A 288,358-nucleotide genomic window follows, 5' to 3' on the forward strand; every position below is an offset into this window, starting at 1 on the left:
CATGTCGTTTATTTTGTACTGCACTTCAAAGTTTAGTCAGAATATTGCAATAAGCGTCTACATTAATTATTGTTCCTCGTACCATAAACTTGGCCAACAATATTCCATGTCTATACAAATTCAGTCACCATAATCTTGTATGTTGAGATTGTTTGTTTAGCCTTGACTTTAACTGGTGACGCCATTCTATTGGCGTTTCGTTTCTGGGGCTATGTGAGAAACCCTGTTTCAGCACCTGTGACAATGTTCTCTAGAAGTGTATCGCTTTCCTCAAGAGCAAAACCCATTCTTTTCATTTTGTGTTCCTCAATAAGCAGCCTGGTAACCCAATGTGAGCATAATTTGTGTATGCAAGACATACTGGGAGTTGGCGTGCATGTGCATTGAGCTATTCGCTTGTCGCTTGAAAGTTACCATGAAACAGATCTTACTTTCCAGATGACCCCCATACATACCTGTTATTTTAACATCAAAATGAAGACTGATATCAACATACAATTTTAGTCTGGTTTGAAGTATGAGGCATAATACTGTAATTTTAAATATTAAAATTGTGTTATTTTTATAAAAAAAATAGCAGCTTTTCAAGTTCAGTAGTGTAATAAATAGTTAATGTATTTTTTTGTGTCATATCGTACAATATGGGTCTGAAATAATGCTCGTGATTTACTGGCTCAAACACAGAAATATTCAAATTACTCAACATGCCCTTCTGTGATACAGCAGATCTTTTAAAGAAAATAATGAAGAAATTGCAGGTGTTTTACATAAACTAGAAATAAAAATAGTTTGTCAGAAGTTTAACCCTTCGCACGCCACTAATAAACCATTAACTTTCCTATAACACCAAGACAAGTAAAAAATGTTGTTTCTGTAAATTCAAAGCTAATTTTTATTATAACAGCCATTCCACAAATACAGAGACATAAGTGTAAAAACTAAAAATAATTTTTTTTCAACATTTAAATTAAGTTAACAATAAATAAAAAATAGTATTTGAACAACACCTAATCATTTTTTCATTATCAAATAAAATTAAACATGTTTTTTACCGTGGTTAAACTTGGTGTTACTCTGTGGTTGCTACAGGGTGATGATATTGGTGAAATAAAGTCAAAAAAAAAATCACTAACCATATGACACAATTTCAGTCTGCTGACTATTTGGAGGGAAACCAGCTCTTTCTGCACATTCAGAAATATAGTTTTCATTCTCATTTTTATCGTTTTATAGTAATGGATTTTTACTTGTTTTGAAGAAGAGATTGAGTGTCCCGTCCGTCACAATAAAGGTAAGTAAGTTTATTTTTACAAGTTATTAAAAATAAAATGTGTGATTCAATAACAAATCTTCTATTCACTGAAGCACCCCGGCCTAACCTCAAAGTTTTTAGATTTTTCTAGTTCTGTTTCTAGTTTTTATTGAATTTTTGAAAAATTGTCCCGTCCGTCACACTTTTTAGCAATATACCCCATGCCCTAAATTCGTTGTTAATACTTAAATTTATTAACTAATGTTACTTTTTGAATGTACAAGTTACTAGGCCTATCTAGGCAATTGTGAGATGAATCTAGGCTAATCTTATTTTTTAATTTTATGTAAAATAGTTATTTCTCCCAATTTCAAAATATTATGACACCCTACTATTTGTAGATTGTAAGTTATACCTACACCTAGTTTTAATTAGAACTGTAGTTGTAGTACTGATTAGGCTTTGAGACTGTTTTTATGCAGTGAAATATTATTTGTAGCATTTAATTAACATTGTGCTGATTAATTTGACTGATTAAAAAAATTTCTAAAAGAGCTGATTAACTACAAGATCCCACACCAAATGTCAAAATATTAAACATTTAATGTTTAATAAAGGGTTTTAGAGTCAGATAATGCCCTTGCACATGGGCTTACAAAAAAATTCATGGAATATTTGCGACATCTTGTTGCGATATTGCAGTCAACTAAACATTGTGATTCTTGTAATATTTATTTACTCTAAAAACTACACGAGTTTTTTGTTGATTTCAGATATCTATGGAAATGGAGACAAATGAGCTTTTAAAATCTAGAGAGAAGGCGAGACTACGAAAACAACGAAGCAGAGAAAAAAAGAAGACGAATAAAGAAGCCTGGGAGAAGAGTTTGAAGAAAGATGCAGAGAGAAAGCGAATATCGAGAGCTAAGGAAAAGGAAAAGTTAGTTTACAATTAGTTCTACAGGTAAGAAAGAACTCAAACTTAAAAGATGCAAGGAAACTGAAAGAAAAAGAAAATACAGGTTAAAACAAAAAGAAAAGCTAGAACATGTATGTGATAAAAATAATGAACTTGGAACTTTTTCAAACAGGCAAAGCCTAGGAAAGGCTGTAGTTCGTGCAAAGAAATTTTACCAAAAAGTCCTTCAAAAAAACTTGCTGTTGTAAGAAAACTAGTTTATGAAAACTTCCAGCTGCCAAAAAGTGATCGCTTTTTTTATTAAAGAACATGTAGAGAAAAAGACGGTTTTGTCTAAGGAAACTGAAGAAAAAGTTATAGCTTCTACAGCAGTGATACAGTCAGCAGACAAGCTCCTGGAAAGAGAGACTACAAAACAGTCAAAAGCAAAGTTTCAGGTGAAAAAGAAAAATTGCAAATTCGACATATGGTGTTATGACAGTAAAAGAAGCGTACGCTTTGTTTGTTTGAGGAAAATCCTGGTATTGGTATCAAAAAAAAGTAAATTTTATTCTCTACAGACCAATTCATATACGCTTGAGCTCAGAAATGCCACATAATGTATGTTGTTTGCAAACTACATGCAAATTTTAATTTCGTTACTGAATCATTGTCTAAAGCTGTTGTAGGTTTTCCACCTACAGGTAAAGAACTGTTTGGCCGCCATATGTTGTAACATAACAAGTGAAGCCTGTATGACCGAGTCTTGCAACAAATGCAAAGATACAAAATTTTCTTGACTAAGTTTAGTTTGAATATAGATTTAGAGGCTCAAATTTCTTGGAAGCAGTGGGGAGAGGTAAATAAACGACCAGTTATAACATATGTAGAGACTACTATTGGGAGAAGCAAATGGAAATGGTACAAAATATGTTAGGAAAGTTCAAAGTGCATTGCTACATAAAAAAACGTAACAGAGTGAGTATTTTGAGTACAAAAAGAAAAATGCAACACAAGGTGAAGCTGTCTTACAGATAGACTTTGCTGAAAACTACAGTTGTATTGCACAAGACGAAATACAGAGTGCACACTGGAGTAACACTCTTGTAACCATTTTTACAGGTAGTAGCATGGGTTCCCAATGGAAAACAATGTTATGCTTTGATTAGCAAATAACCTTACAACATGACAAGTTTTCAATTTGGTATTTTCTTAAAAAAATAATAATTGATCTAAAACAACAGTTCAAAATTGAGGGAAGTAGCGATTTTCTCAGACGGCTGTGCTGGCCAGTTTAAAAATCGTTATACATTATCCAATCTGACATTTCTGGACAAGGACTACCAAGTAACTGGAGAATGGTGTTTCTTTGCCACTTCTCATGGGAAGGGGGGGGCAGTGGACGGTGTAGGTGGCACTGTGAAAAGGATGGTGTGGGAACAAGTCAAATCCAGGCGCACAACAGTTTACTTCTGCTGAAGAGTTTTTTTGAGTGTTGTCAAAAACAGTGTGAGGCAAACAAAATCAAAGTGATGTATGTTGATGTTAAAAGATATTGAAGAGTGTCAAGAGTTATTGGAGTCTCGATGGGCAGCTGTCCAGACCTATTCCTAAAGTCCAATCAATGCATTATTTACGGGCATCAACACTTTATCCAGGAAGTATTGTAGCCGGAAATACTGTGAAATCAGAGCTTCAACTCTCAGAGTCTTGGAACAGTCATGATGAGTCAATTAATGAAAAAACTTTCTGATGAAGATTCCTTAGATTTCTGACTTTCTCACTGAAAATAAAAAGGTCCAATATTTAGATGTATATAGTTCTGAAGATGAGGACTCATATTTAAGACCTAAACCTTTAAAAAAAGATGAAATAGAAGCTGGACAGTACATATTAGTAGAACTTGTAAGTGAAGGTAAACAGAAGAGAGCTCATAAGTATTTGGCTATAACCCAGGGGTGCGTAGAAGAAGACAACAACGTGGAGGTCTTGTTCATGAGATTAAGTGCAGAAGACTAAAACCAAGGACCAACTATTTGAAAATAGACTCTTCTAAAACATACATAGTGTCTGTTTCAGAAATACAAGGAGTTTTTTGAGGGGCCAGAAGTAAAAGAATTGAGAAATAGTATTTATTATAAGTTTGCAAAGTCAATCGAGCTGTAAGATGAAAAACCCTTGTAAAATATTTAATTTCAATTATAACAGGTTCTAGTTGTAAGTAAATTTAAGTTAAATAGTTGAGTAAAAGTGTTCATGAATAAAAAAGTGTATTAAGTAACTGTTTGTTGTTTTTTATACACAAGTAACCTTTTGTCCCGTCCGTCACGTCCCCGTCCGTCCACACTCAACTGCTAAATTTGAATTTTTTTTGTTGTAACACAGAGTTTTTAAAATGGAATATAAAGCACATGATTTACCAGAAAAACAACTTACAAAACGTATACTATTATTTAAAAAAAATAATTATTGTACAATTCACAGAAAAATGTAGTAAAAGTTTAGTGTAGTTTCTGTAGTGTCCAAATTACGTCCCGTCCGTCACACGCTTAAAAATGCTGTAACTCATTTATATTTCAAAGTATTTTTTTTTTAAGTGAGTTTAAAAAAATGCTTAAAGATATGCTGAAAAAACTGCAGAAGGTTTTAATGCATGATAACTTTTTTTTATAGATACTATAAGGAAATTTATCTCTCTGCTTTCCCGTCCGTCACAATGGAATGGCTGATAACTAAAATATAACAGGTAAAGGCATAAAGTATAAAACAGGACATTTTACTTAAAATTAGCATATTTATTGATAAAAATAAAAAAGAGCTATTTTAAAAACTGTTTATTTCAAATAAATTTCAAGTTCATTGTAAAATGTAATTAAACTCAAAAATTAAATCATTTTAGTATAAAACAAGTTAAATATTTCAAACTAATCACAGCACTACCACACAATGAAGAATAGTAATGAGATATGTAGTAGGCATGCCTTTTGACAATCAAGAAAGCAGTAATACACACCACAGATGTTTGATTATGACTCTGTAGGAGAAGCAGAATTGACGAGCAGGTGGTCGGAGTTAGACAAAGTGCAAGGTGAAGGTCGTTTTAATAATTACTTCCTTGGCAACCGCGATAAGCAAGGAGTGTGCACCAGGCATTTTGAAGGCCTTTTGTAAACTAAAAAACTCTCCAAGAGACATGATCTATAATGTTGGATATAACTGTATTTGGTGTTTTGGTCAAAGTCTACCATTATAATATATGGTGTGGGAAGGGTAAATTATATTTTTATTCAGCTCTTTAATTTCTTCAGTAGAGAGAGAGAGGTTAGATTAGAAAGTGAACGTGACAAAAGTAAGTATGTATAATATTAACAGTGTTCCTTAGAGAGGCCTGCTGTGGGACTCATGTTCTCAACACTGCAGACATCCAGGACTTCTGTGTCAGTTCGGTCAAAAGCCAAGGATCGGGAGTCAAGTCGCTGATGGCTGTGACCGGTGCGACCGTGCAACAGGTTCGGCAGGATGGTCAGGCAGTCTTACGTGATGTTGCTGCAGTGCGTGAGGATATCAGTACTGCGGCGAGTGACAATAACACGAAGGTAACACTTTCTTATCAAGTACAATAAAATTGAAAACCAATTTTAGACTTTTTAGAGAGCTCTAGTTGCAGATAGAATGTTCAGGAGTTCAATTTAAATAATACTACCGTAATGTAAGAACATTGTCGAGTTTCTTACCACCCTCTGATTAATTTAATTAGTTAATTCTTTGTAACTATGTATATATTAGATTTGTTCATTTTTACAACAGCAGTAACTTTTTCAATTTTCTGAGAGAAGAATTGCTGATAGGAGGAACTGTGATAGAGTAAATGAAGAAAGTTATTTTCAGATAATAATTGGACAATCTCTGTTATGGTTCCAAAATAATTAATATTACTATGTCATTTTTCAGTTGGAAGAACTGGAGAGTTCATTGCAGTCAATGAAAAGGCAAACAACAGAGCTTTTGATACCTTATGCTGACCGTGTAGAAGCATTGTCACAATTGGAATCTGCAGCCAAATCTTTGAAGGAATCTGCCAGAGTGACTCTGAGGTATGTATAATCTGCCCAGGCAGCTGGATGACCAGATGATTCCACACATAAGTGAGGAGGTTACTCATCTTTCAGCTGCCTTCCCAGCTTCTACAGAATGTAGTATTATGCATAAAACAGTTTTTTATTTTAACAAAAACACTAGACCACCAGCTCCTTACTCACATTTTTATTTTTACATCCTTAATGTGTAATGTGGTGTTAATTATGTTACATATTATTATCATTTCACTGTAAAATATTTCGAACATGAGCAATTATTAGAACTTGTAATAATATATGTCTTTAATCTACCTGAAAGGTCAGATAAATAAATGTAGTAGTTTTTTTAACGTTACACCTATTTAAGTTTCCATGTTTGAATACAGCCTAATTCCTAATAGTTTTCTATTTATATAAATTAAAATTACTGATTGTAAAGAATAATTTACGCATACCGTACCTTATTTCCCATGCACAGAACACTTCTTTCCTATTCTGATTAACAAGATAAAATTAAGCATGGAAAAATAATAGTGCAACAAGAAACAATGCAGAATGTAACTGCAACGATAATACAGGTCAGAAAATAACTGTACAGATTATGTAAAAAAAGGTATCTGAACATGCAAACATGAGAAGAAAAAATGCCTGTTGGACATTTGGGGTAAGGGAAAAAAAAACAAAATGAGACATTTCTTTAAAGATTTTTTGAACCCAGGATCATTGATTTAGAGTGTCTAAATGTTATTACTTATGATTTTATTATGTTTATAAGTTGCAATGTTCCCTTGTGTTCGGTTCCAAGTGAAGAGTTTGTAGTACCACTTTGTGGTTTTTAAAATTGGTCCACATTCTTAATTTTATGTTGCCAGTTCTTCCCATGAAGAAGAGAGTAGATGTCACATCTCAAAATGCTGTGATACTGTTTATAAACTCATCTCGATATACAATAATAATGTGAAGTTTCTGTAATTCTTTCAAATTGTCTATAATGAATTAAAAAATTTGCATTTAAAGTTTTTGAAGAAAATGACAACTTTTTTATAATGTTAAAAGTTTTGTTAACTATGAGAAAAATACATTCTTTGGATGTGCAATGGGTTTTTTGTAACACAGCATTGACGCCATTTATTTGTTGCAATAGGCAGACTGTGGAGAAGGAAATTAAAGAAGTACTAAAATCAATAGCTGATGACACTGGATGCCAGTTCCTGGTGTACTGTCTGCAGACAACTTCTCAGCTGGACAGCATCCCCCTGCAGAAGGTGACCAGGATGTGTCCTCTACACCTGCCTGTTCTTATATTCGCCTACGCTGAGGGCCAACTCAAAGCTAGATGTTGTGTACCTCAGGTCAGTATCTAGAGCAGGCTGCACGAAAACAGTCCAATGTGTCTGACACCCTCCTGTATACCCTGCGGCCAACACTGTTGCCAGTTTTATGTGTATGGAAAAACCACTGATTCATCTCAACATGTGTTGTAGAAAACAAACATCTCTACCTGTTACCATCAAGTTTGATTTCATTCATCTATTTAGCAAACAACGTGTAAATCAATAAAGTTCTTTTTAAAATATCCTCAGAAGTGTATGCACTAAGAAGGATATAAAAACGAAACAGTTTAGAAACATTAAAACAAACATATTTTGCCTCTGTGGAATCTCAAATATTATTTAGTCTATCCCTATATGGCGCAACATTGAACGTAACTTAAATCAAATTCTAATTTTACAAAAAAAAACCATGGAGTAATGTTAAAATTAGGTTTTCAGGATTCTGTTTAAACAACGTTTCCGATCATTGAGATTTGCTACTGTTTATAGATTGTACATTTATCAGTTGATAATTCGTATTAAGGGCAATTTAGACCAACTACCCAAAATGGGAAACTCCCACAGGTATCGTGCAAGAATTAGCAACCACCTTATGGTAGTCATAGACTGGAACTGTATGCCAATAAACCTAGTCATGCAGGAATTAAGTTTTTTAATAATTTTCCATGCGAGTTAAAAAAAAAACAGTAAATCAAAACATATTAAAAAATAAAATTAAAATTAATTTTAATTTATATACAATGCAGCTTAAAAAGACCCAATCCATGGGCCAGTCGTATAAGTGAATTTATACTCAAGACTGACCATATTGGCTTGAAATATTCAATTTTTCTTTCTTTGTTGGTTTCTCATATTGGGTCTAAACAATGCTAAAAAGGTGCCTAAGTTAAAATCACTATAATTACTCTTTAATATTCAGTTTTTTATTACATGTGATGTTGTGTATAGCAAGTTTTTCTTTTTTATTATTTACAGGATTTTTCTTTATAATGTGTCATATGGCAATAAATTAAAATTATTTACTTTTCTTCTGAATATATTAGCAGAAATACTTTAAGAAATTTTCAAGACTAACCATGGGAGTTATTTGTTTTAGACAGGGAAATTTAGGTAACAAAACAATTAATTAAAAGAAATTTCCCGTAATATTTTAGATTATCAACAACTATTATAATTATATTAAGTTTTATGTATGCTTTTTAATCCTAACTTTTGTTACTGGGTTATTAATTTATGTATATGTGCTGTGCAGGCTAGGGTATCACATAATGCCAATGCTGAGACGTGGATGAAGCCTGTGGTGGATGTAGTAGGGGGAAGTGGCGGGCCACCACGAGGTCAAGATCCCCGCCTCGTCTTCAATCTGAAACCCATTCACATCCCTCCTTCTGATGTTGATAGAATCGTCAAGCTGGCTCTAACTGAAGCCAATCAAATGGCAATTAAACTATTTAATGATTAACTGTAGCTTAATTTCTCTACCAATAATCTTTTAAAGATGTGTCTCATCCAATAATGAAATTAAGTTTTTATTAGTTTGGATGTAGTTAATTTTTCAATAAAAATTAATTAGTAAAAGATGTTAGTAATATATTTTAAAATATTGTAGTCAAAAATTTGACCCCGACCTTCACAACAACAGGCCTGCCAAATTGTGTGCCATTCTCTACTCAAATGCAGTTGTCTTGAATATACTAACCTTTATTTTATCTGAGTATTACCTTTGGACTCAACATCAAAATCTTTGTGTCAGATTATCTCTGAAGCAGAATGGCCAAGTTTTTGCAAACTCTTTGCTCAAAACTTCAGTCCTAGTAAAATTTCACATGAGCTTATGTACTAACTTACAAAATAGAGCTCTGTAAATCACTGACTGGGGGTTGAATGGCGGTGATCTTGAATGGATCCACCCTGCATTCACATATCCATATACATTATATAAAAATAACAAAGCTCGAAACATTTAATGTTACTGTTATTAGCAGCATAAACATTATCCAAAGTTGGCATGACTTAACTTAAACATTTCTTAGAAGCTAGAAATGCATAAAGCTTTTTACTAATTATATGTCTTGGTTTTAAATTTATTACCAACAAGGCTTCAATGAATGGCATAGTGTTTGACGTCTTCACATCCATTACACCAGCTATTACCAATATTGTAACAATAATTGATTTGGAGGTCTCATATTAGCTATGTTCATGTATCCCTGTCTCCGTCTTACCTCTTGTCCCAGTTGGAATGATACCATTATACTGTATACATTTACTTAAGCTAATCTACTTAGAACAGTTCGAGTTACTGTTACAGTATGGTATTCTTTGGATCTCAACACCTAAGTACTTTTTAAAATTGGTTTTATTATACCTGTAAATAAACTAATTGTGCCCTATTATAGTTGGCCTATATCAAAGAAGGTCAGCAGCTGCAGCCCACAAAGTTTTGGAGCGATGCCCAGAAAACCCTCTCTCTGAACCATTTAAATAATACTGAAGAACAATCCATTTTCAATGAGCAGTCAATGGTTTATTTGATTCAGAAATGGTTTTATTCAGTTGGGGAGTACCTTCTCTAAATGTTTTTAAGAATATTAATATTTAATTGTTTGAATCATAAAAGGTCTGTACATTTGATCATGATGGGTATTGTCTCAAATTTATTTTATACAATGTGTTGCAATTTAAGTTTCGTCATATATTTAAAGCATGCCGATGGGAATAAAAGTTTACTAGCTTTCATACAGTCATTGCCATGTTTATTACATAGAGCCAACAACCAATAGCTCACATAGCTCCATAAATGGCCACCGAGATGTAATAATTATGCTTCAATATAACATTCTTCAGTCTCACAATAAAAATAGTTCTACAAGTTCAATACTGTACTAAAATACCAACTAAGGAAATGGTACCACTATCTAATTGTGGCCTATGAAGTTTTTACAAAATCCAGTATTATTAGTCTCTGATCCAAATCCAAGAACTTCCATACATGAATATCAAATTATTTTCGTTTTAATCAACTACAGTACTTCCATTTCATGCTAAGTTTAGAAATTGACACATAACCAAATATTATACTCTATTTAGGTATGTTTGTTTGTCTAATTATAATATAGTGCAAACAAATCATTAGTCAATGAGTTACCTCTTTATTCTACAAATCCATAACACTGATTCATTTAAAAACCATTAATCTTCCTGTGAATGAAAAGAATTACCAGGTCCTAGAGGGTATGAATTATTCAATTATAATCAGCTTTGTTTGTGTCAAATAGAGGATTGGACTTTGTTAAAGATAAGACAACTACTATTCTTACCCTATCATTTATCTTGAGATGTAAAGTGAAATAATATCCATCATCCTCCAGTCTTCTTTATACTGCATTCTCTAGCATGGTACCATAAACTCACCTCTGATCATCTTGAAACAGGGGTGGTATATTCTTCTTGGCCCTAATGGGGTATATCTGTTCAACATTCTTTTAACAAGCTCCTGAACTAACTATTATTTCTTATGGAGAGAAATTCCAAATGGGGCGACAGATATTGTTAAAAATCTAATTAAATTCGGCCCAAACTTTGTAGCATGATAAAGCTTCAATTTTGTATTTAGAATGAATAATTTATTTATTACCACGGAAATAATGAAAAGTCTTTGTAATTGTTAGATTTTCATATTTACAAATGTTTGTATTTAGAATGAATAATTAATTTATTACCACGGAAATAATGAAAAGTCTTTGTATTGTTAGATTTTCATATTTACAAATGTTAAATACAGCTAGCTTTAAATACAGTTGAATCCTGGTAATGCAGTAGAAGACTATGTGGTAAAGGGGCTGGAAAAAATACCACTGTGATTGCACTCTGGAGCACTTCCTGCCATAGGCGTATCTAGGGGAGGGGTTGTAACCCCCCATTGATATAAATATTCTAGGTAAAGTTTAACCCTTTGAGTGCCGGGCTTATTTTGATGTTGCATGCGAAAAGTGCCAGGCCTCCACACTATTGATTATGCAAGAAATGCCAGGGTATATTTGTAAAAAATGTAGAAGTTTAGGAAAACGTTTACAGCTCTCTTATTTATGAACAGATCTTTGTGAAACTTTTTTTAAACAGTTCATAATATACTATATTTGAACATTCAAACACAAAATATAAGGTCATGCATTACAAAATATATATTTTTTTAGTATATGTATATAAACTTACATGATTGTTTTCTATTTTACAAAGTTAAAGGTAGATATCAATTACAAAAAAAATCTATAGGCCAATTTTTATTTGTTTTTTTAGTGATGCTGCTATGGTTTAGCACACACTGGTCCAAGTTTTATTACATTTGATCCACTAATAACATATTTACATCACTTAAAACAAAATATACGATACAGTACTTTTTTCAAAAGCTTTCGTTTCTATGGCGTAACAATTAAATTCAAGCTTCCAGTTGCAAAAAAACTTAAATAATATATTTTTTTTATAAAACAAAAAAAAAGAACCAATTAACTTTTTACAAAATAAAATATCTACTTATATACAAAATGTCCGTTTGGGCATGTACCTAACAAGTATGTTTTCGGGAACCAGAATGTGTGGGTACTTTGGGATTATACCGACTACACAAGTATGAAGAACACAAAAATATAAATTTATAGAAACAAACATGATAGAACGAAAAAACTCTTTAATTACAAAATTACAAACTTACAACGATTATCAATTGTTAATGGGGTCAGATTCCGTTATATGCCCCCAACGCTTAAACTTTTTTCAATGAACTTTGAAACGTTATAAAACGGTGTATTTGTGTAACAGAACTAACATTCCGTCAGTCAACAAGCATTTCCAGGTATTGTGATCGGTATTGTTGTCGCTGTTATCTTATCTTTCTAGAGAATCCTTATTACGCGGCGCGATAACGGGCGCGGCGAGACTCTGCAATCACGTTATCTACTAGACCGCTCGACTTTGACCCTTGTCTGAGGATGGGGAGGAGTTAGCGATAAGATAATATTCCTGTTTTATATTGAAGAAATATTGTTCTAAGCTAATCTAGTTATCAGTAGAAGCAAAATGTCAAATAACGATTCATGTCTGGGTGTGGTCGGTTATAATCCCAAAGTACCAATGTGTGTACTGCCCTTTTACACTTTCGGCAGATGTAAGAGGATCTTTTCCTTGAAAAAAATTAAACCTGTCGACGTTATGCGACGCTATAGAAATTTTTTAAATGAAGACAATGAAATACAGAATATTACGATATAAGTATCAATAGTGGTAAATATCATTCGGTTAATAACAAACAAAAATCAAATTGCGGACGGCGGATTACTCGGCCGTTTGGCACTCCTCGCTCAGATATGGGACGGCGGATTACTCGGCCGTTGGCACTCAAAGGGTTAACTTGTGTTAACCTGAAATTATACTCATAGTGGTTCGTCAGGAACTCGGTCGTCCTACGGCCTGCAGGGTTACCAACCCTGCATGAATACATCACAGGTCAGACGAGAGCCATGTGTGCAACAGCAGCTGAGTCACCATGGGATCATATCCATGAGTGGGCAACCAGAGAAGCCGTCCCCGTGGAAAATCCCGCAACTGAATGTCATCCTAGATAACTCAAAGACAACAAAAACCAGCTGACTTCCCACTACACTACCTCACCGACCAGACTATTGAGACGAACTTCAGAAACAATGTCACTACATGACCATTAACTACCCACTGACCATGCCGCTACAATAGCCGCACCTGAAGCTGGATGCACACTAGACCAGCAGCCATTCTGCTTGATGCAGAGATGCTGCATCAGCGAGGGACAAGAGTCCCAGCCTACCCGCTGCCTCGTTATCAAATGCGAATTTAATCGCTTCACAATCAACGCTATTATTTGGAAGCTGCATTCAGTAATTCCTACCTGAATGCTGAATCGCAGTTTACTCATTGTTAAAGAAATTTTAATCAGTACATCCTTTATGATATCATAGGGGGTACAATAGACAATGTAAGCTATGATTATCGGTGATTAGTAGTGGTGTGACATCGGATCACCTAACTGATCTGGCTCAGTCGGTCTCGTTCACTGCAACGATCTGGTCAGTGCAGAGTTACCGAGCCTTCCCGCTGGAGCGTGTTATACCGGACATCGTGTTGACGAACGACTGAACGAAGTTACCGAGTGAATGAAAGGATCCTTTTGCAAACAAGTGAACAAATAGAGGAAGAAACAACAGATGGTTCAATGAATTTATAGATATTGAACGAGTCATGACCGAACGATACACTATATTCGTCAGTGATCTGAAATCCGCCAATTCGAGTCAAGAGTTGGTTGATTCGACGATTTGATTTCACAGAGGGGGTTAAGTGAGTGACCTCAAGATCCGGTTCATGAACCGGTTGTGGTTTATTTCAATAATCTGATCCGATTCCGAATGAGCTGGATCATTCCAAAGGCCCATTCTTTATGCCCAGTGCGCTAGTGGTAACCTCCTCCCTCCACAAAAGTGACTATTGCAGGTGATTCCTCAGAGAGCTTCGGGTTACTTACTTTGATTTATTTTGTCACTGTGATGAAAGGCTCTTTCAAACGCAAAATATTTAACTTATTTAAGATTCGCAAAATATATCCCTCATTTAACTGCTTTTGGAACTGACCTATCATTGGATTTAACTGGTGTTTAAAGAGTATTCTGTTTTTTTTTTATATTTAATTTAAATGGAATACACGGGATTTGGAACATTGTAAACACAGAAATATGTAGCCATGATAATAGAGTCCATAGAGGTAAAAATCTCAATTTTTATTTTTGGATTTAGTTGATTTTGGAATCTACTTAATCATAATCTAGGGTATCAATCCATGAGAAAATGTTGCATTCCCAAAGCCAAAATCTGTTGACAAACAAAGGAATTATCTATTATAAAAATTTTCCTTCGAACAATTGCTATATTGAGTAAAATCTCACAATAATAAAACTTGAACATTTTAAATTTCATACATATAATTATAAAAATTATGTAATCACTATAAGATTGAAATGGATAAATTCTCTGAACTAATGATTTATTATAGTAGTGCTACATACGGTTTAAACAATAGAACTAGCTTTACTGAACGCATTGCCCCTGGAAAGTCAAATACTAAACTGTTATAATAGTTCAGAACTAACTTGTAAACAGAATAACATATAGCTGAATCTGAAAATAACTTATAACGAATGACTAATAGGAACAGTCTGAGTTGAACAGTTTAGTTATACATACAAAGATTCGTAGCGCTACTACAAAACATATAACGCTAGAGTAATATTCAATCTGGAACGAAGTATTTATATTTATCTTTTAATTTTGATTTTATACTATATGGTAACGTAGATATATACGATATGTATACTATATTTGTCCGTGTATGTGAATAACATATACACTGTGAGTAAAGAGATATACAACTGATACAAAACCTTTATGTCAAAATAATCATGGTCTCATTTTGAAATAGAAATTAAATGTTGCACAATAATTATGATTTTGTCAATAAGGACATATTATTTCTTTTAGTTTAGAACTAAAACCTTTAATTTCTAGTCTTGTCTATGATATTAAAATAATTTATTTTTTATACGGTGATTTAACTTATCTAAAAATCTGTTATAACGTTGCAGTTTGTGCCTGGGCACATAGGCATCACAGGAAGTGAAGTTGCTGAAAAAATTCTAAACAGACTAGTGATGAGAATGTAAAAATATGTTTGAAAATTTAAGGAAAGAACATTTTGCTACTCCACCCATTTACCGACCCTTCTTCAAACGGATCAGTATCATCTCTAGTAACACATCTTGAAATTTATAACAGACCCAAAAATAAAGATTTTAATTACAAATGTATGATATTAAAATGTAAATAATCTGATAATAAAAATTTTCTTCACAAATGATTTATGCAAAAAAGGTTACAGTAACTAAAATAAATTATTGAATTTTGATGACAAAATATAAGTAGCTTCATGGTATAAATACCAAGCCCCAAAAAAAATAAAACGAAGCGTCTAGGTAATACCACACAGTCTTTTGAGTCTACCAAACTAGCCAGCCAGAGTTAGAAACGAGCTCCTCGTGGACCACCTACATGGACTGATCATACACCTCGGAGAGAAAGGGTGCCAACTACAGATAGCCTGTGTATTTGAATAGTGGAATAGCAGTCCCACGCGTTCTCGCTACATATTATTCTGGATTTAATTTAGTTCAGTACCTGCCAAACCTATTAAAATTTACCACTGTGTTTTCAGCCTATACTCCGAGTTAAACACCTTTCAGTAGTTGGTACAGCATACATATCTTTGTATTACATTTTCAAGCTGAACGTTGCAGGATCCATCACAATTACATTTATTTAATTAAACCTCGATTTTACAACGCAATTAATATTCATAGCATTAGAGATCAGTGTAGGACTAAATTATTTTCATCATACGTATTATATAGATATTTCTACGCAACCATAAAAAGTGGCCTTTAAAATTGTAAACCAAACTTATACTCCTATATTATGGTCTTAAACTGAATTTATAAGTTATATTACTATAATATAAGTACACGTTAATGTAATAACAAAGTTATCATATAATATAAATAAAATAAGTAAGTTATGAGTTTCATTACTTATGATAAAACATAATAAAAGAGATTAATGTATCATTATTGAAATTAAAATTATTTAGGACCAAGATGAAACAATAGTTAGATTAGAAAATAAATATACAGACAAATTGACAATTGAAATAATCCTGGAACGTAACAAAACACAGTGCGTTATGTTTTACATCTTATAATATTTTATATAGAACCATACATGAACGAAACGCTTAACGAAAAATGTTTTTTTAAATTTGGTACTTACATCAACAATGACTAATTAAAACATATAAAATACACACACACAAATTATATTACACTGTTATGAAAAACATGGTTACAAACTATTTAAAATTAATGTTTTAAAAATTTTTCATTGGCGTTTAAGAATACCATTTTATCAATAACACTTGATTTTAATCTGTTTCGTTTTTCGGTGCACACTTGTCCCGCTTTGGAAAAAACTCTTTCTGACGGCACTGATGTAGCTGGTACGCAAAGATACTTTTTGGCCGTTTGTGTCAAACTTTTCATAGTTTTCCTCGTATTTTTGCCAGTGAGTCAGTGGATTGGACGTAATCTCTACAAGGGGAGCTGACAGGTAAAGACGCATATCCTCTTTTGTTGAACGCAGATTCTGTTCCCACAGTTTCATTGCGTCCTGAGTACAAATAAATTTTATTTCAGTAAATTGTAAAGTTGATCATTGAACTATAATACAAATTTGCCTTTTAAACAAAGATGAGATCCATACAAATTTTAAAAAGGAACGTTAAAAAAGTAATTCAGTGAAATTATAAACAGAAAACGTTTTATGATTGATACAAACATAATTTTTTACGAAATGTGTGTATTTATAATCTGTTTGAATATTGTTTAATATAGTTTTTAATGAGCTTAATTTAATTTGAAATACGTATATTACAACAATTAATGATCTGCAAGTTTTAAAATATATCTTATAATGATAGTTTTTAGAAACCCTAAAGCACTTGAAATTTACAAATTTTAGAATTTGTACCTGTAAATGTAAACCTATTAATGTACAGTTTATGTGGACTTACCTTTTTTTCCAGGAAGAAATCCCAAATCTTTTTTTTTATAGGTGCTGTGAGATCTGTTTGCTGAACGTTTTGTCGTTCGACGATACCTTCGTCCACAACTACGCTGTTCCTCTCCAGTCTGGTGTTTAATGTTTGAATTTCAATAATAAGTTCATTTACAGCACTGCTAGCATTACTTGAAAGTCCAAACGCACACTTCTTGAAGCGAGGGTCAAGAATTGTTGCTTTAGCACAAATTCCATTAGTGTTACTTTCGTAAGGTGTCATCCGCTTTGAAATAGCTTCAACAAGCATAGATTTTATTCTGGTGCCCATTTCACTGCTTGGATTTACCTCTTTAATTGTTTTTTGACACCCACGTACTAATGGAATGACAAAAGATGATGTGCAATATATTGTTCCCCTGACATTTCCTCAGTCAAATCAAACAGAGGTTCAAGTAAGGTAATACAATCATCAAGTACCTTCCAATCTTCAGAAGTCAAAGTTTTCGACTTAACATAAGAACACGCCATTATAAGAGAATCTTTGACTGCTACTAAGCGTTGCATCATTGTGTATGTCGAGTTCCATCTCGTTGGCATTTCCTGCTTCAGCTTGAGATTTGTCTATTGGAGCTGTGTCTAGCATTGGCAGAGCTTTGATGTTGCAACCGTACTGGTTTTGAAGTATCCCACAATTTTTCGGCATTTTGCTCTCAATGCGTCAAAATCCTTTAGTTCAGTATTGTTAAAGACATCATAAACTGCTAAATTTAGACTATGAGCAGAACATGCTAAATGCTGGAGACCTAGCCTTTTGGCGACATCAGCCATCACATTGGCATTATCAGTGACAATTGCAAATGATTTTTGATCTATTCCCCAATCAATCAAAACAGTTTTTATGCAGTTAGCAATGGCTTCTGCAGTATGATGACCGGCCACTTCTTTTGTACACAACACTGCTGATTGGAGTTTATTATTATGAACGTAGTGAGCGGTTAATGAAAGATACCTTTGAGCAGCAAGAGATGTCCACATATCTGCAGTTAACGCAACATGTTCACTTTCATTCAATGACTTTGCAATCAAACCTCTCAGCTCTTCGTACCTATCACTAACAAGTTTATTACTTAATGTTTTCCTTGATGGCAAAGTGTATCGGGGTTCTAATACTTTTATAAGTTCAATAAAATTAGAATTTTCAACTATTTTAAAGGGCAAGTAGCCTCCAGCTATAGTTCCAACCAACAAATTGTCAATTTGCTTAATCTTGTTTGGGCTGAGCTCTTTTAACTTCATGGAGCTATCAATTGATGTTTGGTACGTTTTTCTTGGCCGAGAATTGTATGGCTGCAGATCTGTTGCTGGAAGTATACTTGACGTGCCTGATAAATCGGTGACGGCGCCAGTGGGGACATCGGATGACATAGATGTAGTCCACCAGCACCAGACGTACTGGCGCCTCCACTCATGGTCGCTGAAGTAACACATGCAGCAAGTTTGGTTGGCAAGGTGGAACTTGTGGCTCGCTCCTGAACCGATGTATCAGATTCCATCGAGTCTACCATTTGTTGTAGTGTTAAAAACTGATGGTGCTTTCTTTTAACATGTTCCATCAAATTACTAGTCGACCCGTGAAATTTTAGCATTTTTTTACATATATTACATTCTGCCGTAACATTACTTTTCTTTTCATAAAACTCCCACATAGTTGATCTTTTCACTTTCGGAGGCATGATGAATCGAAGGATAGGTTAAATAATCGCACAAACACAATATCACTATTTAACAATACTTATCACAATATAATGTTAACCGTAAACAAATTCACTATAAATTAAGCAAGAGACATTTAAACACAACTGAAATAATAAGTTCAATAAAGTGGTGAGGGTGACAATGTACTAAAATAAAGCCACACTGATTAATTTTACACCAAGTTTCATTAATTAATTGTTAGTAACGTCACCGTCAATTGGACAATAAACAAGAAGCACGCCACAACCCACAAATTCGTTACCGTGTCCGTCTGCGAACTCAACTGATTATTTATATTCTTTGATAGGTATGGAGAGTCATAGGGATGGGGTGGTGGGAGGAATGAACCATTCCTGTTGAGACAGGTACGCGGCGCGGCGCGGCCAATTTACTCACGGCCGTACTTAGCTTTGGCGAGCCCTGGTAAAGATATTCGGTCGGGCCCCGTCGTGTCCCCCCACCAGACACGGCCCCTTCATATAGACGTGTGACTGGCTCCGGAAGAAATTGTACGAAAACCCGGCCTGAGTTCGGACCTGAATATACAACCAAAAAATTCCAACCAAACCCGCACCGGCAGAACCGTAATTGAAAACGAAATTCTGTAATTGTATTATTACTTTTTTCTGTGCATACGTTATAGTCATAACATTTTAAAATGTTATATTATCATATAACATCTATAACACTACAAGATAATTACCGTTCAAATTTCAAAATTAGAAATTTATTTTAATTACGAATCACCAAAGTTAACGGAAAGGTAATCGCGATAGTACGATATTTGAGTAATAAAAGTAACTTATTATAATAAACGAGCAATTCAAGTATAGACTGTTTGCACAATCAGTTAACTTATAGAAAATTATTCGGTAGAAAAATTAATCTAAAGACTAATTTAAAATAACCGATCAGAATCAAGACTAGTTCAAATATACAGGGTGATTCAAAACTAAACGGCAATCTCTCATATAACCATATGCCCGGAAACGCTTCGTTAGCGAGTTACGCCTAGCGAAAGATTTCGCCCGGATTTCAGAACCCTTGGTGAAGTCAGGCCGTATAAAAAATGGTAAAGGTAGTTACAAAGATACAAATACGATTGTTTTTTTATGTTTTTATATCTGACAAATTTATTAAAATTCGTCCCAGAGCTGTAAATGCAATACTTTCAGAGATATCTTACGTAAAACACAAGAATTGGGTTGCAAAGAAATAACACATTTTTGTGTTTAACGTAAGATTACTTCCATAAATATTAAATAAAGGTCATTTTTTTCTTAAACAGATTTGTAGAACATTTAATTCTGAAAAGATTCATGTGAATTACTTAGGGAAAAAAATTAATAATAGGTATTGAAATTTAGCTTTATTTTAAAAATAAAACAGACGCACAAAAATGCATATTCTTATCTGCATAAAATATTAACTAATGTTTAGGTTTGTGAGTAACAGCTGATCATTTATTCAACACTTTTTATCGTCATATTTTCTTTGCAAAGGTTGGCAATATCAGCTGATCAACAATTAAGTTCATGAAGTAATATTTGAATAACCTTTATGGAGGTTTTTTGTATTGTGGCGTGTGAAGATTGTATTTTGTGAGATCCTGTGATTATTTGGAAATATTTTATACAAGTGTATAAAATATTTTATTAAATATTTATTTTTAAAATATTTTATTAAATATTTTTATAAAAGTGTATGTAATTATCTTAGTAAATTAATGGCAGATAATGTAAATGGTAAATGTATTCGTTCGAAGAGTATACGGACATGATACTGATTTACGGCAAAGTTAAACAAGAATGGTTTAGCTGCAGTTCAGGAATATCGTGATACTTTTTCCACATCGAAGAACACCTGATCGCAAAACATTTGAAGCTGTGGAGAGACGACTTAGAGAAACTGGTAGCTTTAAACCGAAGCGAATAGATAACTGGTCGTCAACGTAGCGCAAGGAACTATAATAAATGAACAAGCAATAATAAATGCTGTAGAATTATCACCAACCACAAGCACCAGACGATTATCACGTCAGTTAAATATTTGCCAGTCAAGCGTATGGCGGACACTTCATGAAGCACAGTTGTACCCATTCCATATAACACGTGTTCAAGACTTATTACCGCAGCAAAATCTTAATAAACGGAAGATGTTCTGCCGCTGGTTAAGAAGAAATTGTTTACGACATCAGTATTTTTCTTCGGCGTATTCTCGTTACTGATGAATCCTGTTTTACTAGAAATGGAATTGTAAATTTTCGTAATACCCATACTTGGGCGTACGACAACCCACATGAAACTGCAACGAGGCATTTTCAAACATACATTTTCAGTCAATGTATGGCTTGGTGTTCTGGGTGATAATTTGATTGGTCCATTTTTCCTCCCTAATCGACTTAAGGGGATATGGCACTGAAATTACTAAACTTTAATAAGGTTATCACTAGGCCTTTGAAACTTTGCATGTGTGTTTCTTGGGTATAAGAATATACAAATACGAAATAAAAAAAAAAATTTATACATATATTAAATATATTTTTTTGTAAAATTTTTAGGTAACTACCAAAAATTTGATATAACTCCAGTTATACTGATTAGATTTTGACAAATAAACTATCATTTTGTAGCTTACAACTGCCTTGAAATATTTAGGTAGAGTTATAACTTTATCTCAATAAACAAAATTGTGGTGTCATTTTAAAAAATATTTTAGGTTTAAAAATTTGATTTGACATTTATAAAAAATCATATTTTTTTCCTTATGACCATACATGTATAATTCTACCTAAATATGTAGATTACAATACCCTAAACCCTTGGTAAAAATTTGAATCATGTGGTACAAATAGTTTTTGAGTTATATCAATTTAAAAATTAATAACAGCCAAAACTTCGATTTTCGGGAATCGCGCGTTGAAAATTTCCCTCGGTTTTATGACTTACTAGAGTGTTATAGTCAAACATATTACTTTATATGGACTTTTTTAATGTTGCACTTTTATGGGGAATAAATAAAAAAGTATTAGCAACACTTTCAGTTGGCTATAAAATTTTATTTGTTCAAACTGAGCACGGGGGCTCAGTTCGGACAATTTTGTCTATTATTTTTCCCACCTCGGCCACTCTTGTCAGTCGGTGGGGGAGTCTCTCCATCAAGTATTTGATTTTCTGCCTGGTTGGACTGATTGGTCGAGGTCAGCTGGTTGACCTTGACTAGTTTACCGACCAGCTGTTCACCGGCACCGGCACCGGCTACTGTTCGGAGCGGTCAGACACGTTCGGAGAAGCTACTGTGTTTCTGGCTGTTCTCTGCTCTTCCCGTTTCCCCATGGCTGGCTAACTCCACTACTTTCGGCAGGGTCCCCGTGAGTGCCGTCAGCGGGACTGGTGCGGCGAGTCTGCCCAATGAAAACCACTGAAACCAAAACTGAATGCCCCGCGCCCTGCCAGCGCTCCTGTACCGGCATCCAACCGGAGTGTATGTGCTCATATTCATTTCATCTGGAACAAGGTTGGATCCAAAATGTTTTTTTTACTTTTCTTACACTGAACTTGCGAGGATTGGGGTGCAGGGAGCAGCTGCCAGATATTAGATCTGGAGGAGGGCCAGTGTTAAGACTAGTGTGTATTTAGTTTAGTTACATGAACTGAAGGGGAGGATTTCATCTTTAATTCGGATTCGTGGAGGCAACTAAGCCCCCGCCTCCCTTCGAAAATCGGCTTTAAATATTTTTTTTTTAATTTTTTGGCTACAAACCTGAAACCAAATTACTTTTTAAAAATAGTGGGCCTAGAAATTCTACAACCTTTCCCTTCCCCTCAGTTCATAACACTTACAGTTAAAGATAATTTTTCCTACATGCCGTACCTGAAATTGGTTATTTATATATCAAATCTATATATTATATTATTTATTTATTATGTTATTATTTCTATTTATTATGTTATTGCCTATATTGGAATTTATCTTTTGTTATTTTAGTTTTTTAAGTTACGCGGTGCACCGTGGTGCTGAAGTAATTGTATTTTGTATAAAAATGTTCGCCACCTCTTTAATTATAAATCACGTTCTGAAGTCTTGTCTCTCGCTTCCCACTAGTGGCATGTGGTTTTTTATGCTTTGCTCCGAGTTTGGGGAGGGCGCGCTTCCGAGACCTCCTGTCTATTTTCGCTTACTCGGACAAAACAAAGGAAAGATGTAATTGTGACACACGAAAATTATTGTAAATTAGGCCTAACGTACATATACTAACATGCATACTGCACTTACATTGCTAAACATGCATTATTTAAAACTCCCCAGCTCCATAGGTAGGTCCCTCAATTTTCTTTTCTTCTCTCTTCCTCTCGCATTTGGGCTTGTCAAACTTTTCTTTTATACTCTGAATATTTCATGTTATTTGTTTCATCAGCTGACCAATAAAGGCAGGCACTAAGGATTTAACAATTTCCTAGTTTTTAATTATAATAATATATATGTATAAAAATAGGCCTTCATAATAGTGTTTATATTTACATACATGCATATAAAAAAATATTTGAGTGACAAATACTTTCTACAGTTTGAGGCTACTTTGTAACGCGATTCAAGCGAATTCGATTTATTAAAAATCTTTGCTATACAAACTGATATAACTCAAAAACTATTTGAGCTACATGGTTGAAATTTTTTATATATGATTGAGCTGTTGTTATGTACATATTTAGGTAGAATTAGTCCATATATGATCATAAAAAGACATATAAAAAAGTATAAAAATATGTTATCAATTTTTACATTATTTTTTCGAAATTAGCTTGAATATTTATTATTTATTGGACTATAACTTATCAAGTTACCTAAAAATATTTAGAGGACATTATATCCTACAATTTAACGTTGAAATCATTAAAATCTAACAAATACAACTTAAGTTATATCATATTGTTGAAAAAAACTCGTCTGACTGGCTTTTTCAAGAGCCTGTTCCACAATTCAAAAAACGCCTAAAAACGAAAAAAAATATTTTTTTTATTTTTTGACACTTGTTTATTGTTTTTTTAACATTATAAACAATAAAAAAAACGTTAATAAAAAAAAATCACTTTTTTTGGAAAATTTTCCATGATTTCAGTGCCATATCCCCTTAATGGAGTAGCGTACCGTACTTAAATTTTTTTAAGAACAAACCTGCCTACCCTCTTGGAAGATATTCCTGTTCAAAACAGAATAAATGCATGGTTTATGCACGACGGAGCACCTCCACATTTTTCTAATGATGTGAAAAACTATTTAAATGATACATACGGTAGACAATGGATTAGTCGAAAATGGACCAGTAAAATGGCCACCACGTTTCTCCTGACCTCACGCCAGCAGACTTTTTCTTATGGGGTTGGATGAAGTCAATTGTTTATTCAAAACGGATTAACACCATAGAGGAGTTACGTAATCGCATTACAGAGGCGGCAGAAAACTATCAAGAATGCTCCAAACGTTATGAAACGCGCTAGAAAAGAGTGGATTCGTCGTGCGAAACGTGCATTGCTAACAACGGAGGACACTTTGAGCAACTATTATAGGTGATTATTACAGTTTTATAAAGGTAAATACATTTTATGTTAATGTTCAGTCTAGAATAAATGATCAGCTGTTACTCACAACCTAAACAATAGTTAATATTTTATGCAGATAAGAATATGCATTTTTGTGCGTCTGTTTTATTTTTAAATAAACTAAATTTCAATACCTATTATTAATTTTTTTTCCTAATAATTCACATGAATCTTTTCAGAATTAAATGTTCTACAAATCTGTTTAAGAAAAAAATGACCTTTATTTAACATTTATGGAAGTAATCTTACGTTAAACACAAAAATGTGTTATTTCTTTGCACCAATTCTTGTGTTTTACGTAAGATATCTCTGAAAGTATTGCATTTACAGCTCTGGGACGAATTTTAATAAATTTGTCAGATATAAAAACATAAAAAAAACAATCGTATTTGTATCTTTGTAAACTACCTTTACCATTTTTTATACGGCCTGACGTTCACCAAGGGTTCTGAAATTCCGGGCGAAATCTTTCGCTAGGCGTAACTCGCTAACGAAGCGTTTTCCGGGCATATGGTTATATGAACTTTTTTACTTGTTTTTAGCTATAGAATAGGCTCCCGAGAGATTGCCGTTTAGTTTTGAATCACCCTGTAGAGTAAGTCTTCACAATCAGTTAACTTATAGAAAAATTAGTCGGTATAAAAACTAATCTAAAGACTAATTTAAAATAACCGATCAGAATCAACGACTAATTCAAATATAGACTAAGTCTTCACAACCAGTTAACTTATAAAAAAAATTAGCCGGTAGAAAAATTAGTCTAAAGACTAATTTAACTGGATGCAGCAAAAATAACCGACTAATCGGTTAAATTAAAATAACCGAACTAACCAGTTATTTTCATTCAGTTATTCCCACCACTACTCGTGCGTGAGTTAGAAGTAGTGATGCGCGATTGCGAGAGGTTAATACAATCGAAATGTTCCTTCTCGAGAGGTTCTGCTTAACAATTGTTTCGATTGCTTAGCGAGAGGTCTTTACAATCGAAAGGTTTCTCTCGATTGTTGCATTCGTTAAGCCAATTTGTTATTGTTTACTTTTCACGAGCCTGTCTCAAACTATTTTTCATACTTACGTTCCATATATTGGTTTGCACCACTCTCCTCTCCATTAATTCCAGTAGTTTACTTTATAGTGTCTAGTCAAAATGTAAATTATAATTCTTCAAGCATTAAGATTGAGTATATTATCTTGAATTATAATAAATAGCTTTTCTTGGTTATTATTTTAAAATATTAAATGTTTTTATTTTGTACCATGTTATTTTTTGGATGTTTTACCGTTCATACATCATTATTGTAACGTGAATAAGCGTTTAATGTAGTAAATATAATGTTAAATGTAGCTGCTAATATAATAATTCATTAAATAAACTCGGAAGTCAAGTCAGTAAAAAAAAGTAACTGAATTAATTTATATTTCAGTTAAATCCTTCTGTCGATCGGCAAACATATCTCCCTTAGAATTTCTATTGCCTAGTTAAAGAATGGAATAGATCGTACACGTAAACGAAACAATCGCTAGAAACCTCTCGGTTGGAACCTCTCGTCAAGCGTGTATGGTGTATCGCAAAAAACAAAGTTATGGATCATGGAATCAAACATTTCGTTTTCAACATTTCGTCAAACACTTCGAATGCCCGGTACGAGAAGAGATGTCGTGTCGCAATGAAACAATCGCTAGGAACATCTCGGCAAAAACCTCTCTCGGTAAGAACCTCTCGTTAAGGGAATCACAATCGAAATGTCTCGAGAGGTCCAAACAATCGAAACGTTTTCGATTGTAACATCTCGTAATCGCGCATCACTAGTTAGAAGTTAGAAGTTAGAACCAGCAGGAGCAGCCACTTGGTAGTAGGCGTTAGGTTATGTAGCGTTTATCGTGGACCGACAGGTTACCGCTATAGTAGATAAGTTATCGACATTGTAAATAGTATGTTACTGTAACTAAAGAATAAAATTGTATTTTAAGTAACATTTGTAATACTTAACAAGAGGTTATGAGTAACCAGAGTATGCCTAATAATGTTGAAACCAACACTTCAGCATCGATAAATCACCCTAAACTAGAGTAAGTAATTTCTTATCTTTATATTTAACCCTCGTGTGGTGTCTACATGACATGAAAGGGATAAGTGTGGGTAATTATTATTTACTTTAGCGTCTTCACACTTCTTATTAAAATTTCAACTTGAAATTAAAAAAAAATAAAGATATAGGGTATAGGCCTATATAGGGTAAAGTATTGCACTAGATATTAAAGGGAGGCAAGCCTAAATAATAATCAAAATTATTTTGGAATAGTATAGATCCAAAATGCCCCTGACCATCAGAGTGAGCTTCAGCGGCGCCACCCCGTAGTTCTTACAAAGTAAGAAAAACATCCTCGAGATATTATAGATAGAGTATGATAAGCGGACACAGTTTTTATATTGATTATTAATAATTATTGATACTTTATATATATATATATATATATATATATATATATGATGGCAATTGAGAAAGTAACGGCCGGAGCGTGAAAAAATACAAGTTTCGCGTTATCAACTTATTGGCATCGTCTGACAGGTCAAAACAATATAAGGTTTGACGGGGTGGAAATGAGAAATAAGGAAGTTGTAGAACATAAAAAATGGAACAACTGTTAATGCGCTGAGCAATATTTCCATGTTGTACATCCGAGTTGGGCGTCACGTTACTTTTTGTGACCGTGATTCAACCTCGCGATAACGTCATCGGATGCGGTGCAATCTTTAGAAACGTAAATGAAAAGTAATACTGAAATGAGCAGTATTTTGACCCAAATGAACAAAGTTTTCTTAATTTCAAGCTACAATTTATTTAGCTGTTATCGGGTTGAGACGAGTGCCTCCGGTCATAAGCGCGGGCTGCGGTTTGATTCTGCCCCGCTGGCGTCAATGAAAGAAAAACATCCCTCGAGATAGTACCTATCAGTTAAAATTCTATAGGGGCTGATCGATCAAAAATATAAATTGAAATTTAATGCAAAAGCAATTATGTACAGTGTAAAAAACTTAATAAGTCATGAAAAACCATAATACAAATATATAAATGGACATTAATAGAGAACACTTACCATTAACTTATTGTGTTGGCGGATAGAGCAGCAGCAACAAAAAAGTGGTGGAGCCTGGCATGTGGGTGGGGATATTTAGTCTTTAAATTGCCACGTACCCGACAAAATGGTCACCTCGGACACCATAATGAGGGATGTTTGCCCTGACTTCTCGCCAGTGTCTTTCAATGGTGTTTGTATATGCACCGGTATCAGGGTGAACAAAATTAATGGAATGATTGATGGAGAAGTGCCTGAATCACTCGTCACCGAGACAGTTGTTGGCCTTCTAACTGTCGCTAACAATTGTTGTACCTGGCAGAACCTATTCTTTAATTACGTCAAGGAGGGTGTCCATGTCACGTTGTTCAACAGGCACAAGGAAGGAATCTCTGTTCTGCCTTTCGATTTCCCCAAAAACCCACTGTCCCTGAATTATGCTGTGATTGTATTTTCTCCTGCCAAATTTAGCCTCATCAATTTCAACGAATGTCAGAGGACCGCCAATTTTCTTTAACGTCGTTGAAATGTGTTTGAAATACACTTCGCGGCAGAAAGAATACCAGTCCACCATAGAATGTGCAGAAATGTCAAACTACAACAAATATAGCATTGTCTCTGTGGCTTTAAATGCATCAACGTGTTCACCAAACCAAAATATGTCTCTATGACTAAGCGCATTCTTTCAAAAAAGGGACCTGCCAATTTTTAAAAATTACAACATTAAACATTTTTTTTTCTGCTTTTACGAATTTTTCTGTCGCAACAAAACATCAAAATCTCCCAGTTTAAAAGCAATACGCTACCGTACGACGAACAAATACACTCATTATGAAAAATTCCATGTTCTATTAAAAAGGAAATAATCTTGTTTCGGTCAAAACATAAACTCTTAACATGCTCGACAAAACACTCCGACACACACAGTTCACTACGATTCGTCGAACTAGTGGATGGTTGATCCATGATTGTCACGCACTCACTCGATCCAAACTACAGTACACGATATCTTGTGAAGCACTGACTTCTGCCCCTGAGCGCTTAGATAACAGATACGCTATCAGTCCCGGCCGCAGATAATATTTAAGTAAACAGATATCCAGACACAGCACACAAACAGAACGTTAAAACATTAAAAACTTAACTATTTATGAATTAATCAGGCAGATTGTGAATTAATCAGACAGATTGTCAATTTCATTTTGTAAGACATCAAGCAGGGAATCTGGTCCAGGACATTCTGAACACGTGTCAAGCATACTTTTTTCATTTTCACTATCACATGCAATGAAAGCTTTGAGGTCTTTATAACTTACATTAACCTTTGTTCTTCCTATCATGTGTTTTGGTGATGTTTGCATACATGAGTTCCTGATGAACCTGGAAGATCGCACCACTTTGGTCGTAGAGCCCAAAAACATAGAGCAACCAATTTTGTGATTCGGATATTTCTATTTGTATATGCTAAAGAGTTTGTTGAGTGAGATAACAATTAACCTTTTCTGTTTTTGCACCTTGACACTGTCAATCACAACTGAAACATATTCCTCTTTACCAGGACATAAGTGACTATTTTCGTCATCTTCGTAAAATTCTTTAACACAGTTAATAGAATTTTGTTTTGCTTCACTTTGTTGCCGTACCTTTTTGAAAGATGTGGTAAGATACCTTGATCCTTTACTAGCTGCCTAGTTAACTGTAGCCTACCATGTATTCAGATGCACCAAAGTCCCAAACAATCCTTTTTCTATGACTATGAGCTTGGTAATAGACTAATTATCTTAATTTTATTATCTTTACTGGTCACGTTGAATTTTTCAGTTTAGTAATATTTGATTATGTCACTAGTTGAAGTAGACTATCTATAATATCTTAATTCTGAGCTTCTAAGTTATTATAGAAAGATTCTTCCAATTTTTGGTTGACTATGCTCGTAATTTTATCAGTTTTTCTTTGCAAAGCCGACAGTTGTTCTGTGTTAAGCTTTGTTATTTTACATAAAGGAGACAATTCCAATTTTCATAAATGGATTCCACTTGATGCAATGTATTTTCCTCTACTAATTCAAAAGGTCCAGGAAGAAATTAGGACCATTCTCAGTATTATTTGTCTCATCTTTGGGCAGAATTTCTACAATATTCTTGATGTGCAAGTTGGACATAGAGCCTGTCCAGGAATTAGTTTAATGTCAATATTTTTACTCTTGGAAAGGTGTTCAATTAATATTTTACGGAGATAATTTTTAATTGGCCTTTTATGATGGATAAATGGATGACAAAATTTGCTCCCCCAAAATTAAACTATAAATTATTCTTAAAAAATTAATATTATTAATAAAGGTAATTAAATTTAGCACAATAGTGTAATTAATGGAAAAAATGCAGTTCCAAAATCACATTAATAGGACGTGTTCATTAGTCAAATAACTTTCACCAACAGAGCCTCAATCACATCAAAGCAATGAAGATTGAGGGGGGTGTTTATATCACCAATTACACAATATACTTGCAAGTTGTAGGCTGTACAAGCAGTTGCAGATGGAAGAGTTCAAGCCTAAACGTGTTAGAACTTATATTAACTTGTTGCAACATGAGAACTGATGTACCAGATGACACTTGCAAAAGGGTTTTAAGTTGCAAAAATACTTGCATAATAAAATCACATATTTTTTAACCAATGGACGTTTTAACTCAATTATTGTATTTAAATATAGACTAAGTTATTATTTTAAAGCTCTAGATTATTTGATTCATATTTATATGTTCTAATTATAATTATATTATTAATTTATTTTAGTTCTATTTTATTTCCAGATCTGAAATGTCAAATGTAGTGGAAGGAGTACAAAAGCGAAAGTTGTCAGAAGGTAAAGATGAGCATCCTCGAAACAAGAAGCGGAGGAGAGGTAGGTTCAAATGTACACAGTGTGAAACCAACCGTGAACTAAATCCATCAGGATAGTAAGATTACTACTCTTTTTGTGAAAGTTACTGACCAACTCTAAAAGTGAATGGTGGGTACAATGCCACAGAGTCTACAGTGGAGTCCTGCTAGTCCGAACTAATTGGGATCAGTTCGGATTACACAATTGTTTGAATTAGCTGGAATGACAAAAAAAAACACGGTTTTAGTCATGATAATGGGTCTATTTTGTTATAAAATTACCAACATTGTTTATTAAAACACGTTTTCTGACTGTTGTACTATATTTCATGCAGCAAATGTGTTGGACTGCAAATACTAAGCACAGTTAGTAAGTTACAGTACACCTTAGTTCACTTTTGCAGCGCACGTTGTACATGTAAATGTTTATGCGCTGTGTGTCCATAATGAAAGTAGATTTCAGTTGGCAGGATCAAATGACACTGGTAGTGGTTCATTAACATGATACATAGCATTGTGCCAGGCTCTTAATTCAGTATGAAATAAAGTAAAACCGTAGTAAGTAACCATAACAGCAAAGTATGTAGTTGTACTATAATAAGTGAAGCAGCTGAGGGAAAATTAGCGCATAACTAAATAGGTGAAACCTTGTGTGCAAAAACAACCTAAAAGAATCACATAACTTAAAAATAATGTTTGGAAATAAATCAATTTCTTTCTACACTAATCCGGAAACCCTCAGAAATAATTTGAAATATATATAACCTAGAAACGTTTTTCAAAGATTTTGGATAGGTACCACTACTTGAACATTTCCCATTAAACATTCGGAAAGTTGGTTCAACTTCAGAAGATTTGAAAAAAATAACTCTAAACTTAACGACCTTGTATACCTATAGTTGTTCTTGAAACTGTTGTGAAATTTGTACTTCTCGACCTAAAAACCCCCAGATACCAGTTTTCATTAAAATCCACCAAAAAATGACTAGGGGATGAAAGATAACTCCTTTTTCCTCTTGTTTCATAATGCCATCTTGGAAATGAGTGGGTAATTTGTAAAACTGATATCAGGTATGTGTTTCTTGACCCAGAAAATCCTCCACAAACCAAGTTTCGTACAAATCCGTTTGTAAAAAGCTGAAAACCTAATTTTCTGCCATTTAGCGGCCATCTTGGAACGGTTATAGATAGCAACTACCAGTTAGCACTCAACTGATTCTTTTTTTATTTTTTTTCTAACAATTTGTCCCATGTAGGGGGATTGCCATTTGAAAATCTGGAGTTAAACACCAAAAAGTAGATCTCAACCTACAAAGATTCTTAAATTTTTATTTAAATTCGTCGAACCGTCTAGAAATTACATGGCTGGTCGCTGACGTTTGGATGGTTCTGCATATCTTTAGGGTTTGGTGTTATGAATGTTGATATTTATATTATCAGAGAATGCAGTTTATTACAAACGAATCAGGATCTAAGTAGTTGCAACAATTACTCTCGCGACAAAGTAATTGGAGACTTCTTGCCTCCAAAATAAGTGTTACCTATTCATTATGTAGCTTCTTTTCCTTTTTTCCTCTTTTTCTAGTTTCTGGGAATAAAGCAATTAATTGGTGTAAGTGAATAAGGTCGCTAAATTTGACACATTAACAGAGCTTAAACCAATTATGTTTTTCAATGTCTAGACCTAAAAAAAAATTTAAATTTAAGTGTTTTTCTTATTAAACTCAAATAATTTGTCATAAATATTAACTTAAAAGAATTGATTACAATGTTGTTAATAATATCCAGACCTATGACTGATTTGAAAAAAAGAAATCTAGTACGTGATTTTTGCAGAATATGACAAATAGCCCATTACAAGTATGATACAGATCTGGGATGAACAGGATCTTTTTCAAAGGTGAAATTTGAATTTTATGTGACAGTAACAAATATACACATTGGGTTGTGGAGGGTTAATCAGTTTCAGAGCAATTTTTAGAGAAAATCCTCATGGTATAGTTTCGAGACACCCTACAAAGTGGAATGAATATGAGTTTAAAATTGTAAAAATCATTAAAAAAATTATTTTCTTAAAAACATTCACTATGAGGTTTTATGTGGGCATTGTTTTCATCGTCTGAATCTTAAATGAAATTTCTTCTAAAAAGCTAAAATCTTTAATTTTATGTAATTGTTGTTTTTGTGTTTGAAAGACTGTGACATCATTATTTTGATTGGTTTCAGGTATGAATAAAAAGCGAGGACCAACGTTCCGAGTGAACCGCGAGTGTCAACTGTGTCCACAGCTGGTGGACAGACGGTCAGACAGCGATCCAGGGTGTGTTCTGGCCGCGTGCAAGTTTACGCATGATTTGACACAGTATTTGGCTGAGAAACTGCCCAGTCTGGGTGACGAGTGCTACGTCTTCAAGATCAGAGGTCACTGTCCTCGCGGTCTCACCTGCAGGTTTGTTTTAGGTTTTTTGTTTCTCTTAGGACAAGAAGCTTATAAATTGCACTTAGTCCTGTAAGAACCTTAGTGCTGCTTCCGGAGTAACAGGATATTCAGGATGGGTAGGTTAGGGGTAGGGGCCGCCTCCTATGAAGATCCATGAGGAAGAATTAGGGCACTAATCTCAAAGTCATGTCCCCCTGGAAGAAGGGGAGGCCAGCTCTGAACCAGCCTCTCCAGTCAAAGCACGCAGGGGGTGGCACACCCTTGTTGAGGCTAGCAAGAACCTCTTGAGAGTTAGGGAATGAACCCCACAAAACTCCCAACAGTCATCTCCCGCAGTAGACTAAACCTATCGAATTACTCTTGCGCCCCAGAATCTCGACATTTGCAATTAGTCTTGTGCCGCTCCTGGAAATCCATAGGGTTGTCCAGATTTAAGTGACACATTGGTTTTTGCTGTGCCCAGTGGTAGGTTCAACTGGAAGGTACAAACCAGCCAGAAGTGATCCCTGCTGGGTACTGTTTTAGGTTAGATCTTGTACTGTTATTGTAGACCATTAAGAATTATTTGTTGAGAACACTTGAGATTAGTTATGGAGTGTAACTGGTAAAGGGAAGAGCTAAGATTATTTACCACGGAAAAGCACAAGAGTAATAAAATCTAGTCTTTTATACTTTATTTAAAGCATTTTTAAATAAAGAGCATAGCTGTATCATATTATGTAGATCACTTTATTCTTAAAATTAACTTCTTTTATATCAATAGCTCCCCGTGGAATTGGTAATCAAAGAAGTAAAGAAAGTAAAAGAGGTAAGTAGAAATGCAGAGACAGGAATTTGATAGTACCTGAAGAGCACTCTGCTCGAGAATTGCTCAGAAATACTTGTACTATACAGAAATTTTAAGCAATAATTTCAAGTATCTTTTATTTATACTTAGACTATTTGTAATATATCTTAGGGTTTTACAGTTTGGGACAGGAATGGTTGTATATACGTTTTTAGATATTGTAAAGCAAAACAGAATTGTGTTTTAGAATTGTCATCTAATTTTCAACAATATTTGTTCTTATATATTTTTTAAGTATTTCTTTCAGGCAATGGTCGTACTAAGTTATAAGAATTAAATATAGTATAATTATACAAACAAATCTAAGTCCAAGTTTATAGAAACTACTTTATATGCCTATAAAAATTTGAATCTTTCAAGGTTTCAAGAGGGTGGAGTTTCTAAAAATTTGAAGGTGTTGAAAGTACATTAACATGCCTTCTGTGAGAATTGTATACCATCAGTGTTGTACAAGTTAACCTTCCAAAAGACAGCCACACTTGAATCTATCTTTCTTCCAACAATTTCTGACAGCAACACATCAAAATACAATTTAGTATGATTCCATCCCCATATTTGCTCATACAGCATTTCCTGCACTTGTCAATTTCTTAATTTTGACTCAGTTTGGAGGTATTAGAATTTTTGTCAGTTTTGGTTTTTGCTATCTACCTAAGACCAGGCATTCTTATATGGATATTTAAGTAGTAATGTTCATCTACATTATAAAGTTATTTTTAAACATTAACTTCATACCGTATTGTAATTTGTAACAGGTATGGCTCCAAGCACATTGCAGATGGAGGTCTGAACATAGTGGACGAGAGCCGGTTTGCGGAGTGGAAATCTAACAGAAGTCTTCACACAATCAACAGTCTCAAACATGAAGTTCAACGACATTTGTGGAAGCAAACATACGATTTCGAACGGGCGACAAAGGTGATATCTCAATGGAACCAAGACAACCAGCAAAAGAAAGAAGCTGCAATAGAAAACGGAAATGATAAAGTCAGTATTGAACTCAAAGACGAAGGTCACGCAGGAAATACTGGTGAAGGTGCCATCGCTGTTCCTGAGATTGATAATTGTGATCAGAAGAATGGCTCGAGTAGTGAGGTTGGAATGGAAACCACTGGGGACAGTACAGTCCACGCGAAGGTGGGGCCAGTTTTAGACACTGACATTATCAAACTTCGAGATGAAGAGAAAAGGAAGGTAAGAAATAAATTTAATTTACTGTACTAAATTATATTTTTTCTTGGACACAATTGTTTTAGTGTATGCAGTACACATACAATAAAACTTTTTTTGGAGAAAGTTAGTATAAAAACAGAGGCTTGGGAAAACTTAAGTATGTTAGCTAACTTTGGTCAGATCTCCGTAACATTTTTACTCAGATATTTATAATAAAACTGATAATAAATTTATCATTATTTTAATTGTATAATCATTTATGTATGTTTGAATTTATTTATTTTCATTAGGCATGGTTGTTCATCTAGCAGTCAATTTTGCTTCCCAAACTGTAATTTTTACAACTCATTGCAGGTTTGAAATAACGTATCATAACATAAACACTGTTCTAAATAAAATCAATTTAATGACGTGAATAATCTACAAATACGTCTTGGTAGGGAAGAATAAGCCGCCATCACTTCAATCATCTGACTTAACACATTGGCTGTGACAAACGCCATAGTGCGTATAGTTAAGAGTACCAAGTATCTTACAGAATAGATAAGCAATGGAGGTGTTAACTACATGGAGTATTGAAGACTCTTCAGCAATTAGAAAAATTTAAAACTAATAGTTATTAAAACAACACTTTTCCATATTGTTTATTTTTTTTCGTCTCACAGATTCTCGGGGTTAGTCTACTTAGAAATTTTATAATCTACAAGTACATGTATTTAACTTATATAAATCATACTTTCTTGCCTTAATCAAGACTGGCCTGAGCTTGTGTTGTGTCCAGTGGCAATTTTTACTGTGAAGTCCCTGAATTTGGCAACCATCTTGCCACCCGTCCCCCATCCAATATAATTCTGACTATATCACATCAAAAATATAAAATATAGATAACCAAAGTAAACATGTTATCTTAATACCACTTCACTAGAAAATAAATTAAGCTATTAATTAATAAAAACAAACTTTCTATTGGGGATTTTTTCAGTTCAACATTTTGTGCCTCTATAATTGATGTGATATTCAAAATTACAAATAAATAACTTGTATACCGTATTATAACTTCTAAAATTGTGACATGTAAAACAAATTTGAATGTTAAAGAATGAAGAGTAGAAACACTGTCCACTGTAAGTCAAAATGTAAAGGTACGTATTAAAGAACACAAAACAATGTTGCATATCCATACTTTTGTATTTGTAAATACATAAATCCATAATCCATAACGTCACGCTGGTGGCTTTCTCTGCTGCTGACTGAGCTGTGATTCAAGAACAGTGATTAGGGACCGTAGATTCGATACACTCTACAAATAAGATGATGACCTGATAGTTATGGACATGGAAGTTGTAAACGGCAATCCTGTAGTAAGTGTTTTGCATGCTACAAAGATAGTAAAAATTAGGATATCCAAATTAGTCTGACTCTGTCTTGAAAATACAATGTTAACACAAATAAAGTAATCTTTTCATCTTGCATGACTACTAGGCACAGAAACTGGTAATCTCAGAGCGTGTATAGTTCCTACGTAACTCTTAGATATGATAATTGTTATACATTATATATTCACCCACTGACGTAGTTTGTCATAAGTGTCACATGTAGCATCCAGTCATCTGACAGATAGTGACATCTAGTGGACTTATTTAAAAAATTTTCGAGCTCAAACTTTTTAGAACACATTCTCAATCAACAAAAGAGCCTAAGAAATTGGTATTGGATTTTACTCAGTGTATCATGCTACGAAAATAAATCAGAAACAGATGGCTGTGAACTGTTCGGGCAGCTTGGTGATTCACGAAGTCTACTGTTGCTTCTATTCTGCACCTCAAAAATCACGTTCCACTTTTCTGCACTGTCCTATCCTAATTACTTTCTATTCCAAGAATTATCCCCAAAAGCTGATAAAGGTTGACGATGACATTTGCTCAGATAGACTGGCGGGACAAGCTGTTCTTGTCTCCCCTCACGACGGTGGGTAACTTGCCATTTCGCCGAGTGTGCAAGGAGTTCGGGGCCGACGTCACGTGTGGTGAAATGGCCATGGCTACCAACCTACTGCAAGGCAAAGGGCAGGAGTGGGCCCTCACCAAGCGGCATGGCAGCGAGGACTTGTTCGGGGTCCAGGTTTGCACATTTTAGTCCATAGTGATGTTTTTTATATGGTACAAAGTCCGCTCTGAACATTTTTTCCTGATTAACTTAAATAAGTTTCACTAATCCACTTAGCAAAACACAAGAATTGGTGCTATCATTTTGACTTGCAATGTCCGATACAAATGTAATAATTGAATAAGGAGGCTACTTACAAGACATTTTGGGAATTATACATAGTGGTAAAGGGGAAAAAAAGTCGTATACATGTGTAATTTTTGTACATTAGGAATTTTTAATTCATAAATGCAGGTGCAATTAATCAAGAGTCATTCTGATTTAGTACATTTCTGTTAATTGAGTCCCTTGAGCGTGCCGGCGCGTTGTCTGCATTGACTCACAATATTCCTGTTGGTGAGCCATTGCATTGTGACGTAAGCATTCAGTGAAATTATCCATATCACGAAATCACTAAGTAAGCTATCTCTGCACATGAAAGAGATTAAGTCAGGATGGCTTTGTAGTGTAAGGTGCTACTATTGTACACTGAAGTTAGCCTTGGAGTCGCCGGTTTGATTCCTGCTCCTGACATTCGGAATTTTTTTCAGTCTGGTGTACACTTACGAGAGTCTGGTCTGTGGTAAAGCCGGTGAGAGGGCCCATCTTAAATTAATGGTGGTTGGGTTGGGTGGGAGTTGACGGGATCATTGATTCTCGTATATAAGTGTACCAGACTGAAACACCCAATTTGCATTTTTTGTATTCACTACTAAAAAAAATCTCTTAACATTTTTATTTTATGATCTACAAGGCATTTATTATTGAATCATGACCATAATAATAGCTTTTAAGAGTTAAAAACCCATACATACATATTGAATAAAACGCTCGAGATTTTCAGCATATCACTATGCAGGGTGTCCCAGAACTCTCTGGACAACAAAGGTATACAATGTTATTGCTCAGGTCAAGAAAAACATATGAACATGGGTCTCCGATGCTTAGTTTCCCATCTGTGTCTATGTGTTTTTTATTAAAAAAATTAATATCTTAAAAAGTAATAACTTAAGTTTTACCAAATTTGGCTCAAATGTTTATAATAACAAGGCCAATTGCTGAAAAAATATAATAAATTTATCTTTGGTATTTTCAAAATGGCGCCCATCAAAACTTTTAAACTTTGAATATCTTAAAAACTAGCATTTTTCTCGAAAATTACAGGACAAAAATAAAAACAAAAATAACAGTTTTTAGAGGATTTTATCTTAAATCTAATGACACCAAAATTATTTAAATCGAATAACAAATGTTTCGCATCGAATAACAGATTTATAGCAGATTTGCCAAAGCCCGGGATAAATTCATTAATAAATAGCTTTAGTTATCTCTTAGAGAAAGCTGTGTGTGGGTATTGTTGTGATCTTATGGTATGTTATATACAGGTGTGTGGAGGTAACATCCATGTGATGACGAGATGTGCACAGCTGATACAAGATCAGGCCGAAGTGGACTTTATAGACATCAACGTTGGATGTCCTATTGACCTGATATATCAGCAGGTTAGTGGCTTATTTGGGAGTTATATATGTTTTTGGAGACGGAGGCGGATTCATCCCCCATAAGCTATCACAATATCACACCTCCCTCCTTCTCCAGCACATGACAAAGCCGTATCAGTTCCCATCAGCCTACAATCTCCAATAGTGTAATAGCCTATGTGAAGATATGTAATATATACGCTAATGGTACAATGATGGTGTACACAAATCATCTTACAGAACTGCTATTATCCCACAAAATCTCTACCTCACTATCCCTATATGTATGCATGTTGTATTGTCTTAAAATCTAAGCTACCACTTATTTATCTTAAGTTTCATGGGATGGGAGCTGTACCATTGAGCGTGGAATGTGCATTACTACTGCCTCCCATGTGATGTTTAAAAATACATATTATGAACAATTATGAACTATGGAAGTTAGTATCTAAAATAGTTTAACTTGATAATGAATTGCTGTTTAATAAAAATAAATAAAATTTATATATTCTTTCTAATTACACCTTGCATAAAAAATGGAATACAAGAGGGTGAAAGAAAATGCCATTTTTACAAAATGGTGGCTCCTGTAAATTTATGTTAAATAATATATAATCAACCCAGTACTATTTCTGGTATAGGAATTATTAAACATTCGTCATTATAAAAATATGCATTCCAGCACAGTAAAATATTTATGCTTTTAATATTCTTTTAAAAGAAGACAATATTGATTACTGAGCATACAAAAGTTTATTGTTAAAAATATGATCAAAGCAGTTTTTCTTCACAACTGTGATCAATGAAGACTGCACAGCATCAGTGGATAGCAGCCGAAAGGATTGGCAATATTCGGAGCAAGTTCCGAAGTCTGTGCGGTGACCGCAGTGTGTATGGTATTGGAGAGTTAGTACAGATATTTTTTCGATGGGCCAACATCACAAGACATGTCAATTTCCATCAAATTTTCACTGTAATCACTACTGTCAAGTCGATTCGTCTTTGATCAGTGGTGTGGCTTAATATAATGTATTCTACAGTAAGTGGCTAGCAAAAGGATAAATGTTGAACTGCTACTACAGTCTATTTTAATGCTAGCAATGATCTATTAGTGCTTAGCTTTTCAACTGTGTAGTTCACTACATTTTGAAAGATTTATTCTAATATATTTTAACACTTTTTTTGAACTTTATTTTTTAGTATGTATATATATATATATATATATATATATATATATATATATATATATATATATATTTGTGAATTTTTTCCTCCACAATTGGCCGTCCTTGGCTATAGCCCTTTGAACTCATATGTAAATCCAGCCCTATGTGGAAAACATCAACTACTGAAATATCATTTTTTAACGACTTTATCATCAACTGATGATTTCAAACTATTGAATGAATTATTTTCCTCAATTATTTATAGTGACAAAAGCACATAACAATTTTGGCTTATTTAAAGCAATATAGATTTTGAATATTTATTAAACAAATTAGAGAAGGCAAGAAACCATAAAAAAGTTAAAAAAATTAAATTAGTTTTGGTGGGTAATACTCTTGTTAACCTTAAGTATGAACCAGAGTACTAATACTGTAACTAGTACGTGGTCCTTTCTGATTCTTTTTGCTGAATCGCACAGTCCATGCGAAGGTAGTCTGTCAACTTTTGTACGTTGATTCTGTAATGAAGTTGAAACTTTGGTAGCTGTCTTTATTTTAAACTAGAATGATATGTAAATATTGCGTTAATAATGGAGAGACTGTGATACCAGGGTGCAGGCAGTGGACTTCTCAACAAGAAGAAGGTGCTGTTCTCCATAGTGAAATGTATGAAGGGCGTGCTGGACATCCCCTTGACAGTGAAGACCAGGATGGGGGTGTACAGCGGCAAGAATGTGGTCCACACGTATATGGGCAGCCTGGCGGAGTCTGGGGCAGACCTTATCACTGTGAGTCACTCGCTAGCTGTACTGTAGGCTGTAGGGAGGAAAGCTGGTGTTGTGTTTCACTATATCTGACACAGTAGTCTGTGTCAACCAATTCAAAATAAAAGAACTAGTCCAAGAAATTACTGCTTTATAAAATGAATGAGGCAATAGTTTTATGAAAACATTGATTTGTTCTTATTTAAATACAAGGTTTTACCCTGGTGAACTGGTTCATATAATTATCACATAGTAAAAATATAAATCTTTAATTTAAAGAATTAATTTAGAACCTTTTTTATCATCAGAAGCTGTTACTTTAATCTAACATTCAAACTTTTGTGGGAAAATCACTTAAAACTTTATTGAGCTTTTTAAGTGTATATCATTTTAAATGCACTTTATAGAGTGTCCGTATAGAAACTATTGGATTATTTATGTAAATTCCCACAGTTAACTTATTTAGCTGGAAATTGTTTTGTCCTTGAATCTTAGTTACAATACATGAGTTGCATTTTATTATAACTTTTCTTGCTTAAAACTTATAGTGCTTTTTAAACATATATAATTTTTAATACTGTCTTTACAGCACTTTATAGAGTTTGTACAGAAACCGTTGGATTCATTATGTATATTCCCACAGTTAATTTGTTTAGCGAAGAATTATTTTTTCTTTGAATCTTAGTTACAATACATGAGTTGCATTTACAAATGGTGTTTTTCATTTTTACAATTTAGATTTCAGAAAAAAATTGATTGGTAAAGTATTGATAGTTGGGCCTGTTGATTCATTGAATTTAAACAAACTTATGCTTATTTTTAAAGCAATAACAACAATTCAAAATTTACATTTATTGAAGATTAATAATCATGTGCAGAAATTATGAATGCATGATTGTAGCTTCAGTGTATAAATTACTGCCTTAATTAATACAATAAAGTGAGTGGAGATGAAGAACTTGTGTCTGTTGTGTATTAGATACATGGAAGAACGAAGGAGCAACGTTATACAAAGCTGGCGGATTGGGACTATATAGAGCAGTGTGCCCAGCTGGCCAAACCTACTCCTGTCATCGGCAATGGGGACATTCTCTCCTACGAGGACTTTGACACAGCAAGGGTGAGTTATCTTAGATAGGGGTGGCTGTCTACTTCAATACTTGTTCACTGTCAGTTATTTACTTTCAGATGTGTGCTATGAGATTGCTTAACCCTTCACCCTCGAAAAGCCAGCAGCCGTAGTTTGTCCTCGCAACTCGTATGGCCAGTACAGATGGTCGTGCTACTTTCATTGACAGCTCGGCAGCCATATTTGTTGTTTGCCTCCCCAGATCGGAATTATTTTTCAATATCCTCTGCATTATTTGCATAATAATTTTAAATGTTTAAAGAAGAAATGAAAACTAATTTAACATATATTTTTAATGAATCTTTCTAATACAAAAATAAACATTCATTTGAGAAATTTAACTCTTATACGTATATTGTTAAAAAGATATGTAAATAAAATATTATGAAGTAGGCATTTACAGTTATGTTATACTCAGTCATGAACTATTTCACATTTTTTCTGTCTTAATATTTTTTTACGTAATAAAACTTAAAAATACACACCCATGTGTTGTCAAGAATAGTTAGCACATGTCTTCTAGTAAAATTTTCTATGTGGTAAAAAGTTAATGTTAGTAGTAGTACAATCACTACAAAAGTAGGATTTACTTAATGAAGATGCTTAGATGGATTTTAAAGACTTTCTTTTCAAAGTTTCTTAATGATAACAGTTTTGAAAAATCATTGATAAAGGTGAACAATAAAAAGGAAAACTGGCACAAAAAACATTTACATAGGTACTTACTTACTTGATACTTGAAGTCTTCATCGATGACTGGAATTCCAGATAGATTGCGTCAGTTTGGTTGATCCCGGAAGGTGGGACTAGAAGAGTGGCGTCGCATCCAGCTCAGTGAGTGAATAGAGAGGCCTTTCTATTAATTTGTTGTAGATTTCACTTCTGAACTTTAAACTGTTCAACGCTTTTTTCTCTTCAGGTAGGCTGTTAAAGAGTTTCAATGCTGCTACAGGTAAACACTTTTGGGACTTTGACAGTCTACATTTCGGGATATTCAACGCTTTTGCTTCTCTGGTGTTGTAGTTGTGAACGTCTTGTCTTTGAGTAAAATTCTGCTGGTTACTCTTTACGTACAACAACGAGTTTAAAACGTACTGCCCATATACTGTCAAAATTCCCAGTCGTCTGAAGATCGGACGACAGTGGTCCAGGTGTTTGGCAGATGTTAGGGTGCGCATAGCCTTCTGGAGCAGCAATACCTCACCACACATAGGGGCATGTCCCCAGAGAAGCAATCCGTAGGACAGGTGGCTGTGAAAAAGTGTATGGTACACAATTTCAAGGTATTTCTCCGTAATTACATGTTTGAGTTTCCAGAGAAGGAAAACTACCCTGGAGAGTTTTGTGCAGATTTGCGTTATATGCTGATTCCAATCCAGCTTAGGATCAAGCCAAAAACCAAGTAGCTTAACAGCCTCCACATTATCTTCCGGGTTTTTCCGCTTCAAAGTGCACAAGATCTGCTGGGTTTTATCTTCGTTTAATGAAATGAAATAATGAAATTTATTCCTTTAAAAGTACGCATACAAATACAACTTAATCATAGGAATATAAGTTGACCACAGTATCCAGTAATTGTGGCCAACGATAATTAATTTAAGAAAATTACAATATAAACAATTAATTTGTGAGTCCAGCAACAAATTAAAAACTCGCACTCCGTGGCGCCTGTGTTAAATTGAGGAACTAAATATTATAATATTACAGTTATTATGACAAAGAAAAAATTACAAACTTCTTACTTTAATAACTAATATAGGTCTACATGCTTGTACCGTACATTATAAGACTCATTACAAAGTACATATAAAAACAACTTAAGTGATCAGATAGTAGATTTAGAATATACATAGATGTAATTAATTATACAAGAGTAGCATTTAGAAAAGACACGTCATCATATGAAAATAGCCAATTTTTTATTTGATTTAAGAAAGATTTTCAAGTTGGAACATGATTTAATATGAGGTGGCAATTGATTAAAATACTTAGGAGCAATATACTGAAAAGACTGTTTAAAATTAGATTTGTTGACTTTAGGTAATATAAATATTCGTTGTAAATTACTTCTTGTTTGGTAAGACAGGTTTTCTGTACCAGTGTTGCCACTTCTAATATAAAAGATTTTTAAAACTTTGTAAACAAACAAATGGTTAATGGGTAATATTTTTAGATGACAAAACAAAGGGTAGGCGCTCTCTCTAATGTGACAGTTGAGTATTATTCTTATAATATGATTTTGGGATACTCTGAGTTTTTCCAAATAGTTTTTTAAAGGTTCCCCCCCAGCATTGCACACCATATTGTATCCTGGAATCAATTAGAGCAAAGTAAATAATTCGTAATAGACTGGGTTCACAGAAATTCTTCAAATAATAAAAAGTTCTGATTGAATATTTTGATTTTCTTATGTAATAATGAAATGTGATTTTGCCAATTTAAATTTTCGTCTAAGTTAATACCCAAGTACTTAAAACTAGTATTTTTTTTCTATCACTTCACATTTGCAATCTTTCGACAAAACAGTTAAAATTGTGCAGAGTTAACCCTGCAGGAAATTCAAAACTATTAACTAAACTAAAATTTACATATCTTGTTTTCTTAACATTAATTAACCATTTTGTTTACAAAAAACCACCATGACCTTAATAGTTCTAAATCCTTATTTATATTTACCGCCAGATATCATAAATATTTTTCTCTGAAATAAAAAAAAGCAATGTCATCTGCAAAAGCACTGTTTTGACCTTGAAAGGGTAATTCGAGTAAATCGTTTATAAAAACTAAAAATAAGGTAGCCGATAGCACCGATCCTTGTGGCACACCAGCTTGGACAGTTAGTGGTGCGCTAAATTGATCTGCAATTTTTTGACTTTTTGGACTCTATTACTTATAAAACTATTAAACCAATTGAGTGCAGTTCCCCGTACTCCAGCTGCTTCCAATTTAGATAGTAGTATATTATGATCGACAAGATCAAAAGCTGTTTTGAAGTCAATAAAAAGAACCCGTTACTTTTTTGTTCGTGTTGAAATTGTTGTAAATATTTTCTGTAACCGATAGCAATGCATCTTCTGTTCCCATTCCTTTCCTAAACCCATATTGAGACGGGCTGAAAAACGTTATGCTGTCTAAATACTTTACAAGTCTGGTCTTCATTATTTTCTCAAATATTTTAGAGAATATGGATAATAGACTGATTGGTCTTATAATGTCAATTTTAATAGATGAAATATTTTTAAATATTGGAACAACAGTACTAAATTTTAAGTTTTATCAGGAAAAACGCCGTTCTGAAAGCTTAGATTTATAATATGAACCAAAACTGGAGCAATCGTCTCCGCTGTCTTTTTTACGAGGTTTACGGAAATGCCATCAAATCCAGTAGATTTTTTGTTTTTTAAAAACATTTAATAGTGATCAAAAACTTCATTTATATTAGTTGGCGCTATGAAAAAAGAGTTGTGACGTTGTCGGTAATGCCCCCGATGGTAGGCTGATAGCGGCGGCAGTGGCGACCGCGCGGGGCGGACCGGGACTGACTCGACCTTGGACTCCGATAAGGTGATCATTGATATTATCAGCCACACTTTTAGGATTGTTGACAATCTCACCATTGCACAACTCCACTTTATCTACATTTTTCCTTATTCCCGAACCTAATATGTTATTTATTACTTTCCAATATTGTGAAGAATCGCCATTACAGTTGTTAATCTTATTAGTGAAATATGCATTTTTTTGCTGAATCGATTTCCCCTTTTAGTTTTATTACAGAATAAATTGAAATATAATTTGAATGATTGGTCGTATGGGCGCTTTTTATAAATTGGTGTATAGTCTTTTCCTTTTTTGTATTTTGAAAAGTAAATTTGCATTTAACCATGGACTAAAAGTTTTAGCTTTAGTTAGCTTGTTTTGCTTCTGAATTAATTTACAATTATTCAGAGATTCTGTCAGAGTCTTGTGGAACAACTCATAACTTATGTTTACATCGTTTGACGACAAACACGCACTCCAGTCTGCTTCTTTCAAGCTATCCGCAGCCATACTTAAATTCATATACAAAGTTATCTGGCATTTGTTTACTTACTACCAGCCTGTTAAACTTAGAACTGCTGCAGAAATTTAAACCCAACAAGCAGTGGTCAGTGAGACCTATGTCAAAAATTACACTTTTAAAGGAATTTATATCTGCATGTCGAACAAAAATGTGGTCAATAATTGACTTTGTGTTTTCAGTAATTCTTGTTGGGTTATTAATGAGTGAAATGAAGCCATTATTGTTTAGTAGACTAATATAGTTATGTACATCTTGGCGGCTACTTGCTAAGTCCAAAATTTATATTTATATCTCCTACGTAGATAATGCTGCTGGTTAAATTTTGCAATTTATTAGAGAGTTCGCTAGTAAAATTATTTTCTGAATGACTATGCAGTCTATATAGACATAGTAGTTTAAAAAATATGAGTGTTCAATAGTTATATTTAGCAATAAGCAATCACAGTTTCCATATCTAATTTAACTTGCGATACATTTTATATTTGGTCCACAAAGCACAAAAATGCCCCAGCTCTATAGCTGTTATTACAATTGGCAAAAGTATTGTAACCTGGCAGTTTGTAAAAATTTAATTCGTCATCGTTTATCCAAATTTCACTTAGAACAAGAAAATTAATTTTATTTTTGATTTGACTTATTTCAGCCATTAGGTTATTAAAATTTTTTCTTACACTCCTTATATTTGCATATAGCAGAGAAAGTGAGGCCCCTGGATTCAACATCGTAAAACCAGCACAAATCATTACAATATACCTGAGATTCCCATTTAGTAATAAAATATCAAAAAACTTTTAAATTTAAATATTAGCAAAACATTTCAAACTCAAAATAGGCCCATGCATGATTCAATGATTTGTATGAAATATTAAAAATGACCTACTTAAGCTTATCAATGTCATCCAAGGTACTCACCCTATGTACCCTCTCCCCGGCAGCTTTCCTAACAAAAAAACTTGCCGTCACGGCACCAGACAAAAACATAACCCACATCATGACATTTTTTCTTCAGCATAGCTAGGAAACTGTTTGTTTTCCGGGGTCAGATGGTCATTCACGTACACTCTGCCAGGAGGAAAGGCCCTGTTGATCTTGTCCGCGGTGAGATGATCACTTCGGGTTTTAGCTTCTCGAAATTTGGAGAGAAGAGCTTCTTTGATGTCTCGGTCATGGAAACTGTACCACCACAGCGGGTAGGCGGCTCTTGTTGTAGGATGGAATCCTATGGGCTGCTGCGATGTTGCTCAGCTGTACCTCCACTCCGAGTGCTACTCCCAAGTCTTTTGACTATGTGCTTGACGTCCTCCTGCGGTGTAGTCGGGATACCGCTTATCTCTATATTGTTTCTCCTGCTATACTGTTCAATATTTCTGAGCCGTTCTTGTAGATCGTTTGACGGACTTATTTTAAATTATCGTTTCTTCATGCGCAATTCAGCATTTTCTTTCTTGATACAGGCCATTTCTTTATTTATATTATTCATCAAGACATTTGACGCATCTACTTTGTCTGACAGGAATTGTATGGAAGTAGATGTCTCACTCATTTCAGATCTTTATATTTTTAAATTCATTGAACATTTCTTTTTTAAATTTCATCAAGCACCCGTACAAGGAATTCCTTGGTAATTGCAGTACTAGCCGCAGATGACTTACTGCTTGTTGATAGAAGACGGCAGTCTTTACACTTCCAATTTTTAAGCGACCCCGCGTTGATACGCCATCACTTTCGCTCTTGATACAGGTAGCGTGGAACACAGCGCCACACACTCCGGCACACTTAACCTCGTCACTGTTGTTAATTTTTAACGTTACAGACGCCACAGAGAGACATTTTAATAAAAAAAACATATAGATTTTACTCACAAGTGGGCTACAAATAAAAATGTAGACAGGTACGCGCTCGATTTCAGTGAGTGCACGTACAGTCAGGACGAGTGATACACACACGGAGCGATAAGCGAGACGTCTTATCTACTCAGCTGACTGAGCTGGAACTCTGCTAATTTAAGCTTGTTTGCTGCAAACCACATTTTCGCCACAGACAGTAGATCTTCGGCATCTCTGAGAATTTCATCCGTGCACCCTCCTCTTGAGACCAGTGTGGTATCATCGGCAAAAAGTAATGCCTGGCCGTTTAGTCTGAGGTCGTTAACTAGGACGATGAACAGCAATGGTCCTAGTACGGAGCCTTGTGGGACGCCGTGCATAATTTCCCTGCTGCTAGATGTTGTACCACCGATGGAGACTATCTGGCGTCTGTTTTCCAAGTAGTTTTCCAGGGTCTGTAGAGCAATTTCCTTTATTCCATACTTCTTCATCTTATCAAGTAGGGACACAATGAGGCACACAGTCGATCAAACAAGACATTTAGTGATTTTCTCACTGTCAGAAAATAGGACAGCGTCTAAAATTGTGAAAACTACTAAGATAAACTATATATCTAGAACATCATTAGACAGAAGGAAATGCTGCCAGAAGATATCAGGACACAATTAGTTAGAATTATGTAATTTTAGAAACTGCGCTTTGGCAGGATCTTGTGCGTCGCAAATGCAGACATGACCTTGACCCACCTGCTGCACCAGTTGTCCTGTCAGTGCCCCGCAGTAAATGTTAAGCTATCAGAGGGTTACATAAGTCACACTCACAAAACCTGATTAATAATAAATTTATAGGAACTAACAACTTACATGGGAGATTGGACAGGACACAGGTCTACCTGTACAGGTTTTGTAAACTAGTGCAAACTCACAGATAACAAACAAATAGTCTCAAATAGTCCTAGTCGACATCATAATGTGAAAGACCAAAAGGAAAAGTTTAAGATTTTAAAATTAACAAAAGCATTTAAAATTTACATTGTGAACTACTGTTTTGTTACAGAAGCGAAGCCCGACATCAGCCAGTGTGATGATTGGCCGAGGTGCTCTCATCAAGCCTTGGATCTTCACAGAGTTGAAGGATCGGAGACACTGGGATATCTCCAGTCAGGAGAGATACGAGTTACTGCAGCGGTTCACAAACTATGGACTGGAACACTGGGGCAGTGATACTAAGGTGAGCAGTGTACCCAGATACTAACTTGACTAAAATAAATGTTCACGAGTATCACTTAACAAGTTCACTTGTGGAGCTCAACTAAGTTGCTTTGTTACAACTCCTTTTATGGTTATTGGCATTTTGAGAAAATTCAAATTCCAAAACTTACTAGACAAATGGTTCACAGTGCCCATCCCCCACTCATTTAGTGAAGGATGGGGAAGGCCATACCCAGGAACTTGCTTAACCCACTAAGCGCTCTCTATCCAACAGCACTATTCATCTATTATCCTTTTTCTTATTGTCAGGGATCAAGGTTCACGTTTCTTTTTATCAAAGGTTGACTTGTTTATCTGGAACATTCTCCAACATTCTCATAACATAAACTTGTTTAACCATATAAAAACACTTTTTGGTAACAATCATTCAGTAATGAAAGCAACAAAATTGGGGTAGAAAGAAGTTTCATTTCAAGCACTTGTAGGCTACACTTGGATTTCCTATGGTCATTTCTTGTGGAACTTTGTTGTAATCAAATCATTTCATTTAGTTATTGATAGTCCTTGAAATATTTACATATTACTTAGATATCCTGTGATCTGTGATAAAGCAGATCTTGTAAAATACTTTATTTGAATTACATATGTTATACAGTTTGTACATAGAAGAAATTATTTCAAAATATGACATACAACTTTCCTCTTTACCTACCAGTACTAAATATTGGGTTGTATTGTTTCTATACTGCTACAATTATGGAAAATTCACTAAACTAGGGATGGTATTAATCAGAAATAATCAAAAAGTTTTGAGCAAAATTGATTTTTTAAGATCCAGAATCTGATTTGAGGTTCGAAAATTCTGAATTTTGCCTATTCCTATTTAACATATTTTTGAGTTTATGCAATACACAATTTACATGGAAATGTTAGAACTAGTTTGTTTGTGGTCAATTGAATATAGTAAATACTAGAGTATGCTTTAAATCAATATTTTATAACTGAACTGATTACAGAGTTGCTTAACTTTATGTATTGCTGTAATGATTGGCAGCACTTCAGATCAGAATATAAGTAATATCGCTTAATATAATCACCGATACTTAATATATTTAATAACAGAACTACCAGTCGATATAAACTTTTCTAAAATTAGACATAAAAGTCATGTAACTGAAATTAGAAGAATTAATTTAATATATACAATTACATAATTCCATAAAGGAATCGTAACCATGAAACAAACAATTAACAAGTAATAGAAAAAATCTCATTTAAATAATATGGAAACTATAAAAACAACTAACCAAACATCATGCAACAATAAAAACACAATTCAGACAATCTGTCAATGAAACTTTGTTTAGTTTTCTATTTAACTGTCTTCTTTTTATATAGATGAAGTCACTTTTATTATAAATTGTGTTTACAGTTGGTACAGACAATTTAAGTTATTATTCAAAGTTATTGATTAATTAATATGTTAAAGTTCAGTATCGATTGATTGTATTGATGGATGTAATTTTACAATATTGTTATAAAAACGGAGTCCATTTAATGTTTTATATCCGTATTTCATTGCCTAAAATATAGTGAACTCCCCTATTTTAACAAAATCGTTTGTACTATCAGTGATAAGATTTTAATTGAGACTGTAATTTATTTAGGAGTGTGTTGGCGGTTTCTTTCTGTTATTTTCCATATTTTAATTGGAAATATTTGTTTCCCAAAGTTAATAATAATTACACTTAATCCACAGGGGGTGGAGACAACTCGGAAGTTCTTACTGGAATGGTTATCATTTCTGTACCGCTATGTTCCTGTGGGATTGCTAGAGTGTCCTCCACAGAAAATGAACGAGAGACCGCCCAAGTTCGAAGGACGCAACGAGCTGGAACAGCTGATGGCAAGTCATCTGTGTACGGACTGGATTAAGCTCAGGTGAGTCGACAGTGGGAATTATGTTTATTTCTGTACCACTATGTTCTTGTGAAATAATTGAAGTATTTCTCACAGAAAGCTAACAAAAGACATTCAAGTAAAATGCTAAAAAGTTCAATGTTTTAATTTTTCATTTACGAGGGCTGTTTTATTGTCAACCCGATGTGGTATAAAAATAAAACTAGGGAGCGTAATTAAATAAATTTATTATCAAAAGTTAGGTACATTATTAGTTACTTTTCAACATAATCGCCATTTAAATTGAGGCATTTTTCATACCTGGGTACAAGCTTCTTAATACCTTCTTCATAGAAGTTTGCCACCAGTGATTTGAGATGGGTTTTCACGGCGTCTCGCAGCGCGTCGTCTGTTCGGAAGCTCTGCCCTCCTAGCATCTTCTTCAGTTCCGGAAAAAGATGATAGTCACTCGGCGCTAAGTCAGGACTATATGCCGGATGGTCAAAAACATCCCATTTAAAATCGTCAAGAAGACGCTTTGTCAAAGCAGCACTGTGAGGACGGGCGTTGTCATGAATGAGCACTACTTCCGATGTGAGCATTCCTCTCCTTTTGTTCTGGATAGCTCTCCGCAAACGTTGTAACGTACCGCAGTATCCTTCCGCATTGATTGTGGTACCTGGCTCTAAAAACTCAACAAGCAATACACCTTTTTGATCCCAAAACACGGTGGCCATAATCTTTTTGTTGTTGAAAGTTTTTTTGAATTTTTTGGGTTTGTTTGGAGAGTTTGAATGCATTCATTGTTGGGACTGCTGTTTTGTTTCTGGGGTGTCGTACAGAACCCATGTCTCATCTCCTGTCACGATTTTGATCAAAAAATCTTCGCCATCAGCTTCATAACGGTTCAGAAAAGACGTTGCTGACGCCATTCGCCAACCTTTGTGGTCATCAGACAACATCTTCGGCACCCATCGCGCACAAAGTTTTTTGTAGCCTAACTTGTCAGTTACGATAGAGTATAGGCTGACCTTGAAATCTCAGGAAACTGATTGGATAGCTCCGTAATCGTAAACCTTCGATTGCTTCTTACACTTTGGTCAACTCGATCAACGATGTCTTCGTTTGCGACCGACTTTCGTCCTTGGCCCCCTTCATCATGAATGTCAACTCGTCCATCTTTAAATTTCCTACACCAATCACACACTGCACTGTCACTCATAAAGCTTTCACCGTATACTCGTTCCATTCTACGGTGAATTTCTGCTGCAGATAACCCTTTAGCTTGCAAGAAACGAATGACACTTCTCAACTCACACTTGGCAGGAGATTCTATCATGGTAGCCATGTTTATGTGTCGCTAGATAAATTGGAAATGGCGTCGGCTGTCCGAAAATGAGTGAGGTTGTAGTGGGAGAGGTGCGCAGTCGACTGCCGCGCATTGCTGGCCGATACCGCTCGCCCAGCCATCTAGCGTCACGATCCGAAGTTGAAAAAAAAACAGCTCTCGTAGAAATAGTTTTTCTTGTTTCAATGAAATATTTATTTCATTATCATATAATGTATTTGTTACTGTTGCAGTGAAATGCTCTTGGGACCTGTACCAGAAGGATTTCAGTTTCTGCCCAAACACAAAGCCAACTCGTGGACATAAAGACATCATATATTTTAAATAAATTAATATTGACTAGTTAATGTTATTAGAGTGTTTCTTTTGTTAATCCTTCAAGTAATCCAATGTTATACACAAGTATTATAATATAAAAGTTTTTTTATTTAATAAAAAAGTCCAGAATTGGCTATTGTAATGAAGGATGTTCCCTTTAGAATCTTCTGTTGACGTTGCTAATAATTTCTGCACCTCTCCAAATTGAAAATTTGTTTGAAAAAGAGTTTTAGAGAATGTGGAATACCAAGATTTGTTAGGAATATCAAAATATCAGGTCAGTGAGTTGAAGTCAAGAGTACTAAAAGAAGTGAGTACTGAAGAGTTGTTAAGGCAATCTTCTTTAGCCACTTTTGTAGAAAAGTTTTATCTCTCTGCTAGGGTTCAAGGTTAGCTACTGTAGACAACTGTCTTGTGCATAGACTGTAAAAGGTGGTAGAAATACACAAAATACTGTTTAAAAGAGCTGTTTATTAACATGGTAGTGTCAGTAGTGGTGAGCAACCTCGCCCAGAGATTGTACAGGCCACATACACTCACAGTTGGAGGCAATGGTGCGAGTGAAGGTCTCCCAGCAATTGGAGTCATACCTACGGCGAGTTAGATAGATGGTCTGAGACCTCTGAACGCACGAGAACCCTGGGTACACGCACACCTGCAACCAAAATTGTGTACAGCATACAAATATGAGCTCTGTAAATGTTATGTTGCTATTTCATAAACAAAAATATGTATTCAACACTCTTTTCAGTTGTTAACACACTACAAATAAACGTTTTAGGCTCTTTCATTATGGGTACACTGTTTTCTACATGGATTGATAACAAATAACATTGTTGTAAAATTATAGAGTTTTATGAATATTAAATTAACTATAAACATTATTTGTAAAATTTATTGGCTGAGCTTTAGCGTAGCTTATCACTCGTCGGGCTGGGAAAATTTAATTTCTGTCTGTCTCTAAAACAAACTCTATAAGCTTGAAATTTTGCTTGGAGCTCAATTTAAATATGAGGCATACTAAGTTTGATGTTAGTGCATGTAGTTAGGGATTTGGCTGAGCGTTATTGAATATTTTTACTTTGGTCTTAATGGGTTACCATGATAAAAAGAGATACTAACGCTTAATAAATTAAGTTGTAAACAAAACATCAAATCATATGAGATTTACTCTTATGTTGTAGTACCCTCAATGGCTTACCAGAACTTTTATATTTTGAACACTGCTTGTAAAACATAATTTACTGAACCAAAATATGAATGAATCATGTGGCAAGATATCTCAAGAAGATTTCATCTGTGCACTTTTGCATGAAACTTCATTTCTAAATAGACAAGAATAATGAGTTCTATGATGAGGCATGTTCAACCACGGATTTGGCTGATGCGTATCACTCATTAGGCCAACGCAATTTCTCTTTTGTCTACTGGGAGGATGTAAACATTTATGTATGTTTGTATGCCTGTCTATCTGTCCCACAGGACATCTAGAAAATAAAATGAGGTAAATAGATTAGAAATTTTGTTTGCAACCGTAGCAAAGCCTATTACGACACATGGTGTGGTTTCTCTTTCCTTTTAATAAATAAAATAGCTATCTCTTGTATATTTGTTTATACAAAACATCATAAGTTCATTTTAAAATACTGTAATTCATGTACCAGCACCTTTCCTATCCCTCTTTTCTTATTTATAACCCTTTTTCTGCATTGGTTCTGTTTATATTGTTGTTTAAACTACTTGCAATATAATAGAAGGTCACTTACCAAATTGTTGGGAGAGAGAAAGCCTGGGGTTCGCTGGTTAGGACCCTTGCAAATGCTCTCAAAGTAGTGGGGTGGCCTGTACTCATAGTCCTCATCGCCATATAATTCCTTTAGCTCCACTCTGCGGCGAACTATCTGACACAGTGGCCGGAACTCCTGCACAAGATAAGTGGCTTTTAGTCTGGATATATATATATATATATATATATATATATATATATATATATATATATATAGAGCACATAGCCTGGGAGAAAGTTTTTAGGTTTGATTAAACTTCTAGTAGGACAATATTTTCTAAAATGAAATATGACAGCATACTCTAACAAGAGCCTAACATAACAATTGGAAGTATTTATTTTTAAAATCCTCTTAATGCCAATGTTCTTATAACAAATTATTTTAAATGCAAGCATAATGTACCAATATCTGAGAGTTGCAGGACATTTTCAAAACATTCATAAAATGCTAAACGTTTGGATGTTTCCAAAAAATAATCTTAAATAAGAATGCTTTTACAAATACTTTTTTCGATTTACATGTGAAATAACGTATAAAGAAAGTTTTAATAAATCATTACTAGTAATAACAAATTGATGATTAAAATAACTTTTTATCTGTTATCTAAAAAATGAAAGCCTTTTTGGAGTAAATACATATACTTCTTGTTTGGAGATCATTTTGAAAAAAAAAAAAAAAAAAAAACTGATACACATTGAAAATCTAATGTTCTCTTTATTATTCTTGATTTCTTAATGTGTGGGATTTTTTTGAACGTTCTTTTCAAATACTTTTGACGTGCTGGGTAAATTTGATACTGGTCTATAACTATTTTTCCTTTATTTTTAACCTTTCTTTTCTCCTTTTTTAAAATTGCATTATATGTGCATATTTGAGTGGGTATATTGACAAGACCTAAATGAAAGGTTATTAAAATATAGTAGTTTTAGGCACTGATGCTGGTATCTAATTATACTATTACTGTTATGATATATACTTGTACATTTAAGCCTTTCAGGCAGACAATCTTTTTGAAACATCATTGAAACTTATTTTCAAGGGATTTTCAGATGTAACAATTATGAACTCACAATTATCTAGAGCTTTAAGGTTTTATTAAAAAAATGTATTGCTTTAGCTTTGGCTACACTTCAATTTATAGTGTATCTAACATAAGGCAAATTTAGAGGTCATGGATGGATTTTGTAGTATTGCTGGCGTTTTCTACAATCTCTCTAAGGCTTTTTTCATTATAAATAACTTATTAATTGTTAGTAAAGTTAGAATATGAAATTTTGTAGACAACTCTACCATGTTTTCAGTCGTATTGTTTATAGAAAGCAAAGAGCATAAGCATAAAATTCACATTATTATGGATAAATAAATAGTGGAGTACCACAAGGATCTATTTTGGGCCTTAATATCTATCTTGTCTTTTATTATTTTTATAATTTCTTGCTGTATAATATTAAAAATGAGCCTGTATTTTACCCAAGTGATACATCTCTAGTAAAATGTACCTGAGATCAAAATATATAAGTTAAAATTCTAGATTTAAAAACATGGTTTACTATAAACAAATGAGTATTTAAATAAAAGCCTACCAGTATCTGTAAACTTGTCTAGAAATTATAGCATTCTTGAATTTAAGCCTAAATTATATTATATAACAATTCATTTGCTTGTAGTCTATCAATTTTACACTGTTGAAAATAAAGTAATAGATTCTATTTCACACACAATGATTGTATTAAAACCTACGTTAACAAGAAAATCACACATTTATGTTAAGAAAATAATGTGAAGAGTGTTGTTACATATGTGATGAATTAGCTTTAATCTACTTGGTATTGCACACTCTCAGTTACAACTGACCGGTATGTGGACGTCACGCTCGGACTTTCCAGTATGTTCAGGTTCCAGCGAGTCATGGATGTTCTGGGGCAGAAGAGGGAAGTATTCCCAGGGCGAGACACTGCGAGCAGGTCTTCTGCCTTCCTGCAGCAAATACATAGGAGAGGTTAAGTTTGAAACTTTTGATGATTCAGATTTTGTTTTGTATTAGTCTAGAAGTTGTTAAGAAGTTGAAAGTAGAGATTTCTTTAAGGAATTTTGAGTTCAGCTTCATTTCATCCTTCACTTGGTGCAGCATCTGAAATATGATGCTGTCACAGACTTGACTCCTGGAAGCTGGAGTCCACGTCCGTCTGAAGAGACCCTAAAAGTTCGTGGCAAAGAAGTTCAAAATTAACTCTGCATCGTTTTGACATCAGAGACACCTAGACTACAAAATAAAGTGCAATCTAAATAAAGAGGTGTTCTCATTCTCTCACAAGTGTACAATTGAATGCACTCAATATTTGCATCAAGTCAACCCTTCCCAACATAGCTACAATTTGTTTAAGCATAGAAATGTAATCAATAGAAAGGGCTTACTTCACACTCCTGGTCCCCTCCACACTCTCTACTAAGCAATGTATTATTATAATAATTGAAGGTAATGTCTAGTGAAAGATTACTTCCCAAAGTCATTGTATATTTTTCTTTCATAACTAAATATAAGTGATGTAAAGATGGATGGCCACATAAAATGGAAAGAAACACAGTTAGTAGAGTTTACATTACAAGAACCATTATTTCTGACAGGTTATTGAAGGCTGTCGGCTCATCAGCAATGTAATGCTCAGAAATGTACCTAAAAACTTTTAAAACTATTTATGGTTACTACCATAATAAATTTGGAACAAAATTACAATATCAGTTACCATAATTATATATTTTTCCTTGTCGTGACATGAGTTTTAGCTAAGCAGAGTTGTTTACTGATCATGTTCAAAACTGTTGGTGTACAAACAAATATTATTGGCTATATAACAATATTGAGAACCATTGGAAGGAACTAGAAATATAGGAATTGTTAGTATCTGAGAGTTTTGTAATTAAAAAATGGGTACATACCCCACATGGCAGTGAGGTATGGCTGAGTTTAAATTGCTCAAACAGTACACCTAAACTTCTAAAATCAATCAATAAAACGATATGGAATATGTCCAAAAAGTAAGTTAAGAAAACAACATTTTCAACCAAGCCATAATACTTACATGAAAAGTATACTTTAACAAGTTCACGACGACGTGTACACCATCGGGTACATGAAATCTTTCACAACTGCTGTCATGTACCCGATCGGGTACACACTGGGCTTCGTTTTTTCACTGCTGTGTAAAAACTGCACACAGTTTTCGGTTTTATAAATTTTATACTGAACTATAAAGTACAATTTATCTACTTTAAAACTGAACAAGAATTTTCAAGCCGAGTTCAAACGTTTATCTGAAAAGGTAAGTAGAACAAGGAGGTACCTGTATTTGGGTAAAGTTGACATTGTGGAAGTTGGGTTGTAGAGCCAATACTGAAGTGATGAGCAAATATAGTAGGCTGACCGCTTCCTGGAACAATAGCAAAGTGTTATTTATTAAGAAATGATAAAATTGTAGAAAAACCTTTATGCAAGAATTTGTAGAATATCGGTTAATATACTTTTTTATAAAGTGGTATTAATTATTAATCAATTCCTTAGCAACAAATTGACACACACAATCATACATATAAAAAATGAGCTGTTGTCCCGTCCCTGTGATCAAATCGTGTCAGCGTTGTATTCCACCTGCTCCGATCCGCTACCTGCCCTCCTACCCCACGCCCTACACCTCACCATGCCAACCTATCCCCGTCTGCTCCCCTGGCTCCTACCTTGTGTACGGCGCAGGAGGCTACTGTCAACGACCATGGGAGGGGCTGTGTGGCCACCATCCTTTCCAGGGAGACTTCAAACAGCTGATCTACTACCAGTCATCATCCGTGCGGTGGTTTGAGTGGCTCTGGCTCTTCTGGCTGTGGTTCATCAGCTACATAATCCTCCCTCTACTCCTGGTCTACTCCAATATGCTTCTCATCACCTACGTCAGTAGACTCCTCACCGTTATCTGTGCCCTGGTCTTCAACGCATACTACGATATCCTCTCTGACTTCTTCCGCAATCACTACGTTCTCTACAGAGAGAACCTCCAACGGCGTAGTTCCGCTAAGTACACATTCATGCAGATCATACAAAGTTACCGCCCATGCTACAACCAAATCACCTTTCAATACCCTTTCAGGCTTTAATCTTTCTTTCCAACACTAACATTTTTTATCGTAAAGGTTTAAACTGTTATGGTGTGGCAAATAAAACACATGACATTATATAAATCAAGTTTCTGTGATCTATGATCTAAACCACAATTAATAAGTTTTAGAACTTTTTATAACCTGTAGAAGACTGAAATATATAATACATACCTAACAGTCTCTTTCTTAACTAATTATACCAGAGATATTTAGGTTAAATGTGTTAACAAAATTTGTGGGGAGCTTCAAAGGAATTTGAAACTGGGACCTCTTGTTCCAAAAGCTCAAGGGCTAGCCACTATAGAGACTGATAATTGAAGTCATTTCTCGAGCCAGTTTCTCAATGTCTTAACACAAAGTACCTCATATAATATGCTTCATTTTGTTTAGACACAATCATGCAAAAACTTTCTAATGTAGGCTATCAAAATGATCTCATGTTTATATTAACAAGAAGTTACTTAGACTCCTCTGTTGTACACATCTCTGAGAATGTATTAAGCCACTGATATTATAGATAACCAGTTTGTAGGATCTACTTAACACATAAAGCTCTAAATAATGGTATTGTATTTCTGAAGAGGACTCTTTAACTAAATAATTGGTCTGCTTATAGTGTATGAAGGCTTAGTGGACATAGTTAAATATAAGAGAAATTAAGTTATTAAATACATTGTACTGGGAAACTTGATACTGTACAGAAAAGAAGTGATTTAAAATCTATATTTCTAATTTAAATGAAAATAGCATCAAACACATTAGAAGATACTAGATGTACCGTATTAAAGGAATAGATTAAAACAATAATTTCCTTTTGCCAAAAAAACGTAACAATTTTATTATAACTTTTGGATTAATTAAATAGTAAACATTGTGTTGCACTCATTTGACAACTTATTTTTTTTAAGTATCTCCTTTTCCAAAATAGAAGGGGGGACAAATCACAGTTTTGAAGTAGTTGTCTCCTCCTTGTGATCCACCATGAAAGAGTATCAGAAAAATCCAAAAGCCACAAGAAAAAGATTTTACCTTATCCTAATTAAGAATTATGTACAATTACAAATTCCTTATTTTGCTTTTTGGTTGTAAAAAGGAAGCACTCCACTTTTTTGAAAGAGAGAAATGTATTAATCTATTGATATTAAGTGTTGTTTCATATGTAATGATTGTTTACAGAAGTATTAAGTGAAATTTCAATTTAGAAGAGAGCTATTGAACTAAAAAAATTTAAAATTTACATGGATGCCTTTTTGTATACAACCAAGATAAAAGATTTTGTAGTTTACATTGGATTTTATATTTGGTTTCTACTATATGGTGGGTTGTATTACAATTTGAAAATTTTGAGTAATTCTACGACCACCAATTTTGAGAAATAGGGTAACAAAAAATTAAACAAACTTTAAGTGTAATAAACATTTTCTGAAGCATTTGACTTTATTTTAATGGTAAAGAAAGTTAGGAGGATGGTTATTCCACTCTTTATAGTTTATAATGGTGAAAAATAAAGACACAAATTGTACAGTTAAGGCTTTTTAGGACTGAAGTTTGGATCTCTTTTGTAATCAGCTGTTTAAGGGCCAGGAAGTGTTGGTGGATGAGATAATGTTCAGCAGTGATCAACTCATATTGACCCTAGATCAGCGAGATCAAGTGGTCTGGACGTAAACAAACTGACTGATGTAGTAGGATCTCATGTTGATACTTAGGTTTCCATAAATATACTCAGTATCCTACAGAAGCAAGTTTCCATAAATTATATTTAAAATTTGTGTGATGAAATAATGTTTATGATAAATAGGAAGTTGATTTAATTACAATAAAAATAGGAAGTAAAGCGAACCTGAAGGAAGTTTCTGAAATATGATCAAGTCCCAAAAGGCGCTTTTAATCCGAGTGATGAACAATGTTTATAATCATATGGTAAACAAAAGTAAAACATAAATTTTATATAATTTTTATTACATAATAACCCAACATAGTCATACTACTGTCAAGTTTGTGTAACAAAAACATCTTTTGTATGTTTGTATTGAAATAATAAAGTTTGAGGTTATTACTTTAAAAAAGCGATATTACCAGCTGGTTTACAATAATAATAACAATATCCTTTATTACATTAAAAAACCCTACAATTGCACAGCATGTGTCAATACTACTATAAATAATACCAATCCAACAATAAGGTTTTGGATTTCGACATCAGAACTGGGATTTTACATATAACTACTATCATTTATAATTTTCAAGTATTTTCTTCCCAGCGGCCCATCATGAACTCTTCAACAGAGTAAAACGCCTTTAACACTTGTAGGTGTTTCAATCGAGATTTTAATTATTTGGGATTATTTAGATGTTTAATACTCTCAGGGAGCTTATTGATAAGCTCATGCCAATTTGAGAAGGCAAGTATTGAAACGCTGTCGTTCTGTATTGATAATTTACAAAGTTTTCCCTGCCTCTTGTCCCATATTTGTGGACGTTCCTGCCTTGTATCAATCGACAGTACAGGGTTACTTTGTTTTAAAAATAATTCTGAAAGCTTTATTTTGTGCTCTAAATACGCTTTCAAGTTTGTATTTAGGACAGCTGCCCCATTATGTCAAACCGTAATATAAGTGTGGATGTATCAAACCATAATAGGCCGTTTTTAATACATGAAGACTTTGAGCAGACGCTTTCGGTATGATAGTCCCATGTCAACCCTCGATCAAGGTATAGACAAAGGAACTTGGTTGATTCAACTTCTTCCAAGAGAACGCCATCCACCCATCACCTCGGGTAGGTACTATTGCTCCGGTTGCCTAAGACAGATATTCATCACGTTTGATTTTTAACTGTTTATTTTCAGACGTATAAAAACATGCTTAATGCATGAATTTAGATCAATGAATGACTTCACTTCAAGATCCTGTTTTTGTTTTTATCTATAATACAGAGAGTCGTGTTGTCAGTATATTGAATCATCTTTCCATTGTGGATTAATGAATTCAGCCTGCAGCCATCAATAACGAAAAAGGCTGGCCCCAATATTGATCCCTGAGGGACACTATGGGACATTTTCACTGTGTCTGACAGTGCATTCTAAATATGTATGCATTGCATCGTTCCCTGCCTGTAAGATAAGATGAGAGCTAATCATGCGGCAAACCCCAAATACCACTTGTCCACAACTGACGCAACAGTGTCATATGATGCACACAATCAAAAGCTTTGTAAAGATCGAGAAATATGTTTGGCACATGTTCTCTCTTTTTCAGACCATCTTCTAGCTTGTGTCAATAGTAGTTAGTATTTGGAATCAGCTGTTCTTATTAGTCTACGTAATAAGCAATGTAAGCGTAGCAACAATGTTGACAGTGTTATTATTAACTTGTGAAATATAGAGCAATAATAAACTTAAAATTTGTATTGTTATTATAAAAGAATTTAACCAAAATATTCCAAAGGAACCTATAAAATTTATTTAATAGACAATGAATAAGTTAAATGAAATTTTGAGTATGTAAATTATATGCCAACTACAAACAATAAAATCTTTATATTGGAACACTTTTCAAGAATAAATTATACTTGTTTTATTTTTTTTTTTTTTTTTTTTTTTGTGTTTGCAGAATGACGACAGATACGCGTATTTGGTGCATAACTGGCCCAAAAGCGCTTTTCCGGTCATTTAATTGAATTTCCGCGCTCGACGGTCGCTGCCGCATTTCATGCAAAACACGATCGCATCTCGTAAAGACCACTTCGGTGCTAGAGCAGCCAGCACCAAAATAGCCCATGACATTTCAGGCGGTGTTGCCATATCAGGGTTGACCACGAGCTGTTTTGCGATATTGAGACGGAACAGTAATTTTTCGTACACGTAAAACTGGCAACAGCGTTGGGCGCAGGGTATAGGGGGATGATTGAATGTAGCTGCTTCCATCAAACTATTTTGATGCAGGCTGCTCTAGTCATAGAGTATATTAAGTTTTCAAAAAGACGAAGGGAAAGGGTGTGGTTTACTCTTACATGTTCCCTCTAAATTCTGTTGTCTTGATTGAAAAGAAATACGTGCAGAAAATATATTGACTGATTTTATGTTTATTTGCAACTTAGTTGTTTCTTGCAGACAATGATACATAGAAGCACGTCCGCTTCAATTTAGCTACCTATGTAAAAAATACTATTCCAAGAAATACAATTAATATCTATATAGGAAGGACGCAATTTAAGACATCTGAGGTTTGCTTTTTTCTGATTTTATACGTTAAACTTTACTTGTGGAGGATACTCAATAGTAGAAAATATGCATCAAATTAAGAAAAGCGAAGGTAACTTTATCATAAAATATTTTACGTCATAGGAAAAAAACTAAAAGTAGGCCTAAAATAAAAAAAATCTAAATCCTAATATCGAGCATCAGAAAAATGGTTATACAATGAAATTTTAACAGTATCATGCAAAGAACAAAGTTTTGTATGCTGTGCTGAAATAAGGTAATGGCAAAAAAGTAACGGAGATAAACGGTATAGATAAGATAGCAATCAACATGTATTCTAAACTCCATGTAACGAACACAAAATAAAGATATAATAAGTAACAACGAGACAAATAAGCGTAGGCGACAACAACATTGTATTAATAACTAAAACAGGCAGAAAACGTACCCAAGAAAAAGATTAAGTACAAGCACTACGTCAAAAAACAATAGTTCAACTCGGTGAACACTCAATATTCTCCTAATGTATCCAGTTGGCGAAGAAACATGAGAATATATTCGGATGAGTGGGCGATTCTAACGCCCAGCCTCTGCTCAAGTAGAATGGCACTGTTTATTTCTTAGTTGGTTGCATGATGTGTTCCATCGAAAAACTCACGGCATTTTGCATGGGAAGAACACCTGAAGTATACCAGGCCCAAAGATATACGGAGTCGATTAAACCATTGATAAGTTTAAACAGGAACAGTCGATCCTGAACATGCCTTCCCATCTCAAGACAGTGCAAGCACAAGACAATATTTGACCTTTTATGCTCATTTTTCATTCACAGTCGCCTTAAAATGTGCGCTTTTTGGAGTGTCATTAGATTGTTAATGTTAATAATAACATATAATTGATTTAGCAACTTCAAGTTTTAAGTTTTAATAATCTGGATGAATTATTAGTTTTACTTTTAAAATATAATACAAGATTCTGCCACTCTCCCCAACGAATTTATGCTTCGGGGACCACGAGAGACTCTAGTATTTAGTAGTTTAATCAACTTGATTGGATTGATGTCCATTAATTTTCCATCTCATTAGCGCTGTAATGGCCCAGAAGCACGCACCGTGTCAGCTCACAGCTTCACGATAAGTCATCAAATAGCTCAATTTTATATAGTAAAGTGGTTTTATACACCGACTGGCTGGAAGGGCTATAGTCCTGCTCGACCAAACAAGTGAACTCAAAAATAAACATCCACATTCCACAGTAAGCCAAGTGAATGCTTAAGCATCTTATTTTGGATGAAATAATTTCTGCTGTCTTTTTTATTAGCTAATGCATCCATGAGTTGAAATGCTGTTGCTATTTAATGTTTGTTTTTAACGATGGCTGGATTGAGAAGAAAGCAGGATTCTTTTGGTCATTTAACATCGGTCACTGATGCAAGAAATGACGTAGTTTTTTTTACTAATGTGTTGTAACATTAAACTATGGCAAATGTCAGAACAAGTCCTCTTTTATTCAAAACCACTGGTGTGTTATTGCATTGTAAAGGAATAAAAACGAATTGAATCTTTTTAAAATAGTAATTGTCCAATAAATTATTATTAACTTAGTTTAACACACGTAATTAATAATTTTCAAAATCCACGTTTTAAATATTAGAGACAGTAAAAACTCTAAGTTTAAATTAAGTCCGGTAACTAATTAATTAAAATTTGTAGTTTTATCTAGAATCAATATTGACGATTACATGTTATTTTTATCGATACATTTTACTGAATGTTATCATACTGCAGTAATACTTTTTCAAATATTCTCAAAGTAATACAGCACTTCAGTGATCCAACAACGTAGTCAGGAAAAAATTGGGGTGGGGGTGTCCAGGCAGCTGATGTTTTTCCCGTAGTGGACAGAGAGTAAGGCCCCATTTTGTTCCTTAAAATGTTCTTGAACCATTGCTTTGTTGAGAACGATTCATTTGAGCTTCTTCGTCGCTGACTTTCTTGGATCTCTTCAGACCAACATGACTCCAGATTCCAGGACTCAAGTCTGTGACAGTCAGATTCCAGACGCTGCTCTAAGAAGAAGATGAACTGGAGCTAAACTTAACATTCAGATTGAATCAGCCCATCTGACCATATCTAAGTTGTGTGTAATTCACAATAAGTTGCAGCACTAATAGCTTTCCTCTGCAGCTTGATGTTTTAAGGAGCTAATAGCTCGCTGAAAGTGGGCTGCAGGATTGGAATCATCTTCCACTCTCATTATCACGCATGACCATTGTCCTTGTTCAACTGACTGCTTGCACTGACGCCAATTTCAAATGCCAAAGGCATGTTAGGCTTTTAGCACTAATATTGGTGTATTAACGGTTTGCTCGAGGTATTCACCCCAAACAACATTGTCGTGCAAACATTTTCGTCATCACATCCCGGGTTTTTTTATTAACTTATTTAATTTTTCGAGGACTCCTCTATAAACCACCACCCTGAGGTGTTATAACTGGCAGTCTTCATTAGGTGGAGATATATGTATGTAAATATTGATGACTTTACCAGGTAAACATTTGTGTTCGTGATAGTGTACAGATAGATAGTCATCTTATTGTCCAACACTTGCTTTGTTGTAGCTAAGATGTATTTCTTTTTTCTTATATTACTAGTATATATAAGTTACATTAATACATATTTTATTGTAGATTTCATGTTTTCCTTGCGTATTTTTTCCATACGAAGATTTTACAGTACTTATACTGTTAATTAGATTCATGCTGCAGATCGCGTCTCGATCTCCACACACAGGCTACGCCCATGTAGAGATCATTTCTTGTCTTTGTTTATATGTTGTGATCTGTATTTCAATGAGGAAATAAATATTCATTCATTCAGACGTACAACCAACTCCGATTCTTATCCATTGTAGAGCCTTCGGTACCGCTTAACAAAAAAAAAAAAAAAAAACAAAACAAAACAAAAAACACATTTGTACTGCTTTGAGTTACATTAAAGATAAAACTTTTAAAGTGAAAAACGTGTAATTAACATGGTATTGACGATTCTACCATAGCTTATGTTAAAAAAACGAATTCACGGTAAAATCTTAGTTCTCACGCTTACGCAGCCAATGTTAACTAAGTTTTCCGGTTCACACCAAATCGCTGCTGACTGTAAACTTCTTGAAATATTTCAGCCTCGCTGTGGAGAGAAACTTTCGTCAACAGATGCTAAACAAGAACTGTTTAAAATCTTAGATTTGGTTGTTTAGATCCAGTTTAAGAGGAATACAAACTTTACGCTCGCTATAATACAATTATGACTGAAAATATTATAACAGAACGTAATCTTTATTTGTCTGCAATAAAATGCGTTAGTCTCTACAAGTCTCGGTTTACAATCTGGTGATAGTGGATACGGGTTACTTTGTATCAGTTCGAAGTTATGTCTCCGGTGGATTTTTGGGATATTTACAATTATAACTGTAAGTATACGATTTGCTCTTTAAAACGGACATGGGGGTTGTTTTATTTCATTAAAAATATGTAAATTAATAACGATATTTAAAGACAACGTACTATTAAATAATTTTAAACCAAGTTAATTTCAAAAACTAAATACCATAGCATTTTACAACAGTTCATAATAATAATAATATGTTTATAGATTGTAAACACTAACATGTTATCTCAATCGTCAAAGTGAATGACATACTAAAGTTTTGTATTTATTCTCTTATTCTTCTTTTAGCACATTTGAATCTCGTGTATACATTCAATTTTTACATTCACCATAACTCTCGTTCAATCCGGATCTTTCCCACTCTTGTTCCAATGTCAGTCAGCCAATCATGTGGTCTCCGAAATATGAGTCATAAATTCGTCTATGCTGTTAAATGCTTTTGAAATCAATGAGTTTTTAATGCCTCGGTAATCGCAGCATTTTTTATTAAATTGTACAATTAGTCGATACATTTAACTCCTGTCTGAGAAGGTAAACGTTCATAAGCTACCGTTCTGTGTTTTTCATTTGAATAGTTATACCTGCCTCTAGTTTCACAAGCATATATGTCGTTACCTCATAGGATTGCACTTTGTCTTGAAAAAGCGAGACGTCTCCAAAATATTGAAGCAGGGTCATGTCATTAATCTCAGATTTCTGAAAGCTGGTCTGCACGACTCTCTGAGTTGCAGTTTTTCAATTATTCTGGTAGTTTTTTTTTTTTCAGAATACATATTCAGAAAAAAATTTTATAGTTCCTCACTAGCTTTTACTTAGGAATGATAGAGTAGCTTACTCTTTAATTTCAGGACTCCGCCTTACTAATCCTTCAAAGTTAGGAACATCTCAATAGTCTAAGAAAATACTGAAATATTTGGTATGAAGTCCGCACAGAGATTCATGTTATCTTATTAAGAGATAAATTATATATGCGGACATTAATTACTCTCCTACTTCAGGTCCCCGCCCACTCGTTTTAAATGGCTTATAGTAACTAGTGGATTAAAACCCCAGAACAAAATACAATTAGATTTTACTTATCGTGTAGCGTATAATGGTACTTGAAACGTTGACTCCCAGATTTCAGTTTCCTTGGTAATTCATTTTCAGAATTGGCAACCACAACGGCCGTATTTCAACTGATGGTTGACTGATCGGCCGGTCCGTTAATTTAATGTATGAAGCCTTGATTAATTTCCTTAATTATTACACTATATTATCAATCACGATAATCACGAAATGATTGTTTTAACTTAAACTTAAAGTTTATGTGCTAAGAATCAACCGGATAGACATCTTTACTGCTACGCTTCATTAAATTTATTGAAAATGAACATTTATACATTATTAAGTTATATTCTATCGTAATACCTTAGTAAAACACAATGTGCTAAATGCTAACATTAATAACTCAACTCTATTTATTTGTCCAAATGGACATTTTAGTTTTTTATTCCCGGTCTTTGGCTGGATTAGAAGCAGGTGATATACAATTCTCAACGCTACATTCCACACACCTTTATTACATTTCATCCAAATATATGGAGTGATACTGCAATGGAGAAAATACTTGGATCAGTGGCGTATATAGAGAATCATTTCGAGGGGGCTGACTCACTGGGTGGCTTAGGGAGTATATAATACTAAGGAATCTTCCTACTGTAACTTTTTGAACATTAAGACCTCATAAATCTGTTCTAGCTTAAAAAGGATTCAGGGTGCAATTTTAATATACGCCTTTAAAAAATTCATGGGGGGGGGTGAGGATTCGAGCCCCCTTAGCCCCTCTTATGCGCCCATGACTTGGATCGTTATATTAAGTTTTAATGTATTACATATTGTAACGATGAAGGAATATGCCAGACTACATGTCGCGTAACAGGCTTCGCTGAAATTGCATGTACAGTTTGAAGCTATAGATAAACTCTCCGGACAGAAAGGCAATCATGAAGAAAAGACATTTCACAACTCCCAGACTGAAGATCGCTCATTTAATTCTCGAGATATCCTGCGGATAGAGCGACAATCAAGCAGAAAAGACATTTTACAACCCCCAGACTGTAGGTCACTCATTTAATTCTCGAGATATCCTCCAGACAGAAAGAAAATCACGAAGAAAAACATTTTACAAAAACCCCCCAGGCTGTAGATCGCTCATTTAATTCTCGAGATATCCTGCGGATAAAGCGACAATCATGCAGAAAAGACATTTTACAACCCCCAGACTGTAGGTCACTCATTTAATTCTCGAGATATCCTGCGGATAGAGCGACAATCAAGCAGAAAAGACATTTTACAACCCCCAGACTGTAGGTCACTCATTTAATTCTCGAGATATCCTGCGGATAGAGCGACAATCAAGCAGAAAAGACATTTTACAACCCCCAGACTGTAGGTCACTCATTTAATTCTCGAGATATCCTCCAGACAGAAAGAAAATCACGAAGAAAAACATTTTACAAAACCCCCAGGCTGTAGATCGCTCATTTAATTCTCGAGATATCCTGCGGACAGAAAGGCAATCATGCAGAAAAGACATTTTACAACTTCCCGCAAAAAGAAGACATTTTCCAGCTTACTGGATAAATCTGGTCCTCAAACCCCATGGAGTGACGTGTACCATTATCGAACTCTACAGTTCATTATTTTGTAAATATTATTATTATAAGGTCGTAGCAGAAACAAAGATAAAATCTTTGGAAACACTATACACCGTGTGGCGTGTATAGGGTACGCACGATATTGTGGTCAGAGACAGTGAGGTACAGTCTGGTGAGGAAGCAAGATGAGCAGTAGGACGCGGCGAGTCAGTGACTGTACGGAGCAATATCCCAAGTAATGGACCGTAATTGGACAGTGTGACAAGACAGGGACTACTGACCACTGAACGGGTAAGGAACATCTCTCTGTCCCAACTACACGTTATCTTAATTGTCTGCATCATTAAACGCTTGGAATTACTTTCATTAATTGTTTCATAGTTGTTAATATAATGTATTAATTTTGATCATTAATTTTCAACGTATTAGATCAAATTTCCACAAAAGTAGATTACATTATGAAATATTGTTATTAATTAACTAAAGTTCGTTCAAAATTCTATCAGATTTTGGGCGTAAAATTGTGTAAAACGATTGGATACGAATCTTGTAGATTTTAAAAGCATGTTTCTTAATATCATGCTTTTAAAACGAACTACCTTTGAACGTCAATTTTTCAAATGCTCCTTAATCGTTTTTTAATTGAAATTTTTCGTTTTTTCAAATTTGTGATACAGAGGGTGTATTTTATTTGATAGGAGAATTATTTTTTCATTCTAAAATCTTACGTTATGTAGACGTTTATTTTTGGACTCCGCATGTCCAGTTCCTTCTAGAAGGATTTACCAGAACAACATGTTGTTTGTTATAATTGTAGTTGTCTTTAAATATCTTGTGGTACAGCATGTTGAAATTTGTTGCCAATTCTAGTGTTGGTATACATCATGTTGACATTTGTTGCCAATTCTAGTGTTGGTATACATCATGTTGAAACTTGTCTGTAAACAGAGTTTTTTCCAAATAAAGAAATTGTGTTTGTTCGTTTTTTTTGTAGAAAAAACCAAGGCATTGCTGAAGTAAAAGAATTTCATTATCACCATAAGAGGTAGGCGCGAGGTTTTAATTCATTATCACAATTTTTAAATAACTATTGAAGTAAAATTTTTGGTTACTCCATCAATTAATTATATTATCAACAGTTTATACTGATCTAGGAGACCATATTTAAAAATTGGAAAAGAAATTGTCTTCATCCTAAAGATCGTGATATAGTTTTACTAACTAGTACCCTTTTATGGCAATTAGAGTTAAGTAAATAGTATGACTTTATTTAAATAGATTTAGGCATTCGTTTAGATTTATATGGTATGATATATACGATTTATACATCCCTGATTTTTTACCATACTCACTTGTGGACCCTTTTATTGAATTGGCGCCACTTTGAAAACCTGTTTCTAATTCTTGCATGAAGATGATTAACAAGTTTGTGGAAAAATGTATTGCATGTAATACAGACCCGTGTTAAAATATTTGTTTCAAAATAATAAAAATGTATGTTATAACAATAATTTATTTATTGTTGGGTATCAATTATTATTAATTATTAATCAATTATTCTTATAAACATTGATTTAATTTCATTAAGCACTGTTATCTACATCCATGTTTACCTATGTATACATGTGTACTCTACTTCTTAAAACTTGTTAAATCTTCACTCACTATTGCAAAGTTAATGCTTACCATTTTAAAAACGTAAAGGATTTTATATTACATACAGAAAATATAACTTACCATTAGAGTCTATTTAGGTATGTAATAGCATAAGAATTTCTACGTTACTGCTTAAATGCTCCAAAACTTTCCCAAATTTAGTAAGTATTATTGCTCTAAAAATTCATATAAATTAAAAATAATATCTTAAGTTTTATTAAAACGGGATTGTAGAAGTTAAAGGGATTTAAAGAACTTCAAATATTAAAATGTCAAAAATTTTAATAATATACAATAAGGCATGTCACTTTATTATAATGTAAAGGTTAGACATTGTTTTAGATTTAAAAAGTTGAGACTCTTTTCAAACCATTACATTTCTATTGTCCAAGATTAGGAGTATTTTAAACAATTAGCCTACATAAATCTGACGTGATAGGCGGGGAATAGTTAACAAATTTACAAGGGAGAAGACGGATGGAGAACTGCTGGGGATTAACATTATCTACTGTGGATGGATCTTTGTCTAAAATCTGTGCGAATTATGTATGTACAAGTGGGGTAAATTTAGTTATGTCTACACCTGTACAGATAATTGTGTATTTACGATTCAGAAGTAGCTGGTCTTTTCCGGAGTGGGCAAATAAAGGAAGATTTTTAATAATATTATTCGGATAGAAACAATTTTTCCGAGATATAAAATTTTTTCTAATGAAACATTTCGGAAGAGATGAGCCCCCTACACTGCTGCCCCCTCCCCCTCCCACCCGCTAGGTTGGCAGGAAGTGCCGCAATCACTCATTTAACGCTAGCGGCTATGCCCTTTAATTCTGACCTTCCTCACACACAACCGGAGATACTGCTGACCACCGCTGCGCGTCTCACCGTCATACAACCGACTCCGTTATGTTTCTGACAACAAGTTTATTTTCTGGAAAAGATACAATTATGAAATTTCTAAGCTCCAAAGAAAACAATATTGTTATTAACTTTCGAGAAATACATGTTTCAAGTTGATGCACAGTAAAAATAAGTACTTTTCCATTCTAACTGCGATAAACCTTATTTAAACTAATGTGAAATTGAACTATGAAAACGGTAACATGATTGACATTTTTGTAGGTCTGTTGGTGTTAAAAACATCTCTCAATTTCGGGAGTTAATTATTTCTACACAGACAGTAATTACCGAAAGATTTCTCTAAAAATAAAAAGGTTTAAGAAGAATTGGAGGACCTGACAGAACGTATTGTGGATGTGTTACCAACCAGTGACGTACATCGAAAATTATTTCGGGCGGGGGGGGGGGGGGGTGCTGATACTCAGGATGGTTTATGAAGTATAGAAGACTCTTCAAAAATAGGGGCTATAAAATGTTTTAAAGGAGATTTAAGCCCCCATAAATGTGTTCTAGCTTAAAACAAACTGATAGGGTTCAATTTTACGTTTTTCTTCCAAAATTTCAAGCTTAATCCCTCTGCCCCCTCCCCTTATATACGGCCATGTTACTAACCAAACCCAATCAAGTAACTTCACCATATATGTTGGTAACCTACTGAAAAGTGCCACATGAGGGTGCTCAGTTTGTTCATAACTTTATTAATTCTGTGTTCTCATTTTTGACGTCATGGTTCCCAAAAAGTCCAATTTAAAGATTTACAAATTTTATTTATACCCTTTAATAAAATCGAGATGAGTTTAAATGTAAAAAATCATCCAAACTCCAATGGATTTTTACAGCTTTATATATTTGAACGTAAATGGTTGTAGCACCTAAGCCGTGAAATAAGCTATAAAAATAATCGTACGCTATCCGAATTTTTGTTAATTTAAAAACATTTTACATAATATGTTTTAGAAGTTATGAATAATATATACGCTGATCAGGAATAATCCCCTATCTGTTTATATTGGAGACATAAATTTTACCGTACAATAGATATAATTATTTTCTGTGTGTTGTTTTAACATACGTGCAATAAATTATTGAACATATTGAATAAGTCGTTCGGCACATATCAATATGTCAGTACGGTCGCAGGTGATAAGATACAGAGGTGTAAGCTTTAGATTGCACCAATTTAGATAGAGGGAAATGTCAAAGCATTTGTCATTGGTGGAGACTCGAGCAAACATCGGTACATGTTAGTTGGTACACTTCATGGAACTTAGTCCCATTAGGATAATATGATTGTGCGAATCATAGAGTGATTTAAAAAACACGAGACCTCAATTATAATTGCTCAATGTTGAAAACTGACATTGATTCGTTACGGACTTTACAGGCTATTGTTCTGCAATTAACCCAGACCCAAACGTGTTGCAGATGTTTATAGCATAGTAGTCTCACAACCCAGAAATAGGAAAATCCGGTCAACATCTTCTAGAATTATTCTTGTTGGAAAGGAAGATATTTTCTGTTGCCGTTTTAATTGTCAGAAAACTATGACATGCCTCATAAACATATGAAAAACGTGACTTGGCATTTGAATATTCATAACATTTAATTTAGACACACGAAATTAAATAAAAATGCCCTGAGATTTAGCGTAAGAAAATTTGTAAAAACTACATCTCATGCATAATCATAAAACTTAACCTATTCAAAAATGCATAAAACTGAGTCTTGACATATCAGGAACGATTATAAAACTGAAACTATTCAAACATACATAACAACTGAGTTATTAAATCATACAACTGAACCTGTACATAACATCTGAGTCTTGACATCTTAGGAACAATAATGAAACTAAACCTATATATATAACAACTGAGTCTTGATATCTTAGGAGCAATCATAAAACTAAATCTATACGTAACAAATAAGCCATAGCATCTTAGGAACAATCGTAAAACTGAACCTATTCAAACACACATAACAACTGAGTTGTTCAATCATAAAACTGAATGTATACATAACAACTGAGTCATGACATCTTAGGAACAATCATGAAACTGAACTTATACATAACAACTGAGTCCTGACATCTTAGGAACAATCATGAAACTGAACTTATACATAACAACTGAGTCCTGACATTTTAGGAACAATCATATCACTGAACTTGTACATAACAACTCTTAGGAACAATCATAAAACTGAACCTGTACATAACAACTGAGTCTTGACATCTTAGGAAGAATCATACAACTTAACCTGTACATAACAACTGAGTCCTGCCCTCTTAGGAACAATCATGAAACTGAACTTATACATAACAACTGAGTCTTGACATCTTAGGAACAATCATAAAACTTAACCTGTACATTACAACTGAGTCCTGCCCTCTTAGGAACAATCATGAAACTGAACTTATACATAACAACTGAGTCTTGACATCTTAGGAAGAATCATACAACTTAACCTGTACATTACAACTGAGTCCTGCCCTCTTAGGAACAATCATGAAACTGAACTTATACATAACAACTGAGTCTTGACATCTTAGGAAGAATCATACAACTTAACCTGTACATTACAACTGAGTCCTGCCCTCTTAGGAACAATCATGAAACTGAACTTATACATAACAACTGAGTCTTGACATCTTAGGAACAATCATAAAACTTAACTTGTACATTACAACTGAGTCCTGCCCCTATTAGGAACAATCATAAAACTTAACCTGTACATAACAACTGAGTCCTGACATCTGAGGAAAAATCATAAAACTGAACCTAAGAAAACATGCATAAAAAACCGAATCTTGGCATTTTTGGAACAAGAAAAAAAACTTAACTGCTTTTATACACCTGACGATGCAGTTGTCAAAACACGAATTTTGGAACTGTATCGTATATTTGTCTATAATTAAAGTTTCATGGCTATTAAAAACACGGATTTACCTTCATTTCTGCTTATTGATGTCCTATTTACAGTAGGTGGATATTATTCACCACAGAAAGACTAGTGGCGGGGTTTGCGTGGTTCTAATACATATCCTCGGAGTATGAATCAATATAGCGTGCATCTAATCACAAGTGACTGGGTTCTTCTGCACTGAGAACCCTGCACTTACTTATGTCGCATTGTAGACTCATAAGTAAATTGTATCCAATTATTTCTCTCTTTCTGGTTCGTCTGTCCTATATTGTAATACTTACAGCCACGACACCAACGATCAACATCAAAATCAACATCATCGTATTCTATCCCTAAATAACTTAGATTCAAAAATCCGTTAAGGGCTCAGTTCAAACTGTCTCCAAGATCTTTAATGGTTATAATAGGGGATTCTCAACATTGAAAAGAATTGCGTTCACCTATTAATGCGATTAAATAAAAGTTGTTATAAGTGTATCCACTTTACTGAAGTAATGTAACTAGATTTATCTCTAGGGGCAATAATTGACCTTTTACATTTTGTGCGATTTTGAGTACGTCATCCTAACGGGTCTTGGACGTATTCCTCACTAGCCTACGCTCTCCACATTCTACCAAACAAAGAGTTTAACTGTATTAACAAGGAATTCATGCCAGGCGAAAATAAATTAGTAATTAACATAAAATACGATTTGAACAAATACTGGACAAACACAAGTCGGAAAAGCTATTTTACTAATTAACCTTCTAAGTGCTATCTTATCATTTTAAGTCTAATTTCTTTAAACGTATGGCAGTATCTTTTCAAAATTGCGCTTTAAATAGAAAAAAAACGGGTGATCCCTAAATTCTGGGGGATAGCCCATTTCCCGTTATTCAATAAAAATGGTTTCAAATATAATGGGTTTTTCTCTAAAAACATGCTCTATTAGGTAAAGAAAAAAACCAAATATTTATCATTTTTCATTTGAAAAAAGAAAGTCTTGTTTACTGGTAGAGAATTTTTTTTTTAATTTGACGAGGTATAATTTTTTAAACTGTAGCAATGAAAATTGCAAAATATAGCCTTTAATTTTATAAAAATTTTATTCTGGAAAAGATAAATGCGTTTTAAACAACAATTTGATAGAACAATTTTAAAAACAATAACCTTGTTCCGTAGGCCGAAATTCATAAATCACTTTTGTTACTTGTATTTAAGAAAACTTGGGGAATCTTTCGAATTAGTATTTTCAGTTCCGTCAGTGCATAGAGAACGTAAGCACTGAATAAACCGGTTATTGTAACACCACAAAACGAAACGATATCACAGCACGATGATAGTACTTTCAGTTCCGTCAGTGCATAGTGAACGTAAGCACTGAATAAACCGGTTATTGTAACACCACAAAACGAAACGATATCACAGCACGATGATAGTACTTCAGTTCCGTCAGTGCATAGTGAACGTAAGCACTGAATAAACCGGTTATTGTAACACCACAAAACGAAACGATATCACAGCACGATGATAGTACTTTAGTTCCGTCAGTGCATAGAGAACGTAAGCACTGAATAAACCGGTTATTGTAACACCACAAAACGAAACGATATCACAGCACGATGATAGTACTTTAAAGTGGCTCAAGTATATCGCACAGGGTCCTATTTTAATATCGTGTAGTTGTCCATCTGTGCGATAACTCTTGGTAGAAAGGTCGTAGATCTTGAAACTTGTCCCACAGTTTCATCTTGATCCAAAAAGAATTCTATTGATGCCAAAAGATCGAAATTAAATGTAAAATAAAATTCAAAAATTTTACACCAGTCTTAGGGCTGATCATGATGGCAACGAGAAACCCACATAATAAACAAACTGAGTACAATCACATGAAAATTTATCATGTGACATAGTAACACGTATGTGATGAAGTTACTTTTTTGGAACGGTTGGTAAAAAGTTCGTTATGTTATAGTGAGTCTATCGATACTCCGGTGTGTATGTTTGTTTATTATTCAACTTGTGTAATAAGACCGGGATGAGTGAGATTCCGTTAAACTGAGACCTCACTGTATAACAGGACAATCATTGTTAATTGGACTGTAAATGAACCAAAACAGAGTGAGGTATAATTCCGTCACAAAAATTAACTGGACTATCTTGGGCATCGTAACCAATGTAAGAACCCAGTTGAGATTAAATCTTAACACATAAGTTTCGGTAAAAATTGACATTTGTAGATTTAATGTACGGGGCAAATCACAATAGCCAGTAACTAGTATGTATACGCAGGACGTAGGCACACGTCGGGAAGCGGAAGTTCCGAGGCCGTAGTTTACTGTGATTGTAATCGTTGTGTTGTTACAGTTTCAGGTGCAGAGTGCTCCCGTGTGTGGTGATGTCATAGTAAACATCAACATCACAGCCACCACGGGCAACATCACCAGGAGCCCCGGGCACAACATGCCGGCCGACCTCATCAAGATGACTGTGGCAAACAGGTACGTACATAGACTATTCTATAGTAGGCCTACTATAATTCTGATAGAGAAAACAGTGCAGGACTGCTCAGCAGAACTGGGTGAGGGAGGGTAAAGAGTATCTAGACGATGTTTTTGAGAATACTGTTTGTCGAAATCTGATATACCATGCAGTAGTTCCAGGAAGGATGTAACAGTCCCTAGTACCTCCTTAACATCCCGTTAACTATAGTATTATCCATCCTGAAAACATTATTAATTTACTTTATGTAAAATTTCAAAATATATTATGAAACCTTTCATGGTCTTTTAAAATAAGTTAATAACTACCCCATTGTTCTCTCATCTCTTATATTTACACAAATTGTCAAAACATAATAATAAACAAACCGTGCATATTATAGAACTGTACGTCTAAGAGATTTTGAATGAGTGATACCATACAGAATTTTAAAACCTTCTAATGGAACCCAAAATAACCCTTTAGTTTTAACTTTAGTGGTTTAGTAAGGACAACTCAAAACAAATGTAAGTCAGAAAATAACTTAACTGGTAACTATTGGTAAAAAATGAAATAAATGTTAATGACTAATAAACAATTAGTCGGAATATTGCTTACGCAACTACATTTTTGACATATTTCGGCCTGCCATCGTAGCTACGTTATGCCTATACATTTCCATATTACAGTTATCCAATATAACATGAATTCTGATCCATAGCAAAAATTTCAATCTTAATAATCGAATTAATCGATTCCGAATCAATCAATTTAAAACAGAGTGGAATGTAAATTGTCTGTTACAGACTTTTACCCTCCCCCAACCGAAAACAATTCCCAGATTTTCGAGACTGGATGTGAGGAAGGAGAATATGGAATTTGTGAGCACAGAGTATAAATAGCTTTCTTGGTTCTATCATATTGTAAATCTAAGTCCTTTTACAATTTCATCCTTTTCGGGTGCTCGTTGTGGTGAATGTTACGTTTCTTAGAACACAATCATTGACCAATTTGAAATCGACTTTAAAAATTGACTGATTTCTCTTTGCAATATCATATTCTCATTCTTTGCCCAATTCTACCTGCTGTGATGATAATTTTTAAGAAACGTTTTTGCCATTTTTGTCTAGCATATTTAAAAATAAACAGCAAACTTTAAGCTACAAGTGACAATGGTTTCGTATTACATATGATAGTATAATTATTTCTCCTTTATTTTGTTAATAACTGATTAAAATGCATAGTTAGTTCTAAAATATGTTCGAAAATTAATTTTACTGTTTTCAGTGACTAAATTAACTTAAATATTATAAATTAAAAATATATAATTTAGAACAGAAATGCAACTATTATAGTATGCTTTAAAACTACCTACCTACCATTTGTACTATCGTACAAAAGTATTCGATCAAAGACAGGTGGATCGCTTAGGGTAAAAGAACTTCGTCGTGACATTATTTGCTTATTTGTCTTGCATTGTGTTTTGGCTGTATATTATTAATGTGCATGGTTATTTGTGTAAAGTATAGTTTTGTTGTTGAAGTCTAACAGATGTCAGTGTGGTATATATTTTACAAAAGTTATAAAAAGAATAAAGTTCGAAAATTAAAAAGTTTTAACTGTGGTAAATATTATTCTTGAGTAGAATGTAGAAAATGATAAGCAAATCTTTTTACTGATGGAATTCGGAGAGGTTAAATTGCTTTATACCAAAACAAATAAACACAATTTTAGCTATATTTTGTATATTTATAAGAGTATATAAACGTCATATATTTAATATGAACAGTACTTTACAGAATAATAGGGGTTTTAACGTGATTTAATATATTTTACTAATCCTTTGTTTAAAGTTTGTTAATAACTATGGAAGGTTTGAAAGGATAATAGGATTTAACACTTTACAGTATTGTCCTTCACCATAGGCCAGAGGTAAGGCTGAAGCCCTCTAACCGTGAGGTCACGGGTTCGAAGCCGGAGAGGTCAATCAAAATTTGCAAACAATTTTTCCTTGTAGAAAGAACCCCCTAAAATGCTCTATCGCAGAAATGAAACATTCTTATAGCACGATCTAGGGGGCAACATTCGCCGAAGATTCAAAAATGGCTTCGCTCCACGAAATTTGCTTAAACCAGTGATGTAGAAGATCTGCCGGAGCAAAAACGTGAAGGCGAAAACAAGGGAAAAAAGCGGTTGTCCATGTAGGGCATGTCGTGGTGTGGGGCAGCAGGCAGCGACAGCGGGGAGTCGGTAGTATCAGATAACACAATCAGGTGACGGACAGCCAAGGTTGTCGGACAGTCGGCCGGTCATACCTCAGTCGGCGCCAACCCGCGGAATTGTGGTCGCCGGGTAGTTCTGGTTCTGGTGGCAACGTCACGTGGACGGTTCAATCAGTGGTCATGAGCTCTGAGAGGTCTCCGCGTGTGAGGATTTCTTTCCGGAAACCGTTGGTGTGCTTGGAGTGATTCCTCTTCCACAAAGAAGTCTGAGTTTTACACGTAGAAGTTTATTGTGAAGTCAAAAGTGAACAGATTCTTTTAAAGTCCGGCTTTGATTCCACCACTTTCTAACCCATACTTAATAGTCTGGTGCTATCAACTATTCGGAGTTCGATGTCACTCCTGGAAACTTTTAGGAGTCTCTAAGTTTAATCATGAACAACATTCGAACCTTTAATGTTTTTGTTAAAGTTCCAAGGTAGTGGTTAAACATTAATTTAGCACAAGTATTTTATGTTTTACAGTACACGTTTTTAATTTTGGCAATAAAAGGGTAATAGTAATAAGTTCACAACATTATTATTTTCATTTTTAAGGTTTCTCTAAAGTTTTCTATGTCTATCCGTAAAACAATAGCAGATTAAAACACTTTTTAATTGACTGCTCTTAGATATAAAAGAAAACCTCAGCATGAATGAAACGACTAGCCTTGCACTATGTTCTTTAGTTTTGTGTAGTTTTTTGCTCGTTGAAAAGGGATTTATATTTTAGTTTTCGTTAGTTCAGTGATAGTTTTTGAGTTATAATAAATAAGTTTTTCAAAATTCGTACAATTCAACCTTTACCATTGCTTGGTGGAGCCTTCAAAATGTTCTTTTGTCAAATCTGGAACATTACGAGAACAGAGCTAACAGTAGCTTGACAATAAAAGACAAACTTGATGATGAATATTAATTTCCTCGGAGTGGAATAGAAACACGAGATACTAGTTGGCGGACTAGTGTTAACCGGCGAGCGGTGCGACAATTAGTGAGCTTTGTGATCCGGTTAGTGATGAAGTAACAGTGATCTAGCGATGGAGGACGAGCATCAATCACACATCCTCACTGCCATCTTGAGGCCCATCAGGTGAGTGTGTAGCAAGGCCAACTACTGTGATCTTTGTACCTTGCACGATTATCCTCGTTGCAGATAAAAATGTCATGAGTTGGAAATAAAAATTTGTCAAACAAAGTCCAAGTATTTAGTAATTTTTCCGAAATGTAATTTAAAATCGCATCAATTGGATTTTGCCTTAGACGACTTAACAAGAATCACTACCATCTGTACTCGGTGACGAAGTCTTTTTTTGGAACGAAGCAGAGTTTACAAAGTCACTGGGAATGCACATGATCAAGAGTTTACATGGAATGATAGAGTTACTTTAGTGAGGCATGTCTTTATGTAAGATAACGAGATATTGTTCCCCGAAAGTGCGAAAAATCGTCAACTTCAGCCTGATATACCCTCACTTATCGTATGGTGAAAACCTCTATGGCGGATGTACTAAATTCATCATAGAAGAAAGTGTTTTAATTATCTTTACAAATCCCTAAATTTTCGAGATGTTCATGTTCTATCATATAACCACCAATGCGGAACAAGTGGTAAGGACAACTTCGGAATATAACTTCACAGATCGACAATATTTGCACATAATATGTTGTGTTAAGCTGGCATCAAGCTAATTAATAGGCTTTCTGGGAGAATATTAAGCTTTAATAGAATAAACTGCGATAAATATTGGCAACTCTATCCCTTCTCGTGTTCAATCCGCGAGGAGAGGAAGAATATTTCAAGGAGTAACAAACTTTCCCTTTCTGTATCAATGGTATTTTTAATTGATCATATTTAACGTTTTAAAGAAATTTTATCCGAACCCTTTTTGCATTTGTCCAAACCCTTTTGCAAATTTTTAGCGACCTCTGCGTACATTGAAGCTGTAACCTCTTGGACAGACAGTCACAGCCTTGTCCCTACGCTACGAAGGACAAGAAGTTGTCTTAAGTGTACACCATACAAATAAAATTAAATCGAACATAGTTACTTAAAGGAGAAGGCGGTGGCCGGATAAAATCTTCAAATATTAATGCTAGTATTAAATTACTCACATTTTCATTTAATGTTCAAGTAATAAATGGACTGTGGATCAAGAGTAACTTTGGATACGTGACATCATAATTGCTTAAGTTCTAGAAGGATGCGACGAGTTATGTGCCTCCGGTGGTATGGTTCTTGTTCAGAGTAGGGGAGGCCAGCCAAATTAAAAAAATCAAATCGATTTTGATTTGTTTGAAAAAGTTATAATTTACCGATCTCGTGTTCTCTAGTCTTGTCTCAGAAGGCTTGAAGAGTTTTGTCTAAAGTTTTTGCTGTTTGAAGAAACAGCAACTTGAGATTTACCATTCAGTCATAGTCTATAGGTGTACTTTTGGAACTCCGTAAAAAACTGTAAACATGTTTTAATTGAATATTGGCTACTACAATATTATGAGGTCATTTCGTCCTTGCAAAGTTCTACACAAACAATTCAACCAAAATTAATTACGACATTGGCAAAAACATCTTTCCAGCCTAGGAACAAATAACAATAATTAAATTAAACTAGCATAAACTGTACCATTCCACTGTAACCGTTATTAATTAATTGTTTAAGTAAAAAATGCATTAAGTTGATTTTTAATATCAAACAAAAATTATTTATTATTACAATATAAGACGCATTAAATTCAATTATTTACTGGTTTATCTTCATGCTGTTAAATACCCTAATTATTTTAGTTTATAAACAAAAGTTTTAGTTGAATTATATTTTCGGAATATTACAGCACCACGTCACAGAAGAGTATGAGTTTTGGAACAATTGATTTGACTAAGCACGTAGTTTGTGTTTTAATCCGGTTAACAAACAGATATATCTGGGATTGTTGGTCGGGGATTCAGCAATCCCCACACAGTAGTACAAAAATATCTGAATTCAGACTTTTACTAATTTTACTTCGTTTTAAATCTGCAATAATAGCTATAGATCGCTCTAAAATCGGCCAGAACAGAACAAGTATTTATGTGAAGAGAAATCAGTTAAATCATCAGGACAAAAAGTAATGATGAGACCCTGGTAATAGGTTGATGAAGAATTGTCATGGTTTGATTGTGTTTTCCGAGAACGAGAAGGAGAGTAATCGCACGAATTAAAATGACGATCCCACGCTCGTATTCGCGTCATAGTTCAAATTCTTCCTGAGGAATAATTCTCAGTATATGGAATTAGTAGCAAAGTCAGTCAGTTATACTACCTAAGGTGTAACTATTAATTTTCAGTTCTAATAGTATTTTATTTAGGAAAAAATGTTACGATAACTTCTAAACCAAACGTGTTTTTTAACTTCCACGGAATTCGAACTCACCATTTCTTGTACCGAATGTTCATAATATACATTCTTTAAGCCCAAGAAAGTTTGATATTGACTTTATTCTTGTATTTGGAACCAAAAAACTACCTGGACAAGCTAGATAAAATGTTTCGTGGTTTAAATATTTGAGGTTTGTGGAATATTTACTTTTTTATAAGCGAAGGTCTCTACCCTCTGACGACTTAAAAGACCACGTAAAATACTAATTTTTGAGGGCAAAAGGGCATTTGGAATGGGAAAGACGTGAACAGATGCGTGCCCCAATCCATACAAAATGATTACTTGGATACTGTATTAAAAAGTATTTTAACACTTTCGATACAAAAATAATATTATTTTTCCTTTTATGTAGTTTATACACTTTTAAAATTGCCAATCACGCATCATGGGAGAAATATTAGTTGGAGTAAATGCTAATATTTAAAAATTAAAATGTTGTTTAGTCGTTTAATCTATTTATATAACTCAAAATTTAGATAATCCAAAACATTTAATGGAGATATTTTTAGTTTCATGGCTTATTTACCACAAGGGAGTTCTTCTATTTCTGTGGAGGGACACTCTTTCATATTAAAATACAGATATGTATGTTATATTATTAACTCCACAATATAGGGCTCTTTATCTTTATAATCAATATCAAAAATTAAAACAGTATGAAATAGAGAACACTGATAAAAATACAATACATTTAAAAGTTCCATATCTGTATATTTATTTATTTGTTAAGAGATTATTGAATAGTAAACTGAATATAGCTTGGTGCTTAAAATACGTGTCTACAAAAAAAAAAATGTTTAAAAGGGGTTAATTTATAATTTTTTATACTAAGTATGGCATGTTAACATTTTAAATATCGAGTTCCTAATTTGAATGCACAGCTAAACACGCTTTAATATGTGAAATATATACGAATTTATTAAGTTTGTATTTGTAATATTCTATGTAAATGATCATTTTTAGCATTTATAAAGTTTATTATTATTTTACATCATACATAGTACGATATTAGGAAATGACCGAATTTATGTTGGTGCAGCTTTCTGTAGTTTTCTGTAGTTTTATTATGATTATTATTAAAGTAAATTAATCTGGGTAACAAAGGGCATGGTCTCGTCTTCTGTTATGTGTATTTATGAGTCCGGACTTTCTTATATGAGTTATCTATATATTTTTATTTATTTGTTCTCCTTGGTTGTAACAGTAATTCCTAAAGCATAAACAATATCCAAGTCCAAACACTCGCAGTTTGTACCTCCTTTCGTCACGAAAATATTAAACCTTCCTCCCACATTTGACTTTCAGATAAGGCATGACAAGCTGTCAGGAGTAACGGACATTTACCATAGTTAAGTGGCACAAGTTACAGAAACTCCGCGTTTCATGGACTACAGACACATTACTTCTTCAGGTGGAAAAGTACCAAATACAAACGATTAAACTTGTGATAAAGCAAGGAATCACACCAAAACGCTTAGATTCACATTTGACTTTCAGATAAGGCATGACAAGCTATCAGGAGTAACGGACATTTACCATAGTTAAGTGACACAAGTTACAGAAACTCCGCGTTTCATGGACTACAGACACATTACTTCTTCAGGTGGAAAAGTACCATATACAAACGATTAAACTTGTGATAAAGCAAGAAATCACACCAAAACGCTTAGATTCGCTAGTCAGGAAACAAAGTGATTTCGACAAAAACCAAGACGGAATATGCACAAAATAAAACTTAAAGATTGGTTTCTACCACCAAAATACACATACACATAATAACAGAAATACTTCCATAAGTTCCGACGATCTCTTAGAAAAAAACTGACCTGCAAAAGTTTAAGTTTATAGTACTTATTGATTTTTGTGAACTTAAAAACCTTGCGCTTTGTTTCCTAACTTTTCCATGTCGTAGCACTTTGGTATGTTTTCTTATTACATGTAAGATTTGTATGATGATGAATTATGGTCCCTTAAAATTGAGTAGTTGTCTGTGTTGTCCGTCTTGATGAAAGGATCCTGCAGACTTGATACTTGGTACATAGGTTCCTCTTGGTCCTAGGTAGAATTCTATTGATTTTGGAGTCAAAAGGTCAAAGGCCAGCAATGTGGCCATTGAAGTAGCTTCGTAAGGAGATGCTGTGAAAGAAACGCCTTGTAGAGTCCTTCGATACATCGGTATATTTTATCTGAACATGACATGGGATTGCAATTTTCAAAATGTAGTAGGCCTATTCCTGATTTTTATAGGATTTAAAAACATTTTTAAAACACGTTCACAACGGTATATGTCCGACATATTGGAACTTTTTTTTATTTGCCGTCGAATTTTTCAATATAATAGCAAAATATCGTAACAGTTTTTAAAGTTAAACGTCTAAGTATAACGAGATATGTATGTAGGTTTCGCAATTCCACAAAATTGTATTTTAATATGTTTTTTCAATGTTCTTCCACGCAGCAAAAGTGTCATTAAAAAAATTAATTCACCTTAAAAGTTAAACAATCTTGCGACCGACGTGATACACGATAGTCTAAGGTATTTAAGTGCGGGATCACATTTAACAAACCATAAAGATAGGCAAGTAATAAAACGAAATAATTAAATTCATAGCTACGTGTACCCAATCAGGTGCACGATGCGCTTTACGAAGGTCCGGTGTGTACCCGATCGGGTACAAGACGGCAGTTATGAAAGTTCGCGTGTACCCGATGGGGTACACGTCGTCGTGAACGTGTTAAAAAATATAAAAATCTCTCATATTAGTCATCGCCAAGGAAACCTTAATCCAATACCACATTTTTCTCTCTCCCCTTATCCTTTTTAAAAAATGTTATATTTCTAAAAACGTTTTGTAAACGGGTGCCGTATTGGCTGAGAGAATCGACATATTATGTTGTTGTTACTCTCTCTGTTGTTCGCGGAATTCGTCTACACATTATCTCGAGAAATTTGTTACTTATAACAGAATTATTCAGTACCGGAGTTGGTTTATTTACAACCAGAAGGTGGGATTTTTTGCTCCATCCCTAAACCGGAAGTAAATTACAAGGGGAGGAAGTAGATTTGTTGACCGAGGTAGACTTCTCAAACCTGCCTATGTATATTTTCTTCATTGGCGCAACAAGGCAAACTCACTATGGCAACTAAAGTATAAATAAATTCATAACGACCAGAAGTGCGGTACAAGTCGGAAATAATTTGTCGGAGTCAACAGTCATCAATTGCTTGAGGCCGCAAATTCTTTTATAGGAGGAATGAGCACACTCCTAATTGTAATTTAATCATTTGTAGATTGGTGTGGGCTACAGAATAAAATATTAATGGACAAAACTGATGTTTTTAGGTTCTATCTATTTTATACAGGGAAAATTTTAAAATGCTTCGGGAGTATAAAGGGTGATTTTGGTAGTGTTACCGGCACTTTCTGAGCTTATTGTACTATACAAAATAACAAAAAGTTCATATAAACATAGGTCCGGAAATGCTTTGTTTGTGTAACGGCCAACAAAAGATTTCACCCATAATTTAGTACCCGAGGTTAAATAATCATTTGCTGGGAATTTGGGAAGAGGGATTTAGAGACGAATGCAGTTTTTTCTGATGGTTTTAGACATGATAAATTGAATAAATTTTGTTCCATAACTGTATTTCTCTTATTGTTTAAGATGTACTATGTTAAACACAAAAAAGAGAATTCGAAAAAACTTGTTTATGTTTAACGTACAATTAATTTGTTAAATAGGTAATAAAAACATTAGTTTTTACAGAGAAACTTGCAGAAAATATAATACTGAAGAAAATTATGTGCATTAAGGCAATGAAATAATAGTTTTTTAAATTAAATTTTACTACCATAAACATAAATGAGTGTTATGGAGGAAATGGGATTATTTCCGTATTTACTCCCATGTTCAGCGATGAAAGAAGTTACACTACATTTCAAGGTTTGCAATCTGATATCTTCCTTGTGGATAACTAATCTGACAAATGTTATCCACGTGAGGAAGAGATCAGATGACAGATCTCGAAACGTAGTGTTATTTATTCCTTGTATCACTGAACGATGACTAATGCCGGAAATAAATTCTGCATCCTTCACAATCTTTCAATCGTCAAAAACAAACTTGAAGTAAAGGCTGAGTATTATGTATCAAATTGTGTTATTATGATACCTGTTATCGTAAAATACCTATTATGACGTGTCCAATTATTTCTGTACTCAGTGTATCACGTTGTGGGACTAACGTGTTTTCATATTAACGGGATCTGATAGTTGTTTTGCTGTGTTGAGAGCAGTATACCCGAGATAGTTGGGGGAGTAAGTGGTGTATGACAATACTACTAGTAGGATAACAATGAAAGGAAAGAACAAGGAAATCAAGAGTACGCAAACTGATAACCGGAGTACTCCAGTTTGATCCAGGATCAAGCCCGGATCAAGTCAGAGATCGGACGTAATCCGATACGTTTGTTGTTCTTGTCCTTCTTATTCATGTTTTCATGTATTTCAATTGGCAACAACAAAAGGGTATCAAATGGAAGTAGGAAATATTGGTTGACGTACGGACTTCCTTGGTCTTGATATCGACTGTAACTTATCTTTCCACAACTACATCCATAAAGTCTCAAAAAGCAGTAGTCTGTTTATCTTTCGTAGGTTAGCCTCGTTCGCAAGTGAGAAGTCTTGTTAGCAGTATATTACGGTTACTTCTACACGTACTTGAATTGAGGCGCTAAGCGGACAAGTGGCCTAACCCCAAAACAGCTGTATTGAGTTATTAGCGTTAAAGATTTGTCACTTTTTTAACATTTTTTAAACACATTAAAAACTCAAGCTTTCTAGTTGTAATTGTTACTGTTATATAAGAACATAACCCTTGTATGCATGGTAACCTTTTTATTTAATTATTTTCATTAATTTAAAAATAAAAGTGGGTTGGGCCACTTGAAAAATTGGAATATATTTTATACATTAAGTAAATTTTATGTGGGTTGGGCCAATATATTAATATAAGTACTGTACAACTTTACTGTCAATTAACATTTTATTACATCACTTAATGATACCATTAAGCTTGTACTTGATATGAAACAAATTGTACACTACTTTAAAACAGGAATATAGTAAAAAAATTAAACATTAATACAAATATACAAAATTCAAACAAGTTCATCTTCTTCCTCATCGACTGGAACGGTTGACGGAATATCTCCAGAACTTAAAATTGATGTGTAAAATGAGTGTTTGATTGGTGGTATGTATTCTAAAAGAGACATCAAGTCCTTCTTTTTCGGCTCATCTATTTTTCTTCCATTGGGGTAGAGAACATCTAACTGCATTACTTCCGTTGTTATCCTTTTTTTGATGTTGACAGTGGAAAAGGGGACCTCTTCGTTGTTAGAGTATTTGTAATGTAAGAGCAGAGGCTCTGACTGCTTAAAATTAATCCACTGTATTTTAAGCCACTCAACCTTTTGATCATTTCCCACATCCCCAGTTTTGACAACTTTGCGGTTTGTAATATTGTTCATAAGCTTTTCAAATGAAAAAAAGTCATCTTTTTCCATTTTTTTTTTACTTTAAATGGTGGCTTTTTTTGTGCTGACAAGATCACCCTGATTCCCAATCATCTGGTACATAAACTTCAGAGTGATACTTTTTTTCTTTTCAATAAGACCAAAATCTTGGTCACAGGCCAAATATGTATGCCCTGAGACTAAAAGTTTGTGGTCAATCTCAGTACAAAAATATTTAGGAGACGTAGCAATGTAATCACATAGTGCAGCTACTTTTATATTGCGGTTTTGACCGCCACATTGGTCACTGTACATGATCAGTTTTGAAGTTTTAACATGGTTTTCCACAAAATGTAAAATACATGATCCCACTTCCTCAGGGCCACGGGAGGCTACAGCCTCATTCCACACATACATGTAGCTGTCTTTAGTGGACAAATTGTGTATTCCTAAACAATACGTCCACAACTGCCGTTTGTAATAAACTGGCCCTGTGGATAGCACAGGTGTTGGCAATGTTTTCATTAAATCAAACGCAATCACGCTAACGTCATTTGAAGGATCCTTCCCTTTTTCAGCATCTACCCTGTAACCCGTTCGTGCTGATTCAGCTAAGCGCCCAGTGTAATTCTTGTTCAATTTTTACAGGCCTTTGTTCAGTTTCTGGCAATGATTTAAGTTTGATGTTATATGCATCACACTTACGGCAGCTGTCTGTGACTGGAGCATGAAAGTGATAATTAAAAATCATTATTAAAAACCTTTCTAAAGACAAAGGGTGAAACATGATCAACCTGATTTTCTTCAACATACATTTTGTACATGATTGAGATATTTAAGTTGGGCGAAAGATACTTTCGATTTGGATTTTTACCCTAGAGTAGTGGGAATCATAAGCTGGAAACTTACTAATGAAGTCCTTTACCTTTTGCAGCCTATGATCAGGGTTTTTATTTTTAGGGGCTTTTCCTTGTCCTCTCTTGTCTTTTGGTGGGGTTATGGCGTTGTCTTTATTTTTAATGGCCCGTGAAATTCTGCCATCACTTACTCCCTAGAACTTTTTTAAAATACTCCTTACATACCCTGACTTCTTCTCCACTTTCCTTTTTTAAGTTATAAATCCTTGTAAACATTCGTTTCTCTGAATTAGATTTTATATAAACTCTTTGTTTTTTGACAACTGTTTACTAAGTTATTTATAAAGGAGGTTTGTAGATTATGGTCCGCTAGGTCATAATAGGAATAAAATATTTTTTTTACAGTGTTCAGTCGGCAATTTAAGGTGACACTTAAGAGGGCAAGAGCAGTCACCAGGTGCAAAAACTTTTGCTTCAACAACATTTCCTTTTCTTGTGGTGTACTGCTTTCCTGAATTTCTGAGTCTTTTTCTAACATTTTGTTTCCAATTTTGAACATTTCTTTGCCTCTTTCGTGATTTTCTATTATCTTCAGTCGGTATTGTATCAGCTGCAGGCAGTTGGTGATAGTTTACCTTCATTCATGGTTCGTTGGAATAGGTACTTGTGAAACAACCGTATCAATACAATTTGTAAGTTTCAAGTGGAATGCTTTTAAACCAAAACAAACATGAAAGTAAACAAACAAATGGCTCAAGCCACAACAATGGAACAGAATGTGGGTTAGGCCACACACGGCTGTGGCTTGGGCCACTATTCAGTTTGCAGCTGACTCAAAGACCAATAATAAAACAAACAAACAAACTAGTGCTGCTATCTATCAGAAAAAATGGAAAAGGTGGCTTGGGTCGATATGCAGTATTTAGAATAGAGTGTTAGAGATATTCTAAGGCTCATATCTCAATATTGCTATTTTGTGTGTTAGGCCACTTGTCCGCTTAGCGCCTCAATTATGGATTAATAATTTGGTGTTATGAATCCTCCAAGACTAAATTCCTATTCGTTCTTCAAAAGAGGGTCATATGTGTCATTTTTGGACTCAGCCGATCTCAATCATGTAAAAGTTTTTAGAGAAAAAAAATTTACTTACTTTTCCCATTATATACATCCTGGAATGCTTGAAATTTAAAAATAAAGACTTGTTTCTAATAAAACAAACAACTTATAACCTCCGAGGAAATAACTGCTTAGCCCTTCCAAAACATAGGACATCCTTTTTTGAAAAACTAGTTTCATTCTTACGTCATCAAGCTTTTTTAAACTTACCCGCAAGGTTCAAAGAGGCCACTGACTAAAACTCTTTTAGGAATAAGTTGAAAAAGTTTTAATTCTAAAAGAATACCGCAGCATCCGTTGTTTTGAATTGCTAAAAAATTTTAGTCTTAAGGTATTTTATTTAGTTGTAATTATTTTATGAACTGACGATTGTTATGTAATTTACATTGTCAACAGCAATAAAGCATTTTGAGTTTGAATTTGATATTTTGAGCACTCGAGGAGCTTGATAAATTTCATTTCTATCTGCTGTTTGCCTGCATAACATCTCTAGAACAAACTATCCTGCAGATGAAATTTTTAATGAAGGTCATTTCTACATAGGAAACATCGAGTTCGATGATGGTGTATGTTTCTCCATGGGATTTGACTGAGAGTTTTGACATTGGTCTGATTGGTAAACGTGATTGCCACGAGAAAATTTCAGAGCATTTTAGAGAAAATGTTTAGACAAACTGAGTACAGTCATGTGATAATGTAACAAAGTACCACATGTAGCCTTACTGCTGCAAAACATCTCAAGAAAGATTGCATCTGTGGACCCTAAAGCCCTTAATTTACTTTACCTATAAGAAAATTCATTTCTACATAGACAATAATGATGTTGCTTGTTCTAAAAATGTATTTTCTGTATGAAAAACTATTGTTTGCCGAATGGAACAAACTGTAGTTTGTTCCATTCCTCAAATTTTGCATGCAACTTCAGCGAAGCCTTTTAAGCGATTGTGGTCTGGCGTAACACTATCTTGTAAATAAGAAAGGAATAATAGAATGGGCCTCATGTCTTCAATACCATCACACCGTAAAATTCACCCGACACTCACGTGAGGGTGAGGTGAATTACCACGGTCGCACTAATTACCCAAACCCGAAAACCTCCTGCAGGACTGGTGATTATTTATTACACCGTTTTATTCCTGAAGTTCATCTATGCCTAGAAAATGTTAGTGATTCCACAAAGCAGCTAAGGAGTTAAGTTCAAATATCTATTCAAATTGTGATTCATTACTTGGTATTACGTTTATGTTTTAAGAATCCGGATAATTTTACAATAATTTCTTTCCGTTAATAATAATATATATGACCAACTGATGAGGTGTCAATAACCTCCCCCAAATGAGGTATTTTGGGGGAGTCAAACTTTTTAAATATGAACCCCTAGCAAGTGACCCCCTCCTGTTAAAGCTGTTATAAAAAGAAGAAGAATGGTGCAAACTAGAGGTCTCTAATGTTACTATGTTGGCCAATTAAAGTTTGAATTTTTTTATAAAACCCCCACGGTTTAAATGATATCCAAAGTTATTGTAAGGTAGATAAAACATTCACTCACTCGTTATTTTGAGAACTTAGGACACAAAATCATAAAACAAGAATCAGCAAATATCAACAACCGTGATTAACATAGCATTTATTAGGTTTTGTTTTGTTTGACCGAAGCCCATTAGGAAGTCCTGGAAATACAAATAGCTGATTTGCCATGACATCTCTTATTGTTTACCAGTTAGTATGTGAGACACATTTAGGCCACTTTGACACAGTAACTGGACTGTGTAATGAAACAGTCTTCAAAGATTTGTCTACTGTACTGATATCATAAATTTAAGGTTTCAAATACCAGATGTAGAACGTCCTTCATCTGAATTAATTAATTCAATGCCATAATCATAAAACAGAGCGGATGCAATTAGTAGAATATTCGTCATTGGTTTGGTATTTTTTGTCACTCTAGTTATTAAAAACAGTGTCATATTCTGTAGTTATGAGTTTTGTAATAAAATGTCAGAATTACTGTAACGAGTCATAGTTAAGTAAACAAATTAAACCGTATATGATCGATTTATGTCATAACTACCGTGCATTTCCACCATGATAGTAATGTCGGTGTAACAATAAGCAATTCTGAAACAAATGGTGTGTCACTTCGTAACACTGACGTAGAAAGTAACACAAGGTTTATGCAATAATTTTAATCAAATACAAGGCTCAATAGGCGCAGTGCAGGAGGAGCTACTTTCATCGATGTACTAATTACGATGTAGCCTAGTTAGTCATGTTAGTTACTATTACATCAGATCCATCGCTTCTGGGCCGACCGTCTCCACTGGTACTGTGTCACATTCTCTACGATGAGATCGTGCCACAACCTTAACGACGTGGTACTTACGATGTAACCTAGTTAGTCATGTAGTATGTTACTATTACGTCAGATCCATCGCTTCTGGGCCGACCGTCTCCACTGGTACCGTGTCACATTCTCTACGATGAGATCGTGCCACAACTTTAACGACGTGGTACTTACGATGTAACCTAGTTAGTCATGTTTGTTACTATTACGTCAGATCCATCGTGTCTGGGCTCCCCGATCCTCCTTCACTACATTCACTACGATGTGATCCTGCCCCAACTTAAACGAGTGCTACTTACGATGTAACCTAGTTAGTCACGTTTGTTACTATTACGTCAGATCCATCGTGTCTGGGCTCCCCGGTCCTCCTTCACTACATTCACTACGATGTGATCCTGCCCCAACTTAAACGAGTGCTACTCACGCTGTAGCATAGTTAGTCACGTTTGTTACTATTACGTCAGATCCATCGTGTCTGGGCTCCCGGTCCTTCTTCACTACATTCACTACGATGTGATCCTGCCCCAACTTAAACGAGTGCTACTTACGATGTAGCCTAGTTAGTCACGTTTGTTACTATTACGTCAGATCCATCGTGTCTGGGCTCCCCGGTCCTCCTTCACTACATTCACTACGATGTGATCCTGCCCCAACTTAAACGAGTGCTACTTACGATGTAGCCTAGTTAGTCACGTTTGTTACTATTACGTCAGATCCATCGTGTCTGGGCTCCCCGGTCCTCCTTCACTACATTCACTACGATGTGATCCTGCCCCAACTTAAACGAGTGCTACTTACGATGTAGCCTAGTTAGTCACGTTTGTTACTATTACGTCAGATCCATCGTGTCTGGGCTCCCCGGTCCTCCTTCACTACATTCACTACGATGTGATCCTGCCCCAACTTAAACGAGTGCTACTTACGATGTAGCCTAGTTAGTCACGTTTGTTACTATTACGTCAGATCCATCGTGTCTGGGCTCCCCGGTCCTTCTTCACTACATTCACTACGATGTGATCCTGCCCCAACTTAAACAAGTGCTACTTACGATGTAGCCTAGTTAGTCACGTTTGTTACTATTACGTCAGATCCATCGTGTCTGGGCTCCCCGGTCCTCCTTCACTACATTCACTACGATGTGATCCTGCCCCAACTTAAACGAGTGCTACTTACGATGTAGCCTAGTTAGTCACGTTTGTTACTATTACGTCAGATCCATCGTGTCTGGGCTCCCCGGTCCTTCTTCACTACATTCACTACGATGTGATCCTGCCCCAACTTAAACGAGTGCTACTTACGCTGTAGCCTAGTTAGTCACGTTTGTTACTATTACGTCAGATCCATCGTGTCTGTGCTCCCCGGTCCTCCTTCACTACATTCACTACGATGTGATCGTGCCCCAACTTAAACGACGTGCTACTTACGATGTAGCCTATATTATTAAATTTGATTAGGCTTGGAGAAAGAAGCTCGATACTTATAAATCAACCTTGAGCTCACTGAATAAAAACGGTTCATAAAAATGAGCGAATGAAACCTGATTTGATTTCAATTTTCTGTCTTATCATTGCATAGGACACCAGTAGTTATTATATAGTAAGTATTTAAGTGCAGGTGTAAAGCAATGGAAACTATCTTAAAAGTAGTGTATAAATAAAGAGAGAGCTCATGTACTTCAAAGACGTTTATTAAGAAGAGTCAGAATGCTAGTACGGTGATCTGTTAGTTCATTCAAACGTTTGATGGTTTAGAGGAGATAGGATTTTGCAACGTTACAGAGAGTTACCTAATGCTCTAGAGATGATGTGAGATTTTGCAGCTTCAAGACAAAATAAACATATGGGAGGGAACCCACTTCAATCACTTGGAGAATACTGACTGAAATCGTTCGAATGATCGAATATTGCGTCCGCCAATCGTTGAAGGCGTACCAGATAACCAGAAAATTCAAATGATTGTCTGAATGAACTCGAATGTTTCAAACTTTTCGAATAAGCTTCCGAAAAAATGTTGATATTCCATCAACATAAGAACTATATAGGATAAAGTGATTCGGCGTCAACAAGAGAGCAAGTGCGGTGTTGCCGTTTTGATACGCAGTACTTGGTAGAGGAGGAGCAGACCACGAACATGAGACATTAGACAATCGTTTGGTTGAAAAGTAGAGACTAATAAGCAATGAAGGAATAATGATTTTTTGTTTCACTAAACGATGGCAAATGTTCGGAAAAATCCTGTTTTCTTCACAATCCTTCCATCGTCAAGAAACCTCAAATAATAAGCACTAATCGATACTCAGCATACTACGAGGCGTGTTCAGAAAGTAAGTAACGTTTCATTCTACTGCCGCCGAAATTCACAAATTGTTCACCCGCTAGCACGAATAAAAAAGTATTTATGTATTTATATTTGGTGGTTTATATTGGGTGGTTTATATTTATTAAGCAGATTATTCGTATTAAAAACATCCGGTACATGCCACATCCAATGATCCATTGCGCGGATGAACATATTGAAATGGAGCAACCGAGTTTTCTACACGGCAAACTGACGCTGTCTTCACCTAGATTACACTATTGTTATACCTTGTAGTCTGGGTGTCTCTGATGACGAAACTTTGTAAAGAGTTCGTTTTGAGCGTTTTCGTCGCCAACTTATTTTTTGACCTCTTCAGACAAACATGACTCCACATTCCATTCGCTACACTGAGAGGAAGGCGAACTGCAGCTAAACTCAACATTTACATTTTGAAGTGTTGAACGTACTAGTCCAGGAGCTGAGGGACAATTTGAATTTTATAAGCAAGCACATAACCAGGGTTTTCTTTAAATCAATAGACAAATTATTACATAAATGTTATCTTTGAAAAATGTGATTTCAGCTAGCTTTGATGGCGATCGAAATAGGAAGGTATTGAAAATGTTAAGAATATAAATACATATTTTTTCTCAAATTATGTTTATCCTAGATTGAGACAGTTAAAACTCTGGGACATAAATAATAGTTACATTACCGTTCAAGGACGTAGCTAGTAAGGGTGTCCAAGGGGTCCGGACCCTCAAAATTATAATTTTTTCAATTACTTTTTTAGTAAATGTTTGTTATTATTTAAATAATACATCGTTCACAAGATCGTTCTTAACAAAGAAACGTGTCAATAACTTTTTAAGGAAAAAATGGAGCCTTACTTTCTGTCCACTACGCGAAAATATCAGCGGTCTGTACCCCTCCCCATATTTTTCCTGGCTATGTACTTGTCACCGTTGGGTGAATAGGTAAAGAAAGTAGCCACTTTAAGGATCTGTACATGATTATTTGACGATGATTTAATACTTTAATTACTGACGCGTCTTACAGTGTTGGTTTTAAGTGCGTCAAGCTAAGAAAAATATGATCCGAGAAAAATTATCATTTTACTACTTTTAACCCTTTCATACGCTCCCTTTTCGTAAAGTTTGTAACTATAAAACTGGAGCTGCTGACGATAAAATATCTTTCTTAGAAGAAATTATCAATTTTAATGAATCTAAGGTTGCGTGCTTATACAATGCAAATGGCTCTCGGATCCTGTTTTATAACTCATATAATATAAGTTAAATAATAAAACGTCATATTTTATAAATTTCCAACTGTACAGACTTAAGCTAATAAATTTTAACATTTGGAAGTTTTCTTAAAAAAATATCCACATTACAGTTTATATTGTTAAATATAGTAACAAAGAGCCAAGTAATGACTTCGATATCCCAATCAACAAATCCACCTTCTGACTATTAATAGTCGCCCATTAGCCATTACGTTGAATATTTATGAAGACGTGTGACATGTTAACAATCACGTTCTGTTTATGGAACTAAGTGCTACTATACATATTTTGCGCTTTTATTGAAACATAAACTATGTATCTATGTAAATGAAAGCAGATATTAAAAGAACATGTTCTGTAAATTTCTTATACACATGGATGTTCTAAGATTGGCAATTTTTCACAATATTATAAAAGTCCCTAAAAGCAAAAGAACCTTCACACTTTAAAATATATTGTCATATCGTGTTAATGAAACTATACCGATACTATGGAGTGTCGAAGGGCTCAACAGAACGTAAAGAAGAGTTACTACACGCAATTTTACCTTTTGATTACAGTACTAGAGTAGATCTTCTTTGAACCAAGAGAAACCTATGTACTAATTTTCAAGTCTTTAGGGGCCTTTACTATCATGATATTGCACAGAAGGATACACAGACGGATAAACAAACGGACGGATTGTTCTTTTGACTTCTTGTTCCAAAAATCAACAGGATGGTTCCTTGGACTAAGAAAAACTATGTACCAATTTTCAAGGCTTTAGATACCCTTAATATCGTGATATCGCAAGAAGAATAGAATGACGGACTGCACTTTGACTTCTGGACATAAAATAAAGGTTCCTTGAGGTGAAAAAAACCTATAAACCAATTTTGAACTCTAGAACCCTTAATATTATGGTGCAAATTAACCAGAACAATATTTTAATAACACACCACGCTGCCAAGTCAAATCAAATTTTCAAACTGAAGCTCTCCCACTATTTGGAAGTGAGACAAGCGTAGGGTGAGCTCCTCTCTCACGTTTTGAAAAGTCTGAAGTGGTATTTGGTTGCAGGCTTTAAAAATCCTGTTTCTTAAATCTTCAACGTTTTGTACTGGTGTTTTTAAATGTAAGTGTATAAACTTCATTATAATTTTGACGACCTATTGTTTTGGATGGGCAAGAGATTGCGAACTCTGGTTTTCACCATTCTTTAAGATTGTTTATGCTCTTCAAAATGAGCAGTCACTTGAGAGGGGTCTACGTTTGAAATATGTAAGTTTCCCCAAAATCCCGCATCTTTGGTGAACACAAAAATGTTCACCAAAGAATCAAATCAAACTCAATCAAATCAAATGAAACTTCCTTTCTACATTGCAACACTACCCAAAGGATATCACCTTAAACAACTTTAGAAATAAATAGAGGGGGAGGTCCTGTATTTTTATATAAAATACAAAATTGTTATAAAACAAACCGTAGTTTTAAATACGGGATTGTTGATGCGTCAGATGGTCTAACTCGATGCCATTAGTCATTTAGGTAATTCAAGATCATTTAACTCAGAAACCAGTACTAGAGTGATCTGTTTCTTGATGGTAAATTGCATACTAATGTGTGGGAATAATTGTGTTGGAGCTGAACATTCATACACTCTCTCCTGTTTTGATTTAGAAGCCATGCAACGAGGTCCTTATACAACGAAGAGTACAGAAAATATAGAACCCATAATTCTTTCTGGAGCATTGCTGACAGTGCGATCCGACGGTCAGACTTAGAATCTAACATTGTTGAACATACCGCATCGCCAGAAAACTTTGTTGACTGGTCTTGGTCATTAACCCCGGCGAGACGGCTCTGATTGGGTCGGCTTAGATTGGTAGCAACGGGCTCAATCACGACGTATTCTTGTGTTAGATTTTAGAGATATCCCATCTTCACAACTTGTGTTAGATCTTGCATTTGCGAACGGTCTAAGGTGTCGGACTTTAGGTCAGAGTTATAGATAGCGCAGGTTCAAATTCCTTTCTGAACTCTTGTGATCTGTGATCACTTTTTATCAACAACGTCGTCCTTAGGCTGTACCGACTCCTCTTTTATTCTGCTTGATAAGATCCCCGACCAGTAGTCCATGAGGACATCATGCAGAATGAGGCTAAAAAGTGGATCGGCATCCCATTTTCTTAAGAAAATTTTCCCTCAAAACCTAAGTTATCTCTCTTAAACTGAAAACCAATAACTGTATGGTGTCATGCCTAAAATTAACAATAATTGTATTTTTCTATGAAAATTAATTAGCAAGTATAAATTACCAAGTACCAAACCATAAGAAGAAAAATTAACATTTAAAGTCAAAATTTGCGAGTAACAAGGCGTACAACAATTATCGTAAAGGGACTATACATTCATATGACTTTTGAAATTTAAAATGGTTTCTGTGTATTAAATTAAATTTTCTTATGCATTGTTTAAAGACATGTTTTATTGTTGAGCAAAAATAAATAAACATGTCCGTATGGAACATTTATATGCTTCGTTTTAATACAAGATTCATTAAAATTAGAACTAAATAACTTAGACGCTGGAGTTAAAGACACTCATTCTGCGCAGAAAAAGTGCCTACAAACAACTATTACGCACATAATTTACTACACTGCAATGTAAGTAGCGTAGAATGATATGCAGGCGTTATTCAGAATCAGTTAATCCGCTATAAATAAACGTGGAGTTACAACGTGTTAGTTGAATTTTAAAATATGAACTACTGTAAAAATATTACATTATAAAACAAAAAAAATAACATTAGTTTTTCTACAAAAATATTCGTGTTCTTAAATAAAACATTACAACTGAAATTGGGCGTTCAAAATTGCACTTGATGAATAATTTGGTACATCATGACCTCTATATAAAATGTGGTGGAATCATCTTCTAATGCATTCTAAATTTTAAGAAAGAATATTTGTTATTAAACCGTTCAAAACATAGGGTAGGTATTATAATGTTATTCAGTTTCTTATTGCAAAACTGGAAAAATAATTTATATCCTACTTTGACACAACCAGTAAGAGGTATTTTATTTTTGAAATGTCATATATAATTTGGTAATAAATACTGTGTTTATTAAGTAAAGAAACTAAAATTCTGTATCCAACTGTCATCTGTTAAGTTCGTATACTGTCCAAGCTGTGAGATCGCTCTCCAGCGACACACGCGCGGCCCACAACTGCTGTCTGTCTGTCTTCCGCTCCTTACCTTGGAATTCCAGGTCGGAATTATAGTTCGAATTATCTGCCTCCTATCTGGTCGTCTTAAAACGTAGTGATGGAGTACTCCAGAGTGATGTTACTCCAGTGAGGACGTTGGGTTAATTCTTTCCTTGGTTGTATTATATTGTAGCGATAACTTACCCACTTATATGTATGGCTGTTGAGTGGATTATCTGCCTTGTCTTTGGTTGTCTTATATTGTAGCGATAATTCACCCATCCCACTTATGGGTGTTGGGTGAATTATCTGCCTCCTATCTAGTCTTCTTAAAACGTAGTGATAGAGTACTCCAGAGTGATGTCATTCCAGTGTGGACGTTGGGTGAATTCTTTCTTGTAGCTGGTTAAATTATGCTGTTTACCCATCCTACTTCTGGGTGTTGAGTGAATTATCTGCCTTGTATCTGGTCGTCTTAGGCGACTCACCCAACCGCTTCTGGGTGCTGCGCAAATTGCTTTCCTTATATTCGGTTATCTTATTGTAGCAATAATTCACCCATCCCACTATGGGTGTTGGGTGAATTATCTACCTTTTATTTGGCCATCTTAGAACGTGAAGATAATTCATCCATACCCTGGGGGTAGGATGTATCAAGAAGAATGGGTATTGTGGATTATAGCCTCTTTACTATAATGTCCGTACTAATCTATTACAATACCTTTCTCTGTTATTTTCCAAGTTTCTGTCAATATAAAAGTTCTTCCCGATTAAGTTTCCTATACAAGGTGGGAGAATACTACACCACATCTCGCATAACAGGGTTTTCTGAGGTTTCATGCAAACTTTCAAGTCTACTGCTCGTCTCATTAGGTTACATGTGTTACTTACTATATCACATGTTAAAAAGGCATTATTGTATTCGGTTTGTTTATAAATTTATTTACTCTACTATTTTCTTGTTGCCATCACGGTTTATAAAATCAATGTGAAATTGTTAGCTAACGTTCACCCAACTCCCATGAAGTGACATGCATCATCACCGAATTCAATGTTGCCTATACATAAATGAAGCTTCATTCAAAATTCCTAGTCTGTAACTCAATATTTTTCGGGATATCCTGCGGACAGAAAGACGGGGACAGAAATGGATTTTGTCAGCCCTCGAGTATTAACCTTCGCTAACGCTCAGCCAATTAATCTGGATATGACTAAACTTGTTATTCGATATTGGTTATACAATATTGTCTCATTTGATATATTTCAACCTGGTATTGGCATGCCTATTCCAAGGCAATGAAAAATCTATTCCTTTTATTTTAGATTGAGGGAAAGTAAGTCCAAATATATTTATTCGGATTTAAAGGGCCGAATAAAAGAGATGGGGGATCTGAATAGCCCGTTGTTAAACTATAACATTTAAAAGTTGTTCTAGAATTGTCTATTTAATTAAATATTAGATTTTTCGGACATATACATCAGATCATATTAATACAGTGTTTTTTAAACTCAGCAAACCCTATAAAAAAATACAAGTATTAATATTCTAGCGTTTAAAAAAATACTAATTTTTGCTCTTAAACAAGAATTGACATGTTGTACAAATAGGAAAGAAACCTAATTAATCTGGAGTTGTATAGTTAATGCTATAAATTTGTTTTGGCTTTCAAACACTTATATAAATAAACGACAAAACGAGTTTAATTCAATGTCCACACAGCTTAGTTAATTTTTATGAAAACTGTCCTAAGAAACGTTTTTACAAATGCTGACATAAACATTGATAAGAATACGCCAACTACAATTAAATACAGGATATACGTTTACGGAGATGCAGGAAGCTCCACCTCACAAATGAAACTGCAACATCGATTAACGACCTTATAGAAGGCAGTGGCTATGTTTAGTCTCGATTGTTGCATGACCTTGATTTATTTATAGTAGCCACAATCAAGGCGGCACTTCTTGTTCTTCTCCCTGACTGGCCGCACTACGTCACGGCAACAGTACCAACCTGGCGGAACGCGATATCCCGCTGTTACCAGCTGATTCCCGCCAGATAACAAGAATTTTTTATATCCTGGTAATAATATCCACTGCGCCATAACAAGGACGGCAGGAAGTTGGAATTGAATACGTGTATTTATTAAATGGTCATGTTAAAATAACCACAGTAACTGGCTTCAATGATGGTATTTTCCGTTTTCACTTCTTAAACCAAATTGCCTTTCTTAGTTCACTAACATAATAAAGTGGTTGCGTCGGTTTATAGTGACAATATCCCATATAATACAAAATTGTAATTTAAACTTTGATGTTATTAGTTAAAACTGAACTCCCCACGAATTGAGTGAAAATTATTACTGATGTACTCTGTTGAATTTACTACTACTACTATTTTTTTTTAATTTTTAGTACTATTTAATGATCAATTGAAAACTTTTATGGCTGAAAGTTAAAACATTGTATTGCCTAAGATGTATAGCCTATTAGACATTAGAAAATTATCGTAACACCAATTAAACATGTCCTGTTACAAAAAATCGTAGTATGTTTATTTGGAACTGTATCTTAGGAACAAAAGAACAAACATTAGAAATAATATGTTTTAATAAAGATATATTTCTAAATAATATTTACCAAATATCTTTTGGTTTATAATTTTAGAAATGATTAAATATTTTTACCACTATTTACAATTTAGTAAGCTTCGAGCTGCATATCTGGAAAATCTGTTTTCTCAACGATTACATTATTACTATTGCTTTAGCATATATTATCTTAAGAAACATATGATTATTTTGTATTTTAATTTGATTTAACTGAATTTGGTCTATTGGGAATAGTCGTTTCAAATGTGCTCCACCCAACCACACTGACATTTGTTGGAAGCTCTGATGTTGTTGCTAGGCATGTTGTTGTTGTTGCCTGTTGTTATAGTTGCCTGTTGTTGTGGACAGGTCGCAGAGTATGGGCCGAATCACCTTTGAGGACCGGTCCAGTCTCTTCAACACCTTGAAACTCCGGTAACTTTCGCATGCACTTGCATGTTACTATCGACTCATCGCACTCTTGCAATATTGTTTACAAACTATATCAAATTATCACAAAATGCTAAGGTTTAAGTACACAATCACTGAACTCATGCAACTTTACCATTTATTGAAATAATTATGTAATATTGTATTACAATAATAAATAAATCGATTTATGTCACTTTTTTAGAACCAAATTCATACTTTCACAAATGTCTCCTAAAAGTATCTGTACACATTATCTCAGTCACATACAAGTTAAGACGGGTTAATATTATAAAATGGAATAGCTTTGTATTAAATAACTATTTATTAGTCTGAAAAACATTGAAGCAACTCATTATTGGTCTTTTAAATATTATACCGTTTTCATCTAATTGAACCAGACGAACCAATTTTACGTACATACTATATTATTTTCATTAAAATCTATCTCCATAATTCCAATTAATTGTATGTGTTTGTGTGTTCAAAGGAGATAACTAATATTATTTTCGCAATCCTTGCATGAAATGTAAGACACTACGGGGGTATAAAATCATGCTGATGCATACATATCCATTTTTTGCAATTGAAATAGTTAAGTTTCACATGTGCACGAATTTATTTTTGAAGATGTGAACGTAAATGAATGTTTAATTTGAAATTCTAAATATTCCCATTCACTTTTCCTGAAATGCTAATCGCAAGTGGAATAACAATATACTTAATAATGTAAAAACAATGTTATGTTTTTGTTGTATTGCATTTACAGCTCGTTATCAAACAACAGAAACAAATCAATAAAGACTCGTCGTTATCTATATTGACTGCATTATCTAACCTAATACGAGATCATCCATCCAACAAACAGCGAATTGCGCGATGACTTTTGTTGTGGGAACAATTAAAATGCATACAAAGCTGGGGTATAATTGTTTCCATAGTATTCATTGTTTTAGTTTATATTTTTAATGTATTGTTTTCCGAGTAGATGACGCAAGGCGTTTGACGTGTTTTGTAGCGTCTAATCAATTTAAAGATATCTTAAACATTAACTTCACTGTTATTGTTCAAATTCATTGTGATAAATATTGTAAAATTTGTGTTGTGTTTTGAGTCAAGGGAAATTTAACACACAAATGAAGCTTGGTTATATCTAAACAGTACCTAGTTTGCAGGAGCAAGGGCATATTGTGTTTTATTGCTAGGTTTTAATATCACAAAAACCAACTGTAACAAAATAAATTGGATTATTTTAATACTTCTTTTTCGTTTCAATAGTACTTCGTTTTCGATAGTTCTATTTCATTATCCACACAAAGCGACAACAGATTCTTGCTGATGGAAAGTAAATACACAAACAACTCGCGTACAGACGACTTTGGGTCAAATGTCATACTATCTATTTATTGTTGATCATGACTTTGGATTCTAATATGATACGTTAAACCGTGTAAACACATAGTTTTCTTAAATTTAACAGTGGATATTTTACCAGGGGTTTATTTAGAAGGTAATGAATTCTGAGTGTGTTTCTCAGATATATGTTTTGGGGATTTATGTAAACTTTGGGTCTAGATTCTTGTATTGAGGGTTGGAGGTTTGGGACGAATGCCACAAATTATTTTAAACTCACCACATTTGCTCGCATTCCCGACATATGAAATGTAGACTGTGTAAAACCAGGAGTTTATTAAATATGAACTATAAACAAGTGTAACGCACGTCAGACTTTGGCTAGCGTGGGAGACTTCGCTTTCGCTCCGCAGCGGTCAACATCCTGGCCAGGAGGGCGGCTCCAGTTCGACTAATATTTACCATTTTCATTTTAGATATAGAACTAGTACAGGTGAAGCTTCAAACTAAATTTAACTATCAAATTTAATTTAGCTATCGCTTATGGAAACACACTGACAGACATCTGCTTTCGTCATCCATTGGTGAGAGAGACTATGCTAAGTGGTCAACCAATTAAACCACATTTTGGGTAATTTTAAATCTATGAAGAACGTTTAAAGGGCAGAGCTCTAGATTTTAAAATTAATACATTTATTGTAAGATTCCTTGTACATCTTCTGTACACAAGCAGACAAAAACTGCGTTCACTTGGGTCTAAATAACTATGGAAATTCGAGGGTGGTCTGAAAAGTTTGCATAAAGGATACAAGAAATTTTTTCAAAACTATTTAAGGTCACTATCGTAGGAATATACAAATACTCGTATAAGAGTAATACTAGTTTACTATTTTAAAACAATGAGCTGCTTATCATCGCGGTTTTATCCAGTTCTGAACTATCCTAGTTTTATCCAAACTTCAAGACTCTGAGTTCTTGCAAAATTTGTTTGAAAATCTGTTAATTTTTTCGTACTTAACAGCCAGACAAGAAAACCCTTTAACTTGAACAAGCTCCTTCGATCCCATTTTTCACCAGTAGTCATAGTCAACTCAACATAGTAAAACGCCTTTTAATTTTAAGCTTATTATGAAAATGGCATTCAGATTTGTATGAAACGAACTAATCCATCAAAGCAATTTCATCACACGTGTTAATATGTTACTAAATATCTAAAGAAGTAGAACGATTAATCTTCAGAATATATTCTATTTCATGATTCGTTTATTCTATGTTTTCTATTTGCCAACATAAGACAATGCAATTTGAGTTTCTTTTTGACAGTCATAAAATCAAGACTTCCGCTAATCCGAAGTTTGTCATTTGTAATAGTGATGTAAAAGTAGCAGAAAAAGAGTTTCACACTAAATTTCAACAATCTACTCTATTTTTTCGATACTTATAGCGCGTACAGACAGACAGAAATAGGATATGGTTCATCAGCAAATTGTAGAAGAGACATCGCTAAACGCCCAGTCAATAACGAAATTGGTCTTTTGCGCCCAATTTTACATGTGAGAGGGAGGAGGCGAAAGAAATTAGCTGCAAAAGGCTACATATTGGTATGCGAGGGAAGAGACTTAATTATTTAGTTATACAAATTCGGCGGTTTTAGTTTATTATAACACTCGAGAATTTTCACCTGTAACTATCGCAAAGACAAAAATAATTTTTATTTGAAACCCAATCGGAGCAGTAAACAGTATGTTGTCGGGAAACATTTTTGAAATTAATGCCCCAGACATATTTATGTCTGATTTCTTATCTCCTTTCAAACCAATTTCTCAATATGTTTTGAAAATCTGGTGCCTCAAAAACGATATTATTATTCTATATCGTTATAAAAATAATAAATTTAGTTTGTTGGTTGAGCGTTAACGAAGCCTATCACTCGAGGGGCTGAAAACAATGGTTTCTGCCTACCTGCCGGTTTGCACGATATCTTGAGAACTTCCTGCACAGAACACATTAAATTTAGCATCAAGCTTCGTTTCTAAACTGGTAATGTCAAGTTCATTGACGGTGAACGTTAGCAAACATTTTAAAATTTGGCTTTAATGGGAACCGTGATGGCAACGTGGAAGTCGGAGAACAAACGAATTTGTTTACAAACTCAGTACGGTGATTTAGAATTTAGTATATGATAATAACATATGTAGCCTAACTATCTGTGAGATATCTCGAGCAATATTTTGTGAGTAGACTTTAAATTTGACATAAAACTGATTTGTGCACATCCATCCATGGGGTTTGGCTGAGCGTCATTGTAGCCTATCACTCAGTAGGCTGGCATAATTTATCTTCTGTTTTATACCTGTCTATCTGTCCGCAGATACCATCTTGTTTTATTGCAATGGACAGGCGTAACCCCCTCTCTAATTAATTACACCTAAGACCACTTTTTATTTATGGACTTTAAATCGAAGTACGTCTGAAAACTGTATAATTGTAATGTGTGGAGTGAATATATACTATGAAATGTAATATGATGGGAAGGAATCGATTAAAAAAAATATTAATATATTTTAAACTCCTTAATTTATACATAATTAGAAATCGTATAATTTTCATAAATCATGTTTAATTTAAGAAATGGTATTTCCTAAATTAATGTTTTATTATAAAAATGTAATCCCCTTAATTTAAGATTAATGTACATACTTAAAAATACGCGTAATATTTCTTTAGCAGTTATTCATTAACCCTGGCTACAGCATTTTCTTAAAGGATCACCTGAAAGACTAACTTTCCAATCGAGTCTTAAAAAACTCTTCTATGTTTCCTGTGTTTAGAGAAGGGGCCATCGCTGTAGTATGATTGAAAAAGAACTTTAACTAGCAAAAACCAATCTTACCACTTTAAACCGCATTGGTTCTGTTTCCACATTAAACTGTAGGTTTCTTTATTATGTATAGCAATACTCCACAGGTTACACTCACTCATTTTATACCCATCACACGAATGCTCGCGTATTAATGAGGCGATGCTTATTGAATGATGATTTTGTTTTGAGGAACGAGTTTAATATTTATGATGAAGCATTAATAGGCTCCAAGAAGTCCTGTCTAATTAACTACTATTACTTATGCCATTCATACTGGAGATTTACTGCCAGTTAAAAAATAACAAAATTCATTGCTTCAAGTGACGTCAGTATATGTATCTGCTCTTCTGTTTCTTTAAAGACCCTTTCGTGGTTTTTCAAGTTGTGTTTTGAATGCTTATGGTAGGTTAAATAAATTAAAGCTACAATTAAGTACGCATTTGATGACATTTAAAACCTGAAGTTAGAAGCCCGATAAACAGTTATCAAATAAATTGGATTTGGGTTTTACGTTTTGAAATCCTAAAAAGAATTGACCACAGTTTGACACAGAAAACAGCTGTTTTAGAGGTTAAACACTACTTTCATGACAATATTCAGAACAGCTGTTTCTACATGACGATGTCTGGCTTACCTGTAAATGGTGAAGTGGCATGGTGGTGGCAGGCTGCAGGTTTGTAACCTCTGCCGCGCAGCCCCGTGTTTATATCGTACCCTTATCTCTGCCAGGCTACGGACAATCAATTAGAAATGATAATCCGAGCTAATCAGCTGTTAAAATAACCGCGGTGCCGATTGGGCGGGAATAACGGGTGAAAAGAGAATTGTAAGAGGCATTAGGATGCTCTTAGCCTGATTGCAGAGGCAGAATAATGATTACGACGAAAATAGACGAAGAATCTGCTGGTTACTTTTGATTATAAATAATTAACTAAGTGGTGGAATTATAACCTCAGTTCTTCTCTTTTAATAAGCAGCGAAATTACAGGTGTTTTTCTTTTGTAAACGCTTTTATGAAAAAAGATGCACAATGAGACTTTCTTGTATATATTTATGTTTTCAACTATAGAAAGGTTTAACTTTAGAATGGATAGAAAATTGTTCATCTTAAACGAATACAAACATTATTTTGTAATTGCTAAATATTGTAATATATAGATTTGATAAAAGTCATATCTTAATAGGTAGCTGGATTTTTAACAGCTTTGATATAATTTTGGTTGTAGATACCAAAATATTCACTAATATAATGTTTCGATAGATGCAATAAACCACTAAAAGTTCGTTAAAAAAATTATAATAAGGACTTCAGGAGAAATCCTCCTCCTGCATTTTCTAAATGAAACTTTAGAGTGATTTCAGAATAGACTGTTATAGATCGTTATGCCTTATAATTTGATGTCGTTTTAAGGTTAATTCAGGGTAAACGTAGTGCTATTGTATCTATTAATTGGAGATCGGTTTTAAGGTGATTTTCAGAAAGATGTCAAAAAGATTTCTTAACGTACTTGCAAATTTGATGTCTGTTTTAAGGTGATTCAGCGTAGATATGCCTATTGTATCTATTAATTGGAGATCGGTTTTAAGGTGATTTTCAGAAAGATGTCAAAAAGATTTCTTAACGTACTTGCAAATTTGATGTCTGTTTTAAGGTGATTCAGCGTAGATATGCCTATTGTATCTAATAATTGGAGATCGGTTTTAAGGTGATTTTCAGAAAGATGCCAAAAAGATTTCTTAAACGTACTTGCAAATTTGATGTCTGTTTTAAGGTGATTCAGCGTAGATATGCCTATTGTATCTATTAATTGGAGATCGGTTTTAAGGTGATTTTCAGAAAGATGTCAAAAAGATTTCTTAACGTACTTGCACATTTGATGTCTGTTTTAAGGTGATTCAGCGTAGATATGCCTATTGTATCTAATAATTGGAGATCGGTTTTAAGGTGATTTTCAGAAAGATGCCAAAAAGATTTCTTAATGTACTTGCAAATTTGATGTCAGTTTTTGATTCAGCGTAGATATGCCTATCGTATCTGCTAATTGGAGATCGGTTTTAAGGTGATTTTCAGAAAGATGCCAAAAAGATTTCTTAACGTAGGCCTACTTGCAAATTTGATGTCAGTTTTAAGGTGATTCAGCGTAGATATGCCTATTGTATCTGCTAATTGGAGATCGGTTTTAAGGTGATTTTCAGAAAGATGCCAAAAAGATTTCTTAACGTAGGCCTACTTGCAAATTTGATGTCAGTTTTAAGGTGATTCAGCGTAGATATGCCTATTGTATCTGCTAACTGGAGATAGGTTTTAAGGTGTTTTTTTAAGTAGACCGTATTATACTTGATAATTGGATGTCGGCTTTAAAGTGATTCAGGGTATGCGTAGGGTTATTGTACATACTAATTGGAAGAAATGTTTGGTAACTAAACAATTTAGTTTATTTTTATGGTCTTTCTAAATATTAAATATTTTAAAAATATATAAAGCACAGTACATTTTTAAAACACATCCTGTTTCCTTAACCGAAGATGGCGATGTCACTTCTACATACACGACTAAAATATTCATTACAAAATCGTTAGTTTATAAAACGGTAAATAAATGAAAATACATACATTAATTTACCGATATCAATCTAAAAACACATTTTGAATCTTCTGAAATTACGATTTTAATACTTACTTAAACAGGTTATGTGTTATTGATGCAATTTGAAGTGAATCGATGTAACAAAGCCTTTTGTTATAGTAGTACAATTAAGTAGAAAATAATTTTAAAATGTGTAAGAAACTTTGGTTATAACAGACAACCCTCCATTTTAGGAATAACATTATTAAGGCGCAATGCGGCAATATAATGACACATTAACTTTGCCTATCCCAACTACATGAGGGGGAATGCTCCGCCCTTTTCAGAATAGACAAATGGTGTTCTCTAGATTATTTTAAATGATGCATCCTACATATCTTGGTTCACGTTCCTTTCAAATTCCGCAATATGCAAAATATTAGTCAAAATTTATCAGAGTAGCATACGCGTAAAACTTTATTAAATGTTTTTTAGTATTTTGTATTAAACTGATGTGATTTTAATTTTACACGTGACTGTAAAGGAAAAATGTAGAGCATTCCTATATTTCACGTGTAAAATTTAACTTCTTAGAAACTGTATAGGTAAAGTTAAGTTTCCTCATATTTTATCTTTTTGCTTTTATCTGGATTTCGAAAATTAAATAGAATCACACCGAAAGGGCATCCAGATTATTTTAAAGTTGCGACTGACATAAATACAAATAGTGTAATAAATTGGTATCAGAAAATAAGCAAATCTTTGGTTTTTTATATATTTTAGTTTAACACAAAACAGATGTGGTGATATTACATATTTTGGTATGCAAAACACTTTATTATATACCAACTTGACACACGATAATAAATTTGAAATGTTAAATAAAAAATAGTAATCATGCACTCATGGCAAACTGTACTAAAAATTTATAATTTATGCTATCATCATAAAATTTAGCATAATTTATAAGTTAAAAATATACAGAAGAAACATTTAGGTATAATTCAATACAAAATAAATTATACATTTTTACAACAAACTAAGAAACAGGACATACATTAATTATGTATAGAAAAAAGTAAATTATCAAAGGAATATAATTTCAAATTGAAGAAAAGTATGTAATGTAGGGAAAATGTACGTAAAATTAAGTAAAATCAATTACGCTGATAGTACTCTCGTTTTATCTTAATCAACGAAAAACAATCTAAAACGAAAACAAACGCATTTTACCCAAAAACACGACTACAGTAAAACAATCAAATCTTTGGGTTATAGATTACTCGCCTTCTTGTAACAAAATTATACAGAAACCTTTCCTAAATATTCTTACATAAATAATTAAGAATTATTTTGTATAAAATAGATTTTGATTAATTTTAAATCGTGTTTTAGTTTTCATAATCATTTATTTTCGTACAACAGTGAACTGTTAAAGAAGTATTAATCCTGCCCGTTGAATTGTCCGAGCCCTTAGTATATAAGAAGTTTAATTTGGAAAAAGTTAAGTACTTTAATTTAGAGATTCCTATCATATTTTCATTCATGCAGAAAGATTTGGTTGTTTTGATAAAATAGTGACAAAGAGTAGTTACAGACTATCTGATCGGTAACATCTTCACATTATATCAAAGTTCATATTATATAACAATTCACATTATATAACAATTTATTTAAGTATCAACAATGCATAACATTTATTTGACATGAAATATTGAACGCTAAAATATTTGCGAATGTTGAGTTTAGATCCAGTTTACCTTCTTCTTAGTGCAGCGTCTAGAATCTGACTCAGTTACAGATTTGACTCCTAGAATCTTGAGTCATATTTATCTGAAGAGATCCAAGAAACGTCGGCGACGAAGAAGCTCAAAAGAACTATTTACATCGTTTCGACATCAGAGACTCCTAGACCACAAAATACCTAGGTGAAGCGGTATTCTGATTGTCTCAACAGGTGCACGATTGCGTGCACTACGGTGTTTTTAGACACGATCTCTAAGTAAGGTGGAGGAACCGAGCCTTCTATACATAACGTAGATATGTGTAGAAGGGTTGATTCAATGTGAATGTTGAGATTAGCTCCGTTATGTGTAGAAAGCTCGGTTGTTTCACACTGTACAGAGACCATGCCTAAAACATCGCACTGCACTCAATTAATGTGCAATTGATTAGGCAACGAGAATACCTCTTCATCTAGATTACACTATATTTTGTATTCTAGGTTATCTGGTGTCGAATGTCATTTTGAGCTTCTTCGTCACAGCCTTTTTTGTGTTTCTTCAGTCGAACATGACTCCAGACCCCAGGAGATAATATTCACCTAAGAGGAATGTGAGCTAGAGCTAAGCTCAACGTTTAAATTGATTCAACCCTTCCCACACCTAACTACGCTGAAATATTGTTGATAAGCTCTTTCAAAATATCAGAGCACTTCATACAATACGTTTAAAAGCATTTCATTACTTTTATGATGTGAATTTGTTTTAGACAGGTGAATCATCGTTTACAATCCAAGTTTGTACAAACATTACTATAATGCGCATGATTTTTTTATTTGTAGAATTCATCATTTGTGACTAAATAAAAAAATTGTATTGCTTAAGTAAAATATATAAGCAGGTGTACACGTGCTAAACTCCCAAATTAATTCTAAAGGTTAAAAACTGTCGGAATTTATATCCATATTTCTCAGGTATTTCTTTTGGTGAACTAAACAAGTTAGGTAAGTAGCGCCTGAAAAACATACGTCAGTGTGTTCTTCTATTTCTGTTCGTTCACAGATGGAACGAGAGAAAGCGCCTAGCGCCGCGGCTGTACTGTTTGACCTTGACCGAATGCCACCAAGGTCACTGACCACTGCTGGCCGGTGTGGCAGGCCCGGGCAGGCCAGGGGACAGGAAATGACTCAGCCCGTGCTCGGCTGTCTTTCTTTGCCACTGCACTCCTGAGTGACTCATCCGCTGGACTTTGGACCCGGAACGGCGGCCCTTAAACAATATGTCAGCTCAAGATCCATCAGCCTTCAAAACCTTTATCAGCAGCAAACACATCACAGAAGGGCCTGTGTGTTTAGACGCTTTACAAAGTTCGGTGATAATTTCGCAGACGGTAGAAAATTCTCGGTAGGATTCAAGTACAACAGATCACTAAATAGTGTAAATAAAACTGTCAGCAGCCTTCGATAATTTAGCCTTTCAGTCTGCCAGTCTTCAACATTTAACTTTTGGGAACAATACCCTGAAATACGTTTCCGTATTCTAGAATAGAGCCGGCTCATCGACGGCCATTTTGATTTTAGTCCCATAAAATAAAGGGAAAAAAGCATCCAAACGCTTTTTCATTTTCGATATGTTTAAACTCTGACGTTTAAATGTTTAAAAAGTACACTAAGACTACGTAGAATATAAACTTAAACTGTTCTGATGCGTATCAATAAAATCTTTTAAATAATCCATAATTATATAGAGCCGCAAAAGTGTTTGAAGCTTAATATTGTTCTTGTGACGTAAAATTCAAGGCCGTTACGGCACCTTTATAAACAAAGTTGAACTTCTGACAATTGTGACTCCATTGTTATGGGTATAAAATTATGGGAGATGTTCTTAATGTAAATTTTTAATTGATCCGCATCCAAACGATTTTTATTTTTCGCATTACCGTAGGCCTATAGTTTTTGGAATATTAAAGCGACGACGTTTAAAAAGCGCTGACGTTGACGAAACAAATGCGACAAGAAGGAAAGTGTCACTGTTTGGCACACAATTGTCGACACATTGACTAAACACACTTGGCACATAACGAGGCACCTTGACACGCTACTCATTATTGTCAAAACTAACACTCTCCCCCTCTCTCTATCTCTCTCACTCTTCACCCCGACTGGGCATTATTTTCTTTTTTGGAGCACTTTCAGCATCACCGGAACTATAATGTTTCGAGCTATAGTTATTTTGTAAAAATGAAGTAAGTAAGACATTTAATATTCTTATGCAATATGTAAAACAACAAGAAATGCATGTATGGTGGACACCCGTGAAATGGGAAAGAGTGGAGTATATATAAGCAGGCGCACAGGCCACTATTGTTGCCACTAAGGCCACATTACACGAGTCTGTCCGTTCCGGGAAAAAACCGGACGGACAATTTTTTAAATTGAAATACAGGAGACCTTTTGTATCCGTGTTACAGTCGTCCAGTGCCAGGCGTATGTGACCACATTCACGCTTCCACACTAGATTTTTGTCATAAGGGCGCTGTACCTTGCAGTATAGAATCGGTTTGGTTTTAGATCGCGGTTTGGCGGTTGACGTTGCAAAAACTTTCGGTCGTCAATTCTAAGGTCTTCAAATAATACGTAGAAGGTCCCGACTTCCTTAAGTCTCTGATTAATTGGATCGATTGCACCTTTTTCTTCTCCGCCGACGATACAGAAGCCATAATGCAATAACTTGTTCACAATCCATATTAACAAGACCACACCTCCAACATAACTGAACTGTTGTTTTCGATTTGTCCGATTGTCTTGTTCCCATCCGGGAGGAATCGTGCTGTTTGAAAATTAACCGTCCACGATTTAAAACCGTCCGGTTGAAAACCGCACGGGCAGAATCGTCTAATGTGCAAAGGGTTTACCCGCGCATTCTCCAAACTAAATAACTACGTATAGATACAAGCATTCCTGCAGTTTACTTTTATTTTTTGAGTTATTAAATGTTTTTGTTATCCTCCCGTTTCATTAAACTCAACTTGAGTTTTACCCTCAGAAACAGTAATAAATCTCAAACACATTCACGTCGGTAATTCTAGTCATGGACTTATGGGAAATTTCTAATTTTTAAAGTAAAGTAATGATGTCCTATTTCACCAGGTGAAGTTAGGGCTAAGAAGCCCTCTCTGACACAACCTGGGGACCAACGGCTTAAAGGTGACTTCCGAACCACCACCAACGGTCGGGCAGGCGGGCTGCTTGCAAGAACAGGATTGTTTAGTGGTCACCCATCCAAGCAGCAGCCACGCTCGACGTTGCTTGATCTGGTTATCTTGCGATAACCGTTGTACCCGCTACACTGTGCTGTTGGCCTTAAAGGGGATCTTTATACGCCTGTGGAATTTTAATGCTATACGATATGTTTTTAAGAGGAAACGGCCCAAATCCGATTGCAAAATTGTATTAACCACCCCGGGAATAGAACTCTTCACCTCTTGGTTAAAGAGGCGCAGCTTAACTCCTGCGTTATGCGAGGGTCATTTTATAAATTGTATTAATATGCACCAACAGCTTTTGAATCAGTCTAGTGCAAGTTTATGCATCGTACATGTTTAGACGATAAAGTTAAAAAAGTTCAAGACTTTTTCTATATAATATTCTCCATAGTGCTATAACAAAAAAGACGTAATAGGGATTAAGATTTAACATTTCACTTTTGGGATTAAACTCAAAATGACGGCCAGTAATGTCGGCTATTAATAACAGCAGCGATCCGTTTAACCGATAGGCTATTGTTTACTCTCTGAAAACTTGAATTCTAATTTTATTCCCGCAAGTTAACCTTTCTGACCGCCCAAGTTGATAAGTCGTGACGGGATACGACCTTGGCCGAAGAACACTTAACAGAGCGTCACATAACTGATAGTTCTGCAGCCGGAAAAGTTTTTGGGAAGGTCAGATAATCCGAAAGGTTACATAATTTGGACCATTCAACGTTTCTATGGATGTATCAGAGCCGGTATGTTCATACATAATGTATCATCATCCACATAAATTTCATTTACACCATCCTGTTTCCAACAAACACAAAATCTAAACTCACTCCTGCATTGCTGTATAAAAACAAAGAGTTTGTGACAAATAAATTACAAGTCTTAAAAATATATTATTTCTATCGATTATATCGAAGTTAATGATTGAAATGACCAATGTAGTAATAGAATCCCAGCTGACGCATACTTGCATAAAATCACGTGTTTGCCTTATCGAGTAAGTATAATATATCACATGACTAGTTCCTTACATAAGTATGCACTAAGGTCACTGGGGCTGGCACTGATTCTTGTGTAGTGTTAACTTAATGCGCGGTCTTGTGCGGTAGCTTCACAATTTACTGTTATATAAACATGTCTTCACAGTTTCAAAATGGCGCAATAGAGTTTTGGTTCGCTAAATGTATTAAATTTCATAATCACTGCCCCTTAAGATAACTCTAAAGGCATAACATAGAACAAACTTAAGTATTTAAAGATTAACTATAAGAATTTAAAATTTACAATCTAAGCTATTATAATAACAACGGTAAAAGTCTTTGTAAATAATAACAATTTCAGAAATGTTATATATAAACTGTAAACAATTCAGATTCAACAGTTTTTCAAATAGAGTGATAAGACACTCATACATTAAACTGTACAACCCCTCGTTGAATGATTATTTTACGACATTTCCTAGGTTCAGAAAACGTAACTTTAAAGAGCTGTGACTAACCAGTTTAAAAAAAAATAAAGAATATCCCAACCAAATATATATTGCACCACATCATGTCAGTGCTATCTTTGAACGCTAAATATGTAGATTTTTTCATAATATTTTGTACTATAGATGTGGGTTCCAAACAAATGTTTTACGTTTACTCAGAGCGGGTAAAATATTCATTATTGTGTCACAAAGGTGGTATATTAGGGGTGATGTTATAGAGCTATTCATGCAGACTTGCTCAATATGTTGATGGAACTCATCTTTTAAGCGGATGATGGCTCTGGGGTTTGGATGTCATGATCGTTGGATATATTAAGACATTCTTCAATTTGATAGCACAAGAATAGTTGCGAGAGGCAGTCTTCCAGGGAAAAAAATATATTTGCGTCTTACAAGATGTTTGCACGTTGGGGGATGCCAATGATATTTTAATGGTTTTTGGCTGAGCGTTAGCGAAGCCTATAACCCGCGGGCTGGAAAATTTCATTTCTGTCTGTCTGTCGATATCTCGAAAACGAACTGACCTATAGACGAAATTGTGCACGAAGCTTTATTTCTACACGAGGAACACTGAGTTCGATGTTGGTGCATGTCACTCCATGGGTATTGGCTGAGCGTTAGCAAATATTTTTACATTGGTCTTATGGGAAACCATGATGGCAACGAGAAAGTAGCAGAAATAATAAATTTATAAACAACAATCGTATGTGATTTTGTCATGGTCATATTAAGATATTATGTAAAAATTTTAAACAGTGAAAAAAAAAAAAAAATAGAATTAAGTCATTGTTAAAAGTTGGTGACAAGATTTGGTTTCAACACACTCTTGCCTTGTAGTACCCTCCCAACCTCACTCGAACTTGTGTTATTTAAACTCTGCTATGAAACCTAACGTAATAAAAAAAAACATGAATGTATGATGTGGCAAGATATATCGATAAAGATTATATGTATATCTCACATTTTGCTCAAATCTTCATTTAAAAATGGACAGAAATGAGTTATATGCATGTCTAACCATGGAATTAGGCTGAGCGTCATTGCAGCCTATTACTTAGTAGTCTGACACAATCTTTTTTTCTGCCGTGGATATGTAACAATTTCTTTTCTTTATCATAATATCTCAGGAATTAAAATGAGCTATAGATGTGAAATTTTGCACACAACCTCAGCGAAGCATGTTTACGCCTGTAGTATTCGATTGTTCGATTGTAAACACATAACAATAAACAATAAAAAAGATATAACTTTTTTAAATATTTCATCAGTAAGTAATAATGTACGCAAAATACAGACATTCAGTATATAAACTGTATTGAAAATATATAAGCAGCTTCCTGCTTACCAATTCGTCAAGAATAAAAATGTAATTTGTGTGTAAATTGTAAATTGTATGTAATTTGGAACTTTAAAAAACTTATTGTATGTGTGGAACTACCAAAGGACTTTTTGTACAAGGTTTTATATATTTTAGTTTATTTATTGACGTTGAAACAATAGATACTCATTTAGAAGAAACGTAGCAAATAAAGTGTAATTATTAATAAGCGTTAAGTGCATGGATTATGAATAGTGAGCATACTATGTAATTATTTAATAATTCTGAATTTAATTTTCGAAAAATAAAATTTTAGTTAAAATGACTTACAACAGCCATAAATCTAAAAAAACTGGATTTGCGTAAAAAACTATATAATTTTCCGAATCGATTTTATTTAGGACAAAAGCGAACTTTTTTGGCATCTTGTAATGTAATGTAATCTGATGAAATAAATATCCACATAGTATAAAAATATTAGTTCTTTAGATATTTATTAAAGCGCACGGTGATGAATAAGAACGAACAAGTCAATGTAATAGAACGTCTGTAACCATGACCCTAGAGCGCTCAGTATGATACTGTGTGTTTGAGGAAAACTCTTAACCATATAATAGACTACTTATAGCAAATATAGACAACTGATAAAATTTAACTGCCTATAGTACACTATCTTAACGTTCTCAGCAGTATATGAATACACTGAGAGCTGCCGTTTATTCAGTTTTGTATTGTTGGCAATTCGCTGAGAACTTCAATGTTGGCCATGTCTTGTCACAGTAAATCTGCTCTAAATAAGTTATTTATTATTCGATTTAAATAATTTTGGTATCGTTGGATTTGTGATAAAATCCTTTAGCATCTTTGATGTCTGTGATTTTTAGAAACATTGCTGGTTTTTAAGATATTCAAAGTTTACAAGTTTTAATGGGTGCTATTTTTAAAATATCAAAATCAATTTAAAATTTTTCAGTAATTGGTGTTGTTATCGTCAACATTTGAGCCAAATTTGGTATAATTTAATTAATTTTTTAAGATATTATTAAAAAAAAAATAAAAAACACCTACAGATAGACAGATGGGAACCTAAGCATCGGAGACTGATATTATGGTGAAATATGTTTGTCTTCACCTGAGCAATAACGTGGTATACCTTTTTCCAGAGAGTCTCTGTACAGATTGGCGACTATGCATAGTCAACGCATAGCCTACAAAGAGTGTGTTATTTCTAAATAAACACTTTAATCATCTGCTCCAAAGCCGTAACAAAATGCGCCCTAGATAATAGTATATTATGTAACTCTTTATTGCTGAATCATTACTCTGTCTCTAATGCTGTAACCTCAAGAGTGGTCTGGAATACCTATTACACAGTTAAGGCCAGATTCTTTGTTTCTACAAAAATTTTTATATCATCATCATATTCTCAAAGGAGGGATTTTGGGTGGTCGGTTAAAAATCTAAAACTTAAGCATAGACTAGGTCGGTGAACTTTGTGGTGTGTAGGTTAGGCTCTTTCCGCAAGTGAGCGTTCCGGGTTTCAATTTCACCGGAGCTATTTTATAGCGTTTTTGGAAAAGAGTGGTGAAAAATAAGGTACATTATTTGCATAAAAAATTCACAAAATCTTCGATAAATGCCTTAATGCCACTTTATGCCTTGCGATTGTTTTCTGTAGAGGATATGTCAAATAAAAAGGCATACACAAGTATAACAGACACAATGCGACCCATAACACAGGGAATGTTGAGAGGGTGGGTGGAATTGGAACATCGCCTGAATATTTTGTAGAGTACTAACGTTGCTCATATCGAACATTTGTAGTGCTTATTAAAATTAGTCGTTATTTTAGTATAAAAATGGGTCCAATATATACTTCAAATGTCTATACTTAATTGAAGTTCGTATTATATACTTAAAATCTACTTTCAATAAATTGAGTGATACAATATGTATTTCATTTAATGAGTATATAACTACGCAAAGTAGGTAAGTATTATTAAATGAAAATATTGAAAATATGTAAAATGCAATTGAATAAATTGTATTGACTGATAAATAATACGAATTATTCAAAATTAAAGGAAATATCACACACGACCCAAGGACGTAGCTAGTGAGGGAGTCCAAGGGGCCTGGACCCTCCCAAATTTTCAATTTCTTCATTTACTTTTTTAATAAACGATTATTATTACTTAAATTATTCAATATTAATGACATGTACTGCTGAAAGATCGTTCTCAACAAAGAAACGGGTCAACAACTTTTTAAGAAACAAAATGAGGCTTTACTCTTTGTCCACAACAAAAAATATCAGTTGTCCGGACCCCCCCAATATTTTTCCTGGCTACGTTCTTGGGATGACTTTGCATTATGGTGTGTGTATGGCTGAGCGCTCGCGCTTACCGGCCTCTATCTCAAAAACGATAGAGCGCATAAAACAGGTTTTAAATCAAATTTGTCCGAAACTTTATGCTCTACAACTTTTATAATATATGATAACATCACTGGAGCGATTGAAACCGAGATAATCGTAAAAAAACGTTTTTTATTTACCTTTGACTTTGAATAACTTAGGACGCGGACACGAGATTATATGATACTTTCGAGACGTCTTTTACTAAATACAAAATGGTCTCAAATGCCTACTTTAAATGCCGGTAATTTCGTGTAGAGTGATAAAAATCATTTTGTATTCAGGAAAGATATCTGGAGTATAAATTTAGCATAAACCTTTTTCAAACCCCTAAACCCTAAATCGGCAATGGCGCAGTGTAGCAGGTACAGCGGTTATCGCGAGATTACCAAATCAAGCAATATCAAATGTGGCTGCTGCTTGGATGGGTGACCGCTGTCTTTGCAAGCAGCTCGCCTGCCCGGCCATTGGTGGTGGTTCGGAAATCACATTTAAGCCGTTGGTCCCCAGATTAAGTGTTAGAGAGAGCTTTTTAGCTCTTAATTTCGTCTGGTAAAATAACACATTACTTTACTTATTACTTTAACTTTTAAAATCCATTAGACTAGATTAAGGGATCGAGTCTGCCTTTGGTTTGAGTTAGGCATAGCGCAGATTATACTGTATGAAACCGACGTACTTCCTATAAGTACTGTTGATCTCATACTGTATTTCCAAGTATTCCAGGTAATCTACGTTTCATCGTATAAGATTTTCTCACTTGTTTCTCTGAGAAAACAAAAACCGATTGTGGCTCAAGACATTTTAAGATTCTGGAGGTCAACAGGAAGAGACAATCTTTATAACTGAACGATTGTAAAATAATTGAACCGTCCAATACTAATAGACGATCCTGCACACGTACTGTGTGGGCGTAATCTATACCCTGCAGACAATTATCGATATCGTGTAATGTGTCAGTTGTACATTCCGTGTGAGTGACACTGACGAGTGAGTGAGTGTCCGCCGTGTGTGCTTCTCACTCACCACTCACCACTCGTCTCTCGCTGGCACCTACATGACTCGTACTGCAGAGATAACATCGATGACAATACAACATGCTGTGTGTAGGCGTCTACGTGCAGCGTTACACAGCGCCTAACAACTCTGGAAACTGTTTTTTGGCTGAGCGAAGCGAAGCCTGTAAATGGGCCTGATCGAAAAGTTCTTGTCTGCGTGTACGTGTGCGTGTGCGTGTCTGCGTGGGTTTCCGAAGGTTACCTCAAGGACGATTTGACTAGGAGATTCAGCACCAAAGTCAGCCTGTTCAATAGGAAGACACGCTGTCTGTTCTAAATAAAAACTTAAAAGAGTATTTAGAGTATAAAAAAAGCTGTCAGAATTAATTTAAAATTAAATGCCTTCAGGGAGGTTGAAGTGTAACTCTACCCTATCTTTATATTCTCGAGGTCGGCTTGTACTGTCGATTCAAATATGATTTGGTAAGCAAGACGGAGAACTTCAGAAATGACCAAGCCAAAACGACAACGTTTTACCACTTGGCGTCTCAAATTAGCGTGAGACACCAATAAGTTCCTTGAGAGTATCAAACATCTAAATAATCCCAATGTTTCAAATTTTGATTAAAACACCTCCTGGTGTGAAAGGCGTTTTACTCCGTTGAAGAATTCAGGATAGGCCACTAGGAAGAAAATACTTGACAATTAAAATTTATAGTCAGTGTAAAACCCAGTACTGATATCGAAAACGACATAAAAACCTAATTGTTGGATTAGTACTATAGTATTTGGCCCATGATATGCAGTTGTATGATTGTTTAATTATAAAATGCCTTTATTTTCCAAGCGTATTCTAAGTACAAACTGTTTTTCAGGTCAACTTTGGTCATAATACTACAAAAATACTTATTTTCTAACTACACTGAGTAATAAAAGTATTAAATACAATGCAATAAAAAACGTTAACATTTTAAAGCTAAATTAATAAACAGCACTTAAATCACAGCCTATTGCTACAAACATGTACACATATTTACCCATTATATTAAAAACACTTTTTTATCCTTTGTCTGAACTTTGACAAAGAACAGTTTAACATACTTACGGGAAGGTCATTGTATAGTTTCGGGCCGAAGTAAAAGCTTCTTCTTCCGACTTCCAGCCTCACTTTAGGAAAGTGGAGTTTCCCGTCTTGGTGTGTGATGCGTTCAGCAATCCTCTCCTCGGTACCAAAGCCTTTCACCTATATACCGTGGTTCCCCTGTAGTTAAAATGGATATTATTAAATTTAAACTCAACCGTACATTTGGATTTTTCACTCTGCCTGTTAAAAGCTTAACTATACGGACCGAAAGACCGCGACCGAAAGTCGGTGGCTGAAAAGTTTGTCATTTAAGACCTACCTTATCCTACGGTACATACTATACGAACAGGATTCTCGCGCCGACAGTCCTGTCAACAAGCGGAGAGGTGGAATTTATGCCAAGCGATGGGCGAGCTGAAATTCCGCGTATCTGACGCGAATTCTTGCAGAACGTCGGCGCGCATCGGCCCCAGGCGGTTTTGGATTGAACTACAAACCAAACCATGAGAGGTCAAAGGTTATTTTTGTTTTGTCTGGTTGTGTTGTAACCTTGATTACATTGTGTTCCATACAGAGAACTTTGTTGTAGAAGTGTAGCAACGTCCAGCCCTGGAGCAATTACGATGTCAAAAACATTAAAGGGAAAGTTGCTGGGATGAAGTTATGCAGATCTTGCAGACAACTCATCAAATGCAATGTATCGACTATTTCTTCCTCGTTCGTTTTAATACTGACTTTAAAAAATTCCGCCTGCCTGAAAAATGCTCGTATTGTTTGACACAGTAAAATTCGTTGCAGATTAAGCACTGAAAATGTTCGTACACTGATGTCAAATTCGGCCGAGTAGAATCAACTTTTCCGTCTGTTTACTACCTGAACCGGAAGTAGACTGTTGACCGAAGTAGGCTTCTGAAATCTATGTATATATGTATTTTTGGACATACAAGACAAACTCAACTGTATGCGCAACACCAGGAATAATTTATTGGGACCGAAATATGTGCACAAATGAATGTAATTCTTGATATTTTACATAATATATACTCGAATGTGAACTTGGAGAAACGTGTTACGTGACAAAGGATGTGTAAATGAATGAAAATTCATGTGAGCATCAAAGGTATACGAAACATGCGGTAGTTTACTTCTGGCCTTTTATGCCTCGCACACCTGTTTCTAGGTAGAAGATGCTAGGTGCAGATTGCTTCGTGCAGTTTGTTGCGAGTAAACTGACTAAAATCATAATATTTTTGAGCTGTTAAACTTATAACAATGAAATGTCAATAATAAAATGACCAAAGCGAAAACGACCGAATGTCATATTCAAGGAGTGGTTGAGTTTATTTCCCTCCTTGATTTTGGGTTTGGAAAATATTTTAATGCTAAATGAAAAGCTTTTTAAGAAAACTTTCCCGAATATAGGAAAAGTAATTTGTTTGATCACTCATGCATTGTTCTTCAAGCAGGGAGTAACCTATTTTTAAATTTATGGACCATTTTAAATTAATTTAAAAGCATGTATTAAAAAAATTATATTTAATTAAAAAGTATAATTTCTTTAAGTGAAATGAACAGAATAAATGTAACTTCTTAAAGTTATAACTCGCACAATTATAAAATTCACATTTTTTCTTCAGCCGTTTTTCTTGCACCTGATTAAAAATTGTCTAGTTTTTATGCTTTAAATGACAATAATTTCTCAGTTAATTTCTCTAAAAATTTGCAATGACTTGTGAATTTAGAAATAGGTTAAATAAAGGCTATTCTTTATAATATAGTAATGTATTTTGATCCCCGATTAGGAAAACTCATCCATAAATAGTGGCCTCCGCATAATACCAAGGTACAATCAGGGTCTTCAGAACTCAGCTATTCGTCTAATTTTTAACTTGGAACTATTCGATCACGTGTTACCTTCTCGTAAACTGTCGCTGTTAGTTTTATGTAGAATGTTAACATACTGTGTGATCCACAAGGTCCTGTCACACGGGGAACCCTATTACGTGAGTGAGAGATTGTTGTTTCGGGAAGAGATCTCGCAACGCAGCGGCCGCCATGGCTGCTAAATTTTTGTAAAGTAAAACGTGAAAACGTTGCTTTTCACACTCTGGTCCGAAATTGTACGACAGTACTTTCGGACCAAAATTGATTGAAAATACTGTGCATGTAGCTCAGTACATATCAACTTATAGTTTTTTTTAAAGATGTCTGCTCTTAAAATGGTAGAACAAATGGAGTATTAGTAAGTAAATAAAATTAATGAGCGTTTCATTTTTTAATATTTTAATTAGTTTTTGTTATATTGTACGTTTATTTTTTACTTAATTTTTAGTATATCATCAATTGGTATATTACTGAGAAATGATTTCAAACCAAGGCATATAAATATACAAAGGCAAGCTTGTGAAGGTTTGAGATAGGTGTAAAGCTACACAATATTACACCTGGATACAAAAACTTTTACTGTCAAAATGTTTACAGTTTTACGGTTCAAAGCCGTATAAATTACTTGTAGATAATGCCAGGCCCAATGCAGTAACTCTATAATCTTAGCAAGAATTTTTTGAGGCTAATTACGAAGATGCTTTCGGTAAGTTAGGTAAAAGTGTGGTTTTTCGCAGACGTCATAGACACGAAGGTGAGATAGTAACTCAATAAGGCGAACTTAGATCTCTTGCAGGTTTGGAACATCTTCAGAAAATCGTCTTCAAGATCGATTGCCGCTCGGTATTACTAGTAGTGAATGGAAAAACCAATTCTATGGGAACACACAAATGTTGAATCTCGTCTGAAAGATGTTTAAATATCTGCGCAAGTACTTGGAAGTGGAAAGGGTTGGTTCAATACGAATGTTAAGTTCAGCTCCATTTCAGCTTCCGCTTAGGGAACGTCTAGAATCTGACGCTGTCAAGACTTGATTCCTGTAATCAGAAGTCATGTGCGCCTGAAGAGATACGAAAAAAGTAAAAAAAAGTCGGCATTCGGTCAAGGTCAAACAGCACAGCCGCGGCGCGGCGCTAGGCGCTTTCTCTCGTTTCATCTGTGAACGAATAGAAATAGAAGAACGCACTGACTAGAGTATGCTTTTCAGTTGCTACTTCTTTAACTTGTTGAGTTCACAAAAAGAAATGCCTGAGAAATAAAAATAGAAATTTCGACTGTTTTTAACCTATATAAATTGGGGTTTTTATAACTTCTGCACCTTCTTATGTATATTTTACTTATACACTCCATTTATATTCAAACGTTTTAAGTTAGACGTGATGAATTCTGCAAATAATCAAAATTACGCGTATTATAGTAATTTTTATACAAACTTGGATTGTAAACGATGTTCCACGAGTAAAAAATAAATTCAAATCATATAAGTAATGAAATGTTTTTGAACTTATTATAGAAAGTACTCAGACATTGTGAAAGAGCGATTCAACAATATTTTAGCGTAATTAGGGGTGGGGAGGGTTGATTCAGAGTAAATGTTGCATTTACCTCCAGTTCACCTACGTTTTATTGCAGCGTCTGGAATCTGACACTGTCACAGCATTGATTCCTGGAATCGGAAATCAACGTTCGTCTGAGGAAATCTAAAAAAGTCAGTTACAATAAAGCTCAAAACGAACTGTTGGCATCGTTATCGTCGTCAGAGACACCTAGACTACAAGAAATGTAATCTAGGTGAAGAGGCGTTCTCGTTGTCTCATCAGGTACACAACTGAGTGCACTGTGACTTTTCTCATATCACGGTGGAGCAACCGTGTTTTCTACAAATAACTTAGCTATGGTGGGAAGAGTTGATTCAATACGAATGTTAAATTCACATACATTTCAGTCTGTGACGCAAGTCTGCGATGAGATACCTTCACAACGCTGGAATTCGATTTTGAGCTAAAGTTAAAATCTGTGTAAAAGCAAAATTCATGTGGCTTGTTTGACTTGCTTAGATTTGGACACTGTGAATTTAACACAAAAATATGTTTCAAATCCAAACTTGATTGTACCATCTTAAGCTATAAAGCCCCTATTCCAATGCATTTTCTAAGCTATACAGGGTGTAAATGAAATACACCGACAAACTTCAGGAGGTTGTTCCTGAGGTCAAAAAACCAAAAGGTTCCTGTAAATGTACGTCCTAAAATGTATTGTTTTCAGTCTGTCCGTCTGTTTGTGTTATGTAGTCAAGTGCTTGACTACTCCCAGGCTTTTGACTCAATTAGCCATTATTTATTGCTTGAAAAGATGAAGTTTCTTGGTTTCGGGGATAATACACTAAACTGGTTTAGGTCATATCTTGTTGAGAGACAACAGATGATGAGGATTGGTACGATGACTTCTTCTCCTCTGGTGAAAGCTAGGGGCCTCCCTCAAGGAAGTTGTCTAGGCCCGGTACTCTTCACATTGTACACATCAGATCTGGACAACTGTGTGCGCCACTGCAAAGTCCATCTGTATGCCGACGATTGCCAGTTGCATATGCCATTTGGGTTAAATGGGTTGGAGGAGGCTATTGCTAATGTAAATTCAGATTTGGAGAGCATGCGGGTGTGGTCGGGGAGACATGGTCTTAAGCTAAACGCTAAAAAATGCACAGTTCTCTACATAGCATCAGCAGCTCAGGTGCAGTGTATCAAAGAGAGCAACGTGCAAATCAGGATTGGCAACGAAAACTTGAGTGTAAGTGACACTGTAAAGACGCTCGGCGTTGTGCTGGACAGTGGGCTGGGTTTTTCTGGCCATGTGTCGTTTGTTTCTCAGAGAGCACTGGGGAGACTGCGAGGCATGTATACGCTGAGATCCATCCTTTCAGAGTCTAAGCTGCGTCTTGTCCTGTCTGTCGTGTTGCCAATTTTGTATTACTGTTTTCCTGCATACGGCAATAGCATCTCAAAGGAAGAGCAGAACGAATTCAAAGAATGCAAAACACTGCAATTCGATTTGTATACGGGCTCTGTCGAAGAGATCACGTGTCACCCTTTTGAGATGCTGCAGGACTCATGGCCATGGATTCCGTGTGTAGGATGCAGACTTGCTGCCTTATAAACGATGTACTGTTCCAGTGGGAGCCACGGTACCTGGCAGAAAGGCTGTGCAGTCGTGCCGAGATCGTTTGCCGCAACACTCGGCAGAGTGACCAACTTCACTTTAACAAAGTGAGGTTGGAGATTGGTCGAAGGGGGTTTTCCCATTTTGGTCCAAAGTTGTACAACGGTCTCCCTTGTGACCTTAAATTGCTTAAAGGTCGCCATTTTAAACTTCAGCTAAAGAAGCACCTCTTTTCACTGGAGTGAACGTTTTATATTTTTAACTTTGTACTTTTAACTGTTTTAAATAAGTTTAGTGTCTAAAATATATTGAATTATGTTGACGTGAGTTATTATGAAAAATAGATGTATCTGATAATTGCTTGAAATAAAAGGCATGTTTATTTATTTATTTATGTACTTTAAAATTATTTTTCTAAACAACCATTTAAGATAAAAAGTTAAAATGTTCATCATATGCTAATCTAGTAAAGATCGCGAATGTTAAAAAAATGGAAACATTTTTAGTCAACATAATTCAAAACGGCGGCTTGTTAAAAATTTTAATGATGATTTTTTAAAAAACTACTTCTGGTATAAAAAATGTACTGGAATAAAAAAATGGTATAAATTTTATTCTAAAAGCAAATGGTACCTAATTTATTGAAATCGCTCAAGAGATCAAAAGTTGCGGCCTTGTTCTTAACCTAGTAACATATCGTATTTGCAAGTTTTTTCCAAGTTTCATAAAAGTATTCTACAAGTGTTAAGAAAATTGAACAACAGTATCTCACCATCAAAAAGAGTTTTAATCTGTCATTACTAAGAAATACGGAACAAATTAACAGTACCTACAGCAGTGATTTCAAAACCTTAGGGATCACTTTGCAACAAATGTTTGATATGCTTTCCATTTGATGCGATGAATTTTGTTGACTAAAAGTTTTAATTTTTTTTTAATTGACAATCTTTACTAGATTAGCATATGTTGAAAATATTCTCTACCTTTAATGATTGTTTAGAATAAAAATTGTAATGTAAAAAATACAAACAGACGTATAGACGGAAAACGATGCATTTTAGGACATACATTTATAGAAACTTTTTGGTTTTTAACCCCAGGAACAACCTCCTAAAGTTTATAGGTGTATTTAAGTTACCCTGTATAAGGAGAAAAACCTCAACATATTAAATATGTAATAGTTATGATTTTTTCAATTGATTGTATTCATATGTTAGACTATTTAACCACCTGACACAGAGACCAGTTTGCAACTATCGAAAGGTAGTGTTACTGCTTTTCCGTAACACTAAACAATGAAAAAGTCCATAAAAACGTTGTTGTCTTAACAAATCTTCCACTGTCAAAAACAGAATAAATTTAGACGTATTTACACGTATTTGTTTGCGTATAACATTGCAAAATAGATCTGACACTGACAGAATAAACAATATGAACCACAATGCGTCTCTGGGACACAATTTATTATCTTCGCATCATGTAAATATCACTAGATTCTTGCTGCAAATACAATATAACTTTTCCGTACATGAAAACATCTCTAGCTCTGATAGGGGTTATCTCTTCTTGAAACCTCTCATTGTCCCTATCCAAGAGTATCAAGAGAGAAGATAATGGTACATCAAGATTGCATATTGTTAAGAACTCTCTTTTGCTCTCACGAGCGCTGCAATCAACAACAACAAGGTTAGTTGTCTTGTAAAGTAAATCCATTAACTTTAATTTTGCTTTAAGTAGGTCTATGGATATTTAAAGAATGGCAATCTTAAGAATAGTTTAATATTATAAAAAGTTATTCCATGATTTTAGTAAATACAAAACTGGTTTCTTATCAAATGTTACGAATGTTTAGTGTACTGTTCATGGAGTAACATTCATTGAATAAACAATTTGTGTCCAAGCAACGATTTAAATGAAAACACTATAATGATTACATTACAACAGCAACGGCTATATCAAGTAAATGTTTAAACAAGTGTAATAGCCATGTTAACCTCTAACAGATATAGACAATAAGAGTACTACGAATGATGTATATATATTGGTGTAAAACAAGAGCGATCTTTAGTCACTAGGGTTAAACAAAGTTTAACGACACTCTGCTTGTGATACATTATGTTTCAGCTCTCTACATTAGAAATTAAATTTCTGAGTAAGATTTGATAATCCTACGTATGTAAAAGGTCATGTGACCTATTTAACCAATGTGTCAAATATGTAATGTGGCATCAAAATTTTTCAGGGTTTCCTAAATCCATTTTAAAATTACTGTTGTTTTTATTCTATTTAACATATAAAAGTCTAGCACAGAGTGTTCATTTCTCACTTTATTATCTGGGCTGATACGGGTTAACGTTAAAAGTGTTACACATCTTGGACCTATTTCACACGTTTAAAACATCCCTCTAACACGGGAAGGAGAAACGTTTCAATACGCAAGGAAGTGAGGGAAGTATTTAAAATTCTCTCTGACTAGCTAGTTAATATATACTGTATATATCTGGAGCTATGTTTGTTCAACATACAGCTGTTTCTATGTCTGTATTTAGTGTCCTGTCCTCTGGAAGCTTGGGCCCCGGACTCTTAGGGTATAAACGCGTCCTTGTTTTATATTTGTAAAATCCTAGGCCCCAATTGGTACTACGCTATCCAAAACAAATGAATAGCTCTTAAAATAAATAACAATATCACAAAATGGGTACGAAGTATACTTTGGATTGATACATAATCGTACAATAATGGTACTACCGTTCAGTAATTATAAAACTATCACAAAGACAGTTATATAATAATCATATTACCGATGGCGAGCGGTCTAAGACGTTGAACTTTGACAGCGCAGGTTCACATTGTCTGTTACCGTTGCACTTATTATAAGTACCATCGACCTTGTACTGTATCAATTCTCCCCCTTATTCTGTTTGATAAGATCCTAGCACAGGCCAGTGGCCATGAGGACGGGCAGAATAAGGATCAAAAAGGGGATCGGGCTCTCCTTAAAAAATGAATCGCCGTTCATACCTTTAAAGAAGAGATGATTGAAAATGCGCTCGCTATATTATATCTACAATTTTGAAACCAATTAAATTATACTATATCCTGACATTATTTCTGTTGACAAAGACAAAAACGTCATTTAAAATCTTCTTTTGACTGTATAATTGTCATTTTTAAGCTCCTTGAAATATTACAACTTTTAATCATCTATATATAACATAGATGTTTATTGCCATGGAATTTGTCCGTTGAGGATTTGATGAATCATTTTACAACATTCATGCGGAATTATTAGATTGAGCAAGATACGTTTGGAAAAATTAACGTATTTATAATAGTGCAATTGTGCATAGAACGACCCATTGTTCGTTTATTTGGTTAAATAAAACGTAATTATTCCAAAAACGTCTGGCGTTTTGTTGAAAAACAGAAAGTAACTTCATATATGGGTAATACATATTTTGCAAATCATAGTAGCAGTAAAATTGGTCGATATAATTGAAAGACAAGCTGAGTTGATACTACACACAGTTCCCTCAACACCGAATTACATATAACGCTATTGGTATGTTATGTAACGCGATCTTGTTATGTTGCATACCCACACGAGCATGTTAGCCGGATCGTACTCTAGCGCTGCCTGGCAGGCTTACTGCGTCAGCCGGCTATTATCATAATGTAATCAGCGCCCAGTCAACACAGACACACGTGCTCGTACATAGACTTGAACATACAGCGTGAGTTAACAGTCTAAAAAACTGGGTAAGGTGTGGGGTTGTATTTGTTACTCAAGGAGAAATACACTGAAGATCATTACATGAAACTCAATGGATTATATAATCTAAATATGTAAGGACTGAAAAACTTAGAGTCATTGCGATGTAATTTCATTAAAATGCCAATGAGGGGTTAATGTAAAATCTGAACAGTATAAGCACAGTCGAAGCTGCTCGGTGTGAGAAGAATTAAAGAAACGTACAGTTTGGATGGTTCCGAAAAAATAATGACACTTGAAAATTTCACTAAGTTGGGAAAGGGAATAATATTTTTACCCTTTTAACAAAGCTCACACAAAAAGATCATTAGAAAATAAATTATTTATGATAATTGTAATCTAAAGTCCATTTATTAATTTATAACTGAATTTTAAATTATTTATTACAACAATGTTTAACGACAGCCCACTTGTGACTTGTAATTTCTTAGCTCTCTCCATTAATTACTAAGTGCGATTCGGTCAATCCTGTGTAAGAGGTCATGTGACTTAATTAACTAACATGTAAAATATAAGATATATAAATAAGATGTAAATGTTTTTCAGGAGTTTCAAAATCAAATTTAAAATTATGTTAGTTTTTTTGTATTTCAATTTTAAAATCCCACAATTGTTTGAGACGTTGAAAAATTCCCCACTAACACGAAAAGGGAACATTGTTTGAGTAACGTTTGAATATGCAAGGAAATGAGGGAAGTATTTAAAACCCTCCCTGACAAGATACTTTAGCATATACTGAAAAAATAATGACATCTGGAAATTTCTATATGTTTTTTTATAATAATTTACCGAACACAAACACATCTCCAGAAAATAAATTATTTGTGATACATATAATATATCATAAATTGGGTTGCGCGCCAAAGTTAACATTGTTTTAAAACAATATTAATTGATGCATTTCTAAATTTAATTTATTTTAAACTGTCCCTTTTGGTTTGCGATTTGAGAACTGTATCTCCAAAGCTGTTAGGTTTATTTTATTTCAAGTTACAATACGATGTATCGTTTACGAGTCGTTAAATTTTATTAATTGTTAATAATACGAAAATGAATTTTGCTCAGATTTGAGATTTCACAATACCTCGTCATCGACTTTGTTTTTTTCTGGGATAAAATCACTTACCGATTACATAAAAAAATTCGTTTTTAAGGTGATAGGTGACCAAGATATGTCCAAGATGTAACAAGTAAGCAATGCTAGGCAGCACGTACTTCTCGTGGAATATTGTGCAAGCACCAGAAGTGAGATTCATTTACAGCTGTTTTACCTGAGCAGGTGTGTAATCTGTAATGGGAAAGGGGGATTAGAGTGGGTTAAGAGGCCAATAGACTAACGACGGATGTCACCCACAACACCGACTATCTCTGCCAAATGACCCACCTGGCAGTCGGTAGAGACTTCTTCATGCTATCACAGCCATCCTCATAATAAGTAGGATTGTCAAAAGATTGCTAAGGCAAACAGCTATGAAATCTAATTGGCTGGCCGTTAGCGAAGTCTATAACTTAAGGGCTGGCAGTGTGTCTCGAAAACCAATATTTATATACAAATTGTGTTACAAACTATGTATATAGTTTTCAGACAAAATTGACTTCAAAGATAATGCATCCCTCCGTTGAGTGTGGACGAGTCATTCAGGGGAAACTCTTGTGAACGAATTGAACTGTGGACTTGAAATGATGCATGAAACTTTATTTATAAATAGTCTAGATTGAGTTCAATAGTATTGCATGTCTTTTCGTGTGATTATTGATCACTGATTTGTTTATTTGATTTTTGATTACTCAGGTGAAAACAAAATAGCAATGGTTCAAAATCTTAGATTTATAAATTCATTAAAGTTAAGTATTTAATAATATATCAAGATTAGTAAAAGTTATAACTAAAAAATTATACCAAGTTTATGAAAATCCGGCGGAATTTAACAGAAATATTAGAATTTTACTAAATTGGCACAATCCCTCGTTGACCTAATGTGAATGTTGAGTTTAGCTCCTGTTTACCTTCCTCTTGGAACCTGATGACTCACAGAATGACTCAGGTCATTCGTTTAGAGAGACCCAAAAAGTGAAGCCACCGAGTTTTCTACAAATAACGCAGCTATGGAGGGAAGGGTTTATTCAGTGTAAATGTCGAGTTTATCTCCTCTTAGTGCAGCGTCTGGAATTTGATACAGTCACAGAGTTGACTCTTGGAAGTCATGTTTGAGTCTGATTGCTCCGTACTTAGAGATCGTGTCCAAAACATCGTAGTGCACTCAATTGTGCACCTACTCACCAAGATTACACAATAGTTTGGGTGCCTCTGATGTCGAAATGATTTAGAGTTCATTTTAAGCTTCTTCGTTGTCAACCTTTTTTGTACTTTTATCTCATCAGACGAACATGATTTCAGATTCCATGAGTCAAGTCTGTGATAGCGTCAGATTCTAAACGTTGCGCTAAGAGGAAGGTAAACTGGAGCATAATTCAACATTCACATTGAATAAACTCTTCCCACCATAGCTACGTTTTTGGCCGTTTTTGTAGATACGCATTCATTGTTGTGGAAAAGCATTTGATGGTTGATGTACCAAGTTTTATCAGTGACCTCTGTAACTTACTACGCCTCTGTTTAGTTTACTATCACTTTGTTTATGTGTTGTAATTGGTTCAGCATGTATCTAATTAAGTTGACTAATTTTTAGAAACCTAATATGAATTTTTAGAATTCGCATCTTTAAGAATATGTTATTTGTAAAACCTTATTGATTTCTACATTTAAGATTTTGAACTTCCGTCACTATTTTTAAAGAGTTTAGAAACACGTGCTCTGTTTTATGAAATTACTACCGAATAATTAACCGCTCTGTCACCAACTGTTGACGAATAAAAAAATGTTGTAAAACTTATACACGGACAGACATAAAACAAAGCATTTTTGGATACACATTTTCTAATTTTGCAGCCATGAAACAATTGTCAGCAGATATGAAATACTGCATAGATAAGTAGAAATTTGACGTTACGACACCAGTTGCTATCGATCAGAATTTCGTTGAACTGTACAATATTCGTTCTAATAAAACTAACTGACTGGTTGACGAATATGTTAGTGTTAAAAGAGGTTAAACGATTTGTTCAATGATCGATGAACGTTAGTCATCAGTTTAAACGATATGTTAAATGGTCCCTCGTGCCGCGAGTGTCGCTCTTAATAACATCATATCTAGATCAGTAGTTCGTATAAAATAATAACTTCTTTCGTGTTGCATATTTATTTCTCTTTGGAACCTGAAGAATCTATTTCATTGACTGAATCCTAAATAGGCGCTTTTTTGATAGAATGTCCAAAATAACTAAAACAAATTATGTAAAAAAATTAAATAAGCTAAATAGAACACAAATGATTATCGGATGATTCGACAGGACGTAGCGTCTTGTCAACCAATAAAACAAGGTAACTTTATCACATGTGTTAATATGCTGCAAGATAAAATAACGTATAGATTTTTAGTAAGTTTTTGTGCAAATTTGTGCAATCCATAATTATTTTCTTGTTGAAATCACACTTATCTATAGTCCTCAATTTTGACCGTATGATCGCAAAATCAATACAGTTTCCTTGGAGAAGAGGAACCTGCGTAATTGAAGTTGAAATTGAGATTCTTTATAAGGATTTTGATATCAATTTACAATTATATGTAACCTTTTCATTGCATTGATACTCAATACACAAACATATCTCAAAACATATCTTAACATATTATACTTATTATATTTTTTTAATATTTAAATTTTTCCTAATTTCCATATGTCTTGTTTCTAGGACCTTCATATCAAATATTATTGCACAGGTGACTGCACAAAAAACGCGATTTTCTAAGAAGGTCCTATCGGTCCTTGATAATATAATACCACAAAATCAAGTTCAATACCATTAGCTAACGGAGAATTGCCAATTTAAGTTCGTTCTATTCTAGCTTTTGACAAATATCGTAAAAGATAGTCGTTTATCATACGATTTTTAGTTTTATTGACCGTTTCCATAAACGTAAGGTAATGTTTTGCTTGATAAGGGTTCTTTATCAGCAGTGCCACCGACCAAAAGCAGATCTGAGGAAGATACCCAAGATCATACCCCCAAAAAAGCTCTATCCAGAGGTTCTTTTGGTGGATAAAAGTTTTATTTTAAAGCAATTCTAAAAAGTGCACACATTAGGTTTTGAAAGCAAATTCAACTTGTATCAACTTGTGGGTGGAAGATAACGGTGTTTCGCGGGACTTAACGGTCTTATCTGTGTCGGTACCGGTCATGAAAAGCATCTAACATTTTCTCATTGTATAGTCATGGATATGGCAGATTCTCTTATAATTAACGCTGAGTTAATGCTCAGCCCATCTTTCAAGGGGGCTGTAAAAGATCTCTGCTGACTATCTGTCCGTACGATGTCTAGAGAACAAATTGATCCTCCGACTTGTCAGTTTGTACTCAGCTTCATTTCTACATGTCCCTCCATGGGATTTGGTCGAGCGTTAGTGAAGTTCAACTTTGCGCAGAATGCCTCGAGAACGAATTGACCTATGGAAATGAAATTTGGCATGCAGAGACTTTCTGCCTTGTATATACATAAGCGTCGATACAATATTCAGTATAAACGCCTCTTCACATAAATCTGGCGGTAGTTGTACCGAAAAAGTGTTTTCCGCAGAGCCGTAGGGGAAACCCAAAGGTTCCTCAATGTTAGGCGCAGATTAAACGTCTAATCAGCACTAACCACGGGCAATCTTGGTTGGAAATAAACAGAAATTGCTATTAAAGATTAAAAACAATTCACGGGTCAGCACGGGTTCAATGCAAGTCCATCCACTCGCTCGCCTGTAGGGTACGTGCCCGGAGAGGTGGCGTCACGACGATAAGAGGTCACCCAGTGACCCGGACATGTTAGCCGGAGTCGCGACGCTATGATTGTAAATCGTCGGTGTCAGTTTATCGAAAATGTGTGAAATGTGCTGTTGGATTAGGCAGAAGACTTACCAGCCGGACCATTACAAGTAAGCTATCTAAATAGTGTTTACTAAAATAACAGTTATTTCCACCAACCATTTATACGAAGCAGGTACTCCCTGTAAGCAAGAAGTTTACCTCTATGGAGACGATGTATATTTTTTTCTTCCTGGGTAGTTAAGTAGGTTACTAACAATTGCTGACAAAACAAACATTCTTGCACTATTAAGTGTATGGTTGAAAACAGTTATCTATTCAGATGGATATTTATTAAAATTGTAGGTGAGTATAAAATTAATCGCATGAGATGTAACCGAGGGCGGAATTTTTATCGAGGTTGGTGACAAATGCCCCCCTCCAGCCCCCCCCCACCACAGTGATACAAACACGGTGTTTTCTCCCGCCTACAATATATCTATATTCGGTTTACACGTTTAGATCTGTATTAAGAATCACTATAGATTGTAAATATACCAATACGTCAATATCGCAATACTTTTTATTAGCAACTAACTATTTTTTATTGCTAGTGTTATGGTGAAACACCAGTTTTATTATAATTGTGAAACAGCTGTTTCACTCTGTTAACGAGGGGAACACATTTTTTGTTCGCCGGCGTTGAAACGATTATTTGTTTCCGGTATGTCTGTTGTGTTTTACAAAAGTTGAAAAAAAAAAATAATATTAATGGTGTTTGGTGGTGCAATTGGATTTCAGTTGTATTTTTAAATTTTTTCTGAAGACAGCAAAAATAAATTTTTAAATCTTTTCACGAGGACTAATATGAATTTTAAGCAAAACTTTGTAACATCTTATAATCAGACCCAAAATATCTGTAATATAAATATAAGTATATTAACCTTTACAGTATGTACATGAAAGATAACTTGAAGGGGTTTTTAAGTTTCAAAAATATACAATTTCCTCATGTAATAAATGGCCAACAAAATTTCACTCCCTGTTAGGCTTCGCTAAGGTTCAATGCAACATTTCAAAGCCATAGCTAAATTCATTATTGACTGATATAACGACAGATAATCACACGGAACAGAAATTTGTACATCCCCTAGCAAACAAAAGAGAAATTAGCCTATTGAGTGATAGGCTTCAACGACGCTCAGCCAGCAAGTTCAATGCAAAATTTTAAATCCACAAAAGAACCTTTCTCGAGATATCTTGACCCATGATAAATTTGAATTGTTTTCATTAATTAGTCAAGTGAAGTCATTAGTTCATCAATTAATATCAGTGATTAAATAATAAAAGTTTGCTCACAAAGTCACCATAAAATTATGTTGTGTGTGTTGGGATAGTTAGGCTACATGTGATAATATGTTACATGTTAAAATCACTTATCAATGTGTGTACTGAGTTTGTTTAGACATTTATTTATTCCAATATTTTTTCGTTGCCATCATGGTTACCCGTAAGACCAATAAAAAACTATTTGCTAACACTCAAACACGGACTCAGTTCTTCCACATACTCGTATAAAATAAAGGTTCATGTACAATTTAAATAATATATTTTATATAATTATTTAAATTATATATATATATATTTATGTAACATATAATTAAATAATTAGATAAAATATAATATATATATATATATACGTCTAATCAGCACTAACCACGGGCAATCTTGGTTGGACTATATATATATACAGGGTGATTCATGAAGTTCTCCCCCCCACTTCTACAGCACATTTTACTAGTAAAAATAATGAAAAAATGTTATATAAACATAGGTCCGAAAACGCTTCGTTAGCGAGTTACAGCTAGCGAAAGATTTCGCCCTGAATTCCTGGGTAAAGAGTAAAATAAAGCCATACTGAACTTTTGGAAAGGTTAATTAAGTAAGAAATATCGTGGGTTCTTATGTATTTTTACCTGATAAAGCTAATAAAATAGGTTTCAGAACTGTACCTGTAGTAGATTTTGAGGGATTCAGGGTTAAATGCAAAAACTTGGGGCACACGAAACAATGTTTTTTTAAGTTTGATGTACAATAACTTTGTTAAATTGGTAATAAATACATAAAAATCAACAAAAAGTAATTGTAGAGAATTTAATTCTGAGAAAATTGATATAATCAAAGTCTAAAATAAAACAGAAATAACGTACCAAAAAATCGATTTTATTCAGTATAATACATTACTAGTTTTTAAGCAAAAATTAATCAGGTTGGGCCAACCGTACGCACCTTTTTATAATAGAATGTTCGAAAATGAGGCCATCATTATCAATAAATTTTTGCAACACGTTTGTGTATTGCTTTTGTTGCGTTTCTTAATTTTTCAGGACTTCCCTGTATCTGCACAGCCGAATCCATAATACGGGCAATTAATTCATCACGAGAATTCACTTTTGTCTTGTATACAATGTCTTTCATCCATCCCCAGATGAAATAATCCAATGGAGATAGATCTGGGTAATCTTGGTGGCCAAGGGTGAGGCCCTCCACGACCAATCCAGTGTCCAGGAAATTGATGATTTAAGTAAGCAGAAACGGCACGTGAAAAGTGGGGAGGTGCTCCCGTCATGCTGGAAGTACAAATTTTGTCTGAGATGTAAAGGAACATTCTCTAACAGCTGCGGCAACTCTTCTTGAAGGAAATGCAAATAGAACTCAGCATTTAGGCGTCCAGGTAATATGAAAGGTCCAATCAGCCGATTGTGCAAAAAAAGGCCCACACCAGACATTGACGCTAAAATCGGTGTTGAAAGTTTCTGTTCCACTACCTCATGTGGATTTTCTTCTGCCCATGAGTGTTCATTGTGCAAGTTATTGACACCATCCCGAGTGAATTGTGCCTCATCCGTAAACAAAATACGCTTGTAGAGTTGATTATTAATATTCAAAAAGTTGCAAAACTCCAAGCGAAGTGGACCCATCCCCTAGCTGTAGATGTTTGAACCTTTTGTTTATGAAACGGAATAAAATTTGTTTCGATTAAGTGACCTCCACACCGTTGACCTGCGAAACTCCTATCCGCCTAGAAATACGTCGTGTACTTACACCTGGGACTGCGATGAACAGCATTAATAACAATATCATCATCAAGATGGGACAGCTCGTTTAATAATTGGTTCTAGTACTTGGTAGTGATCCTGTTTCCCGAAGAGTACGAAAAGTTCCTAAAATTGTTTTGGTATCTGGAATCCTCCTATTAGGGTAACGTAGTTCATATTCTTCTACAGCAGCTCTAGCATTACCATTACAGTAACCCAAAATAAAAACCATATCAGCGTATTCCTCTGATGTAAATAAGTAAGGCATTTTTTCGCTGAAATAATCAATCGAATTATAACTCACAGAAAAATTGCATTTAATAACACGATTCACAGAAACCCGATCTCCTGCTGTAGCTTGCAAAACACCACTAATACACAGTTCTAACGTAACAGTACAGAATACCATTGTTGATCAGCTGTTTATTCGTGCGTTACCAACTTAGAAATTAATAAAACAAAAAACTGCATTTCGATGATTAGTAAACAATAATGGGAAAATGTTTGCTTCATTTATTTTCGAACATTTGATGTAAATTTTTATTAAAAACAAAATACAACGTAATAAAACATGATATTTTTATTTACAAACAAATTTATTTAACAGTTAATCTTGTTTTCTCAGTTTATCTCATCATTAAGGAACAAACATTTTTGTTTTTGTTTTATTTTAACTAAATACCGTACGGTATTTTCTTTACAGCTAGTAATGTTTTATACTGAATAAAATCGATTTTTGGTACTTATTTCTGTTTTATTTTAGACTTTGATTATATCAATTTTCTCAGAATTAAATTCTCTGCAATTAATGTTTGTTGATTTTATGTATTTATTACCAATTTAACAAAGTTATTGTACATCAAACTTAAAAAAAACATTGTTTCGTGCCCCAAGTTTTTGCATTTAACCCTGAATCCCTCAAAAACTACTACAGGTACAGTTCTGTAACCTATTTTATTAGCTTTATCAGGTAAAAATACATAAGAATCCACGATATTTCTTACTTAATTAACCTTTCCTAAAGTTCAGTATGGCTTTATTTTACTCTTTACCCAGGAATTCAGGCGAAATCTTTCGCTATCTGTAACTCGCTAACGAAGCGTTTTCGGACCTATGTTTATATAACATTTTTTCATTATTTTTACAAGTACAATGTACTGTAGGAAGTGGGGGGAGAACTTCATGAATCACCCTGTATATATATATATATAGTCCGTTTTCGAGAATTTGTGAGAGGAGACAAACGGACAGAAATGAAATTTTTCCAGCCCCTCAAATAATAGGCTTCACTAACGCTCAGAGAATAACTCATGTATAGCGTGTATAAACGAATTTATATCTTCAACAACAGTTATTATTTGGCCCTAATTACAAACTTGCCTACAAATTTTTTAAATTAATCTATAATCCCTCATGGAGTCATAAGATAATGTGTTTCTACATTTTTCTGTTTTCATGGAAGTTTTGTTAAAGACTTGTATGGAATTTTCCATCAAAACATCGGTTGCACAACTTTAACATGTTGTCGATAAAGGTGTTTTTTTTCATATACAGGCCGAAATATTTGAAGAATTTAATTGCATTAATATTGTTTCGACGTGACGTGAACCGAAACAAATAACTGATACACATAATTAACTTGTCTCCTATGTCCTTATTTAATATATAAATAAATCTGGATTTACGTGTAAGAAATGATTCCAGATTTAAAAGTCAGTGAATTAACATTGAAAAAACAGGGGTTACCACACGGACGATTAATTAGAGTAAGGTCATTTATATTTTGATAGTACAATATTCTACGTCAATAGTGTCACAATATCATAATATTTATTAAAGTAAATATAAATAAATCTCAACAGCTATTCTAATTAAGTACTGCCGTATAAAACGGAAATGAATAGTAATTTTTAACAAACAGTTATGGTTTATAACACAAATAATCATATAAACACATCAATTTCATCTTTCCCTTTAAACAGTTTCCGTCAAAGTTATACTGTAGTAGAGCTTTTAAAAAGCCAAGCACTTATATGATAACGGAAAGTTCAAACTTAAAAACGTTTGATATAATGTTAAAGTTAAAAAAAAAACTAGCATCCGGTCATTATTTTATTTGCACTATGATTTATGTAATTTTAAAAACACGGAGTACTTTTTAAAGTTTGTTGAAAATATTGGGAATGGTTACCAAAAACTATTTTACTAAACATTTACGTTTGCATAGAAATTATAACTAATAATGAGAGAATAAACTCTCGGAGCAATTTTTAGACCTTTATCTACAGTTTTCACAGGTAAAATATGACATGAGAAAGTATACGACAAGAAGAATTGAATATTTGTAAGTTACATATAGAGATACGATTTTTATTTCATAAAACAAATATAAAAGTACATTTAAACGTTATTTTTTCAATGTTTATAGACAAACTGAAATACTATGACGTTACTACGTAAACCAGTTTGTGGTTTACTCTGCTTGGAGCAATTTGGCTCAATGGCGCAGCGCAGATCACGGTCAAGGCTTGTTTGGCAAGAAAAGTATTGGAGCAGAAAGGAAGGCTGCCCGTTTGTGCCGCTTTGACTAAATGGGAGCACAACTCTTACTCCAACTCTAAGCTCGTGATACAAAAATATATTCTAATCATCAGCTCTTTACCATGTTGGTTGAAATAGCCTCAAACGCACTCTAATTAAAATTCTAACCAAAGGTACACACACAATCAGCCACGTTGTTGCCTAAATTTCCAAGAAATAAGATCAACCCGGTGGTGCCTCAGTTTGAAACTACTCCCTCCACGTTTAGTCTTACAGTTTGTTTATCGAATGATTGTTGTTAGATCAGTATTCCAAGAACGCAAATTTCATAGAATTTACATTCCTAACTGGACAAAGCCTTCCCCTTTTCGGTAAATGTTCAATAGACTGTGATGCCTCTCACCTGCAGGCTAATTTTAACATTCACTTTCTTATGAAATCAAATAGCGGGCAAACTTTGGAATATCTTTTGGAAACCCCATTTTTCATATTTTTCAGCTTCAGTGAACACTGTTCTTTGAAGTTGGGCGGCTACTTTCTTCAAAGGTCGCTTTCTTCAGGAACCAATCCTTCTCTTTTGTTTAACTCCAATGCTTTTGTTTAACTCCAATGCTTTTGTTTGTTGAGGACAACACTGATACAGAAGTGGACCAAAATGCAGTTGAGGGAGTAAGTTCAACCAGATGAAGTTTTAGAATAGTTTGGATGAAACAAGAGCAGATTTAGACACGCATTTGCTTAGCATCAAATAACGTTTACTCTAATTGACTTGAAAACCGCCCTAAAATTTACTATTATTCAACTTTGATCCGAACCTGGATCATTTGATCCCGAAGCGATGAATTGAAACAGCTTTGGTAAATGAGCAATTATTTCACTAATCTTATCTAACGTTATTCTAACAAAGTACTGCAGAATAAAGATGAAATGAATGAAATAAATGTAACAGCCATATGTTAATATCAAAGTTTTCTGGTTCATACCGAGTCGAAAAGTTGCTCACAGAATAACATTCTTGATACAAATTATTAATAAATATAAATGAAATGTTATTTTAAATATGTATATTCCATCCTTTTCAAATTGTTGTCCTTAAAAACTAAAACCACCTACAATAATAACTCCAAACTTTTTACATGTTTTACATACACATGTTTGTTGTTAAAAGATATTCTGCACTTAAAAACTCCCAGATACAAAATTCTTGTACGTGGTTTGGTTTTAGTAACCAAAAACTAATTTTGTGTGCTGACCCCACAATCCTTGTGTGTTTAAAACGCTTAGGAGAGGAACATTGTGTACACATATTCATATGGAGTAAAAAAATTGTTTTAAGGGATTCATTCAACGCTTCCATTTCCATAATACTGAAAATTTTAAAATAATACGGCCCAACTTCTTTCGCAACTTTATGTTGACTTACCTAGGAATTGAACACGCAACATATACATTAGGCAGCTTTACCCTTAGAATACGATTAAAATAAATTTGACCTTAACAACTTAGTTTGTTTATCCTGCGGTCTCGAGAGGTTAACAGCATTCTCCGATCTTACTTTTTCTCATCGAGTCTCTAATTTGATCTATCCTAAGTAGATACTCTTATTTAAACATTTTGATTTCGTTGCCCCACCCACACAATGCTTTTGGGAGTGGTAGTCACTTTGAACCCAAAAACCCAAAATAAAGGGGTATTCGAAAATACAAATTAATAGTTCCAAGACAAGCGCAGTGGTAGGGAAATCTGTTCTGTGGAACTATCATTATCTACATCCAGGTATTCACATAACCACATACCATAACAAAATTAACCTTCATGTCAACAAAAATTTATGGCACAATTAATTTTGGCCACAGAGTGGAAATTTTCTAATTACATTTACTACGCTTTAATTGCAGTTCATTGTTATTTCTTGCTACCTTATTAGGGGTTTTATTGTTGTCATAATGGGTGCTTAGTGATTCATATGAATACGTTGAGAAATAATCACTGCCATTCATAAATATAAGCATTGGGTTATTAAATAGCACTTGGCAATATTGAGTGAGTGAGATAATGGGCACGTAGCCATTTCCGCAGTTACAAGTCTGGAGCCTTGCCAAATAGATATCCGAAAATTTCAAGAATTTAATGCACGCTTCCAGCATTGTAGTATGTTGTAGAGTTCGTCTTTTTAAGTGTTCATTTCCGTCTGAAGACGTTACATTACATTTCGCGAGTGAAACGAAATGAGCCTGCAAGAATTATTCAGTATTTAATTAATTATTAAAATTAATCCAAAAATAGTACAACGTAATAATGCGTCATTTGCATGCACAATTTAAAATTATAACTCTTTAAATGATCGAAATGTCATGTGGGCAGATATACATACATACATACAATCTTACAAAACAGAAATAGACACAAACATTACGCGCAATCAAATTCCATGACTGGATATGCATCATCCTAGAACACCTGGTCTATTTAGAAACGAAATAATATGGAAAGTTTTTAATCTACGGATAAAATATTTTTCGGGATATCGTGCCACATTCACATTTTTGTTCATTACGTTATGTTTAATGGCGGTGTTCAAATATTAAAAGTTCAGGTCAGCTAGGGAGGTTAATACAATGCAAGAGCGGGAAAAATCAAATCTTGTTACGGACTTTTAACATTGACTTTCCAACTATAATTTTTCTTTTACTCTACGAAAAACAATGCCACATTTTAAAATATCATATGATAAAATCTCATATATTAGATTTGTTTACAAATCTATTTATTCTGTAATTTCCCGTTGCCATCATGGTTACACATAAGACCAATGTAGCAATATTCGCTAACACTCAGCCAAAACCCATGAAGTGAAGTGGTCCATCATCGAACTCAGTGTTTCTTTATTTAAACGAATCTTCATGCAAATTTTAAGTTTTTAGGTCAGTTCTTTTTCGAGATATCGTGCGGCCATTCAAACAAAAATGAAAGTTGTACAGCTTCTCGAATTTCTTCGCTAAAACTCAGTCAACTATTTCAAAGAAAAGTTTACGGTGGTTTTAAGGTGGCTTGAGCCGTCTATAGTTTTACCCCTAAATAATAAAATCAAGCATCAAACATATGATAGCACTTTGATCGGAGAATAACATAAGATAACTTTTTAAATATGACATTTAAACCGCATTTAAACGGTACGAATTTTATTTTGAATGTGTATACGCTTTAAATATTCAAATAATGAGGTAAAACAAAGTTGAATTTTCTGAATAACTAATAAAAAAAATAGTCTCTCGCTTAGTTGCCAATAGTTGTCATTGGTTTGTTAATAACAACGTTGGCTAAGTCCCAATGGTCTGGTTAGACTGGCCGAAATCCTCGACATTTACACTAGGGTTACATAATCCGTTCCAAATCACCGATTAACTAGTTATACGGTTGATATGGTACGGGAGTGCGTGTCCAAGGCGGAACTTCTTGGTCTATGGAGATTGCTTTTCCTCAATCGAGTAATTTTTCAGTCTAGAAGATTCTTCTACCGTCTTCGCACCCGTTTGATTTCAATATTCAAGATTTTAGGTTTATGGTTCCAAGTAAAAATGTCGGAATGGATGGAAATGTAACCGAAATCTCAGAGACGATTACTTTCGTTACGTACCGACTAAAGCAAGTTAAAAAAGAGTCTTAGACCTAGTCCATAATCAAAATCCGTCTTCGATAAAAAAGGAAAACCTTACAGCACCACGCAACTGGCCCTATCCAATCAAAGATACGTATAAATTTAATGATTTCTGATACACAGTGAAAGCAGCTTCAATGCTAAAAAAGGCACGATAGTTACAACAATTGGACAGTTTCATAGATTGGGGTTCCAACCTACTATAGATGAATATCCTGTATTTTTATTTCATTTCAATATTCGTTCAATATTCCCGTATATGCAACTTGCTTAAAACTATGGTTCCAAATAAAATAACAATTTTAGCAAATTCGAGTTTTGCAATACGATTCTAAAACATAACGTAACTACGATGGGAGGATTTGATTCAATGCTGAGTTTAGTTCCAGTTCACCTTCCTTTTATTGCCAGACGCTTCACCAAGAGGAAGGTGAACTGGAGCTAAACTTAAAATTCACATTGAACCAAATCTTCCCACCATAGTTACGTTATATGTGTAGATAACTCGGTTGCTCCACCGTGCTTAGAGATCGGTCTAAAACATCGTAGTACACTTTATTGTGCATCTGGTAAGACAATGAGAATACCTATTCGCCTATATAACATTATATTTTGTAGTTTGGGTTTCTATAATGTCGAAACGATACTAGAGTTCATTTTGAGCTTCTTTCTTAGTCGTCGACTTTTTTGAATCTTTTCTGACGAACATGACTCCAGATTCCAGGAGTGAAGTCTGTGACAGCGGCAGATTTCGGACGCTGCACTAAGAGGAAGGCGAACTGGAACTCAACCCAACATTCACAGTTCTAGTACATGTCTATATTATTTGAGAACAGTTATCCAACACACAATAACCCATCCCTAATGCAAATCTTTATTCAAGTATATGAAATCAGTTCCTCTTTCTCTTCAGTCTTCCGAGGTGCATCTTCTAAAAATTTCTCTATTAGCTTAAACGATTCTTAAAATTTGCCGTTCTCCTTAAATATGTCCTGTTTGCTTGGCTCGATCCGAAGATAGGATTCAGCTTTGAGTGACCTTTCCAGGAACATTACAATCATCAGAGACCCTTAGCACATAACGTTGTCAGCGACACAATGTCGGAGATTAAAATGCAAACAATGCCTCTCATTGGTTCGACCGGGGCTCGTCAGAGCTTATGAACCCTTAGGGTCTGAGTCATCCCTGTGCCTGAACCCCACGACGGTAGTCCTCAACCCTCAGTCCGTGTCCATCCCTTGTGCTGTGTAGACCTGAGCTGCTGTCATGGAGTTTCTTGCTGCTGCTTTTAAGTAAGTAATTTTTCAATAGTCTTCCTGGCGTAACTGGTCTCAGAGTCTAAGTTCTTTACGTTGAATCTTCTTTTAGGTTTGAATTTTAGTGACACTTTTTGGTAAATTTGCCTTTTTATAAGTATTACTAACTAGACTATAAATGTAAACTTTTTCCATATTAATTTATGCGTGGTGATTCTTCTGACTAAAACCAAAATATTTTCATTAAACGAAATACTATAGAATGTTTACTGTACAAATTTCTAAGACGTGTTAGAAAAGACTTAAAATGCATGTTAAGGCATAGAGCAATAAAAGTCCTATTGGCCGCTAAAATATGTTTTTCTGCTTGCCAACATATTTATTTACGTATCCTAAAAACGGTATGTTAAAACATGAATTGGAGTGTTTTTATCCACTCGTTGCTACACCTTAGACTATTTTGTAAAGTTGTACAGAAGATAATACTGTTTTAAATACTAGGGAATTCTTCACATATATCAAAAATAATATAGATAAACTGTACAAAAATCTATTGGTAAAACTTTATGTTTTAAAATAGATTGAGAGGTTTTTTAAATTAAATGCCAAACAAAATTCACTAGCCATTCCACTAGTTTGAATTAAATTAATATAATCAGGATTTAATTGCACATTTTTCCTACAAGTCGATGGTGTGATATTCGTAATATTTTTGAATTTAGTTCACTTCAAAAAAATTAAGTTATTAACATGGCAAGATAATACTTTTGGACTGAGAAAATAATTTTGGGTTTTTACCAGCTGAGCTAATATAAAGCGAGATCCGTGTTAGGATTGCAGTCTGCATACGGCATTATACACTCTGAGTGTCAGGTACAGTCTAAAGTTTCCTTCCGGGCTAGAGCCTTAGGTAGTGTACAGAAACAAACAATTTTGTATAATTTATAAGTATCTATGTATCATGAAGGTTTCATGTAACTCCATTTTTTGTTCCATTTGTCTTAACTGAATATTTATTTTAGGTTAAAACAAAATTATGGTCACAAATAAATGAATCGTCTATTAACAACACATGTTTTAAAACCACAATAAACTGAAATTTTGTTTTTTTTTTTTAATGTGTATAATGTACAGGTCACAAACAGGTTTGCGCCTATTTACTGATACAAATAGTTTTGCATTGGATACCGGTAGAACTGGTTTCGCATTGACATTCCTTTGGGGTACAGCTGATCTTGCATTAGTCGCAATTTATTATTATTTATTGATTTTGAAAGGACTAGAACGTATTTTGAAACCGTTCTTCAAGTATTTACAGGGTGAATAGAGTTATAAGCAGCAACAGAAATCTGATATTGTACTTTTTTGGGATATAACTAGTTTTGCTATTGGGAGACTCAATTATTCAGGGCCGTACTCAGATTTGACGGGCCCCGGAAAAGATTTTTGGCCGGGCCCAGTCCCGCCACCGCGCTGTCCGTCGATACATGAGTACGTGTGGCCTCTGGGGGCCCGGGCCCCGGTAAAATTGTCCATAGAAACTATTAGAGTACGGGCCTGCAAATATGGCATTATAAACAGTGCCGAGAATTCGCTTAATTACTTCCAAACTTCAATTTCAACATACGTTCCATTGTTTGTTTTGTATATATCTAAATTTTATACATAAAAATATGTAGTTTAAACCCCCACTACACCGTTATAATGTTAAGGAATGTGGAAATTATGTTTGAATAGAACCAAATCAAGTTCTGAAAATCAAAGAATCACCTGAAAAACAAGCATAGTGTTGTAACCGAGGTTATAGTGTTGTAACCACCATATGCCTGCTATGGTGGTGGTCAATTATCTGAGAACATTATTATAGCTTAATATACCTTTAAAAGGTATCCTAACTCTATCTTTGATTGTAAAAAAACTTCAAGCAAATCATTAAGAGTAGAACGGGATTAGTATGTGTACATATTTAGATTCCAAATTCAAGTGTATTTCTTGTACCCATTTTTCTACCTCGTGAAAGTTAAACAGTAGATCTCTATAATAATCTTTATCTGTATGAAATTTTTAAGACAATCGAAAATTGGATTCTAGTGTTAGGTGGATTCAAATTTGTTCGCCTCTTTCATGGAACTAACAATAGTTGTGTGACGGCGAAGCTCCTATTCGCTCAATCTAATACATCAATGAACAATATATAATCAACATTTATTATGTACTTATATTTGAAAAATACCTAATTTTTGGATTGAAAGTAGCGTTTTGGGCCTTTGTCGTTGCGTAATTATCGGAGGGTCATAAAAATTAGCAAATAGATATAAAAATTTTTCCCTTGAAAAGTTTACTATTACGAGATTGAATGCTACTAGCGTAAACATAACACACTTTTAAAGATCGAATCTAAATAAAATACTAAGTATGTTGACCTCGGGTGCATTTTTCTGTTTGACAAGTGATTGTCCGATACATAAGAAAGATTTGGGAGATAAAGGAATGTTTGCAATTATGAGTCACGGTGGTCAAGAACTAAAGGAAACACGTTAAGGATAAGAAAAACCGTACAAAAACTCTCATTGGTGTAAACGACTGATTATCGCACCATTGTTCTGGCTCTGGGGGTCCTGGTTTGGAGAGCGAACTCTGAGTCATCCTGGGTCTAGTAGTAGATAGGCCAAGAGTTCTATGCGCGCGGCAGAGGCTGTACTAACCATTTGCGAAACATTGACCTCACCTACACGCTGTCATTCATATGATTGATGAAAAATCAAATTCCGAAACACTTTTAATTTGAATATAACAGCGAGACAACTGAATAAATTAGTAGTTATTCCAGTTCTTGCCTCTTGGGTTACGGGAAATCGGGCTCTAAGGAAAAGTCCAATGTTCTTGGAAAAGAAGCCCTGCCGGCCTACACGCGCAGGTCGCTTGGCCCACCGAGCTGTTACCTGAGGTATTGCTAAGGAGTTTTTCAGTTAAAAAAAAAAAAATAAATAACAATTACGTAGTCTTCAACGTATGATCTGATCTCAGCTTCTACGTACTTCCCATCGAACTTTGTTTTGCCATCTAGGAATTTGGATACAAATTTTCGGCTTTGAAATGTCTAGATTTAGAACTTGTAATAATAATTTATGCTAACACTAAGTAAATTATTATAAATCTAGCGACTTTACTATAAAAATTAAACTGTATTAAAACAATTATAAATAGGCTACTACTAAATGAAAAGAATACAATAATTTTCCAAGTTCTTTATTTATACTGGCTGAAATATTAAATTAATAAAATTTTTGTATTTGCATATTTACACCATATGGTATTTTAATTGTAATAAAAAGTCATTTAACTATTTATCTGTGGGGTCGCCTGATGATGAAACCGTTGGTTTCGAAAGGCCTCGTTCAGAAAATAAATAATTTGGAAAAGATTTTTCCAATTGCTCCAAGAGTCTTCAAAAACAATTATGAGTTACGAAAGCATTACACATTCATGTCATTAAAACATTTAAAAAATTAGCTACTATTTACTAATCAATCATTAAAAACTGTTCTATTTCCCGTAAAAATATCATGTAATCGTAAAACAGATTGTAATAAAGATGTTATCTGTTTTATTGTAATGTAATTATATTGAAATAGTCGTGTTCTCTTATTAACGGGAATTATTCTCGTTAGGGTATTCCTAACGTCGTGTCGTTGTCATCTGTCCGTCTGTCTATCCGTCCGGGCGACAACTCTCGTTATAGATGCACTAGAGACTTGAAATTTGGTACATTGGTTCTTCTATTAGTCCAAGAATCGACTCTGTTGATTTTATAGCGAAAATGCCAAAATTAAAGGTAACGGCAAAATTTAATAACTTTTTACATTGGCCATGATGGCAACGAAATTTTTATCTTGTGACGTAACACATGAGATGGTTGTCGGTAAGATTTTCGGTACGCTCTGTCGGATTCTTCGATACTCCGTCGTATTAGTATTTTCTTTCCAATAAACTAAAAATAGCTATATAATTAAACATAATCGGGATGACTGTGAAACAAATATTGACCAAGCTTAGGAAAATAATTCGATTTATCTCGTAAAAACTATATCACTGTCATCAGGTGAATAGTGGGGATTGTCGTTTTTGCTCTGACGTAGGCGAAACAGGGTTTGACAAGAGGGAGAGTGTCACAGTTTGGCACACAATTGTCGACACTTTGACTAAACACACTTGGCACATAACGAGGCATCTTGACCCGCTACTCAGTATTGTCAAAACTAACACTACTCTCCCCCTCTCTCTTCATCCCGACTGGGCATTATTTTCACCTTTGAAGCACTTTCAGCATCTCCGGAACTATGATGTTTCGAGCTAAGAAAAGCTTACTATTCATATAGTTATTTTTTAAAACTAAAGTTATTAGTGAAGGAACGCCCTTATGCAATATATGAACAACAAAAGAATGCCCGCACGGGTGGGCCAACATTAATGCAGTAAAAGAACCGCGTACTCAAAAATAAGGATAATAAAGTGTCTGAAAATATCGTGTTTATGTGATAGGTTAAAAATCAAGATGATTTTACTAAGCCATTGTTAAAAAATGATCTATATAATACATAAATGAATAAAAGCTTAGATAATAAAACGAGGCTTCGTTTTGTGGCTTGGGGCATGATCGTAACACTTCTTGGAAAGATATGCATATACTTTATAGGAAGTCTGCCTTGAGGGCTATTGTAGTACGTAAATTAAATCAAACAAATTTTATTCAAAGTGTTCAGTAAAGATTTTCTAATAATTTGGAATTTTGTTATACACATAAAGATGCGCATAAAAGTTTATATAATGGTATGTTCGAAACTATTTAGTTTTCTGCCTATCTGTCTGTATGTGTTGTTTATAAAAAAATGTTTCAAAATAGCGGACGTTTAAATTATTCCATCAAAATAACTCAAAACCGACGAAGTCTGCCATTTTGAAACGGCTAAAAGGATTTTGGTAATATTTTATTTTCAAAAAAGTTTACCAAAGGTTAATACAATTCCTAATTCTTACAAACTTAATCTTAACTGGTTCAAAAGATAAAATTGTTTGGATAAAAATACATACAAACAGACAGAAAACTAAAGATTTTAGGACATACCTTCATAAGAACTTTTGCAAACTTTTATGCTTAGAACACAATCCCATAGTAATGGAACACATTTTCTGAACATTCTGTATATATTTGGGAGTACTAAAATGTTTTAAACTGCACACTTACTAACAAAAGAGTCATTTTCAATCCAGTAGCGTTGTTATGTGACTTATTAGCAGCAATTAGTCAAAATTGACGCCACACCAACACAAGGCGACCATCAATCATGATAAGTAATCCTCAAATGTGCATTGTCTGGTGGGCGTGTGGGTGGTGTCAACAACCGTGGTTGCGTATGTCCTACTGTGTGATATTTAATATTGTCAATCCACAATATACGAAACGTAAACTACTAGAAGTCATTTGACAGATTTAATTAAATGTTTATAGTTAATTAAGGTATTAAGTACTTCTCTTACAAACTCACTTCTAACAACGTGTAGTTTATTAACTTCAATATAGGATAACCTCAAAACGGTATTGTTATAACAGACAGCTGGCTAGCTACAACTATAGTCAAATTGATACTGAGTAACTGCAAGTATCAAGTGATTTATGGCTCGCCCGGTATTATAACTTAATAACATAAATTTGTAAAAACAACAGAAGTTGAACAATTCATAAGTATTATGTCAAAGTGACTAATCAAAGTAGTTAATTCAAGTTTGCAACACATAAGAATTAAAATCAATTTTAATATTTCGAAAGTTTTAAATTTTTACACATTTTGTAGTCTAAAATTGACTTTTTTTACGAAACGATAAATAAATAATAATATATACTTAGACAAATTTGGGGATGATTCCTGTGACCCCACCCTACGTCCGTCATTGACAGTTACAGCTTTAAATGATTTACTAGCTGACAAACGTTTTAGGGACATATTTTAGAAGAAGAACATTGAGTCAAATAATGGGTTTCTCAAGATTTTGCAGGCATATTTTATTTATTTATACAACACTATGTAGCCCTAACTCATATTACTATTTTAAAATTATATTAAAATTAGTTCTTTGCTATTTGACTAAATCACATGTTTTAACTGGGAATAGTAGCGAGATTCTGTACTCCTGGTACTCATCAAAATATTTTGATGATAACTTGAGGTTCGGGTGTATATTCTGTACTAAACCCTTTTATGAAACAGCATTGTAATCATCCTTGGCTGTATAGAGCAGGCTTGTAGGAGTTTCTTAGATTTTTGTTGTTTGCCTGTTGTTGCTGCTAAATTCTATATATCCAATCTTTTAGATTTTTGAATATTTTCCAATATGTGTATGTATCTATGGATGTACTTAGTATACAATTTTACTTTTATAAAATTGCTGTCAATTTTATGTTATGTGCAATATTACCAAAAGGTAATGCAATAATTTTCCAGCGGATTAATTTTTTAAACTCCATATTTGCATCACTTTAAGGTACCTTCCATGAAGACAGGAAAAATATAATCTTTTGGTTTCACAAGGTATTGTAAAGCTTTAATGTTACACATGGTACCATCTTGAATTCAGACAAAAGAAAAACTTTTGAAGATAAGGATATGAATTTTTATAGTAAAACCGTACGAATAGAAAATTTACTTGTGTTTTTTATTGACAATAATTTGCAATAAATTAATTATAACAATTTATAATATTAGAGCATAGCTGTCACTATCAAACAAAAGACATCAACGATACACCTATTGAACTATCTTAATAGAACTTTGACCTCCATTGCATTTGTTGGTATAATTCATATATATTTACGTGTTGGCATGTTCGTGTATAATTATTTGGTTTTAATAAATTATGAAAAATAGAATGCGATGTTATAATTAATTAAGAGTTAAGTAAATCATTTACAATATTATTTTAAAATGTGTGTTTATAAGTTTTTGGATGCGTTATTTAGCCTACTATTGTATTAGTAAGGGCTCTTTTATAAACAAAGTGAATTTTTAGAAACAAATAGGAATATTCAGTTATAAGGATAAATAAAATTAATGTTATCTATTGGATTGTAAGAAACATTACATTCTGTAATTATATGTTCCTTTATTTCTTTCTGTGAGTATAAGATTATATTCTGTTTCACATATACTGTTGAAACTACTAGTAAAAGTTAAAATTATTCTTGACTTCGTCTATTTTATGTTGTACCTGCGCGCAAATTACAATAATTGATTTGATTTGGCATTTTTCACAATATACTGCAGCTAACCGAGAATTACTATATATTTTATGAATTATTTAATTTTGTTTTTAATTAATAATAAGGAATAAGTGTTAGTGTAAAATTACTTCAACACAACTGCAATATTAATTTGAGTTGTTATTGTTGCAGGAAAATATCTCCTGGCCTAATGCCACCTGGATCACCGGGAATTTTTAGGCGTAAATCGTCAACAGAAATTTCCCCACATGCAACAATCACTGCACGATCGAGCGCAGGTGCAGACGACTCGTCAGAAAACAAAATGGCGGGGACTACTCCAGCCACTACGGTACAAGGCTGGCCAAATTCCAAAGATGATTATGAATTAAAAGAAGTAATCGGTTAGTAAATATTTGTTATTCTATGTTATAAATTGTATTGTTTTATTTAAACATATAAAATGTTGTTGTTGTCATGGTAGTTATTTGTTAATCAGTGAATTCCACTCGAGTAGTTTACCGGTGTTGTATACGAGATAAAAATAGTTAACCTTATTTAGAAAATTCCGTTTATTTGTTAAAGGTGTGGGTGCTACAGCTGTAGTTCACGGTGCCTATTGTAAACCAAGGCAAGAGAAATGTGCAATCAAGCGGATAAACCTCGAAAAATGGAATACGAGTATGGATGAATTATTGGTAAGTAACCTAACCTATAATGTAATTTGATTCGAGGTCACGTTGGTGATAAGATTTATTTTGGATTCTTTCAGCCTACAATTGGCTACATTTATAGCTATTGCATCTGTTTGAAACGAAATATTACTTTTGTAAGAATATTTTTTAATCCTGGACCTAATAGCCAAATCTGATTAAGGCCTGCGCTCTCAGAAGCTATTCAATATTTCCCCCCCCCCAGTATTTCCCCCAAAAAGCCTGAGTGTAATGTTTTTTATTTTAATTTGTTTTAACTAAGTGTAGCATGCAATTATGTGCAAGATAAAAACCTAAAAGTGAGTTAAATTAAACTTATTAAGCCTTCAATGGATTCTAAGCGAAAATACAACAATCTATCATAGCTTTAATTATCTTAATCCCTACATATAAATCAGTATGATATATACTATGCACAGTGACAGATTATTGTTGAAACATTAAAATTGTCAATAACATAACTGGATTCTATTTTAGTGAGTGTTTTGAGTAAATTATGTTAGGCCTAAAGGTAAAATAAGTAAAACCTTGAAACCAACCAAAGAGTATACGTCAATTAAAATTCATATCTCATGTTATATTGGTGCGAACATATAAAAAAAGAAGGGCAAAGTATGAGTAGAGGACCCGTTTTTATATAGCTTTTTACATCATAATACTTTTTATATATTGAATAACAGAACTATCAGTCAATATCAATGTATCTAAAATGAAAAAATGAAAGTCACATGTTTCAAATTAATAAAAATAGTTTAAATAATTACGTAATGTCCTAAATAATAAAGGGATCATAACTATTAATCAAAAGATAAAACTAAGACAGGAAAAATGTCATTGAAATAATAAAGAAAACCTAACAATAAAACAAACATCTTGAAACCAAGAAAGATATGTTAAATAACTTTTTAGTATTATTTTGTTTATTTTTCTAAAGTTATCTATCTTTATTTATTTAGGAAAAGAAGTTATATATATATAGAACAAATTCTAATTAGAATGTGAAAATCTGTATAGTTAGTGTAGATGATTTAGTTTAAGTTCAAAATAATTACCATAGGTTGATTATATTGTTATGGGTATAATAATTAAATATCGCTTGATAATTTCAATATAAAAAACCGGTTCCGCTTAAAATGAATATTATTTAGTTAGGCCAACAAATTGTGTTCTTTTAGTATTCAAAAAGTTAGGCTATATGCTGAATACTAGTCAAGTGAGCATGTTGCAGTCTTATCAAAGGGTAGGTAGACGTTCACAAGCAGTGTATCTAATAATAACGGTAAAGGATCTACCATCTCAAATGCCTAAACACTATAAAGTGATATTAGAATATTTTTCCGATTCATTCTCATAATTTTATGTGAAATTTAAAAACAATAAATTACACTGATTGGTAGGTTATATAGCCTATATCGATTTAATCGGATAGAATTTGTTGTAAACATGTTTTCTTTAATAGCAAACAAAGCTAGTTAGTAGGCTATTTGATAATGTTTAATAAAAATGTCGCAGCATAACTTTTAAAATTTGCTATACTATATTTAGTCTTTGCTCACTTCATATTATTCTTCGTTTTACAAAGAAAATTGCTTAGTAAGAGAATTTAAATCATTATGGTGCAGCAGGCCTGAAAGATTTGTTTGGGTGGTGGAACAGGCTGACAGTAAAGCCTCTAGGAATCAGCAAGGGCTACAGCCGTTCTGCTACCCTGTGCTGATAGCTACAGACTAAACACATCCCTTGGGTAGTAGCTACATGTCAGCAAAATGTAAAAATATATGATGGTAAATGCATGAGTAAGCTAAAAATGTTACTTTACTTACCTAACAATATTGTTGGTAAGCTAACACATTATTTTTAAAAAGTATATGGCATGTAAACACCTAAAACTTTGTTGGAAACAAAAGTATATTACTAGGCCTATAGGCAATTGTTAAAAGTGGTTTTACATCGGTTTTGGTAACGTGGGTAAAATAAATAATATCCCTGGAGTTATTAAATGCTCCAGGGCCTAACAATCTAAATAAGCCCTGTGTTCTCGAGCAAAGCTATACTGTTCAATATTATCCCAAAAAGGTAGCAGGTACATAGTAATAAACAATCTCAAATGGTTCTATGTGATACACAGAAATTGTTAATAGCTTACTATAATTAATTTCATGATCGGAACATACTGCTGTTCCTGGCAGTATAGAACCGGAAAAATCCTGGTTCCTTCAAAATCTTTCCATGGTTAAAAACAATCTTCAAACAAAGCATTTAAATTTATCCTTTATAGCCTACTTTAAATTTAAAATTTGTGCTTAGAAATGAAATAATAGTGTAATTTGTGTTGACTGAGATATAATGTTATGTTACCTATGTTGCCTAATTTATAACTTCTCTCTAATCTTTTTAATGTCCATACTCTGGTGTAATAGGTGTGGTCATATTTCACTGCTCCTGTATTTTACATTCCAAAATGGCGAGACAAAATGATTGGCTTTACTTTTTTTGTATGTAACAAGTACATAATTGCATTACGTGATACAACATTATCCTACATGGCCTGATTTAATTAATTAATTAACCATCTATGGTAATTGCGTTTAGAGAAAAAAGGAACAATCATATAGTCTCTGTATACCTTAAGTTGAAATAGATGCATTTCTATAACAGTGCGACCGTTGTGCACACAATATCTGCAATGTCTTCTTGAGCTGTTATTCTTGGGGCTTTCGCTGTTTACGTCTGTGTCTGTTGTTGACTAACAATGTCTTGCTTGTTTATTTGTGAATGAGTCTAAAACTCATTGGCGTATTCGTTAGGGGTAGAAATATGTATTTTTATATTCATTGCCAAATAAAATGTTCAGCAACTTATGTTTTTTGTTTTGTTTTTATAGCTGAAAGAAAAATTATTTGAAAGGTTTGACTTATACCATGAAGATATTTACAAATTTTGTATTGCCTATCAGCAAAACACATTACAAAATATAGTAAACCAACTGAATAATAAAAAGTTTTAACTAAAAAGTAGGCTAATGTTTCTACTACAACTTAAGAATTAATTTCTTCAAATTTATTTTGTTACTTTACAATTTATTTTTTCTGTCAATTAAATTTTTCAAACCTTGCTTGCCATCATGAAAACAAATGAAATAGTTTGGCATATTAGCAATAACTTACTTTTTTGGCTACAAACACATTAATGTATAGATATTTAGTTCTTCAAAGTAAAGTAAATAATGAGTGTTATAGTATTCCAGAGAAGGGATGAAACACAACCAATGTGATATTTTTAATAGTGCCAACTTGAGTGGTTGTGTCTGTTCAAATGGAATTTTTCCTGGTCATTATCCAATTGTATGGTTATTGCACTATTCATCTACATATGACCATAAAAGTCTATTCATTAAAAAAGGACTATCCTGGTGTCTTGAATAGGCCTGATAAACAAAATGTCTTCTGTAGTGTTCTGTCATTTTCATTTAATTTGATTTAAATTTATATTAAAATTACAAAATAACATTTCAATTTTATTGCAGTTTCAGCGTTGTTACATTGTCAATGGAAAAGTAAACTAATGGTTCTATGTAAATTTTATTGTTATCTGTGTGAATTGGAGGTCTTTTGAAATGAAGTTGTTTATGTAACTCATGTAACAGTTTGACCCTTTCCTAAAAATAATTTTTTATTTTATTTTAAACAGCGTGTATTAAGACATTTATAGTGCGAAATCCTAACTTGTAGCTGATACAGCTTCTTGATGATAAAACATTGTTTCCTTGTGTCTGTTGTAACAATAATAGTGATTTACTTGCTTTTTATGTAAGTATGAATGCTATAACTAGCATTAATTAAGGTTAACACGTCAAGTTATGATTGGCTGAATAATGTCAATTCTGAATCTAATGGCATGTGAAAATCATTGTTAAACAACTGATTTTATGTGCATGTTATTTGTTTGGACATTTTTCATATTATATAACTTCAGTAATATAGTCAGAATTCATATATCATTCTACTCAAAAATATACGCTGGTGTATTATACAACAAATAAATTTTTTATTTATAGCATACGTATAATTTTTTGAGTTGCCAATTTTCAAATTTCAAAGGAGGCAGAAAATTTTAATTTATGAGGACCCAAGGGCAGGTGATTGTAAACCGTTTTGTTTGAGAGCCATAACAGAAGATCTTTGGAAGCAGGCAGGCCAAGAACTTTAACATATATTTAATTGTAAGACAATGTAATTATGGAGTCGATCTGACTTTCACTACCCATTGATGTAGAATCCACTGAATAAAGCTAATAGAAGTTGTTTGGAAGAAATGTCTCAACTCCATTATTATTGCAGATTGTTGCTAGAGATAGATACCACACCAGGGAAAGTACACTATTAAATGTAGGAAAGGGATCTTATTCTTCATTTAAACAATCAGATCTGGAGCTATTTGAATTGATGTCATCCGTATCTTCAGGTGGTTGTTGCGTTTTACACCAGTAAAGTTCTGCGTCCGCAGATGATATTCAGGAGCTTATATGTTACCTGGTAGGTATTATCTCGAGGAATGGAGGGATGTTTTTCAGTTAACGCCCAGTAGTGTGGGGCAGCGCTAGCGCTGTCGCAGCCCACACTGCTGATCAGAGGCATTCGTATTTAGATCATCTGGAATTTTGGTATGTTCCTTATGCAATGAGAGGTGGCTGCCTTATCGCGTTATCTGATTCCTTATGTTTGGTCGCTTTATGACATTTTATTTCTGGTTTATGATTGTATTTATGATTTTAAATGTACATCTCAGGGAATATTGCTGAACTGATCGTAGGATACTAACAAATTTTATTTATTTTTATAAAAGCGGACAAAAGACTAATACTGTGAAGGTCACAAGCTGCTATTATTAATCACAAAAATATTACTAAATTCCCAAAAAATGTGGTAAACTCCCGTTTTCAAAACCGTCACTTGGTATATTATTAAAGTATCGTCATTTAATATTTTTTATGGCAATCATATTATTTTGTAATTGTTAAGTGCCTGACAGGTTCTTTTTAAAATCGTGTCGCCTGTCTGTCTGTCTGTCCATTTGTCTCTTTGTCCATCTGTGCGATTACTCGTAAAAGGTCCTAGAGTCTAGAATCAATATTAGTAAAATCAATAATGGTGAGGTCAATTTTTATGTATTGTGTGTTGATTTGACATGAAATGACCAACTATTAAAAAATAATTTAATTGGTTAAGTTAAGATCTTTCCTTTAATCCAGCAAAAATTATGTAATTAAATCTTAAATCAGTTGAAATAATAAAAATGATGTAAATATTCCATTAAGTTCTAGTAGATTTTGGAAGGCAAGTATCACTGCGGGCATTGTGGCAGAAGCAATGTCACTTGTACTTATTTACAATTGACAGGCTTCTTAAATCCTCAGTTAAGTAGAGGTGTAAATCCTACCCACTCACTGTGCGCTACTGCATTACACAGTCAGGTCTTCGTGTGATACATCACATGGTTCACGAGACACTTATCAAGTCCACTCAGTGATAACGGTTCCTATTGTTTACTATAGGATTAGTCTGCGTAGTTCTGTGCTGATAAGGAGCCCCTTGCTCCAGTTCTACTATACCATTCAGGCGGCGACAGCCTATCACTCGGTTCAGTGTTGTCTCTTATCTCTGTGACCTTCATTTTTTCTGATTTCTGTTAACCGTAATGACTCGATTACTGATATAGCTCTAGGAGGCTGTTTAGGGTGAAACACACACTTGTACTTCGAGTTTGAAGCAATGACATTTCATTTTTCAAATAACAAATCACTCGAGGGACTGGAAAATTTAATTTCTGTTCGTCTATCTGCCTGTGCAGTATCTCGAGAACAAACTAATCTGTATATACTTCAAATTTTGCTAGAAGTTTCATTTCTATATAAGCAACATCAAGTTCAATCATTGTATATGTCACTCCATGTGATTTAGCTGAACCTTAGGGAACATTTCTAAATATGCTTATGTGTAACCAAGATGACAACAAGAAAATGTCAGAATAAATATATTTGTAAACAACTGAATACAATCATATGACATTTTAACCCATGTGACATAGTAACATGTAGCCTAACCCTAATGAAATGAGCTAAAGATTTGAAATTTTGCATGGAACCTCAGCGTAGCCTGTTACACTACATAACAAGGCGTACTCCTATATTGTATAAACAATTAATGTTATATAAAAAGATATATAATGATTACAATATTTTTACACCTTCTGTCATTTCTATGAACTGTCTGTTACCTGGTGTATAACGTTCAAATTAAGTAATCAAATGTGAAATAAAATTCATAATTTTAAATAGATTTGCATACTTACATTTTGAAAATAAAGATTATTTTTGCAATACAAAGTATACATTGTTAAAAAATAATTTGATTTAAATTAAATCGTTACACATTCAACTAATTAAGGACACATGGGAACAGAGATACATTAATTCAAAATTTCTCTAGAAAAAATATAAAAATTTTGCATTGAAGTAGTGATCTGACGCAATTGCTGGTAAAGTTTATGTATGCCCTTCGTTTTTAATATTCTCAATTATTTATATATTAACCTAGGCCATGTTAGTTGTATGATTCGCCATTCACAAAAATAGACAGCGGTGGTTCAATTTTTAATGTCAGAGAAATTCAGCTTTTGGTAGAATTATTTTTATAATAAATCATCTATTAAAAAGTACAGTACTTTAATTTGTTGATATCTTTGCAGAATGAGAGTGTACTTGCAATGTAAAAGAAATTGTGAAAGAAATCTGTGAAATCATTTGTTTAGTTCTATAAATTAGTACTAACTGTCTTTCAATATAAAAGATTGATAAGTAATAGTAGGATAAAAATAATGAGTTAAAGTTTTAATTTAAAATACATTTTATTCTATTTTGATAATGCCTGTAAATTAATAACTTAATACTGTACAATAATTAAAACTCATTTTTGTTTTTGAAAGCAAAAAGTGAAAACAGTTTGTACACAATAATAATTGTAAAAGTTTTAAACTCTTGTACAACGTTTCAAACTTTCTACCTGCAATTTCCTGTCTGTTATTTTAAAGAGATGAATCTGAAGTCGCAGGTATGTTTAGGATTTTAAATTGTTCTCCTCAAATATTCACTGAGTGAAATACAGCCTGTACTTACGCAGTTTTATACACTTATAAAACACACAACATACACTGTATTTTCATACAGTTCAGAAAATAGCAATAACAAGTTTCTTGGTAACTAATATGAGCAGTTTGTAGATTTGGAAGATTTCTGATTGTTTCCTCGTACAGTTTAAACATCATGGAAAGTCTTAAGTACCTAGATAAAACGTAAGCTACAGATTAGTGTGGTGACTCAATCAGACGTTGAGTTCTATCACCAGGCTATATAAGAACATCCATTGATATCGACGTTGTGCAACTGTATAATTAATTAAACAAATAAACAACCTTATGTTCAGTCCTGGAAATTCCAGTAATTTTTTAATTTGCGTATGATACATAGTGTTGAAAACTATTTTAAATGGAAAATCATTAAAATTTTCCATAAAATGTTATGCCATTGGAAACATTAGTTTTGAGACTCTGAGTAAAAAAGTTGTTTTGGCAAATGCCGGTCACATTTATGTACATTTATGGTAGCATTTGTACATTTATGATCAAATAGGAGATTAATGTTTACCAAATCTGGGGTTTTTATAGCTAAAATGTGTATTCTTCAATAAATGTTTTATTTTGTACTGATTTTTCAAAATTTGATTTTAAACGCTACATGTTTATTCAAAAACAGTTTCAAAAGCTGTTCTAATAATTTTGATTACATTTGTATTATTTATGCCACTTAATTTGCTTAACAGAGTGCAAAAATTGTATCTCTCTGTAAATTGTCATTTAAAACCCAATCTGTATTTTTAAGGTGATGTTGTCTTTAAAAAGACTAAAATGTCCATAGTTCATGGTCCACCAAAAGTTTAAAAACGTTATAGGCAAAATTTGCAAAATATATATTTAAAAAAAGGACTTTCCATTGGATAAAATGACTAATAAGCAAAGAGATCAAGTTTGTGATATTTAGGTACTATATATTCAATTCAACTATCTACATGTTAGTGATTAAGAAATGTAACATATGGCACAAGACATCGCATTACCCAAATGCATTCACTCAAGCAAAGACGTCTTCATGTACGTACTGGCCAGTCTGATTATAACTGATACACGTGGTATTTGCTATTGACTTGATATTTTACTGTATTCCTTGCAAATCCTTGTTTTGTAGAGTAGTTGTAGGTCTGCAGTCTGTAGAATATAACAGGGCCAGGCTATCACATCAGATATGGTTGTATTAGACAATGACCTTGGTGACTCACGTATCGGCCATTTGTCTGCATCCTTTCATGCCTCATGCTGCCGGTGCCAAACTACGCCATCTAGTTGGAGCTTTCAAAATAGATTTTTATAGTACGTGACAGCATACATAGTACACAAATCTGCCTATATTTCTATAAATTTTTAAGATGGCCCATGTGTTCATGACTAAAAAAAATGAATAATATTATCACGTAACTTCATTTTTTAAAATCTCTTTTGTTAAAATTTGACAGGACACTGGATAAGTTTGTTGTCAGTATTGGAAAGAATTACCCCTCAACACTCATACACATACATCATACACAATTCTTCATATTATTATGGTTTACAAAATGTTTGTTACCCTAAGAAAATATATAGATAACTAGTAGACCTGAAATTAAGCTATTAATTTGATGGTAGTAAAGAAATTAATAATTTAAATCAAATATGAGTAAGAGTTTTATTGTTTTACTCATTTAAAACAAGTCAATATCCTAAACATAAGTAAAGATTTTAAAGTAAAGTTGTCAATACTGTCCAAATGAATTAAACGATAAAATTTTACAAATAACTTATTCAGATAAATTAAACAGTCCGGTTCAGACCAAATATGTATCTAATCGTAATAGCTTAAGCAAAGAAATAAACAACTTGTTCCCATTCCTGTTGGATACCTTTACCATCCTTCTAAAATCAGATTCAGTGTTATGTTACACTGCAGGGAGAAGGCTATATTTTTTTAAATATTGACAGCGATATAAATGGAAACAGACGTAAGAAGGTTATAAAAGGAAAGAATTTTGATAGGAAGAGCCTTTTATATACTCAACTACCACATGTGGGACAGGTGGACAAACTGTCTCAACCCTAGCACCTTCTGGGTTCAATATACATGTAACCTCGAGAATCCAGGTCAAGTAACCATTTGTGCCAAATGCGAGTGCAGGAAACCTAATTTTTTTCAAGGGAGAGTCGTTCTCATTTTTAAGGCTTAGTCTGCCTTGTCCTCATAGGGCACAGGCCTGTGCGAGGATCTTATCAAACAGAATAAGGAGAGTCAATACAATACTAGGTCAACAGTACTGATAAAAAGTGCAATGGCCCCAGAGAGGATTTGAACCTGCACTATCTCTAGCACAGATCCAAAGTCCGACGTCTTAGATCGCTCAGCCATCGGCACTTTCCGATAATATGGCAAGTTATTATACTTGAACAATAATTGTGAGACAGAAATTGCCTCATTAACTAGGTATCTCGATGTTTTGTAACTTTTGTAGCCTCTGCACAGACAGCATACTCATTAAGTGAGTATCTACAAATACACAAGTTACCTACTCCCTCTTACTCATTGCAGCGTTGAATACCTCCTGCAAAAATGAGGATGTCTTTTCCATCACTTAAAATAGTTCTGGATCGTGAAATGAATATATCACAGTTTTCTATTTAGCTATTTTCTTACAAAATTATGTTTGTATACTATTTTACTTTCAAACTTATTTTCAGAAGTAATTTATCCTTTGTAGTAGGTAGAACATTTTAACTTTATCCAAGGCATAAACAATATGTTGACAAGTTGAAGTTAAGTACGTTGGTAGTGTTGGGTAAGATCTAGTTCTCCTTATTTGGTTTCTTGAACAATGTAACAGATTCCACGATGTTTCTAAAACAGATCAGAAAGCCTGACTTGTCCTGGCAGTGGCCAGTGATGCGTTTCTTGGTTAATGAAGTGGGATTGTGATGGTCCGTGACATTGCGATCAAGGAGCATTATTCACGGCTACAGCTGCGTTCTCTGTTTTATTATGATTGGGTTCCGATCTTATAATTTATGCTGTGCGTAACAAGTCCATGTGAAAACAGAATAAAAGTTGTACCTGTTTTATGATTTAGGCTTCCCTTTTTAAACAGATTGTCAATACTCGTTTCTTTTTTAATGAGTTAAACTTTTGCAACACACAAATTTGAAAAAAATGGTCTTGACATTCCTGAATGTCCTTCAAAATCACATGCCACCTATAATAGGTTTTAAATTTAAAAAAATAAGTTTTCTCTTAAACATGTATCAGTTAATAAAAAAAATATTGAACTCCCCACTCATGAAAATATTTTGTGTAACTAATTTTTTAGTTGAAAGGGGGAGCACTTCTTATTGTAAAACAAATTATTTTCTTTAAAAGAAACACACGATTCTTCAATAACTTTTAATTTTTACACAAGGCTATTTCAAACCTTTTCATGGCATCCTGAATGTCGTAAGGCCTTGTATACAAAATTAAAAATTATTGGACAATTGTATTTTTCTTTTAAAGAAAATAATTTTTTAGGTTTTGACAAAGTTAAGTACATTATAGAAAGATACTTTAACGTTTTAGAAGTATTCTGTTTTTCTTAGATCAACATTGTGAATAAAGTTATATAAAAACAATTGAAGAGTTGTAGGAAACAGTTGGCTTTAATGATAACACTTACAGGAATGACTAATAGATATGTGTGAGTTAAGTGTCATTAAATAGGTACTTAACGTGCAAAACAATAGTAGCAGCCGTTAAGTAATCATCATTTCAGTGCAGTACTCCGAATTAATGTTCGTATCTTACAGTTTATCTAGCAATTACACGGCTTGTTTGGCAGAATGAATTCTGTTACATTATGTTATCAAATGATTTGTTGCATTGTTCATATGAAATGTGAATGCTTCTTACGTCTTGTTACACTTGTTTATATTGAGCTTTATGTCTTTATAAGCTGTCTTTGATATAAAAAGAGTATCTCAAATGTTTTTGGAGGACAGATTCTTATTAATGGTGATTATAAAAATGAAATAACAAGGAACTGATGAAATATAATTAATTATTATGTTATTACCCTCATCAAAAAGTAAGTGCCAAAAGTAATTATTTTCCCAAAAACAGGTATTATGTGAACTAGCTGTAATAGGTAGCATTTTTCAATTATAAAATATAAAAAATATATAAAATATGTTATTGTGGTCCAATCTCCCAGTCTTAAAGTAAACAAAAGGGGTCTCTGGTGTTTAATCTTTTATATATATAAAATTAATGAAACAAATATTTTTTCTTAAAAAGGAGAGGATTATCCCCTTTAAGCTTTATTCTGCCCATCCTCATGAGCCATTGGCCTGTATGAGGATCTTATCAAACAAAATAAGGGGGAGAGTCGATACAATACAAGGTCGATAGTATTGATAAAAAGTGCAATGGTTCAAGTCAGGACCTGAACCTACGCTATCTGTAACTCAGATCCAAAGTCCAACGTTTCAGACTGCTCGGCCATCGGCACACCCAAATTTAGCGTAATATGCTGAAACACTTAGTAGGCTAATAAAAAATTATTAAAGGTACGTTACGAAGGAGATTGTGTAAAATCTCTTCACTACTAAGGCTTCTAACAGTGTTCTATTATGTGTATCTTTTAAAACACTGTGTATATACTATACTATACTTCAAGATATAATTCTTCAGGAAGTTCACCTTTTAAAAGTGAGATAGAAAATGACTTGCTCCGAGTGCATTGTCTGCAATTTTATTAGTGAAAAAATCATCATTTAACATTCATTTGAATCTTATCCTGAGGAATAAAATAGCTTTAATAGTTTTATTCATTATACAAAGTGATGTAAAATAAAATGACTATTTTATAGTAATTTTATGCTATAAAACAATATTATATCTCAGTAATTTAGTTTTTTTGTGGGAATAAAATTATTATTAATAACAGTATTATAAAATTATGTGGAGTTACTTTGTAAAATATGTAAACAGAATGTTTTTATCTTGAATATCTTCTATCAAACTACTCTTTACGGTCCTCCCTGGTAGCTTACGTTTCATTTCTAGAAAGGTGGCATCTCTGGGAACTGTAAGTGAGTCAGTGACGTAATTCATGTTAGAAGCTGCACATGGCAGTTAGCACCTAGGTGTGTCTTGTCTGTCTGTATGGTGTACACACACACACACCAACACAACACCCCACATCCCATCTGGGTCACTGACTGAGACCCAAATAGACTGACTTGATTAACGGGACCACAACAAATGTTGTTTTGGAGCAGCCTGTAAATATTTTACGTCATACGATCCAGTATATTTCACTCTGTATGAAATGTGTGCCCTGTCCTAATAAATAAGTGCCGGGAAGATTGCGTTGCTTGCTCTTAATCATTCATTCATTCATTTTACTATCCATTAAGTATTAGATTTATCATTTAAAAGTAATTTATACTATTTTAGTAATGTCAGAGCAGTCCTAAAGTAAAAAATACATAAAAATCTATTTAATTTGATAACAAATATTTTAGAATAGTTTGTTAGCTTTATTTTTTAATTTTCAGGTCACTATAAACAATTGTGATTAATTAAACTGTCATCAAATTTAAAATAAATAAATTTTGTTTCATTATTTTTAAATGGAACTAAATTATTTATTTATTAAATTGTAATTTCAGACATATATTTTTAAATACATTTTTATTTATTCTTGATATACGTTCTTTTACATCATCATATATTCATTAATTCTAACTTAAAAAGACATTCTACATTTTGATGTTTACAAAGTGTAAGTGTTTTGTTGTTATTAGTATAAGTTTTGAAATGAAGGAGAACTATGTGAAGTAAAATATAGCCAAACAAAAATTAAAAATTGAGAAGCAGAGTGAATATCAGTGTGAAGGTGAAGGAAGTCCAGAAAACATTACAAGTTCCTATTTGGTGTTCAAATGGAAATCAATTTGGTGTCTCAAGGTTTTCAGAGCTGACAACCAGATGTTGGTCTAGTTACCCTTGCAGTCATCTGTAGAGAAAAGTGTTTTAACAGTTTTTGTCATGGTAATTGAGACAAACTATAGAGACTTAATAAATCTCTTTTAAAAGATGTATTCAGACAGTGACAAAGTTGACATTTGTTTTTGTGTCTTGCAAATATTCTAATGATTGTGTGTCAAAAGAAGACTATTCATTGAGGTGCTGTATCTTAATTTGCTATTCATATCTACCTTGTATTTCATGCTCCAGAGCGGATACGAGGTACGGTTGAACACATTGTGGCAATATTGCTGCAAGCACAATACGTCGGCTGTGTAAAAGGAAGGATGGTTATTTTGCAGTTTCCAAACCAGATATCTTCATGATGGCACGGATTGTTCTTATTAACTTTAAGTGAAAACCTTTAACTAGAGAAATGGGGTTCTCATTTACTTTGAGGCTTGAGTGCGTACTATGGAGGATTACCAAGAAAGATGGCAACAGAAGCGAAGAGATTGCATTTCAACCAGTTATGTTCGAACTTACGGGAATGATTGGTGAACATTTACTTGACCTAGTTCCTTATTGGCTATGCCAATTTCTGAGGCTATCTGGATTTGTTGCGTAAATGATGCCAATTATTTTTCATCTCCTACAGAAGATGGGAGGAAAAAAGATAGTTCAAGGTAGCCAATGGCCAATCAATGCTGTATTTAATATTTGGAAAAGACTAGATCTTTGCACGTATAAAAAAGTGTAAAATAGGGGTCATCTGATTATTTTAAGCTCATAGACAATCAATCGCCTCTATGGAAAGTCTGGTGCTTAACCTGATCAACTCTGATTGCTTTTTCAATGCTTTCTGCTTAGTGCTCTGCCATTGTACGGCTACATTTGGATCTGTTAATAATAATATCTGTTGACAGTATTGTTGTTGTCTTTCATTGAGTGTTTTTATGCCTGGGGGGGGGGGGAGGTGTTGATCTAGAGGTGATATGAAACGTTTTATTGATCTCCTCATTGGCGGTGGTTTAGTCACTTTTAATGACAATTCCTTTCAACTCATGCTGCTATCTTACAGAATTATTGGAACTATTTGTACCTTTCTGCAAATATTGTTTTACTGACATTAGTTTAAAGTTAATCTTAAATTTTGTACAAGACGTACAAACTGTTGTTTGTAATGGCATTTCAAACAAACATTTCATGTACAAATGACTTTTTGTTTATTTAATTTATCTCTTAATCTTAATAATTTTCTAATACCACCATATTTTAGTAATTTAATTATCTTTACAATCATTTATAGTATGTAACCAAATGAATGCAAAAGTCTTCCCCACGGCAGAGCAGCAAAATCAACTCAGCCCGGTAGTGCCAGAAGTCCATTGCGGTAATTTGATCAGAAGAGGATTAAAATGCCTGCTGAAAGTAATGTAGAAAGCAGTCTCGATAGGGAGTTATATCTTGGCGGATTGGTTTTTTTTAGCCGAGTCTCATTCATTAGTACTTTGCTTTGAAAGGCTTTGCTTGGCTTTACAGATAAACACATTATAAATAGTAAATGTATATTACTGAATTTCGAAAGTATTCTATTCCTTAAACAATAGATGTTTCAGTGACTAATGTGGAAAACTTTGTTGACAGATGTCGTCTAAATTACCTTGTTTACTTGTTGACAATGGGGTCTGCTCTTGGCTGTCAAAACTTTTAATATTGAATTCTGTTTTCTCTTTATAAATGGAAAATAATTTTCTTTGCACAATATAATGTACTATTATCAAATTCCTGTTATATGTTTAAGAAGTTGAAATGAAGTAATGATATAATTCGTAGTAAATTGTTGTTTTCTTTAGTGATACAATAGTTTAAGCAAATTTATTGGTAAGTAACAGCACCAGCAGTGTGATATTGACTTGAAAATTTAATTGTTAGAACTTGACAAAAATATTCAGACAAAGGTAAAATTATTTTATTCTCAGTGAGTCAGCATTTCTTATTAACTTGGGAATTGTAGTTCTTTTTCTACATGATCCATTCCATGATCAAATCCGTGGTTTGTTTCAGTATTTGTTAAATATTCGGTAAAGTAAGTACTACGTTGTGGTACAATTTCAATTAACGTTTTACTTTATGGCGTACTTTTCTTTGAGTCAGAAATATAGGTAGTTTGCAGGTTTTATGGTTATTGAAAGAGGGGGGGGGGAAGAATATGTTAGAGATAGAGTACTTATGGGCTCTATTTCTACCCAGAGTTGTCACGCTATTGCACTATAGATGGTCAGAGGTGTTAAAACATTGAGCTAACATTTTGTACTGTTGGTTCGGTTCCTTTTTTGTTTTATAGGCTATTTATTAGTGCTTTCTTTTTCACATAGCAACATTTAGGTTAGGTTATTCTGCTTTTTGAATTCCTTGTGCGGTTCTATGGTCTTTGCAGCTTAGCCAGATCAAAGTTAAGGTATCAGACTTAGAAAGTGATGAGATGAATTAGCAAGTGTACTTTTGTAGTGGAGATGAAGATTCAATAATGTCATTGTGTTACATGGATAGAATGTGGTGATGTAGTGTACCAATTATGTATATGGCAAAATATTGTGACTCATGCTGTGGTTTTTGAAGCCGAATCTCATTGTGGATATCATAGACATAGTACTAAAGAAAGTCCTGTATATTGCAGAAAGAGATCCAGGCGATGTCGTCATGTAACCATGAGAACGTGGTAACGTACTACACGAGTTTCGTGGTACGGGAGGAGCTATGGCTGGTCCTCCGGTTGCTGGAAGGAGGCTCGCTGCTGGACATCATCAAGCACAAGATGCGAGCGGCCAACTGCAAACACGGAGTGTTCGATGAGGCCACTATTGCCACGGTACTAAAGGAGGTGTTGAAAGGACTCGAGTACTTCCACAGCAACGGACAAATCCACAGGTCAGTTGAGTTGAAATATTAAAGAGGAGGAAATATTACTGATACAAATAAAATATTTTAGAACTTTTTTTGTATCAGTATAGCTTGTAAAAATTCCACTAGTCAAAGGGTGAAATAAATTATAAATTAACACAGCCTGAAGAAAGGCTCAGTTCGTATTTTGTAACTTTTACCTACGGCAAAAATTACAGAAAAGACCATGTACAAATTATATTTCTTTTGCATTTTTATATGTGATGACAAAATGTGTCTGGTGAAGGAAACAGGATTTTTCCAGATAGTTGCCATTGTTTCCATCACAGGTAAAATCTTGTTCGCAAAATCTTGTTACAAGACACATTTTATCATCGTACATTAAAGAACAAAAAAAATGTAACTTTAAAAAATTTTTTGTAATTTTTGGTAAAATACAAACTGAGACTTTCTAACGGACATGTGCTATCATATCTTTCCCTGGAAAAATCCTGTTTCCTTTCAAATCCTTCTATCGTCAAAAACGAACTTCAATCAAAGAAATGTGTCTTCTCAACACTATTTTTTCAAATAGTAAAAATGTTTTACATTTTAATTGCATTTTTTGAGACCTATACTAATTAAATTAAAGGTTCCATGAAATACAGAATATACCGGAAAAGGTACTGTAGTGTATAATGTTACATATGGAATTGTTTGTCTTACAATGTTTACCAGGTAGTTAAAAGATGAGAATGTTTTTAAATTAATAGTTTCAAGTAAAACGGCCAAATTTAAAAGTAGACTGTAATTGAATGAATAGACATGTTGAGGCAGTCTATGTCTTTATGCACAGTTTTGCAGACAGTTGTAAGATTGCCACTAAAGTGAGGATGAGGCAAGCAGGGCGGTGGGAGGTACACAAGATAGTCGTGGGGTGTCGGGATTGATTGTTCTATTTCGGAGATGCTGGCTTTAATATTGGCAGGCGGCTTGCACTGCACTGACCTTGACCCCCTCCCCCCTCCTCTCCACATGTTTCTAGGTGATATTTATTTATTGAACATCCTGTATTGGGAGCAGGCCAGCGTAAGGGGACTTATAAATATACACTTTACAGTCAAGGGAAGTATCAGATTTGACAGGCCATTTCATCCACACAGATATTTTTAAAAGTTTTATCATTAACATTTTTGTGTAATGAAAAAGTTTGGACACTAAACTAAATTATTATTTTTCCATGTAAAATGATCCATTTATTTAAAAAAAATCTGTAGTAATAAACAGTCTGGTATTTATTCTTATTTTATCCTTGAAGTTTAAAAATGGTTTTAAATTTATGATTAATAGCGATCCAAACCAATTTATTTCTTTCGGTTGTTTGTAAAGAAAATGTATAACTTTTTAATTTAATTTTTTAAATATTAAAAGAAATTGGAGGCATATTAATAATGTCATTCAAATGAGACATGTCCTATATAATTCTATAATAAAAACTAAGGGTGTAAAGTTTTTGAAGCTTTGTTTTTATGGGTTAATTTCAAGGTCTTTCTACTACAGCTAGGCTTTTAAATTGAAACTTGCCAATCTGAGATAGCCCTATATGGTAGTGTGGTTGGTTGAAAAATATCTTACGGTATTATGTGTGTTAGCAATGTTCGACATGATTTGAACTGGAAAACTGAGAACATAGTCTTGCCACTGGCCATGTACTTGTAAGAATAAAAAACAGGTTATCAGTTTGTAGCCTATGTGTATTTGCTCGAATTGTTCATTAGATGAGAGAATCCTGATCAAGATATTTGTATAAAACTTGATTTTATTACTGCAGAAATAAATAAAAATTTAAATGAAAAATAAAATGATATTCAAATTTAGAATATTTTTACCTTGAAATAAGTATATTATTGCTATGCATTATATTCATTTACAAAATGAATACTTATGTAAGTAGATGTATAGTTGTGAAAGTTACAGTTTACTTTTTAAACTGTCCTGAAATTAGGGATGGGTTAAGTATTAAGCACCCAATATGTAAAGTAAAACCTCTCGACAACATGCAGGTGATTAAGGACAGCTTAGCTTTGTTTTGTTGCTTAACTTTCACCCTTGTGCAGCATCTTATTTAGTGAATTAATATCTATTTTATGTAATAGGTTTAGTTAAAAACTAAAACCATGTGTTTCGCTGTAGGGATATCAAGGCAGGTAACATCCTGCTGGGAGAGGACGGGACGGTGCAGATCGCAGACTTTGGTGTAAGTGCGTGGCTGGCGACCGGCCGAGACCTCTCCAGGCAGAAGGTGCGACACACATTTGTGGGCACCCCTTGTTGGATGGCTCCGGAGGTTATGGAACAGGTGAGTGACCTGTTTAGTATTCTTACGGATTCTCAGGGTGAGTCATGAATACAGTGGAACCTTGATATATCAAAGTTTTGTCATTCCCCTTGAATGGTCCATCTACTTCAATGCTAATTTTACCTCTATACATCAACAATTTCACGTAAATAACCTTAATATATTGAATTTTCACCATTAAATTTACTTACTGTTATTCTCTATATATCGTAGTTTCAGTTTATCAGCACAATGAACCAAAGTACCGTATATTTTTCATGTTTAGGCTTAAAGCCCCCATCACCTCCTTTGTTTTCTGTTGTCACCCGTGGTGAATCACCACTCCACTCTCAGTTTGATTTGGACATTACGGTGATTCAAGCAAGTGTTAAATTTTCAACAATGACATTATTTTGTGTAAAAGTATGATGGCAAACTTATTGTATTCATATAGAATTTAAAATTATATTTTTTTATACTGTAATACTGTTATGTTTTGTTAAAATTAATATCTTTATGTACTATACTTGTTATAATTTCATAACACACATTTTCTAATAGAGTATTCATAATCAATCCTACATTATTACTATATTTGTTGTGGACTTCTTTGTACAGATTTAACCTTTATATATTGACTAATAGAACAACAATTGTTAACCTCTATATATCAAAGTCTGCCCCAAACATCCATAATATATCGAACCTCATCATATCAAATTTTTCGATTTATCAAAGTTTTTTATTTCTCCTTGAGGTTTGATGTATAAGTTTCCACTGTACTAACAATTCAAAATGATTTGAATATTTTCGTAATGGTCTGGCTGTAATAAGTACTTCAACTATGCCGATTTGTAGATCTCAGTTAGAAAATCCCAGTATTACTTTGTCAGTCAAACAAATACCTACTAGTTTTTCCTTGTTCACCATGTCCATGTTCACCAGGTTACAGACGTATAGAAAACAAGAGGACATTGAATTTGATTGCTGTGAATAAACATGTGTAGTAGTTGCATTTACAATGAATGACAGTTGTTTTGCTTGGTTCAGAATTCAAGCAATATCTGCCCATTCAAATTTGTTTAATTGTCTGGTTGTGGCAAAAACATAAAGAAGAAATGCAATGGTAAGCAATGCCAGCCATGTGACCTGAGAGGACAATTCTTAAAGTACTGTTTGAGGGGGAAATGGGTATAAAATAAGAAAGATGCAACATATCGGCATCCGTTAATTTCTTGGATTACCAAATTGCAATTTCCTGCAGGATCACGGGTATGACTTCAAGGCAGACATCTGGTCCTTTGGTATCACGGCGATAGAGATGGCAACAGGCACAGCCCCGTACCACAAGTACCCGCCTATGAAGGTGCTGATGTTGACCCTTCAGAACGATCCACCCACCCTGGACACCGGGGCGGAGGAGAGGGATCAGTACAAGGCGTACGGCAAGACCTTCCGCAAGATGGTTATCGATTGTCTCCAAAAGGACCCTTCGAAAAGGTAACATTCAATTCAATGTAGTGTTGAAAGATTTAGGGAGTCAAGTATTCTAAGAGAATGGATGGCTCTTGAGTCGGTTGGGCTGAACTGTACTGATGGGATGTTTGTTTGTTGGGACAGGCCAACGGCCACAGAGCTACTGAAGCACCCGTTCTTCAAGAAAGCCAAGGACCGCAAGTACCTCCAGCAAACCTTGGTGGCTATCGGCCCCAGTCTGGAGACTAGAGTTCAGAAGGTGAGACCTTAGTTGTGATATTACTTTCTGCTCTTAACTTTTCTTCCTAGGTATAGGCAAAACATTAAATCTTATTTTCTGAATTTATCAGTTAGGCTACTACCAGTATTTGGGTTCTTCAAATGATATAATAGGTATTTAAAAATAACTATTCTGCAATAAAGCAACTAAATTAAAGAATTGATTACTCTTAAATAGAGTTTCTGTTCATTGTGTGTTTTTCATTAAATATTTATTCAGTATTTCTCTTTATATGTCAGTTAATAATTTATCATTGCACTTGTAATTTTTAATTTCTAATTCTGAGCTGGATGTTGTTGAAATTTAAAGGTTCTTACTGTATTCTGCTTGTACATTCTTCTAATAAAAACATTATGTTCCAAAATTTTCACCCCTTTGATAAAAATTATACTCAACTTTCAAAATTGACGGTTGAGCGTCAGGCGAGAAAGTGTTCACAAAAGTTAGCTGTTGTTCTAGAGCGATCTACTGTGGACGCAGGATATGGTGTCTGAATACATACGCTATCTTAGAAACAAACAGCATCAGTCACATGTAGGGAAAATGACAGTAGAATTCCCGTATGACCTGAGACAATTGCACCCCAAGGTAAGAACGCTAGGACTGATGATCGACAGGTTTGAGGTGGACGGAGGGAACTCTGCGTGTGCCGACTATTGCATGTGTCTCTATTCTGTCATTGCATTTAAGTCGTAACAAGTAAAAAGGTGAAAAATTACCACCATAGTTTGTTGAAGGACCTTTAAGCGTTTTAAAAATAAAGGAGCTTTTAAACATTTTTGTTTGATCATCAATTTGAGTTTTATAAATGTTTTTGTTTACTACAAATTTTTAGCTACAATCACAGAATTATAAATGTTTCAAATAGAATATAATAAAATTTACTCTTTACTAATTTTAAATCTGTGCTAAAAAGAAAAGCCGTTTATGTTCATACAATAAAGGTAAGTGATTAAAATATGTAATTAAAAATATAGAACTTCATATTACATTTATTATCTATTATTAATACTTTTACAATCTATATAATGTAATTTTACAAAGTTGTAACCTTAAGAATTTTTGGGTATTAAATATTTCCAAACAAATCTAATGTAACAAGTACAGTTAAAAAATAAACACAATACGATTTATACTTCTAAATTAATATTAATCTTAAGAGTGAGGAAGGAAAATAGGTCCATGTAGGTGGTTCCCAATAATTTCTTCTCTTCTGTCTAAGAGCTCATCTTAAATCATTGAATTGCAATCTTTATTTATATAAGATGAGCCTATTTGTATGTTTTCATAATGTCTTCCAGCATACAAAAATCTTAAAAGATTTGTTTATTTATCTCGTAAAAACAGGTTTGTGAGAAGGGTTTTGTGTGTATGAGTAAATATGAATTTACAAGACTTTACTTTTAAAATATTTGTGCATCCAAATTACTTTAGACTTCATATATGAATTCTATCAAATTCTGTATTGATTCACATACAACTGAAGTGGATGAACCCTTATGTAAATGAAATGTTATGTATGATTTGTATTTGTCTGTGCATGTATTAAGGTTAGTTAAAAACACTATAATTACTGTTTAAAAATTGTTTATTTATTACTACTGTTTTGAAACAGTTCATTAATTTAGTTTGTACACTAGTATACTAAAAAATAAATTTATCCCATATCTTATTTTATCATGCAGTATGGTGCTATTCATAATATCAAACCTAATCTAAAAGGAAAATTTGTTCATACATATTAAAGTCTAACTTCAAATGTAAAAAATTGTCCAAATTAACAACTATTTTTCATCTTTCCTGTTCCAGTTTATCCTGTAACTGTAACAAGGTCTAGGTTTATAAAATAAAATGCCTGTACCTTACATTTTATAATTTTCAAGATTTGTACAATCAATTTTGTTTAGACATTTACCATGTCCTAAAATCGTCAATACCATTTATTGATTTAACAGCACTCAAATGGTCTGCTTGATTTGTGTGATATTGAAATAACAAATAGATCTGTAATATGGTTTGTAAAAAAATATTTTTGTACATAATTATACCAATGAGCCATGTAAACATTATGAATTTACAGAAATTGCATGAATTGTAATTTACATCTTAATTGTTTAAAAGAACAGTAGTTACAATTTGCATGTAAAATATTTTGAATCTTCACATTACAAGCTACGGTGGGAATTGTTGATTTAATACAAATTTTGAGTTTGCTCCATTTCAACTTCCACTTAGTGCAGCACCTGAAATTTGACTGTCACAGACTGGACTTCTGGAATCTGGAGTCCAAGTCTGTCTGAGGAGTTCGTTTTTAACGTCTTCGTCACCAGCTTATTTGGATTTCTTTAGACCGACATGGATTACAGATTCCAGAAGCCGATTCTGTGACAAAGTCAGATTTCAGACACTGTACTATGTGAAAGGCAAAATGGAGCTGAATTCAACATTGGTTTTTAATCTTATCCCATGGTATTGTTTTTGTTATGTGTGTAAATCGCATGTTATATAATTTGCAATCTATTTGCTTGGAAGATACAGTAGTTGAATGTAAAATCTTTTGAAACCCACCCCATGCAATTGATTTTGTTATATGTGAAAATCGCATGGTACATAATTTCAAATGTGTTTGCTTGTAAGATATAGTAGTTCCAATTTGCATGTTAAATCTTTAGAGATTTACCCCATATAAGTTTTTGTTATTTAATGTATTACTTACTGTCCAGGTACACAGTAGATTTTCAAAATTAAGTGGTATATGGTTGAACATTAACTGCTTTGTTGGGTCTTGATTTTCCTGCAGTGAAACTTTCATAGGAGGAAGATGGATTTTGAGAAAAACAAAGGAGGAATGTTATTGTTTGTCAGGCTTGAATAAACTAAATGGTTGCTTTGTTCAGGCCACCAAGAGACAGCCAGGTGCTTCCGGTCGTCTTCACAGGACTGTGACTGGAGAGTGGGTGTGGAGCTCTGAGGAAGAGGGCGACCACTCTTCAGACGAGGAGGTGAGTTAGATGTTTCGGACAGATTCAGACGGTGATGCCAAAAGTCATGAAAACCCATAATAAATTCCACTTCTTACTTTATTTACTAGGACAATTGCAAGAAAAGTTCCTTGTCCTCTATATCTAAACATTACATATGAGTTTTATCAAAAACAATGTCAGGATAACTCGAAACAGGTGTCAGTTGGTATCGTTATTTTGTACAGTACACCTAATAATGAGTGAGATAACACTATGGTATGGATCGATTTAATTTTCGTGTTTCTAAATTTTAATGAATGATTTGTAATGAAATGTTGATACATTCATTTTGGGGGCTCTAATATAGAAGTATATTTTAAAAGGAAGATCTTGACAAAATTGCATTGCTTGGATGTTTTAATCCTTTTCTTAAGGATAGTCATGTTACACTGCAATTATTATGGATTCCAATGCTGGACTACTAAATATCTTTCTGTTTCAGTTCATTATTATTGTATTTAGATGGCAAGGCCATAGTTCGTTTATTGGATATTACTGTTGGTCTTTGATAAAAAGAAAAAAGTTCCTGTAAAAATATTTTTTGCATTTAACCCTTTCCGGGCGAGGCGGCAATATATTGCCGCCATAGATCGCATCTGAAAAGTGCCAGGCGCGTCAGTGACATACGCGAAAAGCACCAGGCGGCAATATATAGTTGCCTTGATATTCGTCGTTTTCTTAAATAAATACGACGTCAAAAGATTAAAGTTTTATGTTTTTTTATTCCCTGGTATATTTGTAGATAAATAATATTAATATCATTTTTATTTTGGAGGTCTATGCATTTTTATTTCGTAATAATTCTGTGCCAGCTGCGTAAAGAGTGTTAAGTCCAAAAACATAGTTTTGAGATATTCACGTTTGAAGTTTTCAGTAAATCTGAAACCTACACTTTTTAATAGTTTGTGGACATTTTACTCCTACAGACCTCCTATTTTCATTAAAATATTAGTTTGTGTATTACCTTAAAAGGTACTATACTTCAAAATAACATAACAATATTTTCTTTTATTAGAAAAAAATGTAAAACTTTTTTTGACTTGGACTTAACACGGTTTACACTAATTGCATGGACTTCACCTATTTTACACTAGAAGAAAGCTGCGATTTGAAACAGTAAACTTTTATTATACTGTCTTTAAATACTTCAATTGTTTGTAGGGTTGAAAAACAAACTTTAAGTAGTATATTGTTTAATTAAGTCAAAGGCTAGATTAAATATTTATACAAACACAAAAGTTTTACTCTGGCAAACATATTGGTAAATTGACAAAATTTAATTTTTTTGTGTTTAGGAATAGCTGTAAAAAAGTTAACAATTCTCTAATCTTACAGAGCAGTGAATTATTAATATTCAAACAATTAATTATTTTTTGTAAATGTCCATTAACCCTTTCCTTTGGCAGATTGTTTTTATATTTATTTCTTTTCGTTTTGATCACATGTTTTCTTCTTTTATGGATTTTGTGCGTTCCTCCTTTTTACAACTAATGGTACTGCCTCTTCAGTTTTCTTCATTTGGAATGTCATCTGGATAGGTATCCTTTGCTTCCTGTGAAGTCTTCAGGTCTTTATAAAATTGGTGAACACAGGTGAAATTAAAGGTAATAGGTCAAGGAGGTCTTTCTTTTTGTTTTCAGGGATAGGGTTTTGGCCCTTGTAACGTAGACTAGGGGTCATTGCAAAAGTGGTTTCATTACATCTCCTTTTAAAACTTATACAATGAAATGGTTGATTGGGGTCCAAGGAAGTTTTGTAGAAAATGATTCCAGGTTCACTTTTTAGGTACTTCAACCACTGCACATTCCTCCAATTGAAACTGTTTCCTACAACATCTTGCTTGCGCTGCTGGAGATCACTTTTGAAAAGCTTAGCAAAGTCAAAAAAGTCTTCTTCATTCATATCCTTTACAATAAAAGGATGCTTTGATCCGGTACTTCATATAAGCTGGCTCCAATCGTGGGGGTGGTGAATGTTTCCGCTAAAGGGGTTTTTTACGTTTTTCAATTAGAGCGTGAGATGTGTCACACTCCATGTGCGTATGCCCAGGTATCAAAAGTTTATGGTTGATTTCTTTTAGTCCTGGCGAATTTTGTAGGGCCACCATACACATAGCAGCTATGACTATGTGTGTGTTTTTGTTCTGGCCCCCACATGTATCTGTGTGCATTGTCAAACATGTCACATCAGGTTTTTAAACAGTGTAAAGTGTGTTAACTTAATAAATAAATTAGTGAAGAGTGTGTTAAGTCACAAATTGCTTGGACTTAACACACTAAACACAAATAGACCTTAAGCAGTATAGTTTGAGTAAAAAGTGACCATGGACTAAACACACTTTACACAATCAATATTGTTCACTTTTTACTTATACCATTGGCGCACAAGTGAATAACCTGTTTATTATGTGAAATTTGACTTATCACCCTATACACAAATGTAGATATCATTGTTCTGCATGCGGGTGTAGCAATAACTCATTTTGACCAATTTTGGACTTAACACTCTTTACGCAGCTGGCACAGAATTGTCATGTGACGTTATCAGCTGACTCGACCTATTGTTGTTAATTCTTTATGCTTTAGTGTAATCGTACTATTGTATGCTGGATTCTTCTTCATTATTATATTTTGTGGTTGTAAATATTAGTAGTGTTAGTAGTTACGTGCTTAGCTATTGTGTGTAGTAGTTACAATGACTGACAATTTGCGATCTCACCGGAGTGAAATTGTAAGTAGCATATTTGTAAATAGAAAAAGTGTAAATAAATTTCAAATAAAATTGTGTAAATATTTCTTGGTAAATAGTGTTTTTAACTATATTGAAACTGTTTATGGATCCTACAATCATCTGTTTACCGGTACATCCATAATGTGAATATTTATTTTAAGTTTCTTGCAGTGTAAGAGTCAGTTGCTTTATCACTTGTTGCGAAGTACAATTATGCGTATTTATACAAAATGTGTCATAAAAAATTTATTTATGAGAGAAATAACATAACATTTTGTATGGTTGTTCCTTTCTAAATGTACAATATAATAAAATAGCTTCCCACTGTAAAATTACTTTTCCTTTTTTATTTATTTACAAAAAATTTTTTTTATGTAATCTATTAAAACATTATTTTTTTAAATTTAAAATTACTTAAAATTACATCTATGTATTTTTTTGTTGATAGTATATATCTATACAAGATTTGGTCATTCTCTAATTTTTATGAAAAGTTATAAATTTTAATCTAAGAGACTGCAAAATCACCAATTTTAGCCTGGCACTTTTGACTAGTCACAAGCGGATATGATATGTGAAAAAATTTTGCAACATCTCATATTTGGTTCTGGCCCTGAAAGGGTTAAAAGCTTAGTATATGTACTTTCATATGCTATATTTTAAAATGTCAATATTAGGTTTGTTGTATAAAAACTTTGTTATTAAAAAATACTTGCAATGTATCAAAACAGTTATTTAAAATAAAAAATACAAACTAAAATGTTTTATATTGTTATATTTTTATATACATTTAGTGCTTTATCAAGATAGGTATTAAAAATTTGAGCTAAATGTATTCATAAGTAAAATTAACACAAATACAGTATTATCAAATACACATTTACAAAAGTTCATACAACTTTCTCAAACAACACATTAATATTATATAATATATACATTTTGGATGATAATAGGGAAATTCAGTATGAAATATAAATCAAAATTCTACTTTAAACAAAAGCTTTTAATAATGATAGAAAAATGTAACATTTGAGGAAAGAAGTAGATATAATATGGAATGTACAGTATGTATTGCACGTACTCATTATTGTGGTGTTTTGCAGTTGAATCACATTTTTGACACATAAAGATAAATTTTAAACTTTTTAACCCTTTGAGTGCCACAGCATATTTTCCCAAGTCATACGCATAAATTGCCGGAGCATTTCCTTCTGTTGCAAGCGTGTGGGGAAAAAACTATATTAAAAAAACTATTCAACCGATTTGAATAATTTTTTTTGGTTTGTGTGTTATAAAACAAGGTATTTTTTCCATATAATATTATAATTTTATTTTTATTTACACAAAAAGAATATAGGTTATAACAAAAAACTAAAAAATGAAAAAAAATAAATTTCAAGTTTGAACTAAAATTTTATTTATACAATATTTTTTTTAAATTTTCTTTAGCTATACCATATGAAAGAGCATGGAAAACTGAACAAAAATCATGCATAATATGGTGTGTTACAGTAATATTTAACCAGATACTGCAATATATACAAAATACAACAAAAAGCAATTTTTGTTCAAGTTTGTCAAAAGTTTAGAAACAATATTATAACTACCCTATTTCACTCAATGAAGTAAGACGACTGTAAAATACTAATTATATAAAAAGTATATAAAAATATACACAGGCCTACAATATAACCTTACTTCTATAACCTTACTTCACCTAAAATCAGTAGTTTGATTGGAACTTGCGTTTTACTTCATCACCAATCCAACAATAAAATATACGTCACTAAACACGGAAAAAGAAGTTTATAAATGCATTGTAAGTTTTACTGAACACAATTGCAGAATAGTAATAACAACAGTTTTCAGCATAAACACAAGAAACTAGCACAATGTAAACACACAACGAACGAAACTGTGTAGTTAATGGCAACAAGTAGCAGCTGACCAACTATTGCGTCATCTGTTTTTTTCTGATGACAAATAACTACAAGGGGGCGGTGAACAATAAAAATCAATCACAATTGATAGTTCGAAACTTGTAGATTGCCGTGAAATAAGTTATTTGTCAAAACAAAAATGAATTATATGTGATATTAATTAAATAAAAATCGTCTACTGGGTAGATGCCGGCAATTTATGCACATTTCACAACATCTACTATGTAGACGCTGCGGCACTCAAAGGGTTAATGTAAACATTTATAAAAAAAATGTTTAATCCCAACAAAACACCCATTATATGTTTTATAACAATATGTTTTGTGACAACTGTTGCCTAGTAACATTCCGTGACATTTCAAATAATCGTTAACAGTATATGTAATATTTGAAGTTTTGATTATTGTTAACCCATTGGCCTTGTATCACGGAACGGTTCCGTGACAGCTAGTCTGGGCTCAAGATTTATATCACGGAACCGTTTCGTGACAAGTACAGCGCCATTTAATAATTTTTCTTTAATTCCTTTTTCAACCAAATGTTAGTATAAATTAGACTAATATTGTTGTAACACATAAGAAAAACTGCAATACTACAGTTAATTGAAATTTAAATGAATAATAAGTTACTACAAGAATATTAGTGTACTACAAGAGAAAAAATTAATATTCTTGGAATTTTCAGTATTTAGAAAAAACATTTATTCTGACAAACTATGCATATATATACACATATTCTAGTATTACTAGGTAGAGAAATACATTTCAAATAAAATAAAAGCAACAGTGGGATATTTTATTTTATATTATTTGAGTAAAAAAATTTTTAAAAATTCCAAAACCTGTTTAGTTTGTACAGCATTATTATTTTTAAATTATGACCAAATATATCACTGTCTATTTATTATTAAAGCCCATTTCATGTTAATCCAAAAAAATATAAAGTATAACCAAATAACTTGAAAAATACATTTTTTATAAACATATAACAAAGCATATTTTTAGCATTTTTAATAGGATAACTCCAGTTGAGCTGATAGTAAAAATATGTATAAGCCAATGGGTTAAGAGAGTTTCTAGATATCGTTAGACATGCTATTTGTAAAGGTTTTTTATATGAAGAAAAGTTAATTCATAGTGATGAATAGTCAAAGAGCCAATGTGTCATCGGCCTGCAGGCTTTTTTGTGTTGAACATCAGAGCCGATGTCATTGGCTCTCAGGCTTTCACACTGACATGACTCTTGGGACCCAAAGGGTTAATGCTATAATAGACCCTCACAGAAAATTGACAATCAAAACCGTAGTAGACACCTGTCAACCTTTTTTTATTACTAGGTTATTATTAATCCAAATGCTGTGAGACAAGAGACTTACACTATATGTTTTTAATTCATTACTCAGTGGTCTTTATTCCACAAAGTCAAGTATTTACCAATTTTATCTAATGTCATACCACACTTTTTTCTGATACAGCACTACTATCCCACGTTAAACTACGTAAAGTTGCCAAATTTAGTGCATTTTTATGCATCACTGTCATTTATTATGTTGCAACGTAAGATTTCCCTTCTGTGAATTTTTGAAAATTCAGGGTCATAAGTGAAATGTTTTCAAACAAAACCTGTATATTCTTGTAAGTAACTTAAGTAATATGCTAATATACAGTTATTGTTGTGTGTGCAGGCATCAGAGAAACCGATGAACAACATTGAGGCCGACAATTCAAGTGGCAGTGACCGGGAGACCGAGAACGAGGCACTGAGCACCTCGGCTCCCATCAACCTGGTCTTGCGTATGCGGTGAGTAACGGCAAACCTCACACTATGTGTAACACAATTATATTACGATGTGTGGACATCCATCAAGATGAACTTGTTTCCTTTTATGAATAGGGCATATTAATTAACGCTGACGCTGCCGGTCGGTACCTTTCCTTTTATGAATAGTGTCATTCCGTCATTTCTAAAATGCCATTTGTACCGTATGGTACCTACTCACGTTTTTATTTATTTGAACTTAAGTCAGAATTTTCACATTAAATTTCGTATAGTAACTCAAATACATGTTTTTCAGAGTACTGGTATTCAAGTTTTTATTCTGCTCTCTATGACTTGAGTTTCATGTGTACAAGTTCCATATTTGACCTGCTGTAGTCTGAGTCGCGGTCAATTGTTGATGCCACGCTTTGAGGTTTTCCTTACCGAAATAAGCCAAATATTTTGTACACTGTCTTACTATTGTATATATGTGTTTTATATCTTTAGAACCCAAAATTGTGTAATTGTGAACAAAAATTAAAGAAAATTTAATTTAAATTATGACAGGTATACAATAATGCTATTTTTGAAAGCTCATAAAAAATGTTTCATGTCTTTTTAGAACTAAGTGAGAGAAAGATGCTCTTAGAAAAAAACTGAAATAAACTCCTAGTTGTAGTATAGTTTCATATCACACCAAGCTATTTTTTGTATGTTTATATTGTTATGTAAAACTTTTTTTATAATTCAATATTAAGAAATCAATTATTGTTACTTGATAGAGTTGTTTAAATTTAATGAATCAATGTAATTTTTCTAAACTCATAATAAATGCCATCCAGCTGGATCGTTTCTCATGTTTAAGATTTTCCAATGATTCCTCTAGTGCTATACCTACTTGAAGAAGTTAAAAGCGACTTGAGTAGTTAAAGTGGGTTTTAAAATCCTTTGTTGGGTACTTTCACTTATAAAAAAAATTCAAATTACTAAGCCATTGCGTTGATTTGGAAAATCCAGCTTAAGATTTAATCAAAGTAAGATTAACAGTCATATTCCTGATTTTAAAATTTTCTTCTCAGCTCTACAAATATAATTTTTCTAATACAAAAGGAAAATATATGGGACCTATCTATTACCTTATGTTTATTAAGATAATCTTTTTCTTATTATTAAAGTTGTTTTGTTTGTAATAATAGTTTGGTTTTTCTCTAGTAACTTGAATGGAGGCTTTCTTCTTGATAATTCTGTTATTTTGTTATTGAATATGAAAAAAACTGTATATTGCTTCTAACTTTTGTTTAGTCTATTTGTAAGTAATAAATTAATAACATGATGTTGTACTATTGGAATTAGTCTCCCACTTACAATATTGAATGTTTTGTTGACAGAGGACCCGAACCAAACATTCCTTTCCTAATTGATGACTTTATGTAAGCTTTGTGACTATTTTCTAGGTTTATTCCAGTTTTTAAAGTAATAAATATGACACCTTTTTCTTGTCAGTTGGTTGGTTAAAAATCTGTGGTAAATTAACTTTTGTAATTTTAACCTACTTGTTCAATTGTACAATGTTAATGAGGATAGAAGTATAATTAAGGAGTACAAATTTGCATACTATTTATTAGCTGAGCTCTGATTTGAGCAGTGTACAACTTGTTTTTTAAATTTTACTATTGTAGTACAGATACAGGTACAGGGAAAATTACATGATTATTTTAGTGTTCATGTAGCAAGTTAAATTTATTTTAAAATTATAAGCTATTTACATGATACATAAATACCTTTAAATTTTTAGCAAACATTAGAAGTCAATTAATTGGGTAAAAATAGAAGAAATTAAATTTGTTTGTATATTAGATAATGTATAAGCCTTTAAAGTTATTTTTATTTTGCAAAGGTTAATTTTTGTAAAATATTTTAGTATTTGAAGAAATAGACGAATTGTAGTCTGTCAGATCGTTTTAGCCAGGAAAGATTTAGTAGTTGAGTTTAATCTTCTACACTAACTGGAAACTTATTAAAATTAGTGAAATTTTTGTGCAGTTAGGCTTTAAAAAGTTTAAAACTATTTTTACATGTCATGTTATGTTTTTAAATTTTTAAACTGAACAGGGAAAACACGAAAATTTAATTATTGAATGTTGAAGAAAATTATGCATGAAGGGTTTATAACTGCAGGTTTAAATTTATTATTTGACTGTGTTTATTTTTAAGATTTCTTTTTTTATACTTGCTACTGAAAACTTTACAATTATAATACGAGGAGAGAGTACTAAAAGACATTATTGCTCTGATCATAGGAACTCGCGAAGGGAGCTGAATGACATAAGGTTTGAGTTCATGGTAGGAAAGGACTCCGCTGAGGGGATTGCCACGGAGCTGGTGGGAGCAGGGCTAGTGGACGGTCGGGACATCGTAGTAATCGCTGCCAACCTGCAGAAGTTGATAACCAGCAATGGCCAGTTGCGACAGGTCACCTTCCCTCTGGTGAGTATGACAAGTTATATACTATAGTAGAATTTTCCCATGTTTGTTTTAATTCCACTTTAATTCCCAAAACAAAAATAAAAAAATTTTAATTGGTCAAATTCATAAATTTGTAACATAAACTTAGAGACATATTTTTGATTTGGGTAGGTTTTTAAATTCTAGAACTGATAACTAAACACTTATATATTGCAAGGTAGTTTATGTTTTCCAGGTTGTCTTCCTAAAATTCATAAAAATATAATTTTGTTGTGTAACGCATTGTGTTGCATATTGTTTTCTTTGTCAAGTATTAAATTTGTGATAGTACTACGAATAGGTAAAGGTTTATGGGAAATATATAATAGGAAGGACCAAAAATATACCTAAATCTAACTCTATTAAAGTTTAGCCCTCTGTAAAATGTAATATACACTTTTAATGCAAAATTCATTCTTTACGAAACATACATATTAACACAAAATAGTTTCCAACAAAACTAACAAGTAAAATTATTTTTATTGTATTTATATAATAAATGTAAAAATGACAAAAAAACCGGTTAAATATTTAAAATAATAAAAGTATTTTTTAAACTTGCATAAAATACCAAAATTATGTTTGACAAGTGCTTTACCAACACAGAACAGTACAAACCTATAATATTTGTAAATAGCATCTCAAGATAACATTATTAGGTAAGATATATTGAAAATGCTCATTTCAAATGTTGCCAGTTCTGGAGTTAAAGTTAGGGATGAATTTATTCTGGCTCTTTATTTTGATTGTCAGGTTTCTTTCAATAGCATTTTCATTTACGGCTTAAGTCGAGTAGTTCAACGATAACATATCACTAAAAATGAGCCACTGACGATTTAATCCAACATGCAACGATGACCCATTTTATTTTGATCTGTGATGGTTGGTGATTAGAAAAACAATGAGATAATTAACAGTACGTAGTTTAGTGACACTAGATGGTGTGGGTCTACTAACTGGTGTAAATCAAGATTTGTAGTTTGCTCGAAGCATAACTAGCCCCATAAGAATCACAACATCAGTGCAGTGATTGCGATGTAAGTTTATGTGTGACTCCTTACTTCAAGCTTTATGCAGCTTTACTTCAGTGCTGACTTCAAACAAATAAGCTCTGAATGTTTGTTCATTTGTGTCATAACAAATAATGCTCTTTTAGGGGATAACTGATAGCTAAACCTTTACATGTCTTCTAAAAAGTTAAAAATTTTTAATAACCGTACAATAGTATATTTAAACCAGCAAAATGTGTGTATTAATGGCAAAGATATACAAATACGTAAATATCCTATTTGAATAGAGCTTACTGCTTAGGTGATAACATCGGCAGGCTTATAAACAAGTGATCTGATAGGGGTGGGATATGAGTAAAGGCCATGATGGTGAAGGTAATGTTACGTTTTGTACCATCAATTAACAAGGTGCATTGCATCATAGAGCTAATAACAGCACTACAAAATGGTGACTCTTTTGTTTGGAGTTGTTAACAAAATATAAAAAATAATTGAAATTTCAGTATTGTACTGTGCTGAAGTATTGCAGTGTACATTTCACATAGTATTTATAAAAATTACTTACAACTGGAAAATTAATTATTTTTACAGCTGGAATTTTAATTGCAAATCAAGAAATACATTTAAAAACCAGGCCTAAAATGCATCCTTTATTTTCAGTACTTTACTAACATCCTAATAAAAATGAATGAGATTGTAATACCATCATAGTTAGCTTACAATTAGTCTATGGCCAGGTTTTTTATATGATTTAGATAGAAAGGTAATGTCAGAATGGTTCTTATAAGTATGGTTAATAAAGCACTAGTTTGACAAAAAAGAAGTCATTCTAAGTATGTACATTTTTTAATGGACACAATCTTTTACGTATAAGTCTACAGGTATATTGATTACAAATCAAAATTACAAATATAGTAAATCCCTGACAGTAATACACGATTAAAGCGAGTACTTTAGATATTTCAGTATTAAATATGTCACTGATACAAATGTGTATAAACAGCCAGTCGACTCCAGTGATAAAAGCGAGTTTGATGTACAAGCGGAGATTATGTCTAGCGAACTGAGCATGCCGCCGAGAGGACTCTGTAGAGATGCTCTCTATCTGGTTAAAATGATTGTGCATGTAAAATAAGAGCGAGAGAAATAGTAAAAAATTAATTTCTAACATGAATAATGTCGGGAAAGATAGAAGTAATTTTATACTTCGATTCTTATTGAAGAAACAAGGATCTCTCTGTAATGTAAATTTGGGACAGGAGTCGGAAATTCCAAGGTTAACACCAACAGCTTGCGTAAAAGTACAGAAGAGAAGAGGAATTCCCCAGCCAAATGCAGAGTAGATCAGGAACCTCCCCCACTGAGGACGAGAGCCAGAGCGTGAATCATGGCGAAATCGTAATGGCCGACTGAAAACAAGCCACAAGTCTACACACAACACTGTCACCCAACTCGGTATGGACAGAACACAGAACTGTAAAAATCTCTGTGGTACTTGATAGGGCAAGATAATTTCTATGAATAAAGCCGCATTCAGTAAAACCAAAGATATTAAGTAGCTTATGAGCAACTTTCCGTGAAGATTTCGAAGTTGTGGTAATGTGACATAGATAAGAAGCGTTATCACTAAACATGCTTGGGAGATAAACCATCCTTCGGGATCAATAAATTCGTATATTACTCTTACTATGTTTTCTATAGATTTGTAGTACTCGACACATTGCAAGTGAAATATTCTGCTTTGCCCTTCAAGTAATTCAATACAATACTCATCTACATCTATATAAGTCAGATCTCCAGTTAGTACTGTTCCATCTTCAATCAAAACTGCTTCTTCTACTTCTTCATAGAACATGATTGTTCTTTCAGTTTTACCATGCGAACACTTAGTATTACTAAACACAACAAAGTCAGACTGATTGGTCATTTTAATGTGAAGTGCTTCCCGTCGAGCGTCCCGTAGCCTGTTGTAAACTGTTGTGTTCGATATCGTGGAATACACTGTCGTTGAATTGTCAGGAGAGCAAGTTAGGTTAGATTTTGAGTGAAAGCTCTCATCAAAAGGACAACACTTAACGACACAAGTTTTCAAATGACAAGGACATCCCTTAACAGTGTTCGTATCAGGCCAAAAAGTTCCTTGGGAATACCTGAACTCCTCCATTAGTACGTCACCAATCTTGAAGTCAGCAACATTTTCAAGTTTGTTGAGAAGCTCCTGTTCACACCTCAATGACACTGGCACATATCTTGTGTTTACAACATGAAGGTAATATGCGTTGCAGACAATAACGACGATGATCACAATCACTTGAACCCACCGGAAAATAGTCAGTTCCGTTTGAGGTCTCTGAGTTACAATGGTTACCGGCTCCATTCTTTATGTCCACCAAAGTTTGAGTAAATAACACAAAAAAATACTTTTGTATAAGTTCGTGCTATTAAGCTCAACTAATTATTGTGTAATAATATATTTTAATAATCCATTTGTAATTTTCTGTTATCACAAAGTTACAGATAGCCGATCAACCGATGTTTCACCACTAGTGTTACTTTTAGAGTGAAAAATACATCTGTAGCGTGGCTTATCAATGCTTTTGGTTTTTAGATATCATAATCACTTGAACCCACCGGAAATTAGTCAGTTCCGTTTGAGGTCTCTGGGTTACGATGGTTAAAGGCTCCATCCTTCATATCCACTGATGATTGTCACTCACTTATTAGAATTGCTTCTGTCCACAACTTACTTCAGCTGATAATTATGATAATTCATTCCAATAACACATTCCTAATTTTCCGTCAGTAAAACTAACTGTCTCATTTCTAACAGTAAAATCTCACTGATTATACTGTGATTAATTAGTAAGATCCGAAAACTGAGTAATCATGTTCCAGAGTACTAGATTTATTAACATGAAAAATAAATCTATGTAGCGAGTTACACAATGTTTCTGTTTTCTAGATATCACACACACTCTCACCATTGTAGATGTTCGTTCCACTACTGCCAACCTTCTAATGCTATTTTTACCATTACTCAGTGAGGTGCTATTTCAGTCGGTGGTTATTTTTATTTAGTTCATTCAGTCCAATGCTGACATTACCGAAATTTGATAATTTGTTTTGTTGTGATACAAGTTGAATGTTGGTAATTTTACAGTAAAGAAATGTTGAAGAGCAGAACATTCTAAAGTAAATCTGTCCTGAAAGTAGATTTAGGCATACTCCTATAATATGTTTGGTAAATAAGTTGATGATATGAGCAAGTCTATACAATATTAATAAAAAGATAATACAATGAACGAAATTTGAGATAAATATTATACGTTTTATTAAGTGCATTAATACGTTACCAGTTAATTCAATACAATCAGGCAAATGTGTATTGTAATAATAAATACATATTTGTGTATATAATAAATACTTCAATATATTAGTGTATTGTAAACATGAAAAACATTGAATTTGGAAATTATTAACTAATTGAAAAAGAACTATTTGATAATAATATTATTTTACAATTTTGTGGTACAAAGTACAGTGGTTCACAATTATTGGTTTAAGTTTTTTGATCAGGCAGTAATAATTACATCTTTTTTGTTGATTTAGAGCTATACTTGTTTGCTTAAATTGTAATTGAAAGATTCAAGTTCTTAAAGATCTTAAATGGTGTAATTTTCAAACATTCTACTTAAAAGGAGTTATTCATTAATAACAATGTGTATATGCAAAATATTTAAAACTCGATAATAATTAAACTTGTTGTGGTTATCTTTATTAATTTTAAAATCAATCAAATAAAATTTATTGTTAAAAAAGAGTTAAACATTTGAACACCAAGTGCATTTTAAATATCAACAGAAAGATAGATCGGCCTTACATTTGGACAGTAAATAAAAATTAGAGGTCTGGAATACAAGTTTAAGGCTTGTATAGTTTGGTTTGATAAAAAGCTTTTGCTTTTTGACCCTGAACGTAAACTATGATGGTGATGAGAACAATAAAATGTGTATAGCTTCCCATAGATATAGCCTATTACATGTCTAATTAATCTGAGAACATAACCTTAATGTTTTTCCAAACAACTGTCTGTGAACCCTTCTAATATTGGACTGACTTTAATTCCATTTTGCAGAAAAACCACCTTGGATATAATTTAATAATATTGAGAACAACATTGAACATTGTTGGTAGCATATTCATGTTCTTAATAGTGAAATCTCCTGTGTATAAATACAGCAATTCATACAGATAACAACAAGCTGCTTGGATAGAATTCTTTGTTAAGTTTCATGTAGCCTTTCACTGCCAAACAGTTATTAATTGCATGCATGTTCAGTGTCAGCTATATTCATCATGGCCATATGCTCAGACTCTCAGTCCTATTTTAAACGTTCTGCAACGTTTTGCATAACGATTTAATCATTTCGTATCTGCCACTACAGCTAAAATGATTTGTTTTCTTCAAATAGTCAATTATTTTATAATAATAATAATAATAACAATAATATTTACCACTTGAGTTTTCAAATTCTTACAGTCAACTATTAACTTCTTTAGCTTGACCAGTATATTTCTTCTATAACAGTTTGAAGGAAGGTAGATTTCATGTGTGGCTCTCTGTGAACTCAAAATATCAAATTTGGGATGCATTATAAATCCCAAAGGTTAATTCGCACAAGACTAATTGTGTGATGACTCTGTGGTTGGAAAGTTAATACAACAAGGGGATTCGTTGCTCAGAATTGAGTTGTTTCTTACCACTTTTTTTGGACAAAGGTTACTTCAAAATTTGCACTAAATCTGAAAATAGCTCTTCTACCAATCTCAATGTTTCCTACATGCACATAGAGAGAGAAAATATAGTAAATAACTTAATAGTAAGCAACTATATGAATATTCTCAAACACATACTGTAATCGGTACAAAAATAAAAAAAATGTCCACAAAAACCTTAGAGAAGCCCATTTCCAGGCCCTCACATGAACAGTTTTTTGTTAACTTTGATTTAATGGCAGTGTTTAAATAGTACTCTTAATGCATAAAATGATTTGATTTCATCATTTGTGACATCTCTCTCTCTCTGTGGTCAGTCTCAAAATAATGCTTTGAAAGCGTAGAGATGCACTTTTTGGGTAAAAAGTCTTACGGTTACTTATTTTTATCATTATATGTAAATCTTCCATAAAATAAACATAAACAGAGTATTCCATGTATATCTTGTTGAAAATATCCAGAAATTAAAATAAACTATATGCAGATACCAAACATACAAGAAATTTGCAATCTGGATTGCATCGGTTAATCTGAGTCGAAGTATCTCTCATACCTAAGCTCCCATTACATCGTTAGAACACTTTTACACATTATTTACCATATACCTGTTTTTTAAATACTGGTTTTAGTAGATCTTTTTGGAATGGGAAACCTTGAAGTAAGGAGCTGCCTACATTGCAATCGTTGCACTGGTAACTCAATTCTCGGCACATGTTATGCTTAGAGCAAACTACACATCTCAATGTAAGCCAATCAGCATGCCAAAATCATCAAACGGCAAAACAGTAAAACTACGTACTGCTAATAATTTTCCTGCTACTCGAATTGCCGCCCGTCACAGATATAAATAAGTCATTGTTTTACAACGGATTAACTCGTCAGCAGTTTTTTTTTGTCATATGACAGTGATGAATTGAATTGGCAAAAGCCGTTAAGGGGTTTAATACTTGCTAATAAAACCAATCCAGGTATGTGCAAATATTACCTCCTTACCAAGTTTAGTTTGAGCAATTAAAGATTATGGCAGTTATTACATCTACAAGCACATTTTTTTGCATATATTTTATAGACATACATTTTTGGATAATTAGTTTGATGTTATTTGGCCATGATCAACGGAAATGCAAAATGTCTTAAAAAATTACAGTAAGCTAATTTGTAGAGTTTAAATTCAAAGATAATATAATTTACCATTAATAATGTGTCTACAATATTCGGGAAAACAAAGTTTTATTAATAATGGAGGTTTTCCAGTTTAAACCATAATGAAACATTGTTAAGACAATTAAATTCTTGAAATATCTTAATGTTGCCATCTTTTGTCAACAGATATTAACCTGAATCTGTTTTAGTTGTATGGTTATAAATTTTAAATACAACGAAAACCTTGTTTTTCACTGCTTTGTTCATTTTATAAACTAGTTCTGTTATTGGAAGTAAAGTTTAAACTGCACTTTTCATATGAATTAAAGAGATGTAATTCAATGGAATACAAGAACACAACTGAAAATTATATAAATAAGGGTTATGACCTAATGTTATACATCATCATATTTAATTGCGTTTCAATTATTTTAGAATGATAGTAGATTTCATCAGTATTTTATTACTAAATCTTGTTTTAGCCTAGTTATTTGCTCAATAAAAATTAATTAATTTTTATATATCAACAATCCACTTTTACAAAATATTTGAACAAATGTACGTTTATAAATGATAAAATTGGAAGTATCACAGTTAAAATTTTTACATAACCACACCCAAAACTGGAGCCAAACATTTGTGTTTGTCATATTTAATGACATCATAAATCAAGAAAGTATTTGTTAAATGTTTTGTTAATACTATCATACATAGCTTATATCACAAACTTTTACTGTTAGCCAAACAAAATATCATAGGACAGTATGTATTGAGTTGATACAGAACGAAAAACACTAAGTGTGCACATCTTTTAATGGACTCAATTTTTGACGTATAAGTCTACAAACATATGGATTACAAATCAAAATTACAAAGATAATAAAACCCTGGCAGTAAAATACGATTAAGGCAAGTACTACAGAGATTTCGTTTTCAATTATGTCACTTATACAAATGTGTATGAATAGCCAGTCGATTCCAGTGATAAAAGCGAGTTTGAAGTACAAACGGAGATTATGTCTAGCGAACCGAGCATGTCGCCTAGAGGATTCGGTAGAAATGGTTTCTGTCTGATTAAAGTGATTACGTAAATGAAACAAGAGCGAGAGAAACAGTACAAAATTAATTTCTAGCATGAACAGTGTTGGGAAAGACAGAAATAATTTTATAGTTCGATTCTTATTGAAAAAACAAGGGTCTCTCTTTAACGTAAATTCGGGACAGGAGTCGGACATTCCTGGATTGACACCAACTGCTTGCGTAAGGGTGCAGAAGAGGAGGGGAATTCCCCAGCCAAATGCAGAGTAGGTCAGGAACCTCCCCCACTGAGGGCGAGAGCCAGAGCGTGAATCATGGCGAAATCGTAGCGGCCTACTGAAAACAAGCCACAAGTCCACACACAACACTGTCACCCAACTCGGTATGGTTAAGATACAGAACTGTAGAAATATCAGTGGTACTTTAAAGGGCAAAACCAATATTGAGAAAAAAACCGTATTCAGTAGAATTAAAGCTATCAAATAGCTCATTAGCAACTTTCCGTGAAGATTTCGAAGTTGTGGTAATGTGACATAGATGAGAAGCGTTATCACTAAACATCCTTGGGAGATATACCATCCTTCAGGTTCAATAAATTCGTATATGACTTTTGCTATGTTTTCTATAGAGTTGTAATTTTCAACACAATCCACGTAAAACATTTTGCTTTGTCCATTAAGTAATTCAATGCAATACTCATCTACATCTATATAAGCTAGATTTTGCGTTAGCACCATTCCGTCTTCAATCAAAACCGCTTCCTCCACTTCTTCATACGTCACGATTTGTCTTTCAGTTTTACTTTGTGAACACTTAGTATTACTAAACACATCAAAGTCACTTTGATTGGTTATTTTAATGTGAAGTCGATCCCTTAGAGAATCCTTTAGTCTGTAATAAACTGTTGTGTTCAATATTGTGGAAGACACTGTCGTTGAATCGTCTTTAGAGCAAGTTAGGTTAGATTTTGAGTGAAAGCTCTTATCAAAAGGACAACACTTAACTACACAAGTTTTTAAATGACAAGGACATCCCTTAACTGTGTTAGTGTCAGTCCAAAAAGTTCCTTGGGAATACTCGAACTCCTCCATTAGTACGTCACCAATCTTGAAGTCAGCAACATTTTCAAGTTTGTTGAGAAGCTCATGTTCACACCTCAACGACACTGGCACATATCTTGTGTTTACAACATGGAGGTAATATGCGTTGCAGACAATAACGATGATGATCACAATCATTTGCACCCACCGGAAAATAGTCAGTTCCGTTTTAGGTCTCTGAGTTACAATGGTTAAAGGCTCCATCCTTCATATCCACTGATGATTGTCACTCACTTATTATAACTACTTCTGCCTACATCCTACATCAGCTGATAACTATTTCACAATTTATTCCAATAATACATTTCCAAATTGTAATTTCCATTTCTGTCAGTAATATGTAACTGATTATTGTGTGATTAATCAGTTAGATCAGATAACTGAGTAATAACTTTTCACAAATAGTAGATTTATTAACATGAAAAATAAATCTGTGTAATGAGTTACACATTATTTCTGTTTTCTAGATATCACACACACTCTCACCATTGCAGATGTTTGTTCCACTGCTGCCAACCTTCTAATGCTATTTTTACCAGTACTCAGTGAGGTGCTATTTCAATCTGTGGTTATTTTTATTTGGTTCATTCAGTCTAGTGCAGAAGTTATCAACATTTTATAATTTGTTTTATCATAAAAGTTGCATGTTGATAATTGAACTGCAAAGAAATATTGAAAAGCAGAACTTTCCAAAGTGAATCTGTGCTGCTAAATGTAAGCACACTCTTTTAAAATAAGTTAATGATATGAATATTAACAAACTAAAAGAAAACTATGTGGGAATATCTTTACATATAATTTTGTAAATAAAAAGGAAGATCGGCCTTACATTTGGATGGTTAATAAAACATAAGAGCTCTGGTATACAAAAAATTTAAGGTTTGTTTAGTTTGATTTGATAAAAAGTTGTTTCAAAAGTTGAGTTCAGCTCCAGTTCACCTTCCTCTGAGTGCAGCATGTGTAATCTGACGTTGTCACCGATTTTACTCCTGGAATCTGGAGTCATGTTTGTCTGAAGAGTTAAAAAAGTCGGTGATGAAGAATCTCAAAATGAACTCTTTACATCTTTTCAACATCAGAGACACCTAGTCTACAAAATATAAAAATGTAGCTTAATTTCCACACTCTAGCTTCAAAAATTTCCTCAGGAAACGATATTAACTAAAAACTACAAAAACTGAAATGAAATTATGATTTTCCAAAAATTTTACTCTAAAAGTTTCAAAATAAATTCAACTAAAAGGGCGATATCTTCTCAAAATCAAAATAAAAACCTTCATAAAACAAGTAAAAATAAAATTACACATTAATAGTCATTGGCTTACAAACCCCCGAGAATAAACTCAGTCTCGAAACAACTAACTCTTATATAGCTCACTTTATTTACTGGAACATCCACAGAATATGCTGCAAGTGGTAGAGAGTGGCAATTCCGTTGTATTAGGGTTTTCATTTGGCGAGTGGCTCCTCCATGTCGGCCATGAGGTTGCAGAGATATGGGTCAAATTGCTGAATACTTAATCATTCTCTACTACAAATTTTCAGTTTATCTTACAGTAGTTCTTAACAAAACCAATCCCATTTAACATTCTAATCCCTGTGCCATTTAACATTATAATCCCTGTGCTTTGAATTGTTATTGTCTACCTTAATCAGTTTTCTGCCCCAACCAAAATTTTTTCAGTCAATAATTTTATTGATCAACGAACTTTAATTATATTTTTATGTATTGAACGCTGATCATAAATTATTATAGTTTACAATGTTTGGTATAGAACGGTCAAGGTTTCATAGTGTATATTTAAAATCACAAACATGTTATGGAGGAGCTCTCCCCCATTTACAAATGTGTAGTCTTTGTGGAGACATATTCTATAGCAAATTACTATATGAAAATTACTATAAATTATTGTAATTTATTCAAATTGTGTTTTTTTTTTATAAATTGATTTAGAATTGAATTGAATATACCATGACAAAATTAAAAACTATTTTTAAACAAATAAAGTTTTTATTAACACATGGTATCCCAGTCCTGTTAACGATTGTTCGGACACTATAACTAACGCTTCTTAAACTAAAATATCTTCTTAAATTCCAAATTATTAACACGTAAAATAAAGCAATAAAATAAAATATTATGTCACAAGAACATTTCATAGAAATACAATTATTTCTTACAGATTCAAATTCTTCATTAAATTACAGTCTAGTTCTTGCCAAATTCAATCTGTACTATGCTTCTTTTTGTTTGTTTGTATAATTGTTACAATTTTGAGACTCTCTTTAAATATATTCAATAATAAAACAGAACAAAACCCCACATTAGTACTGTAAATCCTAGTTGTATCAATATACAAAAATCTCTAATAAAACACCTATAGAATTTTCCCTGTAGATTTTGTTGAACAACTCACAAATCAAAATAAACTATATGCAGATATCAAACTTGTTCATGAATACCGGTTTTAGTAGTTTTACTCTGTATGGAAAATGTTTATGTGAGGAGCTGCGCATAAGCCTACATCGCAATCACGGCACTGGTGACCCGATTCTCGATATAAGTGAGTCAGCATACCCACGGCACCCAGTGGCGTAACAGTGAACTATGTACTGTTAATTATTTCGCTCTTTTCCCACCAGTTGAATCGCGACCCGGCAAAGATAAAAATTAAACGGGTCATTGTTGCATGACAGATTAACTCTTCAGCAGGACTTTTTTAGTCACAAGTCAGCGACAAATTAACTCGGCAATGCTGTTAAGCGGGTTATACTTGCTAATAAACCCATCCAAGCTGTTCGTAATTATTATCTCTCCTTTCTCATGTATCTCGACAGAAGGCAGCCTCTACCCTCAAACCTTACCCATTTAGAATATCCTGTTACTCTGGAACTAGTACAAAGGTCCTTTTAGGACTGAGTGCAATTTCTCAGCTTCTTTTCCTAAGAGAACGAAAAAATAGTATTATATCCATACCAAGTTTAGCTTGGTCAGTTAGAAATTATAACAGTTATTGCATTCACAAGCATGTGTTATATTTTATATTTGTGTATATATATTTTATATAGGTACATATTTGGATTTTAGTAGTATTTTTTGTTCTTTAGCCATGATCAACGTAAATGCAAAATGTTAAAAAGAATTGCAATAGGCAAATTTATTGAACGTAAGTACAGGGATAATATCATTTAACACTTGCAATGTGCCTACAACAATGAGGAAAACAAAGTTTTATTTATCACTGAAATTTCCAAGTTTACGTCATATTGAAACATTGCTAACACAATTAAATTCTTGAAATAATTTGACCTTGCTGTGGAGAACCATCTTTTGTTAACAGACGTTAAACTAAAACCATTTTGGTTGCATGAGTATAAAGACTAAGTTCAATGACAACCTTGTATCACACTGCTTTGTCCATGAGTGTTTTATATTTTAAACTAGTTGAGTTACTGGGAGCAAAGTTCAAACTGCAGTTGTAATATGAATGAGAATGATGCAATTCAGTACAGCACAAGGACATGACTGAAAATTACATAAATAAGGAGTATGACCTAATGTGATGCATCATTATATTTCATTAAATTTCAATTATTTCACAATACTAGTAGATTTTCAACAATATTTTATTACTAAATCTCAATTATTTGCTCAGTAAAAATCATTTATTTTTAAAATGTTACAAATCACTTTGAAGAAAAATCAGATTATATCATTACAAAAAGATTACAATAATTACCATTGTAACAAGGTTTTCAATCATGGTTCTGTTGAGATTTCTTGAAGTACAAAGAGATACATTTAATGGTCTCATATATTGTTGTGAACTTACATTGACACAACTTACTATGTGACATTCTATTATCTTATTTTCTTTCAAAGGTTTTGGAAAGAAAAAACCTACTATTGCACTATCCCTTTTGTGGTTGTCCTGTACTCATTAGATCAGTTGCCCTCTTTAAATCATAGCAAATTCAAGAAAATGACTACAAATGTTCTCTTATTGTATACACTGCTAAATTATCAGTATAACGCATTTGTAGCTGCTGTTTACTTAACAGTCAACTCGGTTAGCCAGTGCTCTGTGCTGTCAAGATGTAGTAAAGAATTTAGGCATGTGTATGGGTTATAAACACAACAAAATTATCAGTAAAAATAATGTTATTTACATGTTATGCCAAGTTATTTAGATTTCTATACAAGTTAAAATAATTCTTGAACTTTGTTTTGTACTGTGCGTTACTAATTAGAAACAAATTTTAACAAAAATACATTTATAAATAATAAAATTGGAAATAGAACTAAAAGTTTCAAAGAAACTGAAGAATCATACCCAAAATCGGTTGCAAAAATTTGTGTTTTTCATATTTAATGTATTTAGTATTTTATTGAAACCCTAAAACTAGAAAGTATTTGTAACAATTTTCTAGAATACTATTACTTAGTTTATATCACTAGCTTTTTCTGTTAGCTAAATAAAATATCATAGGACTAGTTATAGCATCAGTATCACTTTGTATTAAGCGGTATTTAAGTGTATGTAGAATGAAAAACACTAGGTGCGCACAGCTTTTAATGGATTGAACGTTTGACGTATAAGTCTACAAACATAATGGTTACAAATCAAAATTACAAAAATAATAAATCCCTGGCAATAAAATACGATTATGGCGAGTACTCCAGAGATTTTATTATCAAATATGTCACTGACACAAATGTGTATGAATAGCCAGTCAATTCCAGTGATAAAAGCGAGTTTGAAGTATAAGCGGAGATTATGTCTAGCGAACTGTGCATGTCGCCGAGAAGATTCGGTAGAGATGTTCTCTGTATGGTTAAAGTGATTGCGTAAGTGAAACAAAAGCGAGAGAAACAATACAAAATTAATTTCTAACATGAACAATGTCGGAAGAGTTGAAAGTAATTTTATACCTCGATTCTTATTAAAGAAACAAGGGTCTCTTTGTAACGTAAATTTGGGGCAGGAGTCGGAAATTCCTGGGTTGACACCAACAGCTTGTGTAAAAGTACAGAAGAGAAGAGGAATTCCCCAGCCAAATGCAGAGTAGGTCAGGAACCTCCCCCACTGAGGGCGAGAGCCAGAGCGTGAATCATAGCGAAATTGTAGTGGCCGACTGAAAACAAGCCACAAGTCCACACACAAAATTGTCACCCAACTCGGTATGGACAGAACACAGAACTGTACAAATGTGTGTGGTATATGAAAGTTCAAGTTCATTTCTGCAAATAAAACTGCATTCAGTAAAACCAAAGATATTAAGTAGCTTATGAGTAACTTTCCATGAAGATTTCGAAGTTGTGGTAATGTGACATAGATAAGAAGCGTTGTGACTAAAAATGCTTGGGAGATAAACCATCCTTCGGGTTCAATAAATTCAAATATTACTAGCACTATGTTTTCTATAGAATTAAAGTTCTCAATACATTCCAAGTGAAATATTCTGCTTTGCCCATCAAGTAATTCAATACAATACTCATCTACATCTATATAAGCCAGATCTCCGGTTAGTACTGTTCCATCTTCGATCAAAACTGCTTCTTCTACTTCTTGATATAGCACGATTGCACTTTCAGTTTTACTATGCAAACAATTATTACTAAACACAACAAAGTCACTCTGATTGGTCATTTTAATGTGAAGTGCTTCCCGTTGAGCGTCCTGTAGCCTGTAGTAAACTGTTGTATTCGATATCATGGAAGACACTGTCGTTGAATCGTCAGGAGAACAAGTTAGGTTAGATTTTGAGTGAAAGCTCTCATCAAAAGGACAACACTTAACGACACAAGTTTTCAAATGACAAGGACATCCCTTAACAGTATTTGTATCAGGCCAAAAAGTTTCTTGGGAATACCTGAACTCCTCCATTAGTACGTCACCAATCTTGAAGTCAGCAACATTTTCAAGTTTGTTGAGAAGCTCATGTTCACACCTCAACGACACTGGCACATATCTTATGTTTAAAACATGGAGGTAATATGCGTTGCAGGCTATAACAACAATGATCACAATCACTTGAACCCACCGGAAAATAGTCAGTTCTCCTGAGGTCTGAGGAATGCAACAGTTAGTGGTTCCATTCTTCATGTCCACCAAAGTTTTGAGTCAATAACACAAAAAAACTACTTCTGTCAAGTTCCTGATTAACCTCAATTGATGGTTATGTAGGAATATATTCCAATAATCCATTCTTAATTTTCTCTTATCACCAAGTTATAGATAACTGATTAGCCTATGTGTATTGTTGAAGTGAAAAGTACTTTTGTGTAATGTTGCTTATCAATGCTTCTGGTATGTAGATATCACACACACACACACTCTCCCACCATTACAGATGTTCCACTGGTGCCAAACTTTTAGTGCTATTTATACCGGAACCCAGTTGTGCTATTTCTGTTTGTGGCTATTTTGATATGTTTCATTCAATCCCATCTGAGATAATTTATTTTGTAATATTAAAATTGAATGTCAACAAGGTAATGACATTTCAGACAGACTTTTTTTAAATTGATCTGTGTTGATGCATTTACTGACACAAAACATGTTGGGTAACATGTTGATGATTTTAACAAGTACATAATATATTACTTGAGCAGATGGAGATATAATGGTGGATTTTTACAAAGTGGTTTACATTCTAAAAAGAAAAAAAATATTACCTTTAATTGAAGACCACTACATACAGTTTTTTCCCAAATTATGTATACTATAAATAACAAAATTGAGTTTAAAACAATTGTTTTTATATTGAAATGTATTACAATCTTTAAAATTTATTTGAGCTTTAAAAATTCACTATAAACCTATTGTAATATTATTTACACTTATAAACGGATATGTTTATAAAGTAATGGGTAATTTTCTTTCAATAAAACGTAAAAGTCAAAAGTTCGATTTAAATCAATTTGTTGATCTGACTTGCCACTGAAATAAACTTACGTACATACTTAGACTTATTACATTACTTGTTGTACATCATTATGTTGTTTTGAAAAAATCAAAATAGAGGATTTCGATGAATGATTTCAATGTTGTTTAATATAGAAAAGCAACATTGAATATGCAATATGTGACATGCAACATTGTAATAGTTATTATTGTTTAATTAAACTTATTCTCCGTTTTCTAAAATCATGTCAAAAGTGCAGTTAAACATTTTCTAAAAGTATAAAATGCCTCTAATATAATAATAATAATAATAACAAAAAACTAATTTATTTGTACTATCATTTTAAAAATCTGCTTGAACTGATTTGTGTGAAAATAAACTTTTTGTCTTCAGAATTGCAAACATATGTATTTGCAGTGATTTTATATTTTTTTTGTTCTCTTAGGACAAGAAGCTTATAAATTGCACTTAGTCCTGTAAGAACCTTTGCGCTGCTTCCGGAATGACAGGATATTCAGGATAGGCAAGGTTAGGGAGTAGGGGCCGCCTCCTATTGAGATCCATGAGGAAGAATTAGGGTACTACATCTCAAAGTCATGTCTCTCCCGAAAGAAGGGGAGGCCAGCTCTGAAACAGCCTCTCCAGTCAAAGTAGGCAGGGGGTGGCACACCCTAGTTGAGGTTAACAACAACCTCTGAGGTTATTGAACAAACCCCACCAACTCCAACAGTCATCTCCCACAGTAGACTAGACCTATCGAATTGCCCATGAACCCCAGAATCTCAACATTTGCGATTAGTGATGTGCCGCTACTGGACATCCATAAGGTTGCCCAGATTGAAGTGGCACATCGGTTTTTGCTGTGCCCAGTGGTGGGTTCAACTGGTAGGTATAAACCAGCCAAAAGTGATCCCTGCTGGGTGTGATTTTATATTAAATGTATGAAATTAATTTTATTGTTTTTGTTCCCAGAATTCCGGTATTGCAGCCAACGAAGTGCCTGACGATAAGTCTCTGATTGGGTTCGCGCAGATCTCTCTGACTGATTAGCGATCACCGCGCCGCGACAAGAGAGACAGTTCCTTGCGCTGACGATGTCTTGGTGCGGGTGTCACTCTACGCGGAGTCGCTTCCTCGAACGCTATCCTCCCGCGTCAACAGTCTCCTTCCGGGACCGCATTCCGTGCGTTTCTGCCGCATATGTTTGTCATTATCTTGTGTTCAACTGTGTTTTACGAATTTATTTTAAAATATCAACGAAGTGTCTGAGATGAGATGGTTTTTTCAAGTTGTTAATTTTATTTTTCATTTATTGAGTTCCTCGCAGAGGGAAAAAGTATTGTACGTTTTAAGAGAATACCTATTATATGTTTGTTGTGAAATACGTATGCATGATTGAACAAATTGCAGTTACTGTAAAAAACATGATTCAGACTGGCTTGAAAGCTGTTTTATATTCTTGATGAATTAGAGCCATGATTTTAACTTAATCTTTGATATCTAAACTTACACTTTGTTTACAAATCTCATTGTGTGTGTGACCATTTTATACAGTTTTGCTCATATCATAGTATTTATGTTGTTTTAAACCTAAACACATTATATTAGAATATCATTATTTTAGGAACAATATTTAATGTAACACATCTTTCTGAAGTTTAGAAATAAGGTTGTGGTTAATAAAATTGTACATATTTGATGTATTTATGTTTTCTGATTTCCAATAATGCTCCCATAAATTCCCAAAATTTTAAAGTATGTTTAGGCTAGAATTTGATAATTTTGTTGGAGATTTAATAAATATCCACCATTGTTTACTTTTGTGTGCGAGAGTTTTAAGACAAACCTGGTGAAAAGTTTATATAAATGGACAAACAACTCTGATATCACTTGTCCTTCTTGATGAAGGAGAAGGTAATAAAATATATAAAACAATGTTGGTGTATTATAATTGGTTTTAAGTACAATTAAGAGTATATTATTTCATATGTATTAATGTACTGTTCTGCAAATAAGTAATTATTCAACTCCCATTATTAGAAGAATGTATGGTATCATAATAATAATTTAAATGTACTTGGACCTTAAAATTAATATGTAAGGGGATTAGTCTCTAATATTTATTTAGTTTTATTTGTATGAAATTATTATGCCTGAATACTTGAAAAAAGTTTGATTTTGACTTTAAAATTAATTACATGTATGGATTAACTACAAACTAACATACTGGATTGACTTGTTAAAAAGTGAATAAGTTGGATTGATCACCTGAAGGTTATGTAGATTATTGAAACTGTATTGAATCATAACTACTACTTTATTTTAAACACAGCTAACCAATAGTATAATCTCGTAGTATATCAAAATCATGAGGTTTTCCAATGTTGATTGTAAAAACGGGAAAAGGGTGAATCAAATTTTTGTATGATGAAAACGTAAAAAATAACAACATAAAGCGACTCACGCACACCAAGTATTCTGGATGATAGTACGTAGCATCGAAGACAATAATTTTGTAAAGCATTACGTAATTAGCACTGTGTGTATTATACAATTTATTTATTGTTACATTGTTATTGTTTTAAATAATTTGGTGCTTTAGTTAACATTAGAAGATGAATTTAGTTGTCAGATAAATAAACGTGCCAGAATTTCTTACATACCAAGTTCTTTAGAGTTCTAAGTTGTTTTGTTTAGTCGTATATTTTTCTATTTAGTTATGGTCAGTCTGCAAGCTTGCTCGGTTACGAAGGGTTTGCCTGTAACTCGGAATGGTGACTCAAGATTTGCGTGGGATCCTAGCTTACATTGACTCTACGTTAGCCGCTAAGTAATCATGTGATTTTAGTAATAGTCATATTGTAATCTTCCGTGTATCGGTATCCAATAGCAACCCAGCTCATCCTCAATAGTGAAGCTTTTATATTATATATAATATATATTTTATAGTATTTTCTCATTGTTTGTGAAGATTGTTATAAATAAATTACTTTAATGTAATAGTTGTTTAACTTCTTTCTTGCAATCTATGTAATGATGTATTCATTGAAATGTTTTAGGCTTTGACTGTTGACAATGGTAGTTCACCTTTCTTGTGGAATGTTCTTAATAAATTTTCCGAACCTAAAAAGTTTCAATGTTAATTTGTGCCTCAAATGTTTTAAGCATTGTTTAGTATTTCATTCTATTGTTATATGGTCTACGTTCAAATTTAGTTGTTACAACTTGTATATACATTTCTCAAGGCAATAATTTATCAATCTGTAATTGAAATTGAACACATTAATCAAATCATTAGCCTAATAGTTATGTGTTATATTTAATATTAAAAGAAATATTAATGAAATACTATTATTTGAAAAGCTAATACACAATAAATAAATTTGTATGTTTTGGAACTTGTTTGTAATTAAAAACATATTTTAGTACAATTTCAATATGGTAGTATAAAACAGTGTATACAATTAAAAATTAAGTAGATCATTTGAATAGATTATGGAAGATTAAAAACATTTAGCATGTTCTGTGAGTAAAATAGTTATTGTAACAAAATATAATAATACTTTATACATAATATCATTACAGAAAATATTGATATAACTTTTACATTGGTTTGTACTGGTTCAGGTTCTGATTTTGATAGATTTATATTTGTTGTTGTTCTAAAGTTTATGTAAATATAGCTTTGAAATAAAATTTTTGTCTAAATGCAAACATTTTAATAGCTTAACATTTGGATTAAATTACCTATTTATATATTGTTCTCTTTCAACTTTTCCTAAAATGAATTTAATATGAACAAGACTACAAAGTACTAAAGTAGCACAAGTATTATCAGTCACAGTTTGTAGTGGATGTGAGTGTGTTTCGTGGTATCCGCAGTACAATCACTAATCTCTGTAGATACTTCACCGTCGTGTCTGGTAGAAATTGACCTGTTGCCTATCTATCACTTTCCATTTCATTGTATCCATTCTGTATTTACCATGTATTCATAGAACGTCTGTAGTTATAATTTTTGTTGTTAATTAATTTGATTGCCAATGTACTTAAAAATAAATTTACTTCAAAGCATTGTTGTGTTTGTTCATCCTTTCCTTCAATTTTGTGGTGGAAAATAATCGTGCATTTTCTGTGCTCACTATGGCACCATACATTTAAGTGTGATGCTACAGAATTGATTGATTGTGTCCTGATCAGGTTCGATCCAAATGTTTAAATTAAGTACTGACCTTTTCGTAGCCTCAATTTTTTTGAAAGTTAGCTAAAACTGCCAAGGCTTATTTTATAACATATTAAAAAAAAAACTTTAGATTTGCTTCCCAAAGGAGTCCTTTTTCATTAGTTTAATTTGTTACTAAGTTATTTTGTATCTTGCATCATAAGTTTTAAAACATTACTTGTAGGATATAGGACTCATTATGTTGCCAACAAATTATACAAAATGCAAAGATCACAAAAGTATTTGCACTGAGTATCACAGTTAATGCTAAGTTCTTTTATGTGATTTCAAATTATTTGGATGATCAGAAATGGAAAATAGCAATTTATTATTACTTAGCAAGAAAACAGAATCTGGCACCCAGTAAGGGTTTTCATTAATTTCACAGTTATCAGTTAACACTGAAGGCTATTGTTGAATGATTAAGGGCACCATGGCGCTTGCCCTTTGCTCCCTTTTTTTTATCACCTGAGTGCAGTAGGGCCTGCTCTGTACTCGGCAAATAAGGATGAGAAGTACAAGAAGCAGGGCCAGATTTAGAACATACAGGCTCCACCTGTGGTGTGGGCTCTGGGCTTGTGGTTTGGGGGGTTTGGATTACCCCCCCCATGAAAAAAGGATCCAGGAGCCCTCCCTCCAGAGAAATTTGAAAAATTAGATGCATAAGGTGATTTTTAAGGAATTGTGCTGAGTATTCTGTATTGTCTGGCCTGAAAATATTAATGCTAGTAAGTTATATTAATAAGTAAATAATAAAATATATTATTTACTAACGTTAATATTAAAATATTAATAAGTAAGTTATAACAATGTTTGCACCCATATGGATGAAATAATTTAAGACAGACTATCGTTAATTTATAACTCAGGTTATTTTAGGTAAAGATACGCCATAAAAGTAAACATAACTAAACGCTTTAATGTACATTGTCAAGTCAACAGGAAAAGTACAGGTCAATATTAAGTATTGATGAATAAGAAATCTTTAGCCATAAATTAAATGTACTGCAAATCATGTTCACTTCATTCTTGCTTATTGGTTTCTGTCTAAGCTTCTCCGCAATGAAGCCGTTTATGAAGTTCTCATGTTGACTTGTCTTAGAATGTTGTGTTCTATAATAAGCAAGGCCAAAACGTTTAACCTGTCTTCTGTCAAAGACGTCTGTTCAATCAGCTTCAGCTTGTAGAATGATCTTTCAACAGAGCAATTAGTTACCTTCAAGGAAAGGCACATTCTTAACGCTACTTCTACATTAGGAAAGCACAAGTTGAAGCACTTTCTAACATAAGTTGATCCACCTTTCTTTACTAATGTGCGTTTTACTTCTCTTACTTTCATTTTGAAACTGGTTGGAAAAATTCTTGAATTGTAAAACTTTGTTAGCCAATTATTAATCTAGATCTTCGTTGTAGCTGTCTACTAACATTTTGCTTGCTGCTAACACCTCATCATTAGAGAGCATGTAGAATTTGTTAAGGCACCCTAACTTCGTATTGATAAGTTCGTATTCTTGAAGCCTCTTTGTTAATGCATCTTCAAGTTCATCTATGACTGTAATGATGCTTTAGGTCTGGAATGTATCGGATGGGTTAGGTCAACTAACGGAAGTTAGACGAAGAGAGGAGCTAAAAGTACATTTGTTTTCCGTTTACGTTTTAATTCCCCTTCATATTTTAGACAGTCGGTTAATTTGATAGATTTCTGCTCAAACTCCTCAAAACTTTCCTGTTTACCTTGAATCAGGCTTTTCAAAAATTTCAACAATGATGCGGCTGTGCTCACGTTGATTCTAGGATTTTGTAAACAGTTTTTTATTTACTGACCCACAATGTCGATCCAAAAAATGGCATACAGCCCTGCCTCCAACGTGTTTTTTATCTAAACCCAAAGCAGCCACTTTTGATATCCCTGAATCCTCCATGTTTCCTGAAATTTTCACCTGCTGTATTTCTTGATATACTTGCAAAAGAGTTTTGATAGCATCAGATCGAAATGACCATTGTGTTGTTATAGTCCTTTTTAGTATTAAAACTTTTTTCTCCTGCAACCCTTTGTATTTTTCACTCATGGAAGAGGTGATGTCGTAAGACATTTCCAGATCATTTTCTTTTAAAAAGGTACACAGTCCATTCATTAAACATGACTATTGCTTTGTGCCTTTGATTAGGCATGAATGTCAAAAATCTTTCAACAGGTTTGAAATTTCTAAGTACCTAAAGATCAAGCTGAATTGGCGAAACATGACCTTCATCAGGCGTTGACTCTAGAGATATTGAGAAATATTTACACTTCTTAAATATGATCTAATCAAACACTTGTTTTCCTATTATATTTATGACTTTCTCACATATTATATAACATAACTAGTTAGTGTGACCACTTCTGTGGTTTCTATGTGTTTAAAGGATGGCCGGCCTTGAAACCTCGTCATACTGCGGTACAAGCTCCAATATCCCACGTAATTGCCATTTCGAGGTGATCCAAGGGTTTCGTTCTCTCCCCTAAACGCTAAACCACTTCATTTACAAACATTATTAGACATTCATCTTTTAAGGACCTTCTGCTATAAGGGTGGAGGGTGGTGAGTTACAGTTAAGTACCAATATGAACCCTTGCTTGTACTCACGCAGGTGCGGCACCCGCTGCCCACTCCTCGCACCAGTGAAAGATATGTACTTCAAACGCACACTAACCCGTAGCTTTGCCTCAATATCACCATACACTAGCCATGTACATTTACAATCATGGTCTTGTATCGAGTATGTACGTAAAAAGTACTAGCTACGATAATGAAAAATGACCAGTGACATTACTTTGTAATTTTGTAACTGGTGTGGGCCCTTAGACACGCTCCTATATCGCCTATGCTTTAATCTAGCCCTGACAAGAAGCTCATATGGGCCTGCATATTGTCGTACGTTGTTATTTTGTAACTTTTCTGGCTGAAACTGTATCAAAGTCTTCTTGAAGAAGTATTTGACAGTTTTTCATGTCTGCTTATATAAAGAATAATAACTATTTTACAAGAGCTATTATGTATTGAGTTACAATATTACAAAGTTATTGTCCCCTTTCGTAACTTGTACATTGTGTACGAGGGCGGTCTAGAAAGTAACATGTCATAAATAAACAATTAGCAAAGTTTTCTTAGAACAAAATTAGCAAAGTTTTCTTAGAACAAAATTTAAAAGCTACATTATAAATCAATTTTGTAATGTAATTCTCGTTCAATTAATGCACTTACCATAGCATGACTTTTCGATTCCAACTTTGGAGAAATCCATCACCTGAGATCTTAACCACTATGAAGTTCTCCATCACTATTGAATCATATTTTCCTGTAGTGGGCATAGGGTAAGGCCCAATTTTGTCCCTTAAAAAGTTCTTGACCCATTTCTTTGTTGAGAATGATTGTTCAGCAGTACATAGTAATACTGAATTATTTAAATAATAAAAAGTTATTGAACAAATTTTAAACTTTGGGGTTGATCCGGACTCCTTGGACCCCCTTGCTGGTTACGTCCTTGCCTTCAGTTTGATGAATTTTGGATGAGTACCACACATGAAATCTACCTTTGTTCCGGTTGCCAGAAAGGAAATTTTAACTCACTATGAAGAAAGTTTTATTTAAAAAGAACGTAATAAATTAAAATCAACTATTAAAATCCAACAAACTGTTATGTTTACTCTACTAAACATTAAACACAAATTAGACTAATAATTGGAGATATTTATCAGATAAATATTCAATATTAAATAATTTTAATTAGTGGAACAAGTGCTTCTGGTGTCATTTTATTTAGTCACACAATCATATACTCATTGAACAGTAAGTTGATTAATTAATGTCAAAAGATCACAAAACCTCATTAACCGATTGTTTGGTTTATTGCACCCGACAAACTGATGTTTAATTGGATGATGGGTCACAGAATAGTTTGTTTACCTTCCCTGTGCTACTTTATCTGTTGAATGTCATGATAATATGGGCGTAGCCACACAATGGATAGGGGACTGAATGAATCCCAACCAAATTTTGAAGTTTAACTAAAGTTCTTTGTTTGAAGTTTATTATTGGTAATGGGTGGTTTCAAAGGGTAACAAGACTATCAGACGTTACACTGTTATGTCTTAAAAGTAACTGAAATGCAACATTTCAAAACCTCATATCCTCTCTCTTCTTCAGGTAGTATTAAACTAAACTCTTTACATAGAATGTGTCCATTTATCCTGGGTATGAATAATCTCTACATACCATTATACAGGGTGTTTCAGATTACCCGTCTCAAATGTCTAGCAGTTAAACGGATAACAGCAGAGGTTTCTTTTAAACGCATTCTTCGACTAAATTGCTTCTAAAGAATTTGCTTAAAATAATTTTAAATCTGTAAAAATACAGTGTGTCCCAAAAACAGAGGGTCCCATGTGCGAATCTCAAAGATTTCAAAACCAAAAACGCGTCATGTTGTACACCATTTATGGGTCTTAGCTTCCTAAACATTTTGGTAAAGAAACATTGAATTTAATTATATCAATTTCAAAAATATATAGAAAGTTGTCTTTTTTTACTATTTGCCACTCCTGCAATATTAACACACACCAAAATAACTTTTTGTTGGTACTTCATGACAGAAGGTTGGAAATAATGGTATTTTTAAAAGATTTACTACCACTATAAGATTTGCTTTTTGAAAATATAAAAATACCCATTACTAAAAAATTTTAAATGGTAAAGGAAGGTTTTTACATTATCAAATTAAAAACAGTACAAAACTAACAGATTTTCACATTTAAAGTAACTTTTCTGTCTCTAACCATTTTACAGCTGCTACAAATAAACTGTACTTATGAGTAATGAATGGAAGTTTACATTATCACTTTACAAGTATTTAGATAATCACAAGGCCAAAGAGTGTAATAAAATATTTAAAAAGCTATTCATTACTTAATAAATGTCACTTCAACCATGCAATCGAGCTGGATATATTCTAATCTTACATACAATGACAAACACGATAAAATATTATTATCAGTCTAAATTATGAGATGAAATTGTTTACAGAGACTCAATGTTACCCTATTGGTGTAGGATTATATTACTTACTATAGTTTTGTTCAACAGAACTCTAAAATTCTACTGCGGTAAAGTAGAAATAAAAATAATGAATATTCGGCTCTCTTTATTGTAATTTATAGATTCTATATATCCCATATTTATTGAAATCCATAGTTATAATGGTATTCAGTGAACCAAATATATTTTTGAATAATTTAATAAGTGCAATTATAAAATGAATAAATACTTACGATACACTCACAAAAATTAAATAAAATACTCTAATTACATTTTGAAGTAGACTATCAATTTCAAATTGGGCTGGCCTACAAATTGTGTTTTAATTTAGCCAAAATATAATAAAAATAATTAAAATGGACTTAATTTTTATGGTTTAATAAATTAATTAAATAGAGTAGACCAAGTTTTTTAATGTAAAATACTACAACAAAAGATTAAACAGGCAGGAAGTAGAAATATACTACAAAACTGGCTGAAGTTTAGCTATATGAAAAAGTGGTGAAACAGTCACAAGAAGGGCTTGCCACTACTTAAAGGGTTTATTGACTTGAACTTGGTTTTTAAGTGAAGAAATAAAAATCTGAATGAGTTCAATGAGGGAATGACTACTCTGCCCCTTCCCCCTCATCCTTGTACAAGGATCAGCTATGAGAATGCTCCGTTTACATTAAAGCTTGCTTTCACAGTTCTCTATTGATCTTTTAGCTAAAATGCAAATTGCTCTGTTAATTTTCTTTTCCTTTCCTGTATTTCATCGTCAGCAGCCTGTAATGGACTACCATATGTTTATTCCAAGGTGAACATGGCACTTGAAAATTTATCTTGAACAGTGCTTAATGAGTAGAAAATTGAAAAAAACTGCTATTGTAAAAACCAAACTATTCTATAATACATTGAATTGAGAATTTTCCAACATACATTGAACTTTTCCATGACATTCAACACGCCATGGATGGACCTAGGATTGGTTAATTAGTGTTGGGGGGGGGGAGAGGGGAGGAGAATGCTACTGAGATGTCTATATCTGGGAATGTCGAAAACGCCTCGGGGAGAAAGATCTTGGGTGCTTCTCCAGGAAAAATGTTAAAATTATAGTGTTGTATAAAAACAAATTAAAATAATGTAGTTTAGGAGAATACAAAATTATTACTCTTACTCTCTATCTCCAGAAATTATTCTGAATTTTGGGCCTAAAGACTTTTAGGGGCAAACTCCCAAAAGTTAATTTTTAAATCTTAATACCAACTAATTACATTTTTATCGGAAGTATTCTACAGTTGTTTTACTAAAATTTTAATGGTCAAGTAGACTTATCACAAACGTTTCCCAGCGAAATCTTCGTTTTTATCTAATCGACGATACATTTTCCGGCAATATCCTTCAATCATCGATTTTCCTAAATCATCGATCAATGGCAATCACATAATCTAAAACACTATTGGTCATATAAATATATGTGAAATTTAAAATGTTTAAAGTATATTTATGCTACATCGTGTACTACACAATATAATATTGATGGAAAATAGTCTAATATCATAGTCATGGGGAGGGGGGGTTTCATGAAAATATATGCTACAAGTTTTCCTGAATGCTATAAATGAATTTCTATAAAATTTGTCTAAAATAGTAAATTAAAATAATAATGGTTAAAAATAGTACATTTGAATTCAAGAATTCTTAAGACTCTTTGAGTCCCAAGCAACGGTCTGGAAATGGAAAGTATCAAATTTACTGAACAGTTAAATTGTCACCTTGAATCCAAAATGTTATAAGCAAGTTTAAATGCAAGAACTAGTTATCTTACACATTAAACAATCTCAATCATCAGAATATTTGACTGGCCATCACTTGATAACCACAGCCATAGTTTGGCTCTTACAGTTTTTCCGGGCTTCTGTACGTACAGGTATTTAAGGTCCGGTTGTAACAAATCAGACGTAGGCCTTCTAAGATATTTCCATAAGTGGACTGCCTTACACACGAAACGAGTTCAATTAAGGACAGTTTTGACATAATCCAACAAAAGAAGCAGTGATTAAAGATTCATAAAGTAATAATTTATATGTAAAAAACGGATATGTAACAGAGATTGAGGGTTCACTTCTGACTATTTTACAGCTACCAGTGAAAACTACTTTGGTACAGCAAAAAGCGACGTCTCACTAAAACACTGAGCAATACATTGGAGGTTCAAGAGCGTTACATCACTAACCGCAAATGTGGAGATATTGAGATAAAAGGTTTCTTGGTAGGTCTAGTTTACTGCGGACCATGACTGCGAGGGCTCCCTTAAAGTTAAAGAATTTTAACTCTAAACTTGAGGGGGTATTGTCTCCTCCTGTCTTCTCTGCCCACATTGACTGTAAGAAACTGGACCAAAGATGGCCTCCCTATCTTCGGCGGTGACATGACTCAGATACTACCCGTTATCCCTCCTCAAGGGATCTCGACAGGAAGCAGCCCCTTTCCCCGACTTTACCCATCTTAAATATCCTGTCTCTCCAGAAACAGGATAAATGGCCTTTTACGAATAAGTGCAATGAGGAGTTTCCTGATTTTATTGTCCTAAAAAAACCAAATGTGGAATTTTAATTATCACTCTCCTATCGGACTTGTATTCGTACAATACAGTATAGTATTTAAAAAGATATATCTCGAGCATACTAAAACACAATCTTATTTGTCAGTTAATCAATGACTGAGATTGGTGACGCTCTTTTAGTACGATAAGCGTTCATTAAATATGTTGATAAATACTTAATTCAGTTATTACCTGAAATTAGCCTATTCAGACTTCAGTTATAAACACTGTATAACTTTAAATTCCAAGATGTCTTACTCTGATCATTGCCATCGTTTAGCTGGTAGCAAGCTACTCTAATCTAATCTAACCCACCTTGATTAGGTTACGTATTAGATAACCTAAATTTGACTTATTATAAGGTAGTGAAGTTTATTACGAAACTGATGGATTATAACGTTTAGTTTTGGGTCGGTTTCTTACCAGTTGTTTTCGACTCGACTTTAACTCATATCAGAATGAACCTTCATGATTTAATTTAGCATCCTAGAATAAATCCAAGAGACCAATCAAAATCAACCCCCGACTACAATGATGATAAAGCAGTGACTATCCGCTTAGCTAAACCTCAAACTTTTTGCTAAAACCACATTATGTAACATCCAGCTGTACAGCAAGCTGTCAGCAATAATGATCGATAAACCGATTATATGAGTTAATTTTTCCATTCGTGTCGGTTCAACGTGAACGTTAGGCTAGCCATTACGCACAATTTTAATCTGTTTTATTTTATCAACATCTTTTGACTTTTAAACTATCGATTTGTACAATAATCTAAGGTAAAAGATAAATTTTGTCTTCAAACTTGTTATATATTTATTCTGAAGAAAACTGCTTTCGTTATTGATTTTGTTTCTCTTTTGATTCTTTCTTTTGAAATGGTTTAATATTAGATTTATTTTATCCTACATAATTTTTTACAAATACTTTCAATATTGCATAATAACATTATTGTCTACTCTATATGTTCAATTTTTGTTGAATCTTTTTCTTAATTTGAAGGTAGGCAATTAAGGATTAGTCTTAAGAACACTTGTTAATTTTAGTTTGTTTTCTTCTTTATTGCTTGTTTTTATTTTGGTAACACTAAAAGGCAGTGATGAACTATCAATGTACATTTTTCAGAATATTAATTATACATCATTCCCTGACTATACAAATCATGGTTGCTATAAAACATAAAAATGTTCTTATTTTAAATCTATTATTGTTTTATTAGAGTTCAAAAGGCTTTTGCCGAGTGTTCTATCAGTAATTAAGTTATATGATGCATAAATATATTAGATTCTTGTTGTTAATTGTTAATTTTACACATACCGGTACGAGTAAATAATTATAATTAAACGTTATATTAATTTTGAATTATTTATAGCGTGGCATGTACCGCTATATTATGTTATTTTTACAATGTTAGCTTCTTTCGCGTATCGCAATATATGTAGTTAAGTGAAGATCTAATATTATAATAGGTTGATGAGATTGTTTAGGAATTACTTCAATTTATGACAACGCAAAAGTATATTAATTTGTTAAATACGCTGTTTCCTATTCTTTTAATTTATTCGTAAAAAACTGATTGCTCTATGAAGAGAAACGAGATATTACTAATTATCAAATCAAATCAAAATCTTTTTATTCATACACATAAAACAATAAAATATACATTTCCATAATTTAAATGAATAATTCCCCATATAGACTATAGGTCTGTGTAAGGGGAAGAGTCCATCAATCAGTCTTTTCTTAATTGTACTTAATTGTTCTTAATTGTAATCGTAATTGTAATTGTGTACCATACTTTAACCTAAAGATTTACCAAAGATCTGTTTAAGTTTCTAAAGTCTAAAAATTTTCCTAATTTTGTTAATGGTATTACTCATTGATGATATATTTGGTTTATAATAAGGTGACATTTTGATAGAGAAAATATTTCAAATCGAAGTGGAATTGAGCACTGAGCAGTGCTTAAAAGTTGCAATTATAAAAAACTATTTTGTAAAAAATAATTTGTCGATTCATATAGAACTTATAAGAGATACAAAAGGTTTAAAGTTGATTTAATTGTAAGAAGATCTAAAGAATTGGTTTTATAAAGACAGGACATAGGTATATTGAGCAATTGTTTGAGAGCGTATTTAACTGTTTAAGAAAACTTATTCCTCAAAATGTATAAGTTGAATAAAATCATGATTGTAATTGTGAATTTTTCTTAGTTTTAATATTCTAATCGTCACTTTCCACTCTCGTTTGATTGCTATAATTCCGAATGCCTGTACTAATGTTTTTTTTTACAAACAGGACAGTCCACTCTTCATCACACAGACAAACACGTATACAAACATATTAATTGTCTATGAAGTAGATGACAAATAGTCTGTTCTGTTCTTTGTCACTGACTGTTTTGTTTAATTACGGAGTAATTAGCTCATTCTGTAGTCGTATTTCTGTCTCAGAGGGTCTCCCTTCCAGAATGACCCCTTCCTTCCTATATCTCCTCATCACATACTCGATGATGCAATGTAAACTTAGTGTACATATGCAATACAACATGCATTTTTTAAGTCTGCAATGTCTAAAATAATGTTGAGCCAAGATAGAAAATATCTTAACGGAAGATCTGATTCAGTAGCAATATAACGTTGGCTCCAAGAGATAGTAGTTTTGAGTTACACAGTTAAAAAAAATATAATAACGAATCACCCTTCCGATGAATCGTTGACTTAAAACGGTAGTGTTTTGGATGATGACAAAAGATTGGTTTTAAATAAAGTATCTAATAATCATAATAAATTATAGTGTAAAAGTACAATTATCAAACTACTCGCTTTTGGTCTCTAGTAGACGTAATTTCTGCTAACAATCCACATCGCTTGGTGATTCTTAGTACTCTAGCTTAATACAGAAATAAGGCGTTTCAATCACTCCAGCAAATGTTACAACAGCTGGATGTTTTGTTTTTATCGTTGTGTAGACAGAGTACAAATTTGATAGCGCATTGCAAGATTGTCTAACATCATATATGTTTAGCGACTGTTTATGATAATGTATAGCACATGAATGTATAATGAACAGTAGAGCAATTAGTGTACTGTTATACTGACCTAATATGTATATGTTGGTGTGTTGCTATATGCTACTGTAAGATATACATGTTTGTGTATAGCATACACCAAATAGCATGTAACGTAGTTAAAACAATAAACGTATACCCGTGGTGATAAGATGATAAAAAACATGTGTATCGTGGATAAATACTATGTTTGCATAAACAATACATGTAGCTTATCAGGATTAAACACGAACATATACATTTTAGAGAATTGTGGTATAACAAATATCATGTATACTGCAGGCAAACATAGTGAATACATGAAACATGCAGATTTTTAGGTAACATGGGATTAAACAAAATAAATGTTGCAGGGTAACATGACACACACCAAAAATTTGTACAGGTTATTTTTCCCGATCAAAAAACATGGTTGGGTAAAATAATGATACACCAAATACGTGAATAATTCTTAGTTATTGTAAATAAAAAAAAACACAGAGTTCAGTAATTCGACAATACAGCAAACGTATAATGTAGGGTTACGTGGTCATATACAAATTATGTAAATTGTAAGATAGAATTTAACGTATATACATCGCCATACAAGAAAATGACGATCGCGTAGATCGCGATACAGCTGACCGGTGGGTATGTAATTTACCACAACGAATGTGATCTGCCAACCACAGTACCAAAGAGCATACATGACAGCGTGACGTGGCGCTGGTTTGAGTAGTCTGCATGTGGGTGACACATTGATCTATAAAATATTGATTGGTTATCACTTTTGATAGTCCTCTCTCAAATGTTTTACTCTTGGTTGTTCCTTTTTATCAGTTCCTGCTTATATACACAGGAATATAATTGTTTTGATTTCTTATGTGTGTATAACTCACGTGATTATGGGCTCATATAAGAATTGTGTATGAAATAAATTTAATGTAATGAATGAAAATAATCACTGAATTTGCAAAGTTTTGCTAGTTGGTGTTTTGAACTAATGAGTAAAACCAGAGCAGTGGTTTGGGCTCTGTAAACTGCGGATTTCATAATAACATCCTGGGATAATATACTATGAGCCTTTATAAATTGATTGTAAACAATTACTACACAGATCGTCTCCTTTTCTTTTGTTCTACTTTTCGTCAAGCCTTCCTTCACTTCGGATACAGTTATTCCAGCATAGCGTCTTGAGGATACGGTATGGAAGCTGATGTTGTCAAACAGAGACTTCGGTAGCATAGCTTTGCAGTTGTATGTTGAGCTGAAATATGTTCAACAATTTTTTGGACAAGTGATGAATTTTGGGAGATATTTTAATCTCTTGACCAATTTCTATTTGCAGATGGGAACAAATATTCCAAGAGCTAACATGCGCAGAAAAAGTGGAAATTATAGAATAAAAAAGACCTCGAAAATTTAGTTTCTGAGTAATATTTTGTGTAATAATTTACACATGATCGAGATGGAAAAATAATACTAAGCATGGGCTTCCATCAAATGTTTTCACCCAATATTTCCATCAAAGGAGCAAAATCAAATTGGACGTTTTTTCTGAAATCAGTTTAAAGAGAAATATATTTTCAATATTTGATTGATAAAATAACGGTTATTACATCCATGACTAATCTAGTTTACACTTCTTCACCTCCGTAATATTAAAACATATTGATTCCTGTGTTTGATTTTTTAAACACAGTGTTGGATATAAGAAAATGCAACAGTAGCCTAAACATCTAAATTAATGTGCAGTATTTTTCTAAGAAGGGGGTTTGATGAGGAAGATAGAGACGCGGGTCAAAAGTGTGAATTGCTCAAGGACTGTTAAATAGGAGTGAAACAGTAATGAAGAGCTAGAAGATATTAGTCGGTTAAAAAGAAATTATTTTTATGTGTTTTGTTAAGTTTGAACATAATTATACCTAATAATAAATTATAATTACTATGGACTCAGGTATCTCTGTCGATCTACTCGTACATATCCTATTGTGTCAAAAGTTATTAATGCAAGGAAAATATAATATTAAGTAAAGTTACTCTACTCAGATTAACAGAGAAATAGTTGAAAAATCTGGAATATTATAAAAGTACATTAACATTCTACCTTACCTATACTTTTGGATTTCTACCAGCAAATTTGGTACATCAGAAACCAGTTATCAAGCAGGTCGTCAATCGTATAATTTGGGAACAAACATAAAACAAAGTTAACCTTTTATGATTTGATCAGAAGGATGACACTAAGACAAAACATTCAACAGAATCACCTTGAAGAAAAAGTATTTTAAGTGGTATTTCTCATTTCTTGGTTTCTAGACGTCTGCAAGCCTTTGAAATCTATGCTAATATTGTGAACTGCATATGCAAAATGTTTTATTAATTAATCTGTTAAAACATTTTTTATTTAAAAATGAAGACCTTGGGACAATTCAAAAATAATTTTATATGGAATATACTCCCAAATAGATGGACATAAAAAAGAATGAATCGAATCATGTTTTTCCAATAATACAACGCCATTCTAGTAACATAAAAATACACATCCTATTTTCCCTGAAATGTCTTCAGTTTTTAAAATAATTTCCAAATTCAACGCTGACTCACCCTGACGAAATCCATTACTACATGACTGAAAAGTTGACATCCACATCTAATATGGGATAGCATAAAATGACATAAAACACAGGAGAAACAAATTAGTTGAACAAAGAAATTAGTTGTGAAAGAAAACAGTTACCTATCAATGGTAGTCGAACAATAAATTTTATGACGGAAATTAAATTTATATCATATCTCATGGACATAGTGAATGTAACATGCTACACGTGACATACTAGTATCCTTATAGTAAATGATATAGAGAGGTACAAACGTTGTTAATCTAGGAGTGTCCGAATGACAGTATACGTCATGTGACAGGAATAGCGGAATTTACAACATTTGAGATGCAAATATGACCTACATCTGTTTAGCTTGACAAGCACATGTGGTGCGACTCTCCCTGCAAACAATAGGTGTTTGTTAGTCGAAGGGCAACAAAAGGGCGACACCAAAGTTAGAAGTGCGTAATACAGTCGCTTTGATACAAGGGAGGAGTTGAGTAAACTATCATTGCAGCACTTACATTGTTATCAAATATTTCTTACGTAATATGATAGTGGTATTTCGGACATTAGCCATCGTTATATGTTACAAAATATGATGTCTGCCCTATCGTTCAAGTGTTATTTCTAAGACATGAAATCAAGCAAACGAGTTACCAAATAAAAACATGGCGATGCACGCGTCAACAACGTTTAATTATTTCGTCAATTCGCGTTCTTGATGTATTATTAAAACTCCTTTGTCCAATTTAATAAGGAAAGTTACACTAAAAATGAGACAACTAAAATACCTTCTCATTAAATTGGTATTAGAATGTCTCTGCGTGTTTAAATGAAGAAATGGGTTAATTATTTGCTATTTCATGTTATTTTGAACTTATCCCTTTGTGTATACAAGTAACATAATGAACAATTCCAGAATAAATATGATATATATGGTAATATGAGTGTATAGAAAGGCTACAACTAAATAAGAAGGATTTAATTGTTTGTATAAATATGATTCTGTTTTATTAATTTTGAACGCGATTAAAATACACGTAGTGAAATCGGACTTGGAAGTGGAGCGGTTTAGCTAGTCGGTTGGAAAGTGAGTTAGACTTTTTAAATAACATTTATTTATATTTAGTTCTTCAAATATTATGCCTATGTAAACTAGTCAAAACTCAACCATCAGCCCCAAAACCTTATCAGTTCAAATATTTTGGGGTTCAGTAAATTGAGAAAGCTCATATTCAGACCCGACCTGACACGTTTGCCATATTCAACACATTCTGTCAAATCTTTTAATACCCCTGCCCGTTAATGTACTGATGTAAATGACAGAGTTGAAGATTTGCGAGCCGGGGATAGGACATGAACTTAATTTAATTTAATTTAATTTTTAATTGAAGAGCTGATGTTATTTTTTTTATTGAGATAAGAGCATTTTATTATATTTTTTGATATGAATATTAATATTTTTGCCAAAGGAATTTAGAATAAAAATTGGGTTCCAAATTTTATTGGTAATATAAAGATTGAAAATTCGACAGAAGTACAAGTGTTTTAATATTGAGTTTACTAAGTGATATTAAAAGTTTTAATTGACTTTGAAAACTCTGAGTTTGATATAGTTAGTGTGTGTATGTATGTAAGCACTGCTCAAGCATACTAATAAAACACATTTTTATACTGAGTTGGAGAGTTGATTACAATTTAAGCCTTGAATTTTTATTCAGGGGATTTTGCGACCGATAACCCAAATCGTTATAACCATGTTATCTATACCATACACATATTCGACGCTATATTAAATTTAATCTGTCAAAATTTGTCAAATATTGATAAACTGTCAATTTTACTCTTTTGGGAAGGAGCATGAACTGTAAAGGCTGGTTAAAGATGATCGCGTTTTCGGAGTTATATGTTATGAGTTGGTCAAAAACTCATAACATATAAGTGTTATAAAAACTTAATTTTGTAATATTGCAGGCTTCGCGTTGCTCAGCCAAGTAGTCAAATTGGATTTGTTTGTATAATATCTGTTAGAATATTGGTGAGCCGAAAATTACGAAAACGCTAGTATTTTTACTTAAATTTCAAGTCATGCTGAAAATTCTCAATCTTTCTTCACCAGTTTAGTTACACAATCTAATTCGGGCCTCATTTTATCTTAAGTGAATACTCTTTGAAAGTATCAGATGATCTAAAAATAAGTTTGTGAATAACTTATTTTATGAAAAGTAGAATAGGGCAGTGATGAAAAATACCTTCAAAAGAAGAGATTGAGTGATCAAGTGGGTTGCCTTAGTTAGTACACAAAACATCAATTAACTGTAGAGAGTATCAAAAGGTCTATCAAGTCACCTGTGACTGCACTAAGCTGAGCAGTAGAGAAGCGTAATTAGTAGACATTGCCTTGTCTAAAGTAATTAATGACCTTCAAGGCTACCTTGGGAATGGAATTGGTTTGATCTTATTGTTGCACTAAATCACTCTTGAGAACAGGTAACTTAACAGGATCGACCACACAAGCAGCTTTTATCGTACTCGCAGTTTTATCTAGTTATAAAATTATTAATTAAATTTTCTAGCATTACTGCTTTTAGTCACCTTTAAGTTACAATAACTCATTAATAAAATTTACTACTAATGCATATAAGTAACAAGAAGAATAAACATAGTAATCCCTCAGTGAAATGTTATCTGCAATTATTTCAATATTGTAGACATGTATGAAATAATTTATGAAATGGATAACTTTTTTATAACTATGTTTTACTAAATTGCTGCAGGATATGAAGTAAAAACTGTAAATTTACTCACAAAAAGTAATATGTGTAATACGAGGGGGTACCCAAAAAAACCGGAATTGTATTGCTGGCAGCCGGCAGCGTGTAGTACACATTCCTGCCGCTAGGCGTGTGTCGCGCAACCCATTGCGAGCTCAGTGACCCCAGTTCCGTTGTCCTAGTGCATTCTGTTCGTTCGTAGTGACTGTTTTCGCTAACCCCTGTTTTGTTCTTGTTTCGTTTTTTTGTCATGGCAAGTTTAAGTGAACAACGTGCAGCTGTGAAATTTTGTTTTTTACTTGGTAAAAATGCTGCAGAAACTATTTTAAATGTTGAACTACAGCTTACAAAGATGATGCTACGGGGAAAACTCAGGTCTACGAGTGGTTCGCTCGATTTAAAAAATGGCGACATGTCGATTGAAGACAAACCTCGTTCTGGACGTCCATCAACCTCTCGAACGGACGAAAATGTTGAGAAAATTCGTGAACTTGTGCTCACCGACCGTCGACAGACAATTGAGGAACTATCAGAGAGTAGTGGGTTAACTTGGAGCTCGGTTCAGCGAAAAGTTCGTCAGAAAAGACCCGATTTGTGGCAGACTGGAGACTGGTTCTTCCACCACGACAACGACCGGCACACACAGCCATCTCAGTTGGGCAGTTTTTAGCCAAAAAACGGCATGGTTCCGCTGCCCCACGCACCTTACTCGCCTGACCTCGCTCCATGCGACTTTTTTTATTTCCACACATGAAAAGAGGCTAGAAAGGTCAACGATTTTGACAGCGTTGAAGAGGGTTAAGAAAAAACGAAGCTCGAGCTTGCAGCCATTTTCTAAAGATGACTACAAAAAAATGTTTTGATCAATGGAAATACCGTTGGGACAAGTGTATTAGTTGTAATGGAGATTATTTTGAAGGAGATAAGGTCGTATTGTAAAAAATTTGATAATATAATAATTTTTTATAAAATAATTCCGGTTTTTTTTTGGGTACCCCCTCGTAAATATGCAAAATAGGTGAATCTAGTGTGAATGTTGAGTTTAGCTCCAGTTCATCTTCCTCTTAGATGAATCTATTAAGAAAATGGTAAACAAATAATTAACCATATTATTAACATATAAGGTACTAACATAATTACATGTATTTATAATAGTAGTTTTCTTCTCTATGATAATCACTTTAAAGACCTCTGGTATTAAAAACAGTTGTCATTGTGCAATATGAAGAAAATAATCCTTCTGTCTCACTGGATAGAAGCTGATAGATATTGTGTCTGAAATATTAGTAATTAATTTCTAGAGAATGTTTTTGGATTCAATGTATCTATAATTTGTTGTTATACAAAAACTGTTTCTAACAAAATGTTTAGGAAATGTTAAATAAATTTTAAAATAGCTTTTAAATTTTGTCTACGTCCATAAATAATATAATTATGAAAAAATTTTTAAACGTTTGAGAGGTTTGCCATATCAGAAAGGCATTGTGTACGAAGCTGACCAAGAGTCTTAGGCCAAGATATTTATAAAATCAATTATTTATACCAAACTTTTCCCCAGTTTCTTGTTGTTAGAAAAACTGTTATTTGACTTACATATAATTGATATTCCAAAGTCCCTTTAGGATAAAATAAGTTGTAAAAAATTTTGTGAAATGTTACAAGCATTCCAGATAACTTTTGCTTTTTTCTAGGGTTCATAGCTAACGGAGTTGGTAAGAAATGGCGTACATTTTGGCAAATTCTACCATGAATACAATTGCAATAGACTCTTTCTTTGAAGATTGTTTCTGACGATGGAAGGATATAAAAGGAAACAGGATTTCCCGCACATTTGCTATTGTTTAGTGATAGAAAAGAATCAGTAATACTGATGAAATAGACTTATTTTCTTCACAAAATCAACTCAATTTGTTATACATTAATTAGATAAAAATACGTCACCATAATAAAAACCTACGAATCAATATGTTTAATTTAAAAGCTGCATTACTTTTAATGCAAGCATCAAAATAACTCATTATATTCATAATAAGTAACCTCTGGATTGATTTCAGGTATTCCGTTATTTTAAATATGAAGGCTACATGCTCTAACCTACAACATGCTAGCACAAGTTGAGAGCGGGTCTGCAGGGCAAGTTCATAAGTTGGCAAATTGTAGCTGAAATAATACTCAGCATTAATATTGTAACTGGGTCAGAAGCGGTCCACATTGTCCTTCCTAATTTATTCATAACGCTATTGTCTTAGTCTAAGTGAGTTGTGTCATGCCTTGGTTGGGCTGATTTTACTTGTTAGATTGTGTTAACTTTAGTTTTGATGCCTTGATATTTGACGGAAACACACACTTTGCATAATTAAGCATCAATAATCGTACTAACATTTATTTTGGAAAAAATCAGGAATTTATAAATCTCAATGCTGAAGGTTTTAGCTGTATGTCTCAGCATATCAAAATATTGCATCCATCCTAGCCGGAAGAAGTAGTTTCATAGTGTTACAACATAATAACTAGAATACACACAACATTTGTAAAGAATAATGTTTTCTGAAGGCCTATAAATAACGGAGTTGTAATTTTGTTCAAAGTTTGAACGTCCGTCATGTTAGAATGAAATTGCGTACAAAGCTCTTCAATCAATTTAGCCGAGATGTTTAGAGGAGAAATGTTTTTAACAAGTTTGAATTTCTTTCAACATTTTTATAGCCAGTTTTTGGTAAATGATATATTCTTTAGGGATTTACATATAACCATATCTTGAAAATCGTTTAGTGGGAACAAAACAACTCGTTTCCAAGAAAACATTTACAGAATGTATATATAATAAGCATTCCATGCACTTTTTAATTTTTATGTATTGTAGGTGTATAAATAACAGAGTTTCCAATATTGTTAACTGTAACGGCTGCCATATTGGAATGAAATGACGTATTATGCTGGAAAATTAACTTACCCGAGATATTTGTTTTGCTTTACCTCATTAGAAAGAAAACAATAACTATGTTATTTTGTATTGTGTTAATTAGGAACGAATATAAATTACGTTTGGCAAGTCTTGATAGCGCACTTGTTTGTTTAGCGTGCGTTATCGTTTATCTCAAGTGTTTCATGTTTGGGCTATAAGGCATTTTTTTTCTCTTGAGTGTTAATTTGTCGGATAATTTTCTGGTTATTAAATAAAAAAATGTAAAAACAAAACTTTTGAAGTTAGTGCCAAATTAAAACAAATATACCGTATATATTTACTCGCGAGATTATCAGTATCAGATATACCAAGATATTCCACTAATTGCAATCCTAAAATAATTAAGTAACAAACAATAACAGTTGTGTTGCCTAGTACACTATGACAATAGTGAATGTACTGTTGTTTATGAACTTTTACACTTTTACACATAAATGCAGATTTTATATAAATCTTTCTATTAATAATTTTAATTAAATAAGATACAAGAATTAGTACGGTCTTTCGTACAATCATATCCGCAACTAAAAGAGAAAATTTCAAATTTAATGTAAATTGAAACACAATTGTAGTCACTGGACATTTTTAAAGAACGTTGGTTTAAGGTCACGTGCCGAGTTTTGAATTGAGTGATAATGGCCACGGGATGAAATGTAATTGGAAGTTTATTTTACAACACTGTTCATTAATATGTAAAGAAAAATATAATTAAAACGAATAAAAACTAGGCGTATCCCAAACCTTTATTAAGTTGTTTTGTTGATGAATATAAAATACCTATTTACATGTTGTAACGTAGATTTTTTATTAAGATAAACGTAATTTAAAAATTACTTAAATTATATGATTTTCACTTTTGGATATGGGACAAAAAAATTGGAACTTCCATTTAAATGAAAGGTTGTATTTGAAATAAAATATGCTTGTAATTCACTAGCTCTTTATTATTTTGCTCCATTTAACATGTAGTGTATACATGATTAAAACTTTTACACACATGACTTATATAACTAATTTAAATTAAAATCTGACTGTTAAAATGTGAGAACAATCAACAATATTTGATTAAACAGCACAATCAATTTCAGTAACTCTTAAACTATCCGGTGTGGAGAAATATTTAACTTTCCAAATTACAATTATTACTTATGCTATAATTACCAAATTTAGTAATAAAAATTTTATTTCCCTGTTAATATGTACTTCTGAACACTTATTTGTATACTTTGCTTACTTTAAGAATATTAATATAATATAGTTTATTGAATGATTATTACTAATGATTCGTATACTTAAAATTTCAATAATATAAAAAATAAATTCAATTTTAGGATCGAGTTTTGTTTGGAAATTACGAGTGCTTTCATAAGCACATAACTTTCAGCTTACATAGTAAAATCAAGAAACTTCACGCCTCTTTCATCGGATATTCGATACAAGGCGCCATCGCGCAAATTAAATCACACAGGAAGTGTACATACAGTATAAACATAGAATATCGCAAATCCGGATAACAAGTTTCCTGCAATATGGCGATTGGTTCCGCTCGATCTACAAGAGAGAGTATGGAAATGGAAATTGCCCATTAACTTCACATCAGCACAAATGTAAGGCTAAGGTGCTTCCATCTGTTGGTGCTGATTTTACAACAAATGGATTGCTCTCTCTGCATTTTTTGTCTGTCGAGATAATTATTCTTTTTTGTTTGAAGAAATTCGGAAGTGCCACGTTCAAAAGTAACTTTGAGGACGATACAAGTTTACTGATAAGGACATACGAGTGTAGTTACTAAATGTGTATAATCCTATATTTATTTCAACTAAACTTTGAGGTTTGTATGAAAAGAACTATAAACATTTTTTATAATGTAACCTTTTAATTTTAGTTTACAGTGATAAATTTTGTATCTCATATAAAAATTTAATTCAGTACAACCCAATCCTAACTGTAAGTTATTACTTGAACGATATCCAAAATTTAGTTTCTATATTAAATTTATAAAGTTTTTAATTATAAATTATTGAATATGGTTTCTGACATTTTTATAGTACCTTATGAATGTAACTGAACAGTGTTTTACATAAAACGTAATGAATGTTAAAAACCAAATAAATTTATTGGAAACAAAGCGAAAATATACATCAAACCTTTAACACATTACTAATTGTTTTGCCGTATTTTATGCTATCAGTGATTGAACTTATCAAGAATGGGAATATTCTATTTTTCACCAGAAGAAGGAGCAGTGGATTGTTTCCAAAGAAATGTTTCTTATGTATCTTTCCGTTGACTGTCAAGATTCAGGAAGTTTCTGCGGTTCCGTTAAATAATGTGGTTGAAGGGGCGTAGATTATCTTACACTTCCCTCCTAATACGTTTCTTAAAAACTTTGTAACAATAATATTCTATTTTCCAATTTATATTTCTAGAAAGAAACTTATTTTTACTAGATGCTAAATTCATAGAACAAGTTCAACCGCTCTGTGAGAGGATTAATAAGTATAATGGGGTAATATTTGCATTTGAGGTGATAAGTCTGTATAGTTAGTGATATTTAAATATTAGATGGCAAAATGAATAAGTAAAAAGTACTATAACATGATAAATTCGTTGATTGGGAATATTAAAATTAAATAAATAATATTAGTATAGAATAATATAACAAGTAAAATGTATTATATATGTAGATTCTGTAATGGTGACTTATTACAAGCTAAATGTACAGAACTAATGAGAACGTAATATATGATGATACTACTATTCGAGGACGCTAGAATGGAACGAAGTGTAAGAAATGACTTCATTGCTTTAAATTCTTCTCAAGCAAAGTTATGTTTTTATTTCAGCATTTAGCATTTTTTTAATTGCGCAATAAACGAATACGTACTAATACTTAAATATAACCAAATGTTCTTTTTATATAAAACTAGTTGCTTTCAATTTAATTACTAGACCTATATACTGCGTCATGGGCATTTATTTCAATTAATTTGTGAGAAAGAATAAATGGATAATTAGAGTACTTCAAGTATATCAAAGATAATATTACAATACAAGTATTAATATAAAGACAGTGGAAAGTTCTGTGAAACTGGTTGAAGAAGGGTTGCCGGTACTTAACCAGAACTTTGGTGTTAAGTGAAGAAATTAAAGTCTGAATGAGTTCAATGAGCGCATAACTCCTCCTGCCCCCTTCCCCTTCTTCCTTGTACAAGGATCAGGCTATGAGAATGCTCCGTTGACATTCAAGCTTGCCTTCACAGTTCTCTATTGATCCTTTAGCTGAAATGCAAATTGCACTCTTTATTTTCTTTTCCTTTCTCGCATTTCAAAGTCAGCAGTCTGTAATGCACTACCATACGTTTATTCCAAAATAAATGTGCCTTGTTAAATATATGTATTTTTATATATCCAATATTTTAAGAAACTTCTCATACGTATATACTAACATTCTTTTTCAATAAATAAGAGGAATTAATTTAAGGATGAAGTGTTATCAACAATCCCAAAAACGTAGTTTCATCACATGCGTTACTGTGTTAAATGATATAATGTCTTTTGATTGTACTCAGCTTGTTTATAAATTAGTATTCGGACAGACAATGACATTTTTTTAAGATCCCTATTATGTTCTTTTAATTTGAATCCATAAGAACAATGTTAAACTCCAAATCCTGTTGCGTTCTTATTCCTGGTCGTAGGAATTTTTGGAGATCGGCTAATTTTATAGATATGATTAATACACATCTAAGCGCTTTTTACTTTTCTTGTAAAGTGTACAATTTTTTAATATATAAATGGTACAATACAAAAAGTTTAAGACTTTCAAATCTAAAAAACATTTGTATGCGCATTAAAAATTTATTTAAACCGAGAATACCCATAATTTGCCAACTCAAGGTAAGGTCGTAACATTGTTCTTAATGTACCATAAGCCAAGACGACCGCTATTACAGCTGGCTCTTTACAATAAATCTTCAGTTTGTGATTTTTGGAGAATACCATACAAGAAATCCAACTTTGTTCATATTACCAGAAGGGAAATTTTAACTTAATATTAAGAAAGCTTTATTTAAAAAGAATGAAATCAATTTACATCAATCATTAAAATCAAACAAATGGCGATATTTTTTTACCAAACATTAAACACTAGTTAGGCTAAATTAATTGGAGTTATTTATCAAATACATTTTTGATACTAATAAATATAATTAGTGGAACAAAAGCTTGCTATGTCATTCTGTTTAGTCATACAATCATATATTCAACTACCAATCCATTAAATACCAACTATTAAAATCCAAAATACTGTGATGTTTACTCTACCAAACATTAAACATGATTTAGGCTAATTAATTGAAATGATTTATTTATAGAATAAATTGATTTATCACATACACCTCTGATATTAATAAATATAATTAGTGGAATCAGAGATTGCGATGTCATTTTGTTTAGTCACACAATCATATACTCATTAAACAGTTGATTAATTAATGTCAAAAGTTCACAAAACCTCGTTAATCGATTGTTTGGTTTATTGCACCTGATAAACTGATGTTTAATTGGATGATAGGTCACATAATACTTTGTTTACCCTCCAGATCTCTCTCGTGTGCTACTTTATCCGTTGAATGTCATGATAATATGGGGCGTAGCCACACAAGGGATCACTTAGAAAGTACGTAGTTTAATTTTTTTTATAAACATTGTACATTTTGTTTAAACATGTAACATTATAATCTGTTTGTTCTTGTTGAGGGATATAATAAACTAACTCAATTGCGGGAGGGGGTTTATAACCTGACTACGATATTGAACACAACACGATGTTCCACGATGTAAGTTTAACCTATCACTTAAATAGTTAAATAAAACATAGGAATCTAATACAAGAAATTTAACATTGAGCTAAATTTTAAGCAATCAGAACATTAGAAAATTTAGGGACACAAGTATATGATATAGATTTAGATATAAGACTATTTAAAACCAGTTAAAATTATTCAATGAACCAAAAATTATATTACAATAATTTCATTTCTGAAATTTTTAAATATTAATATACATTTAAGATACAGTATGAATTTCGCAAAAACTAAATAAGATATTCTATATACTGGAGTAGACTATCAATTCCAAAATGTGTTTCGATTTGGTCAAAACATGGTTTCTCTATAGCCAACATTATTGAAATTGACTTAATTTTTAGGGCCCAACAAATTAATTAAGTAGAGTTGATAAATTATGTTTAAGGTAAAATATTACAAAAAAGATAAACATACAAATAGCGGAAATATTCTACGAAACTTGCTGAAGCTTAGTTACATGAAAAAGTGGTGAAGTAATCACAAGAAGGACTTTTTGGTACTTAAAGAGTTTATTAACTAGAACTTTATTAAGTTTATTAACTTGTTAAGAGAAGATATTAAAATCTGAATGAGTTCAATGAGGGAATGATACCTCCTGTCCCCTCCTCCTTATTTCCTTCTTGATTATTTCCTTGTAAATGAGAATGCTCAGTTTACATTAAAGCTTGCCTTCACAGTTCTCTATTGACCTTTTAGCTGAAATGCAAAGTGCTCTGTTTGTTTTCTTTTCCACACCTGTCAGAAGCCTGTAATTCACTATCATACGTTTGTTCTCAGACTAATATGCCATTTCCTACGAAAGACGAAAAAATATGTATTCTAAACAGTGGTTAATGAGAAGAAAATTGAAAAATAGCGTTTGTAAACAGCAAACTTTTCAATAGCATACGTTACCAATGTCAAAATTCAACGCTCCATGGGTGAGAATAGGGTTGGGTAATCGGAGACATAAATGCCACTGGGAGGTCTGAGAGTCTTTTCTCCAGACCTAAAATGCTAAAATCTTAGTATTTTAAAGAGGTAAATTAAACTAATTTAGTTTAGGAGAAATATACAAGTACTAATCTTAATCTTTCTCCACAAATAATTAAAAATATTGGTCCTCAAAAAATTAATAGGTAAACTAAAAAGCATTTATTTTCAAATTTCAATATAGCTAATACATTTTCTTATCGAAAGTATTCTACATTTGAGTTACTAAAATTTTAATATTTAAGTAAAAATTGACTTGCTCCTTTCTTTAGGAGTAGAGAGGAGAACGGATAGAGTACAATTAATGTAGTTGACTCACCCTTTGAGGAACAGTTAAGTAGTTCGCTTCCAATCTTCCCTAGTCCTTTATGACTGTTGGAACCTGAAACATTACACTGCAGAATCTAAAGACTGGGAATCATGGTAACAGTGATAGATAAAAAAAGTTTTGTTAGAAAATTAAAATCACAATAATTTAATATTTCTTTTAAAGCTTCTTTTTTATTACGTGTCAACAAGTTATGCGGCATTTTGGCCCTTCTCGAAATTGTGTTATATTCACTAAATACTAGAACATTAGAAAAAAGCTAGTCTTGAAAGATGGGGCTATTGTTGTAACTTTTCTCCACAAATGAAACATATTTCTTGTAACCTTCCCTACAATGTCCATCGTTAACCCATAAAACATATTGTCTTGGTATGTCTCAAATGAGTTTTATTTATTGTTTCAATTCCGGATTATGAAATACATTTTTAATTTTTTTAATAACATATACAATCAAAGTCCTGCCGATAGATAATGTTAACTAAAGTTGATGTCATATAATACTATAGCCCACTTGTCCTACAAATGGAAAGCTAGAAATCTTTACTTTTACTTAGTCTTTAGATATAAAACGTGAGTTTTCAATTGTGTAATAATGTTAGTGAGATTTACGGTCCTGCAGTCTGACATAGATTCCGAACTAGTCAGCTGTGGGATTGTTTCAACGTTCTTAGGCGTAATTAAAAAGCCATGAGATGGACTTCGACCTATTTTAGGCCCTTATATTACAATTACACTCGTGCACTTACCACTTTTAATACAAAAACCTAATAAAACCAAAAAAAGGAGACTAACTGTACTGTTGATTACATAGGAATCAATACTCTGGAATATATAAAAACTTTCAAGTGTATGTGTTCAAGTGGAAATTCGTTAAAACAAAAAATAGAGAACCTAAAATTAATTTTTTATTCATTTTTCGCTTTTAAAACCAATAAAATACTGTTTATTAATAGGGTTTGTTATACTATTTATTCAAAATACTTCTACCTAATCTTTTATTAAAATTATCGTAGTTTGATATCAACGCTTGGGAGTGACGTGAACCAAAAAACTATTGCAGGTTTGCCGTGATATTAACCAGTCAATGCAAACGTTGTAGCGACACGAGTGGATGACAAATAACACATCTAATCGGTTTACCATTCATTACTGCTGGTCAGTTGGATGACGTGTAATGGGCTGCTGGCAACAATTGTGAGGTTTGTCGGAGCGGAGAGCCGCTGCTGTATCAGCTGTAGTCTGGTGGAGAGCTTGATTGGTCTCTTGGCTTTATTCCTGTTATGAAGCTATAAATATGTCATGATTTTTGTTTTTCATTATTCATAACAGTGATGAAAACAAGTGGTAAGGAAAATAATTATATTTGTACATAACCATAATAAATTATAGCGAAATGACACATTACCTCACGAGTAATTAAACTGCGTTTGGAAGGTAGAAATAAATAATACCAACAGTCTAATAGCAGAAACCTACTGCTTTACGTAGCATGCCGCTGCTTTCACTCATTATAATCTCTTAGGTACGATGTGTCGTTTAGACTGCAATATTTCAAGATATAATTGTGTTAGCAATGTTTCAAGCTTGTGTGAATCGAATACCTCAAATAATAGGCGTGGTACTTTATCTGAAGGTGGTTGATAATGATAAATTATACCTTTAAATTGTAGCCTGTGCAATTCTACGATTTAAATCTATCACTTAATTAAATACGTTGATTAAAAATATAATGTTTTATTGGTTCATATTTAAAAATTCATCAATATATCAATGTAAAATCTGTGACCAAACAATAAATACAAGTAAAAAGTTAAAATAGCCTAGGGCACAAATATTACAATCTGCACTGTAGTGGGTGACTGTAGGTTTTTGGCCCAATATAGTTAAAAATCAACATACTTTACAAATAAATAAGAACACAAACAAGACTTATTTTGTCATTAAAATACAGTAGACAAGTAATACATTTATATTACGTTTTACACCTCATCTGGTGAAATTGTTATGCTTATTCGTATTACATAAAAATAATCCAGACAAATTACCAGGTTGTTTGTTATTGGTATATATTCACCAAAAGAAAAGTTTCCTAGTAAAAGCCATTTCACAAAGACAGGAAGTGTTACAAATGTGTCACTGTTTAAATAATACATTGATCTACTCCCCAATTCAATGTCAAGACTGGAATAGATTACTTATATGGAGGCAGTAAGACAACACAATTCAGTACGATCGTCCAGCTTCAGAAATATACTTGACAATCAAGCTGTATACCATTATGAAGCGTCACGGTCAAGTGATCAACCATAATAACCAATAACATTTCAGTCATAAAAGGTAAAATTTATTAATGTTTACTAATTGTTGAGACCATTCTCAATATTTCTCTGCTTTGATTTGTACAGAAAGTAGGTTTTGAAAAAATTCGAAAGGAACATGGTAAAGTATTTAAGATATTATATTTGTATTCATACCGGAACTCTACAACATTTAAGCCTGTCTATGTCTACTTATTTTAAATAATACGCCTTCATACGGATAAAGATAATGCTTCGGTATTGAACTTTAAACCACTTTTATAGCCATGATTCATATTATTGTATTCTATTCATAGAAGAACATCATGAATTGGATAACAACAGGGTATCTAGATAGCCGACCTCACTCAATTACTTGGAGTACGATGTACCTACCCATACACGGACATAATCTTAATGTAAACAGACAGACATCATATATACAATGACAGATAGACATCATATGTACGTAGGTCAGCCTGTTCACAAGGAACAATCACGCCGAAGTCAAGACAATCGGTTAATGTGTATGGTCAACCTCGAGGGACACACAGACAGACAAGGCTTAGAGTCTCGAGTCTAGACGCAGTGGGACCGAGCAGTAGGTGACCAACCCTAAGTGTGTCTTTCCATATTGAGACTTGCTTGTGAAATGTAGCAGATAGTCTATATGTAATATATTTAATAACTGTTACTAATAATTGAAATTGGTTTCTAGCTTAAAACTTAAAACTAATTTATAATTTAAAAGGAACAAATCAATAAACCTTGGCAATTAAATAACGTATTTGAAATATAAAAATCTGATCTTAATGAATCCGCATATTCATTAATCTGGAACATTTCTCCCAAATCAAGCCCGGATTGTTAACGAGGCTCTATTGTAACTTTCAGTATTGAGTGGGCTTGAATTACTAAACGATCACGTGGTTGTTTTAACACGTTAGTTTTATTTCCACTTTCCATTATGTCTCAATAGCTCTAGTGTATTAATTGTAGTAGTTCTTCGTCAATGTAAAGTGAAACAGTATATTAATATTTAGTATTTATGAATGAAGTAAAAATTAAAATTTTTAGAACGTTCAATTAAAATGTTTAAAATTTAACGGTATAAATACACCGTATACCTTCTACATTGTGTTGTGTTGATGTTTACGAAACAAACAGTAAATAGTAAAGTTATTTTCATAAAAAATCTATTAGTATAACTAAAGTTTTATCAATTTTGTTTAAAACTAAACAGTTTAACTTCTTCAAGCACGGTCAATTACTTAAGTTTAGGAACTAATAATAGTTTTAAAATGTATGGAACGATGTTGTAAAATATAATTTAATAAATTTGTTTTAAATGTCTAATGAACAAAGGTTGGCGATATTGTGACTTGTGTATATTAGACGCATAATTTTAGTTACTAAATTATATACTTATATATATACTTAACATGGGTTTTCAATGTAATGGTCTTTTTACAACACGATTGGAAAATGACATAAAAGTTAATCTGAGATGAACTACTATTACATGTGGCATACGAAGGGAACAGAAGTTTATCGAATACTTTGCATCATTACAAGAAACAGTAACACGACGTTTCGAGATCTGCAATATGATCTCTTCCTCAGTTCTATAACAAATCTAAAAATTAATTACAATTTAGGATACAATAAAAAAAATCATCAAAAACGTACTTTGGAAGAACAGTTTACGTAATATATTAGACACAATATCAAATCAATTATATTTTGAGCATACTAAAACACACAATTCTACTTGTGAATTAAAAAATGACTGAGATTGTTGACACACTGTTATTACGATAGGCAATGAACCTTTTCAGATTTCAGCTATGAACTCTGTATAGATTTAAATTAAGATTAGATAGCTTAAGTTAATTCTATTGAGAAAATATTCAACCTGTAGTGGAATTTGATCAATACCTAAAAGTTTTAACGTAGATTCATGTAGAAATTACGAGAAATTTCAAACGGTTTAAAGTTTATTTATTTATATTATTTTTTTCTTCACTGGAGGAAACAATTGACAATAACTGTATTGCAGGCGTCATATAAAAAAGTTCTAAACTAACACAATTTAATTTTAAGTAAATACATACAAATATCATATTAAAATAACATGTTGGGTACTTGACACTTGTCATCCGTTCCTCGACTTCTTTATTTTGTCAGCCCTCGATCAAGGTGCATACCAAGAAACTCGGTGTATTCTTCTTTTTCTATAATGGTATGTAGATTTACATAGAAATTACGAGAGATTTTAAACGGTATCAAGTTTATTTAACTGAACAAAGAAATAAAAAGATGTATTTATAAAAAAATATTTTGAATAACTAATTAAGAAAATGAGATTATATAACTGTTAAACAAAACTTATTTCTAAAAATTTATAAGTTGAATGAAGTCATTATTGGCATTGTGGTTTATTTTCTTTGATTCATCGTTCTAAATAGTCAATTTCCTCTCACATTTCTGTTTAATTCTTACAATTACGAATTTCTGTTCTTACAATGCTTTTTACAGACACAGTCTGCTATCAAAGACAAATACGAGTACAAACAAACTAATTGTGTATGAAGTAGATGACAAACAGTCTGTTCTTTGTCAATGTCTGCTTCGTTTAATTACGGAGTAATTGGCTCATTCTGTTGTAGTCTTTCAGTTTGAGAGGGTCTCCCTCCCGAGAATGCCCCCTTCCTTCCGACACCCCTCCCCTTTTACCATGTACTCGATGATGGAATGCAAGCGCAGTATACACACGAAAAGCAACCTAAAATGTTCAATGCTAGAGGACGCAATGCCTAAAACATTACTAAACCATTCTTGGCAACAAAAAACATACAACTTGGAACAATATCTCACCGGAAGATCAGATCCAGTCACAATTTCACGTCACCACCAAGAGATAGCAACTGTGTGTTTTATTTATAGTTAAGCAAATATGGCAGTGAATTAATTACCCTGCTAATGGTCCGAAAACTTACAGTACAGTTTTAGATGAAGGCAGAAGATTGTTTCTAAATAAAGTATACGATATTAAAAATAAATACTCGGTTAAATTTACAATTCATATCTCCACCTACTCGCTTTTGTTCACTAGTGGACGTAATCCCTACTAACAAACAACCCACACTAATTGGTTTCTTCAGAAAACTATCTTAGTATATATATATATAATACTTATAGTTTGTTACTAAATACTTATACAGCCGCATGTGAAACTGACTGACTGACTCACTCACTGATATATAGATACAAATTCTAACATAGTTCTAGAAGTGCTAGAAACTTGAAATTTGGCACACAAGTACCTTTTGCAATATAACCCGCAGGAAAAGTCTGAAAACCGGACTTTTTACTTTTAAACCCCTCAAAAAAATTCGAGAAAATACGTGCATTTTTCACCCTTGCAGGCTTTTTTTGTAAGCCCGATAGCGGGCGAACCGTTGGAGCTTGCTCGGATCTGACGAAAAATCGTTAGTCAGTAATGAAGTGAACTACAAAAGTCACAAAAAAGGTTTTGTGACTTTTTGCTCTATCTGCCATGGTTAAGCGACAAAACGCTCTAATATTTGACATTCCAGTGATTTTTTCGCTAAAAATAATGTTTTGAGCCCGATAGCGGCCGAACCGTTGGTCGTAGCTCAAATCTGATTGACCCATGAAATTAGCAAATTGCGCGATCTACAGAAAAGGTCTAGTGACTTTTTGCCCTATCTCTATATATATATATATATATATTCAATAAGAATAGAAAAAATAGAAAAAAGAACATAAAAATTCTCTATATTTCGTCTTAAGACATTTTCAAGAGATATACGTAAATAAGAACATATATCAACAAAAAATAATAAACAAAAGAAACATCACATCTTAATAAAACTAATTTTGAATTATGTACAAAGAGTAAATAATTTTGCTTAATACACGGAATATAAAGTTATAAATTAAACTTGTAGATAAATGTGTAATGTTATAAATTAAAATTGTAAAGTGTAATTTATACATACTGCTAACCATATATTAAATTTAGAGCATCCGGATGTTTAGTTTGTAGCACCCTCTGATGAGCTATTTCTAAATAGTTTGTGGGGGTTCTGAATTTTGTTAATACTTTTTAGAGAAAAGCATTCATCGAATTTTTTGTTATGCTCCATTGCGTGGGCCGAAATAGGATTTGATTTAATTTTAAGGTTTGTATCGCTGCGAGTTTTGTTCATTCTAATGTGCAATGGAGTTATGGTCTGACCAATGTAGTCTTTCGGACAGTCTTTACATGACAATTGGTAAATGACATTGCTGGATTCACAAGTCATTAACCAATTATCGGATAATTTCTTTTCGTTGTCCTGCTACAGAAATGTTTTAAATTTATTATTAAATTACATGTTTTGCAGCGAGTATCCCCGTACATATTCTATTGTGTTGGATTTCTACCAGCTCGTGTGGTACATCAGAAATCAGTTATCAAGAAGGACAAGTCAACTGTCTGATACAAACATACAACAGAGATCCCCTTCCGCGAATCAATGGACAATAAGATATCAGAAAGATAAAAAAATCAGAAAAAAATAAATATGTCATAATCACGTTAAACATAATGTAGTTTAAGACTTGTTTCTCAACTCATAATTTTTAAACGCCTAGAAGCCTTTGAAATTTAGAGTTTTGTGAATTACATATACAAAAACTTTTAATTGATTAATCAGCCAAGCAATTTTTTAAACTTAAAAGCCTAAGCTTGGGACAATTTAAAAGGCTTTATATGGAATATACTTCCAACTAATGGACATAATAATGGACAATAGAAATAAAAGACTAATGTGAATGCAGTTTTTTTCGGGAAAAATAACGCCATGTTACTAACATAATAATAAATATCTTATTCTCTCTAAAATTTCTTCAATTTTTAAAAATAACTTCCAGGTTCAAAGTTGACCTATCTTGGCGAAATCCATTACAAAATCACTGAAACGGTGACGTTTACATCTAATATACGATAGCATAAAACTAACATACAACCCAGGAGCAAAAAAGGCAGTTGAGCAATAATTGTGAGAGTAAAAATGTTATATATTTTAGCCTAACATAATGAATTTATATTATATCTCATAGAACGTAGTGAATAGAAAAAATTGGTTTCATGTGACACATCCGTATCCGCATAGTAAATTATTTAGGAAACTAAGCATGTCGGTGATCTAGGAGTATCCAAGTGATTGTCCACGCCATGTAACATGAATAACTTAAAGCAAGCGAAAAAGCTGTCAAATAAAGAATATGGCGATGTCAACTCGCGTCGGGTTAAGAGCAGACATTCCGTCATTTTACCACATTCCGTCAGTTTCTGTCACATCTTGTAAACCCCTGCCCGTGTATGAACTGATGTAAATGACAGAGTGACGAGTTGCGAGCTGGGGGTAAGAGCAAGGCCCTTGAGACTACGACAGACCTGACACGTTTGTCATACTATGTGAAATCTAGGCTTACATTTTATTTTCGGAAATTTGGTTGTTACTTTTACAATACTAGCATACGATTAAAGTTCTTAATTTCTTCTGTACTGCTTTTATTTTTACTGCTTTGTTCATTAAAACAACTGTGGTTAGGTACAATTATGATTAATAAAAATTATTTCTAAATCTTATGTAAATGTGCTTATTTTTTACGGAAATATTTCAATACAAATGCGTAAACATTTCAATGTTTATAGTATGATAAAACCATGCTAATAAGTAAATAATTATTTAAATACCCTTTATAAAACAATTCATTTTATATAAAATTCAATTTAATAAGTGCTTATAATGTTTCTATAACATCAAAATTGTATTTTCGGTGTATGAACAATTACTATTTTAAATTTATAACAAAAGCGACAGTAGAGGAATATACTATTCTTAAAACAATAATTTTTAAATATTCATAACACACCCAATACTGTACAATACCTGTCAAATAACGTATATTTTGTATCATCGTGAATCCGTAAAAATTGCTAATTTGGTAAGTTTTGGAAAGTATGTAAGTTCAAATTTTCAACGTCCTATTAGTCGTTTATTAAAGTCGATCCAGTTGAATTTGAAGTTTAATCGAATAAAGAAGTTGATGAACAGTACATAAATTTAATACATAATAAAATAAATAGGTAAGTTTCTATTTAATTAAGAAATATTTTTACATGACCTACACAAAAATAATAGCGAGCGATTCCAGAGTTAGAGTAGTAAACCGGTATCGGGAAACGCTGAGTGTCTGTTGAAGGGTATATTTGTTAAACATTTTTTTGTATCTAAGTGTTCATTGTCCCCTACTACTTCATTTTTTCCTATATTAAATATTATAACCTCTTTATTAAATGAAAAGTGTAACTTGGTCGTTTATTAAAGTCGATCCAGTTGAATTTGAGGTTTAATCGAATAAAGAAGTTGATGAACAGTACATAAATTTAATACATAAAAAAATAAATAGGTAAGTTTCTATTTAATTAAGAAATATTTTTACATGACCGGTTGTAAAAGAAATTGTAACTTCGGTTGAATGCAACCAATACAATGCAGTATATTTGTAATTTATGTAAGAAGAGTTGGAACTGGACTTTTATGGAACACAAACCAATGAACTATCTAATGTACTATTTGATTTCTAAAGTTTTACATAACACTTTATATATTATATAATATATATATATATATATATATATATATATATATATATATATATATATATATATATATATATATATATATATATATATATATACACTTCAACGTCACGTCGATCATTTACTCACAAAAGCATTCCTTTTTTGTAGGATTTTAATTAAAAATTAGTTCACTGAAACAAAGCGGTTTATGTTAAAGACAACGTTCTCATGAAAGATGAAAATTGTGGTATACACAAGTGGGTCCAGAACGTATAATACGACTTGTCAGAGAGACAAAACTGATGTCAAGAGACAACTTACGTAGCCGCTCTTTGGACTGTTGACCACAAAACTATTCTCTTCCTGAAAATCATACTTAACCCATTTGAGTTGCACATGATTCACTTTGGTGAAAACATAGTTCACTGCAATTACCAACGGTCTAAGTACTGTGGTCTAATAATAAAGTGTCATCAAACAGTGTAATGGTTTAGGTTTCCAACAGATTACAATGAGAATCTCATAATTATGCAATTTCGACGAACTCTCTAATGACTTCGTCGACCTACATGCCCTTCGTGCACGTGTCATTGCTGACCACTATTCACAATTATTGAATAGCTTCTATATTTTCAAGTTAATTACCAAAACGCAGTATCCAGTAGTTACGGACTATTGTGCGATGATTAGTGAGCAAGCACAATTGTTGTACGTCACTTGGGCAAGTGGTACTCCAGGACTAGTGCCGTGTTCCATGATTGAGGTCCATGACCTCGTTGTCACTGCCTCGTTTTCGATGCTGGGTGAAAAAGTTATAATACTCCAGCAATAAATACGAACAGCCAACGATATAAAAAGGCAACAATCTGTGTCGTAGACGAGGTTTTAGTTGGAATGACAGAAGATAACAGTCGCCCTCCTGATGTGCACTAAACTTTGCAAGGGTATTTTGTCTTTCAGACCACGCATATTCTTAAGAGTTTGTTCTTCATATCAGGGTTTCTCAGGAAAACAAGGCCTCTTCGATAAAGCCATGTGAACTGGAAGTTATGGCTAAAAATGTTCGAAATCAATTTTTCCACAATCACACGTGAGGAGCTCACTTAAATCAAATCTCATTCACCTTATCGCTCACCAATGTGATACAAATATATTACTTTTAGTCATGTTTTTTCACCTATATTCCTTTTTCTCCTATTCTGTTTACTTCCTGTAATCCTTATCGTACCTTTTTACCATGTTGTATTTACCTTGCATATATCCGACTCAATATTAATTTGGATTTTGTAAATATTTGTCAAACACTATTAAATTGGTAATTTAACTCTTTTTGGAAGGATCATGTGACCTGTAAAATGAATCAAAAGAAGATAAAGTCTTTAGTAAAAACTCCAAGCATTATTAAAAATTAATTTTGTGAGTTATATGCTTCGCCACGCACAAACAACTAGTTAAATTTGGATTTTTAAAATCATATCCGTTATAATAAATTTTGAGCTAAATTATTTGAAAACTGGTATTTTTACTTAAAGCTATTCACGAGATCATCTTCCTTTTTACCACTTTAGTAACACAATCTCATTCATGTATTATTTAATCCTAAGTGAATTGACTTGGCAATATCAGATGATCTAACGGAACAATAGTAATCACTTAGCTAACAAACATTAACAAAAAATTGCCTTCGAGAGAAGTCTTAGAAAATTTATGTGGTTAGCATAACAGTAATGCCAAAAAAATAAAATACTAATTCACCGTGGAGAGTATCACAATGCATAATGTCTATCAAGTCACCAGTAAATGCACTAAGCTAATAAGTAAAGGAGCGCAATTAGTAGATATTGTCTGGTCTAAAGTAATTAATAACCTTCTAAGGCTACCTTGGGGCTGGAATTGGTTTGATCTTATTGTGGTAATAAATCACTTGAGATGAGGGAGGATCAACCAGTCAAGCATCTTCTATTGTACTCGTAGACATCTTGTTATAAGACTATTGTTTAAATTCCCTAGCACACTTCTTTAGTCAACTTTAAGTTACAATCCCTTGTCAGTAAAATTTACTATTATTGCTTACTAAGTAACAAGAAAAAAATAAGGTTAATAGTGAACTGATTATCTGACATAATTTTGTTGTATTGTAAAAATTTAATAATTAATTAATTAAATAGAAATATCTTTTTATAACTGTATCTTTCTCAGGATATGAAATAAGATCTTTAAATTTACTCACAACAGTTAATACAAGTAATAAATGTAAAACACATTTTAATGTAGTAATCAAGTGATAGCTGTATACTAACATATAAGATACTTATATTTCTTTGTAATAGTAGTTTTTATTTCTAAAAACGTTGCTGTTTGAAATATGCAATTCTGCTGGGAAATGCGACTAAGCGCCAAAGGCAATTTACTCCGTGTGTCCAACGACATTTTTCAGGAAACAAAATGAAAATTTGTAGGTTTATTTAATTGATCATAACTCATTACATCATAACTCAACATAGGCATAATGTCAAGTTTACGTATATAATGCCAGTCAACAGCAATAAGCTACGTTAAGATATTTATAAATTTAATATTTGTAAAAAAGCTTGAAATTTAGTAACGGTGGCTCGTTTTGGGCTCTGAGGATTATATTCGGTGAAGATTTGCAGAAGTTTTCGGTGAGTGCTGCTATGAGGATAATTTTAATAGGGTCATTTTGCAAACAAACACTACGTAACTGTTTAATTATTAGCTAGATTGAAACGTAACCATAACGAAAACCTCAGAATAAGTATGTTAAATTTTAAAGTAGCATTTCCTTTTAATGCAAGAGAAAAGAGATAAGTCATTGTATTTTTATTTAGCCTCTGGATTGTTTATATAAAGTGATAAAAACGTAACTAAACGTAACAATACTAGTTTAATCTTTAACTTAAATTAAAAGACAAGTCAATTACGAGTTAGTTAGTAGTGTTATATGTGAAGGTGAAGGTACATTATACCTATATGTGAAGGTGAAGGTACATTATACCTATAGGTGAAGGTGAAGGTACATTATACCTATAGGTGAAGGTGAAGGTACATTATACCTATAGGTGAAGGTGAAGGTACCTACAATGTGTAATGTTCTAACCTAGGACATTCTTGCACAAGTTGAGAACGGGTCTGCTGGGGAAGTTAATGAGTTGGCAAATTGTAGCTGAAATAATACTCTTGGCATTAATATTGTAACTGGGTCAGAAGCGGTCCACATTGTCCTTCCTAATTTATTCATAACGCGATTGTCTAAGTCTACGTGAGTTGTGCCATGCCTTGGTTGGGATGATTTAATTTGTTAGATTGTGTTAACTTCAGTTATGGTACCTTTAGATTTGACAGAAACACAAATTTAGCGTTATAGTATCAATATTTGTAGTTATATTGAAATAAATTGAAATTTACAATTCCCAATGCTTAACTTCAAAGTTTTATTAACTGCTTATCAAATTAAGCCCATCGCATCAGAAGGAAACAATACGTACATTTTGTGATAGCAGAAATAATGAGATTTGATTTAAGTATCAATACATGTACGATGCTTTACATTGGAATAAATCGGGAATTTTTAGTTCCCAATGTTGTATTTGACAATATATATATATATAAATAGTTCTGTCTGTATGTTTACACGATATCCAGAGAAGAAACTGAACTGTAGAATTTTTGATGATAATACATATCGCTCCATGGGATTTATTACAAACGGTAGTACAAGCATACAAGATTTTAACATAGTGCCATATTGGTTTGTAGACTTTTATCATTTAAACACTGCTATGAAACTCAAAGATATCTGTAGACTTTAACGTTTGCACGAAGTTTTATTTATACGTAGACAAGAATGAGTTCTATACTAGTGCATATTCAACAATAGGATTTGGCTGAACGTTGCAATTTATCTTTTGTCTATTGAAGGGAGATAAAAAATAGTTTCTGTATAATTAATCTGCCTTGTCTGTTTTCAGAATATCTCAAGAATGAAATGAGATGTAGACTTGAAATCTTGCGTGCAACTTCAGCAAAGCCTGTAATGTGGTGTGACGTACCTGTATGTAATCTATATCGCTGTTCTAATTTATGTTCATATGATCCCTAATAAAATGGAAGCATTACATAAAGTGGACCTGAAGTTAGTTAATGTGCAGACTGTTTCTTTTTTGCTAGTGAGAAATAGTTTTATTTACCTATTATGGATGCTTTATCTGTATATTAACTATTGATTGCCTCTATGGTAAACTGAGAGAACAAAAACTCAATACATCTTCCGTCAGCAAAAAAGAGCTATGAGGATTATTTTTAAGTCGAGGATCGTGCGCAGTCCTGTAAAAATGTCTTGCGCCAAAACAATATTCTAACCTTCCCGTCTAGTTAAATTTTTCAACGTCTTCATGTTATAAAACGTATCGACTATATTTCACTATTACTAACAAGGTTAATCATAATTACCATTTCAGGATTAGAAATTACCCTTTTGAATAATTGAATTTAGGTACTTGTTCAGATAAAAACTTATGTAAATGTTCAATTAAATAATAATCGTAACTGATATATGTTATTATTGTTTAACCTATTATCTAGGTAGCTTAACCCATTACCTATTACCTAGATTAAGTAATAATAATAGTTACTATATCTATTAAATAAATTTCACAATTCGATATCAACCATAAAAACAGTATCACATTTAAACATTTCATTATATTATTAAATAAGAAATGAATATGAAAATGAGATGATATAATTAGTCCAGTCGTATTACCTGATTGAAAAAATAAATATTTTCTTACAGCAAACTAATGGCACAATTTTGTCAAATACATCATAGATAAATAAAAAAAACCATTCCGAACCAAAATCGTCTATTAGGGGGTTTAGGAGGGGTGGTTTTTAGGGGTGAAAACGGTTTTTTTGCAATTTGTGAGTAAACAATGCATCCTATTGAAAAAATTCAAATGTAAAAGTTGTTGGAAATAACAAAATCTACAACTTATGTAGTAATCATTTTTGCCCTAACCTCAAAAATTTCCCAAAAAAATTCAAAAAAAAGTTTTTTTGGTTTTTAATTTTTTTCTTTTACAAAAATGGTTCGATTGAGCTGAAAGTTTGATAAAATATACTTTGTTCTATTCTAAAACTACTGTATTTTTTCATTAAGAAATATTCAGCCGTTATACTAAAATTTCACTTTAAAAAAATATTTTGATAATTTTCAATCACCATTTTGAAACATTTTTTTTTAATCAAAAAAGGTTCTCTGACGGCTCATTATTTTTCGTTTTTTTGTCTATTTTGAAGAAATGAAATAAAAAATATGTAGTTTAATTAAAAAAACTGCAGAAAAATTGAAAATAAACAAAATATTGACATTTTTCATTATACATTGTATTATTTACGTGGAAAAATTGTTATTATTTATTTAAATTAAATTTTTTTTATGTTAAAGAATTTCCGAATATTTTGAAAAGTTTAGAAATATTGTTGAATGTGAAAGTTGGATTACAAGTATATATAGTACAGGTATATAATAGTGTCCTTGAAGCAAAAGGGCGGGGTCAATCCTATTCTTCTATTATACGGGTCTCAGTATGTTTCTAAGCATTCAATAATCAGCTGCTTTGTCGTCAGTCAAGTTATATTGGAGTAGTGTCGTGAAATAAGCCTCGTGATTAGCACTTTACAAGATTTTTGTCCATATAAAATACAAATCGTAAGTAAAACTTTAAAATTTTGCAAAACAAAATTTTATACAAATTATTCAATAAAAATTATTTAAAATAATACAGATCATAAATCTTTGTCTCTGTACATACAATTTTACGCATGCTATTTATCTAGTAATTTTTACGTATTTTCAGTATACTAATTTTATCGTGCTTTCTGCATTTTATAGATTCATGTAAATGGTGGAAAAGGTACCTTCTTGTATCATTTGTAAAAGCCGCGATGGAGATTTGGTGAAAATAAAAAGTCGAGGGATAGATACTCTTATTTCGTCAAGTAAACAAAGCAATGATCAGCGGTACAAAACATTTCAGAAATTGACTGAAGCACACATTCATGATGGTTGTCAATCGGCATACAATAGACCTCGATCAATTGTTACAGCTTCCAAAGAACAAACAAGAAAAAAAATCTATCGGGAAGAAGATTATGAAAGAAGAATGTGATTTTGATTTTGAGCATCATTGTGTTTTTTGTGAAGAACCTTGTAACCAAAATAGAGCATTTCGCGGCATGCAGTAGGTTGAGACAAAAGAAAAATTTTATCAACTTTAAAGGGAAGAGATGTTTCAGAATCATTTAATAAAAGTCTGTTAGTTAGACTGAATTTTCTCAAAGAATCAGATGAAGTTCAAGCTTATTATCATAATAGGTGCATGTCATCTTTTTATGATGGGACAAGCTCAACATCTTGTAGACATACATCGAGTGTAGATTCTAAAGATTTGTTTTGCAAAATTTTAAAGTTTTACTTACGATTTGTATTTTATATGGACAAAAATCTTGTAAAGTGCTAATCACGCGGCTTATTTCACGACACTACTCCAATATAACTTGACTGACGACAAAGCAGCTGATTATTGAATGCTTAGAAACATACTGAGACCCGTATAACAGAATAATAGGATTGACCCCGCCCTTTTGCTTCAAGGACACTATTATATACCTGTACTATATATACCTGTAATCCAACTTTCACATTCAACAATATTTCTAAACTTTTCAAAATATTCGGAAATTCTTCAACATAAAAAAAATTTAATTTAAATAAATAATAACAATTTTTCCACGTAAATAATACAATGTATAATGAAAAATGTCAATATTTTGTTTATTTTCAATTTTTCTGCAGTTTTTTCAATTAAACTACATATTTTTTATTTCATTTCTTCAAAATAGACAAAAAAAAAAAAAATAATGAGCCGTCAGAGAACCTTTTTTGATTAAAAAAAATGTTTCAAAATGGTGATTGAAAATTATCAAAATATTTTTTTAAAGTGAAATTTTAGTATAACGGCTGAATATTTCTGAAAAAAATAAAAAAAATACAGTAGTAGTTTTAGAATAGAACAAAGTATATTTTATCAAACTTTCAGCTCAATCGAACCATTTTTGTAAAAGAAAAAAATTAAAAACCAAAAAACTGTTTTTTGAATTTTTTTGGGAAATTTTTGAGGTTAGGGCAAAAATGATTACTACATAAGTTGTAGATTTTGTTATTTCCAACAACTTTTACATTTGAATTTTTTCAATAGGATGCATTGTTTACTCACAAATTGCAAACAACCGTTTTCACCCCTAAAAACCACCCCTCCTAAACCCCCTAATAGACGATTTTGGTTCGGAATGGTTTTTTTTATTTATCTATGATGTATTTGACAAAATTGTGCCATTAGTTTGCTGTAAGAAAATATTTATTTATTTGACCATTTTTAACTTCTATTTCTCCTGGACTAAATCTATAAAGTACCTAGATTTATTTTTATAGAACAAGGCCGTTAAGTAAAACGTCCTAAAAGAAAAGTTTTTATTTCAAGATTACTTTCGAAATATTTAATACATGTGCAAATTTTATAAAACATGGTTATCATTATAATCTGATAGAGCTTTAAATAATGTACAAGAATTGAAATCGTTTTCCGCATAACATATTTCGCGAGTTTAAAAAGATAATCTCAAATTTAATGCAAACAGAAATAGAATTTTTGAATCTGGACATTTTCAAAGAACGTTGATTAAAGATCACGTTTAGAGTTTTGAATTGAGTGAAGACGGCCACGGGGTGAAACTAATTAAGGTAATTGGAAGTTTGTCTTACAGCACTATTCATTAATATGCAAAAAACACGATTAAAAACAAACCAAAACTAGGCGTACAGCAAAAACTTGTTAATTTAAAATTATTAAAATTAATATTAAAATTAAGTTGTTTTCTTGATGAACATCTAATACTCATTAAAATGTTGTACCATAGACTTGTGTAAAATTTGTACATTTAAAAATAACGTAATTAAAAAATTACTTAAATTAGGTGTTTTCACTATTTGATATGGAGTAACAATTTTTTAATGTCCTTTCAACCGAAAGTTTGTATTTGAAATAAAATGCACTTGCAATTCATTAGTTTATTCATTATATTGATCCATTTAACGACATAATGTGAAATAGATACTTTGTATACTTTGTTCAAAACAAGTATACTTTGTTCAAAATTACTTGTTGCAAACATGTCATACGTAATTAGTTTTAATTAAAATTTGATTGATAAAATCCGGTAACAATCAAAATAATTTTTTTAAAACAGCTACAAAAATTTCTAAATTTTCAACCATTTTATTCACCATGTATAAGCAGATTGTAAATAGAAAACAGGATAACATAAGGTGTATGTTAATACAAAAATATTTGTTTTCTAAATACAAGTTTTCCTTATGTTGAAGTCATAAATTAATTCGTTATTTTATAATTACATGGTTTCTATACTTTCAAAATTCCAATTACATATGCTATAATTATTAAGTTTAATAATAAAAATATATTTTCCTGTAGGTCTGTTTTTGCTGAACACTTATTTGTATATTTTTTTTCTTTAAGAATTTTAAAATACACTTAATTGAATGTTTAATAATACTCTTTTATATACTTTAAATTTCAATAATCTAAAACCTAATTAGCTCAACAATTAATTGAATTTTAGGATCGAGTCTTGTTAGAAAATTACGAGGGCTTATATAAGCACATAAACATTTACACAGCATAATCGAGAAACTTCATGTTTCACATTGGATATTCCATACAAGGCGCCATCGCTCAAATTAAATCACACGGGAAGTGCACATACAGTATAAACATGAATATCGCTAGTCCGGATAACAACTTTCCTGCAAAAGGTGATTAATTCCGATCGATCTACGAGAGAAAGAAAGAGAGAGATAGTATGCAAATGGAAATTGTTCATTATCTTTACATCAGCACAAATGCAAGGCAAAGGTGATTTCATCTGCTGGTGCTGATTTAACAATAAATGGACTTCTCTCTCTGCAGCTTTTATCTGTTTATAAAATTATTCTTTTTTGTATGAAAAAGTCGGAAGCGTTGTGTTCAAAAGTCCTTATAAATACATACGAGTGGAGTTAGTAAATTTGTAAAAGACAATTTATTCTGCTTTTATTTAACTTTGAGGTTCTTATGTAAAATGGACGCAGAAACATTTTATAATATAAATTTTATTTGTAGTTTACTGTGAAAAAATGTTTAAAACATTGTATGTTTTAACCAATATTACATTCAGTAAAACCCAATCCTAAGTGCATTTTATTACTCGAACGAAATCTAAACTTTAGCGACTATTTCAGATTTATTAATTGTTTGAAATGTTGGCTATTAAATATTTTTTGTGATATTTTTATTGTAATTTATAATAGTTATTGCACACCTTGATTACAGAAGACTTATGAATGTTTAAAACTAATGAAATATTATTGGCAGCACAGCAGGAAAACAAAACACAATTTAAACACGTTGCTGATTATTTTGCTCTATTCTATGTTTAAAAAGAAGAAGAATCATTGTAATGTTTCAAAGAAATATTTCTTATGGCTGTAAAGATTTAGAAATCAATATCTAAGATAATCTCGCTTTATATTATTAAAATCGAAATGAAAGGCAATAGTTGCGGCTTTTCTTAACGTCATAATTAGTTTCCTAAACATTTTGTAAATACTATAACTCTATTTTCCAATGTAAAATTTTAAAAACAAACATGTTTTTACTAGAAAATAAATGTACAGAACAAGTATGAGCGTTCTGTGAGATTATTAATGTGTATAATGGGGTACTATTTGATCTTACATGACAAATGTGTACATATAATGACAACATCATTTTAAGTTGATATTTACATATTAGATGGCAGGTATGAAACTAATAAGTGAAGGGTACTATTACATGATAAATGTTTGGGTCAGGAATATTTATTTATTATAATTGATATAAATCACTAATATAGAATATTATAACAAGTAAAATGTACTATGTGATGATACATTTGTGGATTGTGAAATGTTTCCTCTATTTATGATATATGAATAGAGCTCATTAGAACGTAAAATATGATGATACTACTATACGAGTATGAACGTAGGTACAAGAATGGAGCGAAGTGAAAGAAAGGACTTAAAAGCCCAAAATTCATCTCCAGTAAAGCTAAGTTTCATTTCAGCAATCAGTTGACAAATGAATACGTACTAATTAATACTTAAATATAATCAAATTATAAATAAATATAACTAAATGTACATATTGTTTACCTGATATTTGTACATATAATCCTTCTTGCACAGACTGTGTAGAAAACATTTCAATGAGATTAGTAACTAAAATCTGTAGAAAAAGGTTGTTTGTGGCGCACTAGTTGCCATTAATTGAAGTACTAGGCTTAGTTACTGCGTCATGAGCATTTGCTTAAGCTAATTTTTGCGAACCAATAAATGAAAAATTAGAGTTAGAAAACCCCCCCCCCCCCCCACCCCCCCCCCCCCCCACCCCCCCCCCCCCCCACCCCCCCCCCCCCCCACCCCCCCCCCCCCCCACCCCCCCCCCCCCCCACCCATTCTGTTTACCTCCTGTAATACTCTTCTTACCTTTTGAAAATGTTGTATTTACCTTGCATATATCCAAACTAAATTTTGAATTTTGTTAATATATGTCAAATACTGATAAATTGCTAGTTTAAATATTTTTGGAAGGAACATGAACTCTAAAGGAAGGAAAAGATGATAAAGTCTTCGGAGCTATCTTTTGTTAAAGCTCCAAGTATTATTAAAACATAATTTTGTATATAACAGGCTTCGTTTCACTCAGCCGACGAGTTAAATTGGGCCTTTTTATCATTTCCGTTATGATAATAGTGAGCATAATTTAGTTTACTTAAGCATAAAGCTATTCTAGAGATGATCTTCCTTTTCACCACTTTATTAACACAATCTTATTCATATCTTATTTAATCCCAAGTGAATTGACTTGGCAGTATCAGATGATCTAACATAACAATAGTGAATCACTTAGTTAACAAACATAGGAGAGCAATTAATAACAACTGCCTTTGAGAAAAGGCTTTGATAGAGAATATGTCGTTTGCCTTAGTTACGGCAATGCCAAAAAAAAAAAAAAAAAAAAAAAAATACTAATCAACCGCGGTGAGTATCAGAATGTATATTAAGTCACCAAAAGCTGAGAAGTAGAGGAGCGCAATTAGTAGACATTGTCTTGTCTAAATTAATTAATGACTTTTTAAGGCTACCTTACTTGGGGCTGGAACTAGTTAGATCTTATTGTTGCTCTAAACCACTTGAGAAGGGGGCGTGGTCGATCATCATTCAAGCAGTTTTATTGTATTCATAGTTTTATATACTTATAAGGCAATTGTTTAAATTTCCTAGCACACTTCTTTACTCATATTTAAGTTTAAATTATTCATTATTAAAACTTACTGTTATAGTTTACTACGTAACAATAATAAAAACAAGGTTATTAGTAGTGAACTGATTACCTGACATAATTTTAATATTTTAAAAATGTTAATTAAGTAATGAAATTAAAAGATATTTTTATAACTATGTTGTACCAAACACTCAGGATATGAAATAAAACCTATAAATGTACTCACAACAAGTAATACAAGTAATAGATGTAAAAATAGATTTATATATAGTAAACAAGTAATGACGATATATTAACATATAAGATACTTATATTTCGTTGTAATAGTGGTTTTTATTTCTAAAAAAGTTGCTGTTTGAAATGGGCAATAATGTTTGGATACGATTAAGGGCCAAAAGGCAATTTACTGCTTGAGCTCAAATACATTTTTAACCTAAGGAAAGCAATATAAAATCTGTATTAAGTTTTATTTAATTTTTAATTACATAAAAACTCAACTTAGACAAAATGTGAAGTTTACTTATTTAAAAACAGCTAACATCAATGAACTAAGTTGTCATATTTATAAACTAAATATTTGTACAAAACTTTAAATTATTGTAAGCGTGGGTGGGCTCGGGTTCTAGAAATCATGTTCGGTGGAGAGTTACAGAAATATTTGGAAGTTCTGCCACAAAGATAGTTTTAATAGGCTCATGTTGCAAACAAAGAATATGGAATAGTTTAAACGTTAGTTAGATAAAAACGTCACCTTAAAGAAAACCTAAGAATTAGTAAGTTTAATTATAAAGTTGTATTTTATTTTAATGCAAGCCATCATGAAGAGTCACGTTTAATTAGCCTCTGGATTGTTTAAATAATGTGCTAAAAACGTAACTTAATGCCCATAAACCTTAGCTTACTTTTATCAAAATATAAGTCAATTACGAGTCAGTTAGTGGTATTATGTATTATCTAACCTACGGTTGGTACAGTTTAAGAGCGTGTCTGTAGGGCAAGTTCATAAGTTGGCAAATTGTAGCTGAAATAATACTCATAGCATTAATATTGTAACTGGGTCAGAAGCGGTCCACATTGTCCTTCCTAATTTATTCATAATGCTATTGTCTAAGTCTAAGTGAGTTGTGCCATGCCTTGGTTGGGCTGATTTAATTTGTTAGACTGAATTAACTTCAGTTACGGTATATTCAGATTTTACAGAAACACAAATGTTACATAGGTAAGCATCAATAAAGTTACGGTACTATACTTTACGTTTGAATAAATCGGGAATTTCAACTTCCCAATTCTTCAGTTCTTAGTTGTATTTGTCAGCATATAAAAATAGTTCCACCGGTCTGTCGCATGATATCTAGAGAAGGAACCGATCTAAAGACAGTGCGTATCGCTCCAAGAGATTTGTCTGAGCGTTAGCGAACATGATTTATTTGTATTATGGGTTACCTATGATGGCAACGGAAAGTCAGGTTACCAACGACAGTATAAGCATACGAGATTTTAACATTGTATCGCATCGACACATGGCTTGTAGACTTTTACTATTTAAACACTGTTATAAAACTCAAAGATAAGATCTGCAGAATCTAAAGATTGCACGATACTTCATTTATACGTAGACAAGAATGAGTTCTATAACAGTGCATATCTAACAATGGGATTTGGCTGAACGTTACTGAAGCCTACCGTTGCATGGGGTGACACAATTTCTCTTTTGTCTATTGAAGGGATGTAACAAAACAGTTTGTGTATAAGTAATATGTAAACAGAACATCTCAAGAATAAACAAAATGAGATGTAGACTACAAATTTAGATTGGAATTTCAGCAAAGCTTGAGGACATGTGGTGAGACGCACTGCTACTTTGTATATATTATATATTGGCGCTAACATTTATTTTCATATGATTCGTCATAAATCAGGTTAGCCACGTTTATTCAGAGAAATCTTAATCTCTAAATAAATACTTTCACACACACACACACACACACACACACACACACACACACACACACACACACACACACACACACACACACACACACACACACACACACACACACACACACGTGTTAATTAATGTATCGAAGACTAAATGTATTCTATTCTTTGATAGTAACAAGCCTAAGTCTGACCTGCAGAATATGTTTGATTTGTTCTGCCATGGCCACCAGTGCTTGTACGGCTGTACGTGTTCAAATATAGAAATAGTCGATAATGTAAAATATTTAGGAATGTACGTTGACTCTCAGTTAAAGTGGGGATTCCACGTAACGTACCTGACAAAGAAACTGAGGAAAATCAATTATGCGTTGTACCACATGAAACAGTTTTTGACTAGCGAATTATTAATACAGTTATACATGTCATGGTTCGAGAGCACAATGAGATATGGGATCGTACACTATGGTGGTACCTTTAGCACGGTGTTGCAGCCTGTGGTAATGAGTCAGAGGCATGCTTTGCGAACGGTATTTGGACTTCGGCGTACGGACAGAGCTAGTTACTTGTTCACTGATAACCATATCCTAACTTTCAAACAAGTGTATGAGTCTAACGTATTGATGTATGTTTATAAACACTTGCAGGATTATCCCATTAAAATGACGTACAGGGAAACAAGAGCTGCTCAATTAACACTTCTCGATGTACCAAATTATTTTAAAGAAATTGCCAGACATCAGTTTTCCTATGTTGGCCCAAAGATGTTTAATAAATTGGTTGAGAGATATGGCAATGGTATATATTTTGAACGAAAGCCTAAATTTAAGATGAAATGTTTAAAATTTATAATGGAAAATGTATAAAGTTCATATCAGGAGTAAGTCTGGAATTTAACCTGTTTTCTGTCTTTGTTGTTGATACTCGTATATTTATTATTTATTTAATATTTATTATTTATTTAATATTTATTATTTATTTATAAAATTATATGTACTGTTATTGTTGTTATGTTAATTTATTGTTGTTATTTGTTGATTTGTTTCTATGTTTATACCTTGTTAATTGCTTATATTGTTTATCTCTTGTTATTTATATACAGATGTGTGTATGTAGGTGTGTGGCCTATATGTATGTAGATTTACATGCATATATGCAAACATTGTTATTGAAGGATATAAGTATGTATTCATGCGTGTTAGTTGTTAGCAGTAGCAAATTGGAGAACATGGTGGGCTCAATCAATTAATTTGTGTCATAATAAATTTGCTATAGTACAATTTAAGCATTTATATTTAAACATATTTATATACTGGAAAAAAGCATTTGTATCAAATATCACTTTTTGAATGTAGTGCTTAGTTGGAATAATGGTAAATGACTTGTGCATGGAGAAGATCTTAAATAACTATTAAAAGTAAAGGAATGACTGTCAAAGAATAAGCAATGTAATTTAGTAAGCCAACTTTAATTCCCGCACGCGCCATTATAGGGGCATTGGGAATGTACGGTTAAAAATGCATGTAATGATAGATATATAAACTGCATGTACTGTTAATGTTTTGCATGTATTCAACTTTTGTAATTCTCTGAATAAAGATCTTTTGAACTTGAACTTGAACTTGAACACACACACACACACACACACACACACACACACACACACACACACACACACACACACACACACACACACACACACGCACGCACGCACGCACGCACGCACGCACGCACGCACACAATATATATATATATATATATATATATATAATAGTTATATTCAAAAACTTTTACTGCTAATGGTTTGTAACGTTCATTGAATTTAGGCTATTAATAAATCAATTATTATTTAACCTATTATCACTAGATTAGGTAATAATAATAATTACTATACCTGTTTTAATAAATCCAAATTAGTTTTTAATAATAACAATACTATCGCGTATCAATTACTTCCTTTTTTTACAGAATATGGAAATTGTATTATATAAATTATAAAGTCAGTTGTTTAACTATAAGATAACCGGACAAATATGTAAAATGCGAAGATTTGGTCTTTATTTTAAGTTTAATTTCGAAATATTTAACATATATGCAGATTTGATCATAAATGTTTCTCATAATAATATGATAAAGTCTTAAAGAACAAGAATTAATATCATTTCTATAATATATTTCACAAGTTGAAGAGAAAATCTCAAATTTCATGCAAATTTCAATAGAAAAACAATCGTAGCCTCTAGAACTTTTAAAGATCATTGGTTAAAGATCACGTTTAGAGTTGTGAATTGAGTGATGACGGCCACGGGGCGAAACTAATTAAGGTAATTGGAAGTTTATTTTACAACACTATTCATTAATATGCAAAAACCAACATTAAAAACAAATTCAAACTAGGCGTAGAGTAAAAACATAATTAAGTTGTTTTTTTGATGAATATGCAACACTCATTAAAATGTTGTACCTTAAATTTTGTATAGCGATAAATGCAACTTAAAATGATTTAAATCAGTTGCTATTGAATATGGAATAATGAATTTTTAACTTTCATCCAACGTAAAGTTCGTATTTGAAATAAAATACACTTCCAACTCATTAGCTTATTCATTATGCTGTTTCATTTAACCATGAATAATTCTTGTTAAAAACCAGTTGAACACAGTTTATTTGAACTAAAATCGGAGTGTTAAAATCTGGCAATATCAACAGTATTTGATCAAGAAGCTCAATTTCAAGAACACTTGAACTATCCAGTGTGTAGGAATACTAAACTTTCTAAATTCCAATTACTTATGCCATAATTACCAAATTTAATAATAACCAAATGTATTTTCCTGTTAGTCTGTACTTCAGAACACTTATTTGTATACTTTACTTTCTTTAAGAATTTTAAAGTATACTTCGTTAAATGCTTAACACTAATATTTCATGTACTTTAAATTTCAATAATCTAAAACATATTTAATTTAACAATAAATTCTGTTTTAGGATCGAGTCCTGTTTAAATACTATGAGTACTTTCATTCGAATATAAAAGTTTACACAGTAGATCAGGAAACTTTAAGTCTTACATCGGATATTCGATACACGGCATCATTGTACAAATTAAGTCACACAGGAAGTGCACATACAGTATAAACATGAATATCGCAAATCCGGATATCAAGTTTCCTGTAATAATGCGATTGGTTCCGTTCGATCTACGAAAGAGTATGCAAATGGAAATTGCCCATTAACTTCACGTCAGCACAAATGAAAGGTGAAGGTACTTCTATCTGGTGGTGCTGATTTTACAACAAACGGATGTCTCTCTCTGCACTTTTGTCTCTCGAGGTAAATTAGTAATGGTTTTATAAAAAAGTCGTAAGTCCCTTGTTCAAAAGTAGCCTTGATTACGATACAAGTTTACAGATAAGAACATAAAAGTAGAGTTAATAAACGTAGAAGACTCTATCATTATTGCACTTAAACGTGGATGTTTGGAAAGATTTTTATAATGCCTTTTTTGAATTTTAATTTACTGTGATAAATTTAAAAAAAGTTTAGGCAATATAAAATTAAATGTACTGAAACCCGATATTAACTGCATTTTATTACTAAAACGATATCTGAAATTTATCCACTGTTTCAGATGTAACAAATGTTTAATTTTTAAGCTATTACATATTGTTTATGGCATTTGTTTATGTAATCTCATAAGTGTAATTGGGCAGCAAGGTTACAGAAAACCAAATGAATGTTTAAAACTGGCTTAAAACTAATGATTAAATACTATTGGTAACAAAGCACAAAAAACGTTAAACAAGTTATATATATATATATTGTATTTTACGCTATCAGTAACTGAAGTTATCAAGAATGTATAGATTCTGTTTTTTTAACTAGAAGAAGAAACAGTAGATTCTTTTCCCAGGAACATTTCTTATATCAGTATTCTAGTAGTTTCTAACCTCCCTGTATAGGATGTTCAGAACTTCTGGGGGTGGTAGTACTAATCATCTCCAACAAATATGTTCAGTAACCATAAAACGACACATGTTTCGTTCAACAGCTAGGCGCCATTTTAATTATTGTCTCTAGAACTAGTAAAGCTCCAGATACCTAACTTTACACATAGGTACTGATAAATAAGAGGAAATAAAAAAATAAGTATGTGATTTCCTTTAATATTAAAACAATTGCAGTGTTGAAGACGTTTAAAGTCAAATAAATAAAACCAGTAATGCTATAAAATATTTACAAGATACTTAATATTTTTCAATATTTATTAAACTTGTATATATAGTTTTCAACGAAATCCGTCAACATTTAAGCAAGAACGACTACTTTAGTGTATGCTTAAATGCGTGCTTACAAAAACCGGAAGCAACATCATGCCAAAACAGCATATGGCTTTCAACTGTGAAGTGGTGATTGGATTTCAGCTTCTAAAATTGTTTTGCAGAAAGGACTATCACTGTAGCAAAAGCTAATACTTAAAAGGGTGAATTCACTGTAGCTGCTAACTACTCTATAGTTAGCAGCTATAGAGTAGTTTACATCATATTTTTCTGTCATCCTCTATATTACTTTTATAAAACTCCAGTTATTTAAATTTATAGCAAAACGTTGTTTATGTTATTTAACAACATTCAGTGAACATTCTCTCAGTAACTAGAGAAATTGTTCTTTAACTAAACTACGAAAGTAATTGATGGAATTAACCACGTTATTTTGACTTATTGTTAGAAAATTAAATAATTTATACCGATGAAAACATTGAGAACAGCAATGTTTTACGAACCTACACCTAACTAATTGTCAAAAGAACCCTGAGGTCAGTATCAAACTTCTCATGATTTTTTATATCTCAAAAGAATAGTTTTCATATGTCTTAGATAGATAGTATATGTCATAGCTTGTATAGACAGGAAACAGCCAGACGCTGCGACATTTCAGTAACTTAGAATTACAGTGTCCCAGAAATCTTTGAACTACGAGATGTCGGTTGCTCCTAAAAAAAGAATCTTCAATAGCCAGAGAGGGTCTAGAAACAGGAATTGTCTAGAATTACGATAAAAAAAAACCAACAGCGTTTAGAGAAAAATTACAAATTTTGGAAGCTGCCTGGGCCCGAATCCTTATAGACGCTTTCAATTCTTTGATATTTTGGAGAAGAATCTTCTAGAATCTAGATTACTAGAAGTTACCAGTTCTAAATAGTTAGTTCTAAAATCTAGAAACCCCAAGAGTCTAAAATCTAGAAACCCCAAGAGTATGAGAGGTTATTGAAGTTTGATAAGGGCCAAAAGGACTTTAGTGACAGATGAGTGAGAAGGTGTTTTAAAGAATATAAGAATCTAAGCGTATTAAAGATTGATTAATTTCATGAATCGCACTGATTAATAGTTTACCTTAGTTAAGTGATTACACTTCACTCACCACCTTATTCGTATGCACTTTATATTGAAATACTATGTTGGTACAGCAGTCTCATGTTGGTTATTAGTAATACTGACGATATATCGTCTTTGCGATATATATAACTGTCCGATATATCGCTTCAGAGTAACTAATGGTTGGCATAGTTTCTTTGGACAGATATTAACAAGAAGGAAGTAAAGGCACCAATACCGTGTTAACGAACTGGTTGATTAAGCTGAATAGGGGCATTTTCAAACAAGTAATTTCTGAAGAGGGTAATTTCAGAGAATAGTAGCACTATTTGAGACTCTCTATTAATTATTCCAGGAGCAATTAGACTGAGGAAATTGTATAACACGTAATTTTGGATTATGAAGGGTTTGAGGTTAAGGGAGCAGAAATCCAGTTTGGAAGTTTTCAGTCAGGGGATGAATATTATGTTAGCATTGAGTCTTAGATGTAATTGAAGGTACCCTTCTAAATAGCATCTGGAATGCGCAGCAAGTTTAGGTTAAACCTCTACGAGTACAAACTAAAAGTCCTTATGAAACATCTTTAATCTTTTTTGCTCTTTGTGTGAGAGTTAGTTTTCCCTAACACCAAGAATTATTCTTTTTATATCTATGTTTTTAAACCATACGGTTGAAAAGATTTGAGAACAGCATGCCATAAATTTAATATGAACTACAGAACTATACAACAATTTTTAGAGGTAAGGTAAAAATAAATATTTCTACTAAAAATTTTAAACAATTCATGTCTTCCGCAGTTTGTGATCAAGATTAGTGGGGTTATCCAATGATAAATAGAATATAGTATTTTAACATTCTTAAGTTCTCTTTATATTTTATCAAACCCATTGATAAATGAAATTCATCTAACCAAAAAGTTATTCCAGGATAATTTAATCTTAGAAATTGTAAAATTAACAGATACTTAAGATACGACATTAACAAAATCTGCACACGGTACTCTATTTAAATTTTGAAGTGGTCATAAATTCCAAAATTGACTGGATTACAATTCGTATATCGCCAAAACTCGATTTCTCTAGTCTAAAAAAAATATTATTGAAATGAGTGAACTCGTACAAACCAATAGATTAATAAATGGAGTAAATAAAGTATTTGGAAAGTAATATTACCATAAAAATATTAAATATAAAGAAAGTAGAAAAAGTGGAACTGGTTGAATCTTATTTACAAGAAAAAGTGGCGAAGCAATCAAGAGAAGAGCTTGCCAGTACTTAAAGATTTTTATTAACCAGAACTTAGTTATTAAGTGAAGAAATTAAAATCTAAATGAGTTCAATGAGGGAATGATTCCTCCTACCCTCGCCATTCTGTTCTTGTTCAAAGATCAGGCTATGAGAATGCTCTGTTTATATTAAAGCTTGCCTCCACAGTTCTCTATTGATCTTTTAGCAGAAATTCAAATTGCTCTTTTATTTTATTTGCTTTACCCGTATTTTAACGTCAGCAGTCTGTGGTGCACTGCCATACTTTTGTTACACGACGAATTACTGATAAAACCTTATTGAATAGAACATTATAAATTAAAGTTGTAAAAAGCAAACTTTTATACAGTGTAAGATATCAATTCCATGAGTATATCAATGTTAACACATAACACACCTATGGTTGGGTAATTAGAAGAGTAAAGACTAAAGGAAAGTTCCCAGGAAGAAATGCTCCTCCCATGGACAAAATGTTAAAAATGTTAGGGTTTCAGAATGACAAGAAATTTAGAGTTTAGAAAAAAAAGCAAATACTATTTTTACTGTTTCCCCCAAAAATATTAAAGTCAATTTAAAGAATAATATATTTTTTAATTATGTTTAAATAGTTTAGTTTAACATCATTTCTATTAAAATAAAATATGACAACTTTTAATTTAGGAAAATTTAAAATTGTAATTACGCTACCTCTCTGAATAACTCTGGCCCATTTTGTTGTACACAATAATTAATTGTATTAGGGGTAATTAGAAATCTTACGCTGTTTCACTAAAAAACGTTGAGATTTTGGGGTGTAAAAAGGTTAAAATGATCTTAGTTCATTTTATGGCAATTTCGATTAGTAGGCCTACATAATATCTCAATTAATCCCTTAAAATAAAAATCTCTAGATTTGAAAGATGAATTTAAAAAATAATGAAATTAAAGGGAAAATGAATTGAACCTAATTATCAGTCAAAATTTGTTTGAATTAAGCATCTAAAATTTTGCTTTTATCAATTTTTTAAAATTAGGTGGGATTATTAAAAATTCAAATCCTACTTTACTCTCCTTCACTACTTATGCATAAAATCTCAGGCCTCAGTGAGTTATGCCTCGTTTGTCACCTGTCTGGATTTCCCAGCAGAAGATTGTGTTTAGAGAAGGTTAATGGGGAAACCGTTTTCTTTCCCTGCAACATTGTGGCAGGGACTACGTGATTTCAGAGGCCCCATAATATGAGTTGTAATGCGGCAGCGGAGTAAACTTCCAATACTACTATGCCTACTATACTACCGTGTTGTTCTGTCTGCCGCCGCCGCCGCTACCACAACGTCTACCATGCCTTCTCTCTCTCACGTACTTCACTGGAACCGGTTACGTCTTCATTACCGATTGCGACTCAAATAACACATTTTACCATTAAATTTTGTAGCTGTGATAAATATTAAATAATTTATTCCATATACTATTAAATATTCTACTTATTATTTAATAGTCTATTATTCCGAAATTTATGTCAATTTGTTAAAATAAAAAATTATTAAATCCATAATTTTAGTGAGGGACAACTATACCATGACTTCTGTACTATATTTATATTTAATTATTCCATATATTCAGTAAAATAATAACACACTCTTAAGAATGTAGAAATAGGAAACTGTATGAAAATGTCAGCCTCCCGCTGTCCCGCACTTACTCTTTTTGACGATATAAGTCTTGTCGCTTGTTGTTTATGATGTCATAACTGTGTTGCTCCTCTTTTGTTCCACAGTATTCAGTTTCATTTGTTCTCAATATAATATTCGATCACAATTTCCTAGGACAGTTCCAATATGTTTATGTGTCAGTATTCAACCTAGTCACCACAGTTCTGAGATCTGCTAGATTGGATTTATGCCTTTAAAATGTTAATTACGTGGTGTTTATTCTTCCTATTGACAGGGGGGTACTGATATACACGGTAAAATTAATGCACTGCGTAATACAGCAATTTATAGTCAATCTTCAACCACCCCCAAGTTCTTATTGATTCAAATTAATTAGTTAAAAACCTTGATAATTAGTTTTATCAGCTTAAATAACCAATCTATATGTATTTATGTTATATATTGGAATATAGTACATAAATTATAATAATTATTACATACATAAAACACTGGTCCTAAGACCTTCTTGAGGAGGTCCTCTGTTTACTGGCTGTAGTTTTGATATAGTTTTAGATTTACCGGAGAGATAGCTCTTGTACCATGTTGGTGAAGTAGTGCTCTTAGAAATTCACTCCAAGCTTCATCAAATCATGTTAGCTCTGATAATAATAATTATCGCAGATACATAGATATATTCCTCACGTAACATAGTTGATGGCAATTTCGGTATTCATAACATGTGACAAAATAGTGCTAAGTTCGCTAAAAAAACTATTAATATTAATATATTAAATTAAATAAAAAAGTACTGCATTAAACTAGTGAAACTATTATTAGAATCTATCTCAGTCAGTATATTGAATGGTTAATATTTGAAAATTCATCACAATAGCCTGGAGAGCTATGGGTGAGATTATTAGCGGAAAGTTTTAGCGGTTTATTATAAATTCAAATTGAGCGGATGTTCTCTCCAACTTTGGTGATCTGTATTTTATCTATAACGAATGGATTTATAACAAAAGAGTAAAATAACTTGGTTAACTTCGATCAATTAGTTTTGTAGCTTAGTTGGACACGGGGCAGTATCTAGGTCTAGTACTGCAATTAACAGCACTTAGCGCAACACACGCTATGAGTAATACTGCAATTAACAGCACCTAGTATAACACACGCAACTATTTTCGCTGTTCATATTTTCGCTAATCTCACTGATATGTTTTTCTACGCAATCGTCGAAGGTATAACGCAGTATACATAAATATGAGAACGTTCTGCACTGACAATCATGTCGATTTGGTGATATTTTAGTATTAGGTACAAATAGTACATAACTTGTTGTATACGCGAGTTATAAATAAATTCGCTTATTGCATTGCAAATAATTAAACTGATTGCTGAAATGAAATGAAATGAAACATGGCTTCACTGGAGACGTCGCGTCGTTGGGCTATGAAGCCCTTTCTTCGAATTCTCTTCATTCTTGCACCTACATTCATGTTCGTATAGTAGCAACATCATATATTACGTTGTCATTAATCCTATACATTTATCATATAATAGGTGAGCATCACACAATATACATATTTATGATCACGTACTACATTTTAACTTGTTCTAACATTTAATATGAGTTATGATAAATAAATATCCCCAATTCACACATTTATACGTACACTGTACGTTTTACTAATTTATTTCATATTTGTCATCTACAATGTAAATATCATCCTCTATCCAGACTTATCATCTCAAATGGCGTAATGTTTTTCTACACATTTGTCATCTACAATGTAAATATCATCCTCTATACAGACTTATCATCTCAAATGTCGTAATGTTTTTCTACACATTTGTCATCTACAATGTAAATATCATCCTATATACAGACTTATCATCTCAAATGACGTAATGTTTTTCTACACATTTGTCATCTACAATGTAAATATCATCCTATATAGAGACTCATCATCTCAAATGTCGTAATGTTTTTCTACACATTTGTCATCTACAATGTAAATATCATCCTATATACAGACTTATCATCTCAAATGTCGTAATGTTTTTTCTACACAGTTGTCATCTACAATGTAAATATCATCCTATATACAGACTTATCATCTCAAATGACGTAATATTTTTCTACACATTTGTCATCTAAATGCAAACATTACTCCATTAATTATCTCACAGGCCAGTAAAACTATGATGCATTTGCCGTCTTATAAAACAATTTTTTTTACATTGACATTGCAAATTATATGTACTTTAAGGGCACTGGGATTGTCCTATTCCTGCAATGTTAAATTTAACAAACTTTATGTACCTCTATCTCAATAACCATAAAAGATAAAGCACTAATTTTTGTTTTATTTTGCAGATGAACCTTTTCTTTACATTTTTAGCAGAGGGGTTATAAAAATTCCATCAGGTAAAGGTTTTGGTAATTTACAAAAATATATATAACATTTTGTTATTTTTTCCTCATATGATCAGATATAATTTTTTTTTCAAGCAGTATTTCAAAAAGTTGTCTGTTCAAAATGTAAGGCATATTATGTGGAATAAAACAAATAAAAGATAATGCTTATATCTTTTATAGTTTTTGAGATTCAGGTACATATGTAAAAAAAACACAAATGTTCGGGAATCGCGAGTAAAACATGTATTGCTATAACACAGAGGATTCTGTTTACTTTAATACATCCCTGCACCATATGAAGGCTGATTTGGGTCTTCCTGCTCCTCAAACTGGTCCTCCAACTTCCTTTTAGCCAACTGCTGCGTCTTACGGCACTTTTTTCTAATTTCTTCTACAGCTTTCTCTGCTTCTTCGATTCTCGTTTCGTCGATGGATTTCAAGGTTTTTATGCAATTAATGCCCGGTGTGTTTCCTAATTTGCCTAGTACTTTACATTTAGTTAATGTTGTTAAAAGTAGCTATACCCTCATAAACACCAAACTCAAGTGTAGAAATCATCACAAAATTAGACTTTGGAATTCTATTCCAGATCACACTGTTGAGCAACTCACAAGGATTTTGGGTGCCACCATGCAGACACTTTTGTAAGAGCACAGGGGAAGATAAATCTTTGAAGATGGGTTTAATTTTGTTTATTACCTAATTCTAAATGTTTATTTAGAAATAGGTAGACCTACTATAATAAAGTACAATAACAATGTAGTGTTGAAGTAACTTCTCAGTACTCGCGCGGCGCAGGTTTACGAGCCAGAAAAGCGTGCACAGCATTAAAAAAAATGCACATAATTATTTTATTATTGCTCAGAAGTTGGTTCTAATAGTTTCAAATTAAAGAGGACAAAACATAGATTTAAAAAATGTAAAAAACAAAAAATCGGTATTTTTGACCAAATGGACCATCCCAGTCCCCTTAAAGAAACATAATAGCAGGTAAGTGTAAGATAATCTACGCTGCTTCAACTATACTGCTATTTAGCGGGAACTCCGAAACTTCCTCAATAAACAGCCAACGGAAATTCTCCTGGTGAAAAATGGGACCTGTCCATCCTTGAACTTCAATTACTGAGCATAAAATACAGTAAAATTATAATAACTTGTTAAAAGTTTGTTGCATTAATGTACTTTGTTATCTATATTTAATAATTGATTTTAAACATACATTCCGTTTTCTTTCATCACGCTGCCCATTTACACTGATAGGATTATATAAAAATATCATAAATAATAACCCATTGCTAAAATTTTTTAAAGAAATCTAATTTTATATTTAATTTAATTTTATATTGCAAAAGAATTTTAAAAATTTATCCTAGTAAAAATTTTTAAACACATTGCACTACAAAAATCTGTTTACAACACTTTCTAAGTTCGGCAAAATAACGATTGTGCATGTCTTCTACATTTTATACTTATATACAAGTATGTCAACTTGTAATGTATAATAAAATAAACTTGTATCGTACTCAATGAAAATTTTAAGCGGACATGCGACCTTTTTATACAAATTAATAACATTCAATATGTAATTATCTCGACAGACATTTAAATTTTAGATATCGTTCGAATGATAAAATGCAGTTAGGATTGGGTTTTAGTACATTTCATTTTGTATTGCATAATTTGTTAAGATTTACGACAGTAAACAAAAATTAAAAAAATTCATGATCAAAATCTTTCTCGTACTTTTTTTTAACCTCAAAATTTAAGTATAGTAATGATAGAATAAAATATATTCTATACTTTATTCTATACTAATATATACTTTTATGTTCTTATCTGTAAACTGGTATCGTTATCGAAGTTTTAGTTTTTTATACAAAAATTAATAATTTACCTCGAGAGACTAATGCTGCAGAGAGAGCAATACATTTATTGGAAAATCAGCATCATCAGATGAAAGCACCTTCACCTTGCATTTGTGCTGATGTGAAGTTAATGAACAAAATTTCATTTGCATACTCTCTCTCTCTCTCACTCTCTCTTTCTCTCACTCTCTCCCTCTCTCGTAGATTGATCGGACTCACTCGCCTTATTGCACGAAACTTGTTATCAGGATATGCGATATTTTATGTTTATACTGTATGTGCACTTCCTGTGTGATTTAATTTGCGCATTGACTCCGGGTATTGAATATCCGATGTAAGATGTAAGGTTTCTTTATTTTATTGTATGTGCCTTTATTTGCGTATGAATTCATTTGTGTTTTTATACAGAATTCGATCTAATAATTATAGTAATTATAGAATTTGAAAGTGTTTGAAAGAGTAGACTTAAACATTCAATAAAGTATATTTTAAAATTGTTAAGGAAAAAGAAAACTATAACAATATGTGTGTATAAATACAAAGTAACAGGAAAGTACAATTTGTGATTATTTCATAATTATAGCATAAGTAATTGGAATTTATAAAGTACAGAAACCATGTAATTATAAAGTAAAAATCTGTTGTTTATTTCAAGATAAAAAAAATTACTTTTAGATAACAATTATTTCCTTGTTAAAGTACATGTTATGTTACGCTAAATCTATGTACAACTGGAAGGAAACTTTTATATAAGACATTTCACATCGATATATTACAAAATGTTTATTATTTAAATCCTATTTTCCCTTTAAACTTGATTATCCATAGTCAATAACAAACTTTATACAAAGAAAAGTATTCGTATCTGATATAAACGATGAGCCAAAATACTAGTATATAAATCTTCCTCTTCATATTGATTAATTGTTCTTTTTAATTAAATACAAACACTTATAGAATAGTTAGTAAAGTACTTTAGGTTCGCTAGTAATTTCGCTTCTACTTATACTCAAAATAAAGGAAAACATTCAATATTTTCACATAACAATTCCTATGCCATATGTAACATATTCAAATGACAATTAAAAATTATAAACATAATTGGCTTTATAATTATAAACAACATTTGTTTTCTTCTAGCAATAACGTGGTTGTAGTTAGAAATATCAGTTTTTTGTCAGAAAAGTTTAAACCGCCCCCCCCCCCAACTCTCCTAACATGGATACATTGATAAGAAAAAAACGAGTCATGAATCGTTTTTGTCCTTCCCTTTAATAGGGCTTTCATCACAAAGGGTTGTTTGAAACTATTGCATTGTTCCGTAACACCGTTTTAGGTACAATAAAAGTAGTAAAATAGAACATAAAATTTAAGCAATCAAGTAAAATAATAATAACAATTAGATATTTTAACACTAATAAAGATAATAAATTAAATATTCTGTGAAACTAATTTTAAGAACTCGAGCTAACGTTTTTGTAAACTGTGTATTTCATAATTGAAAGCAGACAATCAGGGCGAAATAATTAATTAGTTATTAGTTTGTATTTGAAATTGATAATCAGTTATTGTTTAACATACGAGTTTAAAATATAAGTGCTTATAATATTATATGACATAGCTGTTACAAAATTAACGTAACTGAAAGTTAACCTTACTATTTGTTCGTATTTATGACACAAGCACGTTATTTCAATAATACATCAAGCAACAACAAATAGGCCAGCTCAGTGATAAGATCAGACTAACTGTCTGAACAGTAGTGTGTCGCCCAGTGGCCATTTATCTTCGAGCATAAATTATATCTTAACTGATTTCCATCATAGACCCAAAACGATATACTTTTTAAATATATTAAGACGTATAAATTACTATTATTCTGTGTCTTTTTGATATCTCTTAGAGTCTCACTATGGTGGCCATTCAAAGTTGGGATATGAACTTTTTATATATCAATGAGTTTTTAACGATGAAGTATTTTTCAAATTGATAAAAACAATATAAATATAAGATATTTTGCATTATAGCGCAAGCAATTTAGAATCCTCATTTCACTTAACATGATGTTTGTTCTTAAGTGTTTTTATATCGTATGAGTTTCAGGTGACGGGCGTACAAAGTTTTAAATGTCACGGGAATAATTTTTGAACTCAGTAACTATCGCAGTTCTTACAAACAGAGACAATATTTACACATAGCTTGGTTGAGCCCAATGTAAATGTTCATAAAATCAGAGACAGTTTGCGATATTGAATTGTAAACAGTTATGTGTATAAAGATATAGAATAGATATGAGAATATGATATGTGAATAGTGATACGTTAAATTTTTATTGAATTTTAAAAGAAAAATACAAAACATGTTTGCTGTTGTCAAGTACACTGTACATTTGAAACTTTTATTAAATGGACGCCAAAAATTGTTTAATTCATATTTAATAGCGAAAACAAACATTTAAGTAACTTTTAATTTACTTTATCGTAATGCACAATCAACGGTACAACATTTAAATTAGTACTGCATATTCATCAACAATAAAACTTAATACAGTTTTTGCCATATTACTCGTTTTGATTTGTTTTGGGACGTCTTTTTCTTTGCATATTCATGAATAGTTTTCTAAGAACCTCCAATTACCTTAATTAGTTTCGGGCAATTCACAACTCGAAACATGACCTCAACCATCGTCTTATGAAAATGTCCACAGGCTACAATTAAGTTTCTATTTGCATCAAATTTAAGATTGTCTCTCTGACTCGCGAAATAGATTTTTCGGAAAACCTTACTTCTTAAATCATTATTTAAGAGTTTATCAGATTGCTCATATGTTATATTTCGGAACAAAAACTTGAAGTTAACTTGCCCAGTTAACAAAGAAACCAAAAATAATAAAATCACTGTTTTCATTAATTATATAATCTCATTTTGATATTTTGTAAAAGATAATTAGATAAACCAAGGTTAATTTCGAATTTGAAACAGTCTGTTTGTTTTGAAATTGATACTATTTTCAAATATTAATTTAGTACACGAATTATGAAACTGATCCATATAAGTAGGTATAATAATATTATTAATTATATAACGATAAAAAAGTGAAACACTGATTATTATTACTTATTTAAATGAGTCAGTTGCGTAAATATATGAAATTTTGAATTTTTGATCATTACGGAACTTCTAACATGTATTTTTAAGGCCAGACAGAACGTGTCGAAAAGGAGTGGGATAGTAATACTACAGATCGTTTATATAATTTATATTTATTATATTATATTGTTTATATTGTGCATTGTAAAGTTCCGATCGTCCAGGTAATACTTGGAAAGTACCAAATAACAATTTTGGGAAGAACTATGACAAATAAGCATGAAGAGGTTCCTTTGTTTTGGGGGATTTTATTCGACTGGGAATTTTTTCGTTCATGTAGAATATATATACTCCAGGAACAGTGGGGCACTATACAAATACAAATATTGCGATTTCATTGTAAACCATGATAAAATTAGGGGTTTCAGGTATCGGCTACTAGGAGGCTCCGTAAGGAAGTTAAGATAAGTCGATATTTAAATTATGGAGTTAAAAATACGTCAATTGTCACAGGAATGCTCAGATACATTTTGCTATTACTGTTGTGGTTACTTCTAAAGTCCCTCCTTTAGGTAATGTGGAAAGCGAAATAAAGGAGTGAACCAGATTGGTTTTCTCAAACCATCGTTACTGCCTTCAATAGTGCTAATGGGTTTAGTTTTTCGTTTGATGCAAGATAATGTAACCGATAGTAATTATAGTAGAATTATACTAGACACAATGGTGAGACTGGGACTTGGCTTTTGGGTGATGAATTTGTTTAAAGAACATACTACAAAGGGGATATGGAATATATCTGAATAAATATAAATTTAATTAAATAGGCAAAATTCAAAATAAAGCTTTGAAATGTTGTATATCACATTAGTTATATTGAATGGCCGACTACGTATACATTGCTTTATTATAGGGGTTCTAGGTGATTCTATTCCTCTATACCTCCCTTAGTTATGCCACTGCAGGCAGATCACTGTGTTAGCAAGGACGAGTTCTTCAAATGATAAATTTCTACAGTAATGCTAGTCAAAAATGCTTTCCTACTGAGGATATATTATACAGAAACTCAAGTTGACACAATCTAGTAAGTTAAGTAGTTCTAATTGAGGCATAGCATAACTCACTTAGACTTAGACAATAGCGTTATGAATAATTTAAGCAGGACAATGTGGACCGTTTCTGACCCAGTTACAATATTAATGCTGAGAGTATTATTTCAGCTACAATTTGCCAACTTGTGAACTTGCCCTACAGACACGCTCTCAACTTATGCCAGTATGCTGTAGGTTAGATCATGTAGCTTACATTTAATATAACTTATTAACTCGTATCGATCCGGAGATTATTAAACATGAAAACGTCGACTCATCTTGCTGTGTTCATTAAAAGGAAATGCAACTTTTAACATCCTTTGAAAATTGAACATACTGATTCCATAGGTTTTCATTATGGTGATGTATTTTGGTTCAAAAGACAACTCACAATTCCGTTAATTTCGAACAAGGTAAAAAGTAATCTGGAATGTGCATAAAAATTCCTAAAGTTTTTAATGTAATCAATGTTTGAGTCGTGAACATTTTTCTAGGTAATTGAATACATTTAATTTCCATTCGAAACAAATTAGTAATTTTTAGTAATTAGTAATGTGTGTTTGAAAAAATGAATAGTTAAGCTTCAACAGATACAGCAGGTACTCAGCGCTTCACTATACTGATATACTAATCTAACTGCAATCGCACGCTACAAACTTACCCATTCATTTGTTTTTTGAATAGAAATATATTGTAAACATAGTAATCTATACCCTTATAATAGTTGATTCATCAATAACTTTAGACATCTACAACTCAAAGTTTACTAGATCTTTTTTAATAGGTGACTTATTTGACGTTTGATTGCTCTGACCCTGCATATTTTCCAAATTTTCGGTGATATTACTTACGGTAAGATTTTCATAAAAATACATAGAAACCCTTCTTCCTGGTTTTATTCTTCAGATCAGTATTAGTTGTATTTTTATGAATGGTATATTCCCCTATAGTCGTTCCACTATCTTTTTATAGTATTATGTTTACATGTAGTATTTATTAATACCAAAACATCGTACAATTTTCAAATTATAAAAAGAAACTATTAAAATTTTTTAAATTTAATTTTATATAGCGTGAAATGAAATTCGATTTTATTAAAGAACAATAAAAGGAATTAAAATCATTCTAGAAACATTATATTTGTACTGAATTGTTCCCATACTAAGATAAACATGATTTTTTATCAATTTTATTATTCATTATTTGTTATAACCAGTTATTTTATGGAACAAAGTAATAAAAACAAAAGCAATTTGAGGAAGACGTTAAGAGTTTGATCATATACAGTGTTGTAACTGTAATAGTTACATTTGTGAAACTGAAATGTTGAGGTGAGATGTGACACAATATGACTGAATATGACAAACGTGTCAGGTCTGTCGCAGTCTCAAGGGCCTTGCTCTTACCCCCAGCTCGCAACTCGTCAATTCTGTCATTTACATCAGTTCATACACGGACAGGGGTTTTACGAGATTTCACAGAATATTATATATTGCACTAAATAAAACTTTGAAGGAAAATAGTACATAAGATATTTTATTGGTATGTGTTTTCATAAATGTCCAATTCCAACTCTTTTGAGATAAATGTAAAATCAATTGCATTTTATTAGTTGCACTCAATCTAATAACTGTTGAGATTTTAACAAATAAGAGATTTTAACATTTTTATTTTTCGATATAATGATTAGTTACACACTAAGAAACAATTATGTTATACAGTATACGACAAAATAAATAATATATGACAAAAAGTAAAAAAAAAAAAATCTGAAAATTTAATTAAATTTTGGATATTTGAGTAATAAGTTGCAGTTAGGATCGGGTTTTACTTAAATTAATTTTATACTGCATTACGCGTTGTATAAATTTATCCCAGCAAACAAATAAAAAAAAATGTATTATAAAAACTATTTCTTACCTTTTACAATCCTTCATTTTATATCGCATTATATATAGTAAAATAAAAATAGCATCAAATGTATTCTTTATTTACTACCTCTAATTTATTTACTAAGCTGGTTTAGAACAAGGCACTGCAGAATTTTTCATACACAAACGAGTAATTATCTTGACAGACAAAAGCTGCAGAGAGAGCAATCCATTTCATGTCATTTTATGTTTCGTATTTTTTTTTAACTCCTAGTTTTAGCAAAATACAAATACATTTTCTACCTCTCCTTTTAAGACTTCAACTTGTAAAGTATCATAACATAAGCTTGTGTAGTACTCAAGCCTAAGTTTAAACGAAGCACAACCGACCTTTTCATAGAAAACAATAAACTTTAATGAGTATTTATTTGTATATCTACAGACAAGAGCTGCAGAGAAAGCAATCCATTTGTTGTAAAATCAGCACCAGCAGATGGAAGCACCTACGCCTTGCATTTGTGCTGATGTGAAGTTAATGGACACTTCCCATTTACATACTCTCTCTTGTAGATCGAGCGGAACCAATCGCCTTATTGCAGGAAACTTGTTATCCGGATTTCCGACATTCATGTTTATACTGTATGTGCACTTCCTGTGTGATTTAATTTCGTGATGACACCGTGTATCGAATATACGGTGTAAGAAGTGAAGTTTCTTGATTTTACTGTTTGAGCATTTATGTGCGTATAAATCCACTCGTTTTTTATTCAAAATGTAATCTTTAAATCGAATTATTACACTAATTAGGTTTTACATTTTCGAAATTTAAGAAAGAGTAGTCTTACACATTAGATAAAGTAAATTTTAATATTCTTAGAGAAAACAAATTATACAAAAATGTGTTCAGAAAATACAACTTAGTATTTAACTAAAGTATTTAACTATATTTAAGTTATTCAAATAATTAAATTGCAGTTATACGTATAATTTTTAAATTTTAGTGATTTTTAATTCCTCTCATCTTCTCTTAGTTATGCTTTTGCAGGCAGATCAACCTGTTAGGAACGAACATTCTTCCACGAATTGCAAATTTCTACGGAATTTGCTTTCTTACTGTGGATAAATTATACCGAAACTCAAGTTAACAAGTTAAATCAGACCAACCAAGACTTGGACTTACTTCTTCCAATTGAATCACTACTACTACTACTTCTTCCGATTGAGCCGAAATTACTATTGTTTATCATACTGCATACTACAAAAACTCATGTTTCTAAACTGATTCAGCAAGGAGGAGGTTTTATAATCCTACCTGTTTCTATGTTCCATTTTTTATGTATGCCCATTTGATTTTTTTTCGAAACTACTGCACCATATTGGTTCCATAAAAATCTTCTAAGGATTGTACAATTATCTGACCAGCGAATTACTTTGGAAGTGTTACATATAAAACGATATAAGGAAGTCCGACAGAGAAAATTGCCTTAGAAATGCCAGGAAACATAATTATAATGTAAGACTTCGAAATTATGTCCCTATGTGAGGAAACATAAAAATTCATCTAAGAGTAAGGTGACAAGACTGAGAGCCGATGTTGACATTTTCTAAATCTATTTAAAACACCTCATAGTTGCTGTGGGATGTTGCCTAGTCTACATTAGAGTTTCAGAAATCCTTTGAAACATGACAGAGCAACGACACGGAATACGATGCAAAGACCATATCTTATCTCACAAATCCTATGGAACATATATCTGTTTATGATAATGGACAAACTCGTCAACGACACTAATTGTTGTATTGTTATATTGTTGGCTGTTCGTATTTATTGCTGGAATATACCATTCAACCATTATCGATAGGGTGCTGTTGCCTCAATCATGGAACACGGCACTAGTCTGGAGTACCACTTTCCCAAGAGACGTACAATAATTGTGTTTGCCCATTAATTATTGCACAATAGTCTATAACTACTGGATGCGTCGTTTAGGTCATTAACTTGAAAATATAGAACGAAGCTATAAACGTCATAAACGCTATTCATTAATTTAATCGTGTATGGTGGTCAGAAATGACACGTGCATGCAGGGGATGTAGGTCAATAAGGTTATTAGTGTGTTCGTCGAAAATGCATAATTTGAAATTCTCATTGTATTTTGATGACACATACATTATTACACTGTTTGATGACACTTTAGTACGTGATTGTCAGATTGTGGTTGGTTATTTTAGTGTGTTTTCACCAGGATGAAGCGGTGTAAAGTACCATTTGCAGGAAACAGACAGTTCAGTGGTCAACTGTACAATGAACGGCCACGTTAGTTGTCACTTGATATTAGCTGCACCTCTACTACAATCGTTTTTTTATGGACATGGCATAGCAGACTTTCTGGAACTTACTTGCGCTAAACGTCAATTTTCTTTTTTTCATGAAAATTTTTACTTTTAGATAAATAATTTGTTCAGTAAACGAATTGGCCCATTTAAAATTCCTACACAATAAAGAATTGCTTTTTTGCAATACGAGTTGACGTTGAATCTTAATATTATTTTTTAAATAAAACGGAAGGCAAATTGTCTATCAGAGATTTCACCGGTTTGTGTTCCATCCCTATTCTTTTGTGATAAATGACAAATCAATTATATTATATTTATCTAACGACAATAAGGCATAAGCCAGCTAAAAATATAGTGAGAATTTTTTTATTTACAAAATTGTGTACTAATATACTTAAGTAGTATATTACCTTATTGTCGTGGTTTTCAAATAGTATTTATTGATTACAAAACAAATTACATATTTAAAACTATAAAAACCCCATTAAAAGAGTTAAACTAAATGTTATTTAATTATAATTTTTGTAAAGAAAGTTTACAAGGAATTTTTCAAATTACTGTTTGTGATGCTTAACTTTTTGATCAACTAAAATCTATTTTTGTGACGATTCATATTATTCATTAATTGTTTTACCAAAACAGTAATTACTAAACCATGTACAAAACGGACTCTATTACTAGTCAGTTAAATTATTGTTGTGACTGGTTATATTTTAGGTCATCTGTCGGTAGTAATTCATTATTAGTGGTCTACATGGAAACATTCACAACTTTTTATATGTTTAAAGAACCGTGACTAATGCACTAATAAGTGATACTTTCACTTAAAATTTATATTATATCAATGGCGCTGTTATTTAGTCATAATAATGTAAGTAAGACAGATAAAGCAGTTTTACAGAAGCAGAGCTGATGGCTTGTTTAGATCCGATGTCTGCCAGATCAACTGTCACTGACTCCTCTCTCCCATCCCCTCATTACTCACCGATCCTTTGAAAAGGATTCCATGCAGAGTGTATTTACATAATGCGTGTAACATTATTTCCTCCCTGCAACACTTCTTTACATGTATGCTAACCTGTTTTGTAGCAGTTCTTTCTAATAAAACACAAAATTACCGTTATCCCGTTCCAGATAAAGCAAACAGAAAACTAAACTATGGCCTAAAGTATAAATAGTAATAAACTACATGCATTATTGCTACACAGTTATTGCACAGAAAAAAATATGATCTTACCCGTTAATGTCGACACAAAATTATCACAAGCTTAAGTGTAAAATTTTCTGAGAGAAAACTAGAGTACGCCAATCATCTATATTTCAGTACAACATTTGCACGTAGGCTTCTACATATCTCGTAGACCATCGCCAACACAACAGAAATGTAGCTACATGAAGTTACCTTAAATTTCTAAAATACTGCAATTCGAGTAGTTAGATCGCATAACTAATAATAGTTACAATAATAATCATTATATATTACGACACTATTTAGATTTACAAATAAAAAATGACTTTTGCCACATCAAGGCAGGCTGATTATCCTGTTACAAGTATTAAGACCGGTAAGCCCAGCTTAGTAAATATAACAGTATGTATAAATATATAATTTATATGTATAATATATATATATATATATATATATATATATATATATATATATAAATAATTTGGCTGAACGTTACTGAAGCCTACCGATGCATGGGGTGACACAATTTCTCTTTTGTCTATTGAAGGGATGTAACAAAACAGTTTGTGTATAAGTAATATGTAAACAGAACCTCTCAAGAATAAACAAAATGAGATGTAGACTACAAATTTAGATTGGAATTTCAGCAAAGCTTGAGGACATGTAGTGAGACGCACTGCTACCTTGTATATATTCTATATTGGCGTTAACATTTATTTTTATATTATTCGTCATAATCAGGTTAGTCACGTTTATTAAGAGAAATCTTAATCTCTAAATAAATACTTTCTCTCTCTCTCTCTCTCACACACACACACACACACACACACACACACACACACACACACACACACACACACACACACCACACACACACACACACACACACACACACACACACACACACACACACACACACACACACACACACACACACACACACACACAACACACACACACACACACACACACACACACACACACACACACACACAACACACACACACACACACACATTTGTAGAGTGAGAGAGAGAGCCTATACGTTACATATTTTCGTATCTAGATTACTTTAAAAGCTATCTGTCTGTATGTGTGTTTGGGGAAAAAATATTATCCAATGAACGGCTTAAGATAAATCCACGAAACTTGGCAGAACCCCTTATTATACTGAGTTACAAAATAATTAAATGCAATGATGCAATGGTTGCAATGATAGTTTGCTCAACCCCTTACGGATATCAAAGTGACTGTATTACGCACTTCTAACTCTGGTGTCGGCCTTTTTTTGCCCTTCGACTAAAAAACACATATTGTTTGCAGGGAGAGTCGCACCACATGTGCTTGTCAAGCCAAGCATAATTATGTAGGTCATATTTGCATCTCAAGTGTTGTAAATTCTGTTATTCCTGTCACATGGTGTTTGCAATCATTTGGCTACTCCTAGATTACCGAAATTCGTAGTTGCCTAAATAATTTAGTATTGGGATACAAATGTGTCACATGGAGCAATTGTGTTTAATTCATAATATTTTTTGACGGGCGCATATTATAGATAAACTTTTTAATCATTTTATAATACAACCATTTAAATTATTAAAAACTCTGAAGACATTTATTAGTTTGTTTTTATGCTAGTAGAATGGCGATATACTGTCGCTTTACTCCTTTTAGTTTTGAATTTAAATGTAAAGTCTTTAAAATAATATAACAGCCTCGCATTATTTTCAAAATCGCTGAAATATGAAACATAAAAAATACTGTTATTCTGTTATTGATTTGACATGTACATTAATGGGGATGCATTTGAAGCCATCTAAATCCCTAATGTCATCCCTAAGTAAGTGAACGTAAATGAACATAATGAGAAGATATATCATGTGTAGTATTTGTTATGTAACATAAACTTATCACTATAACGGCTCGTCGTATAGCAGTCCTGGAAAATAATCAATGAAATTATATTTTAAAAAGGAGTTCAAACCACAAAATCATTGATTGCTCTTATTGTTTTGATTAGTTTATAACATCAATCAGCAAACGTAACAATCCAGTGTTTTGTTTGTTAATTAATATTTATGTAATACCTAACTCCTATATAAAAGGTGATAAGAAAACAAAATAACTGTATTGCAGTATAAATGAATAAGAACTGACGAAAAAGTTACAACCAACAGTAAAAACTTTGAGGGAGAACTATCAGAAGTGATAGCCAACCAATTTTTTATTGATCAATGTGTCACCCACATGCAGACTACTCACCACGCTGTCATGTATGCTCTTTGGAACTGTGGTTGGCAGATCACATTGGTTGTGGTAAATTACACACCCACAGGTCAGTGTATCGCGATCTACGCGATCGTCATATTTGTGTTTGGCGATTTTATCTTACAACGTAAATATATTATGTATATCAATTTTAACCAGCAATATGTTTAATATATTATCTTATTACTGAGAAATGGTGTTTATATTTAATAACAATAATCTAGAATTAATTACATGTTTGGTGTATCATAATGTTACCCAAAAAATGTATATGTTTCGTGATATGCAAAAATAACATACAATATAAATGGTCGTTGTGACCATGATATCCTACAACATCCATTTTTTGTTTATTACCACGTTACCTTAAAATCCGCATGTTATTTGTGTTTATCAATTTCCCTAGTATACATGATAGCTGTGATACAATGTTGCCATAAACAGGACATGTTCATGTTGACCTAGAATTGGTACATATATAACATGTTATCCAAAATACACGTGTATAGTGTGTGACCACGTTATTGAACAATATACACGTTTTATTATTGTACCAACAAAAACACAAATAAACATTGTTCTGTGGTTACCATGTTACCAGAAATATATGTTTTGTAGTTATCCCATTATTTAACGCTATATATTTGTATGTAAGGCACGAAATATGTATGTTTTAGTGTAACATGGCAACACCAACGTATACATGATAGTACACTAAGAACATTATACAGTAGAGTATCATCATAGGATACTAAATTTATCTTTTAAGACAATATTGTAATACTGTAGTAAATTTATACTCTGTAATAATGATAAAAAACAGAAAATCTTGCTTTTGTAGTAAATTTCTGGAGTCACTAGAGCGCCAAGTCTGATAACTTTATTTTGCTGGACAAACTAATCATTGGGGTTTGTTAATAGAAATTACGTCTACCAGAGAGAAAAAGCAATTATTATATAGGTATGAATAATACCTTTTCTCATGTATTAATTTTGTAGTTATATAATTGATTTAAAACCAATCTTTTTTCTTCGTCCAGAACACTACTGTGTAAAACGCACACAATTGCTGTCTTATAGAGACAACAAGAAATTACAATTGAATTTGATTTTACATTGATACATTTTGTTTCAAGGTTTCTCAGTGTTTTAGACATTGCATTATCTTTTTGGCGTTTAAAAATGTATGTTGCATTTCGTATGTACACTGTGTTTGCATTGCCTTATCGAATATGTGGTGAAAGGGGAGCGTTGATCGGAACGTAGGTATCATTCTGGGGAGGGGGAGGGGTGAGTGGGAGACCCTATGAGACTGAACGACGACTACAGAATGAGCTAATTACTCCGTAATTAAAGAAAACAGTCAGTGACAAAGAACAGAAAATACTGTTTGTCATCTACTTTATACACAATTAGTTTGTTTGTACTCGTGTTTGTCTGTGTGATAAAGAGTGGGCTGTCCTGTTTGTAAAACAAACATTATTAGCAAAGCATTATAACACATTATAGTTACATGTGAGAAAGTGACGATTTAGTATGTTGAAACAGAGAAGAAAATTACAGTTTCAATTGTCACTTAATTTAATTTATAAATGTTGAGAAACAAATTATATTTAATTGTTAGGTTAGCACCTGGATTTCGTTTGACATCTCTTATGTCTTCCACATGAATCAATATAACTAATTAAAACATTGGAACCTTTACGTAGTGCTCAAATTCCACTTAGAATTTAACTTTTTTCAATATATTGCACTTAGCTTATTTTAAACCAAAATACGTCATAAATGAGTAATGCCGTTAATAATATGAGAAAAATGTCATGGCATCTATGATGAAATATAATTTAGTGTGTGAGAAAGGAATGGTTATGAGTGTTGAAGCAGAAGCAGTTTTCGTCGTGACCTCCGAATTTGAAGTACCCACACGCACTCTCACGTACATGCACGCTACAATTCCTATTCCATCTGGCTGGCACGTGCATCATTCAAAAAGTGTCCACCACTGATTTTGAATTGAAATACCTTTTGCTTTTAATTTCTTCTAATTTATCAGTACAGTTCATAATGTTTTTATTCGATTAAGTCTATTCCCGAACAAATAGAATTTCATTGTTAAATAAGAAAACTCATTTTACTGTAATATGTTTATATGGGGTTTAATCAATATTTTATCATTTACTCAAATTTAAATATAATTTTAATGACCGCTTCCCAATAATGTAATGTAAGTGACTGAAATCAACTATAAATAGTGCATTGATAGTCAATGCACAAAATCAATAATTTTGGTCTTTTCAACCCATAAAAATGAGGGTTGAACTTATTCAGTCTTGATTATTCTAAGCAAATTAAAGTGGGTTTGAATAAAAAGTTATATTTAATGGCCAACAGTCCTCAGAATATAAATGTTGAGTTCAGCTCCAGTTCACCTTCCTCTTAAGTGCAGCATCTAAAATCTAAAGATGTCGCAGACCCAAGAGCCAACTCCTGAAATCTGAATTCATGATTGTCTGAAGGGATCCAAAACGTAGTCGGCGACGAAAAATTTCAACAAACTCCTTCGCATCGTTTCGATATCAAAGACAACTAGATTACAAAATTTAGTGGAATCTAGGTAAAGAGGCATTTACGTCACCTCTTTAGGTGCACAATTGAAGGTTCTACGATGTTGTTTTTAATACGATACCAAGTACGGTGGAGAAACAGTTTTATACACATAACCAGCTATGGTGGGAAAGGTTGATTCAATGCGAATTTTGAGTTTTTCTTTACAGTTTTTTGGATCCCTTCAGAAGAACATGACTCCAGATTTCAGGAGTCAAGTCTGCGAAAGCATAGGATTTCAGAATAAGTGAAACGTTATTGGTAATAGTATGTATGGATTTCAACCACAACATTTTGTGATTCCTGACTTGTGCTAGTCACAAAAACTTGATTGATTTTTTTATTTTAACCTGGATGGTAGTAAATTGTTATACACCTGAGTAAGAGATCGGATTCCAGATCATGAAACGTAGAGTTACTATTACTCGTTCCGCCGAAAGATGGTAAGATTTTGAAAAAATCTTGTTACCATCGCATGCAACCTGTGATTGTACAATTCAGCTTTGCTTTTATGGAATTTTCATCTCCTGTGGAAAAAGCCATTATATTTAATGTTAAGTAAATATGTAGTATTATTTAGTAACTAAAATGATGCTTCTAGAATTAACAAGTCAGAGTATCACCAACACTTTGCTGAATATTACTTCAACAGAATTATTAAATGTAATTATATATGTGTAAATTTATTAGTTACTTACCCTAAGCAATTCACCATTCTCGAAGTTAATCTGTTAAGTTTTAAACAAAACCAATTAAATTTGAGTTAAATCAATTAAATTTTACATGAATTTTATTGTTAAGATATATTTTTTGCCTTGTGGATGTTGGTAAAAATGATTGAACCGTTTATAACCTTTACAGTTTATTATTACGGTTACGTTTTTAAATAGCTTAATTTCCGTGTATTAAAATATTATTTTATTTTGAATTAATGACAAAATACAAACGCTGCGTTTATTGAGAAATTACGGAAAGAATAAACGAAACGTGATAAAACAATCAAGTAACTGTTCAGTATTTCAAGCACATTTAATATTGAAAGTTACAATTAATAGGGCATCATTAACCACCGGGTTTGATTTAGAAGAAATGTTCCAGATAGATAAATATGTTGATTTATTAGGATCAGCTTTAAATATTTTTAAAGGCGTTGTTTAAATGCGAAAAGTTATTAATTTTTTATTTCAATTCGATGTTTATATTCATAGGTTAGTTGTATATTTACTGGTATAATGACAACTGTGTCGGTGTATTATAGCCTATATGTTTACTTGACAATGTACAGGTATTAGGCTACATGTTAGTTCCAAGTTAAAACTTGTAGACAGGCTGAACAATGTATATATGATGTGTCTGTCTGTATGTCCCTTGAGGTCGTCCGATTGTCTTGAATTCACCATGAGTGTTCCTTGTAGACAGGCTGACCAAAGTATATATGATGTGTCTGTTTGTATGTCCCTTGAGGTTGACCACACACATTTCCCTATTGTCTTGATTTCACCATGAGTGTTCCTTGTAGACAGGCTGATTAAAGTATATATGATGTGTCTGTATGTAGTCCCTTTGAGGTTGACCACACACATTGCCCAATGTTCTTGACTTCGTCATGAGTCTTCGTTGTAAACAGGATGTCCAATGTATATATCATGGGTCTGCCGCTGTGGTGAACCACCTTCAGTCAACAGATATGTTAATACAAAACAGATAAGGTTACGATGTCAACTACATACCATACCTAAGAGGTGAAAGCTGCGAAATATGATGTTTACTGCGTAGACAATGAAGTGTTTGATATGTGTTGTCACTATTTATTTCTAACCTCTAAACAGCTATTGAATTACTCGTGAATTAATATAAGTCATTACTTGACTGTTTATAATAACGTTTTAACGTATGGGGTTTAGTGTAAATATAATTATTTTCCTTACTAGTTGTTTTCGTCGTTTTAATGAATTATACTGAACAGAATTTGGCAAAATGTAGCTTAACGACGAGAATAAAACCGAGAAACTAATCAAGCTCCAGATAAACCAGACTGCGATACTGATACAGCAGCGGCTCTCCGCTTCGACAAACCTCACAATTGTTGAAAGCAGCCCATTACACGTCATCCAACTGACCAGCAGTAATGAATGGTAAACCGATTAAGATGTGTTATTTGTCATCCACTCGTGTCGCTACAACGTTTGCGATAGATTGGCGTATTATGTCACACCCGCAATAGTTCATCGAAACTTTAAATTAACCATTTCCATAGTTCTTTGGTTCACGCCAATTCCAAGGGCTGATAATAAAAAAAAATAAAGATGGTCGGGTTAAAGTTTAAATTGGTAGTTTGAATAAATATGGTAATACATTTTAGTTATACAAAATTATTACTTTAATGCGGAAATGAATGATAAAGTGATTTTAGGTACACTTCCTGAGGTTGCAGCCATTAGTACTGTATGCATTAAGTTAATTTTTTCATTAATTGACTCGGGATTCCGCTTGTATATATTAAATACTTGCTAGAAAATGCTTTAAATCTTTCAATGTAATAATAAGTAAAGTTAATGTTTACTATTATGTTAATGTTACGCTTCCACCCCCAACCAACTTTGAGACAAACTATATTACATATTCATATGGGTATGTACACAATGTAGTAAATAACAGTTGGAATATTTTTAAAATGCACATATATTTATGTGATTATACGCCACAATACATTTGTATTTTAATACCGTAAGGTACACTAGTACCGAACCGTAACATACCGCTAGTTCTAGTGTTAATCGTAAAGATTACCTACTGTCTTCAGTGGTAGCAAGTACTCACTGTATGTATGTTTTGATTCTAAATATAAATGTTAATAACAAGTGTACACGTAATTTAGCAGCACCCAGTATTGTATAAGTCTTCATAGTAATTCTTAAATTACTAAAAGCTTAAAAAGGTATTGATCGTTGGATTGTTTACAAGAATTACTGTTTAAAATGCATAATCGATTAGGTAAATACGAAGATTTCGCTGAGAAACACGATAAGTCAACTTGAACAATAAATGTTAGTAATAACTGTAGAATACATAGTTAAAAAGTTAATTATGTAATATTGAAATTTGGAAACTAGTTTTGGAGTTTACCCCAAAATTTAGAATAATTTTTTTTAGAATAATTTCTGGAGTGAGAGTAAGAGTAGTACTTGTGAGAGAGTAAGACTCCTAAAGTAAACTATTCTAATTTGTCTTTCTAAATTATTACAATTTAAATTTTGTCTGGAGAAGCATCCAAGATATTTCTCATCCAGGAGTTTTCCACGTTCTCAGATCTCCCAGTAGCAGTTATCCTCCCAATCCTAGTTCCAAGCATGTTGAATTTCCTCACTGATAACTTGCGCTATGGAAAAGCTTTTTTAAAACATCAATTTTTTACGGCACACATTTCATAAATCACATTTTGAAGTGATATATTCGTCTTGAAGTAGACGTATGACTACTGACGTTGAAATACGGGGAAGGAAAATAAAATAAAAAGAGCAACCTGCATTTCAGCTAAAAGATCAATAGAGAACTGTGAAGGCAAGCTTTAATGTAAACGGAGCATTCTCATAGCCTGGTCCTTGTAAAAGGAATAAAGGGGGGGAGGGCAGGAGGAATCATTCCCTCATTGAACTCATTCAGAGTTTAATTTCTTCACTTAACAAGCAAGTTCTGTTTAAGTATCGGCAACCCTTCTTCAACCAGTTTCACAGAATTTTCACTTTCTTTGCATTTTTTTTCATTGTAATATTAACTTCCAAAAACTTGAAGTACTCTTTAATTGTTCATTTATTGTTTCGTACAAATTAAATTAAATGTTCATGGCGCAGTACCTATGTGCATCAAAAGCAAACTTTAGACTTATTACATTTACCAATTTATTGAGATGTTTTCCACATAATCTGTAAAAAGGTAATACGTAAAAATATAAGAAAGTTCTGTGCTGAAAAATTTGTAAATTTTTGACCTTTATATGTGTTAGCTAAAAGTAGTCCGTATTCACTTATTCCATACATCTGTTAAAATATTGCAGTAATAAAATAAAACGTGGCTTTAATAGAGATGAATTTAAGACCATGAAGTCCTTTCTTCCACTACGTTCCATTCTTGCACCAATGTTCGTTTAGGAGTAACACTATATATTACGCTTTTATTAGTCCTATACAGTTTATCATATAATGGGCGAACATACTACTATCTAAATATTTATGATCATATAGTAAAATTTACTTGTTATTTTATTGTATATTGATATTTTAAATTAGTTATAGTAAATAAATATTCCTAATCCACATATTTACCATGCCATAGCACTTTTATTAATTTCATAATTGCCATCTATAATGTACATATCACCCACTACAGACTTATCATCTCACACCAATTTGTCATTATTCTACATAATGTGTAATATAAATGCAAATGTCACCCCATTATACACATTAATCATGTCACAGAATGGTCAAAACCTGTTTATTAATGTTAAAAAACATATTAGAAGGGTAGTGTATGATAATCTATGCTCCTTCAAACTTACTACGTATATAGTGGGTGCTCAGAAACTTCCTCAATATTGACAGCCAACACGAAGATACATAAGAAATGTTCCTGGGAAAAGAGTCGACTGTCTCTTCATCTGATGAAAAGAATATGATCTGTTCAATGAAGTGTTCATCCTTGATAATTTCAATTGCTGATAAAGAAATCACAGTAAAATAGACAGTATCTTGTTAAATTTGAGTTGTATTTTTCTGTGATTTGTTTCCAATAAGGATTTGTTCGTTTTAAACGTACAGAGTATTTTCTGTGTCACGTTGTGCATTGAAGTTTTGAGGTTTCATAAAAAATATTACAAACAATATCTAATAGCTAACAACTTTTTAAAAATTGATAATTGTGATAGCTAATAAATGCATAATGGATATCGTTCGAGTAATAATAGTCTTGTGTAGTTAGGATGTAATTTTACTGAATTTAATTGTTATATTGCATAAAACTTTTTAAACCAATCACAGTAAATGAAGTTTATAAAATTGCTATAATAATTATAGATAACAATAACATTTATAAAATTATAAAATTAACTCTCCTTGTATGTCCTTATATATAAACTTGCATATTTCTCAAAGTTACTTTTGAAAAAGGCACTTCTAACATTATCACACACAAATGAATAATTTATATTGACAGACAAAAGCTGCAGAGAGAGCAATCCATTTATTGTAAAATCAGCACCAGCAGATGGAAGCACCTTCGCCTTGCGTTTGTGCTGATGTGAAGTAATGGACAATTTCCATTTCCCCATTTCTATGCTCTCTCATAGATCGAGCAGAAAAAATCGCCTTATTGCAGGAAACTTGTTATCAGGATTTGCGAAATTTTATGTTTATAATGTATGTGCATTGGAGTATGATTTGATTTGCTTCATGACGCCGTGTATCGAATATCCGTTTTACTTGGTTTTTAATGAGTGAGCTTTTACGTGCTCATGATAGCACTCGTAATTATAAACCTAATTCGTTTTTAGAATTGAATTAACTGTTAACATTCTTATGATAAGAAACTAAAAAAAGTGTACGTAAATACAGGGACTAACAAAAAAATACATTTTGTTATTACTGAATGTTTATGGTCTAAGTAACTAAAATTTTTAAAGTTTGGAAATCATGTAAATATACAATAAAAAAAACTAATTGTGTTACACTAAATCTATTTACTATACACGGTGAACTAATACTAATATTTTCCTCTCTCCTCATATAAAGTTACTGTAAAGTATAAATAAAATTACAAATAGGAAAATCTTTATATAAAAGTTAATGTCCTTACCCAATCTCATCACTAATTCTCCAATTTTTGAAGTTTTAGAATGTAAAAACTATTGCCTTAAAAATTTAAGATGTCTTTCCACCTTTCCATAATATTTTGGAGATAAAAAAATAATAAATACTTTAATACGAACATTGAGTTGTCAAATGAATATCGTTTCGAAAGGTTTTTGTATTATATTCATTATCATACAGTTAAAATAGTAAATTTGTTCCTATACATTACAAAACATTGATAGAAAAATCTTTAACCAAATGTTAATTTATTGCATTGCATAGGAGAACAAATTTTAATATTTACCAATTTTACTATGAATAAGAGGAAACGTGCCATGAACGACGTTGAAATGAATTGTGTTACGTCTTTCCATTTAGTGGTTTTCATCACAATGTAGTTGTTTGTAACTATTGTACTGTTCCGAAATTACAATTTTGAGAACAATAAAGGTGTTCATTTTAAAAGATTTTAAAATGAAAAGCTGGCTAGGTTTAAAGATTTCACATTAAACAGATTGTGTTAACTATCGAGGTGCAATTTATTGTATTAGTTTACAGTTTCTTGATTTTAATTCAAAATAAGAAATTGCTCTCTTGAAATTCAAAGTAAAATTGTTATCTCATATTTTATCACATAATATTACAATATTAACGTAAATTTCAGTAATCTTACTAAGTGACACAAGCACGGCGTTTCAATAATAATTGAAGGAACAACAAATACAATACCGCCTGTTGTGTAATAAAATGTATACTAGTATTTGCTGCCTGGAACCACAATGTGTTGCCTGTGAAATACGTATTCAACAATGGGGTTTAAAAAATCAAGTTTCCTCAAATCAACTACCAACGTTCAAATTTAAAGTCGGAATTTAGACGTTTAAGAATTTAACCCTTTTTAAAATCGACAAGTCCTTCTTAAAAATCGTGCAGTTCCCTGTCTATCTGTCTGTGAGATAACTCTTGACAGAAAGTCATGGAGACTTGTAACTTGGTATATAGGTTCCTTTTAGTCCAAGGGAGAGCTTATTGACTTTGGACTATTGATGTGCAAATGCTGCAAAGATACCTTTAAAAAGACAGCATATGCTTACTATATACGAATATTGTTGGAATGCATTTGTATATGAATGTATGTACTGCATCAGTACCAATACAAGGATGAAGAAACGACAGCTTTTCAGTTCCTGGCAAGATTAAGACTCTTAAATTCATGTTCGACAGAGTTAAATTCAAAGAGCTCTAGGTAGGCTAAAAAGATTAAAAGATCTTCCGGAATCTGCAAGACTGCAGATCACGATACAGATAGATCATAAAATGCATAACAGCACTTGAGACGATATGATCATATGTCTCCCTGTAGGGATACTTCCATCCTGTTTCTAACGGAAGCCGTGTGCAGGATAGTGACGTTATGTTTCATCCAGAAGTCCTTACTTATCGGGGACCTCGGAATCCAGGTGAGAGGTATAACTACTGAGAAGGAAGCGGTGTCCGTAGCACCTGTTAAGTCAGAGATTAGTGAACTTGTAATTCATTGTGATGAATTTAACAGAGATGATACAATGTAACCATAATAACGTGGTTAGATCCTGTCTGGAGAGAACGTTAGTAGTTACTTACATATTTATCCATCCCAAAGTTAGACTGATAAAATGGCACAGCTAAAAACGATATCAGAGTCAAATCTGGAGGAGATGTATTGGTTTTTTAGAGGCGAGTATAACTAAAATAAAAACCTTCAGGGACTAATTAGTTATAGCTTCACGGAATGACATTTTTTAACAATCTGTGAATAACCAAATAAATCCCGATAACATGTATTGATCACATAATTTAAATATAAAATTTTTTAATTAGTATAATATTATTTGTTTTTTAAGAACCTTTTAAAAATGAAAACATGTCGTATACTGTCAAATATTTCGTATATAAGTTGTCAAAAATCGCATGCCTATTTTTCTTTAGGTTTATTAAATAACCTCAATTATAATTTAAAAGCCTAAAAAATGATGTATAATAAATCAGTTTTGTTCTAATTTTACTGTTTTCAAGAAAGGTATCATAAAGGGCTATAACTGAAAAATATATAAAAACCAAAAACAAAAATTGCCCAATCAAGCTCCAATCGTATCACCTCATTCATCCAGCTCACTACCGCTGGATCTCTCATCCTCTCTTTATGACTCCCTACTCCATCAGCATCAGCTTACTACTGCTGCTTCCCTCATCCTCTCTTTCTGACTCCCTGCTCCACCAGCATCAGCTTACTACTGCTGCTTCCCTCATCCTCTTTCACTCCCTGTTTCATCAGCATCAGCTTACTACTGCTGCTTCTCTCATCCTCTTTCACTCCCTGTTTCATCAGCATCAGCTTACTACCGCTGCATCTCTCATTCATTATTTCTGACTCCCTGCTCCATCAGCATCAGCTTACTACAGCTCACTACCGCTGCTTCTCTCATCCACTCTTTCTGACTCCCTGCTCCACCATCA

The 288,358-nt window shown here is 32.9% G+C and overlaps 6 protein-coding genes across 10 annotated transcripts in view; 3 read left to right on the top strand and 3 right to left on the bottom strand.

The window, feature by feature from the left end:
- Positions 1–9,033, top strand: part of LOC124359991 (alanine--tRNA ligase, mitochondrial-like) — a 16,040-nt gene extending 7,007 nt beyond the window's left edge. For both annotated transcript variants that reach the window (XM_046813209.1, XM_046813210.1), the window contains 4 exons: positions 5,533–5,746; positions 6,102–6,244; positions 7,371–7,578; positions 8,813–9,033. In XM_046813209.1, coding sequence (XP_046669165.1) covers positions 5,533–5,746; positions 6,102–6,244; positions 7,371–7,578; positions 8,813–9,022 — 775 coding nt within the window. In that variant the 3' untranslated portion in view covers positions 9,023–9,033. The remainder of the gene's footprint in view (positions 1–5,532; positions 5,747–6,101; positions 6,245–7,370; positions 7,579–8,812) is intronic.
- A 17,392-nt stretch (positions 9,034–26,425) lies between these two features.
- On the top strand, positions 26,426–52,413 carry LOC124359992 (tRNA-dihydrouridine(47) synthase [NAD(P)(+)]-like). Its single transcript, XM_046813211.1, has 11 exons — positions 26,426–26,678; positions 30,500–30,591; positions 32,796–33,018; positions 34,612–35,050; positions 36,956–37,150; positions 38,560–38,676; positions 40,433–40,609; positions 41,565–41,705; positions 48,660–48,833; positions 50,574–50,755; positions 52,295–52,413. Exons 1-11 carry the CDS (start codon positions 26,608–26,610, stop codon positions 52,365–52,367), a joined length of 1,884 nt encoding a protein of 627 aa, XP_046669167.1. The 5' UTR covers positions 26,426–26,607; the 3' UTR covers positions 52,368–52,413.
- Positions 52,414–52,830: 417 nt separating this feature from the next.
- On the bottom strand, positions 52,831–106,735 carry LOC124359997. Its single transcript, XM_046813219.1, has 5 exons — positions 106,703–106,735; positions 57,508–57,594; positions 56,021–56,143; positions 54,146–54,301; positions 52,831–53,034 (listed from the first exon to the last, which is right to left on the bottom strand). The coding sequence occupies exons 1-5, from the start codon at positions 106,721–106,723 to the stop codon at positions 52,867–52,869; spliced, it is 555 nt and encodes a 184-aa protein (XP_046669175.1). The 5' UTR covers positions 106,724–106,735; the 3' UTR covers positions 52,831–52,866.
- Positions 76,514–205,279, top strand: LOC124359994 (STE20/SPS1-related proline-alanine-rich protein kinase). 4 transcript variants are annotated; one of them, XM_046813212.1, is made up of 12 exons: positions 76,514–76,566; positions 101,793–101,858; positions 152,641–152,852; positions 153,034–153,146; positions 168,977–169,227; positions 171,373–171,538; positions 172,782–173,017; positions 173,138–173,252; positions 176,171–176,275; positions 182,651–182,766; positions 185,025–185,211; positions 202,178–205,279. In XM_046813212.1, exons 1-12 carry the CDS (start codon positions 76,529–76,531, stop codon positions 202,253–202,255), a joined length of 1,683 nt encoding a protein of 560 aa, XP_046669168.1. In that variant the 5' UTR covers positions 76,514–76,528; the 3' UTR covers positions 202,256–205,279. The 4 variants fall into 4 exon arrangements, with proteins under 4 accessions (XP_046669168.1, XP_046669170.1, XP_046669171.1 ...); XM_046813214.1 differs by lacking the exons at positions 76,514–76,566; positions 101,793–101,858 and adding an exon at positions 79,829–79,896; XM_046813215.1 differs by lacking the exons at positions 76,514–76,566; positions 101,793–101,858 and adding an exon at positions 127,490–127,648.
- LOC124359996 (G-protein coupled receptor Mth-like) lies at positions 186,980–192,036 on the bottom strand. Its single transcript, XM_046813218.1, has one exon. It carries the CDS (start codon positions 188,614–188,616, stop codon positions 187,069–187,071), a length of 1,548 nt encoding a protein of 515 aa, XP_046669174.1. The 5' UTR covers positions 188,617–192,036; the 3' UTR covers positions 186,980–187,068.
- Positions 192,752–194,869, bottom strand: LOC124359995 (G-protein coupled receptor Mth2-like). The gene has a single exon (XM_046813217.1). The coding sequence runs from the start codon at positions 194,498–194,500 to the stop codon at positions 192,953–192,955; it is 1,548 nt and encodes a 515-aa protein (XP_046669173.1). The 5' UTR covers positions 194,501–194,869; the 3' UTR covers positions 192,752–192,952.
- Positions 205,280–288,358: the final 83,079 nt, after the last annotated feature.

The sequence above is a fragment of the Homalodisca vitripennis genome, chromosome 4, assembly GCF_021130785.1.
Source record: "Homalodisca vitripennis isolate AUS2020 chromosome 4, UT_GWSS_2.1, whole genome shotgun sequence".
NCBI lineage: Eukaryota > Metazoa > Arthropoda > Insecta > Hemiptera > Cicadellidae > Homalodisca > Homalodisca vitripennis.

Coding starts and splice junctions, on each gene's coding strand:
- LOC124359992 (XM_046813211.1), top strand. CDS start 26,608: ATGAGTAACCAGAGTATGCCTAATAATGTTGAAACCAACACTTCAGCA. Junction 37,151..38,559: donor AGGACTTGTTCGGGGTCCAG/GTTTGCACATTT, acceptor TGTTATATACAG/GTGTGTGGAGGTAACATCCA. Junction 40,610..41,564: donor CTGGGGCAGACCTTATCACT/GTGAGTCACTCG, acceptor GTTGTGTATTAG/ATACATGGAAGAACGAAGGA.
- LOC124359994 (XM_046813212.1), top strand. CDS start 76,529: ATGCCGGCCGACCTCATCAAGATGACTGTGGCAAACAG. Junction 152,853..153,033: donor TGAATTAAAAGAAGTAATCG/GTTAGTAAATAT, acceptor TATTTGTTAAAG/GTGTGGGTGCTACAGCTGTA. Junction 185,212..202,177: donor GACAGGTCACCTTCCCTCTG/GTGAGTATGACA, acceptor TTTTGTTCCCAG/AATTCCGGTATTGCAGCCAA.
- LOC124359997 (XM_046813219.1), bottom strand. CDS start 106,723: ATGCCACTTCACCATTTACAG. Junction 56,144..57,507: donor TCAACTTTACCCAAATACAG/GTACCTCCTTGT, acceptor TATTTGCTGCAG/GAAGGCAGAAGACCTGCTCG. Junction 54,302..56,020: donor AGCGTGACGTCCACATACCG/GTCAGTTGTAAC, acceptor TATCTTGTGCAG/GAGTTCCGGCCACTGTGTCA.
- LOC124359996 (XM_046813218.1), bottom strand. CDS start 188,616: ATGGAGCCGGTAACCATTGTAACTCAGAGACCTCAAACGGAACTGACT.
- LOC124359995 (XM_046813217.1), bottom strand. CDS start 194,500: ATGGAGCCTTTAACCATTGTAACTCAGAGACCTAAAACGGAACTGACT.